This window comes from Lytechinus pictus, chromosome 17 (assembly GCF_037042905.1).
Source record: "Lytechinus pictus isolate F3 Inbred chromosome 17, Lp3.0, whole genome shotgun sequence".
NCBI classification, from domain to species: Eukaryota; Metazoa; Echinodermata; class Echinoidea; order Temnopleuroida; family Toxopneustidae; genus Lytechinus; species Lytechinus pictus.
The window spans coordinates 10,863,862-11,134,898 of record NC_087261.1 but is presented as its reverse complement, the minus strand read 5'-3'; the positions used below and the strand labels follow the sequence as shown (position 1 = coordinate 11,134,898).

Sequence of the window (271,037 nt, the reverse complement as noted above, 5' to 3'; positions counted from 1 at the left end):
GTTTTCAGTCATAATTGACAAATGCATCATTATTCTTGCACTGATTGGTTGAAAATAATCAAATCTTTGCTTTTTATAATTGGAATAGTACCACGAAGTGATCCCATTGAAAAAAAACCAATAAAATACATAAGGCCCCAAAACTAAGAAATACGTATGGAATTATATAACCAATAAAATACATAAGATTAGAAATTTGATTTACCATTTTTTTCAGGAGCACATTTGTTTAGAAATCATAGAATTTGGGGAATTATTTAGAGATTTACCTTTAAAGCAGAGAATTCTATATTCAGGCATAAATTAGCATTATTAATTCATTAAAAATAAATTTAAATTCTGTAAAATCAGCGATACACCCTTAGCTCCATGCTTGCATATTACATTGATGGTGACGTGTGTATTGGTTTTCGTTGCGATCGACGGAGATCTGAAGAGGGGGACCAAAAAGCCTCCCCCCCCCCCGGGCTATGCAATCTAAAAGTAGCCCAGGATTATTATGTAGGGTTAACCAAATTTTTTATATATTTGTTCATTTAGTAAGAGTTTACTGTAAATACACAGTAAAGGCCCAGGTCCATGGTTACCCTCCCAAATAGGATAATTGTCATCTCTATTTGGCTACTGAAAATGGAATATTTAAAAAAAAAGGAGGAATTACCTCCTTTTTTGTTGGAAAAGTATTGTAGGATATGATTTTAATTACTGAATATGTTAAAAAATAGCTCAAAGTTATATTCTCATGAAAAGTTGATTTTTTTTCTCGCTCGCTTCGCTCGCTCAGGACTTATATATATTTATATAAAGCAGCCTTTTGGCACATGTTCTATACTGCTCCCCTCGTTGTTTTTTTGTTTTGTTTTTTACTCTTCACGCTACTGCCGCAAATAATCCTCTTCACAGTGGCGCGTACAGACCACCGTGACAAAAAAGGAATCTAAAGAGAGAAGAATTAAATAAATTTATTATCTGGATATCATGTCAAAATCTATCACAAAATTGGATTTTTGTATTAAAAAGGAAAAAAAGAAATTGCTCGCTCGCTTCGCTCGCTCGCAACTTTTTTTGAAGATAAGTTCTGGTCTTCTCAAAATAGTCGCCTTACTACACCATTACGCCTATTCATACCATGATATGACCGGGAAATTTTTGGCTCTTGCCCCCCCCCCCTGGCCACCGAACCCTGTTACGCCGCTGTAAAAATGCTGTGCATCATCATCATCATCATCTACCTACACACCCAAATTTTTTTGAAATCTGTTGAATATTTCATAAGATATCTTTAAGGAGCTGTGATCTTTGACCTGCATACTCCGAATTCGAACTTAGCCTGTATTGGTATCATCTACCTACACACTCAAATTTGTTTAAATATGTAGAATATTTTATAAGTAATCATGCGGAAACTAAATTGCATATTTAATGAGCCGTGACCTTTGACCTGCCGACTACGAATTCGAAATTAACCTGTATTTTGGTGTCATCTACCTACACACTCAAATTCGTTTAAATATTTAGAATATTTCATAAGTAATCATGCGGAAACTAAATTGCATATTTAATGAGCCGTGACCTTTGACCTGCCGACTCCGAACTTAGCCTGTATTTGGTGTCATCTACCTACACACCATAATTTTCATAAATCTGTTGAATATTTCATAAGTCATCATGCGAAAACCAACTCAGATATTTCATGAGCTGTGACCTTGGACCTGCAGACTCCGAATTCAAAGTTAGCCTGTACTATGGTGTCATGTACCTAGACACCAAAAAATTTTTTAATCAATATATATAAATCGAAATATATTTCGATTTATTGCGCGGAAACCAAGTGGGGGGGCGGGCGAATCAACGGACAGGGGCAACGCTTAATGCCCCCTCCGGACTTTGTCTGCGGGGGCATAATTACGAAGGAGCTGCATTTCTCAAAATAGTCGCCTTATTACACCATTACGCCTATTCATACCATGATATGACCGGGAAATTTTTGGCTCTTGCCCCCCCCCCCCCCTGGCCAACGAACCCTGTTACGCCGCTGTAAAAATGCTGTGCATCATCATCATCATCTACCTACACACCCAAATTTTTTTAAAATCTGTTGAATATTTCATAAGATATCTTTAAGGAGCTGTGATCTTTGACATGCATACTCCGAATTCGAACTTAGCCTGTATTGGTATCATCTACCTACACACTCAAATTTGTTTAAATATGTAGAATATTTTATAAGTAATCATGCGGAAACTAAATTGCATATTTAATGAGCCGTGACCTTTGACCTGCCGACTACGAACTTAGCCTGTATTTGGTGTCATCTACCTACACACCATAATTTTTATAAATCTGTTGAATATTTCATAAGTCATCATGCGAAAACCAACTCGGATATTTCATGAGCTGTGACCTTGGACCTGCAGACTCCAAATTCAAAGTTAGCCTGTACTATGGTGTCATGTACCTACACACCAAAATTTTGTTTAATCAATATATATAAATCGAAATATATTTCGATTTATTGCGCGGAAACCAAGTGGGGGGGCGGGCGAATCAACGGACAGGGGCAACGCTTAATGCCCCCTCCGGACTTTGTCTGCGGGGGCATAATTACCAAGGAGCTGCATTTCTCAAAATAGTCGCCTTATTACACCATTACGCCTATTCATACCATGATATGACCGGGAAATTTTTGGCTCTTGCCCCCCCCCCCCTGGCCACCGAACCCTGTTACGCCGCTGTAAAAATGCTGTGCATCATCATCATCATCTACCTACACACCCAAATTTTTTTTAAATCTGTTGAATATTTCATAAGATATCTTTAAGGAGCTGTGATCTTTGACATGCATACTCCAAATTCGAACTTAGCCTGTATTGGTATCATCTACCTACACACTCAAATTTGTTTAAATATGTAGAATATTTTATAAGTAATCATGCGGAAACTAAATTGCATATTTAATGAGCCGTGACCTTTGACCTGCCGACTACGAATTCGAAATTAACCTGTATTTTGGTGTCATCTACCTACACACTCAAATTCGTTTAAATATTTAGAATATTTCATAAGTAATCATGCGGAAACTAAATTGCATATTTAATGAGCCGTGACCTTTGACCTGCCGACTCTGAACTTAGCCTGTATTTGGTGTCATCTACCTACACACCATAATTTTCATAAATCTGTTGAATATTTCATAAGTCATCATGCGAAAACCAACTCAGATATTTCATGAGCTGTGACCTTGGACCTGCAGACTCCGAATTCAAAGTTAGCCTGTACTATGGTGTCATGTACCTAGACACCAAAAAAAATTTTAATCAATATATATACACTCCCCTCCAAAAGTTTGGGAACACCTGCATTCAGTGTGTGCTTTTATATACTTGGTAGACTTTATTGATATTGAGGCTCATAGCATAGTTGAATTTTTGTTTTAAAGTGAAGATTATACAGCAGTGTAAATTTTGTTATTGATTCAAACAAAGTTATACTCTCTTAAATGTCTGGCTACCAGTCAAGATGGCATTCTTTCAAAATGCTAACTTCTTTTATTACATGCAGTTATTGCTTTTATTCAGAGCTTTTACACTAAAACATGTGCAACTTCATTCATTTTTCCTTTTCCTAGTCAGAAGTCAGACACAAAAATAAAATCAAACAATACTCAGTGTTTCACTGATATGGAAAATTCGATGGAAAACTCGATGGGATTGAGATCTGGGGACTAGGTTGGCCAATCCATGATTTCCAGGACTTGCTTTTCTTCCTTTTTCTTCAAGTAGTCTTTGCATAGTCTTGACATGTGTTTTGGGTCATTGTCCTGCTGGAAAACGAATCCTTCTCCGATCAGGCGTTTCCCTGAAGGGATGGCCTTCCGCTGTAGGATTGAATGATAGCCGTGCTGGTTGAGGATACCCTCTACTCTGTGCAAGCTGCCTACCTTTCCTGCACCAAAGCAACCCCAAACCATGACATTACCACCACCATGTTTCACAGTTGGCTTGATGCACTGGGGTATCATCTTTTCTCCCTTTCGCCGTCTCACATAGGTATGTTGCTTGCTGCCAAACACCTTGAACTTTGATTCGTCAGACCAAAGAACCTTCTGCCACTGCTCCAAAGACCAGTCTTTATGATTCCTAGCCCAATCAAGCCTTTTCTTCCGGTTCTTTTCTTTGAGGAGTGGTTTCCTTGAAGCCACACAGCCCATCAGCCCTGCTCCACAGAGACGTCTTCTAACAGTTGAAGAACATACAGGCATCTCACGGGTGTTGTTGAGGCCAGCTGTAATTTGTGGGCAAGTCAGACAACGGTTGCGCAGACTGCTCACCCGAATGTATTTATCTTCAGCAGGAGATGTTGCTTTTGGCCTACCACTTCGTCTCCTGTTCCCATTAGACCCAGTGGCTTCTTTGCGTTTCAGGCTGTAGTGAACCGCATGGATACTGATCTTGAGTTTCCTGGCTATTTCTTGCATGGAGTAGCCTTCTTTCCTCAAAACTACAATTGACTGACGTGTTTCCAAAGAAAGCTGTCTTGTCATAGCCATTTTAATTTTGTGACTGACTTCTGACTAAGAAAACCGATTAGGCAAAATGAGTGAAGGTGCACTGGAATAAGTGTAAAAAAACTGAATAACTTTTGAATTCATGAATTTCAAATTGCACTGATGTCTACTCCACTTCCATGTATTTTCTTTAAACAAGGATTAGGCATTTGTCAAGTTCAGATGTTTTCCAGGATAAAGATGCAGATTTCCATAAATTAACTGTCTTATGAACAATACTCTGAGCAACAAATTCTGAGGACATCTGCTGTAACATTCACAAAATATTGGGAAGAATTTCAGAAAAGAACCCCAAACAGAACAATGTTAAAAGAAGTAGGCATTTTTTAGAGAATGCCATCTTGACTGGTAGCCTGCCCTCTTTGGCAGCTGCACGTCCCTTAAGAGCTTTGAATTTGTTTGAATTAATGATAAAATGTACACTTGTGTATAGCCTTCACTTTAAAACAAAAATACAGCTGTACTATGAGGCTTAACTTCAGTAAAGTCTACCAAAGTTCGAAAAACACACACTGAAGGCAGGTGTTCCCAAACTTTTGGAGGGGAGTGTAAATCGAAATATATTTCGATTTATTGCGCGGAAACCAAGTGGGGGGGCGGGCGAATCAACGGACAGGGGCAACGCTTAATGCCCCCTCCGGACTTTGTCTGCGGGGGCATAATTACGAAGGAGCTGCATTTCTCAAAATAGTCGCCTTATTACACCATTACGCCTATTCATACCATGATATGACCGGGAAATTTTTGGCTCTTGCCCCCCCCCCCCCCCCTGGCCAACGAACCCTGTTACGCCGCTGTAAAAATGCTGTGCATCATCATCATCATCTACCTACACACCCAAATTTTTTTTAAATCTGTTGAATATTTCATAAGATATCTTTAAGGAGCTGTGATCTTTGACATGCATACTCCGAATTCGAACTTAGCCTGTATTGGTATCATCTACCTACACACTCAAATTTGTTTAAATATGTAGAATATTTTATAAGTAATCATGCGGAAACTAAATTGCATATTTAATGAGCCGTGACCTTTGACCTGCCGACTACGAACTTAGCCTGTATTTGGTGTCATCTACCTACACACCATAATTTTTATAAATCTGTTGAATATTTCATAAGTCATCATGCGAAAACCAACTCGGATATTTCATGAGCTGTGACCTTGGACCTGCAGACTCCAAATTCAAAGTTAGCCTGTACTATGGTGTCATGTACCTACACACCAAAATTTTGTTTAATCAATATATATAAATCGAAATATATTTCGATTTATTGCGCGGAAACCAAGTGGGGGGGCGGGCGAATCAACGGACAGGGGCAACGCTTAATGCCCCCTCCGGACTTTGTCTGCGGGGGCATAATTACCAAGGAGCTGCATTTCTCAAAATAGTCGCCTTATTACACCATTACGCCTATTCATACCATGATATGACCGGGAAATTTTTGGCTCTTGCCCCCCCCCCCCCTGGCCACCGAACCCTGTTACGCCGCTGTAAAAATGCTGTGCATCATCATCATCATCTACCTACACACCCAAATTTTTTTTAAATCTGTTGAATATTTCATAAGATATCTTTAAGGAGCTGTGATCTTTGACATGCATACTCCAAATTCGAACTTAGCCTGTATTGGTATCATCTACCTACACACTCAAATTTGTTTAAATATGTAGAATATTTTATAAGTAATCATGCGGAAACTAAATTGCATATTTAATGAGCCGTGACCTTTGACCTGCCGACTACGAATTCGAAATTAACCTGTATTTTGGTGTCATCTACCTACACACTCAAATTCGTTTAAATATTTAGAATATTTCATAAGTAATCATGCGGAAACTAAATTGCATATTTAATGAGCCGTGACCTTTGACCTGCCGACTCCGAACTTAGCCTGTATTTGGTGTCATCTACCTACACACCATAATTTTCATAAATCTGTTGAATATTTCATAAGTCATCATGCGAAAACCAACTCAGATATTTCATGAGCTGTGACCTTGGACCTGCAGACTCCGAATTCAAAGTTAGCCTGTACTATGGTGTCATGTACCTAGACACCAAAAAAAATTTTAAACAATATATATAAATCGAAATATATTTCGATTTATTGCGCGGAAACCAAGTGGGGGGGCGGGCGAATCAACGGACAGGGGCAACGCTTAATGCCCCCTCCGGACTTTGTCTGCGGGGGCATAATTACCAAGGAGCTGCATTTCTCAAAATAGTCGCCTTATTACACCATTACGCCTATTCATACCATGATATGACCGGGAAATTTTTGGCTCTTGCCCCCCCCCCCCCCCTGGCCACCGAACCCTGTTACGCCGCTGTAAAAATGCTGTGCATCATCATCATCATCTACCTACACACCCAAATTTTTTTAAAATCTGTTGAATATTTCATAAGATATCTTTAAGGAGCTGTGATCTTTGACATGCATACTCCGAATTCGAACTTAGCCTGTATTGGTATCATCTACCTACACACTCAAATTTGTTTAAATATGTAGAATATTTTATAAGCAATCATGCGGAAACTAAATTGCATATTTAATGAGCCGTGACCTTTGACCTGCCGACTACGAACTTAGCCTGTATTTGGTGTCATCTACCTACACACCATAATTTTTATAAATCTGTTGAATATTTCATAAGTCATCATGCGAAAACCAACTCGGATATTTCATGAGCTGTGACCTTGGACCTGCAGACTCCAAATTCAAAGTTAGCCTGTACTATGGTGTCATGTACCTACACACCAAAATTTTTTTAAATCAATATATATAAATCGAAATATATTTTGATTTATTGCGCGGAAACCAAGTGGGGGGGCGGGCGAATCAACGGACAGGGGCAACGCTTAATGCCCCCTCCGGACTTTGTCTGCGGGGGCATAATTACCAAGGAGCTGCATTTCTCAAAATAGTCGCCTTATTACACCATTACGCCTATTCATATCATGATATGACCGGGAAATTTTTGGCTCTTGCCCCCCCCCCCCCCTGGCCACCGAACCCTGTTACGCCGCTGTAAAAATGCTGTGCATCATCATCATCATCATCTACCTACACACCCAAATTTTTTTGAAATCTGTTGAATATTTCATAAGATATCTTTAAGGAGCTGTGATCTTTGACCTGCATACTCCGAATTCGAACTTAGCCTGTATTGGTATCATCTACCTACACACTCAAATTTGTTTAAATATGTAGAATATTTTATAAGTAATCATGCGGAAACTAAATTGCATATTTAATGAGCCGTGACCTTTGACCTGCCGACTACGAATTCGAAATTAACCTGTATTTTGGTGTCATCTACCTACACACTCAAATTCGTTTAAATATTTAGAATATTTCATAAGTAATCATGCGGAAACTAAATTGCATATTTAATGAGCCGTGACCTTTGACCTGCCGACTCCGAACTTAGCCTGTATTTGGTGTCATCTACCTACACACCATAATTTTCATAAATCTGTTGAATATTTCATAAGTCATCATGCGAAAACCAACTCAGATATTTCATGAGCTGTGACCTTGGACCTGCAGACTCCGAATTCAAAGTTAGCCTGTACTATGGTGTCATGTACCTAGACACCAAAAAATTTTTTAATCAATATATATAAATCGAAATATATTTCGATTTATTGCGCGGAAACCAAGTGGGGGGGCGGGCGAATCAACGGACAGGGGCAACGCTTAATGCCCCCTCCGGACTTTGTCTGCGGGGGCATAATTACGAAGGAGCTGCATTTCTCAAAATAGTCGCCTTATTACACCATTACGCCTATTCATACCATGATATGACCGGGAAATTTTTGGCTCTTGCCCCCCCCCCCCTGGCCAACGAACCCTGTTACGCCGCTGTAAAAATGCTGTGCATCATCATCATCATCTACCTACACACCCAAATTTTTTTAAAATCTGTTGAGTATTTCATAAGATATCTTTAAGGAGCTGTGATCTTTGACATGCATACTCCGAATTCGAACTTAGCCTGTATTGGTATCATCTACCTACACACTCAAATTTGTTTAAATATGTAGAATATTTTATAAGTAATCATGCGGAAACTAAATTGCATATTTAATGAGCCGTGACCTTTGACCTGCCGACTACGAACTTAGCCTGTATTTGGTGTCATCTACCTACACACCATAATTTTTATAAATCTGTTGAATATTTCATAAGTCATCATGCGAAAACCAACTCGGATATTTCATGAGCTGTGACCTTGGACCTGCAGACTCCAAATTCAAAGTTAGCCTGTACTATGGTGTCATGTACCTACACACCAAAATTTTGTTTAATCAATATATATAAATCGAAATATATTTCGATTTATTGCGCGGAAACCAAGTGGGGGGGGGGGGCGGGCGAATCAACGGACAGGGGCAACGCTTAATGCCCCCTCCGGACTTTGTCTGCGGGGGCATAATTACCGAGGAGCTGCATTTGAAGCGAGCCTGAATCAAGGCTGTGAAATTTATTAGCGCCACCATCTGGCTTCCTTTTATTTGCGTAAAAAGAAGAGACACGCGAAGTCACTTTCTAGTCCAAACTCCAAAGTAATCAAATTTGCTTTTTTTTTAAATATGATTTTGATTTAATTAAAAATATACTATTGACTTTTTGTATTATGGCTACTCACCGCAAAGCGCCCCGGTGAGTAGCGAGGAGTTTCGGCAAATATTAATTCTGTATTGTAATGAAGCGATGTTTGCCAACTTCACAGAAATCCAGGGCCAAATGCAGTTCGGTGTACGAGGTTAGTACTATAGTCGATCTATACATGTACTGTAGCAACTATATGTAGCAACTAACCTCGAACTAGTAATGAGTGGGGCCAGGGCCAGTACCACAACTATACTAGTACAGCAAGCGATGGTTTGTGTAAGCTCCACTCCACTTCACTACTGCTAACCTCCGCTTCACCTATAGTGTTTAATGGCTGGCTATACGAACCATCGCCTGATTTTTTTAGGCCTAGTCACTCAAGGATTCATTACATGCCGCCGCGCACAGAAAAATCAAGCAATAGAAGTTGTGTGTTGTGGACACCAGAAGTGGGATCACAGCACACGTGACCCGGCCACTAGTTTAGTAGTATATAAGTTAGAAATCCATTGCCAAACGTGGTTAATGGTGCGAGGTTAGTATACTAATACTAACCTCGCAATACGCGTGAGTCACTGAGTGGAGTAGCCTAACGTTAAGTTAGAGTTTCATACGGCATGTACGGCCCACTCACACGTATTGCGAGGTTAGTATTAGTATACTAACCTTGCACCACGAACCGCGTTTGGCAGTGGATTTCTAACTAGTGGGTCGCGCGTGCTGGGATCTCACTTCTTGGGTCCACAACACACGACTTCTATGGCTTGATTTTTCTGTGCGCGGCGGCATGTAATGAACCCTTGGGTGTGTACGGCCAGGCATCAATAACTTTTGTTGTCATCCAATTTCAATGAAATTTTCAGCATTTTGCTCGAAATGAATTTTACATTATTTATTAAGATCAAGGCCTAAATATCTTCAACCTGTATAATTCATAACCATTTTACTTTTTAGGTGTGCAGAAAAGACCAACCCCCCCCCCCCCCAATGGTCTGCTGACTACAGTACATAAACTTAAATACACGGGACTAGGCCTAGTACTGTTACACAGCTTTTTGCAAATGCAAGTTTGGTAACGACTAACGAATTCCCATTTTTTTTTCAACGTAATTTTGAAGTCGAAAACATAGCTGAACTTACGAATGCAATGTCCGTCCACATCCTACCGATTAGAGCAGTTGTATGCAGCTCATGTAGGCATGAATAACGTGAAATCTAAGCTAATAAGTTCACCAACATGCCAATCGATCTGAGCTGTGAAAAAGTGTGATCGATCGTCCCGGAGCGAAAACAGCTTGAGCAAGGTGCAGCCAATCAGCGACCTTCTAATGTCCCCTTCGAGACAGAGGAGACGAAATGATTTTATGTCAAAAAGACTCAAAACACAAAATCATTTCGTCGACGAAATTTTTTTGTCTTTTGACACAAAATAATTTCGTCGACGAAATTTTTTTGTGTTTTGACACAAAATCATTTCGTCAACGAAATTTTTGTGTGTTTTGACACAAAATCATTTCGTCAACGAAATTTTGTTTTTGGTTTTGACACAAAATGATTTCGTCGACGGAATAGATTTTCGCATCGCAACGAAATAAATTTTGTGGACGCAATTACATTTAGTCTCGACGAAAATTGATTTTGTGTGACAAAAAATAATTTCGTATACGAAATAAAACTGCGTCATGACGAAATGATTTTCATATGAACAAAAACACATTTTGTGTACGGAATGGCGTGAATTGGACGGAATTTACCATCGGACATTTGGTGCGCCATTTCGTTTGATAAAAATTCATTTCGTATGGCACGCCAAATAAACTTTGTGGACGCAATTACATTTCGTCTAGACGAAATTGATTTTGTGCATTTCGTCGAGACGAAATTGATTTTGGGTGACAAAAAATAAATTTTGTGTACGAAATAAAAAAGCGTCATGACGAAATGATTTTCGTCTGAATAAAAACACATTTTGTGTACGGAATGCCGTGATTTGGACGGAAAACAATGGCGGACACTTGGCGCCCCATAGTACCGTAGTCTAGTATTTAGTGGAGCAACCGAGACTGAAGCTACATATTTCTTTATGTAATATGTTGTTACCATGGCAACACGATTTCTGATACATACTTTATGTCTCGCACATCTTCAACTCAAGACTATTGTGTGTGCAAAATTTTATGAGCATTGGTTGAAAAAAAATGAAGGAGTTCGAACTACAAAATTTTCACCGTATTTTCGTTATTTAATATGTTGTTGCCATGGCAACACAATTTCCGACACATGCAAAAAGGTGTCTTGCAAATCTTCATCTCAAGACTTATGTATGTGCCAAATATCATGAGAAATGGTTTAAAAATTATAAAGTAATTAAAACCACAAGTTTTTCACCTAATTTTCGATATTTAATATGTTGTTACCATGGCAACGCAATTATATACTTTAGGCATAGAATATGTTTTGCACATCTTCACAATAAGACTAATGTATGTGCCAAATTTCATGAGAATTGGTTAAAAACTGAGGAAGTAGTTGGAACAGCAAGATTTATAATGGTTTTTGCCATAATATACCGTTACCATGGCAACACAATTTCCGACACATGAAAAAATGTGTCTTGCACATCTTTACCTCAAAACCAATGTGTGAGCTAACTTTCTTGAGAATTGGTAGAAAACTGATGAAAGTATTTTAAACGGCAAAATTTTGGCCATAATATACTGTTACCATGGCAACACAATTTCCCAAAAAAGGAAGAAAAAAACCTTCTTACACCTCCTTACCTTGAGACCAATGTGTGTTCCAAATTTCATGAGAATCGGTTAAAAACTGAGGAAGTAGCTTGTAATGCAATATAGGCATAAATTCTAAAAAATTGTTGGCCATAATTTGTTGGATTTAAACCAGGCTTAAACTACCCCCTGCGCGAGTTTAACTTTTTGAGGATTTATTACCACACTTAGACCAGGGTTAACTTAAACCTTGCTATCGGAATATGGGCCATGTACATGTAGTTCTGTAATCAGATTTGATATATTTAATCAAATTGTAGCGAACGAAAAAAAGCACAGTCGAATCGAAATAATGCTTGTCACGTGACTGGCTCTCATCAACATTTTCATTTGGATCTATACATCCATTTTGCCTCTATCAACTTCTAAACTTTTGTAAGTGGGAGATTAACTAACCCCATTTTGCCATGATGAAAGCCAAAATTAGAATCACTACCCAAGGAGATCATGGCATTCCTAGTGCACTGTTAAAAATATTGGGTAAAATTTTTACCACCACGAGGGTAATTATGTGTCCAACCAATTTGGGGCAGTATTTTACCCAATGCGGGAAGCATATTGTCCAGTAAGGTTAACAAATAAGCAGCAATTACTTTACAATTGGCAAAATTTTCATCACACTGGATAAAGTAAAATGCCCCAAAGAAATGCCCAATGTTGGTTGGACACATAATACCCTCATGGAGCACTTTTACCCAATATTTTTAATGTGTAGTAAATACTTTATTTAATATCTTCCAGAATTCTTTACAATTTTACGCTCACAAAAATAACTGCTTCCTATTTAGGAAGGTCACTTGCTTTGGTGTGTCATTAATATCAGATTCTTAATATTTCCTTCGGCTCAAAATTATTTCATTGCTGTTCAAAGTTGTCATATTTAAATCGCTATGGGAAGGGAGTAACCGCCCAAACGATTTTTTCATCTATTTGAAAAAAGAGGAGGAAAAAAAAGCGGATGGGGGAATTACCATAATTACAAATAGGGAAAAAAGTAATTTATTTCAGTTATTCATCACACCGCGCATGGCGTGTATAATTGTGGTAAGTTTCAGTTATTTTGCGCATGTAAAATGATTATTGTGGTAATATCATGATCAATAATTTTCGAACATCGCTGGTAACTAAATCTGTTTCATGTTGTGTGATGCATGTAGTAGTGTGCGGTTAACATGGTTAAATGAAACATTACACCAATTAAATCATGTCATCACGATGATCAACTGTTCGTGGATATAATGTCATTTCATGAAAAATATATCATTCATCAATTGTCAGTTTCAGGTTTATCATGCACGAAAATAAAAAATATATATATACTAAGAATGCAATAGTATAGAAAAGAAACTATTTAAAGAATGTATACAACATCATTTTCGTTGCTCATGGTGCGTGTATGTGTGAGACTGATAGAAAGAGGGGGGGGGGGGGAGATTGGGTAAGGGGGACATCATTATTTAGTCAAATAAACATTTTAAATACATAGAGGAAAATAACGACTTTTGCACTATCCACTTACTTGTTTGTATCATATTTTCCAACACCAGTAAATGACTTACATTGTAGTTCAAATGCGGTAACTATATAGGGCACTGATATTCAAAAGATTTTACATTTTTTCTCTTTAGATGCCATTTATTTATTCTTTGGTACTCTTCAGTGATTATCACAGTGCTGCTGACAGTAAGGTTATTTAATGCTTAATTGACTGAATTTCCAGTGGCACGTGCCCCCCCCCCTCATCGGCTGAAAAACGGGGGGGGGGGGGGGAGAGGGAGAAAGAGAGAAACGGAGGGGAGGGGAATAAATTATTTTCTTCATATTGTATATTTTATTACATGTTATATTGAATAAGAATTTTATATAAATTGATGGAACATGATTTGTTTAGGGCCTTCATCATTTTTCTTGCTCGCATTTAATGAGATATATAATCATGCTATACTAAAACATCCCGTTTTCAAGTCAATGTATTCCAAATATATTTCCTCGCACTTCGAGTTATTATTGTTTTATGTAGTGACATAATGCTTCTTTTTTCATGACTAAAAGCGATTGCCCCCTTTAAAGTCTGAACATAAAATATTTCCAGTCCGTGCTTACATTCGCATTAGTCGATTAGTGAGATATATGTCTGCTCTTCATAAACTCCTAAAAACAAACCCTTTTCTCATGTTTCTGGTCTGAATATCAACTTTTGAGCTCGCGCTTCGCGCTCGCATCATATGGCTAGTAAAACACGTATGGTCTTAATGAATTCCTACAAACAAGTCTTAGAATGTCCCTCTTCAGGACTTAATTTCAATTTTTTATATAGTTTTTATATTATATTTCATTTGTGAGATACGTATCATGTTCAGGATTACATTGACTACAAAAAGTGCTTCATGTTTTTATGTGTAATTCTAACAAAATCAGCAAGCGCTTGGCTCTTGCATTATATGACTAAGGTTAAATATGTATGCTCTTCACGGATTAAAAAAAACCAGTCCTTAAAGGAGAATGAAACTCTTGGAGCAAGTTAGCTTTTGTGAAAGCAGAAAAATCAAAGAATAAGATCAACAAAAGTTTGAGTAAAATAGGACTAGCAATAGAAGAGTTATGAGCATTTGAATGTCGAGATCACTAATGCTATGGAGATCCTCCCATTGGCAATGCGACCAAGATCTATGATGTCACAGATGAACAACTCTCCCCTTTTGGACACTGAAAATATACCCCAAAACATATCTTTTTGCTCATTCTAATCATATGACAAACGATTCATCAATGATATAATGTTGTGAAACCTCTGTACTTGTCCTCTCATAAAGAGAACACCTCACCTTGTGATAGACTCTATAAAAGTGAGAATATAAGTGAAATAAGTACTAAAGTAATGAGGGAGTTGTACGTGTGTGACATCACAGATCTTGGTCGCATTGCCAATGGGAGGATCTACATGGCATTAGTGATCTAGACATTCAAATGCTCATAACTTTCTTATTATTCATTCAATCTTCCTCAAACTTTCAACAATATGTTTCTTTGATTTTTCTCTTTGATATGGATTCAGCTCGTTTCAAGGGTTTCATTCTCCTTTAAGATATCCGTGTTTGGGATCAATATATCCAAAAATTTCAGCTCGCGCTTCGCGCTTGCATTGTTTGTTTAGTGAGATAGGTACTTATCATGATTTTAAAAATTTGCTTATAATGTCCCTTTCTTTTTAGGTCTGAAGGTAAAAAACTTTCAGCTCGCGCTTCGCGCTCGCATTATATGATCAGTGAGATACATATCCGTATAATTTCATGGCCACATGAAAAAAGGCAATTTAAGACTATTGTTTTAATGATGTGTTCATGAAAAATTATATCCATGAAAATAATGTAAAACCACTTGTTAAAATAATAAATACTTAACGACCGGAGACCATAGTGGTAAAGAATGGTAGTCTTATAATGTACGCCGATGATGCTACAGGTTCTTCCCTAAATGAAATTCAAATAAAATTACAGGAAGACATGAATAACATCCATCATTGGATAGTGAGTAATAAATTAGGTTTAAATTTAGACAAAACTTAATTCATCCTTATTAGAAGTAAACCAAATTTTTTTGAGAGAGTTGAAGGCGCCTCTTTAACCTATGATGAGAAAGAGATAAAGCATTGCTCCAGTGTCTCGGAGTATTTATTGACCATGTTGATTCAATTCGCGGAACTGGCAATGTTTGACTCGCAACTCTAGCTTACTTCAGATTTCGGCTTATTGTAATTGTAACAATATACGTCTTAATAAATCCACGTCATCTGCTTTTTACATCATTAACTGAATGCTTTTACTTGCCACTTAAGCTTTAAGATTCCTTCACATGTACTTACCAATTTATCTATGTCTCTCTTATTATGATGTTGCTATGTTAAATAATTGTTATGTTATACTATGTATATTGTCACAGGGCCCCATGGGAGACCAACAAATTGTTGAATGGGCTTCGCTGTTTGTTTGTTTTTTTACAAATGAATAAAAAAAACTTAAATCGAATTTTAAGCATTTTGGGGATTTCAATTTCGTTTAACTTCTCATCAGAGTATATAGACCGTACTAGAATTAGGTGAGTGGGAGCTGTAATTCCTTTTGATAATAATAATAAAGGTATATTTATCCAGGGTAGCCACTTCAGTTCCGAAAACTGTTCTCCCAGCGGGCCCTACTATTATTACCCGGCTAAGCTGGGCTACCTATTCGGTGCACACAGTTTTTTGAGGAGGTATTTCCTGCCGGTACCAATTTGCCTCACCTGGGTCGAGTGCAGCACAATGTGGATAAATTCCTTGCTGAAGGAAATTACGCCATGGCTGGGATTCGAACCCACGACCCACTGTTTCAAAGTCCGGAGACTATTCCACTTGGCCACGACGCTCCACTTTTCTAGTCGTTATAAAATATCCTTCAGGAATGTTATTGATAACCTCTTGGAAATAATGCAATGCCAAAGGCAATCGACTCAATCTCCTCATCAGCGGCATAGCTGGAATTTATTCAGCAGAAGGGCACAGATGTAGTCCGACAGACCGAAGCTTAGGAAAATCTTAGTTTTATTCTTAAAAACACGATGAGGTATTTCACAAGGCCCAAATGAATAATGAGAGCGTGGAGCGCGAGCTGATTTATTTATTTTTTCATATCATGTATTTAGACCTGAAAGTTTAAGTAGTTGCTATGATGAACTTAATGCGCACCTAAATAAACAATTAGCGCGAGCGCGGAAAAGGGAACTGAAAATTTTCATAATGATATGAAAAGGGACATTTTCGAGCTCGCATAAAAAAATTCAGGATACGATGCGTATATAAGCATGGACCTACTAGCAAAGTAAACAATTGATGCGAGCACGAAGCGTGAGTTAAATTTTTTTATTCTCATTTGAGAACTGGAAACGCAAAGCGTGTTTCAAAATAAACAATTAGTTGTGAATGTCGCGAATCAAGGAATACGAGCTCGAAGCGCGAAATGGAATATTTTTCATATTCCCATCTAAAAATGTGATATTTTAGGCACGTTTTTTAGATACCTGTGTCAGACAGGTTTTAGCAGAACATATTAATGCGAGCCCAAAGCGCAAGCTGGAATTTTATTATACTGACCAGAAGTGGGAACCCTTTTAGCAATTTTTAACATGGAGGAAAATTAAGAGGATACGTATCTCACTTAATGAACGATGAGAATTGAAACCAAGAGCTAAATACTTTTTGTTATCATGAACAAAATACATATTATGCTTATGTGCAAGTAAAAAAATCCATAAAATCAGGGGCGGATCCAGCTTTCCCATGGGGGGGGGGGGAGAGTTGGTAGAAAAAAAAAGAATTTTCATTCACATTTTTCCCGACTGGGTGCCAAAAGCTTATTTTTAGGGGATTTTCTTCTCAAAAGACTGAAGTTTAAAGTCTTTTAACTACATGTCAGGTTTGTTCTTACAATCAAGATATTAAGATAAAGCATAAAAAAAATAACGATAGCACGAAGCCCGAGCTTAAATTTTTGGATATTTCATGATGTAACATATGATATAAAATTTTATATTGTGAGAGTTGCTTTTAAAGTGATTGGTTAACATTGGTTTGACTTTTAAAAAATCTGAGCTAGAAGGTCACACTTGTCACCTGTGTCTGTGATATGTTACAAAAATGAAGCCCAGAGAAAATAATTATTTAGTGCTTCAAAAATTGAAATATAAAGTGACCGAAAACACCATCTTAATTTCATCCCATACACTTATGTGTACTATTTAGGCGTCTATAAGACGCCTATTTACAAAATCGGGGTTTGCCTTGTAGTTTTAGCTTTTCATTCTCAATAATGGTTGTTTTCATGGTTTATTAGTTCTAATACATGCACTTGTACACATGTTTCATCTTGATTTGAGAATTTTTTTAATCGGCTGCTCACAAAGTTAAACAATACCTTTAATTATAAAAAAGATGCGTATTTAACTGAAAAATTAATGCGAGCGAGAAGCGCTAGCAAAAAATATCAATACACTGATCTAAAAAGTGACTCATTACAAGGATATATATATCTTCAAATAATGCGAGCGCGAAGCACGAGCTGTATAATAGACATTTAGCACTTTTGTATTTTTTTCCTTTTCTCTGTCTTCTTCTTTTTCTCCTTTTTTCTCTCTCTTTTCGTTTCGTCTCTTTCCTTCCCCTTTTGGCGCCCCCCTTTGGCCTACCCGGGGTCCCGTGCCCCGAGCCCCCCCCCTCAAAATAAGCGCATGTAGTGCCTTAGTAATTTTATGATCACTACGGGTTTTCGAATAATTATGGGGGCGGGTGCAATTTGCCACCCTCGAGGATTATGTCGATCATTTCATTGCGATGGCGATTTTTTTTGTGACATAAAGAAATTCTTGACACAAATGTCGCAAAATGTGACAATCTCATTCTATTTCATCATTCATTTTGTAGCCAATTGCTACCTGTAGACACATATGGCTGATTCACTTCCGGCAGTAAAAAGATAAAAAAAAGAGCATGCTAATTTGATATACTCGATAACTTCAATTTCAATTAATATTTTGAAAATCAAAATACAGATTAGAAAAACCAATGATTAAAAGCTTTTGTTTCATTCATCCTTTTCTCGTGCGAAATCACATCCATGCACATTAAGAATATGACTCTTCGGATACTTAATTTATAATCTTTTAGTTATAATCTTGTTAGATTTGGATCCCAAAATTCGTAGATAAAAGACGTATACATGCCAAATGTTACATCCGACTTTAATACCCCGAATCAGGGGACCCTTTTCACCAAAATGTTTTTGCGCGACGAACCTGCCAGACGCAGTTACCAGATGGAATGGAGGAGGTCTATCTTTAGAAGGTTTTTTCCCAGTCAATGAATGAGAATACAAAAAAGCCAAAAAGAAAAAGAAATAAAGAAAGAAAAAGATGATTTAATATTTAGTCGAATAAACAATTTATTTAAAAATTAAAATATTTTAATCCTAAATGATAAATATCATCCATACATTTCCTATTGTAGAAAGGATCTTTGATAAAACATGTGTTTTGTGAAATTTATGAAACATTATCTGACAATGAATTCAAGGTTTAAAAGTGGATAAAATGTCTATTTACCAGCACCTTAGTTCAAAAGGCTTGATTCGAGGAATGTCTAGCATAATTATATACAACAAAATGGTATTAAGTCTACGACATTTTCAACGTGCACTCCTGGGCCCTGTGCAAATAATGGCATATTGCTGGGGAATCGTCCCCGCTCCCCGTAAATTTTATCATCGGGTCTGATATAGCGTCACCTTATTCGAATGTACATTTAGGGGAATCCCCTTATATTACTTTTGATCGAGAAAGACGAGTGCCCTCAGCATGACCAACGTGTATTACCATGAATAGCCACTCGATTCGAGAAAACGTTCATCCGATAATTTCCGCCAACACAATTATAAAGTTTTCATCAAAACAACGAACGCACTCACCTACACGATAGACCTACTACATGCCAGGATACATATCGGCGATCTCCAACACTCGTTGCAAGGAAATTCGTGAGCTCATCAAAATATTGGTATCAATTACTCAAGAATTTCCTTTCCCACGGTTGGAATCGTACATATCAACTGTCTCGTCGAGACGGTACTCTATTCATGGTTAAGAAGTCAGCTGCTGGATATAGGCATATACCTGGAATAATCATGGACGAATGTTCATTTTATATCGTGCTTTTATTCTTCATTACTTTGATACCTAATCTCTGTCTGGCGATGCATATAATTTCAGGTAAGTTTATAGGCCTAATTTATAATGCACATTCACTTTATCTCTTTTCTTGATTATGTCGCATCAATTTGTATTAAATTACTTATTATAGTTAATGTAAAGTTTACACGGGCGCGAAAATACGAGATTCCGAGAGACAGCAAAGCGGGCAGCAAACAAGGCAAAGCAACCAAACTCAAAGGGAAAAATGCCACAACTCGTTTTTATGCATTCACATTAAACTGGGTGAATGTAGGGGTGGATGGGGAGGGGTTGAGGGAAAATCGATTTTCTTTTTTTTTCTTTTTGTTTTCTATTTTTGTTTTCTATGTGCCCCCGTAGTTATGACTCTGAGATCACGACCTACTTATAGAAGCCAGAGATCAGGCACCAATACCACATTTAAAAAAAGTTATAGGTCCTACGCATGATTTTATGGACGACATAAAAAAAAAGGGGGGGGGGGGAGGGTACGGAAAAAAAGATTGCGGATTATTGCCAGCTTCACTCCATCGACAAAACAACTTCATTAAACTTCAACTTTGTAACTTTGCACTAATTCGTCACAGGATTATAACATTTTCCTCCCCCACAGACTACAGATTAATCACAAAAGATCGACCCAATGCTGGAATTGTCGAGGTTTTTAGCGAGGGCATTGGATGGGGAACTATTTGTGAACCTAACTCTGATCTATCTGGATGGACATTCGAGCTAGCTAGTATAGTTTGTCATCAACTAAATTTTCCGGGAACATCTCAGAATCTCAACGGAGTGAAATTCAACGACGACGACGATGGTTGGCCAGCTGAAATTACACAAAATATATCAACATATTACTATGGCTGTTCATCTGTTGGTAAGTGCAATATCAGCCCACAAACCACCAGCAACAACAATAACAACATCAATTATAGTACTAATACTATCGCTACTACTACTTGTACTTCAATGTCTACTACCTGACTGCTACTACTACTACTACTACTACTACTACTACTACTACTACTACTACTACTACTACTACTACATGTACTTCTACTACTACTACTACTACTACTACTACTACTACTACTACTACTACTACTACTTCTACTACTACTTCTACTACTCCTCCTCCTCCTCCTCCTACTACTACTACTACTACTACTCCTCCTCCTCCTCCTCCTCCTACTCCTACTACTACTACTACTACTACTACTACTACTACTACTACTCCTACTACTACTTCTACTCCTCCTCCTCCTCCTCCTACTACTACCACTACCTGACTACTACCACTACCTGACTACTACCACTACTACTACTACTACTACTACTACTACTACTACTACTACTACTACTACTACTACTACTACTATTACTACTACTACTACTATTACTTCTACTACTACTACTACTACTACTACTACTACTACTACTACTACTACTACTACTATAACTACTACTGACTACTACTAATACTAATACTTCTACTTTTACTACTACTACTACTACAACTACTACTACTACTGCTACTACTACTGACTACTACTAATCCTTCTACTACTACTACTACTATATAGTATTACCATCGACTACTACGATCACTACTACCGACCGTCTTCTATTGGGCCTCTTGGAATAATTGCACCTCTAGGATCACAGTGCCATTAAATTGTCGATGGATCTGAATAAAGAGATTCATCCGTATTTCTTTCCTTTTTTGTTTACACATCATGACAATGTTCGCAATTATTTTTCATATTTGTAAAATGTATATTGATGCGATTTTATAGGGTAAATAAAACCAAACAAAACGAAACAACTTCCTCTACACTGTTAGAAAATTTCTACTTAAAAAACAAAAATTCCTGCAGCAGAGTCTCGAGCAGTGGCGTACCCAGGATCTTCCAAGGGGGGGGGGGGGGGCAAATTCGTCCGCCAAACAAATTGACAAGCAAAAAAAAAAGAAAGAAAGAAAAAAGGTGTTCAGGTTCAAAAGAAGGGGCCACTTGTGGCTCGTCAGGGGGGGGGGGCAGGGGTACGTCCCTAGCATGAGTTGTGACTCGTCAGGGGGGGCAGTCTGCCCCCCTGCCCCCCCCCCTTAGGTACGCTAGTGGTCTCGAGAACACCTGTAATCTTACTGCACTGTGTAATCTTACAGGCATTTGTGTAAAATTACATAAAATTGGTATTGGGTGTATGTAACCTTAGAAATTTATTGTAATAAAACTGTTTCCCCCCTTTTTAAAACAGGCCTGTTTTTAAATATTGTAGAATATTACAGAATGATTTGGTTATTTCTTTTTGTAAAATCTGTTTTTTTTTCATCTGTAAGATCTACTGTTTTTTTCTAACAGTGTAAAACTACATCTTCTTCTATTCATAGAAATGCTACTACTGCTGCTTCTACTACTACTACTACTACTACTACTACTACAACCATATACTAGGCCCTACTACTTATGTTACTCCTTTATTACCCTTTTTTAAAAATTATTTTTCTACTTCGACTTCTACAACGAACACCAACACCAGCACTTCTCCCTTTGCTAATATTGCTTTTATCATACATAATTGTGATTTCGAATTTCAAACAAAATCCTCCTACAAATGAAAATGAAATGATTTGGATTGAATATTGATTCATTTCAGATGGGAAGAATTTGCAATGTCAAATCTCTGATAGTGAATGCAAGGAGAATGTGGAACTTCGCATAACAGCCGTTTCCTGCAAAGGTAATAACCTGACGCTAGTCCACTCCAAACAGTTGTTTCGAATAGACAAGGAAACATCAATATACATTTGCCATTGTGCTAAGGATTTCACCAAAATTTGATGTCAATGCATAAAATTTACATTTAAAGTTCTTATTATTCACATAAAACGGTTACCGCTATAGAAGCGTACGCACATCCTGGGGAGCGTTTCATCAACATTTTCATCCGACAAGTTGTCAGATCTGACATCTTTCCATGATTTTGATTGGCAGAGAGGCACTGTTCCTATGGTAACTGTCGGATAAAATGGGACTTGTCGGATAAAACGTCCGACAAGTCCTTTCATGAAACGCTCCCCAGGTCGGTGGATTTACCGTAACTAATGCATGCTCACGCCTATTGGAACACCTTTTTTGCAATATGGTATAAGGCAACATTGTGGATATTCTCATACAGCATGGACCATGCATATATGCTCCAGTAACTGAACCAAGAAGTGAAAAATGTCCCACTATATTACAGTTGAATGTGTGATAAGACCACGTACTTTATTATATAACAAGCGAAACTGTCACAGGTGACAAATAGATTTCACAGAGTTGTAAGTTTCTTCCCTATGTGGTGTATATCTTTACCGAAAAGAAATTAAAGAGAAGTCAAATATTTATTTGTGAAAAGTCATCTACAATATGTTTGTTGAATAGAAAATTATGCAGAATCTTGATTGCATTGATTAAATTGCATTGTGATGTTTTAGTCATGGGATTACGATAAACAACTGTATCTAGCTCGACCTGGGTTGTCTGACTCATGGCCGATCATACATCTCCATGAACGTTTTAATTCTCATTTTAATTCAGAACTAGGATACCTAGGCTGTTATATAGATAAAAACCAGTTCGGACCCGGAAGAACTCGTTTGCTTTCCGATGGTCCACGAGATTATGGTAGTCTGACAATTGACCTCTGCATCAAAGTATGTAAAAGGAATGGATACTTTTACGCAGGTGTAGAGTATACTACACAATGTTTCTGCGGTGCACGAGATGAATACATTTCCCGAGATGGAAAAGTTCGGGATCACCTATGTGATGATATTTGTCCTGGGGATAATCTTGAGTCATGTGGAGGCTCAGATAGAATCTCCATTTACCAAGGTAAAATATATGTATTCTCTACATTATATTTCTTATGCGTTAAATTAGGTGAATGGGTGAACTTTGTGTGCTCAGCATATCGGGGAGGGGGTGGGAGGGGGGGGGGGCGGCTGGGAGGGAGGGGGAGTCGGTTATTGTTCCCTTAGCCGCTTCATCTCATCACATAATACCCTCGATATGCTTGTAATAATTATATTAAGTTTCAATTGGAAAAGACGAAACGGTTCATATCCTATCACTCCAACAATCACTTATTTTTATAAAGCTCTAAACATTTGAATAGAGATCTATACATTCTCATTCTGGTTAGCACGTTATTGATAATAGGCATTAACTAGTATTTACAAATAAGGCAACATATATCCACGGTTACTTTATCCATATTCTTTTTCAAACACTTTATCATTCTAGCCACTTATTTTTTATGTTTAATCATATTGCATATCTTAGTCGATCTCGGTGTTTGCGAAGACCCTGGTACCCCTTCAAACGGATTCCAATATAACGAAACGGATCTCCTCCGCTATGGTAGCAAGGTGTACTTCAACTGCTCCGAAGGATATGATCTACAAGGACCCGATGTTATCCAATGTGTTCAGAAGTACAGTAATAGGAGCGACAGTCCTAATAGTACACATGACGTTGTTTGGGATCATGATCCTCCAACATGCAGGCCAACGGGTAAGTTGTGAAATTTGCACACCGTGCTTTTTCATTTGATTGATGAGCAAAAATGCAAACCTTTCTTTGGGAACATTTTAACGTGGAATTAAAGATGAATAATTTTCTACTTCAAGTCTGTTCAACAGACCGTGTTTAAGGCTATTTTGAATAATTTAACTGTCATAATGTTAAAATGCAAATAGATATCGGCGTCGCCGAAATGCTATTTACATGTATCATTTTTGTTATTATTACTTTTGGAACCTAGGTTTTCTCTTCCCATATGCTTCGATTGAGACTCACCTGTACAGCAACAATATATCTTAACTAGTAAGGTCCATGCAATATGTACAGGGATCTAGCACGAGACATTGTGACAATGGAAACGCTTAGAGAAGAAATATAATCCAGACTAGGAAACCTTTGAAACTTTCAGAGAGTCTCATCTACTTTAAAAGGAAAAACATTTTATTCAAAGAATCCAATAATTTATCGAATGTAAAGAACGGTGTAGATTAGGAATAGTAATTTAATATAATAATAATTAGTAAGAATCAGTAGCAACAGAAGAAGTATCGTTGCACCAGCAGCACGTGGTACAGTATCAGTACAAGCCCCATGCAGTGATAGTATAGAATAGTGGAAGGACGAGCCATTATAATGGGGTTGTGTTTAGTAATAAACTAAAAAAGTCTTCGTATTAATCCATATATCTCTACTTTATCACAATTTGCAGGTTTTATTTCAACTTCACCCCCTTTTCTGACGACCAAGGTAAGAGGACAAACCAACCTAATTCCATCGACCAGAACATATAGCATGAAGCTAACCAAGGATCAAAAAGGTAATAGCTTACTTTAGAAAAAAGGATCGATCTAGAAAAGGATCCAGTTAATTTCCAGCTTATAATCAACAGCATACATTGATTTGGATCGGTAAACAAATTCAATCAGATTTCTAGATGCATATTATAATTGTTAGATTGAAACGTTTTTTTGTATGTTTTATTGAAATAAGTCAACACAATTACATGTTTACAAGATTGGAATGATTCAATATGATTCAAAATGCAAATGAGAATATTGATGATAATAATAATGATAATGATAATGGAAAAGCAAAAATGTAATTTATTGTAGAGACAAGTGGTTTGTGCTAGTTTTTTCATACTGCCTCATTTTTCGTATCATAGATTGAAACTTAAAGATTCCATTGGGCTGTGGGCAGGTGAAGAAGCGTGTCTGTTTGCCTAATTTTGTTTTTTGAAGACATACAGTTTCATGTATAATCATCAGATGTGATTATTCAGGTATTTGCGTCTGTGGACGAGCTTCTTTCATGCCACCATCACAGTGAATGTTCCCAGCATGAATCTGTTTGAAATTTCCACCATTTTCCCATGCGTACACCAAAACGCCCAGCCGTGACATGCACAATAGGCTGTTATAAGTCACTCATCATTGAGATGGACATTTTCCGTCACTATATATGACGACAATGATTATTGATATTATTACGATTGTTATTAAAAGCTATCAATTGTTATTACATTCAATCATTTATTTATTCATTTATTTTGTTTTATTTATTTTATACTGCAGGGTAGGCCTGTTCAGTTCTTAAAACTGCTTTTTTGGGGCGTCGTGGTCTAGTGGTTATGCGACTCTCGTCTTTCAATCCGAGGGACGTTTGGCGGCTCAGCTACAGCCGCGGCTAGCCGGGGTTATAGTACGATACCAAGTATCAAGCGCAGTAGAGTATATGCAATTACAGTAGCTGCGCTATATATCATTATTATCATTATTATTCATTATCATCATCATCGCCACCATCACCACCGCCATCATCACCACCACACTCATCATTCTTTGTTAATATTGAAAACGAATATTTTGTCATTGTTTATAACACTTATTCCATTATGATTTGTAGGTTTTAGTTCCACTTCACCTTCACATTTACCACCTGTGACTGCAAATCAAGAAGAGGATGGTTATCAAATCACGTTCACTGGCACGGTCGATGTGAATCACACTGAAAACCAAAGGGGTGACTCCATAATTTGTTTTATGAAGCATTGTGCTGCAGTCACATCAACGGAACCGGCGCCAAACGGACCGATGGTATGTCATTGGATACAACCATGGACCTACTGGTCGGTCTGATGTCGGTTTCGTCGGGTGACGATGGCATTGCGCTCATTTTCAAACTAACAGCCTTGTCGTCATTGACCATCGGCCTCGGGGAAGGGGGTAACGCCTTCATGTGGTTATTCAAGGGATGTAATTGAAACAAAAGGAATAAAAATGACTAAAAGGGGAAGAAAAAAAGGAGAATTTTAAAGAAAAGTACTGAAAAGAGTGGGCCGTAGTCGTAAACACTACAATTGCCTATTGCGCTTGTTAGTTTTCCATCGAGTATTACCATATGACTCATATTGTGAATGGATCTACTATTGAATGTAGAATACGATCAAAACACAAGGGTGTGAGCCATCACGGATAAAAAGAGCTGGAAAAAGCTGAAATTGAAAGAGCTCCCATACGTTTTTTATTATAGAGGAAAGCCAAAGTAAACTGAAATTAAGCTAAAAATCACTAGCAAACATAGCTGAAATCAGCTAAAAAGTTGAACTCTCACACCCCTGAAAACAACTGTTATCGGTCATAAGTAAGATCGATGATTGCTTCTTGTGTTACATTTTTTGCAGGGGGAGGGGTGAAATGTCGAATTTTCTTTAAAATCAATCTAGACTCACTTGCTTTGTTCGCTTACAACTAATCTGCTAAAAAGTACAATGTCTCCGACCCCCATTTCATCTTATTTATTTGTTATATTATGTCATTGACAGGCAACATAAATAAGACTAATTTCACATCTATTTCAATCTTTTCAGGTTTAGCTATACATTTCCCAACTCCTGGGAATCTCGAAGATTTAAGGTAACATTGAAATAACCGTTTTGGGGTTAATTGTGTTTAACTTGCCATTCCAGTCATTTGTCTTATACAGGGCATATATTTAGGAAATTCATAAAGGCCTTTGTTTCCGTCCCTGTAATATGTGTACTTCGAAATTAAACAGATTTTGATCTAAAGTATTTCCTTGTTTCCCGTATTTAGGTATCATCTATATTAGTGTTGGCATTGCCTTTGGTCTGATAGTCATCGTCTTTGTAATTGGACTGGTCTTTCTTTGCAGAAGACATAATAGGTGAGAGATATTAATAGGTGTATGTCTTGAAATAAATATTAGAAAGGACTGATAGTCTTTATAAAAACATCACAACTGCAATCACCATTATCATTATTCATTATGATACTTTTAGTTTTAATCTTCTTCTTCTCCCCCCTCTCCTTCCTCCTTTTATCTTTTTTCTCTGTCTCATTCTTCTTATGATTATTCTTTTTGCTAATCTTCTTCAGTATTATAGTGATTATTATCATCATTATTAGAACTATTATGTTTTTATTTTCTTTTACCTAAATATGTTTTTCTTCTATTTTTGTCTGCGTATGCTTCTTTTAACAATAATACAAAGTTATTTAGTGGTGAAACAGGTTATATCATATCATTGTCATTCTAATAAACTGATTGAATATGTGAGGAAGGTGCCGAGTGGGGGTGAGTACGTACCTGTGAGTTTGTGAGGGGTTGTGGGTAGTAAGAGGGGAGTATATGAAGATGAGGTGAGTTTTAGGTAAGTTGGGACAAGGACACCCCTTTTATTTTGATTATCATTATTTTATTCACTTCTGGTTCAGTCCATTTTACTCGTTATAGACATGTAGAACCACTTTATCCAACATATTGACTTCATCACTATATAAAGCCGCGCTCTTACTCGAGGAAAAATAACATTTAGTACAACAGGAAGTTTGATCTTTATTATTCTGTTTTCTCAAGAAGACTTTATAGGGTCTAATAACAATGTAAATTTCTCCCTCTATAATCAACTAAGACAATATTTTCAATGCCAGCACTTAAATCACCATTGTCATTAGAAGAGGAGGAAGTAAAAGGGATTTATTTTTAACTGGAAGTTAGAGAACAATAATTGTGAAGAGAGAAGACATTTTAAAGGAGAGGGAGAATTGGAACCCCAAAAATAAGAGACAAAAAATCAACAGAATACGAAGGACAAGGCGTGCGATGAAGACAATTAAAAAAGAACAAGGAGAAACAAAAATATGTGTAAGAGAAAGAGCACCGAATTCACGTAAGAGAACATTCTTCATTAAATATGTTTGAGTAAAGAAATAGTACAACACATTATAGTTGCGATATTATCCAACAAGATAAGGCATCTTAAAAGTGTACGTTGATACACGAACCACGGAAATTCCTTAGAAGATCATGGTAAGAATAATCGCTGTCATCCTTATCCTCACCCTTCCCACATACACACACTTTTCCTTTACCGAACTGTTGTTTATTATACTAAATGACTGCTAAATATGTGTTTCAACTTTCATAGACGCAAGATGATGCTTTCCATTATTATCAATTTTGATAATAGCAATAACGACAATTGGAAAATATTCACAACACAGCTTATCATATTCTACTGAAATTATAGGAGAGATATAGACTGTGATGAATTTATGGAAATATATTCGTCTGTATGAGTAAGAGGAAGAAAAACATATCCGGTTCTGAGAATAGGTTTAAAATATCAACAAGGGGAAACTATAATTTTAGGCCTGTGTTTTCTATGAAGTATAGCAATATCTTGTGCCCTGCTCCTCATTTTCATTCACTTGAATCTAAGAATGAAATAACATTGATAACATTTTCCCTCTCTTCTATTTGTCCGTCATTTTACCCATTTATGGTTTGTATTTACATGTTCTGATTTGTGTGTTTTTATGGCCAAATAAATAATAAATAATATCAGGAGTTTCTTTCTCAAGTACAATTTACTTCCTTGATGTCCTCTGAGGTTGTTCACTAAATGATTTTTGGACCATTGACTTGGTGTTAAATTAATAGCATAATGCTAATTGGTAGCTATAAACTGTTTATATCACTCGAACTACCAGTTTCACATTATCGTCTACAATCAATTACCCTGTCTGTAATTCAACCTGTATAGACCATTCAAACGAGGTTTCGTAGTCCTAACAATGATTAAGTATATGAACATAAGTTTATGATGGTTCATTTCGATTAGATTAAGAAAAAAAAACCCGGAATGATTTTGTGTATTTATATTTGTATATGAGGATTTGGTCAGTCTTACAATCATTTTGCGCACTTGTGGTTGGAATTCCGAAATAAATAACACACACAATTTTCGACAAAATCAAACGAAGCTGGCGCCCCTTCATATATTTTCTTGTGAATTTCAAGAACGCAGCGGAAACTTCATCTGGTGTAAAGGGGACTTTAAGGAAGTATATTGCATCGCAGCACAGTATAATGGCGGGCTTGATGAATGGTTGCCCTTGCACTTTTAGTAAGTGTGGAAACCAACGGAAAATTTGCAAAAGCGTTGATGAGTGGCGAGGGAAACAATACACAACATATAAAAGCTACATTTCGCGGTAATTGTAGAGTTGGGTTATGTCTAATCGGTCACCTAACGAGGGGCAATTTAATTTGCACGACCACAAAAAAAAACTGACTGGACTATCCAACATCAGTTGGATAAAAAACGGATAAAAACTTAATAGTTGTATGGGAAGTATGTTGTCAATATGTGTCCATTGGACCTTCCACAGGTCAATTTAATACTAACATTGGTAAAGTGTGTGGAGTTGGTTATGGAAAGAAAGCGAAAGCAGTTCAGTATCAAAACCAAAATCTTGGAAAACAAAAGAAAGATAAACTAGAACTGGGTCACTAAACAAGAAATTAAACAGGCAGGCATGAATATCTGGGGAAGTCCCATGACGTCTTCCAAATGTCCTTTTGTGTGAATATCACATTTTTCTGTGTAGGATGAATGAAACACTCATTGACTTAAAATCTTGGACAAATCCTTAGGATCCCGTTAGGATCATAGTTTTATGCTTCCGTTGGTAAGAAGAAAAGTGACTTTATTCATACTGTTCTATAGCCTTGATGCACTCTAGCATTGCCTTTAATACCTCTGAATTAATTTTGTTTTTCATCACGTTTTTTTCTAGAAAAACCCACAACCAAGTTCCCCCGGTTACTGAAAGCACGTTTGCGTCTAGTCACCATGGCAATGGGGCAGGTAGTCCTCTGATGTCGAGGGCAGATGGAGAGGATGACTTTGCACTAACCGAACTAACCAGCCACCCGAAAACCGCTGGAGAAAACGAGTACGGTGACAGCATCGAACTGCAAACTCCAATGCGCACCGAAATGGCGGATAGACCGGGGATTTCAAGAGATGCATTCGGATACGAATCGATTCGGTTACCGTCAACGGGCGACGCATCAGCCGGTTTGCCGGGTATAACGGATGCAATGAACGCGAACGAAGCGGCGTACGAGAACTCGGAGTTCCACGAAGATCCGACGCATCTGATCGATAATGAACTTTATGGCAAAACGTTCATTTGATGTTATAAACTTAATTGCTGGAAGGAAAAAAAATGTACCATGATATGAGAGGCCGAGCTGTCTGTTCAGGCTTAATTTAAATAGTTGATTATAAATAATGTAGTCTAATATTAATATTAACTTAAAGGAGAATGAAACTCTTGGAGCAAGTTAGCTTTTGTGAAAGCAGAAAAATCAAAGAATAAGATCAACAAAAGTTTGAGTAAAATAGGACTAGCAATAGAAGAGTTATGAGCATTTGAATGTCGAGATCACTAATGCTATGGAGATCCTCCCATTGGCAATGCGACCAAGATCTATGATGTCACAGATAAACAACTCTCCCCTTTTGGACACTGAAAATATACCCCAAAACATCTCTTATTGCTCATTCTAATCATATGACAAACGATTCATCAATGATATAATGTTGTGAAACCTCTGTACTTGTCCTCTCATAAAGAGAACACCTCACCTTGTGATAGACTCTGTAAAAGTGAGAATATAAGTGAAATAAGTACTAAAGTAATGAGGGAGTTGTACGTGTGTGACATCACAGATCTTGGTCGCATTGCCAATGGGAGGATCTACATGGCATTAGTGATCTCAATATTCAAATGCTCATAACTTTCTTATTATTCATTCAATCTTCCTCAAACTTTCAACAATATGTTTCTTTGATTTTTCTCTTTGATATGGATTCAGCTGGTTTCAAGGGTTTCATTCTCCTTTAAGAATATCAGTTAACAGTACTATATATCTTTTTATGTTAGTATGTAAAAAAGCTAGTATATGCAACATACAATTCAAGCCTGTAACATTTTTGTGAATGCAACAGTAATCAGAATATCCAACTTCCGTTCCATGACATTTAATCCGGCGACAATCGCTCCGATGGAAAATCCGCACGTTAATCCAAACATAATACCTAACTTCCAAAATTGAATAAACCCTAATTGTTATCTTTACATTATTCTAAACCGAAAACTCTATTGCAACCCTAACTCTAACCCTATGCTCTCTGAGATATTAAGACCGGAGCAAATGTCGCCGGAGAAAAAGTCGTGTCACCCCAACCTCATATAGAGTATGAACCAGCAGCATTGTTAGGCAGCACCTCAAGTTCCAAACTACGAGAATCCAATCCAGGAATCTAAACCCATAATGCAATATTCTGAACACTATAGTGTTTTAATATACATGTACATGTAGGCTCACTTCACACGAATTTACTACACAATATACCGAAATAGTTGTATTAATTAGGTAAACAATTAGGACCTACTTTTAGTCCCTCTGCACATGTTTTTTATTCATATATTCACTCGATAAAATGCTCAATGAGCAGAGACACCCCGAAAAACTTCCGATTATCAGCAGAATAAACGTTTTACAGTATAAATTATTATGCAGGATTGAGAGCTTGAAGAACAAATTTTGTAAGCAAAGTCATCGTTGTGCGACTATGATTGTGGTACATGTATGTTTTCGATATAGCCAACACATGCAATGCATAAAGATTTTCATGTCTTAAAAAAGAAAACTGTTTACAATCTAGGCTATGAAAATCTACTGTTTTGTCATGAAGTAGAAAAACAAACCGTACAAGTTTGTCTTTGAAATTGGGTTACTCCCTCAACTGCTCAATTTTAAACCCATGGGGGAAAGAATCAAATATCAAACGCCTTCTTTTTCAGAAAGGAATGCGAACAGAACTCTTGACATTTGTATTAAACATTGTTACTTGTTTGATTTTCGACTAGATATATACGGCCATCTGTTTAAGACACTATGCAAATAACTGCACTTGGTGTATCACTTAAATTGCAATGCATACTTTACAGAAAAGACCATAGCGATATTGCTATTTAACACTTAAAAATCATATTACTATCAATTCAGTTAACAATTAACTTTTTTCTTATATTTTGGAGATATTCACTTGAACATACTTACGATTATTGGATTGTGTCATTAAAATGAATGTTTAATAATAAGGGTAGTACTTATTGTGAAGCGCTTTGAGCAGTCGTAGATTGATAAAGCGCTATATAAATGCCAATTATTATCATTATTATTATTAATGTATGTTCTAGCTCCCTCTAAATACATTTCAGCAGAGCAGAGCGATTCATAATGACAATAATTATTAAAGTAATGTGTTGCTTTGATTAGTTTCAGATTGTTTTTCAGATTTCGAAAGTAAAGCTAACATGTCAGAGGAAGTCATCATCGGACGTGAAGTTCCTGCTTTAAAGCTGTACTAAAATGAATTACATAAATTATATTGTGACGTTAAAGGGTTGTTTCAACATAACAATTAATACTAAAATAATTATTTTTCGTTGTGTGGTAAAAGGTCATGCTTTTGATAGTGTTTAATCGAAATCTACGTGGAAATATTTTTTTAATATTAAACATTTTTTACACTATCATATGCTTGCAATTCAGGCAAAAATGAGTTGTTTTATTTTTGTATTGCTATCCCCCCATAAACGCCCGTTGATTCCAAATATTTTACAAATTTTATTTCATTTTTTTTTGTCTTTCTTTAGAGGAGGTTGTTGCTTCATATAATCATTTTCCAAAATATCGTACTGATAGCACTTCAAGTTATGACAACAATGTGTAGTGAATTTCAAATCTTGACATGTATGAAATAAAATCACATTCCATTAATTGATTATTGAGGTATATCATGTACTCGAGAGCGGATAGCGATAAAGAGATGTGTGGAGAGAGAAAGGGGGGGGGGGTGAGCAGGGTGGCCAGACGACCCGGAATTCAAGGGACAGTCAAGTATTTCGACAATTTGTCCCGCTTCTTGTACGATCATGCCTGAGACGCCATTTTGTCCCGTTTTCACGATTTTGATCGCATTTATGTGAGAATATTCAAACATTACATTTTTTTCTCATATGCATAGTCATGATAGTCGAAAAAGGGATGTCGTTTTCTGAGTATCATGTAAATTACTATCACAACATTTGTATCTTTTTATTAAAACAGTGAAAAGTTTTGCTCGCTCGCAGGTTTTGAGAAATTTGGCCCTGTGCACCGTGTTAAACCCTTTGAAAATGGGGTGGGGGGAGATATGATGACATAGAAAGAGAGAGAGAAAGAGAGAGAGAGAGAAGGGGATCCATCATTGAGTTATGGAATTCGCTTTGTTTACCGGAGTGTTCGCCATTCATTAGTCAGGGAAAGCAGGTAAAAAATATAACTCTTTAACATTTAATCTAGACTATTGTCCACATAGGTTGTTACACAAAATGCATTTGATTATGAATTCAGATCTCTAATTTTCACACGATGAAATCTACGAAATAATCCACATTTTCATATGAACGGAGTAAACCATGAATTAAGATTGAAGTGCAATTGCTTGTAATATTCGGAATGAATTTTGGGACCTAAAATTTATTTGAAATCGACAAGTACGACTGCAAGCTCTTACTGCAGCACCCAAAAAAGAATTAAAAAAATAAATGCAATAACATATCCACCTTTGGTGTCGATACAAATAAAACCATACCCGGCACTGGCTAGCTCAGTGGCGTACAGGGGGGGGGCTTGGTGGTGCTTCCCCCCCCCCCTCCCAAAAAAAAAAAAAAAAAAAACGCAACCAACAAAAAAAAAAGAGAAAAGGAAAGATAGGACGGTGAATTATACTTTCTAAATATCATGCCAAAATCTTTCACAAAATTAGATTTTCGTCATAAAGATGTTGAATTTTGTCTCGTTCACTTCGTTCCCTCGCGACATTTTAGAATTTTTCTCCAATACGCCATATCTGGCCCCTCAATTTTTTTGGCTCATTACGCCACTGGTCTAACTACAAGCACGGATCCTACTCCATGCTACAAGGTTCTAATATAATTGCAAACATGGATTTATCGCATATTCACAAGTCAACTGAAACAACAATCTTCTCGTATAATTCGTAGATGGAGCTATTTCATTTTAAGATAATTCGTAGATGGAGCTATTTTATTTAAAAAAAGGCACATTGAATAATCCCATGGGCATACTAATGTGTCGTCTAGTTCATACACACACGTACCCGACGTACTCGTATCCCTGTTATCGGGGAAGGGCGAGTGGGGGTAAATTCCGATGGCCATGCTTTAGTCCCTTGCATGAAAAAAAAGTGGAGCATTTTCCTGCGCGGAGAGGTGAAATTTAAAGTTGGAATAATGTTCAGTAACTTTACAGCACATTGCATGTCCCATATGATGTTCAATCGTTTCATTACCACGTATGAATTGAAAATAAGTCTATAAGCCTTACAGTAAGTATATCATCAATACAATGCAAAATATATTATATATACTCTAAAGTTTAGACATCATAAATGAGAGATGATTTACTTTTTGTGGGAAAATCTAAATTTATTAAAATAAAAAGCGGTTTTGCCCGATAATAAAATACGATACATAAAATCCGATATGTTCAATCTTATTTATACTCTTTGACTTACAAATTGTTTTCAATCACAGAGGCACTAAATTTTCTACAAGCTCTGATTATTTTTTAGTATCTCATTTGTCATGTTTTCTACGTCAATCTATTGATTTTGTTTGTATCCCATATTTATCGCCAGTTTACTTCACCTACCATTTCTATTATATTTAAAAAAAATAATTTTTGTGATTTTTAACTGTTCATTTGGCACATGAGAAACAGAAACGCTTTAACTGAAAACTGATGTAATGAATCGTCCCAGGTTTTCGTTACACACTTACGGATCCAGAGCCGCCCCCCCCCCCCCCGCCCCAAAGATGATCAATTGATGTACTGTGGCCCCCTCTACTGGATTGGTGATAAACTGTTTATCAATTTTTTTTAATTTTGACTGACGCCAACCCCGACACGTATACCATGACAATTCTCGTATTAATGATAGGCATTTATGGCGCCATCTATCTAGAAATTATATGTATATATATAAATATATATATAAATACATATATATATATGTGTGTGTGTGGGGGGGGGGGTGTGTGTTTTAAATTGTTGTCAACTTCCTGCTCGACTTTCCAACGTAAATCAAGGTTATCGAAAAAAAATTGAAGCTTTTGCACCGTTTTCATAATTAATTTGAGTCTTTCGTAAATTTTACGCTATTTCCATCGTAAAATCGGAAGGTAAACTCATGATTTACTAAATCATGAGTTTAAGTGTGACACTTAAAAATACGGTATTTTTTTTGTCAGTGTGTGCATGTGGGATAGGTTACGCTGGTGTGATTGTAGCATGAATACATACACTCTAAATCAAATGTTTACCCAATATTGGGTAAAATGGGAACATACATGTTCGTTGGGTATAAAGATACCAACTAGTTTGTAAATTTTACGCAATGTTGCGTTGAAATTTATCCTTAAAACATGCATTTTTCCCAATACGTGGTAAAACATTCCCAGAAATTGTACATGTTCCCTTTGTACCCAATATTGGGTAAAATTTTACTCAGTATCTTTAGAGTGTATCTAGAATCCCTACTTCTCTTCTCTCTTCCCCTCATCTGCTGTCCTAAAGCATTTACAACAATAGCTCCATCTCGACGTCACGATACCGCCAATATAACGCATCCATTGATGGTTGTGGTGACATAGACGCACTTTGGAATAAATTAATTTGCTTGTAATAACGCCGCTCATTATTTCGGCGAATCTCAATCGCGTTTTGTACGTGAAACTACAACTGGATGGAAACTGCCCAGTTGGCGTAAAATAAACAGAGATAGAGTTTTGCATTGCTCACATTGATCGAGCCACCTTAAAGCCAACGCTAATAGGTGCTGAGCCTATATATTAGGATAATACACAGCAACAGGTTCTATAGTAGTTTGAGGGTTTACACGATGCTTTACGCAATTCAGGTTCTATTTTCTCATCCTCGAAACCTCTCGTCTTATTCATGCTATTATTAGAGTTTTCCTGAAGTAGCCTTTTCAGATTATCCGTTTTTGGGGCAAGTTGCACTGTAAAATTACAACTCTCACAAAGAGAAGTAGTGAAAGAAAAAGAATATACCACTTTTAGGACCCAAAGAGCAAGGAGAAACTAATCAGCGCGAAATCTGCGGAGACTCGTAAGTATATATATTTTTTTTGCTTTCTTTATCAGTGTTTATGTAGGTTAGTTTGAATATTAAAGACAAATGCCGGTTATAGGTGGAAATGTACTTCTGACAATGAACAGAATTGGCAGAAAGACACACACACGCGCACACCCACACGCATACAAATACAATTAATATAAAAAAACATGATACCGAACAGATTTCGAACAAATACAACGAAGATGACGACTGGAGTCTTCCAAGAATAGCAAATATTAAGATCGTTACGCCTTTTCTTTCCAACCATTTTGATAATATTTTCTAAAATTTATGATGTATGTTAATATGTCCGATAACCTAGCAAAACTGTTTCAATAATGTATGTAAATCTGAAATTGTCATGCATTGTTGTTGTCTGAAAAATTTCCGGCCCGTTGATGTGGTGTTACCCATTTACATGGTTTACATGTTAAATATCATATTTCAAGCAATCTGATTAAAAAAATTGTGTGCCTTTTCTGCATGAAAGAAAATAACCAAATTACGGTCGACCATTTTCTTACTTTCTGAGCCCCCTCAAAGGCCCCCACATTTATGAAAATCTGGATCCGCCGCTGCTATCAATAGGCAAAAACATAGCATATTAACTGTTAATCCAGAGTCTAGTTATTATTATCATTCTAAGAATTTACAAAACTAATGATTTAAAACTTTTAAAATGCTAAGGAATGAAGAAGAAAGGAAAATGGTACAGAATTGAAAAAAAAAACCACTTGGACGTTGAAAAAGAGTGACAGAAAATAATTTTAAGACATATACACCTTCAACATGTTCAACGTGTCATTGTTTACATTTTTCCTACACAAATTAAAATGTGCAGTATCTGTGACGGTCATTTCGGCTGACGTAGGCTCCGCGCTTGAATAATCAAATGAAATCAAATGGAAGTATGTTTTAATTAAATATGTATAAAACGTAAAAAATGGAAGAAAATACAATACTAAAAGGTTTTAACCAAATATCATTTGGTTATGAAGTATATTGATCATACAATACGATTTCTTTTAAAAGATCTTGAAATTTCTTTTCACGTTAAGTAGATGGGGTGTGGAAACACTAGACGGCTCTCTCTCTCTCTCTCTCTCTCATAGGCTCCTGTACAAAATCGACATTCGAGGGGAGACTAGCCCCCCCCCCCCGATACTCTCATGGTTGGGATGATGTAACATTCTTTTGGTAGTAAGATCACCGTGACCAATATAATTGCTTCCCTATGAATTAAACGATTTGAAAGTTGTTAGCAAGCTCTAGGAAATCGGCTCAGTTAAGTCTCCTTAGTCGCCGGGGGCAAGTGCTGAAACTACGTCCCTCTTAATGTTAGACGTTATTAGATTAAACGTTCAACTTTGCTCTATTCTTCATCTATATTTTTCTTCACCGTTCCCCTTAATTTTCTCTGATTTTAGCTCCCTGTGTATGCGGAACCTAAAAACATCCCCCTAGCCCCAAATAAGACATTTGTATGTGTTATTTTATAATTCTTAGTCGATATCTTGATTGACGCCAAAAATCTCGGCTGCCTCAAAACTGCTTCAATCGTGTATGTTGTCATAGTAATTTAATCGATGAATTTAATCAAACAAGAGAAATTTTAATTCTAAAATACAGACCGTCGGCCTAACCGCACCATATGGTACTATTGACACAATTTTTGTTGACATTTTGACATTTTTAAAAAGCATAATAGGACTGGAAGGGTGTGTCTTTTTGCACGCAATCGTGGAAGAAAATGAAATTATTGGCTTTATAATAATATATACTTGTAATATACTGATTTGTACAGCGCAGTAGCAATGTGCATATATTCTTCTGCAATGCTTGAAAAATAAAGTTCGAAAATGGAAAAAAAAAAGAAAGTATGGAAATCAATGTAAAAGATAGATTTTAATCTAAGTTTGAACGTTTTCTTTCTACCTCCATGTTTTTACTAATGGAGAGGATCTAATTACATATGGTAAACCCTTCCAGAATGGGGCTGAGCAGGCGGAACTACGATCTCCCAAAGTTACCTTTGCATTATACGAGTTGGGATGTAAAAAATATCGTCAGATGTAAAATTATCGTCAAAACTCGCGGGTCGTGAGTATGCCTGTGAACGTTTCTTTTTAAATGCTCAGAAATATCGCTGGGGATTGACCACATAGTGCCCTGTATACAATTAAAGGACAAGTCCACCCCAACATAAAGTTGATTTGAAAAAAGGAGAAAAATCCAACAAGCAAAACACTGAAAATTTCATCAAAATCGGATGTAAAATAAGAAAGTTATGACATTTCAAAGTTTCGCTTAATTTCACAAAACAGTTATATGCACATCCTGGTCGGTATGCAAATTGGCAGACTGATGACGTCACCCACTCACTGTTTCTTTTGTATTTTATTATATGAAATATGAAATATTCTTATTTTCTCCTCCTTGTCAAGTGAAACAAAGTTTTATTTCTCCCTGAACATGTAGAATTACCATTATTTTAACAGTTTATGGTTAGGTTAAGTTGGTCCTTATTGTTAAATCTGTAAAAATTGAAATATTCTATAATTCAAACAATAAAAAACAAAAGAAATAGTGAGTGATGGACATCATCGACTCTCTCATTTGCATATTGCTGAGTTGTGCATTTAACTGTTTTGTGAAATATAAGCGAAACTTAAAAATGTCATAACTTTCTTATTTTACATCCGATTTCGATGAAATTTTCAGCGTTATGTTTGTTTGATTTTTCTCCATCGATTCAAATCAACAATTTTCTGGGGTGGACTTGGCCTTTAACAAAATCTTGAAAGATATTCGTTGGCGAACTGGAAGCCAGTGCAATGCATTTGAGATAGGGGTTATTCTTGATATCTAGTTTGACTACAAATCAGCCGTGCACATTTTTTTGGTACTCTCTGAAGACACCCAATTTGAGACGAGGGGAGCCGTCACAATAACAAAGCTAATTAGTAATAATAAATGCATGGATAATTGTTTTCATGTTTTCATCATCAGTATCAAAGTAAATGAAAAGAGTTGATAAAAATTCTGAACGGAGCTGAATGGAATATATATACAAAAATATTATTACAACCCAATACAATGCATCAAATGCAACCAAACGACAATGTAACACAAAAAGAATGTGGGTAAAGTAAAATAATCCAGTCGTTACTCGATCATCTCAACCATAATGTCACCGATTGACTGAAAGCCGACTTCCTATAGGCCTAAAAATTATAATCATATGCCATAATAGGCATACTTTTTTCATTTCTCTTGTTGTTTTATTTTACAATATGATAACTCAATTATCAATATAACATTAAATATTTCAAATAGTAAACCAATAAAACAAGCATGTGAAATACTGTACTTTAATTATGTAGAGGCGTTGTGGCTCAGCGGACTCTGAACCACAAGGTCCGGGTTCAAATCCCACCGCAGCACTAGCGCCCTTTGGCAAGGCATTTATCTACATTTGCCACTCTCGACCCAGGTGTAGTAAATGGGAATTCCTTGAATGCTTGAGTGTCCGATCAGGGTAGCCGTGCTAAAGCAGGGGTAATGCAGTATGCAGCGCTTAGAAACATTTGTATAAAGCGCTATACAGTCCGTATAAGAAAAACGGGACAGTTTTGAAGTCTATTAAAAAAATGTTTCTAATTATTGTATCTATATTTTGATGTTGATAGATGCTCTGAGATCTTATCTTTGAAATGCAATTTAAAAAGATAAATTTTGTTCATGCTTGAGCGAACCTGGGGACGTTTTTGTCGGGGGTTCAAAAAGAGGCTTGCGCCAAAATGGCAGAAATGAGAAATGTGATGATTAGATTTTTGGCTAATCAGCAGACTTCCTCTTAATCTTTTCATCATCTTTGCCATAATTTTCAAATTATGCTGTCAAATTTCATTTACAAATTTATTTATCTGAAATTTTTGTTTTTCATTTAAACTTCTTTTACCTTTGAATTTTCCTTCATAAGTAAGAAAAGAAGACTTTGTCAACCCAAGTAAGAAGATTTGCACTATTAATTGGGAGAATTTGTAATTATTCAAATCCTTTTATTATGTGAAACAGATTATGGTATGGAACCTATAAAAGACATGAACCTATTTTCAAGGGGTTATTGAAACCTTCACCAAGTTTAATTTATGTGCTTGACAGGACGAACAGGAAAGGATTCATGTCTTTCAATGGCAATGGTGTATTGAGTCGATTTTGAAGGAGCAAGATATGGCAGATCGGGTAAAATTTATTAATATGTTGTGAAGCGAGCGAGCAAAAAATGTCGACTTTTTATTAAAATATCCCATTTTGTGATTTTGACGTAATATTCAGAAAATGATATCATATTTCACTTTCTATGTTTTCTGTTATTTACCTTTCCACTGACTTCAGGTAGGCACATAGCAATGTTAATTGTGTTGTTTCTGTTTTTTTCTGTCTTGGTCATGATTTTTTATTGGGGGCACCCCGAGCCCCCGCCCATCAGTATGCCACTGTTCAAAGGCACCATAACCTTTGTAGCACACAATGACAGGATTTGAAAAAAAAAACATGCTCTCCCATACTTCGGTTTAAAAAAACATTGTTCTTGCCTAAAGAAGGAATATTCAAAGCTAAAAGAGAACATTTTAAAAAGGAACAAAAACAAAACTATTTAAGCAAATAAGTAGATTTGGAAATGAATTTTGACTGCATAATTCGAAAATTATTGCAAAGATAATGAAAAGGCCAAGAGGAAGTCTGCTGATTAGCAAGAAGTCCGACCATCATATTTATCATTTTATGCCATTTTGGAGCAAGCCTCCTTTTTTATCCCAGACAAAATCATTCCGTGTTCGCTCAGGCATGAACGAAACTAAATCATTTTAATGGTATTTGAAGGATAAGACCTCAGAGCACATATTGACACCAAAATATAGAGATCATAATTTGAAACAAAACATTTATAGACTTCAAATCTTTCCCGTTTTTTTATACGCACTGTATAAATGTTGCATTTTATTATTATCATTTATTTGAATAAGTAGATTATAAAGTTTTATACGATTGTCTCATTTCTTAATTCCGGTGCGGCTTGGTTATGAACCATAGAGAAACCATTACGATATTGATTTAAATGCAGCCAACAAGTCGGCCGGCAAGCATCTAATATCTAATGAAAATATACATCAGCTGTCCAGCGTACCAGGGATGCCGTGTGTTAGGACTACGGGGTATATATGTGGTATTAGCAATAGAACGGTATGATATGTTATGATGTAAATTTAAAAACGATTCTTCGCAGGATTTGTCACAATGATTGAGAGTGTACTTCCATTCCAAATGATCGATATCAATCACTTGGAATGGAAGTGCACTTAATGATTCTCATAATGCAAAACTACATGTATATCTGATGAATTAATATGCATGCAGTTGATGGTCAAGGGACATCACAAAAAAGACGGCTGCTCAAAATTGAGATCTTTGTGGTGGTTTCACAAGTTGAATACACAGAAGCGCTTTTAATTGCGATGAGAATACTGTGCCAATATAGCCTAATTACTGACACAAATCTCAATCAGACCATTTAAATATTATGAATAATAGTGGGTTTTAAGGTATTAATAAGGTTGTATATTGCTTGAATTATTCGGGGGATGCACAATATACTGGTAGTTAAATAATTTGGTTTGTACCCGCCGCCGATTCAGGTCGTCAGGCAACGTTTGGAATCGCCATGGTAATTACTGTGGGCTGTGTATTCGTGCGTAATTTTATTATGAGTGTGTGTATCAGGGTGTGTGTGTGTGTGTGCTTATGTGAGCTCATTGTGTTGCTTTGTATTAATCGATAAGATAATTTTTGTCTCAGGCAATCTTGATTAGAAAGACAAGACTGAATTAAACATGGTCCGCCTGGTGGCTATGTTTATTGATTATGAATATCATATGTATTAATAATTATTATTATTCTGTTTTACTTTTTATCATTTACATTATTTACATTTTGAAATAATAATTAACAACGATGATGATAACAGAAATAATGATGATCACGATAATAGTTATAGTGGTAATGATGATAATCCGATTATAACTTGGTGTTTTATATCATCGATTTTTTTTGTCATATTGTTCTAATCATGATTGCATCAGTTATTATCATCATTAGAATAAAGGAATATAGTAGAAGAAGTATATAGTAGGAGAAGTAGCATCTTTAATATTAGAATCAATAAAATGGCCGAAAGTCCACCCAATTTTACCAAGTTTATTTGTGAGAAAAAGGGCGAAAACACACATCCTAAAGTGTTACCAAAAATATATCTATAATACTGAAATCATATCATTTTCAAAATTTAATCGTTAAAAACGATATTCATATTTTATAAAAATATTAGACTTTAAGATAATCTGTTCCTTGAGCACGTTTTTCCTCCAAAATATATTTATGAATTGCCCCAGGAATATTCTTTTCCTTGGTATGTAGTATTGATATTCATTCATTTTGAAAATGTAATATAAAATATTTAGCTATGATAGTAACAATGGTATCTTGAGCTATGGGAAGATAGGAATGTTTAGAATCCTAATATATATTATTCAAAACTTGTATTGGCATACTTTGTGGTATGAAGGTTATAGAATCTTGCATGGAAATTGTGAGATCATTATACGTGTTTAATAGTAGATATAGTAGATAAGACTATATAGTAGATAGTAGATAAGACCATGGAGCTAAGCTCCATGATAAGACTATAATGATTAAAACGAGCTTCATTTTAGAGTAAAGTTGCAGTCCCATCAGCGAACGCTACTTGAAAAAAAACGTAATGATCTGTTTAGAGTCGGTTTTGTGGGTGCGAACAGACTGGAATAGAGTGGACTTGGTGACTGATTCATATTGCCTCTAATGAGTGCACTCATCCGTGGAGCTAACAAAACATATTTTACGGTATATATCTCCCTCTGTTCCCTTTCAAGGAGTATCAGTATTCATTTTTGTTTAATTACGACTCAATTGTTACAGTGATGATACCAAAACTAATGAAGTGATGTCTCACCAAACCTCGAATGAGATGTGAAACTGAAGAAATGGATATACAACGACGGACTATTCAAAGTTGTCTTTTTCCTTTTATTTACCATGTCTTTTTATTTGAAATTTTGTAGTACAGTCTCACTGGCAATAGCGTTTTGTATGTAGGACAGCTCCGCTAATTCGATTGTTTTTTCCCCTGTATCTCTTTATCAAATAAATAAATAAATAAATGAATAAATGAATTAATAAATACATAAATAAGTAAGTAAAATAGATATATAGATAAACTTCACAATTTTCCAACTGCAATATACATAGAAGTTACGACGTTTCAATGACTGATTATCTAATTGTTCCAGAAATCGCCTCTGACGTGGATGTTTGAGTAGTTTGGAAACATATCAAATATGGCCATGAACTTGCGTATAACATACATAGCATATATTTGTTTTCGTTCACGTGGGTAACGTCTTAATTCATAAATTCATGTTGCAGTACTACAAGGAACTATTCGACACAGCTATGGCTCCGAAAGTATTAATGCAGGCTCTTCTTTTATTCCTTCATTTTCTTTTCAATTGAAGCACCCATAGACCGGATCATGAAAAGCTTTAAACGTTTAATTTATAAGTTTTGCCAAACTGGTTTAAATTAGTCACAAAAAAGAAAGGAATGCAGGAAATAAAAAATTTCTTTTTCATAGTTATTCCCTCTAAAACTGAATATTTTCATCCCCATGATCTCACCTTTTCCAATTTAGTAGATCACTTTTGTTTTCTTACTCAAATAAAGATGGCCATGGGCATGATGAATTAAAAGACATTAAGGTATTCATTAAGCTATAAAAAGTCGTTGGGTTGCATAATGGCACTATCATTTCCATTTTTCATTATATGCAATATTAATTTCATTGATAGGAACTCCCAATGAGCCATTTTCATTATCAAACCTTCAAAGATATTGATTGGTACTTACGATAATCAAGTAGATATATACATGCATTGTAACCCAAAATATAATACATGTTTTAGGCTATTGACGGCAACACTTACGCGATTAATGTAATGTATTATCTGTTAACCATTATCATGATTATATTGTAATTAATGGTTATGGCATTGTAATTAGTATAATGTTAATAAGTGACGGAGAGAATGATTGATCACTTGTTAAGATGAATGATTTCCGGAGGTATTGCAAACTTTATGAAAAGCAATGTAATCATCACAATTATAAAATATATGCGAAATTCCACACCATCGCTCAAATTGGCATATAAAATAATTTTCGCGTCAAATAGTCATTAGATAAATGTTCGCAAAGTGAGTCATTTCACAACACAATAAACCGGCCCGTCTCGAATTAGTCGTGTAGCAGTTATATATCTCTTAAGCTTCACCAGTATTTTCATAAATAGATGTGAACAAGTTTGAGGAAAATGTATTTCCATATCTGAATACTCCGTATTGTATCGCTTGCAATCCTGAAACAAGTATTGGCGCCGCTTTTCCAGTTGCTGTGACATCGTCTACAGCATGAGAATAAGTTTTTGAAATATATTTTGTTTCTTTTCTTCCGTGAGACTTCGGGTCACAAAACTTGGGTCATTAAGTAGGTTAACGGAATTAAACTATTTAGGCTATGTTATGCCATGACATAAAATAAGGTAGTTTAAGGTAAAGAACGGTCGAAGTTTTGTTCGAAGAACAAGAAAAAATCCGAATCCGACAATTTCGAGGTAATTCTTCGGATTTTTCTTTGTGTTGAGAAAAAAGTTCAACTTTTCCTTTAATATTTTCAACCAACACAAATGAAGTTTCATGAAAGAGGTTTAAGGTTTTGAATTTTGTGGATAATTTTTGAATTTCAAATTCGTATATCATGGAACTTGAAGATTATGGTTAATGAAGCATCCGAAATTATGCAATCATATAGCACTGTGTCAGGCCAAAATGAATTTTCTTTTATTGAACTTTATAAAGATGGACATTTCATCAAAATTACTAAATATATACTCAAATATCATACTGATATGTGTATTACATAATCATGATAATTAGCCGTTAATATTCTCTGGGAACTTTTCACCGCTGTTAAGAAATGAACATGTTATACAATTATTAATAGTAAGTTTATAAATTTGAAAGATTGACTTTGAACTTTGTGATGGGGTTCATCATCACTCAGGGATTAGAAAGCCAATAGAGGTATTCTTGTTTTTCTATTCTTTTTTTTTTTTGCTGATGGCCTACATGCTTACGATTTCCTGTGTGGTACTCTTACCAGAGATATTTACCATTCTTATACAGAAATGTAGAAAGTAACTTATAATGTCCGAGTCCTATCTTGAAGATTCGTCATTGTGTAGAGGCGTGGATGTCCTCCCTCTGTTTCTTGTCACTCAGATTGATGTTTGTGGGTGAGAGAAAATGTTTTATCGTGTTTATTAGGGTGTGTGGGTTAGTGCGTGTGTGTTCATCTATGTCAATGTGATTTAATGTTAGAGTGTTTATGCGATGTAAACATACAACGTTTTACCTGCCTGCGAGGAAATTTGTTTTCGGTGTATTAAACAAAACAATTAATTGCATTTTCTGCGCCATTATGTTTGATGATGTTCTGTCTGTCCATTGTCTTTCCTTCTCTCTGCGTTTCTTATTTCCTCTTAATTAAGAGCTCGATAACATCACAGTCCAACACAATGTATTCGCGCACCAACGTCAGAGGGTAATAAAGACGTGTGCCTTGCCAAGGTTAGGGTTCCGCTGTAAACTTATAATCGAATGGCTATTCATTCGTATGGTAACATTTTTTACTTTACAACATCGAAAGCATATCATTCTCCTGAAGACGACAAGAACACACTTGGAAACACCTCGAAACGTCGCGACGCGTCGAGTTCAGGCAACTGCCCAAGAAAGATACATGTTGTGTCGTGAAACCTACTACACTATCGAAAGCATGTACTCACTTTATTCTATTTTCCAAATTCGCTCCATTAAAGCCTAAACATTTAAGATTGGAATTTTTTATTTTACTTTAACCCATTTCAATAAATCGAAACCTGGATGATGATGACTCATTTGATATTGGCCAAGTCATGCGGACCGAATCGATCGAAAATAGCTCGATGTTTCATATGGGTGTAACATTTGTATGTCTAATTAAATGTGTATTCCACGACCACGCCTATATAGCATACATGCTACATAACCCCTTAAGGCATGTAAGATAAAAATCAACAATACCACTTTTCTGAGCAATATTCAAGATAAATATTGTATTTAGAATAATTATGTATATAAACATATTTGTACCATTTTGCTCTACCGTACCATAATATATTGTACAATGTGGACCTTAATAACAACTGTCGGATATAGGCCTAGTAAATGAAAACCAGTTATATAATATTTTGATGATATAAAAATGAGACAGCCGATAATCAATTTTCATGAAATTAGATGGGAGGCAATGCATGATTCCTCCATGAGAATGCGTAATCACTATTGTTGTAACACAGGTAACATAATTTATTGACAGATCTTCGAAAATTGACACAATCTATTCGTTTTCCATGTTTCTACCTCCACCAAACATGCTAAATGTCTATAATAAGCAATATATATCCACAATCACCAATTGCAAATGCTCATTCCTGATATTGTTTTATTCAGAAACTCCTGAGGAACCAGCTGCAACTGGTTTTCTCAGTAGGAAAACGAAGTCACGTGATCCAAAGGATAGCAGCCCACCTGTCGCCTGACTTATATTGAATGGACAGGATGTGGAATGGACGAATCATTCATTACCTACTTGTTGCTATGATGTGTGAGAGTACACCACGCGTAGTCGCCATTACAGGTAAATAGATTTATATCACTCACATGGGCGGAAATCCAAGGGGGACAGGGGGGACGTGTCCCCCCTACTCAAAATAGTAGGGGGACACAATATCAAATGTCCCCCTACTATTTGTGGTCTTTTATGATGGTAAGAAATACATCATTCAAAATCGAAATAAAACATGTATTTTAGGACGAGATGACCTTACTTTTGGGATGATAACCTTTTTTTTTGCTTGTCAAATTTATTTTCGTCGAATTTGGGGTGATAACCTTCTTTATTTTTGCTTGTCAAATTTTCCAGCCCCTTGTCCCCCCTACCTTTTGGGAGAGATTTTCAGCCCCTGATCACTCAGTCTCATTGATAGGTGAAAGGATGTTATTTACTATTATAATGAAGAGCGTAGATAAAGGCTAATACAAAGGTGGATAAACAGAGAGGGAGAAACACACACATGCACGCATCCACACTTAAATGTGCGTACCCACCCACATCCTCACCTACGTACTTGCAGTGGCGTAATGAGCACAAAAATATCAGGGGGCTAGATAAGGTGTATCGCAGAAAAATTAATAAAAAGTTGAGAGCGAGCGAAGCGAAAAAAAATTTCGACATTTTTATTTCAAAAATCAAATTTTGTGATAGATTTTGATTCAATATTAAAAATTTAATATCATATTTCACCCTTCTATCTTTTCTTTTCTCTTTTTTTTTTCTTTGACGTGAAAACCAATGCGTACTTGTGCGTATTACATGCACACACTTTCTCGCAGAAAAGGAAGAAAAGAGAAAAAGAAACGCATGACGTTACGCTGTTGATATTGTCAATGATTATGCAATTCATGAAAACAACATCGCCGATGAAGATGATGAGCGATAAAGAAAGAAATAAAAAGATAGATTTTTTTTGCAAACAGTGAACTGCCCAAAAAGTTGAGATGAAAAATATATTTCCCATGATACAAGAAATATAAGTTGTAAGCACAAGAGACCCACCAACTGAATCTAATTAGCTACAAGCAGAATGATGAACACATGCGGTCATCATGATTACCATTTTGGTTTGACATGTTTGATGGACTATTTGCAAGATGGCGCCACTATTAATAATACTAATTGAACGCTATCTTGATTAGATATCTGAATTATATTAGTCCTACAAACAAACATTTTATGATTCCATAATTCGTTTTGCTCGTCCGTACAACCTTAACCTATTTCGTTTTCTCCTGGCCACCGGTTTCATTAATTGTATTTCGTATAGAAACAATTCTAAGCTAATTGTACTTTATGACATATTGAACTTATGAACTGAAAACGACTGCATACAGAGTCCAAAACAATAAAGCCAACATAAGCAAAGCTAATAAAATACGACAGAATGGAAATGGAAAATGATAAATAAATGCATTTATGATATGATCATTTTATTTCGATTTGATTTTAATGTTTTCTTATACATATTACTGCATATTACTGCATATACATGTACTTGTAGGATGGTGTGCATTGAATAATTTATTGTGTCTGTATTTGCATAAGATAAAAACCTATGGTTTTTATCAATGACTGACAGTTTGCAATAAGAAAGGTTGCAGTTTGATAGAAGGAACTGGTAAGGGGAGGCTAATGATCACGTTCTAATACATTTTAGATATTCAATGTTCTTTGAATTCGTAATGAGGAACCTTAATTTACAAGCATTGCTTCACTTAGGTCTCCTCGTCTTCCTTTAAAATCATTTCTTTTCTGTCTTAAGCTGTATAATGTATTTAAAAACAATGTTTTCTGCATACTCTGTTTTATGTATACCAGGGGGCCGTTTCATAAAGCTGTTCGTAAGTTAAGAGCGACTTTAAGAACGACTGGTGAACCTTTCTTACGCGCTAAATAATCACCAATGAACATTAATGGTGAATATGATTTACCACAAGAAAAGATCACCAGTCGTTCTTCAAGTCGCTCTTAACTTACGAACAGCTTTATGAAACGCCCCCCTGTATGTTTATAATGTACTCTGCTTATTGTTTCATACAAACTTGTATGTTTGTCATGTATTCAAACTCAAAGTTGGAAGACAAATAAAATGAACTTATGAACTTACTTACTTTACTTATGTAATCTGGTTTTGCACCACGTCTATTCGATTACTTAATTGTCATTCATTTTGTCTCACCCCATACAGATATCCGTCTCGTAGATGGCGCTTCTCCGAACGAGGGTCGGTTAGAAATCGATGACCCCTCCCAAGGGTGGGGCACTGTCTGTAGCACCGGATGGGGTGTCAGTGACACGGAAGTAATCTGTCGTGAGCTTGGCTTTCCTGGGGCTAACGCATTCGTCTTCACCAACTCTCCGTTTGGCCAAAGCAACTTACCTATTCTTATCAATAATGTTGATTGTTACGGGAGTATGTATTTTTCTTTTCTGATGTCTGTTTTTTCAGTATGATTCTCTTTCAATCTCTCTCTCTATCTCTTTCTTAGCTGTTATTGTTTCCTTTATTATACTTGAATTTGTAATATTCATGCTATTCTAATCGTTTTTTGGGGGAAGATGATGAGTTTGTAGACAGATATCAACAAAAAAAACCACATGTACACCCCACACACATATATCCTCAGTGACTATATAATGATTCAGTCAGGAGTCAATGGTTTTACTCTATTACCCTATCATTTCTCTTTTCCTCCTTCTTGTACGTCATCTTAATCATCATCATCATTGCCCTTTTCTTCTGTTTTCCCTTCTTCTTCTTCTTCTTCTTCTTCTTCTCCTCCTCCTCCTCCTCCTTCTACTTCTTTTGTCTACTTCTGCTGCTGATACCACTGCTACTGCTAAACTAACCCTCCTATTCCTGTTACACTTCATCCTCTTCATCCATGTTATCATCTTCTTCAATGGCGTAGGCTAGTTTTGAGCATGCGGCGGTGCACACCCTCGGAGTTGGAAGTAAATTTTGGGGTGCACATGGAACTAAAGTTGGGAAAATCAGCTGTTGAAAGCATAAGGGTACAAATTTCGTTTTGCTTGCAAGTGTCGGAACTCCTCTGCTTCAGCGGGAGGATGCTCGTGCACCCAGTGCACCCCAAGCTTACGCCCTTGTTCTCCATTCACTTTCATTCTAATCGTCTATGTTATTATACATTGATGAGGGCATGGTTTTCATCTTATTTTAACGATACCAAAGTTCTTAGTTAATATCTTCATTTCTATCCCCTAGATGAAAGCTCCCTAAATGACTGCTATTTTGACGAGATACTCACTAGATGCACCCATCAAACAGATGTGGGCATTATTTGTCATAGTAAGTATATAGAATTAATATTCATCGTATCTAAATTAAAATAAATTAGTTTCTTGAGTTTGTGACTTGAAATTTTGTGACTACATTGGTTGATGCATGAAACGTAGGCTTGACAGAAAGTACACTCAACGAAACCAAGGACTGTCTTTATTTTTACAACAATGTGTAGATTGTGTTGAATATCATTCACACGTTTAATGCTTGATATGCAGTATATGTTCGTTATTGGGACAAATACATAATTCTGAAATTCGCACTTCCATTGATACAACAAGAGAAACGAAATTTATAAAAAGAAATTGTCAAGTTGGTTTATTTATGAAAAATATACCTTTTCATTTCCCTTAGAATGTTGCCATTAAACTTGTTTTTGCAGAGCCTGGTTACATCGGCTGTTTCGGAGACTCTTTTGAACGAATCTTCCAGGGTGCTTCCTTGATCGATACGGTGGGCATGACTATAGATGTTTGTCTCGAATTCTGCAGAAATCAGAGTTTCAAATACGCTGGTTTAGAATACGCAAGTGAATGTTACTGCGCAGATGCAGACACGAAGTACGACGTGCACGGAACGCACGACGACTCGGAGTGTCAGTACATTTGCATGGGCAACACGCTCGAGAGATGTGGTGGTCTCGGTCGAATTTCGGTCTTTGATAGTAAGTTCATACTCTAAGGTGATGTACATGTTCCTGTATGGGGCCGTCGAACTTCAACGCAACTTCTTTTACGCTTTAGAGCACATGCCTTATGATTATAGAGGATCTTCAATGTCATCCAATAACCAGGCGCTGACCCTGATATTGTCAAATTCCCTAAGTTTGAATTTCATTTAAACTTTGCGAGCCTAGAAACCTCCAATAGTTTTGTTCGCTAAAAGGCGTAGGTGAACACGTCCTGATCATATTTTCGCCATCCACCCATATCTTTACAGAATAATATCCTCAAGTATTTTTGTGAGTACTGTAAATGAAATACTGTCCTATTAAAAATAGTTCATCACAGAATTTTTTTTTTCTCAACTGCTCTTTCACGTCTTCATGGCGGTGACGTTAAAGGTCACCTTGTATACAATAATCATAACACTTATTTATACTTCTAAACAGCTACGATCGGATTTTGTGAAGATCCCGGGGAACCAGAGTATGGAACGCGACAGGGGGACTGGTTCCGTTATGGAGCTGCGGTGACCTTTGACTGCGCGGAGGGATACACTTTAATTGGAAATCAAACCATCCAGTGTCTTACAGCAAACGGTTCACCAGCCGTTGACTGGGATGCTGATAATCCCATGTGTGTAGGTAAGATATCAACGAAAGTCACTGTCTCATTGGTTGTAGGTCTATTTAAACAAAAAATATGTAGAAACTCTGTTTCTCGATGGTTAGTCTTTACTTAATATTGAGGACTGGGACGTCGCCGTACAGGTAACTTTAAAACATGTTGAGCAGGTTGGTTCTCTTTCAAGCACATTATATTGTTTATTTTTATAAGAACGGTTAGCTTAGGGCCTTTTCACACGATAATCTTGAATCATCATTAATTGTAATGATGATCGCAATTCGTCTGTAGAATCATCGTACCATTCACACGTTTACTCGAAAACTGTGATTTGAATTAGAATTTTTGAGCGAAGGCGGTATTGTGTCCTTGGTGACTTGTTAATCAAAGCACTGCATCACAAATACAAATTACAATGAGTGCATGACAATTGTATGATCTACGGAAGTGTTTGAAAGGTCTCGTAAGCTGCGCCCCAAAAAGATGTTTTGGAGGTCAATGTGATTAACGTTCGTGATTCTAGTTTTCGTTTCACACGTGCTAAAAATTCGTCATTAGAATTATGTTTTCACTGGAATCATTCAAATTACTATTTTGATACCGTGTGAAAGGGCGGTTAGATTAGCATCGTAGCAGACACTTCTAAGTGCCCTTTCACACGTGAATCTTTAATCATCATTGTGATAATGATTAATATTGTAATCTTGACTGTAATTAGCGTTCATGATTCTAATCTAATCATGTACTGGTCTGGTTTCACACGTGCTAAATATTCGTCATTAGCCTTATTTTTCACTGGAATCATCATTCAAATTATGATTTTTTTTTTACCATGTGAAAAGGCGGTTAATCCTTTGCACTGATAGGTTGGGACCCTGACTTTTATCATTCTTACTTTCCTAAGAAATACAATTTATTTGAGACAAAAACATTCACAATCAGGAATTTTCTGGACCTATTCTAAGATTTAAAATGGTGTTGACCAACGAATTGATAGATTGCAGTCCAAATTGAATAAGAAATATGACGATATTAGTTCACTGCCTTTCTAAGCTCATGTTCCTTTCCCTTCATCAAAGCCAATATACGTGGTCGATATATTTTGTAAAAAAATCTTCTCTATTTGGTTAATCTCTTAGATTATGCAGTAGTATTTTAGAAAAAAAGTTCGTGCTCGATTTCTTTCACCTTTCCTTGAACAATGAGATCAGTTAGAAAAGCTTTCTGACCCCAATTCTTGTCTAATTGGCCTTGCGTCTATTTAAAAAAAATTGTTGTGCAACCATCGTGTCACCGTCGCGTTCATAAGCATGCCTGTCATCATCTTCATTTTCGTCATCTTTAACGCCATCCGTGAATAAGTCTGTTTACTGTTGCTTTTTGTTTCTGTGACATCATTTACCACTTGTGCATTCTATACTGTCTACATCGTTACTTTTCCGTCATACTGTCAACAACGTTACTTTTTCGCAACTCTTTCACCCAAAATCTTTTTTTTCGGAAGCCACGCTTTTTTTAAATACACCTTTATCCTTGCCATCTTTTTATGTCAATCTGCAAAATCCTGCCTGCCTGCCTGCCATGAATATCACCTACAACTTACAGGTCTTCATCCCTAGCACCTAGTTTACGCTTTCTTTAAAATCGGGCTACCCTGGCCTATGCCAAATAAACTTTGTGATCCACATTCCGAATCGCATGCAGGTCCGACCGATATTCCAACCACAAATGCCCCCTCAACGGCACAGCCTACAACCGAGTCCACAACAGGTTTCTTTACAACGACAATTACAGATCCATCGACAACGATGGAAGCTACAACAGAGATCACTACGGCTGGGACTAGTACAACAGAATCGACAACATTCATTACAACGCCTGAGACGACAACAGCTGCGACGACAGAAAAGAGCACGCAATTCACAACCGAAGGGACTAAATCGACCGTAACAACAACAACAACATTTATTCCAACAACTGGAACGACAGCGATAGAAACGACCACAGAGTTAAAATCAACTGAGACCAGTACCACCGTGCCTACGACATCACAAATCCCGATAATAACCACAACGGATAGTGAAAGAACAGTGACTCTCAATATTGATACAACGACTGACGGTACTGCCACAGATATGGGTACTGCCACAGATATTGGTACCACATCGCCTGACGTTACTACAACATTTCAAACAACGACTGTGGATTCAATAACTACAGGTGCAGTGTTGCTGTTGGCTCAAATGAAAATGATTTTCGATTATATATTCACATCTTCCTTAGATCGTGATAATAAATGCGTCCGTTGTTGAATTCGGACGTGTCGTCCTCCAGTTCCTAATAACAAAGTCAGTTAAGTTTATTATGTTCAATGACGGGTATTGTCATGATTATGGAGCTTAATATTTCGCTTTGAGTTGTGCTATTGTACATATCTTTTTAAACATTTAAAGCCCGGCGCACACTATGCGATTCGTTGCGATCCAAGTTTCAAAGAAATTGTATGAACCTTTTATATAGACATTCCAACAAATAAAATCTTAGCAATCAGAGCTCAGGATACCGAGTATCCTGAGCTTTGATCGCTAAGATTTTATAAACTTCTGAAATCGAAATTTAGTCTGGTTCGAGACTTCCTTTAGGAATCAAAGCAAATTCAAATCCAAATTGTTTTGAATTCATCATCGACTGCGACGTGAAGCCAACTTGGACTTTACTCCGACCACTAGGCTTGCTGCGAAGCAAAATTGTTATTTTATTATTCATAACATTATGCCAAACTTAAAATGAAACAATCTTACTTCTTGTAACTTTCACATTTTAATGCACAATGCGATTTATTAAAATTCGCGTCACATCGGATCGCATAGTCTGCACTGGGCTTAAGGTTCAATCGCAACTTGGTACCACTGATTATTTTGAAGACTTTAATACACACTTTACCGGCACTTTTCACCAGAATCAGAATTGTTCTACACAGTAAAAACGCTGTTTAAGATTTTATACAACGCTGTTTACTATATGAACCTTACAGTATGTGTATAACTGTTTAAACAATCATGTTTAATTCATTGACAATTAGATATTCAAAATCAAACTTTGTTGCTTTAGATTCAAACAGTTGTTTAAACTGTTTAAACAATTACTGTAAGGTTCATATAGGAAATAGCATTGTATATTTTTTTTCACTGTGTACCAAGTGGGTTTTTATTATACCGTATGATTAAACGATTTTGAAAAGTCGCGGTAGTAGAAAAACTTTCATTTCACATCCCCCCTCCAAGAGTTCAAAACGATACAGATGATCCCCCGAGATTATTTCAAATCATTTTGGATTATACAGGCAGTGTTCTGCTCAATTCCCCTCTGAAACGCATAATTGATTTTGAACTTTTATTTTTTTTATTTGACTCGTTGTCATTGATTCTATCGACATTTTGAAATATCCAGGAACACCGCCAACAACGACAGAAGTTACAGCAGAAACCACAATTGACGACAAAACTGATCCAGCGATATCTGTAAGTAATATTATTTTTCTTTTATTTTACGATTTCTTTCTCTATTCAAGACGATTCATATTTTTTCCCTCATGGTAGATAGAAAGAATGATATTCTACTAGAGTCAACAAATGACATACAACAACTTTTATCCTTAGCAGACTCCATTAATGGTAAAAAGTGTTAAAATATTCAAAATATTTTAAGAACATATTTTGAATAATTCTGTTACCGTCGTCATTTTGCGATTTACCTGAATCTCCAGCTCCACTTATAATGCCTATCATGATTAAAAACCCCTGGTATGTTAGTCATGACTTTCCCAGTTGTCTTTGTTTTCTGTTTTTGTAACAGCAGTTAGGCGTTTTCTAAGTTCAGCTGACCCCCCATACTCTTTCATGGACATCATCCCACAAGCGAATATAAAAGACCACTAACAAAATGGAAGAAGAGGGGGATCAACAACACCCCTATCTCTCTCCTGCCTTCCCACTCTCAATTTCACTAATATGTATGCCAGGTTCATCTTTGTTTTAGATCAAAGGCTGGATTGTGAGATTACCCAGGCACTATTATTAATTGATCAGAAAAGTAGTGTCACTATTACGAAGAAACAGGAAAATACAGATAACGCAATAAATGTTCATAAATATGAAAATATCTTCCAGGAATCAACGGGTGGTACTAAATCCCCAGAGGGTAGCACCAGAGCCACACCCATCGGTTCCTCTACCACGGAGGGTCTTACCCCTAACGTTGGGTCTCAGAAGGGCAAATGGCCTTGGCCACCAGGTAAGAGTGAAGACAATGAGAATATACATTATTTTAAAGGCATACAACCCGAGGGGTACCTCGTCAAATGTTCTCGAAATTGTAAAGATTTAAATTACTTCCAGACAATGCCAGAATAACTCAATTATCAGATGCATTCTTGATTATAGTATTTCTTCCCGATATCTTTAACAGAGAGTTACTTTACTTAAACGGAATGGAATTCATTTCTTTGAAAAAATTAATGAAAGAGAGAAATTCATCACCAGATTAATCTTCGAAAGTTATCCGTTTAATTTATGCTTTAAAAAAAAACATTCAACTAGAGTATATTGAAATCCTACCCTAGGAAAAGGTGAGGGGGTTGTAGATATGTTGATGTATTCCCCCACTGTACAACTGCTTTCCTACAGCCATTTCGTAGATTCTTCACTCGCATATTTTTAAGAATGGTTCGTCAGGTCCCGACCTCAACGCATGCCACCCTTAAAATCTCCACTCATAAGAACACTTCATGATCACATTGCCGACTAATGCAGTCTGTTTCATGGTGTTTTGCAGTTGGCATAGGTCTTCTCCTTGGAGGGATAATACTCGGTCTCCTTCTCATTCTCCTCGTCATATGCCTAGTCGTAACCAGGTAGGTTCACTCTTATTTCCGCGCAGAATAGGAGTAAACACTATTCCGAGTTAAAGTGACTCAAATTTCTAATGAATTTGACTCGGAAATGTCAGACATCAGCTGAAAATTACTAATTTCTGAGTCAAAGTATATAACTCGAAAACGAGTCACTTTGACTAGAAACAGAGTTGAACCCTAATTGACTTCATCCCAAGATAAATTTGACTCCGAAGAAATAAGCGCGAGTCATCGACATCAGCAGGCAACCTGTGGGTTGCTATTATCGCTAGAACTCCAGTAATGATAAGATGAATCATGGAAAATAATCTCATTTTGAAAAACGGAGAGGAGATTAGGTACATGAAAGAGATCATTGTCAAGTCACTTACAGATTGAAGATTGCCCCACCTCAGTTTCCAACAATATAAAAAAAAAACATCAGTATTTTCCTCAATCATCCAGTTTATTTTACTGAGAAAAAAGAAAAAAAGAACTGCTGTTACAGAATCATTATGCACATGCCACAACATTCCTATTGCCATACCTATTTTAAAAAATCGCATTCTTGCAGTTGCTTGTTGAAATCGTTGACGAAGATTTATGGAATACTTAGTTTTCTGTTACCTACAATATCATGCTTGTATATATATTTAAAAAAAAAATGGATGGTGGCATGTTTTCTTTTCGCAGCCCAAGAGCAAGGGTAAAGAAAGGGGAAGAGGATGCGGTCCGCCTGCAAAACGCCCGTCACTCCCCTGTTGGCAACAGTTACTCACCCGACATCATCCTAGATCGTGACGGCCGTCAGACTTATCGGAGGACCGGGAGTCAGCCGGCCGAGGATTCAGAGACGTACGACAACGGCGCGTTCCTAGCAGACGACGCTTCTGTCATAGGGGTGTACGGCGAACGACAGAGGGCGGTCGAGAACCCGTACGCGACTTTTCAGTCAGACAACACGTCCAAGAAAATCCTCTTCGCTGAAACCGCGCGAAAATTAAATCAGATCTACGTACCGGGTAGTCCCAACGAGTCAACGTTGAGTAGAGGAACAAGAAGAAGTGGCAGCGATCACTACGGTGCTCAGCTGGTTGTGTAGTTCTCTCGTAATTCTTCCTTTTATAATTTTTATTAAAAGAAAATTTGGTTATGATCGCACTTCTATTTTGTATTTTAAGCTTATTTGGAAAAAAAGAGAGTGTTGTCGAATTGTGTATGTGAGAGTTGGAGTATGTTTATGTGTTATAATACAGTGGCATCAACGAGCCCGACTTTAGACCGGTCGTTGAATGTCATTTGAAATAATGTAATAGATTTGATCGGTTTTGTTATGGCTTTGTTGGTGAGACAGAAGTATCATGAGTAAGATAATAATAAACAAAAACTGATTACGTTTTACTATAGGGGTATCATTTAATGATGATATTTGGTAAGAACGATTAAATTATTTCAAATGGTGATTACAGTAGTTCTAAAATTAAATGTTAAATTAACTTTTGAATCGTTGGAGGAGTGACAACCTATTTTAAATGTTGTATTTACTAATTTAAATGGTTCTACCCAACACAAAAGCTTGTTATTTAAAACTCGAGTCGAGATATAATTATATTACTTACAAATTCTTATTTTCAACTGTTTCAAAAAATACCTATGAATGCCACATTTTCATCAGGAAGTATTTTTAAAAAAGCGAAAATCTTAGCCAAAATTGAGAAACAAGTTTATTCTTCTAAACGGTTGGTTTTTGTAACGGCTTATCAATTCTCTTGTTAATTGTCAGATTATAATGAATTTGATTTTGCTCATTAAACAAGGTGCGAACATCATTTCAAAAGTGGAATTTCTGCGCCTTAACAGGCTAATTTATGTATCATGTAATTGTCATTTTATGACGTTGTATTTGGAAAGTATTTCTTTTTATTTGAGTGTGCATATCCTACTGGAAAGAACAAATTAACCCCGTTCTCATTACCGCCCTAGAACTAGTTTAACCAGAGGCGTCGATCGCCCCACCAATGAAAATATTGGGGGGGGGCAAACATATCGTTTTGCCCCCCCCAAAAAAAAAAAAAATAATAATAATAATTCCGCATGTGCAAAAATAAAATAAGATTGTAATGTTACACAGAAATCAGCAAGCGAGATTGAGATACACAACTCGTATTTTACTTAAAATCGTGCTCAAAATGTCCGCTTTTCAGATTGGAATATAAAAATTCAGCTTCGCGCTCGCATCATTTCTGTAGCAAAAACTCAATATACTTTTCATGATTAAATAGGTGAATAGAATGTCCCGTTTTCAGTTCTAAACCTCAAAAGAACTCCCGCTTCGATTTGAAATAATCTTTTGTCGGATATATATTTTGTTCTTTATTAAAAACGTCCATTACACTGTCAATTTTTTTAGATCGAAATATCAAAATTTTCAGCTCGCGCTCGCATCTATTTTTCATTTAGATACCCATCTTAATCATTGGTACCAAAAATGCTTAGAATATCAAGCTTTCAGGTCAGAATATAAAGACATTTTAATTCGCTCTCGGCACTCGCATTATCTGTATAGTGAGACATGTATTCTCCTCATGAGTTACTACAAACAGTCCTAAACATGTACCTTTTCCCCGTTTTCAGTAGTTTTAAAAAGTATAATGAGAACGGTGTCATATTCACAGGAGTGTGTTCACGCTGTGTTCACATAGTGGACTGTGTAAAAATGAGATCCACACTTTAAAAAAAGATAACAGTGGAAAGATTTGTTCAAACTGTGGACAACTCGTTATGTAGTGTGTTCAGAGTATGATCACGTAGTGGACTGTGTGAAAATGTGTTCCATAAAATTAATAATGACAAAAAAAATCGACGTGAAGATAACTAGGTGTAAAATAGTATTGAAAATTATTTTCTTGGTAACCAACTAATGGAGTTCTTTGCATTTTCAAATATTAAGTAATGTTGTAATTAATAGGCCTATTTATTTGTTTTATTATAATATGTATTTTTCTATTGTAAAGCGTGTAGAGAAACATTCGTTTATATTGCGCTATATAATTGACGAATTATTATTATTAAGATATTACGTTAACGCTGTGGACACCTCGACATGCCGTGTGTGTGTTCACAGTGTGAACAGAAAGTCAGAGCTGATTATGTGAAAAAGTTATTCAATTCAATTCTTTATTTCATTTCCATAAAACATAATACAAAGTAATCAGATACAATTTTACAGATGAACATTCTTTACTTCGTAAAATGAAAACAGTATAAAATTGTGCACAAATGGACATGAGGGGGTCCACTGAAAGCAAAGGTTGTGAAGTGTGGATCCCCCTTGGTTAAAAGTCTCAAAATAAACATTTTGATGGTGAATCAAAAGCATTTTGGGGATGGGGCACACTGTTAGGTTCTGTTTCATTTCCAGTGGGGATGGCTGCGCTTATAATCATAATTTTATGCTTTTTGAATTGTGCAAAATTTCATATTTTCGGAAAGGTACAAAACTGCACCCTTAAAGGTGTTCCATGTGTTACAATTTTTGTTATGAAACAAAAAGGGTTAAGTTAAATTTCAAATTTCTACATTTTTCATTTTTATCATTTATAAAATATTTGTTTTTCCAGCTCTTTGTCATATCATACATTATAATTTTGTAATTGTAATAATTTTATGACTATTTCATTTCAATTATAGAGTCATTATCATTACTATCATAGTTATGTTGTTATTGTTTTATCACACTCGGCATTATCATTATCATCATCATCGTCATCATCATCGTCATCACCATCCAATCCATTGGTTTTTTTTTGTTAAGGAAGTTTTTTCGATGTTCTCTTACGATTTTCATGCGTAATTTTAAACATTTTTAATCATTATGAACTATGTATTTGAATATGAAAGTTCTTGTTTCCAATAGTTTCATAGATATGCAGCTGGTATGTAAACTTTTAAGTACATTCAAGCCTTGAAATCCGTTTTTACTATAAGATCTTTCAGTTATGTAGATAGTCAGATGTTTATTGAGAATCTAGTATGTATTGTATGTAAATGATTATGCTAGTCTTTCACTAATTTTAGAAGTATTCCTTGACCAAATGTACCATTGTGCCATCTTCCATATCTGTATTATATGTGACGTTTATGAAATGAACAACAAACCTTTTAAAATCAATATATAAAAAATATATATATTAAAATGTTTCATTCAACTTGAGGTTCCCTTTACCATTTTGTATTATTTATGTAGTAATTAGTACACGTATTCAAAATTAAAAAAAAAATAAACAAGACGCTTGAAACTATACAAGTGACAACATATTCACGAGAAATAAAACATTAAAAAATGCATTTAAACGATTAAAAAGTCTGTATGTATCACAATATTAAAAAAATCTTATAAAACAACATGTTAGTATGATGTCTAACGTATACACACACTATTGGAAGTTTTATGGTCCTCAGGCCCTAACATCGTTATATTTTTTTCTCACTAATACAGATTTATTATTATCATAAACAATAAGAAATTAAGAGAAATCAACTGAATGTCCAAACGAAAGGAATTCCATTGAAAGCACAAGGCATGATGAACACATAGTTTTCACAAAATGCTGTTTCAAAGAAGTTATATACAAATTACAAATTGTACTAGAAAATATTGATATATGATTGACATATGTTTAAAGAAAGACAACAAGAACACACATTCCGGGTAAAAAAATCTTTTCAACTATTCATCAACTTGCTAATTGGACGTTTGATATTTTCCTGATATTTTGCTGGTTTGCCAAATATTCTTATGCCCAACGAGCCTTAAGCACATCAAACAAACTCAATTATTAACATGAATTATTAAATGGTGTGTATATTCAAAATATTTTCCGTAAATTCAGCAGTTCACTTTCTCTAAAAATATATTTTAGCTCGTGATGACACGACCATCCCCACCCCTCTTTGCCGAAGATCTTAAAGCTGAAGACCTTGAAAGACTTTGACCGTGCCACAGTGGGCCAGGAGAGAGCAAAAGTGCGCCAAAACTAATTTTTGGTCATGGAACAAATTTTGTTTTTTTCATGTTCTAAGCAAAGATAAGAACCTGTAGAATGCCTCCATACAATATTTCTCCATTAAATTGATTTTTAGTTGCCCATTTTTATTCAATATTACCGGGAAATGACTCTTTACGGCTACCGCATGTGTAAATGACACGTTTTAGATATTTCACTGTTTTAACAAAACGGATTGCTTAATTTATTTGTAATTCACGGTGCTCTTTGATGAATGATTGTTTTAAGCGATCAAAGATTTTCAAGATAAAATAATAATCCCTTCAGAGGCAATTTTGGACGAAACCATTTCACAATGGGGGGTTTTAGCAACTTTTTTTTTCATGAGCATTTCTTTTACAAATTGCTGCCGATTGCTGCGCTGTAAATACCATGACGGTCTCTGTTATAGTTTATGCTTTACACTGATACCAAATTTAGCTGCATATACGTGCATTTTCTGGAGATATAACAAATTTTTCAACCACATGTTCGCCGTATTTATCACAAAAATCGTTCCAAGTTAGTGTCCCATTATGCGCGTGCCGAACGTTGCGGGTGACTAAACAAACTCCCCGTCGCGTGCTGGGAGAGAGAGATAGGGGGGGGGGGGTGTCTGGCTCAAGTGTCTGGCTCTTGTGACTGGTGTCTGCCTTTGAAATATTTTCGTTAAACATCCGTAAAGGCAAGCTTTCATTTCCAATTCCACTAACTGTATGATAATACATGTAACACAACTTCATTTTTATGCCAAACTGTTCCATCCCGTGTTCCATATCTGATATGCTGTCATCCTGAGAAGATTAATTCTTAAGGTAAGATTCCCGGGTAGGTTATATATATTTGTTTTGTTGTTCATAAACCAAGTAGGGGCTACTCTATATCGCTATAACACACATGACTAGGGATGTGATAGGTCTCACGCAGTTTTCTGACAAAATATGAAATGTGTATAGGACAGAGATGGGATATACGTGGGCTCTATTACATGTATAAGTTGCATTATCATTATTAGTATTTATCCCCCCAAAAGGGTTTGTAACTTCACATACACGTATGAATTCGTTTATCTCTTGGCTCATTCTAAATTTGCTATAATCGTTAGTATCGATCAGGAAGGAAGTGTATATTATCATTTCAAGGATTGTTTGGTTTATGACTCTCATTGACTTTATATGTTTTCCACAGACTAATGGTAACAGGTGACATTGTGATTAGTAGCAAGTTTTTAAGAGTACAACAATCACAGCCTCTTCCCCCTGATGTTCAAAGTATGCTAAAAGATCCTCTCACCAAATACATAATAGTTGGTGAGATAGAGAGAGAGATTCTGATTCGGAATAACTTTGTAAACGCCGTTCTTGGTGTAATAGGTAGGCCTTGTAGGGCCTTGTACTAATTAACCTGCAGAGGACCCGGCCTCTATTATTTATCACTGGAATCATTATTTTAAAGATTTCACTGTCCACTTCTGGTATCAATCCATTTTAATTTATGTAGGTGTGGTTAATCACTGTACCCAGGGAATGAAAATACTCCTTTTCATTTTTTTTTACAATTTCACTTTGAATTTTACAATTCCAGATTCATGGTAGGGCGCCCTCTTTAAGCGATACTCAAGTCACCAATTGAATTATTAATTTTGCACCCCGAGCACAGACTTTTCTTGTTTGTTTGCCTGTTTGTGTGTTTGCTGTTTGCTAATATTTTTAATTATTGCTGAAATTTTTCTAAAACTAGTTTCTGAAAATTTGAAACCTATTGTAGAATTAGAAACATGTAATTTCTTCTCAAATGTTAACATCCAATCAGAAAACAGTATTTTAACGACGTCATCAATATTTGAAAGTACTTTTATTGAATTCTACGGGTGAAATTACCCCTATGAACCAAATTTAATCGTACAAATTTGTGAATAATGGGTTTTGGCGCACTTTAGGTTCATTCTGGCCCACTGTGCGTGCGTGCGGGGACCGAACGTCGACGCACACAAACGCACATGACGTCCATCCACGTAACCAAACAAACTTCAGGTTGCCCACTCAGAAAAGATAACATTATCTTTTGGAGTTGTTTAGGATCTGCGGGCATTCTTTACTCATCTTCTATATGACAAGGTCCGAAATGGCGGGAAGATATGTGTGTAAAATTATCTTGATTGTTTGTTGGGTAGTTTGTTCCAACGTTGACACAGCTTCTGTCACAAATAACAAGGTAAATTATACATTATTCTCTTATCCTCTTGTCTATGTGGTAGGCCTGTTGATTGCCGTGTAGGTTTCATATTTTCTTGCCAACATTATCCCTATGAATCCTGTTTAGTGCGATCGTAAAAATATATACCCTAAAATACCTAAACCTTAATTACCCAAGCGTGACATACAATATCATGTACTCAATCTTGAACATGAACTTTCTTAACATTTTAATTGTGGTTGAAATGTTCTTTCGAGAGCTACATCATTAACATCATGACTATATTTTTTTTGCTGCGAGATTCGGCTCAAACATGAAAATGCCTATCTTACAATAAATGTATTCATATGAATTTCTGTCGGGAAAATTATGAAAATGATAAAAAATGTATTTCACTTTTAAATGGTTTAACCCCTTCAAATCACTTTGAATTCTACGTTATGTTACATTATTCGTGAAAATCATAGCGACACCAAATGTAATTTCTCTCTTGTATAAGTTTTGCTTCTATTGTGATCTTGTCAAGAATATAGTTAAAGAAAAAATAATAAAAAGGCATTGCTAGTAACGTATGATTGGTGACCAATGTGATTGATCTTTGGAAATCTTGATGAACCTTCTGCATTTTTCAAAATATATTCTTACGATTTCTGAGAGGTGCAGTAGGTAAAGAATACATACTTACATGTCGACACCAAAGACGCAGAATACCCTAGACCTAAAGATTCTTTTTATTTATTTATCTATTGGTTTTCTTTATTTTATAGCGCAGGGTAGGCCTGTTCAGTTCAGTTCCAAAGGCGCCCTGCAGTTAAACAAATAACTCAACATCATAGCAATTCAATGTGTGTAATATATAATAAAGTAAAAACAGAATACATTATATACATATAGAGTGAAATCAACAATTTATCATGGAATCATTACATTTACATCAAGTTATTCAGTGTAATTAAATATATGACAGTCAGAATTTTAATGATTTACAGTGTTTTTTAATGATTGAAGGGACGTGCATTTTGTATATCACAAGGAAGAGAATTAAATAGAACGGCAGCAACATATTCAAAAGATTTTCTTTTATAATCTGTCATAGGGCAGGGTATTTGAAGGGGACATAGTTGAGAATATCGTATTTTATATAAAGTTACATTACGTTTGCAGATAAGTGGTCTCAGATAGGCTGGGGCTAAATGTTTTTTTTTTTTTGAAAGCAAGAACACAAAATTGATATTTAATACGTACCTCCGATCATTCACCCCTGATCCATTTTATCAAACAAATAGTCTGTAATTTCAGTTAGACATGTAGTAGTAGAAAGGTGTAACAAGAAGAAGATAAAAAGAAAATACTGGGTCATTAAGACCTACAATAGTGCTTAATGTGTTTTAGACGGCACTTCTCCGACACTGTTGTGGGGATATGATATCTTTCGATATAAAAAAAAGTACCAGTATCAAGCAGGCGTACGTTTAATATCAATTTGCTTTTCTCGAAGTTGGTCAACAAAGTTCGCAGAAACTTTGTTATGCCATTTTCACACCAGCGAAACCCCTAACCAACCAGCCAACCGATCAACATGATCAAAGACAAAGTCAATATAATATTTTTGAATGGCATATACCAGTGACATCAGTCGGTTTGGAGTATTCTTCGTTGGTGTGCCTTTAACCATGCTAACAGTTGATCGATTCGTTGTATTGTAGAGTGCAGAGTGAGTTCAAGCAAGGAGTGCTGGAAACTCCTTGGTTCAAGGTGACCCTGTAGGTATAATGACCTATAGCCACTCCTAGGATGGTGCTTCCAACTAGAACTGTCAGTATAAACATGGATATGAGGCACTATTAGGGACGCTCCGTTAGATATCCGGGGGGGGGGGCGGGATGTTTCAATTCAATAAGGGACAAAATACTGAAAGAAGAAAGGACTTTTTTTCATCAACCCAAACTTCCAGCCACCACCACCCCCCCCCCTCCCACCCTGGGTATCTCATGGTGCGTCCCTTAAGGTCATGTCGGCTAAACTGACTCTAGACGGACCAAAGTTTTTCGTTGCTTCAAAATCATCGGTTGGTATGAAGTCGGTGTCGTTGATGTGACTGTAGCATAAATCATAATTCTGTAGGCCTATGTGCCGCCTGGATGTACCAGGTCCAGGTGCCCATGTGCCAGGCACTCATCCCGGTCTTCCTGGAATGTGCGTTCCTTGATTTGGAATTATGATCAAAAGTGTTTGATGAATGTACTGTAGGCAATGCAAATTGTGTCATACGCGACGGATAAAATATGGCAGAGATATAGTATACTAATAGGGCACATTGGCAATCACTTTGCAGATGCCTTCTCTCCTTCATAGCAAAACAGTCTTTGTCGAAATGTAGCTAATCAAAACAGCAGTGTCGTCTTGAACTCTGGAAAAACGACAGATTTGCAGTTTTTGCCCGTTCCGAATCTTAATTATTTTCGCCAGTGCTGTCCCGGTCCACCAACTTTTGACAATGACCTCTAATCTGTCCATTGTGATATGACACACATTTTCAATAGGTTTTGTACGTTGCTGGAAGCGTCTGCGGAGTGGGTGCTAAACTACGCTATAGACGAAACTGGGCGGCAATGGCACCGTGGACAAAACGACGAGCAAATATTGATATGTCACGTGTGCATATGAAAGAGGGCAATCGCGCATTTTCAAACATACAATTTGCTGTCACATAATAGACAATATTAAACGGGTAGGCCTCTGAGTACAAAAACACAAGTATTTCATTTTCTGAAATCGGTAAGTGATATATTCTCCTCAGCAGAATACTAACTCAGAATGAAAAATTTGTTCCACAAGTAGATGGAACAAAACAAACTGAGTTCCCTGCCCGTACCATGCGGACCACTGCATTCTCGCTGAGCAGGGCACTAAGTGATGTGAAACCATAGAGATCCTTTTATTGAGAAGGGTTAATAGGTAAAATTTTACGAGTAATGGGCTTCCAAAATTGGTCGCATTCGAACCATGAAGCCAAAGTGATACATGAGACGCAACACGTTAACTAGGCCTATGTCAAACCATATACGACACTAGACAATCCCTTGTTAATATTGATATTTCATCTCTGTTGCAGGGTACTACAATAGTATTACACTGTAAAAACGCTGTTTAAAATTTTAAGCACGGTGTTTATTAAAGCCTGTCACTCTAACAACTACTGTTTAAAATCTAACAACTACTGTTTATTAAACTTTTTAAACAAGTTGTTTAAAAAGTTTAAACAATTACAAAAAAGTTTAAACAACCTGTTGTTAGAGTGACAGGCTTAAACAACGTGATATTTTTTTTACTGTGTAATAATTGTAATACCTAATGAGAATTTCATATTTTAATATCTCCTCAAGGGGCACTGAAATTTAATAATGGACATTTCGGTTATGGTAAATGGTCTTAGCGATGATTTCTGATCACTCGATAGAGTTATATTACACATCTACTTTGATCACTCTTAGCATCAGGAAACTCTCATCCCCTCGGAAAAACCCACAAAAATATAGAAAATGATAAATAATTAAGAACCAAAATAACATAAGATGTATATAAGAATGAATACACATACATCTTAAAAATAGAAATAGTTCAAACGAGGCCCACTAAACAAAAAAAAGATTATACAAATGAAAAATTAAAAAGCAGATTTCACAGAAAGAAACAACCAAATCATTATGTGAATTTCTATAATAGGAAAGATTTTCTACAATTTTACAGAATAGGTCTGTTAAAAAAAGGGGAAACAGTTTTATTACAACGAATTTGTATGATTGCATACACCAAATACAAATTATCTGTAATTTTACACAAATGCATGTAAGATTACAGGTGTTTTCGAGACTGCTGCAGGAATTTTTGTGTTTTTTTAAGTAGAAAATTTTATAAAAGTGTATGGTTTGGCGGCGTATTCAACCATGAACCACGAAGAGAATATAAACATCAATACCTACCAGCATCGTATATTCTTTCTTTTTTCCATCTATTTTCAAGGTAGACTCTTGTATGATTAAATTGAAAACCGCACCACTTTCGTGTATTTCAATTAGAATTGAAGGTTACTTAGTTGAAGGGGGCAGAAGAAAAAATTGAAGGGTACCATTTCATGAAGCTTGTAAAACAGTTACCATAGTTACCAGTGCTTCTCGGCCATTCAGCCAATGTCACTGAAATTGTCAGAGCTGACAATTAAATCAGCGTTGACAACTTTCATGAAACAGTTTCTGGATCGAAGCATGTTACTTAGGATGATAGCAAAAAAAATATACTGTATATCGCACAGGGCTTTCCACAAAGCAGAATTATGATTTTAGTATTCCTAACATTATGCAGAACTTCAAATGAAATAATAAATTTTACTTCTTGGAACTTACACATTTAATGCAAAGTGTGTCGTATCGGATCGCACAATGGACGCTGAGCTTAAGCCATAAAATGAATATAATACTTAAAGTTTCATGATTCCTTCAAACCTACCTGTAGTATAATTCCAGGAAGCCATATAGTATGAGTCCTGGGGATTGTTTTAGAAAGATCTGCAATCAAACGCAACTCTAAAAAAAAACACATGTAACATGATTTTCAACTAATCAACCACGCGTACTCCGGACTTACGCTTGATAAGTTTCATCGCAATTCCGTCTGAAACGCCCCCGTCCAGTCCAAAGGCGTTTCTATTCAGTATCCCACCCTCATCACAATATCAAGGGGGACGGGTGCGTAAACATCTTGTCAACCGCTGGCCAAATAAAGGGGGAAGTTCACCCTGACAAAAAATTTATTGTAAAAATAGCAGAAAAAATAATGAAAATAGAAATAAACTCTACAAAATATTGGATAAAAGTGCTACATGAGGGTAATCATGTGTCCAACCAACATTGGGCCTTTTTTTTTTATCCAGTGTGATGAAAATTTTGCTCATTCTAAAGTAATTGCTGCCTATGATTTTAACCTTCCTGGACGATATGCTTCCCGCATTGGGTAAAATACTGCCCAAAATTGGTTGGACACATATTCACCCTCGTAGTGGTAAAAAATTACCCAATATTTTTTTTACAGTAAGGTTTGAGGAAAATAAATCAAAGATTTTAAAAGTTATTTGAATTTTTTTGTTTTTCATTTGCAACGTCATATGTGAAGAGCTTCACAGAATTATAAGAATATGAAATTTCATTAAAAAAAAGGGTTTTATTGTACCTTTAGTATATCAACAGGCAAATTAGTTCACTCCCGCTCCTGAAAAAAGACAAATTTGGGCCAGCATAAACCATTGAAAAATTGAAATTTATGCATTTATTTTACATTAAACATGGGGCAGCTGCTCGTATATTATGATGTCACAAATCAAAAACTGAAAATTCTAATAACTTTCTAATTCTTTTATGGATTTTCCTCAAACCGTCACCAGTATTTTTTTCTGCTACTTTACAATAAACTGTTAGTCTTCCCCTTTAAACTATTATTACACCCACTGACGCGAAACGCGGCGTATTAGCTTTTTTTGGAAATAATTTAAACAATATATTGTATTTTTGTTCAACATGGCAAAGACCTACTTCTAGAATATACTCCGTGTTCTTCGCTGTTCAAAACATCCAACCCCAGGGGCGGATCCAAGATTTTCCAAAGGGGGGAGGGGGCACACTTTCCCGACGAAAAATTTGACCAGCAAAAAAAAATAATAAAGAAATGTTTTTAATCAATATTAAACCAAAATTAAGGATATTTCGTCCACGAAAAAAATTGACAGACAAAAAAAAAAGGTATTCACTTTCAAAAGGAGGGGGGGGGGACACCTCTAATTTCACTGCATATTTACGGTACAATTTTTTATTCGCATTAAAAATCAAATCAAAGCTAAATCATTATACTACCAACATCATGACTAAATCTTACGATATTTCTTTTTTGCTGCGAGATTTGGTTCAAACATGAAAAATGCCTATCTTACAATAAATGTATTCATATGAATTTCGGTCAGGGAAATTGTGAAAATGATAAAAAAATGTATTTCACTTTTAAAAGGTTTAACCCCTTCAAATCACTTTGAATTCTACGTTATGTTATTTCATTCATGACAATCATAAGCAACAATTTAACTTCTCTCTTGCCATGTACGTTTTGCTTCTATTGTGATCTTGTCAAAAAATAATAAAAAGGGCATTGTTAGTAACGTATAATTAGTGACCAATCTGATTGATCTTTTGAATTGTAGATGAACCTTCTGCATTTTTCAAAATATATTCTCACGATTTCTTAGAGGGGCAAGTAGGTAAAGAATACATACATGGCGACACCCAATGCGCAGGATATACTAGACCTAAAGATTCTCCAAGACCTAACGTCGATGAAAGTATAATAAGACGAAGATAAAAAGAAAATGCTGGGTCATTTAGACCTACAATAGTGCTGAATGTGTTTTAGACGGCACTACTCCGACACTGTTGTGGGTATATGATATCTTTCGATATGAAAAAAGTACCAGTATCAAGCAGGCGTACGTTTAATATCAATTTGCTTTTCTCGAAGTTGGTCAACAAAGTTCGCAGAAACTTTGTAATGCCATTGTCACACCAGCGAAACCCCTAACCAACCAGCCAACCGATCAACATGATCAAAGACAAAGTCAATATAATATTTTTGAATGGCATATACCAGTCACATCAGTTGGTTTGGAGTAGACTTCGTTGGTGTGACTTTAACCATGCTTTAACAGTAATTGATAGATTCGTTGTATTGTATAGTGCAGAGTGAGTTCAAGGTAACCCTGTAGGTATAAGGACCTATAGCCACTCCTAGCGAGGGTGCTTCCAAAACTGTCAGTACAAACATGGATATGAGGCACTATTAGGAACGCACCATTAGATATCGAGGGGGGGGGGGCTGGATGTTTCTTTGTTGAATTGTCTTACTATATGAGGAAAAAAAATTGACTCGCCATCAGAGTAAAAAAAAAAACTAAGTCCACTGACAATCATCTGAAAGATGCACAAAATACTTGTCTCAATGGAATAAGGGAAAAAATTACTGAAAGAAAAACTGATTTTTTTTGCATCAACCCAAACTTCCAGCCACCACTTTTTTTGCATCAACCCAAACTTCCAGCCACCACTCCCCCCCCCCCCACCCTGGGTATCTTATGGTGCGTCCCATAAGTTCCTGCCGGCTAAACTGACTCAAGACCGCTCTAGACGGACCAAAGGTTTTCGTTGTCCCAAATCATCGGCTGGTATGAAGTCGGTTTCGTTGGTGTGTCTGTAGCAGAAACCACAATTCTGTATATGCCGCCTGGTTGTACTAGGTCCAGGTGCCCATGTGCCAGGCACTCATCCTGGTCTTCCTGGATCCCAGGTTCCTTGATTGGAATCATGGTCAAAAGTGTTTGATGAATGTAGGCAATACAAATTGTGTCATACGCGACGGATGAAATATGACAGAGATATTACATACTAGTAGGGCATATTGGCAATCACATGGCAGACGCTTTCTATAACGCAAATATTGTTTCGTCAAAAGCCCTTCATAGCAAAACAGTCTTTGTCGAAATGTAGTTAATCAAAATAGCACTGTCGTCGACTTGGACTCTGGAAAAAACGACAGATTTGCAATGTTTATCCGGTCCGATACTTAAGACGCAGTGCTGTCCCGGTCCACCAACTTTTGACAATGACCTCTAATCTGTCCATTGTGATTTGACGGGCGTTTTCAATATATTATGAACGTTGCAGGAAGCGTCTGCGAAGTGGATGTTAAACTACGCTACAGACGAAACACTGGGCGGCAATGGCACCGTGGACAAAACGACGAGCAAATATTGATCTGTCACGTGTGTATATGAAAGAGGACAATCGCGCATTTTCAAAACATACAATTTGCTGTCACGTAATAGACAATATTAAACGGGTAGGCCTCTGAGTACAAAAACACATGTATTTTCTTTTCTGAAATCGGTAAGTGATATATTCTCCTCAGCAAAATACTAACTCAGAATGAAAAATTTGTTCCACAAGTAGATGGAACAAAACAAACTGGGTTCCCTGCCCGTACCATGCGGACCACTACATTCTCGCTGAGCAGAGCACTAAGCATGCTAAGTGATGTGAAACCATGCATGGAGAACCATTTTTTTAGAAGGGTTAATTGGTAATAATTTACGAGTCTTGGGCTTCCAAAATTGGTCGCATTCGAACCATGTAGCCAAAGTGATACATGAGACGCAACACGTTAACTAGGCCTATGTCAAACCATTAACGCCACTTAACAATCCCTTGTTAATATTGATATTTCATCTCTGTTGCAGCGTACTACAATAGTATTAATAATTGTAATACCTAATGAGAATTTCATATTTTAATATCTCCTCAAGGGGCACTGCAATTTAATAATGGACATTTCGGTTATGGTAAATGGTCTTTGCAATGATTTCTGATCACTCGATAGAGTTATATTACACATCTTTTTTTATCACTCTTAGCATCAGGAAACTCTCATCCCCTCGGAAAAACCCACTTAAATATAGAAAGTGATAAATAATTAAGAACCAAAATAACATATATGAATACACATACATCTTAAAAATAGAAATAGTTCAAACGAGGCCCACTTAAAAAAACAAGATTTTACAAATGAAAAATTAAACAGCAGATTTCACTGAAAGAAACAACCAAATCGTTATGTGAATTGCTATAATAGGAAAGATTTTCTACAATTTTACAGAATAGGTCTGTTAAAAAAAGGGGAAACAGTTTTATTACAACGAATTTGTATGATTGCATACACCAAATACAAATTATCTGTAATTTTACACAAATGCATGTAAGATTACAGGTGTTTTCGAGACTGCTGCAGGAATTTTTGTCTTTTTTTTAGTAGAAAATGTTATAACAGTGTATGGTTTGGCGGCGTATTCAACCATGAACCACGAAGAGAATATAAACATCAATACCTACCAGCATCATATATTATTTCTTTCTTCCATCTATTTTCAAGGTAGACTCTTGTATGATTAAATTGAAAATCGCACCACTTTCGTGTATTTCAATTAAAATTGAAGGTTACTTAGTTGAAGGGGACAGAAGAAAAAATTGAAGGGTACCATTTCATGAAGCTTGTAAAACAGTTACCATAGTTACCAGTGCTTCTCGGCCATTCAGCCAATGTCACTGAAATTGTCAGAGCTGACAGTTAAATCAGCGTTGACAACTTTCATTAAACAGTTTCTGGATCGAAGCATGTTACTTATAGGATGATAGGAAATAAAATATACTGTATATCACACAGGGCTTTCCACAAAGCATAATTATGATTTTAGTATTCCTAACATTATGCAGAACTTCAAATTAAATTGTTTTACTTCTTGGAACTTACACATTTAATGCAAAATGTGTTGTATCGGATTGCACGATGGACGCTGAGCTTAAGCCATAAAATGAATATAATACTTAAAGTTTCATGATTCCTTCATACTATACCTGTAGTATAATTCCAGCAAGCCATACAGTGTGAGTCCTGGGGATTGTTTCAGAAAGATCTGCAATCAAACGCAACTCTAAAAAAAAACATGTAACATGATTTTCAACTAATCAACCACGCGCACTCCGGACTTGCGCTTGATAGGTTTCATCGCAACTCCGTCTGAAACGCCCCCGTCCAGTCCAAAAGCGTTTCTATTCAGTATCCCACCCTCGTCACAATAAGGGGGACGGGTGCGTAAACATCTTGTCAACCGCTGGCCAAAGTAAAGGGGGAAGTTCACCCTGACAAAAAGTTTATTGTAAAAATAGCAGAAAAAATAATGAAAATAGAAATAAACTCTACAGAATATTGGATAAAAGTGCTACATGAGGGTAATCATGTGTCCAACCAACATTGGGCATTTTTATCTATCCAGTGCGACCAAAATTTTGCCCATTCTAAAGTAATTGCTGCTTTATATATGATTTTAACCTTACCGGACAATATACTTCCCGCATTGGGTAAAATACTGCCCAAAATTGGTTGGACACATAATCACCCTCGTAGTGTTAAAAAATTACCCAATATTTTTTTTACAGTGTAGTGAAGGTTTGAGGAAAATAAATCAAAGATTTTAAAAGTTATTTGAATTTTTTTGTTTTTCATTTGCAACGTCATATGTGAAGAGCTTCACAGAATTATAAGAATATGAAATTTCATTAAAAAAAGGGTTTTATTGTACCTTTAGTATATCAACAGGCAAATTAGTTCACTCCGCTCCTGAGAGAAGACAAATTTGGGCCAGCATAAACCATTGAAAAATTGAATTTTATGCATTTATTTTACATTAAACATGGGGCAGCTGCTCGTATATTATGATGTCACAAATCAAAAACTGAAAATTCTAATAACTTTCTAATTCTTTAATGGATTTTCCTCAAACCGTCACCAGTATTTTTTTCTGCTACTTTCCCCTTTAAACTATTATTACACCCACTGACGCAAAACGCGGCGTATTACCTTCTTTTGGAAATAATTTAAACAATATCTTGTATTTTTGTTCAACGTGGCAAAGACCTACTTCTAGAATATACTCCGTGTTCTTAGCTGTTCAAAACATCCAACCCCAGGGGCGGATCCGAGATTTTTCAAAGGGGGAGGGGGCACACTTTCCCGACGAAAAATTTGAACAGCAAAAAACAATAATAAAGAAATGTTTTTAATCAATATCAAACCAAAATTAAGGATATTTCGTCCACGAAAAAAAATTGACAGACAAAAAAAAAAGTCTTCACTTTCAAAAGGAGGGGGGGGGGACACTTCTAATTTCACTGCATATTTACATTACAAATTTTAATTCTCCCTGGATCCGCCAATGTCCAATCCCTTATGGTTGTGAATGAATGAAATAGAAGAAAAGGAGTAAGTTTGCAGATAAAGCTTAAACGAAGCACATGTTAAATATTGCGAACAGGTTTGATGATTCAGGGTTTTACTGGCCATGATGAAAAAGCGCTTCCCTAATCAGAGAAAAATTACGTGAATTCCGGGTTTCTTCTTGAAATCTGTGAAATCTCTCCGTTTTCCATTTCGAGGAAGAATGGGGGCTCTGCCCAAAATTCCTCCTATTTATTCCAGGAGAAGATCATCTTCATCCTCACCGATGGATTAAGATGGGATCGATTTGGTCAGGATTTGCCCAATTTTATGAAGATGGAAGAAAATGGGGTGAAAGCTGACTGGTTAAATGGCGTCTTCATGACCATGACAATACCAAGCACATTCTCTATTGCTACAGGTAGCTTTATATCTTATTTATTTATTTTCATTAATTTATCAATGAACCTATTTGTTTATCTATGTATCGGTTAAATTTGTATAAATGTACCCATTACTCATTAATTATTTTCATTGATTTATATCCAATATTGATTTATTCATTTTAAGTCTGATAGATTGTAAATGACTTAGTACAGTTGAACTATTTTTAGAAACAGATACTGACATCCGACCACTAGATGTATTACAGCATTTGCTGCTTTCAGGTCAAATGGTCGGCCTTTAATTGGACAAATTATACGAAATGAAGGATCTAAATATTGTCTAAAACAGATCGAAACTTTATTCAACATGGCTCGACTCGGAGTTTAATTTCTTTCGTTCTCAATTATAAAGTAATAATGGATTTATTATGTTTGTTGCTGCTGTTGCTTGTTTGCTGCTGTTTAATGGGGAACTAAATAGTAGTCGTAGTAGTAGTAGTAGTAGTTGTATTTATTTCCTATTTCCGCATTAAAAGCATAATACGGTGGATGGCCCACATTCAGCATGACTGTGCCAGTAACGCTGGTTTTCCGTGGGGTCCAAAAACATTTAACATTATAGGCCAAGAGCATTAGGTTTAAAATGGAAATTTCTGGTAAAAAGCTGATTTTTCAAGATAGGACCTGGAATGTGTCCAGAATAAGAAACTAAAAGTCCTCATAAATCCTCCGTGGGGGTTTTCCGTAATCCAAGATGGCGTCCAAAATGGCCGCCATTAACTGAAAATGGGCATAACTCACTCATTATTCACACTAGACATCAACTTTCAGAGCACATTTCATGGTTTAAAGAGGTAAAAAGATCTTGTGATATAGGTTAGAGTGAAAATAAGCAGAGTAGGGTACCTAAAAATCCATGGCGTCCAAAATGGCTGCCAAAGCCTAACAATCCGCTATTCATCTGTCTATTACTTACTTTAATGACTTTAATGTTGTTTCTATTAAATGGTCAAGTAATGAATTGGGACAAGTTACAAGGACATTTAGTGGTCAAGTATATCCCAAAATCCAAGATGGCTTCCAAAAATGGAGTCTAAAATGGCTGTTTTTACTTACGAATGGACATAGTTCATTTGATATCTGCCTGAGATATACGATTTTGGTGTCTAAACCATGGTTTGAAAGGTCAAATAATACAATTGGACAAGTTAAAAGGATATTCAGTGGTCAAGCATGTCCAAAAATCCAAGATGGCTTTCAAAAATGGAGTCTAAATTGACTGTTGTTACTGAAAAATTGTCATACTTCATTAAAAATCCACCTGAGAGATATGATTGTGGTGTCTTTACTATGGTTTTAAGTGGCGATATAATACATAGGCACAAGTAGAAAGGGCAATCAGAGGTCCAGTGTGTCCAAAAATCGAGATGACTTCTAAAAATGAAGTCTTAAATGGCTGCTGTTACATACAAATTGACATAGGTCATTTAATATCTGCATGGGAGATAAGATTTAGGTGTCTAAACCATGATTTGAAGGGTCAAATAAAAACATGTGGACAAGTTAAAAGGACAGTCAGTGGTCTAGAATGTCCAAAACTCCAAGATGGCTTCCAAAAAATGGAGTCTTAAGGCTGCTGGTACCTAAAAATACATACTTTATTTAATATCTGCCTGTGAGGTATGATTTGGTTTTTAAACCCATGGTCTAAAGAGCCAAATGAAACCTTGGGACAACTTACAAGGACAGTCAGTGGTCCAGTATGTCCAAAAATCCAACGTGGCTTCCAAAAATGGAGTCTAAAATGACTGATGTTTCTTACAAAATAACATAGTTAATTTCATATCCGCCTGAGAGATAATATTTGGGTGTCTGTACTATAGTTTCAAGTGTCAAATACTTTGGGGCAGCATAATGATATGCAATTGTCAATTTTGCTTCATAATCCAAGATGGCTTCCAGTATGGCGTTTCTCATCGCTTAAAAGTAGTCATACTCAATATTCACCTGTGAGACATGAATTTTGTTTCTGCACTATGGTTTGAAATGTCAAATATATATTAAGGACAAGTCGATCGCTAGGAATGTTCAGTTTTCAATTATATGTGCAATTTGGTTCTCAAATTGAGCAAAAATGCCTGCTGTTACCTACTCCTAAATCCTTAAGATTACTTTTCCCAAAGGTATTTAAGCGTAAACACCACAATTATTCCTCATATGAGGATATTGTATGAATTATGATCATATTTTAAGTGATTGTGGTCATTTACACGCCATTTTGTAAGCCATTTTGGATTTTTAGGAAAAATGGACAACTGCATTATCATTGTTAACAATCCCAAAAATATTATTTGACCCTTCAAACCATGGTTTAGACACCAAAATCATATATATCAGGCAGATATTATATTAACTATGTCCATTTGTAAGTCTCAGAAGTCATTTTGATATTATTTGTTTTGGCGTCATCTGTGCGTCACCTGTGGGAGGCGAAAAGCAAACTGAATCACTATGACCCACAATTCTCTCCTCCCAATATAACTGTTTATACTCCATTTTTGGAAATCATCTCGGATATCTGAACATACTGGACCACTGGCCCATGGTCTAGTCACCAAAACCAAATTTCATAGGTGTATATTAAACAAACTGTCGATTTTTAAATTACAGTAACCAATAATTTATACCCAATTTTTGGAAGCCATCTTGCAGTTTTGGGCATAATTGACCACTTTCTGTTCTTTTAACTAGTCCAAATATATTATTTGACCGTATAAACCATGGTTTAGACACCAAAATCTTATATCCCATGCAGATATCAAATGAACTTTGTCAATTTGTATGTAACAGCGGCTACTTTAGACTCCATCTTTAGAAGCCATTTTGACCGATGCGGTCACGTCTTTTATATCGCACGTTAAGTGCGACTTTAAGTCATACTTGAATATTTGTTAAATACCCCCTGATGTGGACACGGATAACCTTAAACTGTAATGACATATCGCTTTAAGTGCAAATAATTTCAAGATATTTAAACGCGACATTGATCATTCCAACGCATATAGCCTTATTGTGGGAACTTACATTTTATTACCCTAACATAAATTACTAGACACTTGTTTAACGTTCTCTCGTAAAAAAATGTATTTAGATAAAATGAGGGTACATAAACATGATAAATGAATGCAGGTGGTATATCCTGGTGGTCTTATCTTACAGGAGCATTTCCCACCATAACTTTAAATTAAATTTAAGTTGACTGTCATAAGAAACTTCTAGAACTGTAGAAGGTCCAAGATCATGCAACAGAAAAGAGGACTGACCTTCAGAAAAAGAGAAATAGCAAAATGGTTTAAAAGCACTATTTGAGGGAAAGTTGCATGACGCAGTAAAACCTTCCAATAATATACCCAGATACCCATAATGGAAGCCTTCATGTTTGTGTGTGTGTGTGTGAGGGTGCGTGTGCGTTGGTGTGTGAGGGTGTGTGGGAGCTGATACGACATTTACTCCTGCGACATTTGCTCCGGTTCTAATATCTCCGAGGGCATACGATTAGAGTAAGGATTGTAATAAAGTTTTTGGTTCAGTATAATGCAAAGATGAGGATTAGGGTTTATTCAGTTTGGGGGGTTAGATTTAATGCTTTACTTGCTGATTTTCCATCGGAGCAATTGGCGCCAATTCATATGAGAGGTGGGGATGGGGAGGGGTGTGGCACAACGTGAGACTCTTCTGAGGGTAGGGGACTAGATTTTGAAGAAAAAAAAGATAAAATTTATTTTTCTCAAAATTTATCATGTTCTTTTTCGTTCGCTACGCTTAATAGTAAAATACATTTACAGAGTGGCAGTCATCGGAGCAATGGGCATCAATTCAGATAAGAGGTGGGCGGGGGGGGTGGGTATGACACAATGCGAGACTGTTCTGAGGGTGGGGACTAGATTTTGAAGAAAAAAATACAATTGATTTTTCTAAAAATTTCATATTTTCTGTTTCGCTCGCTACGCTCAATAGTAAAATATAGATTGGAAATGGCAGTCACCATTTTTATGATGGTAACTATATCAGTACATGTGACTTATCTTTATAGGACAAGTCCACCCCGACAAAAATTGATTTGAATAAAAAAAGAAAAATCCGCGCGAGCATAATACTGAAAATTTCATCAAAATCGGATGAAAAATAAGAAAGTTATGACATTTTAAAGTTTTGCTTAATTTCACATAATCGTTATATGCACATCCAGGTCGGTTTACAAATATTGATGACATCACTCACTCACCTTTTCTTTTGTATTTTATTATGAAAATGTAAAATATTCTAATTTTCTCCTCATTGTCCTGTGAGACAAAGTTTTATTTCTCACCAATCATGTGGAATTACCATTGTTTAACATCAAATGATTCAATCGAGTTGGTCCTTATTGTCAAATCTGTAAAAATTGAAATATTGTATTATTCAAACAATAAAAAACAAAAGAAATAGTGAGTGAGGGACATCATCGATTCTGTCATATGCATGTGCATATAACTATTTTGTGAAAAACGAGCGAAATTTTAAAATGTCATAACTTTCTTATTTTACATCAGATTTTGATGAAATTTTCAGCATTATGCTTGTTGGATTTTTCTCTTTTTATTCAAATCAACTTTTTGTTGGGGTGGATTGTCCTTTAACATTTTTGCCATTACATGGAGATGTGGATTAAATCATCATCACACTTCTATAGGTGAAAATCATTTTCGGCCACCCGCTCTGTAACATTACGTATTGTTTAAACATTTAAAATAAACTCGTACTTTTATTTGAAAATCTTGTAGATCAACCCAAACCTAATGCGGGTTCCAAGTCCACAATTGATCTGAATTCGTTTTCAAGTTCAGATTGATTTGATCAAAATATTTGTGGAAAGAAAGGAAATCGTCACTTTGCATGAGCTCATTCATGCGTGTAAATGATAACACAGCTCACATAAATAGCATTACCATAAGGTAACATTTTGGTCAACAATGGAGAGCAGTCTGGATTTATTACCCAGTTTCCTTAAATGTAGGAAACGAATTAAACGGGTTTCGGAAACCAGAATTTACGTGTATGACAATATATACAGTGCGTATCCACAAAAAAGTTTGCACTTTGAAAAAGCCTTGGGAATTAAAAAATATACAACATGTGGGTAATTTTTCATATATAATCTTGGGTTTGAGTCTCATCTATCCAATGAAAGTAAACGTTTTGACAGAATGATACATTTGAGTGAGCACTGTCCATTTTTGTACAGCTCGCAGAAATCTGTTTGCGCAGAAATGCTCGTTTTCACGCTGTGTCAAGGGGAAAGGGCGAAATCAAACTTTCCCTGCGAAACATTTCTCATACATTTCCCTTGCACTTTTAGTCAATTGAAATAAAACGGATACATTCAAGCATTTTGTAACAATTTTGCCACTCAAATTGAAATTTCAACATTTAGTAAGCACAGCCTGTACCCTTTTTGTGCCAGCTGGATCTGAGGACATAACTGAATCTGAACAAAAGTTTATATCAGACATCTCCAACATTTTTTCACTAAGTTTTTATCATTTAAAGTGGTTTACATTTAATTTTTCATTTAATACTTGTTTCTCCACACTTTTCTCAAGCTTGACAATGATTAACAAAATGAAAATCAAGCCTAAGCCATTTCATGTAAATCACAGCATGCAGTGTTAAGCAAATATCTCTACGGTGGCCTAGGTGTGTGGGGGAGTGGGGTGGGGCGCAATGCACTCTTCAAAGTGTTTTGGGCATGGAAACAAGTAAAAAAAGCTAAAAGATATCTTCAAATCAATTTTACTAGCTAAATTCCACGTGTTCTTCATGATCAAGGTCTACTTTTATTCGCATAACTATTTCAAAGTTCTGCGCAAATAATTTTTCACTAACTTTTCAAAAGTATGTGGTGCTCACTCAAGCAGAAATATATTTCGACAGTTATAACGTCATTTGCTTAAATGGATCTGTACCAATGTTCGAATGTGGAAAAATCTTTAGGTTATTACAAATGTATATTTTACAGGATTTTTTCAAAGTGTTAACTTTTTTTGATACGCACTGTATTTGGCAAATCAATGGGGTTTAGGTACTTCTTTTCCATTTTTTGAAATTGTTACCTCGAAAATATGGGTGTCATTCCCTAAAATGGCCAGTAAATCTTGAGGCATAATGGTAGTGGCTTTTAGATAATTGTGTTTACATTTTATGTTTTTCTGGTCAATGTATTTTTTAGACCAAGTTATAAGGTCTACGGTGATAGAAAGTCCAAGATTGCGTCCAAAGTGCCCACCCTCTACTAGAAATTTCCCACATCTCACTTTTCCTGGTGATGTAATTTCTAGAGAGAACTCATAAGATGGCGGCCTTGGCCCTGACAGCACCTCCATCCCCATCACCTCAATTATCTTACTTGTCTATAACCATCCACGGCTACTGAGGTGACCATTACTCGCTCAATTATATCTAAGAGCTGTTTACCCATGTCATGGTGTTAGGGAACCACAAATGCCATCAAAATTAAAAATCAATAGAAAATAGAGTGACGTCCAAGCAAAAGTGTGGGTGGGTTTGAGAAAGAGACCCCTTCCCCCCGTTTTTCAGCTATATCATTATTTGTATACCTTTTCTTAAAAAGGTAAATTACTGCTGTACTTCTCAATGAAAAAAATGTATCTTGTAAGTGTTTACAAAATTATAAGCTTGGTATTGATTTCATTAAAGTAATATTGTATCAGGATAAGGGTATTTTGCATCAAAATCACCATGACCTTAGTTTTGCTATCTAGCCTTGGCCATAGCTCTTGAGAGTAACTCGATATCGAGATTTATGAGTACGGTTATGATTTATCTTGCATTGTAATCTTCGAACTGATATAGGAAATACTTGTTTGTAAATCATCGCAAATTTATGTCATATTGTGCTAAGCACCAATAACATAATCAAGTTATTAAGATCAGGGATGATTTAGTAGTTTCCTTCTCTAATTGAATTTCAACTTTTCGGAAGAGTGATGTATCTAGGCCTAGTATAAGTATATTTTTTTGTTCCATGATAAGTTCAGTATGTCTGACAATATATTCTTATCGATTACTTAATATCTAGTTAAAGCTCTCTTCGATGGTGTTTGTATGTTTCGCACGGCTTTACGGGGTGGTGGTTTGGGGACCGTTTTCATGAAAAAGTTTGTCATTGAATTTCACCGACCAAATTCGCTCTGAACCAATCACATGCGAGGATTCGCTGTAACTTCTTTGGACATCACTGATTATTTGTTTCATGGTGCTCCATGTGATCTTTGGCTAGTTTGAATTCCTTCTTTTTTTATTTGAAATGAAATTCTTATAACTCTAATCCAATTTTGACAAATCATAAGCGTTGCATTGAGATAATTGTTAGAACACTGCCATGGGTATCAACAGGTGGGGAAGGGGGGGGGGGGGGTGAGGATCATCATAATTTGCTCCCTTTTTAATCTGACGTAACCGGAATGTATTTTCTTGTAGTAAAATATACAAAAAACCCTACCGTCGGACTCGTGGCAGGGGGCATTGTGATCTCAGGCTCGGTCATTTCGTTCCCTCGCCCAACCCGCTTTTCACAACCTCTTGACGCGCTTGACGGACTAATTAACGCAACATTATGTTCATCATCCGTTAGGTCTGTACCCTGAAAGCCATGGCGCGATCCACAACCTCTTCTTCAACGCTACGTCCGGGGAGAAATCACCGTCATTCATGGCGACCATGAATTACACCGAGTGGTTTGACGCAGGCGCGGAACCGATTTGGGTGACGACGATCTTACAAGGTGGAAAGGCCGGTACCATTCTCTACACGGGGAGTAATGTACCCATCAAGGGGGTGGAACCAACCAAGAATATACCAATTGACCTATCAGGATCATGGTTAGTATTTTTCTTCTTTGTCGTCACCTATTACTTCCTCTATCTCTTCTTCGCGTTCTTCTTCTTCTCTCATCATGACGAATTCGCGTAGGAATTAAGTTCACATAATCATGATAATGGGATTCGGCAAATATGAAATTAATTACTTTCTTGCAGCGGACATGTCCTCCCAAAGCGTCTACTCAAATCCCCCCTCTCTATCGTACTTGTTATGGATACGTTTGTATGATACAACCTTCTTTTCTTTCTTTTCTGATGATGTACAGCTTTAGCATACCAATGAATGAACGAATTGACAACGCGTTGTCATGGATGACGAGCCGAGATTTCGACATCGTCGTCATCTACTTCAACCTGCCAGACTTCACCCTCCATAGCTACGGGACCGAGGACCAGCGCACAATCGATACCTTATACGAAGTCGACGACGCCATCGGCTACCTATTCGAACGCCTCGAGGAAGAAGACCTTACCGACACCGTCAACGTCATCATTGCCAGCGACCACGGGCACATCAACTCCGAGGTTGGGAAGCATGTTTTGTTGTATGATTACATCAACGTTACGGATGTTGATTTTATTATCGCAGATTACGGTCCATGTTTTCAGCTTAACGCCGTTGATGGCAAACTTGACCAGGTAAGAAAAAAGGAAATCATACGAAATACAGAAAATAAGACGGATAGGGCGTTGCAAGAAACTTATATTCCATTCTAAATCAATTGCAAGTAAAAAAAAAAAAAGTCCTTTAATTAAAAAGCATGTTTGTAGGTGATTCGCATCATTTGCAACTGAACTTGCTTGAAAAGCGCAATTACACATTATTTTGGAGTTACGCTTGTTTTGCAATTTAACGTTAGTTTCTTTCAACGCCACATAAGAGGCGAACTCAAAATAAACAAACCAACAAGTGAGCGGACACCAGATTATAAGTCTAAGGTAGAGTCAAGCAGATGATCCTTGGTCTTAGACGACCACACGAGGAGCATTTCATGAAACGAATAACCAATGATTGTAATTAGATCCGGAAATCATTGCATTTAATTAGCTAATCAATTTGGCAGCAAAAAATAACTATTTGTCTCATAAAACCCCTGATCTCTAAATGCTGCTCAATGAAATTTCTTGGACAATGTAAACAGCGCCATCTTGTCAACCTGTAAGCAACATTGAAGTAAAAGTTCAACTTGATCCTGCAAATTAAACTAATGTGCTAAACCTTGCTAAAATGAACATATTGTTTATGTAAATCATACTAGTTTGATCAAGTTAATGAGATATATCTTACATGTATGACCTCAGATAAGGACATTGTTCATGATCGTGAATTTAGGCAAATGGCATATGGTGAAATGAAGTTGTTGACCAAGCTTCTCTCGCATTCTTCATTATTCTTTCCTCCTCTTTCCATTCACCTCCCCTCCCTCTTAACCCCATACCACAACCCTTATAGGTTTACACGGCTCTAGAGAATGCTCACCCTGCACTCACCGTCTACAAGAAGGATGAACTTCCGGAGAGGTATCACTATGGCAACAACGAACGCGTTCTTGATATATTTGGTTGTGTTGATCCTGGATGGCATCTCCATACGGTAAGCCCACGTTCCTTAGGCCATCTTTATCATGTTTGTGGAGCCTAGTCTGTATAGATGAAGAAAAAATATATAGGATATTAGGGCTTAAGCTTCGATCATTGTAGAACAAGATCGCCTTTTCATAGGGAACATTTCCATAAGGCATATGACAGCGCATGCGCAAAATAGCCAATGAGAAGGGCATCAAGACAAGTGAACATGGCATCCACGACAACGGCCTTCGGTGTCCTTATAACTATTTAAGTCCTGGAATATCTATCAGCTTTCCCCTCAAGTTAGAAAATTCTTTAATTATGAAGTGGAGTAAATTTTTTTGCAACAAACAAGGACATATCGCGAAAGATAGTTTTTGTGGCGATGCCGACAAGACCTGACATGTAAAAGTATTCCGCCATCTCGTCAAGTAAACTGGAACTTGAACCTTCCACTCGTAAAAGATAGTGCATCATTTTAGTTGTTTATCTTTTCAGTCACGAAACATTGCCATTCCTCACATATGTCTCTCATTACCAAATCCAGACAATCCAAGGCAATGATACCTTCCTCATCTCTGATCATGGATATGATAACCAATGGATGGTCATGAAGTCATCTTTCTACGCTCAGGGCCCACACTTCAAGAAGAACTACCGCGCAGAACCCTTCGAATCGGTAGGTAGCCTACTCACTGGCTCCTAGGACACCTTGCACGCGTTTTATGCATCGATCTAAATGAATATTAATGATATAAAATGTCTCGCTCCCACGTAGGCCAACAGAGCTTTGACTGTCAAATCATGTCAGCTCATTCTTCCAGCGTCTGTGTAAGGGTGTGTTCAATGTCGATTTTCAAATTTAAACAGCAATATGAATGATGATCGAAAAATCAATAAAAAACACCGAACACAAACACGATCACCGGTGCACTGTACAGTGTCGAAAATGTTAAACCGTTTATATGATGATCGTCTTTATTTCCCGCTTTCGTTAGCGCAGCTTTAGTGCGCAGTTCCAGTTTGACCCATCACAAGAAAGGTATAGTTCTGTTTGTGAAGGCTTCCACTGCGAGTGCAAATTTAAAGACGTCTTAAAACTAAATTGAGTTCAATGTTGCATTCTCGGTGCTCAAGGTCGTAAAATTCGAGCCGATCGCGTTTACAAACGCATCTTTTTCGGCGTTTGAATTTTCCTCCGGATCATGATTCGAAAGACTTTTACTTTTACGACCGGGAATAGAGGACATTGAACACAACCTTTGCATCTCAATGTATCTGCGTGGATGTCCATGCTATGACGTCACTTCCGTCTATTTTTATATCACCATCAGAAACATACATGTCCAAAAAACTCTGTTAGTTATGTTTAATACAGGGCAGAGAAGTGTATCGGGTGCTACATATTACGACACATGTGGAATATATTTTCATAGCTTTGATTGGCTCATGGGAGAAGGAAATATTCAACAGCCAACGTGATAAAGGGCTCGCATTTATATAAGATAGTTTTAATCCTTATTTTTAAAGTCCAGGAAAACTGCGTATAGACCCGATAGGTGTTCTACTGAACGCCAGCCTTTATTTTATATGATTAATCAAATTTTGCCATTGTAAGTGGGACGACTACCCGTCAATTAACTGTAAGGACAGTCAGACTCCATGTTCAACTAGGAATATTTTTGATAGACGTTCTGCAGCAAAATTGATTTTCTTTTTTATTCGAACAATTCCACCATTTTCATCATGATTCGCTCTTATTCTTGCCAAACAGGTGGACATCTATTCCATGATGTGTGAGATCCTTTCGCTGGACCCAGCTCCAAACAATGGATCACGCGAACGATACGCGGATATGTTTGCTTCGGACGCAGCGATCCGAATGGTTCCGACAAGAGTCCAAATCTCTCTGCTCCTCATCTTCGTAATGGCAATATTTGTGTAAAATATGTTTCGGATAGAATTACTTCAATGTTGTATATATACAGTTTATTTTGATTTAGGCGCTCAACAGACTTCCAGTTCCTCGACATTTAGTAAAAAAAAGTATCTTTATGTCCGGCTCATAAAACCACTCTCACTTTAGACAGGAAGAGAGAGAGAGAAAGACAAAGAGATAGAGAGAGAGAGAAAGAAGGGTAGAGAGAGAGGGGGTGGAGAGAGGGAGAGGGGGGTGGGTTAGGGGTGGAGAGAGAAAGGGTTCATGGTCGTATTTATATCGAAAAAAAAAGGTTAACAGACAATGTACGTGCTTGTCTGGTACTGCATCCTTCTTATTCTAATAATACACATCGAGGTGCCAGGGAGAGAAGGTTTTATGATCCTGTCCTACTTATTCTGTTACCCTCAACACGGTTTCTTTACCCCTGTTAAAAAAAAAGTATCCCTTTTATTGGTGGGAGGTGCAATATGAAAATTTAAGAACCAAACTTTTTTTTTAACATTTTAACTCTGTTTAAACTCTTTCATTGAGATATAGTAGTGGTGTGTTTGCTCGACTTATTTACTTATTTATTTTGTTTAGATCGAATAGCATGTGTCATTTTGATTTTTCTTTTCATTTAATTCATTCATAATTCATCTGTGTACTGTATATAATATGGGTGATGCATGTACAGTGCGTTTTGAAATGTGTAAGAACAATTAATGGGTAGATTTGCATTTTGAATATTGAATATTGAATACAGTTGAATAAATTTGCGACACATTACATTCTGAAGATGCGCCGTTCAGTTTTTTATAATTGGATATAAGTTATGAGGTCACAGATGGGTGGAACGATTAATAGGACGGTAAAGAGACAGAAAAAATTAATAGACATAATAATTATGTAAAAGAGACGCAGAGAATGTCAGGGATTGACAGAGAGAAATTGAGATTTCACATGGAGTGGATGGACACAGACGGACAAGAAAGGGGCGGGGGGGGTGAGAGAACTGAGATACAGCGGAAACACAATTCAGAAAAGGAGGAGATAAAAAGGGAGAGGAAAGAGAGGGGATTCGTTGAATTGGAATATAGATGACATGACTGAGGGCCCGTTGCTTAAAAATTAGTATTATGGTAACTTTGCCATAAAAAAGGTATAACTTCCCTTAAATCCTTGATTCTAATTGGCTGCTCAGCATTGTTACCATGGTAGCTACCATCGGATGGCAAAGTTACTTGTATGCAACGGTGCCAATGATAGGAACCACGTTGAATAGAGAGAGGGGGGGGGGGTGAAGGGGATACAACAAGGAGGTACAGAAGGAGTAGAGAATTATGATTGTATATATTCACAGGTTCTTGACATCATGGTATTATTTTTCGAATAACAGAGTAATAAATAATAATAATAATAATGTACATTTATATAGCGCTTATTACAGTAGTTTCTAAGCGCTTAACATTTATATCTTCGTGTTCTCATTCTTTGTTGCTGTTTTGAATTTATACCCTTCATCTTTATTACATAATGTATGTGAATGTATTATTGTTGACAGGGTCTCACGGAAGACCAGCTTCATTGGTGATGATGAGTCACCCTGTCTAGTAATTAAAAAATAAAATAATAAATAAGTGAATAAATAAATAAATAAATAATAAAATACCAGTTGTATACAGTGGCGTAATGAGTATTTCTATTGTCTTTTCACTTCACATTTCCTTTCTCTTAACCGATTAGAGGCTATTTGCGGTATATAAAATGATGATTATTATTATTATTGTTAATGAGTAAGAAAAAAAAGGACAGGGGACAAAAAATGGTGTACGCACGGGGACGAACCTAAAAAGTCGCAAGCGAGCGAAATCAAGGGAGCAAAAAATCTGTTCTTTTAAAATAAAAATATGATGTAATGACATATTTTAATACAAAGGGAACACCTATAAACTATTAATAAAAAATGTCCCACACACGCTTTACGATAATCATGAAAATGGCAAATACGCATCTTTTTAAACTTTTTTGTGCGTGAATCTATTGTGTTGTGATGATGAAAGAAACGATTATGGAAATCAAACCTAAGTCGGAAGCTGGTTGCAATTTACCCCCATAATAACGCTTGTAATTCAAATGATAAATTTCGGAATTGTTTATATTTAAAAAAATTCTTGCTTACTGTCTATGACTGCGTTTATTATTATTATTTTTTTTAATTCAATAATACTTTTAATAAAATATGTCTCGTAGCCAACAATTCTGAATTATGCATTTTTATAGTCATTACATGGTATGATAAATGTGTTTACGATTGTATATTAGGCACATCGATTTGATTTAACAACAAATACGAATAACACTGACAAATAATGCAATTAATAAAACAAAACTGAGAACCAATGTCTCTTTCACACTTGCTTGAATAACCACTAAGCCAAATCAAAGCGATTGTTTGTGCCACTTGACATGAATTAATACATCTGTCACTGTGCAGGACAGTTGGACCTTGACCAACAAAAAATATTAATTCTAAAAATGGATTGACAGGATGTTAACAACTCCACTTGTTATAGGACGTGGCCTACAACAGGAGTGATAGGCTGCCCTTATTACCATTCCTATTTGATATCTTCTAATATCATTCATCAAAATAGATGAGAGCGGTGCCCCATTTCATTAATTGATTCTGTTTCACGACAGTGTGAAACGCTTTATCGGTCAAATCTACCAGGCTTTTGGTTGATATTGACAATTTTTTATCGGTCGGACACATATTCAACAAGGTTACAAATTAGCACATTGCGATGATTTCATTTTTTGTTGCTGGGCTGATAATACCTTGCATCTCAAAGTTTAAAAATTTTGAGGGCAGCTTGGAAAAGGCAGTATTCAACAGTTTAAAGGAAATATAGCAACGTTGTCAGTCTCATAATGCCGAAAAAGGTCTCCTGATACCTGTGAAGAACTCTTTAGAGACTACAGAAGGTTGCTACCCATGTTATAATTCTAAAATCTAGCTTATTCTGAGCTGTCATCGGACTATTCACATTTTGAGATACGATGTTTTATCAGCCCAGAAGCGTTTTTGCCCCCTCACACCGAAGGAATAAAATCTAAAAGGTTCCGACTATGTTGGTGATCTTTAGGTTATTCCTGGCAAAGACATTTTAATACCTGTTAACAACATCCTTCTAAACGCCTGTTCTAGTTTTGACCGGAAGATATTAATTACACCAACAAGCTTGACTTGTCGATCCTCTCCCTATTTAAAGGGATGGTCCGGGCTGAAAATATTTATATCTTAATACATAGAGTAGAATCCACTGAGCAAAATGCCGAAAATTTCATCAAAATCGGATAACAAATGATAAAGTTATTGAAGTTTAAAGTTTAGCAATATTTTGCGAAAACGGTCGTCATGAATATTCATTAGGATGGCTGATGATGTCACATCTCCACTTTCCGTTTTATGTTATTACATAAAATCGTATTTTTTTCATTATTTCATACTTGTGTGAATAATATGTCTCCCTTATAATGAAATAAGTTGCAGCAATAAAAATATAATGCACTAAATCAGTTGTCAATTCAATTTTTCTAGTTCTTGGAGGAAAAAATAAAATACAAAAGAACAAGTGGGGATGTGACATCATCAGCCCACCTAATGAATATTAATGACGACTGCTTTCACAAAATATGGCTAAACTTTCAAATTCAATGACTTTGTTATTTGTTATCCGATTTCGATGAAATTTTCGGCATCTTGCTCAGTGAATTCTACTCTATGTATTATAATATAAATACTTTCAGCCCGGACCATCCCTTTAACACATCGTATAATCGAATGTATTCAAAGATGTAATCCATGAAATATGAATTTTTATTATCATTTTTCGGGCAATATTCTCTGAAGAAAAGTGATGAGAAAAATACTTACAAAGTTACTCTCAACTTGATCCTGAAAGGAATCTGAGAAGATTTATCCACACAGTTTATTACTTCAAATTTCTTACCCATGGCAATTACCAATTGTTTTAGAGTGGACTTTATTGATATTCAAATAAAAGGATTTAGGAGAAAAAATCTGAAGATATATGATAAATGAAAAAAATTGCACATTTCTTGAAGTGTAAATTCATTTTCAAATTCTCAAGTAATGCACTTTCCTTTTTAACTGCAAATACATGTATGCATTATGACACACAGTGTCATGCATGTAGCTTTAATGAAATTCACAAAATGTTCATTGATTTTATAGGAATTACTGATAATGTCGTTGGGAAAGCCATCTATTGAAGCTAAAAGAAAGGAAACCGGAACGAAGGATCTCTTTGAATGTACACTTCTCATTTAACATTCAATCAACTCTATTCATCACTGAACAAAAAAGAGAGAAATACAATATGGGAGGAGGACCAGGGGGGGGGGGTACTTGGTGCGTCTGGTACCATTGGGGGAGGGTTGTATTGGTGGGAGGCAGGGTGGAGTCATTGAGTTAATCCTCTCAATTAAATATATAACCTTCAAAGTCTGTTTCGCAACATTATATCAAAGACATTTAGTCTTCAAATATGATATTTGAATGATAATCTCAACATAGGTTTATTGGCAGCACCTGAAACATGTAAAAAGCATATTTTATGTAGTCAACGATAATTGATACCTTAATTGCAGTAAAAGATAAAAATAGAAGTGATATGACTGGCGAGTTCAACCGCAGACAAACATTGACAGTCCTCGATTAATGTGATTAAGAGACCACCGGTATTAATTATATCCAATTAACACTTGTGATCATTAATAGAGTATCAACTTTTCCTTAAAGGAATGGTCCGGGCTGAAAATATTTATACCTTAATACATAGAGTAGAATTCACTGAGAAAAATGCCGAAGATTTCATCAAAATCGGATAACACATAATAAAGTTATTGAAGTTTAAAGTTTAGCAATGTTTTGTGAAAACAGTCGACGTCTTGAATATTCATTAGGAGGGCTGATGATGTCACATCTCCACTTTCCGTTTTCTTATGTTATTACATAAAATCATATTTTTTCATTATTTCATACTTGTGTGAATAATATGTCTCCCTTAATGAAATAAGTAGCAGCAATAAATATCTAATGCACTATATCAGTTGACAATCCATTTTTTCTAGTTCTTGGAGGAAAAAAATTGAATAAACCTAATTTCATATAATAAAATACAAAAGAACAAGTGGAGATGTGACATCATCAGCCCACCTAATGAATATTCATGACGACTGTTTTCACAAAATATTGCTAACTTTAAAATTCAATAACTTTGTTATTTGTTATCCGATTTTGATGAAATTTTCGGCATCTTGCTCAGTGAATTCTACTCTATTTATTAAGCTATAAATACTTTCAGCCCGGACCATCCCTTTACTGTGTAATGTCTACTGTATCATCACGCAAATACGAACCTGATGAATGTCTTTTGAGAAAATGGAATAATGAAAAGAATCTAGATCGTTTGCACTGGTTGCGGTGGCGTAAGAAGTCACAATGATTTGAGGAATAGGGGTTTTCTAAATAGCCGCAAATGAGCAAAGCGATCTTTTTTTAAACTCTTTTAATTATTTTTTTTAAATGATACCATTTCTCCTCTCATTTCCTTTTTTTTTAATTCTGGAACAGGAACAAAAACATTTCAGGAGGATCTTTTCATTTCATTTCAAGATAATCATATAAAGATGTTTGGAATGGAGGAGGCTGCTAAAAAGCGGCGCTTGTAGAATAAAGAGGGAGAGAGAAATAGCGTGTGAGTCATAAGAAAGGTTTATCGATACATGCTTATGGAAAGGCGTTTATCATTTAATCATATTTCTTGATACCATGTATTCAATCATGACTAATTTTATCAAGAAATCAAGTTATTGATATCATCAAAGCGTATTATTGATATAATGAAATCATGTTAATAAAATGATGTTCTTGATATCGAGAATGGTATATAACGTTCTTGATATTGAGAATGGTATAACGGCTTGCGATGCGTATATGTCGGAAGACTGGCTAAACGTCCTGGGTTCCGTTTCATGAAGACGTGTTATAATAACAAATACACAATTTCTATTCACTATCAGCCAATCAAATCAAATGATTTCGGTAGCTTATAACTGTCATTGCAAATTTGTTACTGTTACAAGTTTTATGAAACTTGCCCCCGATGTGGCAGCGCCTTACAGAGAAGGATAATTTAGCATGGTGAGTAGGTTGCTAGCGTAGGGAGAGGCGAAAATAGAGACAAGAATTTAGAATTCACTGGGTACGGAAACCAATGATTTACTGAGGAATCAACGTTTATTAGCCATGTAATTAGTAAACCCATACGAGTGAACGCACGGTTACAGGCAGTCATATTCACCATCTCAGATCGATGCATGGAATATTCATCTCGTATCAAATTAACCGTACGGTTTGAAATCAGATGTGTATCAATGATAACGATGAAAATAGAAAATAAAGTTAAATAAAGTATAAAAGATCTAGATCTTAATTTGAACCACAGCCTCATTAACAAGGTAACAATTCAACATGTACAGCATAAAAAATTAATATCTTGTGTATTTCACCACAACGAAATCGATTTATTTTTGTTTTAAAAGTGCTTTTAAGAATACCAAGATTTGCGTGGACCCCAAAATGATAGGAGAAATAAACATAGATTATTTATTCGCTTATTCGAATACAATGATGATTGTTGTCTTCATCATTTTACAGTGCGTCTCAGAAGAACGGTGCTGTTTAATCGGTGTCTTATGGTAGCTTAATAACAAATATAGATTGATGAACATGATAAATGGTATATCATTGCAAACCGTACGTGGTCGCTTTATTCATTTGACATGTTTGATGCAACTCATTTGATCACCGTAGATGCGATATGATTGGGTTTTAGAACATGTAGAAAGTAGAGTTTAGACATGAAGAGGACAGTACCAAGAGAAAAAGGTGCAAGATATAATAACAGTTAAAAGCTTTAACTCTTAAAAGAGGGTAACTGATTATTTAAAAAAAATATTAAAAGACGAGTCCATCCCAACAAAAGTTGATTTAAACGAAAAGAAAAAAATCCAACAAACATTGAAAAAATCATCAAATTCGGGTGTAAAATGACAAGATTATGACATTTAAAAAGTTCTCTTCATTTCACAAAACAGTTATATACAAATGCTGGTCGGTAAACAAATGGATGGATTGTAACGTCACCCACTCGCTATTCCTTTTGTATTTTATCATATCAAATATGCCATATTCCGGCTTTTCCTCATTGCCTTGTGAGACAAAGCTTTATTCATCCCTGAAGATATTGTGTATTACCATTTTTTTCAAATCATTTTATAGTTCAGTCAAGTTGGTCCTTGTTGTCAAATCTGTAAAAATTGAAATTTTGTATTATTGTACAATTCAAACAATAAAAAACTAAATAAATAGTGAGGGACATCATCGAATCTCTCATTTGCATGTCACTCAGCTTTGCATAACTATTTTGTGTTAAAAGAGAAAATCTAAAATGCCATAACTTTTTTTTGTTTTACAGTCATCCGATTTTGATGAAATTTTCATTGTTACGTTGGTTTGATTTTTCTATGCTGATTTGAATCAATAAAGAAATGTTTTCTGAGGTGCATTTAGTAGAAGAAGCTTGGATTAATTTTATAGTCTGTCGTGTCCCCATCTTTCTGTTCCACTTCCACTTCTTCCTTCCCCCTCTTAATCCCCGTCTCACACCTCCTCCCTTCTAAATCTCATTTTACCCCTCTCACAACCCCTACACCCCTCAACCATTTCCACATCTCTACTTTCACCTCTCCTCGTTATACCTTTAAGTCTTGTCCATTCTAGTTATCTTTATAAGGATCCAAAACTGTGTGTGAAAATCTGATATCTTGCTGGTCCATTGTTTCCCGTCCCTCTGGCCCGGGAACAAACACGGACTTCCCCGATCTGTCAGCCAGAGATGAGAGGAGATATTGCTGCTGTATCAGTCAAATGAGTGTCCTATGAAAACAAAACGTTCTATGAGATAGTTATGCTTAGCCTTTCGATGCAGCGCGTGTCCCTAAATTTAAGTGGATAAAATGCAGTGAGAGGTAAACGCACACACGCACACCCTCTCACGCACACCCTAACACACATAATTTGAAAAAGGCTTGGGGCTGTTGCCCTCTCTTTAAATAAAGGAGGGAAAATAATAAAGAAAGGAAATAAATGATGAAATGATAAACTATGAATAAATTTTCTGGAGATTATAATATTATTAAAATATGTCAAAAAATAGATTTCGTATCGAAGAGGTAATTTTCTTGCTTGCACGCTTCGCTCGTTTTTAACTATCGAGACATTTTCGAAATAAAACTCAACTGATATATATGAAACATCCAATTATAATGATGTTCAATCAAGCCTCAATCAAGGAGCTGGCCCTTTCTACTGTTCTCTTCTCATTTGTTTCCAAATTGTCTATGTTAATTTTAATTGTTTTTATTTACATGTTTGTGCAATTTGTATTTACAACAGTACACCAGTAAATGATGGGAACATGGGCCCTTAACAACTAAATTGATGTATAATTTCATGGAATGGTAAAGGAACCACAACTAGTTAATGTCTCATTGATTTGACCCATCTATGTAACACTTTGGAAAACGGTTATCAATTCAAAAAAATAATAATTTGGGCAAGTTGGGGGGAAATTCTTAAACTCCTAAACTCTTAAATAAAATTTTGATCAACTTTTCGTTCTTACAACCCAGTGCACTGAAAATACAGGTAGCATATTACCCCAAGCAGGCTCTCAAAAGGTTTCTAAAATTTGCAAATGAATATTTTCGGCTTTTTAGGACAAGTTATTAACATCCTCTCTTGGGTGAAATCTGAATGGACTCGGATGTTTGTGCTAACACGAATAGGTGGCTGATATTATCTCAAGAGAATGTCGTCCATATGACCTATAAAAAAACTGAAAGGAATAGGAAGGGGGTCCGGGGCGGGTAGAAGGATGCGGAAGAAGGGGTATTGTGATGATACTTATTAACTGATTCTGAGTCAATTAAAGAGGAATTTCACCCTGATATGTCATTGAGGTAGGTGCAGTAGTGTAACAGAGAGGGGACGGTTCGTGCATGAGGAGCCACTTTCGTGGGGAAAGAGAGTAAAATGAAGGAGAATGGAAAATAAAAGAGTTGAATTAAAAGAGACACGATTTAAGGGCTTGGGCCCTGGGAAAGATGTTGAAAGGACGTATTTTTTACGGTTGCCAGACGTCTGATTGCCCAAGTTGCACCACTGATTCCAAGATTAGGCGGAAAACACGAAAAGGCAGAGAAATTTTTTTTTTAATGAATAACGCAATCAGCAACGATTCAAAAGTCCTAAACGCTGAAATGCATGCATAGGTCTGTACGTATTCATTATCTTCCATGGAAAAAGCGGGATCGGTGTTACACTGCAAAAACTCCGGTGTTGATTTAACACCAGTCCGGAATGTCCACACCAGAGAAGTGTTGAAACAACACCAGTTTGGAATCAAACCGATGCTGTTTTAATACTAATTGGTGTTGTATAAACACCTATCTGGTGTAAGACCAAAACGAAACTGGTGTTGTTTAACACTTCTCTGGTGAGGACATATATAGATTCCAGGCTGGTGTTAAATCAACACCGGAGTTTTTGCAGTGTACTTTAATCAAATATACCAATTGAGAGAAAATAAAGTTCGACATGAAGTACACCTGTTGCATAAAGTGTCCAGAGTCTACACTGTGTTTTACTGCCCTAACCATGTTCGAACTGAAACTAGCACTTTCCCCAACCACCCTAATAAAGCTATTTCATAAAGAAAAATTGTAATTTTATTAAGCACATATCAGAAAGAAGAGAGAGCCAGTATTTGGTTGATATTAAAACAAGAACAAAACCTCAAAGTCGACATTCTATTAAGAATGTCAAGAGATCTATTAAAACCGCCAAACGGAAAAAGGATACAATTTGGCAAAATTGCAGGTTTTGTTTTACAATACAGACAAAAAAAAATAATAATCGTAGTTTGGCACTAGTTGCAAATGCATCAAACGGCATCGTGCAACTCCTGTAAGAAATCGATGAAGCGTTGGACAAAAATTTGTATAGTTACAATCACTGATAAATCCGTCCTTGGCCAACCATATATAATTGTGTATGGATTAAAACAGTTTTCATCGCAAATAACTGAAAGCTCTTCTGAAAGGAAACGGTCCACAGGAACTGGGATCTAGACCCATGTCGACAAAACGATCTAACAGAGATTCAAATAGGAACTCCTCTCTTCCCCATTCCTATCCCTTTTCCGTTTCTCCTCCCCCTTGCAATCCCTCTTCTATCATAATACCCACCAAGAAGGAAGCAACCAATGACAATCTTCAAATTAGTTGACAATTCATTAAAGGTCAAGTCCACCCCAGAAAAACGTTGATTTGAATAAATAGAGAAAAATCAAACAAGCATTACGCTGAAAATTTCATTAAAATCGGATGTAAAATATGAAAGTTATGACATTTTAAAGTTTCGCTTATTTTTCACAAAACAGTAATATGCACAACTCAGTGACATGCACAACTCAGTGACATGCAAATGAGACAGTCGATGATGTCCCTCACTCACTATTTCTTTTGTTTTTTATTGTTTGAATTATGCAATATTTCATTTTTTATAGATTTGACAATAAGGACCAACTTGATTGAACCATATAGTATAAAACAATGCTAATTTCACACGACAACAGGGAGAAATTCATATTTCACATAATAAAATACAAAAGAAATAGTGAGTGAGTGATGTCATTAGTCTCCTCATTTGCATACCGACAAGGATGTGAATATAACTGTTTCGTGATATTAAGCAAAACCTTAAAATGTCATAACTTTCTTATTTTACATCCGATTTTGATGAAATTTTTAGTGTTATGATTGTTGGATTTATTCTCTTTTTATTCGAATCAACATTGTGTTTGGGTGGACTTGTCCTTTAAGAATGCCGAGCTTGGGTCTGGTTTATGCCAACATTTACACACATCAATATATGCGAAGTGCAATTTTTCAAGTTGCACTTTTAAAACTTTCCGGCAAAGAAGATGCTACAAAAGCTTTGAAGTGAATTGAATTATGTTCGATTAATTGTGATTTGACAAAAACCTCTGAACGTTCAAGCAAAGCAAGCGAGCAAGTATTGGGGGTATTTCGTGCTATTAATTATACTTCATATCTGTTATACATAAACAAAATAGGGTTTCAATAATACAAATATTTTAAATTGAACGATTATTTGCCAACCCTCCTGGGTTGCTAAATGCATGATGACTCTACTTATGAGTATTAAGAAAGAAAAAATAAACGCAAGAGAGAAAAATCATCCATTTTAGCCGATTCATATCATGAGACAAAGAAGCAAATTTTCTTTCACAAAATTAGTTGAAATGCTAAGACGTTGATCATGTTGACATGGTTGATGTTGTATTAAACGAATCTTGAATTAGAGGCCTATATGCAAAGAAAAACATGAAGAAATAGACAGTGTTTTCTAAAAGAGGTAAAGGAATTTTCGCGCCTCCTGAATCAATAAGACAGGATATGTATTGGAAATATTTGTCAAATGACAAAGAACAGCTAGGAGGTCTTTGTCCAAAATAGGTCAACCGGGACAGCAGTTTCGTCCTAAGGTTCGGAGCTGACGAAAAATTGCAAATTTGTCGTTTGTTCAGAATGCAGGACGAAACTGTTTTTTTTTTTGATTGACCATTTTTCGACCCAGACTTCTTGGTTGTTCAGTTTGATGAAAATTTTGACAACACTTTTTCTATGTTCGTGAGTCAGTCGTTGTTCTTAAAAATGAAAACTCGCTATTATCTGAAGCGACAACGAACACTTTATGTACTTTAACAGATCTCAAGGAGGAAAGAGAGATTTAAAGTGAATGGTTTCTTACCATGCTTACTGTCATTATATTAAGGAATGTTTGGTTGCAATTGCCCTTAAGTATTCGGAACCTTCAATATGACCCATCGGTCTCTCATTGCCAAGGATCGAACCCATTATCATGGTTATATCACCATACTCTTTATACATTATCTTCGATATATGTATGAATCAAACTGATGGGATAAATGTTGGCCCATTGTCCACTGGAACCTGGTGATCTCTATACGAATTCTACGGCAATCACAGCATTCAGTAGGCATCATGTTAGAATTAAAATGTTATGATTAGATTACTTGGGCCATAAGGGCTAAAATGAATGAAGGATAATAAGGTCACCACCCCTCGGTGTTAAGAAAAACTACTGAATCATGCAAGCCCGGGAAGTTCAACGTTGGTATTTTTGCGCCAGAAAATCTTCCAAACTCAATTTTAGAAAATTCCTAGCATCCTGCTATTAGGCACACGTGCTATTCATTTAACGAAAGCACATTCAAATCCGTCAGGAGATATAGAGGAAGACGGAGAGAGAGAGAGAGAGAGGGGGGGGGGGGGGCAAACACAGATTGAAATAGAAAGCTTTCAAAACACTAGTTTAAAGCTTTCCTAAAGATCTATGATGCAAACCGGGCTTTTTGGTTTTATTCGTGCGGTGTTTCCACATAAAACCATGTTTACTGTTATTCACATATTATGTCTGTTTCTATGTTGTAATACTTTCTTTATAATGTTAATACTCAGTTGTAATACCGAGTGTAATAACATGTAATGGATATGTATTCTATATACATAGTTATATATATTTATTTTAGATGAATTTTAATTTTGGTTTGAATTTGAATGATAACCGAGACATCTGAATCTGTATGGTAAACTTTAAACCAACTCATGGGCCGCGGAAGCGGGGGGCTTCAGCCCCCCCCCCCCCCCGCTTCCCCACTTTTTTCCAAAACCGTGTACAAAAACGTAAAAATTACCATATGTTTGTGATTTTGTTGCATGGTCAGCCCCCCACTTTGAAAATCGTTCCGCGGCCCCTGCAACTCCCCACCAGCCATTAGCATTAACATACTGTCATCTAAGCATTGATTTCACCTGAAGTTACCAGTCCCATCCCTCACCAAAACACGCACCCTCGCGCGCACACACCCAAACAAACAGCCTCAAAACGCCTATAAAAACATGTACAAACAAACGATGGGTTGAAAATAATTACACACATTAGTCCATGCTATCGGTTGTCCCCACCCCCTCCCAACCAACCACCCCACGCTCTTACCCCCTTGTAGCCAATACTTGAACCATTCCCATGTCTCACTAGGATGTAACGCACACACACCAACGCTTGTCACAAGCTACGTCCGATTCAATAGCTCTCATTCGTCCAAAGTTCATCCAGGGTGTGACAAGTTTCCCCGTCATACCCGAACTTGACTGAGCTTTTAAGACTGAGCGGTCTTCAGTCATTATGATGCACTCGACTCGGTTACACCTACAATATCGCTCGTTGGTCACACTGTTTATACAGGTTGCATTTGCTCGATCTGATAAAGGAGTTGCCAATGCCTTCACAGTTCACATCAAAGAACTCTGTCATCTATACGCATTCGAGTTGGTCGTACCAATGAGAACCGTTCGCCGGTCCATACTGTTTTCACAGGCCGCAATTGGATCATCAGATAAAACAGTTGCAAAAGCTTTCAGACCAGCATTCAGTCATTTGAACGGATTTTAGCTGTTCACATCATCGATATTGTAAACTGCTATCTCAAGATGAAATTTCTTCTGCTGATAGAAAAGTGACCTATACATTAAGACCGAAGCCTTCAATCATCTATAAGCATGTGGACTATCCTCACTACTATTGAAAAGATGATTACACTTATTATCAGTGAGTTTTCTATCATCTAAAATTGTCTGAGAAAGGAGTGACAGAGGATTTTGGACCAAAGCCTTCGCTCGTCTTAACGGTTTTCATTGGAGTTGCAGAAACAATTACGCCAAAATCACCAGACATCTGATTGACTTTGAGCTGTTCACATCTCTCATACCCATTCAAGGGTCACACTGTTTTCACTTACTGAATTTACCTCATCTGATGAAGAAGGTCAAAGAGACGTTCCCACCAACGTCGTCAGTCATCTATTCCAATCTGGTGTGTCAATCGTTCCTTAACGGTTACTCCATTCCTACAGGGTTAACGCCGATCTCTATATTGATGAAGGAGACTTAGAATCGAATTTTGTTACACCCAGACTTGACTATTTTCGAACGTATTTTGAAGGGATGAAGCACTAATGTCATCATGGCGAGGTGTAAGACGACTTCCAATCGGTGGGTGACAATGACGAAATCGCTATGGAGGCTTATCATCGTCCACATCATTGTTTTATGGAATGTTGGGAACTCGCAGCATTTATCGGGTAAGAGAATAGGAAAGTTCACTTGATAATGCTTATGTTATTGTCTTGATAAAAACGTCCATATTTTGTTGATTTGGGGGATTAATTTTGTCAAAGTTATTCCTTTATTTGTAAATTTATTCGTTATTCACATTTACATCTATGAGATTAAACATGTAAAATTTATGAATTTTACATGAATAACCTGATAGCTGATAATAAATTCATTTTGTTCAGGTATTTATTTCCAACTTCCCTGCTGTATTAATCTCTACATGTATATTGTTGTTAATATTTATTGCTTAATAACCAAGTAGCCAACTGATTCATCAAATGTTTATTGATTTATTTGCGTATCCATTGCTTTTTCTAATCACTCACTTCCACTTATCAATTCATGTAGCTTTTATACAATTTTATATCCCTAAAATTAGCCAGTTAAAGCAGTCAGCTGCCTATAGACCTTCACTTATTATCATTATTATTATATTTTTAGAGAGAGGTCACATAGACTTTACCGGTATTCCTGATAGTTTGCTACTGTATATTTCATAATTCCAGTCTTAGATAAGGATCGGATAAATGGTCAACTCAGTTTAATCACTGGCACTTGCATAAAGTCTTATCAGCTCTTCCAATATGATTTTCATGATTATGTGATCATGATGATTATAGCTAATCAAAAATATTTGATACACACCTACTCCCCTGAATTTTCGATGGGAACATAAATCTTAGAGATATGAAGTACACGATTAAGTGAAGGAAGTTACTTATCAGCTAGTCTCAACTATTTATCTTTTTCAATATGGATATGAAATATTGCCCTTTAGCCTGCGGAAACCCCTCGAAAGTAAGTGTATACAGTACAGGATCTGGTCAAGAAAGTTACCTTAATGACTTGAGAGCAAGCTTATGACGTCATTTTGCTGTCGAGATTGTGAAAGAGATTGAAGTGACAGTTGAAGATGGAATATCCGTTTATCATTCGTGGAGGAAATATACTTATCAACCGTTTAGAAGGTGGTGACGACTTTCTGGAACTACCCTGACCACTTGGGCGATTTTTCGTCACAAATGCGGTCTCCGAGTACGATTGCGTACCATTGAGGTACAAATCATCGTTTCACCGATTCGGCTCTGTTTTGCGATATTTTTCACGAATTGATATGAAAATGATAATAATACTAAACTCAGCCGAGGTGTGTATACTGAAAGAACGGATTGAGATCAGACAAAACCTAAAAAATGACTTACTGAAACTATTTAGGAACCTCAAAATGCTCCTGGAAATTGTTAATTCTATTCAGGCAAATTCTGGGGATAACTGCTCAATTTTCTATTTCCCCTTGTGCATCGTTATTTTGTCAACCTTTAGAGTAAGCATTTTTCATCTAATCAAAACATTTCGAAACAATATCATGTCAAGCATTATCTCTTCACCTTGTAATTTAGCACAAGCGTGACACAGGGCCTGTCATAATTACATCTATCAATGTCAACCCTGCGTGCAGGTTGCATCCCTACTTGGCTTGTCATAGTTTGACTCACATTATTTATATTCATATTTTGAATTCAAGAATAGGGAATGATGCACCAAATCTTTTCTTAACATGGCGTATTTTAAAAGCTAATCTCATTTATTAATCTCTTTCCTCGATCGTGAATCACACAATATGTGGGATTATAGGGAAACAATGGGTGAGGACTGGTGATGTGCTTGAGGAATGGGGAATGAAGAGCATGAAGAGAGAAGGAAGGTATCTGGTCTAAATGACAAAGGCTAACCTTGAGACCTCACCGTAAAATCTGCCAACCACATGAATACATACATTCATTATTAGCGACATTAAGCTAATTACATAATTAGACATCACGAAACGCGCTCCTGATGACTGAAATAAAAGTTGAGCTTCGATTAAGTTAAGCAAATTCTGTAGTTAGAGGTTATAGAAAAATTAGCTTTCTTTGCAAAAGACGGTATATGTAGAGGAAAATTGTATTACATTAGATCCCCCATGAATTCTGTTAATTACTCTGAAATTTGTTAAATTGGAGTAAAATAATGTTGCTCTATTTTTTTTTCTAGAACTTCCAGTCATTATCACTGAACAATCGTCAATTAAGCATCCGCGCGATCCAATTATCTTGGTTTTTAGTATACTCTGATCATGGAATAGTGTATCGAGTCAAAATCTACCTAGATATTTACTTAACATATTATAAGTCAATACTTAGCAAACGGAAAACATGGCTAGCAGAATTTATAATCAATTAAGTGCACATTGTATACAAGACGCTGCAATGACCCTGCTTCATCAATTTTCACTAATTTAGCACTTTTTAGAGAAAGGTTTTAAGGATAACCAATTTTGATTCCATTCCATTTATATTCGTTCCATGTTTGTACTTGAAGCCATTCTACCCACCATATCACCGAGATCTATATGGGATGTATGAGTAATTTTTGAATCAATTTAAAGCTATTGGGATACCCTGGGATCGGTCGCCCCTACCCCTTATTGTAAGCGCATCAATGGGAGAGGAAGTAGTATTCATGTGTGATTTCCTTTCTCAGGTATTGTATTGAGCATGTTGAGTATGAGAATCGAACACCTAGCATGTCTAGTTTGAGGGGCACGTCCAGTATCCCTCGCCATGCTCATAAACATGACAAATGTTTTGAAGTTATACGTTTACTATAAGTGGAGTGAAATTAAAGAATTGTATATCGCTTTCATGTAATGTGAATAGTTTAGGATAAATAAATAAACAGACAGAAAGAGAAAGAAAGAAAAATAATCTAAAAAGTGTACATGGTGGAGAGAAGAAGAAAATACCATACGCATTTTATTTTCCAAAAGGGGGGATTTCCAAAGAAATAATGCGCTATAGAGCAAAGCAACCAAGATGATAACAGGATCGAACCAGGATCACCATTTTGGGGAATTCTTTTGATTTTTTTTCTCAATGAAATGTAGGTTTATGAATAAGGCAACTGGTCACCCCTGCCTTTTCCCAAGCTGTGCACGGCCATTGGAGAGATGATCGGGAAATAGAGAGGGGATTTGAAGAGGGATGAGATGGAGTGAAAGACACCCCTCTTGAATATTCTTATCATCGTCGAACTAACTTTCCCAAGATATTTAAAAAGGACAGAGCATCGCTTGGTATTTCGGCTTTATTTTAAGTATCATAAGAAACAAAATTAATCTAGCAATAGCAACAAACAAAGTCTGCATGAACATTGATATAACGAGAATATGATTTCATTTCGTTCCCCACTCACTCCCTTGGGATAATGGTTTCGATTACTCATCCCGTTGACATCGTTTAAAAATAAAGGATGGCAGCAAATCACATCAGACTTAAATAATGAATAAATGATGCTAAAAGAGCCAAGTTTAGCTCAAAACTATGTCTGTTTCAACTCCCAGTGGTAATTTTCAGCACTCGTTTCCTCTAATATTATATCGTTTTCTTATCAAAGTGTTAGAAACTAACCTTGGGCTGAACTTTACATATAACAATTTACAAACTTGAATTGCAAGAAAGTGTGAGAGAAATTACGTGTTCCTTAGCGAGGAAAACCCTGCGGACAAAATGAATGGGGGTTTGGAAAGGACACAATCACACTGAAATTATTTCTATGTAGTTTGGTATTATATTGAAATTTGCTTTTTTCCTTTTTAGCAATTCATATTAGTTTTCGTCCAAACTCTTGCATAACTCAATTATTTTTGTTTGGGCTAAATTTTTGTTGATACCATTGATACCTGGTATCCTTTATTTCTTATACACATTTCTCTTCGTCTTTTAGGTTAGTTCACTTTAATATTTATAAAAATTCAACTGCGTCCAAGTAAAGTATGTAGCTAGTTCAGACAAAATAACGTTATATTTAGGCGACTTCAAACTTGCCAAATTGACAAGCATGTCACCAGACCTCTCCTGAATATTGGCAATAAATATTGATATTCTGTGGCCTCCAGTCTCGTGTCAATATGTTGATATCGATAATATCGTTCCTTTAAAAGAACCATCGTCTGCTAGAAACGGATAAGGATCTAGTTTTGGGCCATGAACTTTCGTCATGTTCTAAATGTTTGGCATGTGACATACACATGAGTAACATGAGAAGGGGTCCCTTGGTTCGGCTGGGGGCACCCACGGATGCAGGAGAGGTGGGGTGGGGGCATGGGGTAAGTCTGAAAAAACGATCAATTTCTAGAGTTTCAGGGACACAGAAACACACAAAAGATAATCACCAAATCATCATATCCTTCCAATTTCTCCCTCACTAAATCCCTTCCTCGGTCTTTGACACCCCTCCCCCACCTCATCTGTGGCATACTAAATACGCCTTTGGATAAGGGATAACTTATTTTGTTACCTATTTTAACCTGTCTAATCATCGAGGGGAGTGGGCGGTGGGAGGCTCCACGAAGCAAAATGTTGATAGGAGGATGATGCAGTAGTTTTCAATATTTCGACATCAAGAAAAAACTGAGACTATTAGAAAAGGGAATATAAAAAGAAGGGGCGAAGAGTGCAAAGATGAAGACAGAGAAATCGAAAAAGATAATACATAGGAAAGAGTGCATTAGAAATATTCATTATTGCTATCATTATTAATAGTAGTATTGATATCATGATAAATATTATTATTATTATTATTATCATTATTATTGTTATCATTATAATCATTATTATAATTACTATTATTATCATTATGATAATAATAATAATTATTATTATTATTATTATTAGTAGTAGTAGTAGTAGTAGTAGTAGTAGTAGTAGTAGTAGTAGCAGTAGTAGCAGCAGTAGTGGTGGTGGTGGTGGTAAAAGAAGGGGGGAATCGAGATAGAGGGCAAAGGGGGCTAAAATAATCATGAATGTACAAATCCTTGCAAATAAACTGTTTGTAAAACGCCTTTTAATTGATAATTTTGTATTAATTAGTAGATCAGCATCATCATTTTACCTGAACACAATCACATCCAGAATAATATTTTATCAATAATAAATAAATCTTTAATAAATCTTTTAAAATTTTCATAGTCTTTTATGATAAATGTTTTTGTATGGATTATATTGTAAATTGATATCTTGTGAAAATGGAAGAAAATAAATGTTTATTTGAATTTGAATTGAATACATTTCATCAGAATTTCTGTTGAAATGTCACATCGGACCATGCCACTGACAGATACTGACAGATCACAGTTTTGTTGTTCTAATTATGGAATATCATTGGAGAAATACCAGACAGGAAATCTCATTCATAATCTAATATTCATATCCTGCTCGGTCTCATTATCACTCATGCCCCGACTGATAACATCTTGTGACGTCACAATGAAGACTGAAATGAAAGGGAAAGGGAGCAGTCACCAAATGTCCACCACCCAGCCTCATAGCCAGGGTTTTCCATTTGGTATTTGATCCCTTCTGTTCCCCCCTCTCCTCTTCTTCATTTCCTCCCTACTTTTCTTGCGTTTGAAAATAGTATGGGGTACTATCCCCGACGCCCCCACCCCCTGTCTACGGGCTTGACCACTCCAGTTGCCCATTGCATATAAACAAATTTGAATTAACAGTTTAAGGCAACTGAAATCCTTCAATCTAATTGGTTGGTAGAATATTTGTTATAGGAATTGGGCATTTGTTGCTATAACAAGTGTTTATGAAACGGAACCCAGAGTTTAGCTTACAACAAAATCAATACTTGTTGTTAAAAGAAAATATGTCGTACGCGGTTCTGATAGCTTTTGTTTGTTATACCGAGGTTTTTTTTACCTGACAGCTAAGAAAGCACGAATGCCTGTGAGCAAGCAACCAGGGGACCAACGGATTAAGGTCCTCTCCGAGGGACCTGGTAATGAGGATAAATGCCTTACCCGAAGGGCACTAGCGCACCACTTGGGAATCGAACCCGGGTCACCGGAATCCGAAACCCCCGCTCTACCGACTGAGCTATCGCTTTAGCCTATTTAGTATAATCGTTTTGTTTAACAACAATCAATATCAACTGGAGATGTCCAGAAACATGATAGAATATGAAATGATATAGAATGAGACTACACTTATATGCATATTTACGAAAAAATGATAAATATTTGTAAATTAATAGAATTTGTCAATATGAATAAAAGTTATAAGAAAAGAAAATGATTGAAATATTCACGATTAATATGGGATGTTTGTGTATAGATAAAAAAGTACCGGTAAATTGGAATAAGATACATTTTTTAAGGAAAACGGCCTTGATAATGTTCTCTCCACAATTAAACTAAGAATGTGTTCATAGTGGTTGGATTGTTTAACTTTAACCGACTGCTACATGTATAGGTATACGATTACCGTTTTACCATCGGTAATAATGAACGCAAACAGTGCAAATTAATAAATTGTACTCCCAATACAGCATGATCTAGGGGGCAATCTTTAATAGAAAACATCCTTGCATCGTTAAGAGGAGTCAATTACCACTTTCAGGTAGTATGATTGTCAAGAAGCTTAGTTTGGTAATGCAAGACGAGTGGGATTACAAACTCTGGATTAACGTAGTAATCCAACCCCCAACAAATCTCCTCCGACGGAAGGTTGTTAATCGTACGCCATGTTCACCCTCATTAGCCCATTTCTTGAGGCAATAACCCCTACCATGTGGCGTTGCACCTGACACCCCAATGCGGAAAGAGGGGGAAGAACCATTGCGAGAAAGACCTCTTGCGGATTTGTCGATGACACCTTTAAAACATATCCAGGTGTTAAGAATAGGCTTATGGTGTCTTTGACGCGATCTAGTAGGCCTGGTGATATGGCTGTCTTTGTATATCTTTCAGTATTGGTAGGTGGGATGAAAACAGCTTTGTTTTAGGAGATAAAGATGCTATATGGAAGGGGATATATCGGTGATTGATTCATCGAGATAATTCACCAAGAACATGAAGATTAAGTTTCTTTAAATATTGAAAGACGCCGTGACCTGAATGAGGAAATAGTATGATGTTAACACTGGATTTATCTACTTCAACGAATATGATTATAATCACATCGGCCTATATTATCGTAGTAAAATTAGACCTAAATATAGACCGACCTAGAATTTGGCTAACCCAAACGGTAGCATAACCCCCTTTACCTATCCTATTCAAAGTATGCAGAAATACAGGGTAGTTATGGATCAAGAATTATACAGATATTCAGAGTGATCGTGTTTATCATTTAAAAATTCTACATGAAGAAAATTGCCCCCCCCCCCCACCAAAACCCGACGTATTATAACGTGGGACGAAAACATTACTGTCATCGACCAAAGGATTTGGGGACATATTTCAGAGGAAGATACGACTTAACTAAGATTGAGAAAGTTCAGAAGGTTTTTATGTACTCAAGATCATAGATTGGATATAAGATATTAATACGCTTCAAAAGAATACTTTCATCTGAGAGAATATGTGTTATTTGGAATTTAGTTGACCGATGTTGAGAGTTTGATCCAAATTAGATTAAATCATTTGTTAAACACGTTAAAGGGGGTCCTGAATAATGAAATCTAGTAAGTAAATATGTAAACATATCATTTCTCCACAGCATTAAGGAAAATCAGTATAAAAAAGTAATAGGTGTTATGTCAACAACAGACACACATACACACACCCACGCACACACTTTTTTTTTTAAACAAGTGCAAATCTAGTTTCCAATAATGCATATAGCCTTTCCATTTATTTGAAAGCAGGATAAAAGAGCATTGTAGTTTAAATGCCTTGCTCACGGGCATAGGTGCCGCGGTCGGGGATCGAACCCCGGACTTTCCATGTATAGCCAGGCGCCTTAGACCACTCGGCCACGGCACCTCAACACACTTTTTTTTTCAATATGTTTTTATTAAGGATTTCATTCAAATGAATTACATAAACTGCAGATAAATACAAAACAAAATACAAATCTTCATGTCATATCAACAAGGATATGCAAAAAAGTACATATATATTTACCAAGAACTGAAGCAAATAAGGACGGAATGAAACTCCTTAAAATTATACTTTTATATCTGAAAAAAAAAATAACTCAACTGAGTCCCCAACCCTCTATGTATTTCAATAATAATTAATGTTAAATGGCTATATAAATGATTTGCAGGAAAACAGAAATCAACCTAAATGTATTATCATTGCATCCCATTTTAAATCAAGCTTCAACATAACTTTACATAATTATACACACATACACACACCCACCTTAACACCCATACACACATGCACATACCACGCATACGTAAACAAACATAATATATACAAATCTGCATAATGAACGTTTAACATTTTGGCGCAATAGGATACAGAAAGAAAAAAAACCCTGCAAATCATATTGATACAAGAGAAGGGGAAATTGAAAAGAACTAGTAAAAAGAAAAAAAAAACATCAACATTCACACCAGGATTCACACTCGCACCACACTAGACACATCCCACCTGTTCACATTCAAATCCCTTTTCACCTTCAGTTCATCCCATTTCTGCAAATGTAAACTTAACTTGCCTGACTTCGTTGCCAGGCGTCTTTCTTCTTCTATACAACCCGTTATATCTTTGTGTATTTTAATAAATGACGGTACCCGGCCTTCAGCTCTGGAATTAAAAATTGCATATTTAATAAAAAGAATAACAGAATTGACACATTTAATTCTACAAGAATTTCCAGGTAACCCTAAGAATATTTCCCTCCAATTCAAAGTTCTTAATTCAGCTAAACAAAAATGATCAATACAAAATTGCCAAAGAGGTTTAACTTTTATGCAATCCATGAGTATATGAAAGTACGATTCAGTTTTTGTACAACCAAACGAACAATAATTATCTCCCACGAAACCAAATCTCATCAAATGCTCTTTTGTATATATTGCTCCATGTAAAAGCATAAACTGAAATTCCCTTTGTTTTCTTATAAGAGTTGTACTCCTGATATATTCAAATAATTTACAAATTTCTACATCAGTAAAATCAAAATCACTGTGACCATCCTTAAGTGTTTACTTGTATAGCTCTTGTAGCTTAGTATTTAAATAAGTTATAAATTGTTTTTGATTTAATTACTTCAAAAGCTGTTTCCTGTTTTCCAATATTCATACTTATCCCAAAGTCTACCAAATCAATTTTTTTTTTTTTTCAATCGATATAACATTGGGGAAAGTTTTTTAAGAGTACAATTCTCATGAGAATTAGTAAATTTTAAATGTAATATTTTGCTTCAAGGTTTAGTTACGTGACAAAATTGCCACCGACCTGCCGTTATCAATGTTAATTTTCCGACAAACACACTCTTAAAAACGTTGGGCAACATACCGTCCACACTACAATAGGTTAAAACTTTATCAAATTCTGGGTAGTTTTTAAACCAATAATGTGTGCCTTGGGTGACAACTAGACAGTATTGGTTGAAAATTACCCAGAGTTGGATAATTTTTTAACCAATTGTTGTGTGGGCAGTAGGTTGCCCAACATTTTAAGAGTACATGACGAACTAACACATTTTTAAAATCATACACATTGTATGGTGGAGCACCCACACTGTCTCTTCGCACTTCATAGCTGTACTTGCGAGACACATTTCCAATTAATACAACTATGGAAATCACCAGCTGTCCCTAAATATCTTGAATAAGTCGAGGTCTCCGATATATCAAATTCCCTTGACTATATATACAATTATAATTTTCCTAATCCACCGACTTTCTTAACCCTGAATTGTTTCTATTTAAAGGGAATTCACAATGTATTTTCAAAATGCCTTTTTTAGGGGGGGGGGGGCAGGCCGAACAATGAAAAAATTGAAAAAAACTTGTATCGCATTGGAGAGTGAAAAATATTATATTTCAGAGCACTTATACCTTGTAAATGATGGTTGTGACACAATTAATCTACTATTTACAATTTTTTTTCTTTCATTTTTTAAACATTTCTGGGGAAACTGAGGGAGTGGTTAAATGTCCTCTTGGTGCCGCAATTAGAGTTAGCTTTCACATACTCCGCAAAACAAGCTTCCATGAAACTTTCTCACAACACTACACTACTTTACTTACCCTATGCTATATACTTCCATATGTATTCAATACAAACATAACAACATAATAAACATGATAAATGTTTTACCTTCCCTAAACTGCTCTTAAAGGAGATTTAGCGAACTTTGTTTGAGATAGCTTATTCCATTTTCAACATGTTCAACATCATGGTTAATGCTTTTATGGATATATCGGGGGGTGCAAGATTACACTGTGTATGTCTGCTTGAGCAGGATTGGAGTTAACCCCCCCCCCCCCCTCGGTGCAAGTATTTGTGATAGAAAGCAGAAAAATATGGTCAGTTATGCACATAATTAAGAAAGCTCTTTGAATATTACTGACCTATTACATCATGCACACATGTTATCAATTATCACGTCTGTCACTGTGGACCAAATTAATTAAAAGTCGGTATCAAAAACACGTGCTAGGCACGGAGATTGATGACAATTGAATATATTCACCGCATGTCTAATCATGGCAAACGAGGTGTATGTTCAGTGATTGTACGGTCATATTGTTTCATTTATTTGGGTTTTTTCGTAGGATGAGGTTTAAAAACTGGGATTGACATTGAATATCAACTGATTATGACGTATTAGCGTTTTGCATATTATAAAATTGACCTTAAATTGTTTCTCAAAAGTTTGAGAATATTCTCCAAACCCAACGCCCATTTTGAACCTGTTGAATAACATAGCAATTGAGATCGTATAGAATTCGGAATTCACGCATATAAACTTAATTACAATTTCAAAATATATACATGTATACCTAGTAACCCCTAATCTTATTATCTATGAAAATCTCATCTTCCTCACCGATCTTCTCATTAGGTTGCCCTTTAAAACACACATTTCGTAACTGTAAAAAATATAATGATATGAGTGAAAATTCGTTCGTATTAATATAGATTTCACTACCTTAAAGGTCAAGTCCACCGCAGAAAAATGTTGATTGGAATAAATAGAAAAAATAAAACTAGCAAAACACTGAAAATTTCATCAAAGTCGGATGTAAAATAAGAAATTTATGATATTTTAAAGTTTTGCTTATTTTTCACAAAACAGTGATATGCACAACTCAAATGAGACAGTCGATGATGTCCCTCACTCACTATTTCTTTTGTTTTTTTATTGTTTGAATTATACAATATATAATTTTTTATAGATTTGACAATAAGGACCAACTTGACTGAATCATATAGTATAAAACAATGCTCATTCCACATGTTCAGGGAGGAATTAATCGTTGTTCACTTGACAATGAGGAGTAAAATAGAATATGCCCTATATCATATAATAAAATACAAAAGAAATAGTGAGTGGGTGACGTCATCAGTCTCCTCATTTGCATACCCACCAGGATGTGCAAATAACTGTTTTGTGAAATTAAGCAAAACTTTAAAATGTCATAACTTTCTTATTTTACATCCGATTTTGATGAAATTTTCAGTGTTATGCTTATTGGATTTTTCTCTTTTTATTCAAATCAACTATTTGTTGGGGTGGACTTGTCCTTTAACTTACTTGTGCAATTTGTATATTTATAAAGAGCACTGAAATTACATTTGTTCATCATTTTAGTTACCACATGGCGACAGCAAGAACAAGCCTATAAGTCTTTTTTTTCCGGTTTTTTTTTTTTTTTTGGGGGGGGCTGGTTGAAAACTGTTGGCTGTTGCTGTTGTTTGACATTGGTCCGCTATGCTATATTAAACACCGCATCCGTTTTGCAATTAAAAAGAAGGTTGAAGGTTGTAATCGTTATTCACCACAAATATCATGTAAAAGGAAGGGAACCTAAACCTGGCACAAATTGTACATCCAAACAATCGTTGCAATTGTTATTACACAGGGCCTGGGTTTAATCGATTGTATGTGTTGTTGTTGACATTGCTCCGTTATGCTGCACAATGTTTGTCATAACATCCGTTATATAAATAAGTAGGTTAATGTTTAAATGATCCTACCACATAAGCAAATGAGGATGGTAAACCTTTTTCAAAGGAAAATTAAGACGCGTCCTTTTTTTAATAAACAAAATGCTTGGACTAAAGATTATCTGCCCATTAAATTGTTACTCATTAGCCTTAAAATTTGGATATAGCATTTCTGTGGTTGCGTTGGTTAGGATGGTTTGATATACCGAGTACTATAAAAGGAAGTTATGTCAATGTAGAAGTAAGTTCTTAATGTCCTTATTTCTCCTAAAGAGGATTTATAAGGTTAATGAGTTTAGAAGGGTTTTAAGCATATAAAGGGGTCAATGTTTGGTAGAACTGGTCGTTATGGCAACTGACCAACGATCTTGTTCGGGATTCTACATAATTATATACATCGCCGTTATAATGATGTCATCTCAGAAAGAGGTTATTTTTTATCATAGCATGTTGCCATGGAATCCACACGCAACATATTGTCAAATAACTATTTGATTTTTTGTCATTATTCTGAAATAAGATACAAAAATAAAATTGAGGTAAAACTGCATGTAATAGGCATTAGACTCTAGTTACATACGCCACAGACATGGCAGATGACTTGTACACTCTAAGAAATATTTGGTAAAAATGCTCCATGAGGGTAATTATGTGTCCAACCAACATTGAGCATTTCTTTTGGGCATTTTTATTTATCCAGTGTGATGAAACTTTTGCCCATTCTTAAGTGATTCTTGCTTATTTTTTAACCTTACTGGACAATATGCTTCCCGCATTGGGTAAAATACTGCCCAAAATTGGTTGGACACATAACTACCTTCGTGCTGGTTAAAATTCTACCCAAATATTTTTACAGTGTACGCAGTAAGGTTATATTTATCATAACCACGACATTTTGTTGCAATAAGTGTCAGACACTTGTTCCTGTTTCCCGCATTAACAGGCCTCGCGCATCCCTGCATATGTTGCAGATTGATTATAACATCTGTGAGGTATCTATTTATTTCACGGAGCTCCTCCTTCACCAATATTCGTTCGAAAATAGTTTTCATAAAAGATATTGCCTGTTTTATCTACTCTCCACAAACAGCATGATTTTGCCAAGTTTAACCTACTTTCTCTCGGGGTACATTTCTCGTTTGCCTAATCTACCTTGTCATGATAAATTCAACTTTCAGCACCCCTGGCTTAAGGAGGATCGAATGTTGCAGCTCAATTTCACCCCCTCCTCGCAACCTTACCCCTTCTTTCAGTGAGATGGAAAACGAAGAGCTGACGGCATTTCCAGGAAAGTTTGAAAATAACCTCGCTGGGTAACCTCTCCGAATTCCCCGATTAATGCACATTTTATGGTGGAAATTATGAGTCAGTATTTGGAACATTTTTTCTGCCACTTCACGACGGAGTTTTTTGGAAGTATTCCTGATTAATTTGGATTTAATGCATATAAAAAGATTAACATTTTTTTTTATAAAGTAAAATAAATGAAAGAAAGAGCGGAAAGTTCATATCACGTGAAGATAATTATAATCCCTGCATGTGATAAATGTGATCTGGCGTATCACATTAAAAATGCATTTTCCATGAGTTTGGGTAACTTTTTAATTGAAATGATTTTGTAAAACAAACAAAGTGTTATACTTTCTTTTATAAAACTATCTTGACTATGATTAGGAACATAATAGACAGCCCTCCAAGTAGATTTTAATACTTTCATCCCAATTTTAGATCGCACAACATGCACAAAAACAAACGTATTTTCCGGGGGGGGGGGGGGGCAAGACGCATAAAAAAAAAATCGAAGAAACTCGGAAGTGAGGGAGCGAATGGACCGAGCTTGCCATATGGGCGCTTTTGCACTTTTAAAAATGACATTGAAGGATTTCGTGCATGCGCACATCTTGTGAATTTTGTCAAAATTTTCAGTAAAACAATGTAAGTTTCTAAAAATTTTGCCATGTTGATGCAATGCATTTTTTGCCCATGACAGTACATAGTGTAATACGTGCATGCATCCTCTGGTGATCATGGATCACAATAATACAATAATTGTTTTCTTTAATATCTATCCGAGAGCCATCAACCTCTTTCGAAAGCCATCAACCACTTTCAGAAACTCTAGCCATTTATACATCGATAACGGTTACAATTCTCACTAACAACACTTAATGAACTTTGCCAAAAGTTTACTTTAGTCTATCGGTAGATTTCGACCTTTGATCAATTGGCAGGGTTTGATGGAAGAAAAAACACGATTACAAAAAATAGATAAACAAAGCAACGAAAGTGACATAGACAACAAATCACAAAAATAAAACGAAAATGCCGTTGCCCTTCTCTGGATTCATGATGAATACATCGATCCAATTGGAACAATAATATTATTTGTCCCCAGCTGTTTGATCAGGCTCCTGCCCTTGATTACGTATCATTATTTCAACAAACTATTTTATTAATTCAGTAAATCAACCTCACTTAACAAGAGGAAATGCCTGGATTGAAGATGTAAATCCGTCCAAAAAGGTCAGAGAGAAGTAAATGAACATATTTCACAATTATTCTAATGGCTCATCACCAATCTGAACTTTTTTTAAGCGGTGTACAGGGATTTTCTACGAGGGTACGGGATATGCCTTTGATGATGAACTGTAGATTGCGGGCAGATTTGGTTCTTCAACGGTATTCTATTATCTACACTGCAAAAACTCCGGTGTTGATTTGCCCAATGAGATGATATCTCCTTGATTTACCATCAGCCCGAAATCTATATACGCCCACACCAGAAAAGTGTTAAAAAACACCAGTTTCGTTTTGGTCTAACACCAGATAGGTGTTTATAGAACACCAATTAGCATTAAAACGGCATCTGTTTGATTCCAAACTGGTGTTGTTTCAACACTTCTCTTGTGTGGACAAAATATAGATTCCGGGCTGGTGGAAAAGCAACACCGGGGTTTTGCAGTGTACGGATAGCTCCAAAATGATGAGGAATTTTTACTAGACGTAAAATGAGAAATACAAATAACAGAACAATAACTCGGGGTAATTTACACAGGGTAAATCTACACTGTTCCAACGAACCTTGAAAGATATACATGTAGTTAGCATTAACATTCTCATATACGTCTAGCTTCTGACAAGATCTTTTTATTTAAAGAAGTCTTTTATATTTGGTGTGACTCGAACGGGAACCGAACTCACGAACTTCCGTTCGAAAGATGGGCCCTCTGACTACCACCAGTGAGCCAACATGTCCAGTATACCAGGGTCCATGCTTCAAATATCAGTTTTGTGACTATCCCGATGGACAGGCAGGATTTCTTTTGGGGGGCGGGGGATCTAGCATTGTTATCCCCATATAAGTTTTTTTTTGTCTTTTCGATAATTGCATTATTTTTTCCAAAATCATACTTTTTATCATAATTCCTTAAACCTAAATATATTATTAAACTAATCATCAATTAGAAAAATATTGAAGAAAAAATTAATCATCAATTGATAAGAAAACAATATTGATTACAAACCACACAGAATAAGATTTACGTAATCATTGTTGTCTCATTAGGGCAAAAGGACTTTGCTAATATGACTTTTTTGAAAGGAAATGCCAAAAAAAAAATTCTAAAATTTCCAAAAATACACATAGCGAAATATGTATTTCCTGTGCACATTGCGATAAAAATGAATATGCAAGACATCATGTTAATGATCTATATGCGGTTTCCTTTTAACCCCCATTAGCAACAGCTGTTTTCATAGTTTGCTTTGGAATTTTGAAGCTTGAAACACAAAGACTATAACACCTTCCATTGACTCAAGATCAAAGATGTCAAGATTGAGGAGAAGAACAATACCTGTTTAATCCCATAATATTTTGGGGAATAAGATCTGACTAAGGTTAGATGCCTATCTTTGTTTCTATCCTTTGGCAATAATGGTTTGTGGTTCAACAGAGATCAACTTGTCAAAAAAGATATACGACGATATCTGAAATCCGATCACATATGATATCATGTATCAAGACGACTAATGACTTTTTCTTTGTATTTTCTTACTTTTTCACTTTTTTCTTTGGGTTTTTTTCCTTGTCTTATTTTGTTACAGAAAACGACATTGGCGCATGTTTTTTTATTTTTCTAGTATCTGGTACAAAAAATGAAAATGAAATTGCAGCAGTATAATGAACCTTACATTTGCAAATATTTTTTTTTAAACTCCCAACGTTGCAACGAGCAAACTGTTTCAGGTTGGAGAGAGGGACCTGGGGATCGTTTCATGAAAGGATTTGTTGGCTGTTTTATCCGATATTGCCATAGTAACAATGCTTCTAAGCCAATCAGAATCAAGGAAAGTTGCCAGATCTGACAACTTGTTGGATGAAAATATTGATGTAACGCTCCCCAGATTCACGAGGAAAAGGATTCAGCATAACATTAAATAATAAGAATGAAGAAAGATACATGGTGTACCGTGAAACCTACTACATTTTCTTCTTCGCCATGGTAACCTTCAGAAGTTACAAGAAAGTTCAGGTTTGGGAGGGAATGAGTTAAATGAAAAGGATAAAACTTGATAAAAATTGGAAGCGTTTATAAATTAACTATTAAATAAATTAACTACATTAACTATGTAGCCCGACTCCTTCAAATTTGTTCTGGACAGCACTGAATTCGCACTCCCGCCCTTTAAAAATCATTCTTTTTTCAATTACCTTATGCCAACTAAAGTGTTACAGGTAAATTCTATCAAGCCATTTTTATATTTCCGTGATTCATGCAATTTGTGGTTGTTGATGTCGATGTTTTGAAAGTAAAAATGGATGATGAGAAAGAGCATATGTGGCTTTAAGAGGGGGTAGAGTGGAAATGAAATGAGCCACAATGTGCTGAAGATCATCATGAGATAAAATGAATTTATTTTAATGCCCCCCCCCCCCCTTGTCTGTGTGTGCATTATCTTACGGGTTTATTTTCATGTGGTCTAATGCCAATTCGTCCAATTGCCAATTCGTCTATCATTTGGTCTACCGTCAGTTGGTCCAATATCAACATGGTCTAATTGCCATTTCGTCCACTCACCATTTCGTCTAATAACCAGTTGGTCCAATAGCCATTTATTCCATATACCATTTTGTCTAATTTGACTAAGTGTGAATTGGGCATAATGAATGAAAATAAAACGAGTATTAGACCAACTGGTTATGAGACGAAATTGTAATAGACCAACTGGTGATTAGACGAAGTGATGATTGGATCAAATAGTTATTGGACCAAATGGTTGTTAGACGAAATGTTGATGGACGGAATGGCATTAGACTAAATGGAAATAGACCATGCGGTGAGTGAACGAGTTGGCAGGGGACGAATTGGCAATTTACCTCTCTTACGTACAATATGTAGGCATACGTATCGTCGACTACATGTAGACAAAACTTCGTACCAGACTTTTGCATCACATAATATTACTCAAAGACAAGTATTAGGACTACATTCATGAACTGAAATCGACCATGTCCTTGTTAATTATAAGTTTTACTTTCCATTGTATTGAATTTCATTTTTCAATGTACATGTATATATTTATTAACCATGTTGACGAATTTGTTCAATCTTTATCAATGCATCTATATGGCCATTCTTTAAGTTCTCTTTAAGCCCTCTTAATATTTTGTTATTCAATTTGTTTATTTGTTGTTTTTCATTCATTGATTGACGGACTGATTGATTTATTGGCAACGCGCTCAGATTGCGTAACATCGAGCATGATGATACTTAAAGACAGTTTCTGGCGTAGGCTTGCGTTAACTCACTTCGACCGTCAAAAACATTTCTATTTTATCATTACTCCACTGCAGAGGTCCGCTTGGTGAACGGCACCAGTCAGTTCTCGGGCATCGTCGAGATCCTCGATGGGGCGAGGTCGATATGGCTGACGGTATGCCACACGCCATCGTGGGGTATCATCGACGTCCAGGTCATCTGTAGGCAGCTAGGTCAGGCTGGAGCCAGTCGGGCATTCACGGTAGAGGAGACCAACCCTGATAGACCAATATCCTTCTACAACCAACTGTTCAGCTGTACAGGAAGTATGTTCCCTAATAATGTCATTTTCAACTCAATGAAACCGATTGCAAGCAGACAGATATACAGTATATACTAGAGAGTTTTCGCAACCACTGCGCGGACGCTTTCCATGATTCGGGGAACATATTACCAAAAGCCCTTCGTGACAAAGCAGGCTATGTCAGAGGTCGGTTAATCGGGACTGCAGTGTCGTCCTGGACTCTGGACAAACGACACATTTGCAATATATCGTCCGGTCCGAATCTTAGGACGATCTGCTGTCCCGGTTCACCAATTTTCGACAAAGCACTCTCAGCTCTCCATCGTGATTTCTCGGGCATTTTCAATAGGTTTGCTATGTTGTAGAAACTGTTTCCCGTTGCAATTGCGAGCCTCCTAAGATGCAATTGGAAATAACGTGATCGCTCTGATCGGTCTGGAGTAGATTTCGCGGGTTGACGGTGGCATAATACTCAGTTTTCGCTCAGTGATGTACGAAGGATTTAAGTACATAGAAAAGGTATTGTCAAATGCCCTTCATGACAAAGAACAACAAAGAGGTCTTTGTCGGAAATTGGTGAATCAAAACAGCAGTTTATTCCTTGATTCCAGTTCTGCTTGATTCTGGGTAAACGAAATATTATCAATTTTTTTCGTCAGCTCTGAAACTTAGGACGAAACTGCTGGTCCGGATCACTTTTTCGACAAAGACTTCCCAGCTGCTCTTTGTCATTGACGGAAATTTTCGATACATTTACTCTGTTCCTGACTCCTCCGTACGTTGCTGAGCGAAAGCTCTCTAATAGCCCATCGACCATGCTGAATAGGTCTATCCATTTCCGAAAACATGAGGAAGAAGTACTTAAGGTTTATGTTTTAAAGTATTCTTAGTACCTATTGCTTATGACAGATAAAAAAATCCCCAAATGACAGACTTAAAAAATTGCATTTAGATATTGTCATCACCATCTTTATAATTGTTTTTTTTTATTTATTTTTTTATTATTACATTTTACGTTTTACGTTATTTTATTCAACAGCCGATAACGGTACCGTACAGAATCCCCCTACTCTCGAGCGGCCCTCACATCTGTTTTAAGAGCAAGCAAAATCTACATGATCTAAGGACTGTTGACACGATTGATCATAATCAAACACTGATTACTATTTTTGTTTATACCCCTCGGTGTTTATTTGGTATTATAAAGGTCATCTCTCTGCACTTTATGGGTCCATGCAGGCCAACTTCCACTCAACACTCATCTATTCCCATGTATTTACATCATTTTTTGTTGACAGGCGAAGCGGAAATCAACGATTGCCCCCGGACTCCTCTTGATACCAGTACTCTAGAAGCGTGTACACCAGCTTGGGCTAGTTGCTATGGTAACGAACTAACATCCGCCATCTTTGTCCCATGCGGATAAAACGGTGGCATGATATCTTAATCCTGGTATATTGTGTTGCAAAGTAAAATGAGAGAAATAAAAAAAAGTAATAGAAGAGTCAAGCACAGTGTAATCATTGTGATTATCATTTTCGAAAAAGATGAATTAGAAAGACGCTACAGGGATGGGTCTATATGATTTTCTGGGTTAAGCTGTCTGTCAGGCATTATTATATAAAATCATATTTAAATAATACTGTCACTAAAAGAAAATTTGACTTTATGATAAGTCTTCATAATCACAGTCATAACAAAACAAACAAACACTGAAATAATGGTAGGATTGCCTGAATGAATCATATTTATATCACTTTAAAAATAAAGTTCGATTATACTTTCATTGTGGCATGAAACATGATAGGCCCTAGTCAGAAAATGAACTTATTAAGAAATTAAAAAGTAGTTTTAAGTGCTCATATTCATATTTAAAAAAAAAAGTTTTTTAAAAGTTTGTTTTACTCCATATGACTGCAGCTATCGAGGCATAATTAAATGACAATTGAACAATTTAATAGACTTACATTGATCGCGGAACCACTTTATTTTCTTCCACATTGCAGATGAACACTATCTCGGTTGCTACGGCGACAGCCGGTACGACCGCGTCCTAACCGCGGCAAACTACCCTTTCACCAGCGTCATGTCCCCGCAGGTCTGCATGACCTACTGTATGGAACTTGGACACACGTACGCTGGGGTCGAGTATGCGAGTGAATGTTACTGCGGTAGTGCGGTGACGGATTACGCGCGTCAAGGACGTTACGCAGACAAGCACTGTCAGGTGACGTGCGTCGGGAATCCGACAGAGAGTTGCGGTGGTGTGCAGAAGCTCGCGGTCTTTCGCAGTAAGTAACACAGAAAAGGTTTTCGGAATAAAGCTCCAATGAGGGTCATCCGTATCGCAAAGATCACTTCGAGTTTAAAATAAAATGTATAGAGTTAGCTATACCAACTTCGTCCATCAAAAGTTAAATGGTCAAATTACAAAAGAAGAAAATAATCAACGGCAATCATGACTTTTTAAAGCTATTTAAATCGAAAAAACTAAAATTATGAAGAGTAATGATGAAATCTGATAATAAAATTTGACCCTTACCAGAGTTTTCTCTATTCGGTGTGTTATCACACCTCGACCTGTTAATTGTTGTATAAGAGTAAAATACTATTTAAAAAAGCCTTTTATTTAGGTTTGTCATTGGTCGATCAAGATCAAAGCTCCATGCGCAAAATGATTCGACATGATGAGCCATCACGACTGTTTTTGAAAATTTCAGTGTGTCGCGGTGGTTTTGATCATTGGGAGGGGCCTTGTGGAAGGCGGGTCCTATTTCAAATTTGTATACACAACATGACATTTTTTACAACTGAAATTGTATCACATGTGTCAACAAAATGAATGCATTGACATTTCCTAAGCTTCATTTTGAAATCAAACTTTCTTTAAGCAATCGTGGACAAGGTAGCATCCCTCTTGAAATCAGTAGGGATGATAAATACCTTTCAGTACTTACCTAGTCTTCAGTAATACACATAGTGGCAAACCTTCGATGTTTTTTAGAAGAAATTACAGTCATGAAACACTTTGTAAAACTTCAACAGACACCTTACTCATGTTTTACTAATTAGTCAGCCTTTAAAGCTCTTCTCGCATTTAATCTGGAATATGTTTCACGTTATAATTTTGGGATAAAACAAGCTTCCGTTTTCCCATTATTGACAACTGACAGACTGAGTAGATCGCAAGGTGAAAATAACAGAGGGAACAGGTCCGTGACTTTCACTTTGGTGAGAAGTATTATTGGGGGAATGGAAATATGGAGATGGGGGGATGACCTATTTATTAATATAATTCGTAAAAAGTGGGATATATTAGGCCTTCTCTAAAACTGATACCATGTTGTTTTTGATATTGTTATTAAAGATGCTTTGGCATGATTATGCCCCCCCCCCAAAAAAAAGCCATTCAGCTTGGAATTTGATTTTCTACATGTGACAGAAATCTGGCTGGCGTTAAAGAGGAGAAAGAAGGTGTAGAAGGAAGGGGATATCGATATTGTGTTTAAAGGTAGAAAACCCCCTAACTAATCGGGATTCGTAACGCGTGACGTCATACAACTCGGCTTTCATGGAGGGATCATCAGTCGACAGATTGAAGCATTCACCATGTTCATGGTGACACCTGTTTTAGGGAACATTGAAAATGGCTCATGATGTTTTCCTTTCCAAAATATGCGATGATCGATACAAACGGTCGCCATTTCAAGCACCAGGGGCCATTTTCCCTTTAGAGAACTGCAAAAAGTCCCAAATGTTTGCTCCTGATTGGTTGAAGAGTTGCATTTGATTTTCGGGGTCGGGTACGCATCGCTGCAATTCTTTTAGCAGGGAACCCCAGGTCGTGAGCAATCATTTCACTTCCGCTTTGCAACCTTTTGAAAGGAGAGAGAGGGGACAGGAATAAAGAAATTATAAGAACCATGTGACAATATTCATAACTATAATTATAATTCTTTTAAGGGCTCCATGTGCTCTATCGTAGGCATGATTGGTACAAGAGGGAAAGGGAAATATGCCAAATGAAATGTCCTATCCAATTACCCCCTTCTTTCATTATCCCTGTAAGCACATAGATGGTGCCGTCCCAAACCTTTTCTGATTCAGGTAAATATCGATTTCCGCTATTGAAGAAAATTCACCCGACATGCATGCTCAGCAGGGCGGTCCACATGGGGGAATTATGACAGCGCTTTACAAAAACCATCCAGATTCGCCCGGCTGACAAGTCCCAATATAAAAGCCCTCGCACCTTAAGTTGTTCGATGTTTGTGGAGGGAAGCAGGAGAGCACGAGCGGAATTTCCCGCCATTTTTATATTCAAGGTCAGGTCAAAATGTGACATTGGAACTCTCGGATGTAGGATCAGAGTGCCATCACTATAATAGACAAAGAAAGTCACCCCAAGACTTTTTGGAATAGAGACAAAACGACTCTTTCTGAAAGTGTACATGGGGGCTTTATTCTGTATACAGAATCTGTTTGTTGGTTCATAAGTCAAAGAGGTATATGTGCTTCATTCGCGATTAATTTTGTAAATCTCTCAAGAAACATGTAGATTTGTATACATGTGCAAAATCTTGTCTTGTCCACCCTTCGAAGTTCCTGGATAAAACGACACGACACAGAATTGTCCAACATTGGCCTGTTCCATACAACGAGAAAATAGTTCATTTTGAAGGTCTCTGATAATATTATTTTGTAAAGGCGTCGTGGGCTAGTGATTATGACTCTCGTCTTTCAATCTGAGGGACGTGGGTTCGATTCCCAGCCATGGCGTGTTTTCCTTCAGCAAGAAATTTACCCACCCAGTAGGAAGAAATCCCTCGAATGCCAGAACGTCTGTAGGCAGCAAGACTATAATAGCCGGGGTAATAATATTAATAGCATTATTGTAATGCCCAGTTGAGTATACACATATAGAATTTGCGCAATATCAGTGTACACTTTTCATACAGTACAGTTTCCACAACTCGATGATAAGGTTACATAATAAGGCCCAAGGAAGTATGGCATCCGAATCGGCGTCTTTCCAATCGGCTATCTCGACCACAAGATGTGTTATGATAGAGTACATTAAAGTCAAATGTGTGATGATCCCAGAATTTGGACATGTTTAGAGGTGTGATTGTCAGTGTAACGTCCTTTTCAACGTTGTCCTACTTAGTTATAATCTAAAAACCTTCAATGTCATTCACTTTCCCTTTCAACTTCTTAAAACCTATTCCACCATTTTGTATTCAAATCTAATACCAATATAACTAAAAATTTCCAAATCAATTTTTACTTTGATGTATTTCTTCTACTACCCCGTCCATACTTTATTCTTTATCAATGGTTGCGCCACAAGCTCAAGAGGGCACCCGACTGGTAGATTGTATGCCAGTTTTGTTGACTGAATAAACGATATTAATGACAGAGATAGCGTTTCCATTTTCCTATTCTCCTTGGCTTTTTATCTGGGTTTGATTAGTGGTTGTAAGTCTTTTCCACACTATTGACTAGGAGAGAAACGAGCTGTGTGAAAGCGAAATGTCTGCTCTTCGACCTATATATTTTATGGTATATCTAATATATTCTAATTTGATCTACATTATTCTTATTGTAGGCGTAGATTCTGGGTCAAGAAGGCATGAGACTGTGGGTCATGGTCAAGGTTTAGGGTGGATATAGAGGATGTTGTAATGCCACGAGCGGTCCAGGAATGTCAAGGAAGATAGATTACTTAACTACTCATACCCCTTTTATAGACACATTTCCAGTCAGATTACCTTGCCATTGTAAGACGACAGACCAACAATCCTAATTAGCACACTTAAATGTCAGGATGGTACTTTGAAAGATGTTTTGAGGGTTCTTCGTCTATTGGGTATAATCAGTAGCAGTCACGGCAGACTTTATTACTCATAATGCATGTTAAGGGTTGAAATTCATCTTATAGAAACCCTACTGTATTTTTTGCATAAAGAAAGTTTACAAGTAGGTGATTATTTACCGATACATTTTTCTGACACTTGCCAATTCCTCCCTCTATTTTGATATGTTTGATATTATACCTTTTCAGTTTCAGTTTCAGTTTTATTTTTTCTCATTTCCAACAAAACAGTACACAAAATCCATCATAAATACCTACTAGTTGACTGACGATTTACAAATCACACATTCTTCCAGTTGAGTGTTAAAGATTTGTTAGGCATACTGTCATAAAATTGTATTTATGTTTATGACAGACCTTAGCGTTAGTTGGTTTAATGCATCTTATCTATTTTTCCCATACTATCAATATAGCTGTGTTACAACCAATATCAGCTCCCACGACAACTGCTGAAACGACGGTCGCCACAGCGTTACCAACCACAGCCGCTGTGTCAACTCCCGAGGAAACCACTGCCGTATCCACTAAAGGCCGAAAAACCACAGCAAAAATCCTTCAGACAGATAGGAGGGCGCCACCAACGACGACCTTCAGTCGAGCCAAGGCCTCAACAACCGCGGTCGTACAGTTTACCGGGCAGAATGTGTCAACATGTGAGTTGTGAAGTGTGTTTACATAGTAATGAAAGTTCGAACTTTTTCGTTGTGAAAGTTAGGTACTTGTCAGCGGAAACTCTCTACCCCCCCCCCCCCCTCCCCACCTGCCGCACACCCTTATTTTTCGGCTTGCAAATAATAATCGACAAATATAATGGGTCAACTATCTTCCCCCTCAACCATACAATGCTTGATCTGTCACCAATTGTACTAACATTAAACTTTAAAAAAAAATGTATTTTGATTCTGAAGGGAGCACAAGTGCATGATGGAATTAAGAGGGAAACAAGAAAGATCGCTATTACCAAAGTCATTGACAAGAAGGAAAATGGGGAGACTAAAAACTGAAAAGAACTTGAAGAGATCAAGAAAGTTGGAGAATGTGGTCATGTCAAACATAGCCAGCTTAAAATGGGGAGAGGAAGAATGGGAAGGAATTTCGACAGAAATAGCAAGCTTACTCACATGCTTGGAGAGCATCAGCCCCTGGACTAACCGCCCCGGAACCTGTCATTCATCGGTCATACTAGCCATGCTAGCAGTACTTCCAATTCCTTTGAATGTTGCTTCATCCATGATCTGGGAAACGAATGCTTGTGGCATACAATGACCTAGAGGGAGATGGGAGATGGGGAGATGGTGTTCCTGTACTTACTGCTACAATATATACGCTTGGGGAATTCCTACGGCTCTGATTTTGAAAAGATGCCGAAATACAATTCGGCAAGCAGTCGTATTTCACAGTGCGGGTAAAGTCACTATGAAAGACGCTTGGGATTCCCGTCAAAAGGCCCTATAACTGCCTTCTGAAAGCTATTGTTGATATTTCGAGATTTTATTCTGCTGTTCTTCCAGAAATTATGTATAATTAATTTTGTCATTGATAAGAGAAACAAAATAATTCACCCACCGGCATTAGTGTTAATGACAGACCCAATTGTTATTTTACGGGATCATCTTTGTCACTCATTTTGTAACCAGTCGCGGAAAATAATGTTGTCTGTCCAAGGCATATATTTGTGAAGTCAAATGATATTTTGTCTATAGCTTGTGGATATCGTAGGCTTCATGTTGCTGATATCTAATGAAATTTTCGATGGTGTCAAACATGCCAATTGATTATCAAACTCTTTGTTATAATTTTTTATGTCATTGATGGTTTTCTTCCTTTTGTCGATCATTAAATCGGATCCCCCGAGCCCCTTCAGTACCCCGGGAGAGTTGTCTGGACGGGATATACAATCTGAGACGGGGAAGCTCCCCCGATATCAATCAATCAATGTCCCACTCGAGAGCTAATACTGTGAGTCATTAATGTTGTCGATTCTTTGAAGAACATTTCTCTTCCGTGTGATTTAAGTTTGCCTGTCGTCAGTGCCACTCCTAGAAGATATTTAGACATTTCTCCTTCGTTCATTTTCAAAAGAAAATTCGACCTTCGCCCAATTCTTGATGTGTCATTAATACGTGTCAGTTCCATTTAAATCTCGTAAAAGCAATTTTGAATTTCTTTATTATTTTTTCAAAGGGAGTTAACAATCATGCAAATATGATTTTATTTCTTCTTCCTTTGTAATACAGCAACTATTGCCGGACTGGCAGCAGGTGGCGCCATCCTCTTTCTAGTGTGTTCTGCCGCGCTTCTTTTCGTATCATTACTGTACAGGTGAATAACAAAATGCATGGAAATCAAAGTAGTTTAACTTTGGCCATGCATGGTAACTTGCATGGAATCCTTGATTTTGATTGGCTGTTGATCACGTTGGGAGAAAGGCCTAACCAGTAATCATTATATCATTTTCCATTTTATCTATTTATACAACATATTTGGACAGGAGAGAAAACAAACAATCGAATCAGTAAAGCTGTTTTCATCGATGTCCTGTTAACATTATATACATACAAACATACAAAATTCCTCCCAGAATTGTACACACCATTCATGTAGATTGTTAATTGGTGAATACACCTATAGTTTCACTTTAAAATGAAAATTGAAGGTGTTTTAATTGATTTCAAAATCTGCAATGTCTCCATGTCTGCCGCTTTGCAATCTTTAGTGTTGGCAAGTACGAGTTCAAGATTTTTCTTTATATTTCTTTTTCAGACGGCGGAGGAAAAAAGCCTCCATCATGGCGGATCCATCTCCTTATGCATTGTCCGCCTCAGTGGAGGTCGTCATGGACACCACCTACCTAGATCCGATGAACTCAGTTGGTGACTCTGCCGTCTATAGTGGACTTTCTCATGTCTCTGAGAGTGAATTCGACAGCACCTTCGGAGGTGGGGATAGACCAACCGATTTCTCCACCTATCTGGGACTGACCTTCAAGGAGATGCAAAAGCGACACGACGAGGAGTACGCGTCGCTCAACGCACACCACAAAAACGAAGGTAGCTTCGTAACGACCAGTAGTGGGGATGTTGGAGATGTGAGTGAGCTGGCAACCAACAGCGATGCGTCAGGGTTTGAAACTAGCCAAGAGTCAGTCGGTATTGGCGTGCCTTTGGCCATACCTAGTATACGACACCCTATCAGGGGTGATCAAGAACAGGAATTGTACGACGAGCCACACAAATCTGGAATATATATATCAGGGACAGGTCTTTGCCCTTTCAAATACGGTTTCGAGTACGATGCGGGAATGTATTCCCCAGTCCACCAAGGGTCGTACTGCGAGATTGGTAGTGGAGCAACTGAAAGTCAAGGCGAAATGCTTGAAGAAGGATCGCACGGTTTGAGTCAGGCAATGGAGAAACGACCTCCTCTGAGACCTCCAGTTATACGGGAATATGCCAGTGTTTTCCCTCATCTTTCACAGACTGAACTCGGTACAAATCAACTTGACACTGAGACGGGTAGTTGTCATATTAGCGGACGCTTAGAAAGCGGGGAATATGCCACAGTATCAGATCTAGATTTCAAGAGCCGGACGTCACGTCTTCCCAGTAATGCACCAGGGGACAAGCAAAAACATTTGAATACCTTACCAGCCTCTGTCCGATTAAGTACAGAACCACAGCTTCGGGTTGGTAGTAAACGAAATGGTGATTATGATAGTGTTTATTTCGAGGGTAGAAAACAATCCAAAACGCTTCCAGATTCCAGAAAACGACGTATGATCGAGAGCGTCCCGTTTCCTTCTGTCCTCTACCCTGATTATGCGACCATTGGCGACGAAAGCGAAATGCAATTGAAATACGAATTCACAAACGATGACACATTCGAGACTGAAGATGTTGTGAACAACATGGACCACTCATATTCATATGTAGATCACAAGAAACTCCTGATAGCAAAGAACAAGAAGTGCTCCGTCAAGGACCTTTCAATTTCATCTGAAGGGAGCGTTGGAAATCCAAGTTACGAAAATGTAAATGGCACAGAGAAGTGCTCAAAGACCACTCCTAGGATATCTGTGTCTTCGATTTTGTCCCAGATGTCTCCTCGAGGGCAACTGCGAAAGTATTCGTCTCTGGAGGAAGAGTATAACAACAAAGAAAAGCTTGATACTTTGAAACCTGTAGATAACCAAAAGAGGAAACCATCTGCGACATTGCCAAGGGACTTGCGCCCATCCGAAGTAGAATACGCCGTAGTGGATAAGGTATCAAGAAACTCAGAACCAGCTCTCTTTGCCAAGAAACTTCCGAATTTGGGCGACGATGATTATGACGTTCTGCAACATACAAGTCTCGAATAGAAACCACATGTTCTTTGTATTAAAATTGCCATACTAATAATAGACAAATAGACCGGTTTAAGGCAATATTGTGGCAAATTGTCGATCTGCCATTAAGTGTTCTATCATCTAATAAGCTAGGGTGATCGATGTACCGTTGTAATTTGTGATATTTTCGTAAAAATACTGAAGGAAGACAAAATATTATTTCTGACCATGTTGTCGCCAAAGTAGGGAATGATTTATATTTTGTGCAGCATTTCTGGAAAAAAATAAGTAATAAAGATAAAATGGAAAGTTTATTTGCGAATGATTACGATGGAATTCTTTTCAAAAATAGTGCATATTATATTCGCCGTTCTTTTATAGTGTACTTGCATATTGCACCATGCTTGTGGATTTATAGTTATTTTTAAATAATTAATAATTTTGAAATAATTTTCGAATAATTTTTTTATGATAATTGCCAGGTGAAAATTTTCTTTCAAATCCGAATTCAATGATCATGATGATTTCAGCTTTATTTCAGCACTGATTCATTTTGAACACCAAATTAAGTAACTACAGTACACGATATCACATTTCATATGACATTTTTTTTATCGATAATTAGTCTTTCGGTATGCTATTTCCATGAAGGCGTTATATTTACTTCTTGTCTTTAAATTCATCGATAGGATTATTCATATTTGTAATTTGGTTAAGCTTATTCTAAGGTAAATCTGCTCTTCACTGGTCTTCCAAGACTGGGAAGAGGGACCATCAGGTTAGAATGATTGAAGTTGCTCTCCTCTCCCGAGCCACCAACTGAAGAGCTGGGTGGATTGTGAATAAAAAAATATATATTTGTACAATTCGTTTTCTTTTTATCATCCAAATTAATTGTAACTTGATTACATTGATTGATTACATTTTTGAAGGTAAAACATGCGCAACGAATGATGACTAAATAAATATATGTGATTTGGTCAAATAGCATGATGGAATTCGGGATATCATTGGCTCCATTTCAGCTAGGGTTACACCTGAACCAGCTGCGAATCCATCCAAATACACGTAGGTTATTCGGGTGGCTTCGGGAGTATTCTCTTCTGAGTCCCTATACGCGAATGCGAGAAAATTCAGGAAAGATTCGGGAACATTCGAATCCACCGAAACCACTAATTAGGCCGAATTCGACTAGAATCGGTCCGAATCTATTCCCGAGAATTCGGATTTGGTGTAACCCTGGCTTTAGGCAAATACTTTTAATTGCAATTCGCGATATTGGATAAAATGTCGCTTTTTGAATCACACTTATTTTGTCACTATAAATCCTACATGCCTATGGATTTACATGGATACAACATGACTGCTCCTTCAAAGATCACACAATACATCCTGATGATCTGCTAGTCATAATAGACATACCCGCTATTCATAAGGTCCTATCGTTATAAAACGGAAAGTGGTCACACAATTTCGTTATGTCAAACTAGGACCACTATTCAAAAAGTTCATTATTCATAATTCGAAATGAGGGTCAGTAGAATAAAAACTCATGCCTTGTGCACTGAAGGCCCTCTCGCTCAGCGAGTTTTGTATGTGCTAGTCTTTGCGTGGAGACACACTCTTGTTGATCAAAATTTCAATCAGGGTCTGTGCCTGCAGACTAAATGATAATCAGGTGGGTGACGCGACATTGCTCCGCTGATTATTGCTCCGTTAATTTATTTCATCTAAGATATAATGTAGGAATAGGGTTGCAAATGGGTTTTATGTTAGGTTTAGGATAGGGAATAGCGTTAAAGGGATGGTCCGAGCTGAAAGTATTTATAGCTTAATAAATAGAGTAGAATTCACTAAGCAAAATGCTGAAAATGTCATCGAAATCGGATAACAAATAACAAAGTTATTGAATTTTAAAGTTTAGCAATATTTTGTGAAAACAGTCGTCATGAATATTCATTAGGTGGGCTGATGATGTCACATCCCCACTTGTTCTTTTGTATTTCATTATATGAAATTAGGTTTACTCATTTTTTTTTCCACCAAGAACTAGAAAAATTGGATCGACAACTGATTTGGTGCATTAGATATTTATTGCTGCAACTTATTTCATTATAAGGGAGAAATATTATTCACACAAGACATATGAATAATGAAAAAATTATGATTTTATGTAATAACATAAGAAAACGGAAAGTGGAGATGTGACATCATCAGCCCACCTAATGAATATTCATGACGACTGTTTCGCAAAATATTGCTAAACTTTAAACTTCAATACCTTTATTATTTGTTATCTGATTTTGATGACATTTTCGGCATTTTGTTCAGTGAATTCTACTCTATGTATTAAGATACAAATATTTTCAGCCCGGACCATCCCTTTAAATCCAGGGATGAAGTTGGTAAATCCATAAGTGTCTGGAAGTTTAGCGGAACAATAATATTGTCGCAGGAGCAAACTTAAATGCCATGGAACCGATAACCGACTAATGAATTAATTTTAATGAATGAATTTCATTTATTCAATCTTCATTAATGATGCACTAAAATCAATTGATTTTTGTTGTTTTATTTTGTTGGATACAAACGCAGCTGTTTAAATGTGAAAGTTTGATCAAGGAAATAAAAGGAAATAAAAGTTATAAATATTACATATTGTGTTATACTTAGTTTTTCTCATAGAAATCGATCTATATACCAAAGAATCCCTTTGAAAATATTTTCATGTGACACTTGATAGGAAACATAGTCATGATAGCCTGAAAATTTATTGTTTTAGATAAAATGTCAATTATAGAAGTTCTAGTAACGTAGCTTTGCCCATTTTTGTAATGAATAAAAAGTGAATAAATCTGAATGTTTGCACGGTGTATTTTGTGTGTGTGTGTGTGTATAACGATAAGAAATTCCTCGTGTTGAATATGGAAGAAGAGACAAAGGGTGCATCTTTGCGAGATAATGCATTCAGTTCCAACCAAAAGTTTTTTTTCCAACTTTCGTATATTCCGAATTTTAGACAGAACCCCATGTCTGTCTTCTTCATGGATATAATTATATAGGGATTGATAAGTATATAATAAAATGAAATTAAAACTAAAGATCGCTCACGAATGTTTCCCCATACAGCCATATGGCTTAATCAATTATTTTATTGAGGTCTATCCCTGAGATCGAAGATTTTACATTTTGTCTACCTCAAGAGATTTACCTCCGAGGATTATCTCATGTAGACCGAAACATACAATCGGAAGTATGCACTGAGTTTTATTTCATTTTTTTAAAGAAATTAATTATGGACTATTTGACTAATGACAAATTTTGTACTCCATATTGGATGCCAGTACTTTTTTTTTTTACTCTTACAGATTCTTTCAAAATGAAATTTATTGAATGGTTTTCTGCATCAGATAGACATGTTTTTCATAAAGTTGTAAACTTTTCAAGATCATGTTTTGTCATTTCAAATTAATCAATCTTTTAGTCTCAAAATTGTCAACCATTTTGTATGTAAATGCAATCCAACCAGCAATATGCACGCACGGTTGCAACAAGTATAAAGACTGCGTTGAGTTGCACGTGCCCTGTATTATTTTCTTAATTAAAACGTTGGTATGATCAGGGGCGGATCCAGCTTTCGCCAATAGGGGGGGCCGAAAAATATTGTCATCGACATTTTTCTCGATTGGCCGCTATAACCTGATTTTTTTTTTGGTTTTTCAGGGGGTAGTCCTAACTAAAGACTTAAGCTTTAAGTACATGTAAGTTTTTATTGTTATAAACAAGATAAGGTGTCTCATGTGGTCTTAATATATAATGCGAGCGCGAAGCGCGAGCTAAAATTCTTTGATATTTCATGTCCTTAGAACTGAAGATTCTGAGCAGTTTTTATAATCATGAACAAAGATAAGTATCCAACTAAACAATGCGAGCGCAAAGCGCGAGCCGAAATTTTATTACAGTAACGGGAAAAGGGACACAATTAGGACTGTTTTTTAGTGATTAATGAAGATGATACAAGTATCACCAATTAAATAATGAGAGTGCAAAGCGCGAGCTCAAAATTTTTTATATTCCGTCCTGAAAAATGGAGAGTCTAATTAAGCGCGTTTTTATTTAAATAAAAAACAAGCTGGGTGTCTCAAACAATTAAATGCGAGCGCGAAGCACGAGCTTAATTTTTTGATATACTGACATGATAAAGGAGCATTTTGACAAATTTTGGAAAGAATTTCCAGAGAGGATAAGTATTTCACAAATCAAACAATGCGAGCGCGCACCGCGAGCTGAAAATTTTGATATAACAATTTGTGTAAATCAAACAAAATGATGAAAGTTGAGGTGCGAGCTAAAATATTGATTGCAAATTGATTTCAGAACTGGATATATTAAGTGTTATTTAATCCTCTTGAATGGGATTCATTACACAGGCAATGCGAGCGCGCAGCGGGAGCGAACATTTGTATATAAAGTCTATTTTCCAATTCTTCCCCGCTCCTTTTTCTTGTTTCCGGTCTTGTTTCCTTTCGGGGTCGGGCCGGCCGTTACGAGGCTGTAAATTACACATCATGGGTATAATACCTCTTTCTTACTTTTATTTATGTTTTTCGTAGTTTCTATCAAGTTAAAGAGGACACTTTTTTCTGCAGGCTGTCAAAAAATAGGGGGGGCCGGGGCCGGCTCGGCCCCCTCCTGGATCCGCGCCTGATGATGATATGATATTTAAATCTTAGAGATTTATTGATAAGTCCCAAAATTATTAACCCGTTGGGGGCTGAACCGCATGTATGCGGGCTAGAGTCTATGGGGAACGTGACTAGCAAATTCATCTCAAATGGGTTACATTTAAATCTTTTAAAATGTAATGTAAAATCTAGAGTTTGACCGTTATTATTCAAATGGAATTGATTTTGTCACGTAGTGAACATAACAGTTTTGCAACTCAAAGTCTTATGCTAAATCGATTATTTTTTTTAATTATTTATTATTATTTTTTGTTTACCTTTACAGCATTTTCATTGAAATAGATGTATAGGTCTATGAATGATTAAAGTTGTTAAGTAATCAGAATTTAGTAATCGAAACCGCGGTGCAATTTCATAAAATAATAAGAATCAACATGATCATGATGATAGCACCCCGGTTATTAGGGGAACTTTATATGCTGGGATATACATGTACAGGAAGGACCCTCACATTGTTAGATGGCTAGCAGTCTAGGACGAAGCGAAACGAAAGAATTTAATAACAATAATAATAATAAATTAATAAACTGCTTCAAACAGATGGATTTCTAAGTCCAAGGAAACTACAGTTGGCATAAGGCGATTCTGACAAGATTTGACAACATACCTCGTATTATTACTACAGAAAAGGGCAATGAAGTCTTTTGAATGGTGAGTTTCGAGTGACTTGACAAGTAATCTGTACAAAGATCAGTGGATTCGACACTGCTTTATATTAGCGTAAAGAACCAAACTTTAAGGGGGCCAGACATGGTGTATAGGGCAAAATTTCTCCAAAGCTGCGAGCGAGCATTTCTTCTCTCTTTTTTTAAAGCATTTTTAATACAAAAACATTGTGATAGATTTTGACATATCCAGAAAAATATCATAATTGCACCCTTTTATCGTTTCCTTTTCTTTATTGTTATTTCATATATTAATATTTTGTTGATCATGAAACTTTTGAGGAACATGGCCCCGCAAGGCCCCCCCCCCCCTCCGATCGGGTCCATCCGCCTTAATAAAAGGACCTCTCTCTTAGCTGATCCCTCCCATATTTGGAGATTCCTAGCGTCCAAGGAAAACAGATTTGTTCCATATGCACTGTCATTCTGGCTATTAGGAGGTTTGAACCATTATCAGAACGGAATACGTCAATTTTGTGGACTCAAAAGAGAGATAATAGAAGTAGACTATTGTGTATTTCCTTAGGCAGACAAGAGTGAAATGGTATAAGGGTAGCCTGAGTAAAATCCTATATTGACATATAGATTAACACATGTTGGGAAGTCCACAAGGCAGTCCTTGACTTTGCCAATAAACACTTGACGGAGAGGGTCTAGGTTGGGACACTGCCCAGCAAAATGTTCCGCTAGTCATACTAGTCATTAAGGGTCGCTATAATATTCATAAGCGTCAATGTTCATAGATGTCGCTAGTCATAATCAACGATGAAGATCGCTAGTCGTCATCAAAGAAGAGGGTCGCCACCATAATCAAGGAAGAGGGCCGCTGGCATAAAAAGGAAAGTGGTTCATTGATCATAATAAGGGTTGCCAATATTATGAAAGCCTCGCTAGTTATAGGGAAGATGCTCGCCAGTCATAATGGAAGAGGTTCGCCATTATAAAAGAAAAGGGTCGCCAGCCATAATATTAGAAGAGGTTCGCTGGTCATAATCGGGGAAGAGGGTCGCGAGTCATAACAGTAGAAGGGGGTCGCCAATCATAGTATATAGAGGCTCGCCAGTCATAATAGTAGAATAGGTTAGCCAGTCATAATATTAGAAGTGCTGGTTCGCTATTCATGATACTGCAGGATAGCAGAAGAGGGTCGCGAGTCATAATGGCAGAAGAGGTTCGCTAGTCATAATAGTAGAAGACGAGTGTCGCCAGTCCCATTTTCCTTTTTCGAGTACCGAACCTTCGGGTATAGGAACTTACACGTAATGAATGGATCCAGGATTCCCCTCCCCCCCCCAAAAAAAAGGAAAGGTTTTTAACCCCAAATTAATAATATTTCGTCCCCCAAAAAAATTGCCAAGCAAACAAAAATTAGAATAAATAAATAAAAAAAAATTAAAGGTTTTTAATCCAAAATTAATGATATTTCGTCCCCGAAAAATTTGACAAGCAAAAAAAAAAAAGAAGAGAGAGAAAAAAAGGTCCTCACTTTCAAAAGGGGGGGGGGCACATTTCTGTTTGAATGGCATTTTCACATGACAAATTTTAATTTTGCTTCTCAAAGGGGGGGGGGCACGGGCTAGCTGTGCCCCCCCCCCCCTGGATCCGCTGGCCCAGTGATCGGTCCTTATGACTAGTGGGCTTACCCCCCCCCCCCTCCAGTGCACGCAAGTGCTGCTTTGGGTACACTTAGGGGGTGTTGCAAGAAAATATTTGTAATCAATTGCAAATATTCTGTTGCAATTTTACAATCGATAGACCAATTTTAACTGCAGCAAATCATATTACACTGTTTGTGTCAAAAAGCAGATTAGAAATCGATTGCAAATTCACAATTATTTTCAAAATTTTTGTTTGATTTAGGCCTGAAAATTGACTTGCAATTGATCGCAAGTTTCTTGCAACACCCCCAAAGAGACAGTTTCTGTGAGTAGATATAGCAGCCATCAGAGAAGCGTTCGTGTATACGAAATCTCTGTTGGTAATTTTACCCACTCGTCAATTTTTTTAAATCCTGTTCAGTTTAATTTCGTCTACTAAACTTCAAGTTCCAATATGGATCATGGTTTTGGAATTCCCTAATCTGATTTAAATTAGTATTAAGGGTATACTTTTGAAATATAAATGAAGAATGTTTCCACGTACTCTTTAGCTTGAATTTTACATCATCCTGATACAGATATAAAGTACTTAACAGGGGCCGCGGAACGGTTTTCAAAGTGGGGGGGGGGCTGACCATGCAAAAAATCACAATCGTATGGTCATTTTTGCGTTTTTGTACACGGTTTTGGAAAAAAGTGGGGGGGGGGGGCTGAAGCCCCTCAGCCCCCGGTTAACATATGTATATCTTTATGATCATCTTTCTCAATATTCTTGAAGCAACAAAACACTTTTCTGAATTTTTAGGCCCACCAAATTCTAGTTCAATTTTTCTCGCTCCAACTTATTATCAGGAGATAATTAATATTGTTTCTGATTTTAGTTCTAAAAAAAGTACAGGACATGATGACATCAATAATTTTCTTCTAAAGGGGGTAATATCGTCAATTGCGGATCCCCTAACTCATATATTCAATCTGTCACTTCTTAACGGCATTGTCCCCGAGAGCATGAAAATTGCAAAAGTCATTCCCTTGTTTAAAAAGGGTGATAAATTAGATGTTAATAATTACCGCCCAATTTCTTTGTTATCTACATTGTCGAAAATACTTGAAAAGATTATTTATAAAAGAACTGTAATTTTTTTCAAATCAAATAATATTCTTTCAAATTCCCAATTTGGATTTAGGGAAAAGCATAGCACCACACATGCTTTATTAAGTTTCATTGAAAAAGCGGCACATTCAATCGATAAATCTTCTCATTTAATTGGTTTGTTCCTGGACTTCTCCAAGGACACCATTAATCATGATATTTTACTTAACAAATTACATCATTATGGAGTGCGTGGGAAGGCCTTGGAGTGGTTCAGGAGCTACCTCTTGAATAGGAAGCAATATGTCTTTTTAAACGGTTGCAATTCTCAAATGAAAAAAAAATTAATTGTGGAGTTCCCCAGGGTAGTCTTTTAGACCGGATTTTGTTCATAGTTTATATTAATGATTTTTGTAGATCATCAGATGTTCTTTCTTTCATTCTCTTTGCGGACGACTCTAACTTATTTTTTTCACATAAAAATCCTCTTCACCTTGCTAATATAATCAACTCTGAACTAGAAAATGTCACCGAATGGATAAGAGCAAATACATTGTCACTAAATCTTCAAAAAACAAAATATATGTTGTTTAGCAACTCTATAAATACACTTCCTGTTGATATCATTTTAGATGGAATTCCCTTGGAAAATGTATCCCATATTAAGTTTCTTGGAATAACAGTCGATAATAAGCTCTCATGGAAATTTCACATAGATAACATATGTAAAACTATTTCACGCAACATTAGTATAATTAACAAGCTTAAATTTTGTTTACCATTATCGTCCCTGCTTACATTATATTCATCCCTTATATTGCCTTATTTAAATTATGGAATTTTAGCGTGGGGTAATACACAACAAACACTCTTAGACAAATTACTCCTATTACAAAGGAAGTCTCTACGTATAATATGTCACACGGCATATTTGTCTCATACTGACCCATTATTTTTTAAACATAAAATATTGAAAATTAAAGACTTATATTTGTTTAATCTCGGTCAGTTTATGTATAACTATAACAACAACAACCTCCCAAATGTATTTAATTCAATGTTTCCAAAAAATCAATCCATTCACAACTATCCAACAAGGCGATTGGGTGAATTTCATTTACCACTTTTAAGAACTTTGCGGGCTCAGAACACATTTATATATGATGGACCGAAGTTATGGAACTCACTTCATAATGATATAACAAATGCAAAATCTTTGAACTCTTTTAAGACTAAATTAAAATTATTTCTATTAAAACCTTATAATATACTCCCAAGTTAAGGTTAATTCATCATCTCTGTCAAGTCATCATTATTACTTTAAAGACTACAATTAAAACATAAAATAATTATTATCCTTTTTTTTATTTAAAAAAAAAAAAATCTGACACAAGTCCTTCTCAGATGTGCATGCTCATTATTGAACCTCATACATTATTGTGTCTATCCTCTCTATTTTCTCCTCTCCTGTCCGCTTATCCGCCTTCCTACCGGTTATTTGTTCACGGCATCAATCACATTCTTCGTGCATTATATTCTTTCCAGGTTATTTTATATTTTTCTCCTTTTATACACATCATTGAATCCAGTTTGCTTGAGTCCACGACGGCATGTGTTCTATCTACGTACAGCAGCACCCATCCATCTTCTCAGGGCATTCTCCCCTCTTTTTTTTGGGGGGGGGGGTGGGGTGGGGAAGGGAGGATATTTATAGGACGGGTTGTTTTGTCCTTTATCAAACTATATATTTCTTATAACTTTGCATTTATTTTGTATTTCCCTCTCATGTATTTATTTTTTTCTCATTTGATTATCTGTATTTATACTTTGTTATTTTGTTATTTGTTGTGTTATCTATTTTTTGAGGGGCCCACTTTGTACAAGCATTGCTTTTTAGTGTGTCCCCCCATTTCCATCTTAATTTAATGTCTATTGAAAAATTATTATACATATTTAAAACCTACAATGTGTTGCCGAAATTGTCTAAGTGTTTTTTTTCACAACATATGTATCATTAATTTTGTTTGCAACGGATACAAATATTTATGTTTATATATGGTATACAATTTGTTTTTGTTTGATGGAAGTGAAATAAATAAATTTGAATTTGAATTTGAAAGCTAAGACCTTGAAGCTTGAAGCCCTTTTTTTCTTTTTTTTTTAAACTGTTTGCAAAGTGTTTACGCCCTCTACGTCCGTTGGTACCTGGGAATTCTGTCGATGTCTGAGCTAGCTGCTGAACACTGCACTTTCTAGAACTAAGTGAAGTTGAAGATCCGTAAATACAGTTAAACACCGCCGAATCGTTAACATATTTCCATCATGACTGATATTCTGGGTTATGGATATGCGGCCCTCATCGCCATCGGTGGAGCAATGGGATATCTAAAAGCAGGTAAAGCTTAATTCTGGTTTGAATCGACAAATGAAAAGCTTGGCAAGTTGAGTTGACGTCGTGTCACTGCTGTTCTTTGCTGGCCAGTTCCTGCGCCCGACGCAACGGGGCGGCGGACCGCAAGGCGCAACTCAGTATGCGGCTGCCCGCAAGTAACTTGGCCTCTCTCTCTTTAACATGCATATCTGATAACACGTTTTATTAAAAGCTACCTAACTTTTTTATTCCTTAACTATTTTTCGATTCACCCACAGAGATAGAAAGATCTTTTCAGTTCCTTTATTTTTATGTTACTAATTTCTTAATTTGTGATGTTAGTTTAAAGTAATCTTTAAATTTCCAAAAAGACAGGTAGGAACTTTAGTTGGGTTAGGGCACAATTATTTTGAAAACGTGTTCTGGTCTTCACTTTTTCAGAATGGCCCCAAAAATTAATGGATCATTTTAATTTTTTTTTCCCACAAAGAACATATCCTAAAGACAATATCTGCCAATTTTTGCTTGGCGAAAGGAAGTATTTTTTGTTTAATTAATTTTTGAAAAAAAATGAGGGAATAGTTATCTCTTTAACACGCACATCTGATACCAAAATCTTTTTTTTTAATCTATCATAATTTTAAATCCTTTTGCAAAAAGTTATTTTTTAATGCATGAAAGTGAATATATTATGACCCTCTTTTGAATTATATTGGGGCAAATTGCTAAAAAGTTGCAAAAAAATATATATTACTCAATGAAATTTGGGAAATTTTGTGTCATCTCTTGAACATACATGCAAAGTCAATGGGAGCTTGCACATCTGATCCTCTGTAAGGGTCAATTCAATTACAAAATAACACATTTTATCTCATTGTTTTTCACTTTAATATGGTTTCAGATTTATAATCGGGTTTCGAAAAATATTTTCCATTGGTTTTTTAATGTGTTTATCTTTTCTGCAATATATAAAACATATTTAAATAAAGGCTATTTTCTTAAGAATTCAATGCTGCCCTCTATCGGTTACCATTGAACAGTTTCGTGTACAAATTGAATGCGATTGTCAACTTTGCTCAACTTTCTTCAAAGCGAACGAACTACAGTGTATGCCTCCTTCTTCAGATATTAAAATAATCGAAGCGACATCTCGAAAATTATGCATCGACATTAACATTTTGTAAAATGCTTGATACTTCAACCAGAGACCCACGATGATGGTAAGTAATTGATGATTTACCGACTAAATATTATTTTCTGAGAGATGTAATTTGAATGTCGCATCGTACCCGTTCCCGCAAACTTCCCTGAGCTGCCGGGGAGGTGACGCGGGGTTCCCTATGTTTCACTGCGTCGTGTGGCGGCTTTAGGGCCTAGGCCTAACGTTACTAGTAGTAATTAGTATAAACTTGATTTGGGGTATTTTTTTCATTTGTCACGACCGCCATCATATTATGATAATAAGAGAATGAAATTCAAATTATTGTCGCAATTGCTGACTTTGCATTATTGCATTTGTTGGTTAAACCTTAACTAGTTTAGGCTAAAGTTAGGGCAAGTCCAAGAATTCGCTCGTGTTACGTATGGGACATTTCAGAGGCTTTAATGACCTGAAAATAGTGTTATGGTCAGTTCCCCCATGTCTGCGCAGTCTCCCAAGTCTGCGCACCCGCGTATCTGCGCGATTCTAGAAAAAGAAGATAAGCAACGAGCACGAACTTTACACATGCAATACATCTAGGCCTACAGGTATTCATAAAAAAATCTGACTCAAAATGATAGAAAAATAATGAATTCAGGGCATTTCATGTGACGGCCTGAAAATGCAGCCTTTGTCATCAAAATCCCAGAATCGTGTGCAAAGTGAATGAGTGCGCAGACATGGGGTACCATTTTCTTTTCAATCTGAAAATGACTGCCCAAAGGTTTTTTCAAGAAAATCTTATATTTTCTTTCATTTTTTAATGAGAAATTTGGTACACTTACTCTTAATAATATAAGGAACACTATTAACCAAAAGATTTTGTGAAATAAGTAGAAATACATGTTAAATCCTAACTCAAATTTATAGGTGCGCAGACTTGGGGCCCACCATCATAATTGACTTTGATTAGATTGAATACCCTCATGATTGTAGACTTCTAGGAGAAGAATAATCATGCAAAAATTGGTGACATATGACCTTGACCTTGAACTTTTAGAGAGAAAGGATGGGCAGTTACATATGGAACGTAGAAAAAACAATTTTTTAAACATTTTTTTTCAAGTTGAGAATTCTCTGAAACTGAAAGTATTTCATTTGACAACTTGTAACTTAGTGTGATAGAAGTCACAATACTCTAGTATATCTAAGGCAAGTTTCATGTCATAAGCCAAATCCCTCTAATTACAGACTCTCAATTAACAAATCAATGACATGTTAGGAGTTACGTATGGGACATATTGTGTCCCCATACTAGAGAACGTACACAATTTCCCCCATAATTCAAAAAATCGAAATAATTTAAAATATGGAAATAACAAAAAAGTTTCTGTCTTTTAAAATGTTCTATTGAGACATATTTGATATGACTGAAAAAATTAGCCATTTCAACATCTTTTTCTTGTTTTTCATGGTTTCGGGAATTTCTTTTGTATTTCTATTGTTTGTTTTTTCATATTTTTCAATTTTCAAAATTTTTTCACTTCAATTGTTTTCATTAATCAGTATTCATAACATATCAGTCTTTAAAACCTAAAGAAAAGGTAAATAATCACTTTTTAGAGCACTCTTAAAATTTGTTTTTCTCCATTCACTTTGTACACAAATCTCCCCATTCAGTCAGTAGGCAGGTCCCAAAAAAGTGGCTTCTTTCATCCAAGTGATATTCATGACTTGAGAAGTTTTGCATATTTAATGAGCTTGATGCGAACCAAAACACCTCTTTTCATTCTGTCATTGCTGCTTTAATTGTGCATCGAATTTCATGATTCTGGTATCATTGTAAAGAAGAAGAATCATTCTTTCAGGTCATGTGTTTGAATTTATTCAAATATTTTGTAATATAATATTTTGTAATATACGTTAAAATTGTGATCTAAAATATGCTACAAAATAATTATTTTCACCTGACAAAAGCTGCTATTTCCATACTTTATTTTTGTTTGAGCCCAAATGATTTTTATATCATAATAAAGCTGAATAAGTATGCTTTAAAATGGTATAGGTTTCAAAATAAGAATTGGTCTAATCGGGTCAAGATCACACTTTTCATTGTCCAAGTACATAAAGCAGCTTGAAAACAAGAATACTGCACTCTGATTGGTCAAAGGGAACACACACTGGCAAATTCCAACGGTTCCACTGCCTGGGCTCATGGGAAGGTCACACTTCCCATGTGGTAATCTCCTCAAACTACCCGCGCCTGTTGTTCTGTGAACCTTATCCAGCCAATCAGAACTCTGGATTTCATGCAAGTACAACATTTCAGAAATCTTGTCTTGTACCTTGGTGGGAAAAGTGTGATCTTGACCCGATTAAAAGGTGCCACATATCAAGAGTGACATTGTGAGAAAGTACAGAAGTTCAGCTTTATGGTGATATATATATCATTGAGGCTCAAAATAAAAAGTTTTGCTCAATTTGCAAAAGAAAACAGAGGAAGAAAAATCAGTTTTGAGGCACATATTCAGTCCAGAAATTCACTTATTTCTCAAACTATTGTATACAAAATAAATGACCAATGTGAAAGAATAACATTTACTCTATCTGATGGTGCAATGATATTTCATTTAACTAGAGGTTAAAACATGTAAATTATTAGAGAAAAAAAAATCTCACGAATCACAAGATTTTGCAAGGAGGAGGATTCAGCCACGAGATGATTTGGATGAATCTGGCCTTTTTGCTCATTAGCATAGGGACCTGCAGTCTGACTGCCATTGACATTGTGTGTAAATGTCCCATACGTAACAAACTTTTGATTAAAAAGTAAACTCTATTTTTGAAACTTTTTGGGGTATAAAATTTTCATACTTTATAAATTAGAATTTCCCAGAGATGGAACGATACAAGTATTGTATTATGAGAAATAACTTAAAAAACGTCCTCAAAATGTTACGTATGGGACATTCCATCCTTGGACAAGACCTAATCTGCATAATTAATTAGATGACACCACTTTTTTCCCCAAAAAGTAATAAGATGTTAGGGGGTACATGTCCCACCTATGACAAAACCTCACAAGTTTTGTATTTTCTATGAGTTTTTATAATTGTCCCATACGTAATGCCCATTTTACCAATTATGCAAAGTAGGTGCCCCAAATTAGCATAAATATGCATATTATCAAAATTTTCTTGATGAAGTTTTAAAATTCAACATTTGGGCTTTCTTACCCCACCAAAGATAACTTCTTAAATTAAAGATGAAATTTTGCCTTCTAGGGTGACCTTTTCTGAGACTTGCCTAACTAGTGCGTCCCACAAAAAACGAAACCGAGATTTATCGATGATTTATCATAACTTAATCACAAATACAATAGATAAATGACTTACCATTGTAAAGCTTAGAATCTCCTCTTTCATCTGAAATTATTAAGGCTGCGTTTATGCGACCTCAAGCCAGAATCATGATTTGAATCATGATTTGAATCATGATTCAAAACACAAACATGAATCACAATATCACAGAATCAGCGTTTAGACGACCTTCATTCCAATGCTGTTTCTCCTGAGATTCGGGCCAATCCAGTGCGCATCACTAGTGCGCAGTTTGACAGAGGAAGTTTTTCGCACGTGTTTCGGCTCTCGAAAAATCTTTTGCTTCCAGAATTCAGTCTATACCTCACTTACTTCTATTTTTACTTTTAGTTTACTTCTATCATATAGGGTCCATATGCTTCTATTCATCTTGTTAGTTTATCCAAAATTGGGTTCGGAAGTGAATTTCAGCGTATACTCAACAGCAACTGAGATCATTGTCTGTCCAGTTAATTCATTTACTTTAACTTGAAGTTGAAGACATGACCAAAAAATGAAAAGTAGTGGACGATGCGATGACCAACACAGAACTTGAACATGACAAGAAATGCATGCATAGTACATATAGTCATGTATATACAATGGGCATATAGAGCGCCTTGCGCTTGGCAAGAGTCAAACCGAAAGTAGTCCGACACTGTGAGGTCATAGAATCATGATTCAAATCACGATATCGTTTATTCGAACATTTTCGTACGTGATTCTGCAGAAACGTCTTTCCAAACGCCCCTTTTTTCGTGTTTCATGTTTGTGATTCTAATCATGTTTATATTCAATTTCGACTAAACGCAATCGTGATTCTGCAGAATCATGATTTAAATCATGATTCAGATCATGATTCTAGGGTAAAAAAGTGGCGGATAAACGCACCCTTAGATTATTTCTCATTCACGCATGAGTAAACGCATGAGTGAGCAAAAACAATTTGAAGAGGGCATACCAAAAAAGTCATTTGGCGGGCTGTATCTGGGTTTCAAAAAGAAAACCACAGTTTTAAAAAGTTAATTATCTGCTCTTTAATTTGATACCTCAATTACAGAAAATAGTCAAGAAATAACAAAGTTCTGGTTATTTGAAATAAGGCTTGAATTTCAATAATTTCATAAAATGAAGAGGTTTACAGGCTAGCGTTCAAACTCACTTGACACTCTGTTTTGTTGACGATCAGCCATGCATTAAGTCTTTTGTTGCTTCTGTGGGAATCCGTTGAAAACACGTTTATTTAATGAAATTATGGAAATACAAGCCTTATTTTGAAATTTCCGTCCGTGATGAAAAAAAAATATAAAAAGTTTTTTTTATTTTTTATCAGAATAGAAATAAAAAATAAAAAGGTGTAGAGGTATCTCTCTAAACACTGTACATCATTTTATTTGAACATAGCTGAAATCCGTACATTTTATCCATATCATAAACTCAATCAAAAATGATCACGGACGGACATTAATTTCATCACGGACGGACAATGTAAATTCACTCAAATTCAATTCACTCTAGTTTTATTGTTTTCATAGTTACTCCAATTTGGTTGGGATTTTCTTGTACTCTAAACATCAATCTATCATCAAACATGAATTAAAAAAAAATATGGGAAGTAAATTTTTCTGGTAGATGTTAACATTCTATTTTGAAATTTCCGTCCTTGATGAAATTAATGTCCGTCCATGATTATTTTTATTGAGTTCATGATATGGATGATATGTATGGATTCAGCTTTTTATTCTTTATCAGAATAGAAACAAAAATAAAAGTGTGTAGAAGTATCTCACTAGACACTGTACATCATTTCATTTGAATATAGCCAAAATCCATACATGTACATTTTAGCCATATCATAAATCAATCAAAATAATTGCAGACAGACATTAATTTCATCACGGACAGACAATGAGCAAATACTGAGCAGATTATGAATTCAATTTTAGTTTCAATTTGCAGTGAAAAATGGTACTGAGAATTATTTAGAGCTCAAATGGATGGAAACCTACAACTCTTCACAATTTTTTGTGAAATCTTTCTTTGGCAGTTATTGAGGCTTAATTGTTGTCAGGAATTTTTTAAAAAACATAATTGGAATGCAGATAGAGTTGGAAGCTACAAGTATGCCAAAAAGCAGGAAATGAAATAGAGCAAGAATAAGTCAAAAACTGTATATCTCATCAATTGAAGCTTGCAGAAAGTGATGGAAAAGAAGAAAGTAGAATGCATATTATGATAAGCAGAAAAAATCATAATTTTTTCCATGTACAAACCTATGGATTCACAATGCTTCTAACAGAACATGACATCACGTCCTTGAGGCTTGTGAAAAGTACAAGAATTCCTTTTTTAAAAGTCCATTTTGGAGCTAATTTTGAACAAATTGCTGATCTGGTAATCTGTGAAAATATGCATACAATTCATATAAAGCTTGCGCTGCAGTGTTTAGAAGTTTAATTGGTATCTGATTTCAATTTTGGATTCAGTCAGGGCCTAAATACATGAGGGCTGTTGATGTGAAGGGGTGTCTTCACTTTAATATGGACAAAAGATGAATTTGAAGAGAGCCTAGACAAGTGTTGTGGTCATACTTGATCCATCAAACAAGCATAATGATCAGCAACCTGTGAATCTTTTGGATTTAGTTAATGGACATAAAAAAATCTGTGCTCTTCGAAAATATATACCTAAAAATGTATGAACATGTATCATCATGATATATCATAAAAAGTATCAACATGATCATTGATCCACTGGATGTTGATTTGGTACCAACTATGGTTACACATCGTAATTCCGAAGGTTCGTAATTCCGAAGGTTCTTTATTCCGAAGATTCGTAATTCTGAAACACGCAAATTGCCTATACCTCGATGTTCGTTAATCTGAAAACGTAAAAGAATTTGTTAATCCGAACATTTGTGGCGTTATTCCGAAGGTCCGTTATTCCGAAGGTTCGATAATCCGAAAACGCATTAAGGTTCGATGTTCCGAAGGTTCGTTAATCCGAAAACGAAATAAGGTCCGTTGTTCCGAAGGTTCGTTAGTCCGAAAATGAAATAAGGTTAGTTAATCATTTAGTTTTCGGACTAACGAACCTTCGGAATTACGAACCTCATTTCTTTTTCGGACGAACGCACCTTCGGAATTACGAACCTTCGGAAATACGAACCTTCGGAATAACGAACCTTCGGAATATCCAACCTACGGAATTACGAATGTATGCGCCAACTATAGTATTCTCTAAATTGAAAAGAAGACAATGTGCATTAGGATATTTGATTTTGAAAAGAACTGTGTTTAAAAGCAATCATATGGCTAGATTATTTTGTGTGTGTAGCATAGAAATCATGTTGCTACAACTTAAATCAAGTTGTAGCAACTAGATTGAAGTTGTAGCAACTTGATTGTGCAACTAATATTGTTTAATCATATAAAAAATGTACAAATCAATACAACAGCATTTGTTCCTCCAAACAAGTAAAAAGAACTTCTTACGGAGGTACTTCCAATGTATTTTAATTGTGTCCGTCCGTGATGTCCGTCCGTGACGGAAAATATTTGCAATTCTCTCAGAAGTTTGATATTGGTTAAGAATTCAATATGCTGAACATTGAAGCTAACATACCTGAGTGTAAGTTGCATTAACAATTATTGGTCAAAGTTAAGCTATTTAGATAGAAATAATAAAAATGTTCAAAAATTCTGAAAACCACATTTCTATCATGTCCGTCCGTGATATGGCTCATTTAGTGGCTACCTATGTTTGTAGGTAACCATGGCAACAAACTGTTTTCATCATTCTGCATACTTTGTCCTACCCTTCACTATAAAACACAAAGGAACCATGTTCATCTTATTCCTAATTTGTTACAAGCCTTCAAAGTTTTCAAAGTCTATCAAATGTCCGTCCGTGATGAACTGATCACGCTCATGGATGGTGTTTCAAAACCGTGTCTCATTGTCTTACAAACATGTATCTTATTTTGAAGCTGGTTGTTGACCTGAAAAAAGGACACAATTTTAACCAAAATTGAGTGAAAATTGTTATGGCAAACCCAGAGCTGGATTTGAGAGGAGGGAAAGGGGGGGGTGTTGTCCTTTTGTAAACAATGAATGAAATTTTAAAGTTTAACATTTTTCACAAAAAATGTTTTAACGATCAATGCTAACTTTTGTGTTATGGAACCCAAGTCAAACATAAATTTGGCGCCCCCCCCCTAAGTTTAAGGTCAATTTGGCACCCCATCCGACTGAGTTTTGGGTCAGTTTTGCGCCCCCTGAGTCGAACATTAATTTTACGCCCCCCATGTTTAAGGTCAATTTGGCGCACCTAGGTGGAACATCAATTTGACGCCTTCCCTCCATGTTTAAGGTTAATTTGGCTTGCCTCCCATGTTTAAGTTCAGTAATTGGCTCCGGGACAATTACAGGACAATTTGGCGCCCCCCAGGTGGAACATCAATTTGGCGCCCCCCAGGTCAAACATCAATATGGCACCCCCTAGGTCAAACATCAATTTGGCGCCCCCAGGTTGAAAATCAAGTTGGTGCCTCCCTACATGTAGGTCAACCATCAATTTGGCGTCCCCTAGATCAATTAACCAAGTTTAATATTTTGAATTAAATATAATTTTGCAAATATTGTCTGTAGTTCATAAAACTTGAATGCCAGTACTGTATAGTCGTTATCAGAATCAGATATCGGCAATTTGACAAATTTAAATTCTGGTCACTGAGCAAAGGTCATTTGAGGATCATAAAAGCAGGATTTTATTGACTCACCTGAGCCGAACGCTCAAGTGAGCTATTGCCGTCCGTTTTTGTCCGTCGTGCGTCGTCCATAAACTTTTACATTTTCATCTTCTCCAGAACGGGTTATCGGATTACAACCAAACTTGGTAGGAATCAACTTTATGGTTGGGGGATCCAAAGTTGTTCAAATGGTCGGGGGGGGGGGGGGGGGGCTGGGATGCCCCCCTTGCATGCTAGCAAACAGTCCCTGCTCACTAAAAGATCGCTTAACTATTACTCTGCTTGCATATTACACGCTTATTAAGCTAGCCGCATGCTAGTTACTAGCATGCCGCAAGCTTGCACAAGCTTGTCGCATGCTTGCCGCAAGCTTGAACATTTTATATATTGGATTTCAATCAAATGTGGTAATAATCAACCTTATGGGTGGTGGAACGAAAGTAAGTTTCTTTCTTTTGTTTCTTTCCTTCCCTCTCCTTTTTATTCTTTATCTCTATCTTTCCTGCATGTTAAATTGTTTTTTTCAAATGTTCCAATTTTTAAAATCCATTTTCAAAATAGGTTCTTTCAATAAGCTATGAGCTAGACATGACTTGTATACATGTAGCACTGACCCAGCTCACAGCTCATTGCAAACAAAAATATTTCTATTGTGTAAAGCCCATTATGGGATTAGTGAATGGGCAACATGAACTTAATTGGTTAGTAATACTTTGCACTGAAAGCTAAAATGAAGACTATGCAAACCATTAAGCTTTATTTTAAATCTACCAGTTTAATAAATTTGACCCTTACATGTAATACTTCATGGTCATTTGAAAGTCGCAGATTAGGAAAAAATACATTTTTTGTAAAGGTGTACAGCCTTCCAAAATCTTGAACAAGTACCCTACTATATTCATATAAAACCCAATCATTATCATGACTTTAAAATATAATGATAGTAGTTGTAGTACATATAAACACTGATTTCACCTGAAAGTTTGTAAAAGGGAAAGTCTGAGCTATTTTGTACAAGTAAGGAACCTCAATTACATTTCAGTGTAAGCCCAAAGCTCTTTTGTTGGATTGTTTTTCTTAGATAGCAGGTACATGTATATTCACACACAAATAAAACACAAAATAATGTAACAATCATTACATAATTAATTTATGCTATTTTTTTCATCAATATACCATAAAGATTGCTCTTTTTTGTTTTACTTTGTTTCTCAAATATTATGAAATATGGGTCACACTGGAAAACCATTCCAAACAACTATACATCTATCACTAAAGATAAACAGCATGTTTCAAAAATATGCACTGATTAGTTTTCTTTTGAACAAGGTCAACTTAAAAAGTACAGTATAGTAACAGACACTTCAGAAAAAAATCTTTTTTAAAGACCCTGACCGGTGTAAAAACAATCATATATCAAAATAAAGGTAATGATTCATACAATACAAATATACCAAAAATATTACATGTATGTCCTTCCAATAGTTAAAAATATTAAATAAAAATCAAAGAAACTGCTCCTCCAAAGTACGCTTCGATTGAGCACCCCCACGTCGCCTGGAAATGATGACGTCACGTTGTGTCAGGAGGGTTGTGATTCCATAGGTTTGTGTACAAAAACATTGGGTATTTTCTTCCATTTCCATGTTATGAATCAATTATTTTTTTTCGTTTTCAGATGAAAATGGCACTCAAAATTATTCACTGTTCAAATTGTTGTACAGTTTGTAAACCTACAACTATTTACTACCTTTATTGTGATTTCTTTGTTTGGCTCTTATTGGGCCTAAATTGCTATGTCAGGAAAAGTTGTTATACATAATCTAAATGCAGATATAATTGAAATCTGCGCCAAATAACCAGGAAATAAAACATGGCAAAAACTAGTTCAAAACTGCAGATTTTATAAATTCAAGCTTGTGGGTAAAAATATATGTGATATCCCTCTGTGATAGAAGTGAAGAGAATGAAATGCATTATCTGGAAAGCAAAAAAATCACCCAGTTTTTCTGTGTACAATCCTATGGAATCACGACGCTTCTTACACAACGTGACGTCACGGTCTCGAGGCATGTGAATAGCACAATAAAGCCTATTTTCTAAGCTGGGTTCGAAGCCCGATAATTGGAATATTCTTAAGCAAAATACTCAGCTGGGAAGCGGTGAAAATGCATAAAGCATACCTTGTTGTATTTAGTAGCTTATAAGCTTTCGATTGGTATATAATTTATCAATTTCATTTTCGGGTCCGGTCTGGATCTTTAAGCTGTCAACAAAAAATAAACTCCAGCTTCTAAACTGAAACTGAACTATTTGTAAATTAGAAAAAAAAAAAACAGTTTTAGTAGATCCATGCAACATTGATCAGAACAGTCAAATTTCACTTTTTATCTATACTTGTAAACCAAAAACAAAAATTGTATCACACATCCACACTACTAACAGGCATAAAAACCAGGAATTTACTTTTAGCGAGGCAATGCTCAAAAGAATCCTGGAAACTAAAAAAGGGACCCTGGAAATCTCCTTCATCACAATGTTAAGCTTAAAAAGTATTGCAGATTTAGGCAATACAATAGCAAGCTCCTTCTTGTGTGACTTTTAAAGTGAAAGACCTGAATAACAAGTATACAATATTTCTTCACCATAAAATTGACCACAGATTTGCACTTCAATATTGATATTAAACCAACATTTTATCATGGTAACTAACAATACATACCTGTAACTGACATTACATTTTCCACTTGGTAACTGACATTACATATATTCAATGGTACCCTATGGCTTCATTGTTAATTGGTAATCTCTAATTTTGGTGTAGAAGGGGGGGGGTGTTACCTAGAGAGGAAATCTACCAAGTTTTATATAATATATCCTCTTTTCAAAGAAATTAGAAAAAAAGTTCATGTTTTCAGTAACTGACATTACATACCATATCACATATTTCATCAATTTTTTTATCAGATGAATGAATTACTGGTGTTTCTTTCTGTGGGATTTTAAAAAGTGTTATAATAGTAAGCTAAATCACATGCGAAAACATCATGATCAAACCTGTTCTTTAAAAATCTGTCAAAACAAATTATATTTTCAACACTACTTTGTATCCATACTTTGAAATAAAAATGGCTGCCAGAGTCGGAAAAAAAAATTGTCTTAGAAACTTCAGGTCTTGTATTATTAAAAAAACATAAAGCATTTGACATGAATATCAACTTGATTTGTTTGCCTCTGTGACCATCTGTGGTGATAATGCCCCTATGTGTTTGAATTCTATCTCAAACATGTATCTGAATTTTTCTGCACAAATTATCCAAACCCAACTGATTACATGAATACTTAAAGATAAAAGAAAATAATTGCATGAAACATTGTACATTGAATACATAGAGTGCCTTAGACCTAATAAAACTTTTTCATGCCACCATGACGGGCTTTGTCTCCGAATCTCTTTTTGGAAACCGGTGGTTTCATCTTGTTGTACACCTTTGTTATCTGAAATAGATGAAAAACATCATGTATTGTTAAGGAATTCGAATGATCCTATACCAACACTTAATATAAATTGATGCATCAATAGATTCAAGCTGATGTTTCGGAATAATTTGATATATAAACTTCAGTCCAGAAGTGACTGTGATCTATCAATAAATTTGAGGCTTTGCAGGCCACCAGACAAAGGTCAACAAGCTCATAAGAAACACAATGTTTTTGTCCATGTGATTCATCAGCTGAGGTTTAGTATAATTATGCCAAATCCAAATGCTCAAGGTATAAAAGTGATGTGAATGGGGTATGCAAGAGACAAAGATATGCAAGAAAATATCTTATCAGAATAATTATATAGGGTGTCCCACAATAAAGGAAACAATGATTCCCATTTCTATTTGTCAACATAGCAAACTGAAGTATTTTATGTCCTTTCATTGACATAATCATAAAATTCAGCATTTCTTCATTATTTTGATACCAAATATGTTATGAAGAGTTCATGCATAGATGATCTAGAAGAGTGAAAATGTCAAAACCAAGATGTGCAATAAATGGGTTAAGGCAGTGTTTAGGATGGGACGGCACTCTGTAAGAAAGGAATGTCTCATTAGCATACTTTTTGTATTCTTTGTTAGGTTTCTTTTTCTCTAAATGGGATGGAAACAGATTCACATGTGATTTTCTGCACCAATCGTTTTTGACATTGCTCATATTTAATCCGCAATGCCTGAACAATCACGTAAAACCGGGTCTCAAGTCAAAGAGGAGATTTCATTATTAATTAATGTTAGATTAATGGTACAAACCTATTCACTTATTGTGATATATAGCTCTAAAGACAGGTTTCCTTTTTTGTGAGATGAATTGTACAATAAATATAACAGTTAAATATAAGTTGTTTTTTTTATATATATTGGAAGTCTTATTTTGTTGACACCAAATACCATGGTGGATTGTTCACGAACATGATAGTAAAGGAAATTGCGTGATCTGTGACGTCAATGATGGAATAGTCGACTATTTCATCACTGACGTCACGGAATAGCACATTTTCTTCGGTGGGCGTTTCATTTTTGACATCATCGCAAAATAGTGAGAATATGTTTGGTCACATGATGCTATTTAAACCAATCAGCATACAGGATTTAAATTTTTCTTTTTAGAATCATGTGACTAATTTATGTAGGATATAAAGATATACAACTGAACTTACAATCTCATGATATTTCAAGGGTCTACCCTTCTTCCTGTTAATGATGAATTCTTCCTTGCACATCTGCCTCATCTTGGCGGAATCTTCATCTGTCAGAACCTTCCTCTTCAAGCAAAATATTGGAGACATTATTTATGTTTGTTAAAATCATTGTTTATTTCAATTTTATTACCTTCAAATTACATCATTGTGGTTATTATGCTCTGCCAAAGCAGCCAAATTAAGTTTGTAATTAGCATTACGGTTGGGCGTTTGGTCGGTCGACCGGTTGCAAATATTGCGCTTCAAACTACTTAAAGGGGAATGAAACCTTTGGAACAAGTAGGCTTGTGTCAAAACAGAAAAATCAAAGAATAAGAACATGAAATTTGACTCATACATTAGTCTTGAGGTTAAGATGTGCAATACGTAAATAGAATATGCCGAAAAAATGGCAAAAAAATTTGCAGTTCAAACTACCTTGTCACTTTTCAACGTCTTATGAAGTTTTGTACAAACATTGTTCTTTAGATAAGGATGCATACATGCAAGACCATAAAATGCTGTTCTGATAGTCTGATACAGTGGCGGTGGTATTAATTACCTCCAGTGATAATTATAGTATACAAATAGCGAATAGGCATGAGTGCGATGGTGCGAGATTTCGCATGAGGTGAAAGAAAGATGCTCTATTCAACGAGGCGTTAGCCGAGTTGAATAGAGCGTTTCTTTCTTTCACCGAATGCGAAATCTCGCACCATTGCACGAATAAGAATATTCGCTATTTGTGTTGTACATCGCCTCGGAATTGAGCGAAAATATGAAAAAAACCAAGAGTTTTCCCTGCAGTAATCTAAAAAAGGAGCAAAATGTTGCAAGCAAAAGGAAAATCCCACAAGCGCACATGTCCTTTGGCAGCATTGCGCATTTAGCCAGCAGGTTTATACGCGTATTGCACCTTCATTTTTTACTGAGCGCAATGAATGAAATCGTATTGTGACGTCATCTCCTAAAGCCGTGCAGCGGTACATTTTGGATGGTACGTCTTTTGTGCAACAGTACGAATGTTTGACATTCAGCCTCCCATTTGCTCGCGTACAACAAGCTAAGTAGGCGTTGTACAATTAATGTTATATTATACATGTATTTACACAGTTTCTTAAAAGCCTGTGCATAGCTTTGGTAAAGGGTCAATAATGTGATTGATAATCGAATATCATTTATGTCAGTGCTTCTTAACCTTTTTTTACTCGAGGACCATCTTGACTCTCAAATTTTTTCGAGGCCCACTTGCCAAAATTTTAGGAAAATGTTTCATGAAATTTGAACACAAAGCTCTGAATCACATTTGAAACAAACAGTTTGAGAACTAATCTGCATTCGCAAATGTCTGGTAAATGGGCGACAATCGCATTAAAACCATTGCTTTGCAACATGCATGATACTTACAGTAGGCGTGCTTTAGTTTTGTTTGACCGGCATAGATTAATCGGACATACCATGTCTGGACAGGTCTGTGAAATATACTATAGTTTTTCTCCTATTTTTTTGTCTTCCCCTGGAGCTTCTCGGGGCCCACCTGAGAGAGCTTTGCGGCCCACCGTTGACAAGCGCTGATCTATGTGACAGTCTTACTGAAGCATAGAGACCATAATATTTTCCCAACTGCCACTTCTCGGAGAAAATTTTAAGTATTAAAATCTTGGATATCTAGTGCCCTCTGTTGGCGATGCTTGTTTTTAGATAAAAAAGGTGTATTTGAGCACTTCCAAATTTAGTGATTAGATAACTGAGAGTTACAAAGATATATCTTGGAAGTTTCAACCAGTTCCATTTTTTAGAATTGGTTTTAATTGAAAAACAAAAGCATGCAGATATTCTATTTTTATCAGACATCCTATCAAATTTAATTTTTCCATGTAAAATCGCAAAATTTATCCTGTAAAACACATGTATGTTCTTTTCATATCTACACATGTACATTGTACATCATAAGTGTTATAGGGCATATCCATGCACATTAGTGAGCAATGATATGGAAAAGTGAAAGGTGAATTTTGGTGGATTTACCAAAACTACTCACAAGCTTTAAACCTTTTTGATAGAGATATCTACCTGTCCATTAAAATTTAAAGTTTATACTTCTAATTATAATATCGCACCCACTCCCCCCTGTCAATAACACACAAAGTTACCTGATCAGATTAGGGTAATATCTTTAAAAAAATGTTTTTCATAACACTCTTCAGACTAGTGGTCAGCTTTGTGAAAAAATAACAACGAACCAAATTCTGAAGTCTTTAGGTGGATTGAAGTAGAAAAAAACTGTACATTTATTAGATTTATCATGACTAAACACTTATTTTTTTAATGATATTATACCAACCTGTTTTTTTGGTTTGCTTTTCTCTTCGGTGCAGGGCACCCATTCTTCATCCTCATTTTCATCTTCATCTCCATCTTCGTCTTCATCTTCTAGCGGTATTTTTCTTTTAATACCCCTTTCAAGCTGTTTCAAGAAACAATGTTTGTCATTTTTGGGGAAAAAAATATTACACATATTTATATCCATACTTTTCAATATTTTCAATTCCATACAATATAAAATTTGTGCTGATGCCATGCGGAGGTGCCAAATCCATTTTAACTAAAAATGTTCAATACATAAAAGGAATGTGAAAGGGACAGGAAACAAACCGATATGCAAAATCTTTTCAAAATACTTTTACATTAAATATAACAAAAATATATGTTATTTAGAAATTAAATATATTTTATTATTAAAGTATGATTTTTAATTTATATTACATATCCAGGAATCCATAAGTTCAAAGTTGACATTGTCATTAAAATTGGCTCAACATTGATATACATATACATGGTCTTTTAAATTGATCACTGTGTGTACATGAACTTGAACATTAATTTTTACTTTTTACTTAGTTTTTGTCTCGCCTGCATAGCAGAGCGAGACTATAGGCGCTGCTTTTCCGACGGCGGCGGCGGCGTCAACATCAAATCTTAACCTAAGATTAAGTTTTTGAAATTACATAACTTAGAAAGTATATGGACCTAGTTCATGAAACTTGGCCTTAAGGTTAATCAAGTATTACTGAACATCCTGCCTGAGTTTTAGGTCACATCACCAAGGTCAAAGGTCATTAAGGGTCAATGAACTTAGACCATGTTGGGAGAATTAATTTCAAAATCTTAACCGAAGGTTAAGATTTTGAAATGACATAACTTTGAAAGCGTATGGAGCTAGTTCATGAAACTTGGGCATATGGTTAATCAAGTATTAGTGAACATCCTGCTTGAGTTTCAGGCCACATGACCAAGGTCATTTAGGGTCAATGAACTTTGGTCAAGTTGGGGGTATTTGTTGAATTACTATCATAACTTTAGAAATTTATTGATCTAGTACATGAAACTTGGACATAAGGTTAATTAAGTATTAGGGAACATCCTGCCTGAGTTTTAGGTCACATGACCAAGGTCAAAGGTCATTTAGGGTCAATGAACTTTGGCCAAGTTGGGGGTATTTGTTGAATTGCCATCATAACTTTGAAAATTTTATGGGATCTAGTTCATGAAACTTGGACATTAGGTTAATCAAGTACCACTGAATATCATGTGTGAGTTTCATTTCACAAAACCAAGGTCAAAGGTCAGTTAAGGTCAATAAACGTAGGCCATGTTGGAGTAATTGTTGAATTGCCATCATAACTTTGACAGTTTATGGATAGAGTGAATGAAATGTGGACATGGGTGTAGTTGACAAGTCTTAAGTCACCGTTCAAATGTCATTTATGGTCAATAAATTTGGTATTATGTCATTATATGAATGGTGTTTTTGTGAATGACTTTTTTATAGTAGTTTTCAGTTAGCACTGCTGCTATATTAAATCGCATAATGCAGGCGAGACTGCCAGAGCCGTTCCACTTGTTATCCTTAACAATTTCCTGGTGTTTCAAGAGTCTACCCTATCTGTTCTTTGCAAATTCTTGAAAAATATATTACAAATTGTCTTCTTTTAATAATGAGATTGGATTGACAATTAGTTGAGGCATAAATTCTGATTGTATGCAATGTAAACTTGATCCAATATTTTATATTTAGTAAAAAATTCATTCACATGCATTTACCTTTGCGGTGACTCTTCTGCCTTGTTCGGAGACATGTACGCCACTTCCCGATGCTTCGTCTTCATTGATCTATAATTGAGTAGAAGGAAAGTTTGTACAACTGTATTTACATTTATTTGCTATAGTATATGGATATTAGGTTTTAAGAAAGTACATGTATAGGGAATTATTTATGGGAGGTTGGTCTTACATTTGTTTTTTGTTTTGTTTAGATTGGGCTAATCTCCATGTAATCCTTGTTAATGTGTAACAAGTCTGGATCAATAGTACATGGTCCTAGCAAGATGGTCAAGACCAGGCACCTTATGCTAATTATTTTTTGGGTAGGCTGCATGCGACTTTTGCCAGATCCATGTTATGAGCAGGCCATTGTGCTTCGGGTTCACTAAAGTTCCGTCAAATCTAACCCAGAGAGCCCACGCCCACGAAGTTAAGTAAAACACGGATCCAAGATGTTTACCCTGTCAAAAAAGAAAAAAATAGGTTGGCTTCCGTGTACTCTTTCATTTCAAATGGATCGCCTTCTTGTGTGTAATGTCGGCATTTTGTCTGCCAGGCATTTTGGGCCCCCCTCCGCTTCAGGGCTCTCTGGGTTATGTCAAATCTTGACTCAACTTGTTGTGCATATTCACAATTTAATATCCGGCTCACTTTGTTGAATACGGCAACTCGAAAACCTTGTGAAAAGCTGGCCGTAATATTAATACATTTATGATTAGAATGGTATTTTGTGTTTGATCATAAACCATATCTGAGGCACAATTATAAAATGACTTCTTAGATCTTTGTTTGAATTCCAAGCCACGCAGCCTGTAGTTGCTGGCCTGTGCTGCTGGGTGTGCACTGACACAGCTTTAGACCCCTACGCTGAGCCAGACTGGCATGCTTCGTCCGTAACCCCAGAATTGATGGATTATGATAACTAATATATCACAGCCATAGTCATTTCCTCCTGCTCTTGGATCTATGGGAAAACTATAATTTCCATGGGAGATGTAGTTCACGAGAAACCAAATGCAACAAATTTTATCTGAGGAATACAATAAAAATGATTATGTTCTTTGGAGTCATTTATTTTAATATCAAGTCATATTTGCCCTTGCCCTTTTTAGATAATCTACACCAGGTCTATTTCAGAGATCAACCATACATACTTGTTGATACTTATAGTAAGTATATAATTTCCTTACTCTCCACGATTCTCTTATGATTTTGCCAGCCCTTTGGTTGGCATCCGTCTCCTGGGCTGACAAGTAGAATTTTCTGGCGGTGCTTGGGAGATGGGACATGTAATTAGCAACCTCATTTGCCTCAAGAGGCGGTAGCGTCCTTTGCACCTTTCAAATGTAAGGTAAAACATAAGAAAGAACAGTTCATTATTTAGATATGAATTAAAGACCCTGACCGGTGTAAAATAATCATATATCAAAAGAAGGGTAACGATTCATAGAATACAAAAATACCAAAAATATTACATATATCTCCTTCCATTTCTTAAAAATATTAAATAAAAATTAAAGAAACTTCTCCAAAATTCCCTGGATATCATCATAAAAACTATGAATCGTATATCACATGAATATATCCTTTGTTTTTCACCTGGTTGCAAATTGTGATTTAATAGTCATGCATTATTGGCCAATGAATGATTATGAATCGGTATACGCAATAATGCAGATTTATGTCAAGTTCTGTGATCATAAAGCATAACTCGCAATGCTTCATTGATCATCTTTTCTGAGAGATGATACAATAATTTTATTTCAAATAAAATTTTGATCCTTTTCATTTTTTTTACAAGAAATGAAATATGAAAAGTGGATCCAATTATACCATAGCCTTTTTACAAGGATTCTTGACTACATGTATATTCCTCGTCAAGCAGTTGCTAATATGAGACTAGCAGTCAGTGACGAGAGTACTTTTTGTAATCTGGTGGAGAGGTGAATGCATTAATTATTCGTGAGGATGCCGATGCACCAATCTGCACCAACGATGCTGAAGATGTCATGGGACTGGGTACAAGGTATATTGATCTGCTTTAATAGTGTAATTGGCACAGCGCGTCATTTGGCACTCGAATTGGCTGGTCATTTACCCCGCGATATGACTATTTAAAAAAAAAGGTGAAATATAACTTGATCTGTATTTCATTTAAAAAGTTGGTTCGATATATATTTTTCAGCTAAATATCTTTGTAAAATAAAATATCAAGATTTGCTGTTAGAGTGCAGATTATTGAAAAAAAATGCCTGATCCCTGTAGCTGATTACTTGTGATGTAAATATGCATCTTAAAATATGAGCACACATGTATGTGCAGATACATAACTGAGGAACGTCCTTAACTATTGAAAGTTGCCATGTTAATTGTTCTTTCATTCCAATTTCCGAATTTCCCAGAATTTTTTGTAATCTTTTCATTGGCCAAAAATTACATGAGAATGATCAGTATTTCCCAGAAAGTCAGAAATTAGTAGTAGCCCGTATAATCTGCAGAGCAGTGCCATTCCTATCATTGACCTAACTATACAGTGCTAACAAATTGCCCTGGCCAATTGCTCGACATTCTATATGTATTTTTAATTTCACATGTTTGGTTACTGGACTACAATACTATTAACAACTATGATTTCCTATGTAATAGCACAACTAGGCTATGTGTGCTAGCCCTTAAAAATCAAAACCCAGCATCAGGAGCCCTTTTCATATAGAGTCTCATTAACTGTTGTAACTTTGCCATTATGGCACAGTTACAGTTGTAACTCTTTATGAAATGTGCCCCAGAGCTTTATCTCAATAGGCCCTATATTTATTTTCTAGTATGTTTATTTATTTTTTATTCAGTAATAATACACTGATCATTGTGCCATATCGCGGGCCAAATTACGTGCCTTTTAACAATTAGTCTCTTTTCAGTCGGTAGGTACAGACACTAAGCCTTTGTCTAAAGGCTAACTGTACCATTCATCCATTCATAACACCAACTGAAATACTAAGAATTCTATATTAAATGAAAGCCTATCATCTCATCTCTCAGAAAAATATGAAATAAGTCATGTTCATCAAACTCTGGGGGGTGTTTTTTATGTTTTCATTTCAGGTGTATCAACTGTTTGCATTTCTGCTAACAGTTGATACTTTTTTTAAATTGATAAAATAATCAACAAAGGGTTTAATTATTACGTGTGTGCTTGTTGTTTTTCGAATATTTGTCGGTAGGAAACGTCCTGGCAGACCATAGGATTCCCACAACCTGGCCATGGTCTGGCCAGGGTTGCTCATCTTGTTTCCTGTTTTTTCGATGAAGAACGGCTCATCCTCGAGGCCTTCCAAGATTATTCTTGACCCAATGGTCTTGCTGCGCAATACCAAGTACATTTCGAGAAGATTTGACCCATATTCATCTAGTATGATCGTTGCTGGGCCATGCGTAGACATGGTTTTGTGTCGGCAAACCTGTGTAAATAAGGTAAATTGTGGACTAAGTTAGCCATCACAAACACGTCTTTTTAGAATCATGTGACTATGAGCTTCAAACTTGTATCATGTACATGTAGGGTGGCAATAATCACATTAATTTGGGTGGTATGGAGTTCAAAAGTTCCTGATTATACGTGTATGCTCGCAATCATTTTGGTGATATTTCAAGAGCCTTTTGAGGTTTAAAGGGGTACTCCAGGCTCAAAATATTTAAAGCTATATAAAGAAAGGTAAATTTCACCTAGCAAAACAATGAAAATTTAATCTAAATTGGATGACAAATAACAAAGTTATGGAATTTTAAAGTTTAGCAATATTTTGTAAAAACAGTTGTATGCACATCATGAATATTCATTAGATGGGCCGATGATGTCATGTCCCCACTTTCCTTTTTCTTTTGTTATTACATGAAATCGTAATTTTTTCATATTTTCATACATGTGTATGATTTTTAAAATGTGTATTAAAACAAAAACATTTATGAGGCAAGTTAAAGACACATGGCCATACATATCCAATATTAAATCTCAAAGTCAAATGTTAAATTTTTAAATTTTGAGTGAGAAACAGTGGGACATACAGCGCGTCCCAGAAAAAACGAAACCGAGATTTAGCGATGATTTATCATAACTTAATCATAAATAAGATAGACAAATGACCTACAATGTAAAGCTTAGAATCTCCTCTTTCATCTGGTATTACTTAGATTATTCCTCATTCACGCATGAGTGAGCAAAAACAATTCGAAGAAAGGATGCCAAAAACTCATTTGGCGGGGTATCTGAATTTTAAAAAGAAAATCACATGACTAAAAAGTTCAATATCTGCTCGTTTCTTTGATACCTTAATCAAAGAAGTACAAAAGATATGATCCCTTGAATCAATGCTTGTATTTCCATAATTTCATTAAATAAACATGTTTTCACCGGTTTCCCACGGAAGCTGTCGCACAGTAACAAAAGACTTAATGCATGGCTGATCGTCAACAAAACGGAGTGTCGAGTGAGTTTGAACGCTAGTCTGTAAAACCTCTTCATTTAAAGAAATTATTGAAATTCAATCTTATTTCAAATAACCAGAACTTTGTTATATCTTGACCATTTTCTGTAATTGAGGTATCAAATCAAAGAGCAGATATTGAATTTTATAAAAATGTGGTTTTCTTTTTAAAACCCAGATACGGCCCGCCAAGTGATTTTTGGTATCCCCTTTTCAAATTGCCTTTACTCACTCATGCGTGAATGAGAAATAATCTAAGTAGTTTCAGATGAAAGATGAGATTCTAAGCTTTAAAATGGTAGGTCATTTGTCTATTTTATTTATGATCAAGTTATTATAAATCATCGATAAATCTTGGTTTCATTTTTTTCTGGGACACACTGTATATCAATTAAAAGTTATATTGATAAAAAGCTTAACCCTTAATAAAAGATAATTTTTTTATAATTGTTTTGAATTACCTTTATTTCAGTCTTCCCATCAATGATCTTTCTGTTGTTTACTTCCGACAGGAGTAGCGAAGAACATAGGCCAGAACGGCCTGCGTTTTGGCATTCGATTTCTATCATGAGCGCATCCCTAATTGGACGGGTGATACTCCAGTCCACCTTTTCTTGGTCTTCGTACTTATCTATTAAATGCAATGGTAACAATCATGTGAAAGATTAATAGATAACAATTTCCTACAAATTTGAAATCAGATTATCAATGTCGGAATGCAAATAATTCAGCGTTTCCCCCCCCCCAAAAAAAAAAAATGTCCCTCTGACAAACGGCTGAATTAGTTCTAAAATTATATGTAATTCTGAGTGAAATGTGTAGAATGAGAAAGTTCATGTCATGTTCTAAATTCTGTAACAATTTCATTGGTCTCACTTCAGCGGTTTTGAATACATTATATTTTGGACATTGGGTATGTGCCGTAGAGGGGACCCCCTGTTTACATTAAATTTTTTCGCTCCAAGACATAGGCCTATCGTTTTCCTCTCAATGGCCAGGGTGCAAGAAAAACATTTGCATATCCGTATTAGTTGTACATACATGTATAACTTTTTTTCTGAAAAATGAGCGAAATTTTATTTTACATCCAAGTTTCATGAAATTTTCAGGAAATATGCTTGTTTGATTATTCTCTATTGAACTGAATCAGATTTTTTCTGGAGTGGACTTGTCTTTTGAGTGATAAAATGTAGGGTCCCTGCATATAATGTCAAGTCTAATTGCCCCAAAATATTTATTTGGAAAAAAAGATGCAGACTGCCCCAAACTTTTACCACATTTCCCAATTTTAACCAAATTTTGGCAGAAAATCACAGAACTGAATTCATATTAGGAATAGCATGGTAACGAATGACGATCCAAAGATAATTTTTAAAAAGCTTTTTTGACATATTAGCTAATGATCATAGCTCAATTCTGTACTGTTGCACCAAAAGCACACTTTTCCACATTCAAAAGTTATTTTCTTAAAAGGACATAATCATAACTGGAAACTAATGTTTTCCTATACTACAAATTCCAAGCTTTTGTATCATATCGAAAGCTCTTTCAATTTATGGTTCCCTTCTTTTGCTCTGACCTTTAACAGATGTATCGAAACACCTACATGTATGTTTCTTCACATTCTACTGGTCTTGGAAGTCAATGAATGCATACATCATGCCCTATATATAATAATATAAAATTTATGAATAATTACCATAAGCCTTATCCGTTTCATCGCAAAGCATCTTGCGGAATTTGTTTACCGAAGCTTTGTCCAATAGACAGTCTGTAAAAGAAGTAATAAGCAAACTTATTTGAATTATTTTGTTGTTGTTGTTCTGCCAATATTTACTATATCATAGGAAACTTTTGTTAGAAATACTGGTAGTTGGAATTCAGAGAGTATAACATTTTTACCTATTGAATTTTTTTTTAAATTTCATCCCAGCTCTTCGATGAGGCAGCCAATTTCTGAAGATGGTAAAGAGAGTGTTATTGATTGTAAAGAATCTCCAATCCAGGTAGGGATATTGATATGAGTGACAAGAACTCCTGGGAGGGCCACTTACATTGACGAGTGGATACCGTGCGCGACCCCAAAAACATGTAAAAAGGATGTCTTTTTCAAAATGAGCATGTTACGTACATAACATAATAAGGGTGTCAATAACACCAAAAAAAGAAAAAGGGTATTTATTTTCACTAGGAAAGCTACATGTTTAGGGTCGAATTTGCGAGGTTATAAAAAATTAAGACTAAAATGTTTTATAACGGATGTACTTATTGCCCCAAAAGTCAACACTACGTGTTTAGAGTACGATTTGCGCGAGGTTTGGGAGGTGGGGCTGTACTTAACCCAATGATGTAGGTAATTTTAAAACCAACGATCGATGTCCATGACTTAACAATTGTTTAGGGGTCCAGTTCAGGGAATACTTGCCAAGAGGATCGTTTTGTCTCAAATACTTGTTAAGGGTAGGGTTTCACATGCCAATACTTAAGGGGTGCATTTTCAGAAAATGGAAAATATGTGTCTAGGATGCTTTTTGAGACCTGTTGGTCGCGCATGGTATCCACTCATCAATGGAAGTCCCCCCCCCCCCCCCTCCCCGGGCAGGAACTCAACATTGCTGCTGCATTGAATTCATTAATTAAGATATAATCTTATGTATATAGAAATTCAATACATAGGAACTGAGACAGATGCATAAAGCATAAGCATAATGTTAGCTGTAAGAACAATAAAAAAGTCATTCTGGAATGACTTACAAACATGAATACCTAACAACAGGGACTGGCATTACATGTAAAGTTAAACTTGACTGCCTCACTAATGTTGGGACTTCTCTATGGAATAGTTTTCTCTTGAATTAATTATTTACATGTACGTGTACTTTGGTTATGTTCTCTCAGATGCGTGAACATGCTGATAAAACTTTTACAAGCAAATCCACAATCAAATGCACATATTTCTTTCTATATCCATATAATATTTTTCTCCCAAAATGCACCTTGGATTATTTTTAATATAGCAATTTGACCTTGGATTTGAAGTTTTGAAAATTTCATTTAACTTGGAAAAATTACTTTAATAAGCTAACCCTTATTACTATTGTGGGGGTAAATGTTGGCATCCACACAGACACAAAAAAGATACTTTCATTAGGTGTACACTGTTTGTTCATTGTCCAATCGTGAATCAATTGTTTGAAGGCTATTAGCAAGAACTTGAACATTTGTCCACTTTATGTACCTGATATTTTGCTCTTTAGTAGAGCTTCATGGTGTTTGATGCTTCTTTTCAAGCCGGCCAGACATGTATTCACTCTTCTGTTTGTCTTCGTTAGATCTGACTCAGATCCAAATTGCTTGCCATCATATGCCGGCTCAGTGAGGAGGAAATTAATGAATTTGTTGATGATTCCATAATACTTGTTCGCTGTTTTCGGCGCTTTCGTTCTTTTAATTTCATCAAGAACCCTGTTAAAAAAACCACTAAAACATAAATTTCATACTCTCTCTTAACTCTTACAGATGCGGTTTAGGGTACCCCATGTGGAGTCATGGGAGGACTAAGATGAAGTGGTTTGAGGAAGAAGTGACATTGATAGGCGAGAAAGTGGAGTAAAGAGAAGAGAAAAATAGTGGGAAACCTTTTAAAGAGGTGCAAGAATTTTGAAAAACTTGTGTGAACAACCAGATTTTCAGTGATTTTTAAAAATGGTAAGACAAGAACTGTTGCGAATTTCTTCTGAAAGTTTAATTTATAACTTAATATATATATATATATAAGGAAGACCTATAAAATCCTTGCAAAAAGCTCTGCCTCAATAAAGGAGCAGTTATATCTAGTAAGAATGGAATTACTTCAGATGGTTAGATGGTTACTGGTAGTTTGATATGAATAAAATCGTCAATTAAGAAGAAAAGAGAGATCACTTTAAAAAATATTACAATTTCACATTAAAAGTATACAGTTTCTGCTTTGATACTTAGCCAATGAAGGAAACAATGATACTCGTATAAACCCACATCTACTTTAAAATTGCAAAATACATGTAATGTAACTTTAATTTTTTATGCATTTCAAATGTGACATCTCATTTTGAACAATTTTCCCATCACCCGTCTTAAAGACTTCTAATGACCAGGACTAGGAATGCAGGTTACAGTCCCTGCCTTCTCTTGACCATATGCCTAAAAAGTTTGCAAGACCATCAGAAGGACTGAATCAAGCTATCTGAATGTTAAGGAGAATAAGTAATATAATTGATTTCATTGATCTCAACTCCAAAATGCTTATATCTGCTCTTATTTTTCCAATTATTCTCAAACAATCCTTTTTTCCCTTTCTATTATACTTACGTCACTAGTTTGCTCCCGTCTGTGAAAATCCCTCGGAGATCTCCCCCTGCCATTCTTGTGATGTTGCCAAACATTCCTATGTAGTCTTTGGTGGTGCCTTCACTCAAGCCAGTCATCGACATGTATGCTGCAAAGCTCTCCACATTGGGTGTCATAGTCATTTTTACTGGTTATCCAGAAAACAAAACCACGAAATTGCAACATACGCTTGGGCATAAGTTTGCAGGTACTTATTTCTATGTATTCATGACTGATAATTTAAATTTCAAAGAAGATCTTGATTAGAGTAATGGGTTTGGTATGGAAGGTTTGTCTTTTTCTACCCTAAAAATCTAGGATATATTTAGGCTCATCTCACCGCTCCAGGTAGGGAGGAGGGGGGGGGGATGGGGTTGTAGTTAGAATCTACCTTCTTTACAATGTAGATATACATGTATATAGTCTGAAATGAGATCATAAATGTTGATGCAAATAGACGTGCACATTATGCGTGCCATATTCCTAAACTTTAGTTTCAACAAAAGTCTTTATGAAATGCATAAAAAAAGTCTCATTAATTGAAATGATTGAATGCATTCCATTCTAATTTCTATTAATTACTCCAAAGATGAAATTCGTTGTAAGTGAATTAAGATGCGAAATTAGGACATAATCATGTGAAACAATGTTATCAAAAGAGAGTGAAGCATTAATTATCTTATTAATAACGATAACGAGATATTTAAATTAAATAATAATTCAAAAGTTTTTATTTCTTTCAGATACCGTTTATCGAATACTGAAGGAATGATTAACATCATGAAATTTCAGAGAAAATTTTGGTAAGTATTTTATGTTTAGATACAAAAAAATATCTTTTGTACTCCTTTCTGTTTCAAATTTTTTTTAACTCTCATCTCATGTTAATTTCATCATAAGATCATACATTTTAATTAGTTAAATATGTCATACACACATAGTTACTAAATGAAAAATAGAATGCTTTATTTGATTTTCTTTCCTTTGCATGCAAAAATTTTGGGACTCTTCAGGAATCCTGGAAACCAAGAAATGTCTTTAAGCAAATATTAATTGTACAGCTTCTTGCTTTAGTTTCAAATGCCCATTATCTCTGTCTTGAAGGGAAATATCTAATATTTAAGAGTCCAAGAGGAGAAAACAAACCTTCATTCGAAGTTAAAGCATCCCGCATTACACCACTACCTCTTGGTACCTTGTGTTTCATCTGTAGGTGATTGTCGAGGCGTGTTACTCTTAACTGGCAAATGGGACATTCTTTCTTTCCCTTCTTTGATGGCTCACCGCCGTGAGTGGTCGGCTCCCTAAGAAAACCAATTCATTGTAAACTTCATGTGAAATGATCATTGTTCACTGATTTTTTTTAATGCTATAAACGTTTGATTGACTGTGAGGGGATTACATGTAGATTCAACTTGGGCTATATAAAAGCCAATTATTATTTTTATCCTTCATTTTATAGGAATATTTCAGAGTGTCTATTTTTAATACACACAATGTAAAATGCTAATTATATACGGTTTAAGGACGTTTCACAGTTATGTTTGTACACATCATGGTTTGCGCATATTTTACACTTTGCACGCCCACGTCACAATGGATGAACCTTTGATTTAATCAGCTGTACATAGGTAATGTGAGCTGATTTTTCTCCTTATCTGCACTAACTGCAGATCTGATGTATTATTTTATGAAGCTAGTAAACTGGAAATATTCCATGGACCATTTTTTTTTATTCCTCTACAATTTCAAAATAGTTTCTCTGTAGTGCAGTAAAGTATGATGAATATGACCCCGAGTATGAATAAATGAAAAAGTGGATCGGAAACTTTCCTCACATGCATAGATACTGCTTTTGGCGCGTTTTGGGGTGTTTTAAGAAGCAAATTTGCTTTAATAAGAGTGCTTATAGTTTGAAAACAAGCACATGAACCCACATTTTTTAATGTTTGCACTTCTTAGGTATACACTCCTCTACAACTTTGCAAAATTTGGTGAAAATGACATGGGTTTTAATAAAGTGCAGCATTTATTTCAATTCTCAAGTTTGTTATTGAAATTTCACATTTTTTTATGCTGAGTATCTTTCTCGCAATTTCTAAGAACTGAGAGTGTTGTTAGACTTAAATGAGCAAACAATTGACAGCAATATAGATAGATTATCCATCTCATGGATACAATTATTAATCATAATGCAAAATTTAATGAAATTTTCATGGATTTTAATTGAGTAATAGGGCTTTAAACTCAATGTTGTGATCTCGTGAGGTCTAAAAATGCCAAATTCTTTTGGATGCGCAATTCTTCATCATCCATTTTTGGTTAACTTTTAAGCTCTATAGCAAAAATAAACTTCGCACATGGACCCATTTTAACTTTTGCATATTTGGAATATTCAGGTGCTAAAGTATCTATGAGAAAGTATGATGAAAAGGACATGGATTTTCAATATTTGGGAGCAAGACTGCGGAACCACTCGCATTTTAGACTGTATTAACAGACTTTTGCTTGTTTTCAGCGCATTTTGGACTGTTTCAAGCCAACTCACAATACTTTGGACACTGATAATTTGTAAATGAGCGCATGGACCCCTTAGTTTAAGTGTCTTAACTTCTTCAGACTATATTCCTCTACAAATCTAGAGAGTATGATGAAAATGACATGGATTTTTAATGTTTGGGAGCAGGACTAAGGAACCATTCGTATTTTAGACATTTTGGACGATATTAGACTTTTGCCAGTTCTAGGCGCATTGTAAATTGTTTCAAGCCAACTCGCAACATTTTGGACACTGATAGTTTAAAAGCGAGCACATGGACCCATATTTTTTATATTTTAACGTCTTCAGAATATATTCCTCTACAATCTAGAGAGTATGATGAAAATGACATGTATTTTGAATGTTTGGCAGCTGAACAACGGAACCATTTGTATTTTAGACATTTTGGACGGTATTATATCAGACTTTTACTTGTTTTCGGCGCATTTTGGGCTGTTTCAAGCCAACTCGTAACAGTTTAGATACTGATAGTTTAAAAACGAGCACATGGACCCCATTGTTTTAATATCTTAATGTCATCAAAATATATCCTTCTACAAATCTAGTGAGTACTATGAAAATGACATGAATTTTGAATGTTTGGGGGCAAAACTACGGAACCATTCGCATTTTAGACGGCATTGTTAGACTTTTGCACGTTTTGGGTGCATTTTGGGCGATTTTCATGCCAACTCGCATCACTTTGGACACTCATAGTTATAAAACGAGCACACAGACCCCATACTTTTAACTTCCTTACACCTTCGATATGCATTCCTCTACAATTTAGCCGAATTTGATGAAAATGACATGGATTTTGGAAAAAGTGCAGCTTACAAATTACTTTTTTTATTTTTGAGTAGATTGACGTCTTTGAAGATTTGTTTTTCCGAGTTTTTGCACCATTCTTGCCAAATGAGGGCGCTGCTGAATCCAAATAGATATAGTTTTACTAATTTAAAGACTTTCTCTTACTTTGGTATACACTTTGTTTTATATCTTGAAAATTTGATGAAGTTTGATGCGGTATCCACTGAGTAAGGTGATTTAAACTCATTTGGTGAATTCGTGAGGTCTAAGAGAGGCATAATTCTCTTGATTGCGCAAGATTGCATATCATTCAAATATGGCGACTTTGAAGACCCGTAGAAAAAAAATAAGCACAGAAACCTATATTATTTTTTGCATTTTCATAATGCATAGATACCAAAATAACTCTCTGCATAATTTGGCAAAAATGACATGGACTTCATTTTAACTGTGGAACGTCCTTAAATGAAGGTTCAAAACCTTACCATAATTCATATCATTGTCATATTTTCATTGCATTCTAGGAAATCACCCCAGGTAGACCGTAGGTCCCTATGCTAATGAGCAAATAGGCCAGATGCTTCCAAATCATCTCGTAGCTGAATGCTCCTGCCTACAAAATCTTGTGAACCGTGAGATTTTCTATTTTTTTCCTCTAAGAATTTAACCACTAAGTTTAATTGAATGTCATTTGCACCATTGTAAAGAGAAAATGTTACTTGTTTATATTGGTCATTTATTTTGTTTAAATCATTTTGATAAATATTTGAATTTTGTAATTATCAGTTTCTGAGATGCATACCTATGCTTCATTTTAAATATTGAGAAAATTAATTTGAATTGTAAACAAAATTTTGTGTATTATCTAATGATAGTATGTATGCTTTGATTTGTATAGATAATTTCTTACATGAAGTTTTGAACACTGGAAAAAATCCATACTTTGAATACGATTATCTCGAAATCATGTTTTGGAGACTAGCAGGGATTAGTGGCAGTTCGTAAAATCGCTGATGATTCGGCAGCATGTTTCGATCAAAAGTTTGACCTACATTACAAATGTTTTACAAAACTGAAACAAATGACCTAAAAAGAAATATTTCCTCTTAACAAAGATACCCAAAACACAAATTATGAACAATATTTATAGCAGCATTTTTTCAGCAAAGTTTGAACATAAGAATTAAACAACAGATGAACAAAAATTGAAAATGAAAATTTGACAAGAAATAACAAAGTTATATAATATTTTAAAGTGTTATTTTGGTCAAAATTTTTCTGTACATGCCCTCATGAATATGCAAGGAACAAGCTGATGATGTTTTATTCCCACTTATTCTTTTTTTTTTTCTTAAAATTCTGACCACAAAGAATAAAAAAATGAATTAACAAATTTAATGTGTGATACGTTTTGTTACAAGAAAGGCATATCATACACATATATATGAAGATATTTTTAAAAATGTGATTTCATGTAATAGGGAAAGAAAAGAGAAAGTGGAGACATGGCATCATCAGCCCACCTAATTGTAATATTCATGGTGGCATGCATGTAACTGTTTTCACAAAATAAGGTAAAAGTTTAAAATTTCCGTAAAAGTCGCACAAACCTTTGAGGGGAGGGGTATCATCCCCCCAATCCTTTTAGGGTTAAATATTTTTCAATACAATTTATCTTTGACATCTTTTCTATTTTCAGTCAAAATGGCAGCAAAGATGGAATCAGATTGATGATAATTGTTACAACCCCAAGTCATTGGAGTAAAAGAAGAACTTACTATGTCAACAAAGCAGATCTTGATGGTATGAATACCCAGGAGCATCTCCGGAAGGTTGTAATAATTGATTCTAGGCATTGATTCAGAGGTCAACATGCGGCCCCAGGATGAACATTATTGCCGTCACCAATGGCTACCCATCAAAGAGGGGGGGAGGGGTTCGTTTTCATTGAAGAGTGGGTAGCCTTGAGAAATCATTATATTTGAAATTGGTGTCAGAAACTACTTGAAAGTATACTTGGGAAATTTTTTGTCTCGCCTGCATAGCAGAGTGAGGTGGTAGGTGCTGCTTTTTGTCTCTCCCACCATAGGTGAAGGCGAGACTTAGGGACCCAAATGTTGTCCGTCGTCCGTCCTTCATCTTATGACACCTAATTACCATTATGTTCAAGTTTGTCATGAAAGCCCAACAACATGGATCATAAAATGACTGCTACTTTACTGCTAACAGAAAAAGGAAACAAAAATTTCAATTTAAATTGTGTGTTTTTCAAAGGGAAAACTAAAAATCAAAATATGCTAAAACAGAAAAATGAACCATTTTTCTGTTTCCTTTTTTACACATTCCATTCTTGAATCAAAATATTGAAATTTTTTTCTGTTTTAAATCTCTGAAATAGAATCATTTTCAATCCAATTTTTGTTTTATCTCGCCTGCATAGCAGAGCAAGACTTTAGGCGCTGCATTTCTGATGGCGGCGTTGTCAACATCAAATCTTAACCTAAGGTTAAGTTTTTTAAATGACGTCATAGCTTAAAAAGTTTATGGACCTAGTTCATGAAACTTACACATAAGGGTAATGAAGCGTTACTGGGCATTCTGTCTGAGTTATAGGTCATTTAGGGTCAATGAACTTTGGGCATGTTAGGGGTAATTGTTGAATTACCTTTGTAACTTATAAGAGTAATCAAGTATCACTGAATATCCTGTGTGATTTTCATGTCACGTGAAAAAGGTCATGTAGGGTCAATGAACTTTAGCTGTGTTAGGGGTATTTGTTCATATGACATCATAACTTTCATCAAATAATAGTTCATCAAAAATAGACATAGTATCAATTATTGTTTTCGACACTTCTTACGTCATATGATAATGGTCAGATGTCATTTTGGGTCCATGGACATATTATCGTATTGTCCATTTCCTTTTTTCAATCATTATTTATTACCCGTTTTCGAAATCAGCACTGCTGCTTTTTGTAATCGTGTAATGCAGGCGAGACTGCCAGAGGCGTTCCACTCGTTCAGAGAAAAAAAATGAAACTTAATATGTAAACAGTAAAACAGAAAAATTAACCGTTTTCCTGTTTTCCCGGTCTCACATATTTAATTCTTGAATCAAAATATTGAAAAATGACTGTTTTTGTATTAAATCTCGGGAATAGAATCAATTTTCAATTCATTTTGGTGTTTTTGCTCTTTCTTTTCGAATTAGAAAAACATATCATCTAACAGTAACTTGATTATTATGATGTGATATTTGCTTATTTTGGGTTACCACGAGTTAATAGGGTATTACTATAACTCATGAAAAGTGTTTTTAGGTACTCAGTATATACTAAAAAGTTTAATATTTAAACCATGATTATTTAAGTTTTCATGATGTGAAGGTCAAATGCCAAGGTCACAGATTAATGCTACTTGTTAACAGTTATTGAGTGATTGGAATTGATAATGGTAATGTATAAATTTGATTGCTTCAGAATTTTGTTGATAAGTAAAATATAATTAAAATCCGTGGATGACAGAGGCATTGCTTTCAACTATGTGACGTTGAGAATCCATTCAGTCCAGGAAGAAGAAAGTTGTGGAGAATGAGAGTTTTATGGCTCTCAAAGGGGGTTATACACAAAGCTAGAACAAACAAAAGAGAAAATTGTCATAAAACAAGTAAGTTGAACAATAACAACATTTTTAATAAGATAAGAAGACAGAAACAAAATTTTTCAACAAGAGAAACATAACCATCTCAACAACTTAAAAGCACTTGGTCCACTTAAAAATAAGGTCAAGTCCACCTCAGAAAAATTTTGATTTGAATCAATATAGAAATATCAGACAAGCACGATGCTGAAAATTTCATCAAAATCGGATGTAAAATAAGAAAGTTATGAGGTTTCCAAGTTTTGCTTATTTTTAACAAAATAGTTCTATGAATGAGCCAGTTACGTCCACATGAGAGAGTCGATGATGTAACTCACTATTTCTTTTGTTTTTTATTGCTTTAATTATACAATATTTCAATTTTGACGAATTTGATGTTTAGGACCTCCTTGCCTAAAAAAAAAATGTGAAAATAATTAAATTCCACATGTTCAGGGAGGAATGAAACTTCATTTCACATGACAATGGTGAGAAAATCAAAATACTTCATATTTCATATAATAAAAGTTTTTGTTGGTGTGGACTTGTCCTTTAAGGAAGGCCTCAGCATTTTGATCTGCTACATTTAATAATCATTTGGGAAATCAATGTTTGATCTAAATAATTGACAATTCACTCCTTGATGTACATGATTAACTGACTTTGTAAAATTTTCATCTGGTCTCTTACGAAATGCAATCAGGTGATTATTTTATCTTTATTGTCCAATTACCAATGTAATTGTGCTTTGTATGTCAATATTATAACAGGTTTGGTGGAATCATCACATGAAAATATAAGTATCGATTAAATGATCTAAATTGACATGGAGGGCAAAGGAGAATGAAACCCTTGAAACCAGTTGAATTCAAATAAAAGAGAAAAATGAAAGACATTTCTTGGAAAGTTTGAGCAAGATTAAATTGGAGGGGTGTAGTTTCAATTCAAGCTCATGTAAATATTGTTACCCCTGTTAGTTTTAACCTTCGAAGAGCATGCATGCTGTTAGAAAGTTGGTAGCAGAACAAGAAAATAGAATTATCAATGCTGGATGCAGTCATACCTATTCTTCATTTCGATTCTCCATTTAGTGCGTTCAGTCTCAGACATATCCTTGTGTTTTCTATCCAGATGTTGAGTCATATTTCTTACTCTTTTCTCGCATAGATAGCAGGTTCTTTCAATACGCCTTCGAATGAAAAAATAAACCTTGTGTGTGAGTATGGGTAATGTATGTTTTTTTTTATTAACCCCAAAAGAGTCAGGTTATTATCACTAGCGTACCTACGAGGGTGGCAGGGGGGCACTCTGCCCCCCCCCCCCTGACGAGCCACAACCCATACAAATAACATGTACCTGCCCCCCTGACGAGCTTCAAAGACCTCTTTTGCCCGCCCTGATTTTGCTTGTCAATTTTTTTTCTGGTACGAAAACCTTGATTTTTTTTTTTGCTTGTCAAATTTTTCGGATGGCCGATTCCCCCCCCCCCCCTGTGGAAAATCCTAGGTACGCCACTGAAGTAGATGATTGTCTTCACCATTGATGAATCAGAAAAGAGCACAGTAAACATAAGAAACATACAACTTAATAAAAATTTTGATACTTTTGGCTTCCCATACTTAAACCTGAGTTTAAGTTAAACCCGACTTCAGAATATGGGTCTATAAGGCTGTATGGTTAATTTTTTTTAGAAATAATTTTTTTTTAATGATTTTTTGCATGAATTAAAATATTTGTTCTAATCAACTTAATATGGCCCCCAAACTGCTTTTTTTTTATTCAATCTGCTTTAACCCTCAACACTTGACCATGCCAACCAAATGACAAATCAACATCATCGTATACCAGTATGCATACATGATCCAAGTTAGAGATTTAAAGGGGTACTCCGGGCTGAGAATTTTATGGTGTGAACAGATAAAGTAAAGTTAGACAAACAAAATACTGAAAATTTCATCAAAATCAGGCAAGAAATAACAAAGGACATTTACAAGCTTTGCATTATTTCGGTGAAACAGTTCTATGCATGTCTTCATGAATATTCAATGAGCAAGCTGATGATATCATATCACCACTTACTGTTTTTTAATTTATTATGATATTATGTTTATTCAAAGTTTGTCCACCAAGAATGAAATAGTTTGGATTGACAACTGATTAAATGCATGAGATATTAATTGTTGCAACTTATTATATTATGAATGGGCATAAAATGCACACATGTATGAAAATATGAAAAAATTACGATTTCATGTAATAACAAAAGAAAAAGGAAAGTGGGGACATGACATCATCGGCCCATCTAATGAATATTCATAATGATGTGCATACAACTGTTTTTACAAAATATTGCTAAACTTTAAAATTCCATAACTTTGTTATTTGTCATCCAATTTAGATGAACTTTTCATTGTTTTGCTAGGTGAATTTTACCTTTCTTTATTTAGCTTTAAATATTTTGAGCCTGGAGTACCCCTTTAAACCTCAAAAGGCTCTTGAAATATCACCGAAATGATTGCGGGCATACACATATAATCAGGAACTTTTGAACTCCATACCACCCAAATTAATGTGATTATTGCCACCCTACATGTACATGATACAAGTTTGAAGCTCATAGTCACATGATTCTAAAAAGACATGTTTGTCATCTTATTTGCACAGGTTCATCAACACAAAACTATGTCCTTTTTTTATTTTATTGTTTTGTCAATGGAAACTGTTGGAGACTTAATTCTGATTATGAAAAAGACAAAATGAATGAAGCAAATAAAAGTAGGAATGATACTTTCATGAATTTTTGCTAAATACACAATTTGCATTAGATTTGTACATGAATTAATGTTTTTCAGAAATTTTGGGTTTGACATACGTTTACATATCGTTGCACAATTTCGCAACCTCGTATCATGGAATCGCAAATTTGGTCTCAAAAGTTGCATGAGACTTGAAAGTAAAAAGTCAGTGAACGGCGCAGGCGAAAATTTTTAGCATGATGGATTTGTTGCGGAAAAACCCTGGGCCTTTAAGGGTTAAATCTGATATTACATGTACAAGCATGGCCAGAAATTAAACAATTTGTGGAGGATGGGATGGGAAAAGTTTATGTGAGATAAACTGTGAAATGATTATGTGGGAAAAGAAAGACAATTTATTGCAGGCAAAGATACTTGCATGTAAGCGCATAATTTGATTTTACTAGTAATGAATGCTTTGTTTTCACCCATGACATGACATGAACATTTTGATATCTTCAATAATCTATTAAAGGGGTAAAATCAAGCAATGTAGGGAAATTAAATGGATGTTTCCAGGTTATAACTGACCCATCCTCGGGTGTGGTTTTAGGGGGGGGTGCTTTGGGGACTAAATTCTATCTTAGCGCTCACATCAATTGTTAATAAGGTATGCTGAATACAATGTATGACTTTAGTTTTCAGCATTAATTATTTTGTACTTATGTATATAATTTAAGGATCATTTCGTTTACTGTTTATATTCATTTGAATTGTACACATGTTTTATTCAGCCTTTGGCTGCGACACATGTTTTTAATCAATAAACCATTTTTGAATTGAATTGAATTGTATTCATGTATGTATGCAATAATGTATTCAATGTATTCAATAATGTACTCAGTAATATACCAATTATATTTAAATATATTGTTATTTATTTGTATGTATGCAGGGCTCGACATTAGCAGTGGCCCGGTGGCCCAGGGCGACCAAAAATGAGAGTCGGGCCACCAAAATTCTGTCAAAGCCAACACTTGGTGGCCCAGTTTGGCTACCAGAATTTGATGAATTGTAATGTTTTCTATTGTTTTAGGGCAACTAAATTTGATTTGTGGGCCACCAAAAATATGAAATTAATGACTTTGGTGTACCGATTGGGCCACCAAGAAAAAAGTTAGTGTGGAGCCTTGATGTATGTATATAAATATATGTATCTAACAAGTATTCATATCACATAAATGTATATAATATTACATGTATTTCACAACCCCTCTTAATAATTATTCCAAGGTTAGTATTTTCTCTTGTTAAGTAAAACACAATCTGAAACCCATAATTTTTGTTATTAAAGTTACTATGTTATGCTTATGTTATATCAATGTTTTCTTCTGCATGTTTTTTATTTCATTTTTTATGATGATCCGTGAATGTCAGGATTTCAAATCAATAAACTTTTCCATTTGAATTTGACTTATCTGTATATTTCTAACATATCTTCTCGAGATCTAGAAGCAGAACTGTCAAGCCTTAGAGTGTGCCGGGAGAGTGTGTAGATAAGTGAATAAAAAACTTGTTCATGACAGGGGTGACCCCCTTGGGCCCCTGCAGGGGGTAAAAGAAATGAGAGTGGAAGCCTCAGGGGAAAGAGGGTATTTGGTCTCCTGCTTCAAAATTTAATAAATTTGATCGTAAATTGGCGGGAATCTTGATTGTCAATCAAGATTCCAGCCAAGTTATGATCAAATTTTATGAGATGGTGCTCATGGTCCCCATGGTGGTCCATGGAAAGGACCCCCGAGGGGCAAAATTCTTTAAATTAGAAACATGCTCTTCTCTTTTTCTTAAAGTAGAAAAGTAAAGTTATATTGTATGTAGATACATTTAAAGTGAACAATAGAAATTTTAATGACAGACCTTGTGGTGGGCCCCTGAGCGGGTAACGAACTAGGGAAGAGGTACTTCATGGAAAAAGGGGTAATCTGTCTTCTTTGTTTAAATGCTTTGTCAATTTTCATCCAAACATATTAGGAAAACTGGATTATGGGTAAGGGTGGTTTTTGTTTATCAAATGTTGACCATGGCCCCCTTTGATGCCCAGGGAGCCCCCAAAGGAAAAAATATTTTTTTAAAATCTTTGCTAGAAGTAGAACAGTCAAGTTATATTGTATAAAGACATTTATCTTAGTGAATATAGAAGTTGTTTGTTTCAAAATCAGGGTGATCCCTTCGGCCCATCTGACTTAAAAGTGATATAAGGAACTTATAATCAGTGGCTTTTTACATCCTTAAGCTCAGGTGAGCAAATTCCCCCTGGGGGTCTTGTTTATGGTTAATGGCGGCGACTATTTTGTTTTCTATCTTTCAGGAGCGGTTGTGAAATGATGTGTCTTTTGATATACTGAAGGTACAATAAAAAAATTGTTTTTTGTTGTTGAGAAAATTACATTTCATTAATACTGCTCGAATATGAAGTCACAAACATACTAATAACTTTTGTAGTCTTTGGATTTTTCTCAAGTCATCAACAATATTTTTTCTGTTGAGGGAGGTTCAAAACAACTTTGTAATCAATTATATCCTAATCAATAAAAAAAAATTGGATTACTCTTTTACTAGCTTGGTGTAATTTTTGTTTTTCATGTTCTTCAAAACAGGAAGTAATGACAAACTCTTATGGTTTAATGATAGAGTTTAAAATCGGTGGTGTGTATTTTTTATAACCATTAGACAAAGAAGGGAGTGAGATTCATAAACGGTGTTTTGGATAATTCAGGGCAATTGCTTCCAATAAATAAATTTAGAGGATTTCATGTTCATACAAATTTTATAGAATACGGTGGTGTGGTGAGTGCTTTAAAAAAGGTCATTTGGTTCTTTCGTGAAACATATATCTAATATCATTACTCAACCTTTTAAACCTTACCACTTCAATTTTCTTTTGAAAAATGAAAAAAAAAGTTTTGAGGAACATTTACGACAAGATATTCCCTTTTCAAAAAGTTAGGAGGAAATTTGTAGATAAATGCAACATCAAACTAAACATTCAGTACTCTCAAGATGCTTGGTCGGTAATTTGCAACATTTAACAGAATTGTACAACGGATACGAAATTGAGGTGGTTTCAGCTTTGGATCATACATTGAATTTTGGTGTAAATTCATTTTTTTTAAATCAATAAAATTTATTCAGATTTGTTCTTTGTGTAAAGTCGAAGAAGAAACATTTATTCATTTGTTCTCAGAATGTCCGATATACATTTTGGAACAAAATTATACAATGGTTGAAAGAACTATCAAATATTCGTTTACATATTGATTGGGAATAGTGTTGTGCTCCTTCCAATTTGTCGCTTTCACATCCAAAAAAATGAAGATAAATTAAAAGCAATCAGGGGCCGTCGATCCATTTTTCAGATTGGGGAGGGGGGGCAAAATCGTGAATCAACATTCAAAAGGATCTCGATCACACAAAACACACACACACACACCCTCATACACAAACACACTATATATATGTATATATATATATATATGTATATACAGCGCGTCCCAAAAAAAACTATACACTTTTGAAATGGCTGCCAAATAAAAAATATAGCACTTTGGGGGAAATAACTTATAGATATGGAAAGCCGATAAAGTCAACTTTCAAGTGACACCAAAAAGTTGGAAAACTATTCATGCTTGAGCGAGCACTGCCCACTGAAACAGTGGGTATGAAAATTAGGGTGGGCCGGAATTAGCCTTCCAATTTCTTTCAGGTTTTTTATTTGGTACTTGCAAAGTTGAGGGTTATTTGGTGAATTAAAGATCAGTTGTGATAGTTTGTTGTTTGTGAAAATTTAATGCGTTATTAAATTGAATTTATTACATTGAAATTTAATGCATGAGTGATCGTAAATTGCAATTTTTAGTGCAGCATTTTGTCTTTATCATGTGGATCTCAACAATGTGTTTATGAAAGTCAGGAGAAGAGGGGTAATATGACTTTAATAGGTAGGTGAAGTACGTTGATGGGATAAAGGTCAACAGAACATTTAGCAACCCCTCCCTCCATCTCAACCCCCCCCCCCGCTTATTTCCTCCTCAGACACTAAGCTCGGCTAGGCTGGGCAGGAATTAGCCTTACAGTTTTTTTGAGTGGTTAGTCCTTTGGAACTTGCTAAGCTAAATTAATGAGTGAGATAAGTTTTGGTTTCTTAGGCAAATTTCATGAGTTACTAAATTGAGATTTAATGCATGAGTGAACAGGAATTGAAATTTTAGTGTGGCATATTCATCTTGTGGACCGTAGAAGTGTATTCGTGAGAGTCAGAGTAATGTGATGGTACCTGTTACAAGCAAGAGGGCGAGATATGCTAAGACTTGGTTAAAAGGGCATTCCTCTTCTTTTTGTCCTTTTACAAATTAAAAGTCATAATCATGTACCCTCCCCTCTCCACCTCCATTTCCCAGCCCCCTCTCTGTCTCACTTCCTGGATTGTAGCCTATTCAAAACTTAGCTGCCAAGTGACCGGTGGCTGATGGTCACTTTTTATTGAATTATTACCAAGAAATTTAATGATTATGATGATTAATGAAATAATTTATTTAAAAAAAAAACTGAATGTTTGATTGATCACATTGCACATTGAATGAGTTGATTTACTGATAAAATTGTTGATGAAATGATTGATAGGAATAAGTTGATGCCCCAATTCAGAATTAATCATTAAATCAACATTCCGCTCTGGACTTCACGCGTTCATGACAATAGCTATCAGTCTCTCAACAGGAGGGGAGGGCGGGAAAGAGGGAGGGGGCGGGGGCTGAATGTTCTGTTGACCCTTATTCCATCAACCTTCTTCTCCCACTTAATTCCTATCTCACCCCCTATTCTCCCGATTCCCATGAACACACTGCTGAGATCCACATGATAAAGTTGAAATGCTGCCCAAAAAGAGATCCAAATGATGAAGTTGAAATGCTGCCCCAAAAGTGTAATTTGTGTTCACTCATTCATTAAAGTTCAATTTAATAATTTATAGAATTTGCATAAGCAACCAAAACTGGTCACGGTTGATCATTAATTTATCACAACGCCCTTAACTTTGCAAGTTCGAAAGGATTTGCCTCTTAAAAACTGACATAAATTGGAAGGCTAATTCCAGCCCACCCTAATTTTCATACCCTTTGTTTCAGTGGGCAGTGCTCGCTCAAGCATGAACAGTTTTCCAACTTTTTGGTGTCATTTGAAAGTTGACTCTAATGGCTTTCCATACATGTAATTTTTTTTCCCCAAAATGCTATATTTTTTATTTGGCAGCCATTTCAAAAGTGTATAGTTTTTTTTGGGACGCACTGTATATGTATATATAAAGGGGGTCACAAAGTATATCAATGAATAATCAAAATATTGATATAGGCCTAATGATCTGAAGAGAGGGTATTTCAAGCTCTATTTGAATTCATTTAGAGGATTTCATTGAATCGATAATGCGAGCGCGAAGCGCGAGCAGGAAATGTTTGATCCACTGATCTTAAGCTTAATTTAGATTCGGGAACATGATATTATTGAACCAATAATGCAAGCGCGTAGCGAGAGCTGAAAATTGCTGATTTTCTGATTTGTAAAATGGTGCATTTCAAGCATCGTTTGAATTCAGTCTATTTTTATTTTTAAAAATCCTTCCAAAACGTTATTGCCCCCTTCAGTTGCGCTTTTTCGTAGTGAGATTATGTGCAGTGTGCACCTTTTTACCTTTAATCAAGTGCCCATTTGAATATTTCTTTCTTTGTTTCTGATAAATGCCCCCTTCAGTTGCTTTTTTTTCATAGTTGAATTGAGTGCAGTGTGCCCCTTTTTACGTTTGATCAAGTGCCCATTTTAATATGTCCTTATATACTTCTAACAAATGCCCCTTTTATTTTCTAGTTTATTTAAAATGTCCAGTTGTAAATGTAAGGTATTTTGCAATTTACGTCCTTTCTTTTCTGTAAGGGCATCAAATTCCCATAGGACTTAGGAAATGTTTTTTTTTCAAAATGAAAAATACCCTTTGTGCCTACAGAGTGCGTTTGACCTTTTACATTAGGGTGCCCTGGAAGACGCAAAAAATGATGTTGAAAATAATATGTTGCACCCTATCCCACTATTGACATATTATTCTCTGAATATTATGTTAAAATCTATGTATCACAAATTATATTATTTGTGATTAATAAGTGTCAACATCCGCTCGCTCGCAGCCTTAATAAATTTAGCCTCGTACACCACGTCTGGCCTCCTCAAAATTTTTGGTTCATTTATACGCCACTGAGGTAGATCAGTGGCGTAACTACGGGGGGGGGGGGCATGGGGGGCACGTGCAATCGGCTGACCAAAAAAAAAAAACGGGGAAAAGGAAAAAAAAGAGGGAGAAAGGAAGAGGAACGTAGTGGGAAAGAAGAAATTATTATTCATTATAATGGTATATTATATTATAATCATGTTATGTTACATAGAAAACATTTTTATCCTAACTTTATGAAACTTTATTTGCTCAGGGCCTATGATGTCATTGTCCTTGGTGCTCGCATTGTCTGTTTTAAGAGATATATAAACCTGTTGTACGAAAAACTCCCGTTTCAAGTCAATATACACCAAATATATTATTGTTTTATGCAGTGACATATGCTTCTTTTTCATGACTACTTAAAGTAATTGCCCCATGTTAAGGTCTTAATATAAAATATTTCCTGTCCGTGATTACGTTCGCATCAGTGGATTGGTGAGATATGTCTGCTCTCCGTGAATTCCTAAAATCAGTCCTTAAAATGTCCCTTTGTCTGATCTGAATATCAAAAATTTTCAGCTCGCGCTTCGCGCTCGCATCATTTGGTTAGTTAAATACGTATGGTCTTAGTAAATTCCTACAAACAAGCTCTAAAATGCCCCTCTTCAGATCTAAATTTTCAGCTCGCGCTTCGCGCTCGCAATATTTGATTAGTGAGATGCGTATGTTATGCGTATGGTTAGTTAAATACGTATGGTCTTAGTAAATTCCTACAAACAAGCCATAAAATGCCCCTCTTCAGATCTAAATTTTCAGCTCGCGCTTCGCGCTCGCAATATTTGATTAGTGAGATGCGTATGTTATTCATGATTACAATGAGTACAAGTGCTTCATAAGTGTTTAAATGTAATTCTATCAAAATCAGCAAGCGCTTGGCATTGGCATTAGATGACTATGGTGAGATATGTATACTATTAAGGGATTATTCCTTAAGATCTCCCTGTTTGGGGTCAATGTATACAAAAATTTCGGCTCGCGCTTCGGGCTTGCATTGTTTAGCGAGACAGGTACGTATCATGATTACAAAGTTGATTATAATGTCCCTTTTTAGGTCTGAATATCAAAAATTTTCAGCTCGCGCTTCGCGCTCGCATTCTTTAATTGATGAGATGCGTATTTTTTTAATTTATGATTACAAATGACTACAAGTGCTTCCTTAAAATGTCTCTATTAGGTCAGTATACCTGACATCTGAGCGCGCTTCGCGCGCTCACTAAGTGACTCAAAATTTTTGCTGGTGCCCCCCCCCAATGCTGTGACCCACGGTACGCCACTGAGGTAGATAATATGCTATTTTTTTTAAAAGTTATTTGTATTAAGTGCCATTTGAATAGAGGAAGTGTCATTTTCCCTGAGCCCCCCCCCACATTCACTCCGCCACCCCTTAATTAATCCTGCCGCAAAACCATTACCTCACCTGAGTTGAGTGCAGCACAATTTTGATCAATTTCTTGATGAAGGAAATTACGCCATGACCGGGATTGGAAACCACGACCCTCGGTTTAAAAGTCCAGAGACTAATCCACTGGGCCACAACACTCCAACATTTTAAAAGAGTTACTATATTTTATTGGCAACATGGAATGAATCAAGCCTTCGCATTGATTTTTTTTTTTAATCCACACTCAGTGCAATAAATAAATGTATTTATCACTCCTATACAATGAACTTGAAATTTGACGAGCCAGGTTGACGAAAAGTGTCGCCTAACTGTGAAACGGGTCACTTATTTTTTATGGAAATCAAAATTAAATTTCTTTCTCAAGCATCAAAAATATAATTGTAAAACTATTGATATCTTTTTTTTTAGTTCTTATTGTCACCATCGATTTTATCAATCGTTCTTATCGTAAGTTCAATGTTATTAGTACCATTGGTGGATCCAGGGGGCATGCCCCCCCCCCTTGAGAGGCATAACAGAATTAATGGTAAATACTATTTTTTTTCAAAACTTTCATCTTCAGTCATGAATTCATGCTTATACAGTGTGTTTCAAATAAAAGGTTATCCATTTTTAGAAGGGCCATGTTCCATGCTCATTTTTTATTCTGTTCATATCGAACATAAACTCTCCATCTAGGCAATAATGCCTTTCTTTGGAAAGCATAATTTAATAAATTGCAAATTAAGATGACAGATACAGACAGCGCGCCAGAACACTTAGTTTTGGAGGGGAAAAATCTTGAAGGGGGCACAAGTGACAGCGTGAAATAATTGGTGAGAGAGCGAAGCGACTGAGCAGAGGACAGGGTGTGCAAGGGGAATACCCCCTCCCTCCCACGGTAGGGACTTTGTGAAAAATGGAGTTCAAATGTCGTGTTTATAGACCTGTAGAAAACTATTTATTCGGAATTAAACATTGAATTGAATTAAAATTTGAGGGTGGCAGATATGGCAAATGGGGCAAAAATTACGCGCTTCGCATCACTTGATTAGTGAAATAAGTATGGTCTTCGTGAATTCCTACATACAAGCCTTAAAATGCCCCTCTTCAGGTCTGAGTTATCTAAATTTTCAGCTCGCGCTTCGCGCTCGCAATGATTGATTAGTGAGATGCGTATGATATTCATGATTACAATGACTACAAGTGCTTCATGTGTTTAGATGTAATTCTAACAAAATCAACAAGCGCTTAATTGGCACTCGCATTAGATGACTATGGTTAGATATGTATACTCTTAATGGATTCCTAAAATATATATAGTCATTAAAATCTCCTTGTTTGGGGTCAATATATACAAGAATTTCAGCTCGCGCTTCGCGCTCGCATTGCTTAGCGAGACAGGTACGTATCATGATTACAAAAATTTGATTATGTCCCTTTTTAGGTCTGAATTTCAAAATTTTCAGCTCGCGCTTCGCGCTCGCATTATTTGATTAGTGAAATACATCCGTTTAATGGCATTGTCTTTAAAATGTCTCTATTAGGTCAGTATACCTTGCAACTGAGCGCGCAAAGCGCGCTCACGAAGTGACTCAAAATTTTTGCTGGTGCCCCCACATGCCGTGACCCAAGGTACGCCACTGCATGAAAGTAATCCTTTTGAATTGAACACTCACTAAACTCAGCCTAACATTTCTTCATCACACGTCTTTAATAAATTTGTGTTTATTTCTTCATCATTAATCATATGAAAGATGGTCTTTTTCCATTTTTTTTTACTACAGAACTAAGAAGAAATACAAATATATGGAGATAGTTTTAATGTAATGTCAACCAGGTTTTAATATAAATGATAACTCTGAATACCAAAATAATTTCAACAGACGGACATAGAATACACTTCTAACATCTTGAAATGATATGGAAGTGAAATCATTGCTTTCACATTGGGGAAAAATGGAAAGCGCAATGTGTTTTCAAACTCCTATATGAATACTTCCCAAAAATATTTTTTATTTTTGTTTGAGAGACTTTTTTTAGACTTGGTACCTTATTATTTTAATAAACATGTATAATGAACATAAATATTGCTGAAATTTGATGGTGACGGAAAAAATGTTCTTCCTACCTCAGGGTATTAGAAATATAACCATCTCAATCATGAAGTACAAATTGAGCTACACGTATGAATGCAAAATGTAAACCCTACACAGTAAAAACGCCGTTTATTTTTTTTAGACAACGCTGTTTACTATATGAACCTTACAGTAGTTGTTTAAACAGGTTCATATAGTAAACAGCGTTGTATAAAATCTTAAACAGCGTTTTCACTGTGTAAATAGACTGGGCTATTTTGATGCCGAAGGAGACTGGTGAGGGGCTGATTTTGCCCCCCCCCCCCTAAGATCACGGCCGTCGACCGCGACGAAAATCTGCATGCGCATTACTCATGGCAAATATCTACAAAACGATAGGATCAAGTAATTCGAAAAGTCACAATATTAATTATGCTAATGCATATAATCAAAGGTTTGCGCTCATTAACTGAATATGGCCCCCAAACTTTTAATTCTGTATTCACATACTATTTGTAAGATTATGATCAATCGTACTTTGAAAAAAATTAATATCACATTTTTTCTTATGTTTATTTTGTTTTTAAACAAACTTTATTCTGACCATAATCAAGATAAGTAAAATTAACAATAATTTTGGCAAAAAACAGAATTGGATGAAATTTGTACAAATTTCACGTTTTTGGGCATTTTTGGTCGACAAGCATTTACGAAACGTTGTGTAATTTCAGTACTGCAAATTTGGTCTCTAATGTTTCGCAAAAATTCAAAGAGAAAGTTATTTAACAGTGAAACCTTATTATGGTTAAAGAAAATAAAATTGCATACACTTGTGCAAAATATCTCGTTGAAACATTCATTTACCAAAGAGCATATTAAGATAATTATATTGTAGAAAGTTGCAACTTGTTCGTTCCCAAAGAAAATGAATTCATTGTAAAAGTCTTGTGAAATGATTATTCACAATATATTGTAGTAAGTTGCAACTTGTTCGCTCCTTTAGAAAATGAATTCATTGTAAAAGTCAAGTGAAATGATTATTCACAGGTATTATCTGATGCTCTAAACAAGTCAATTTATCTTTAATAGAAGATGATAAAATTCAGCATTTACATTCATTTTGTAGACCTTTTTTTGCTCCCACAACGATCCAGACTTTTTCAAATCTCATATGCGCCCATGCATTTTTTAATTAGCTTCATTTGTGTTTGTATCTAATGATATAAAAATGGTCTTAATTGTAAAATTATTTAATCTATCCATACCAAAAGTATACTATTTCCAGAATGAAATTCCCCAAGGATTCCAAAATGGCATTAAAAAAATGTGGTAGGGCGCACTGCTCAAATCTTGGGAGTGAAATGTTTGAATTTGTAATTATCTCTCAAACTCAAATGATATTTGGAAAGGGATAGCAAGGGCAAAACAAACACATATGAGCCTGCTAGTATTCTGCTTTACAGATCTTTATAGTGTAAGCTCATGACATACCACACAATTAAAATAACAAAAAGAATACCACAAGAATAAGAAATTATATATGAAAATAATACAATCAAAATAATAGGAAAATGAAAATAATTTATCACCATATGTACATACAATTATTAGATACAGAAATAAATCAAAGTCTTACATGAGGCCTACTCACAAGCAAAATAATAATATAAAATAAAATTACAAAGAAGACATATGTAATACTCCTCTCTATATAATACATTATATGCAGGCAGTTATATATATACATATATGTGGGGGGGGGGGGGCTACATGTATTCTTCACAAATTACTGCCTAAAATGTGAAAACAATGGATAAGCTTCAACATACGAATTTGGAAAGGGGTAGTAAGGGCAAAACAAACACATATGAGCCTGCTAGTATTCTGCTTTACAGATCTTTATAGTGTAAGCTCATGACATACCACACAATTAAAATGACAAAATGAATACCACAAGAATAAGAAATTATATATGAAAATAATAGGAAAATGAAAATAATTTATCACCATATGTACATACAATAATTAGATACAGAAATAAATCAAAGTGTTACATAAGGCCTACTCACAAGCAAAATAATAATATAAAATAAAATTACAAAGAAGACATATGTAATACTCCTCTCTATATAATACATTATATGCAGGCAGTTATATATATATATATGTGGGAGGGGGGGCTACATGTATTCTTCACAAATTACTGCCTAAAATGTGAAAACAATGGATAAGCTTCAACATTCATATAGCAGTGAAAAATTGTAGGGGCTATTTGAGCATTTAAGGGTCAAAATTACATGAGCCCCCTTAAATTTATAGAAACATATGAATTTGTCATGTGCACAATACCTTGATATATACCACAGAGCCATTTAAGGTATATTGTAGTAAGTTGCAAGTTGTTTGCTCCTTTATAAAATGAATTCATTGTAAAAGTCAAGTGAAATGATTATTCACATGTATTATCTGATGCTCTAAACAAGTCAATTTAAATTTAATAAAAGATGATAAAATTCAGCATTTACATTCATTTTTGTAGACCTTTTTTTGCTCCCACAACGATCCAGACTTTTTCAAATCTCATATGCGCCCATGCATTTTTTAATTAGCTTCATTTGTGTTTGTATCTAATGATATAAAAATGGTCTTAATTGTAAAATTATTTAATCTATCCATACCAAAAGTATACTATTTCCAAAATGAAATTCCCCAAGGATTCCAAAATGGCATTTAAAAAATGTGGTAGGGCGCACTGCTCAAATCTTGGGAGTGAAATGTTTGAATTTGTAATTATCTCTCAAACTCAATGATATTTGGAAAGGGATAGCAAGGGCAAAACAAACACATATGAGCCTGCTAGTATTCTGCTTTACAGATCTTTATAGTGTAAGCTCATGACATACCACACAATTAAAATAACAAAATGAATACCACAAGAATAAGAAATTATATATGAAAATAATAGGAAAATGAAAATAATTTATCACCATATGTACATACAATAATTAGATACAGAAATAAATCAAAGTGTTACATAAGGCCTACTCACAAGCAAAATAATAATATAAAATAAAATTACAAAGAAGACATATGTAATACTCCTCTCTATATAATACATTATATGCAGGCAGTTATATATATATATATGTGGGAGGGGGAGCTACATGTATTCTTCACAAATTACTGCCTAAAATGTGAAAACAATGGATAAGCTTCAACATTCATATAGCAGTGAAAAATTGTAGGGGCTATTTGAGCATTTAAGGGTCAAAATTACATGAGCCCCCTTAAATTTATAGAAACATATGAATTTGTCATGTGCACAATACCTTGATATATACCACAGAGCCATTTAAGGTATATTGTAGTAAGTTGCAAGTTGTTTGCTCCTTTATAAAATGAATTCATTGTAAAAGTCAAGTGAAATGATTATTCACATGTATTATCTGATGCTCTAAACAAGTCAATTTAAATTTAATAAAAGATGATAAAATTCAGCATTTACATTCATTTTTGTAGACCTTTTTTTGCTCCCACAACGATCCAGACTTTTTCAAATCTCATATGCGCCTATGCATTTTTTAATTAGCTTCATTTGTGTTTGTATCTAATGATATAAAAATGGTCTTAATTGTAAAATTATTTAATCTATCCATACCAAAAGTATACTATTTCCAGAATGAAATTCCCCAAGGATTCCAAAATGGCATTTAAAAAATGTGGTAGGGCGCACTGCTCAAATCTTGGGAGTGAAATGTTTGAATTTGTAATTATCTCTCAAACTCAATGATATTTGGAAAGGGATAGCAAGGGCAAAACAAACACATATGAGCCTGCTAGTATTCTGCTTTACAGATCTTTATAGTGTAAGCTCATGACATACCACACAATTAAAATAACAAAATGAATACCACAAGAATAAGAAATTATATATGAAAATAATAGGAAAATGAAAATAATTTATCACCATATGTACATACAATAATTAGATACAGAAATAAATCAAAGTGTTACATAAGGCCTACTCACAAGCAAAATAATAATATAAAATAAAATTACAAAGAAGACATATGTAATACTCCTCTCTATATAATACATTATATGCAGGCAGTTATATATATATATATGTGGGAGGGGGGGCTACATGTATTCTTCACAAATTACTGCCTAAAATGTGAAAACAATGGATAAGCTTCAACATTCATATAGCAGTGAAAAATTGTAGGGGCTATTTGAGCATTTAAGGGTCAAAATTACATGAGCCCCCTTAAATTTATAGAAACATATGAATTTGTCATGTGCACAATACCTTGATATATACCACAGAGCCATTTAAGGTATATTGTAGTAAGTTGCAAGTTGTTTGCTCCTTTATAAAATGAATTCATTGTAAAAGTCAAGTGAAATGATTATTCACATGTATTATCTGATGCTCTAAACAAGTCAATTTAAATTTAATAAAAGATGATAAAATTCAGCATTTACATTCATTTTTGTAGACCTTTTTTTGCTCCCACAACGATCCAGACTTTTTCAAATCTCATATGCGCCTATGCATTTTTTAATTAGCTTCATTTGTGTTTGTATCTAATGATATAAAAATGGTCTTAATTGTAAAATTATTTAATCTATCCATACCAAAAGTATACTATTTCCAGAATGAAATTCCCCAAGGATTCCAAAATGGCATTAAAAAAATGTGGTAGGGCGCACTGCTCAAATCTTGGGAGTGAAATGTTTGAATTTGTAATTATCTCTCAAACTCAATGATATTTGGAAAGGGATAGCAAGGGCAAAACAAACACATATGAGCCTGCTAGTATTCTGCTTTACAGATCTTTATAGTGTAAGCTCATGACATACCACACAATTAAATAAACAAAGGAATAGCACAAGCATAATAAATTATATGATATGAAAATAATACAATCAAAATAATAGGAAAATGAAAATAATTTATCACCATATGTACATACAATAATTAGATACAGAAATAAATCAAAGTCTTACATGAGGCCTACTCACAAGCAAAATAATAATATAAAATAAAATTACAAAGAAGACATATGTAATACTCCTCTCTATATAATACATTATATGCAGGCAGTTTTATATATATATATATGTGGGAGGGGGGGGGCTACATGTATTCTTCACAAATTACTGCCTAAAAATGTTAAAACAATGGATTGACAAGCATGTTTGGGCCAATTTTTTGTAGGTCTATTAAGCAAGTCATAGTCTTCATATATGCATAATATTGGGTTCTATCAAAACTAATTGAATTTGGAAGTTATGAGCCTCCAAACATGAAAAGAACAAAGGAATACCACAAGAATAAGAAATTATATATGAAAATAATACAATCAAAATAATAGGAAAATGAAAATAATTAATCACCATATGTACATACAATAATTAGATACAGAGATAAATCAAACTCTTACATGAGGCCTACTCACAAGCAAAATAATAATATAAAATAAAATTACAAAGAAGACATATGTAATACTCCTCTCTATATAATACATTATATGCAGGCAGTTATATATATATATATATATGTGGGAGGGGGGGGCTACATGTATTCTTCACAAATTACTGCCTAAAAATGTTAAAACAATGGATTGACGAGCATGTTTGGGCCAATTTTTTGTAGGTCTATAAAGCAAGTCATAGTCTTCATATATGCATAATATTGGGTTCTATTAAAACTAATTGAATTTGGAAGTTATGAGCCTCCAAACATGAACCCAAAATCATTGACTTCGATGCTTTACACCATTTATGGCAACCTTGTGTGCAATAACGGCTGGTCAGATCCATGTCATAATATATTGTGTGTGTTAAGACTATAAAAGTTCTTCCAATTTACAGAAAATAAGTACTCTATATGTACCTCATCAAACTTGGCTGCAGCAGTCAATCAAAATTAGTTAATTTTATTTAACTCGATTGTTTGGCCATGCATTTGTTGCTAAGGTAGGCCATATCTTAGCAACCATTTGACCTTGGGGCAAAATATTTCAGATTTTTAGGTCAGACACTTGGGGGAACATTTGGTGCGAGTTTAAAGAAAATCGAAGGGGTCTGGTGACAAATTGTCTAAAAATTGGTTGATTTGATGTGGATTGACCCATATACATTAATAGCATTTCTCCCTTCTATCCTCCTCTTTATCATATTTTCTATGACAGTTGGAATCAAGCTCAGATGGCTCATCAAGGCAATCTCTATCTCTGTAATACTGTCATTGCGATGAGGCCAAATTTAGCATTCATGTTCCTTATTTCATAAACTACAATCCTGTGTAAATAAAACAAATAAAATATTAATTATTACACTAACAATGAAAATATGAAACACATCGTCGTCTCTTACTTTTTTGGATGTTACTTCCATAATAGGTTTATAAATGTGAATGTGTAAAATTTAATCTTTGAACTCTGAAGAACATACATTGTATGAAACATTGTCTATGAAACGTTTCAATTTCTTAATCTTCTTCTTTCTGTTCAACCAAGATATTGTATTTTAAACCCAATGAAATTTGAAAAGGGATAGCGAGGGTAAAATAAACACACATGAGCCTGCTAGTATTGTGCATTACAGATCTTTAAAGTGTAAGCTCATGACATTCCACACAATTAAAAGAACAAAATGAATACCACAAGCATAAGAAATTATATATCAAAATAATAGGAAAATGAAAATAATATACTAAAAATAGAAATGAAAAAGATGACATGTGCAATCCTTTTCTCTTTCTAAAAGCATGCGTATGTATAACGTATATACATGTATATTCAGTTATGCTCAGAAGTATTCGTACCCCTATGAAAATATGTCTTTTTTGCATTTTTCATGAAAATGAAAGCTGCACCAGGATAATTTGCATATTAGTTAAATACTACTAGGCATCATCTACAAAAGAATGCTGATTTTATTTTCATCTCATTTTCATAATAATAGAGAAGACGACTTTTCTTAATTTTCTGATGTTCAAAAGTATTCATACCCCTGTCTTTCTCAAGTATAATTCACCTTATTTTTCCATAATTCAAGTATATTACTACCCCAATATGGTTTCAAACTGGACCCTATAATGTCAGTCATGAATACAAAAGAATTTAAGCCATGTTGCATGGTATCCAGGAAGAGGAAGTTCCTTAGATCTCAGAAATCTTCCCTCTTCTGCGGTTTATCCAGATGTTGTTGCCATGTTGATGAAATTGATTTGAAATCAATTCAATTCAAGATGGGGGGGGGGGGGTATTTTGCATTTTCAAAATCAAATTTTGTTGAGAAAGTCAGTCTTTTAATTCCAGAAATAGTGGTTCTATAAATTGAGAATCAGTGGCAAGATCTGTCAGTTCTTCAGAATTGGCTTAAACTTCATCATGGTCAAGCGAAAGGAACTTAGTGACGACCTGAGATTGCGAATAGTGAATGCTCACAAAAATGATTTAGGCAACAAGGTAATGTCCAAGCATTTTAAGGTTCATGTGGCTATACTGTCCAGAGCATCATCAGAAAGTTCAAGACTTTCAACAAAGAGGAAAACCTTAAAGGACCTGGACAGAAGCCCAAAGTCTCGGCAAGGCAAGCGAGATGTTTAGTTCGAGCTGCTGCTGTCAACCCCAGAATCACCACAAAGGAGATGCTAAAAGATCTCAATGGCCAAGGGACCAAGATCTCCAGGCAAACCATCCAGAGGACCTTCAATAAGGCAGGATTGAATGGATGACAGCCACACAAGACTCTACTCCTAAAACCCAACCACACAAGATCACGTTCGGACTTTGCCAGAAGACATCTGGGAAAGGATGAAACTTTTTTGAAGGTCTATTCTTTGGTCTGATGAAATAAAGATGGAGCTCTTTGGACAGAGATGTCGCCTTTATCTGGAGGAAGAAAGGGGAAACCTTTAACCCAACAAACACAGTGCCCACAGTAAAACTTGGTGGAGGGAGCATAATGCTTTGGGGCTGTTTTTCAAGAAGAGTCTGCAGAAACACTTCAACTTGGCCACGATTGGATCTTCCAACAGGACAACGATCCAAACCACACTGCCAAGGTCAAAACATGGTTTCAAGAACATGCAGTCAACATACTGGAGTGGCCGAGCCAAATGCCTGACTTGAACCCAATCAAAAACCAGAAAGAGCTCTAGGTGAAGGTCAACACAAGAAAGCCCAGCAACCTGAAGGACTTGGAGAGGATTGCAAAGGAGGAATGGGCCAAAATCCCTGTAAGGACATGCAAGAACTTCATAGCAAACTATGACTGGAGACAGTCACTGCGAATAAAGACTATTCAACTGATTATTAACTTGTGGTTCATTACAGGGTTATGAATACTTTTGGACATCAGAAAATCCAGGAAAGTTATCTTTTCTTTTGATATGCTAATGAGATGAAAATAAAAATGGCATGCTTTTGTACATGATACCTAAATGTATTTGACTGATTTGTAACTGACTCCAAATCTACTCTTACTTTTATTAAAAATGCAAAAAACTGTGATTTTCCAAGGGGTACGAATACTTCTGAGCACATATGTATACAGTGCATCCAACAAAAATAGAACCAAGATTTATTGATGATTTATAATAATTTTAACAGAAACACAACAGACAAATGACCTATCATTTGAAAGGTTAGAATAATAATAATAATAATTAGACTTATATCACGCCAAATCCACTCTGTAGAGTGCTCAAGGCGCTTTTTAGGAAATTATAAAAGAAATTAAGAAGAATTGAACAGAAATGTTTTGAAGAATCTGTTCTTTCATCTGGTATAAGTTGAAAGAGTCAAATAATTTTCTAAAATGAAGACGTTTTACAGGGTAGCTGTCAGACTTACTCACTAGTTCGTTTTGTTGATGATCAGTCATGCATAAAGTCTTTTGTAAACTGTGCGATAGCTACCGTAGGGAATCCCTGAAAACACCTTTTTGATTAAAATCATGGACACTAGCGTACCTACAGGGGGGGGGTCACAATCCATTCAAAAAAGTATTCCTGCCCCCCCCCCCCCCCTGACGAGCTTGAAGCCCTTTTTTTTTTGCTTGTCAATTTTTTTTCTGGTACAAAATCCTATATTTGTGGTTGAAGACCTTTTTTTTTTGCTTGTCAAATTTTTGCCCCCCCCCCCCCCCCTGTGGAAAATCCTTGGTACGCCATTGATCATAGAGTTTCAAGCATTATTTCAAAGAGACATAACTTTGTTATTTCTTGCCCATTTTCTGTGATTGAGGTATCAAATTAAAGAGCAGATATTGAACTTTCCAGATAAGTAATTTTCCTTTTGATATTCATATACCGCATTCCAAGTGACTTTTTGGTTTCCTTTCTTCAAATTGCTTTTACTCACTCATGCGCAAAGGAAGAATCTTTTGAGTCGTACCAGGTAAAGAGGAGATTCTACACTTTAAAATGAAAGCTCATTTGTCTATTGTTTTTTTGTTTAAGTCTTTGTAAATCATCAATAAATCTCAGTTTCGATTTTTCTGGGATGCACTGTTTTATATATATATATATATACAAATTAAATTGAAATGTATCAAAACAGGGAAAGTGCTCGATGTTTCAACTGACGAGCCGCCCGCGACCAATGCGCGACACCATTGGTAGACCAGAGGTGAGGAAAATTCCTATATATATATATATATATATATATATATATATATATATATATATATATACATATATGATCCAGTTGAGTATCAAACATTGTACATGAATTAAATCCTTCAGAGTGTTTTTAAAACATTACCAAAAGTTAAGCTTGGTTTCAAATAAAAATTCTATAATCACATGACCATTTCATTTCAACAAATGCAATCATAGTTGCATGATTCAATTATAATTACCTGTACTTCTTTTTTTGTTTTTCCTGTTTTGGATTATCTGAAAAAAAGAAGGTACAGAAAAAACAATTAAGATCATGAGAACTGCTAAAGAATTAGATCTCCTATGGACAGACTAAAATGTTTATGGAGTGAATTGATGGTTATCTTATTTATGATATGGTCTTCTAACATTTTGATAAAGAGGATTTCATGTATTTCAACAATGTAATATTGAATAAACTGTATTGTAAAATTGTAGGAAGTGTCATAACATGTAGGAGGCGGGCGTGGCCCTGGGAATCAGGGGTGCTGGGGTGGGGGTTTGGCATGTTATACAACATACGCAGCACCCCCTATAATTCAGGTTAGTAAGCATGTTAAAAAGGCGAAATTTAATAAAATTAACCTTATTTTTTAAGTGAAAACTACAATTTTTCCAAACCAGCACCCCTTAATAAAAAAAAAGTTCCCACGGCACAAGAGCCAGGGTGAGGAGAGAAGTGAACATAAGGAATTTCTTGCCAAAACTCTTCAGAACAAAAGCAGCCCTTATCAAAAATCGGTAAGTCAAAACAGCAGTGTCCTGGACTCTGGGTAAATGACATATTTGCTGTCCCGGTTCACCAATATCCATGAAAGACCAATAAGCTCTTAATTGTTATCTGACTTGCATTTTCAAAAGCATTAGAGCATTTTAGGATACATGTATGTCTCCATTGCAAATACGAAAACTTCCTATTTAGAGCAGAAGGGAGAGTGTTTGCAGATTGTGCGATATGTGGTTAGATTAAAAAGTTAAGTATTTTTGTATCAAAACTAACTTTTTGTTTTTGAAATCTAAAATATCAATAAACAAACGTGTGGTTGGTACATCAAATATATCTTTAAATAACATGAGCGCAACACATTTTCAGGCATAAATTGACCTCTGACCCCACCTCTACACAGTCAATTTTCAATTGGAATGAACAAAAATTATTTAAACATGCACATAATATGGTAGATGGACCTAAAGTTATCCCTAGAACAATATCTTCCCACGTACAGAATGAAAGACAACAAGGCAAAAGCGATTTCGTGCCTCGCCCACTATGAAAATAACCAGAAATGTTGTGATTTGCGAGGGAACGCAACATAATTGTATCAAAACTTCATTGTGAAATGACTGGGATGGAATAACACTTGTCATAAGAGTCTTGCATGTAAACTTTGATGTTGACCTGAAAATGACCTCTGACCTTATCATGTGACCTCCGACTGCAGCATAACATGCAGGTCGCCTAAGTACATCTACCATCCAAGTTTGGTTGAAAAGTGACTTACGGTTGCGGAGTTAGGTGTCATAAGAGAGTCTTGCATGTAAACTTTAACGTTGACCTGAAAATGACCTTTGACCTTCCCATGTGACCTCCCCCAAGTCCATTTACTATCCAAGTTTGGTTGAAAAGTGACTTACGGTTGTGAAGTTTGGTGTCATAAGAGAGTCTTGCATGTGAACTTTAACGTTGACCTGAAAATGACCTTTGATCTAACCATGTTACCTCAGACTGCATCATCACATGCAGATCCCCCAAGTCCATCTACCATTCAAGTTTGGTTGAAAAGTGACTTGCGGTTGGGAGTTCGGTGTCATAAGAGTCTTGCATGTAAACTTTGCCGTTGACCTAAAAATGACCTCTGACCTTATCATGTGTCCTCCGACTGCAGCATAACATGCAGGTCACCTAAGTACATCTACCATCCAAGTTTTGTTGAAAAACTGTCTTACGGTTGCGGAGTTAGGTGTCATAAGAGAGTCTTGCATGTGAACTTTAACATTGACCTGAAAATGACCTTTGACCTCACCATGTTACCTCCGACTGCAGCATAACATGCAGGTCCCTCTAGTCCATCTGCCATCCAAGTTTGGTTGAAAAGCGACTTACGGTTGTGGATTTATGTGTCATTAGGTTTGTGACGGACGGACAACATTTGGATCCCTAAGTCTCGCCTTCACCTCTGGTGGGCGAGACAACAAAGAAGGGAAAAAGTCATATTTTTTTACCATTCTTATGATGACTTGATTCATCTTGGTTTTCTTCTTGGTTGAGATTCTCCATCTGAAAAAAATCAAAGAGATACTGTAAAGTAATGTTTAATTGAAATCAATAAATGGTGGGTGATTCACAAAGATGTTTATAAGTTAATCTACAAATGACTGTTTATATACCTTCTTAGGTGCTGATATCATGTTTTTAAACAAGTTGTACGTGTACACTGCTCAGAAGGAGAAATAAATAACAAAATAATTGACCTTTTCTAATTTGATTAAACAGAGTTGATTATCAAGTAAAAGATTACATTACTAAATAAAGTACAATCCTTTGTAAACACTTGCAACACATGTAGGCTACTGTAGTATTTATGAAAATGTAGTAAATTGAGATGCAATACTAAGAAAATAATTCCCTAAGAAGGTCCATGTATCAACAGTCATGTGTAAAATCCCTCATAAATAACAAATAATAGGAATTACGATGATGATGCACAGTATTTGTATAGTGCCATATATCTGTCAAAGACATTCAAAGGCGCATTGGAGGAGCCATCCAATCTGGGTCGCCTACAAGGGCGCGCACACAGAACTATGACCCACAGGTCTCTCCTCCCGATAACTGGTTGGTGGAATGCAGGTGGACCACTATGCCAGGGTTTCTCCCTACTCTTATTCGAATAGTGCAGTGGGTTCTTAACGTGAAAAGGTGGTGATTCTCCTCTACACAGGGCCTCCATTTAATGTCCTATCCGATGGACAGAGTGTCTTCCACTGTAACATAGCCTGCATCTATGAAACATGGGAGAGACGTTTACACACAACGCTCTGGCTTCAGTCATCCGCCCGGGGTGGACTTGAACCCACGATCTTTGGTTCTTTGGGCAGACGCTTTACCGACTGAGCCAACTTCGCTCTCTGATTATTATTTTGTTTATTTTATTTTGAATTATTTTGTTTCACAAATTTCATTGGCATTTTGGGTCATTTAAAGAAGAATGCTGCCAAGCAGATTCTGTAGAATATATGGGTCATCTCACCAGGTTGGGACACATTAGTGAGACATGGTATGTATCATTAAATATATAAAACAATTTTATTTCTTGGTCATATGTGATACTCATGAACATATGAACTATTCTGACAAGTTTTGGCCTGACATTTAATGAACTCTCACAAAAATGCACGGACAAACACGAAATTTAATGTCAGGTTATATTTTTTCTCTATACTTTCTAGTATTTACAATAACTAAATACATATTATGCTGCCACATACATGTAGGATGACATAAATCTATTAAATAAATGATTGAAAATGTTACAACTAGTTACAACTACTGTGTCCCAACCTGGTGAAATGACCCATATAAAAACATGTGCTATAAATAGGAATTATTGTAACAATTATGTGTAACAGCACCACATTACCAGGAAAATTATTCCCTGAAACAACTTTATGAAACACCCACTACGGTCTGCAGATGAGAATACTAATGACATCACCAACTTCTTACACTGTATTTCTTATGTTAGTAGACCGGCTAAGACGATTTCTTACACTTTGGACGGCAAAATTTGTTAATGCTTGGCACCCAAGCTTAAAGTCTTGCCAAAATACAGAGGATGCCATGCGCATTTTTCGCGTGAAAGTGTCATTTTTGGCGTAAAATTTGAAAGAAATTTTAAAAATCATGCTTTTTAATTTTTTGACAGAATGTGTAACACGAGGTAAATACCTTTCATTTAAGATCACTTTTATTTACAGTTTACATCTGAAAGTTGTATATTACACACAGTGTATGGCGAAATGAATCATAAAACCGAGATTTACCCAAAATAAAAATTTGTGAAAACTACCTGTAGTTTAAGTTTTTTTGCGCAACATAAATTCTTCAAATTAAATGCGTTTATCAATATAATGAATGATATTTGTCTTAATGTCACACAAAACAAAGACATTTTCAAAGAATATATGTAAGATAACTCATTTTATGTTATGCTAAATGGAACAATGTGTAATTATAGGATGCGCATTTTTAATGAAAATTGTATCATACCGTACAATATTAATACATATACCGTACACATAATTATACATGATATAAGCCTACATGAGACTTATTTTTTTAAAGATTTCGGTTGCTTATCCGTATAGCATCTGATCCATTCGTCATTTCCCTTATTTTGTGATGCTAACACATATCTACTTGTGGCCAGACTAACATACGCTTCCTTCTGGCCATTGCCATGGTAGCAAATTTGAAAACGATAACAAATATTTTTAATGCAGTATTATAAATGGCTAAAAGTGGCTTAAAATTGCTCAACTGGCAACTCTTGTATCAGAAACAATTGGACTTTCATTTAAGTATAGGTCCCGGCGATATTCTCCCAGAAAATATCAACAGAAATATTCTCAAATGACATCATAAACACTATACCTCAAAAATTAATATTTTGCCATGGTGATAGTCTATAACACATTCCTAATAATACTAAATCTCATTTTCAACAATTCAAAATGTAATTTTAAAGCTTGTACTCTGAAGTTTTTTGCCCTATATTTTTTTCTTCTGAAACGTAAAGTTAATGAATGCTACATGTAAGGTCACGATTCCAAGAAATCATTATTTAGCGTGACGTACGGGACATCACATTTTTTGATCTGCAGATAATGAAAATTATATATTTGAAAATATTTCTGTGGGGACTTGTAGTGCTAAGTTAATGCAAACATTTGAGAGAAAATTATTTTTAAAATTAATTAATTAGGTTAATTATCTGGTGTCCAACAGGCAGTGTCCCATACGTGACAATTTAGCATAGGTTTTTTAGATTTTAATCAAGGAAAAGTTGAACAGTTTTCTTCACACTTTGGAAGTTTGGAGAGTTCTAATTTATAGTACTATACATCCAAAAATTAAAGTGAATTTACTGAATCAATTACATGTTTAATTATTTCAGCTAATTAAGCTTTGTGACATACGGGACAAATGTGCGATGTACGGGATACACCATACATGTACTTTATACATACATGTAGGATTTCTATGTAATTCTAATTGGGGTTATTTTTTAATTAGGAGCAAAGATAAAGTAAATTGAGATAAATTATATTATTTCAGTGGTTGAATATTGGTAAAAGGCTGATAATAAAGTAATGATTTAATCACAGATCCTCAAGTGCTCACTGTAGACTTCTTACATGTATGTACTGCAAATATCAACATGATCAGGCATTCTGTACATGTATGTCAGAAAATCAATTTTGAAACGTGTTGCAAATTTCATGTCTTGTGAATATGCTACATATGAGGCTTTTATTAAAGCCATTTTAAAAAATAATTTCAATGTCAAATGATATGGTTATGACTTCAGATATCATAGGTAGCTTAAAATAGATCACAAATGGAACATGATTTCAAATAATCAGCTTAAAGTTACATTTAGTTTTGAAATGACACACAATTGAAAGTCAATGTAAACACACTTTAACACCGTACGTTCTTTCTTGGAAAATTTATTGTCCGTGAATTTCAGCTGTATTTTCAAGGTCATTACCAACATCACAAACTACTTGTAATGTTATATCCTTGTGGCACTAATCACTGTCTATCATAACATCTCAGAAGATATCATTGTGTCTTGGCTTTTCATTTTTGAGTTATCACAACTTGAAGTGTGTTGAAAAGCATTATGTGTCATTTTACATCAATTTAGGGGTGTTTACGACCATTTTGGAATGCACAAATTAGCCATTTAACCTTACGGTAGCAAAATTTCTTATGTAACCCTTGGAAATATGGGTAAATGTCTAGAGCATAAAAACTGGTGTCGCTCCTCAATGGGACAAGGGGTGATCCTTGACCTTGAGCTTGGCATCTTCTTTAAACAAGGCAAACGCCAAGCGTTGTCTCACCTGCATATTGCAGTCATGAAGAGACTGCATGTCAAAACTATGCTATATGACTTCTGAGGCTATCAGCAGTTTAGGGGGTGAATTGTGGTTCTGACAGTTTACATATGCATTAATGGTATAGGCCTACTTTATCCCTAGAAAATCAGATAACACTAAGAATGCTGTTAATACTATGAAGCTATAATTATTTCCATGCAAGTAAGGAAATGAATGTTTATGAAAAAGAATGTAATTGATAATAATGTGAGTAAAATTGTAAAATTAAATTAATTATTATGGTGTTATGGCAAACTTATTGTTTGAAAAAATGGAGGAAAGGTTGTGCATGAAAGATAAATATAAAAACTTATTGTGTGTGATTTTTAGCCATCTTGCCTTCACTTTAGCAGTAGGGTTTTCTAAATTGATCTGTGTGCATATGATAAGTAAATGATGCAAGAGTGAAGTACTACAAGCTATAGAAAGTTATTGTGTGTACAACACAGCACAGTGCCAGTCAGGGAAAGTTCATTTACCTTTGACCTTATTCAAATTCGACTCATATTCGAACTTGACCTGTGCCTTCAGGAGATGGACCTCTGGTATGAATTTGGTGATCCCACCTCGAAGATATAGAAAGTTATTATGTGTACAACATAGCACAGTGCCAGTCATGGAAAGTTCATTGACCTTTGACCTTATTCAAATTCGACTCATATTCGAACTTAACCTGTGCCTTCAGGTGATGGACCTCTGGTATGAATTTGGTGATCCCACCTTGAAGCTATAGAAAGTTATTGGGTGTACAACACAGCACAGTGCCAGTCATGGAAAGTTCATTGACCTTTGACCTTAATCAAATTCAACTCACATTCGAACTTGACCTGCACCTTCAAGAGATGGACCTCTTGTATGAATTTGGCGATCCCACCTCGAAGCTATAGAAAGTTATTGGGTGTACAACACAGCACAGTGCCAGTCATGGAAAGTTCATTGACCTTTGACCTTAATCAAATTCAACTCACATTCGAACTTGACCTGCACCTTCCAGAGATGGACCTCTTGTATGAATTTGGCGATCCCACCTCGAAGCTATAGAAAGTTATTGTGTGTACAACACAGCACAGTGCCAGTCATGGAAAGTTCATTGACCTTTGACCTTAATCAAATTCAACTCACATTCGAACTTGACCTGCACCTTCCAGAGATGGACCTCTTGTATGAATTTGGCGATCCCACCTCGAAGCTATAGAAAGTTATTGTGTGTACAACACAGCACAGTGCCAGTCATGGAAAGTTCATTGACCTTTGAGCTTTGACCTTATTCAAATTCGACTCATATTCGAACTTGACCTGTGCCTTCAGGAGATGGACCTCTGGTATGAATATGGTGATCCCACCTTGAAGCTATAGAAAGTTAATGGGTGTACAACAAAATTGTTGACGACGACGCCGGAAATAGTGATACCTATGTCTTGCTCCGCTACGCAGGCGAGACAAAAATCCAACTTTGAGGGTGCCCTACAAGAAAACGATCCATACTTTTCAGCCAATATTTTGTAATTCTGTTTCTCATGTGAGAGTCTATTAATGCATATAATTTGGGGTATAAATAAAAAATATATAAAAATATTCCAATATTTAAAAAGGGGGATAAAGAAATAATTGGTAATTATCGCCCTATATCACTCCTTTCTTGCTTTTCAAAGATTGTTGAGAAAATATTTTACAATAGGTTATATGGTTTTTTAGCAAAACATAATGTATTACATAATGATCAGTTTGGATTTAGAAGAAATATTTCTACAGATTCGGCTATGATATCTGTTCATGATAGAATTGTTAATGCTTTTTATTCAAACCAGTTTATTTTTGGTGTTTTTATGGACCAAGTAAGGCCTTTGATACTATAAATTTTTCTATACTTTTTGAGAAAATGACTAATTATGGTGTAAGAGGGATAGCATTGAAATGGATCAAGAGTTACTTTTCTAATAGATATTAGTTTACAGAATATAATGGGTGTACTTCTTCACAATTGCTGATGGAATGCGGAATTCCGCAAGGATCAAATTTGGGCCCCCTTTTATTTCTCTTATACATAAATGATATTTGTAACTCTGCATCTTCTTTAAGTTTATACAGTTTGCTGATGACACTTCATTGTTTATGAGTAATAACAATATACATTTATTAGTTAATCAGTTTAATGAAAATAGGTATCATTGAGGCTTAAAGTTAACAAATTATCACTAAATTTAACCCCCAAAAAATGTATTCTTTTCAAAACAAACTAGCAATAGAAAGCAAGTAATATATGAAGTACCCCCATTATATATAGATGAAACTCTTATTGAAAGAGTATCTAACATACAATTCCTAGGTATACTATTAGATGAGAATCTCTCATGGAAGCCTCATATTACAATGATCTCTTAAAAAATCAGCAAAACTACAGGATTACTTTCAAAACTTAAACACTATTTACCATTGAATATATTGTTTACTATTTATAATTCACTAATTTTATCTTATTTGTCCTATGGTAATATCGTTTGGGCAAATTCAACCCCTTCAAAGTTGAAACCATTGTTTTTACTGCAAAAGCGTTGCTTGCGTATTTGTACAAACTCGCATTATTTAGCTCATTTTAAACCTCTATTCAAACAGTTAAACACATTAGATATTTATAAATTGAACACTTTTTTGTATTCAAGTGTATCAAAGGAACCATTTTGCCTCCTCTTGCCAATATGTTTGAAACTAATTCTATGATTCACAAATATAACACTCGAAATAGTAAAAAATTACATATCTGGAATATTGATAAGCAGTATATGCAAAAAAACAGTTAGATACACAGGGCCCACAGTATAGAACTCATTACCAACTTCGATTACGGAGAATGTCTTTTTGAATACTTTCAAAAAAAATCTTAAAGTTTATTTGTTGTCATATTAATTTTATTTCAATTTAGATTTTAGCCTATATTAATTTTGAATTCTACCTGAGAGAGAGATGGGGGTAGGGGGGTGGGACAGGGGGCCAGGTGGGGATAGGGGGCAAGACACTGAATTCAAATACATGCACCATCTAATATTATTAATATCATTATTATATTTGTATTTTGTTAACTTTTGGACTCCTGCCATTTACAAGCTTTTTAAAAAAAGCTTTCTACAGGTGTTCCATTTTCCATTTATTTCTATCACTTACAATATTAATTTACTATGCTTATGTATTTGATCTATTTTTGTATATACATGTGTATTTCAAATGTACGTATTTTGTTGTTTTTTAATGGAGAAGAATAAATGAATTGAATTGAATGAATTGAATTGTTGACGCTGCCGCCGCCGTCGGAAAAGCGGCGCCTATAGTCTCGCTCTGCTTTGCAGACGAGACAAAAAAATTAGTATATTCTAAGTTCATTGACTCTAAATGACCTTTGACCCTCATGCAGGATGATCAATGACACTTGGTTATCCTTATGTCCAAGTTCCATGAACTTAGTCCATATACTTCCTCAGTTAATATGATGAGCATTAAAACAAGTTGAACACCTCTGGCAGTCTCGTCTGCATTACGCAATTAGAAAAAGCATCAGTGCTGATTTCGAAAACAGGTATTTAATAATTATTGAAAAAAGGGAAATCTTCATATGATAGTAAAATAATATGTCCACTGACCAAAAATTACCTCTGGCAGTTATTATGTGACGCAAGATGTGTCAAAAACAATAATTGATACTTGATTACCATCACATGTCTATGTTTGATGTGCAACTAGATCCATGAATTTTTGAAGTTATGCCAAATTAACAAATATCCCCAACACGTCTAAAGTACATTGACCCTACATGACCTTTGACCTTGGTTATGAGACCTGAAACTCGCACAGGATATTCAGTGGTACTTGATTACTCTTATGTCCAAGTTTTATGAACTAGTTCAAAAAAATTCTAAGATACAATGGAAATTGAACAATTACTCCTAGCATGCCCAAAGTTCATGGACCCTAAATGACCTTTGTCCTTGGTCATGTGACCTAAAACTCGGGCAGGATTTCCAGTACCACTTCATGACCCTTATATGTAAGTCTCATGAACTAGGTTCATACACTTTCTAAGTTATGACATTTCAAAAACTTAACCATACAATGTAGGTTAAGATATATCGATATTGATTCGACCAACATGGTCCAGGTCATTGACCCCAAGTGACCTTCGACCTTGTTCATGTGACCTCAAACCAAAGATGTTCAGTAATACTTGGTTGTCCTTATGTCCTAGGTCCATATACTTTCTAAGTTATGACATTTCAAAAATTTAACCTTGGTTAAGATTTCAATGCTGACACCCCAAACATGGCCAAAGTTCATTGACCATAAATGATCTCTGACCTTGATCATGTGATCTAAAACTAATGCAGGATGATCAGTGATACTTGGTTACCCTTGTGTCAAGTTTCATGAATTAGATTCATATACTCTCTAAGTTATGATGACATTTCAAAAATTTAACCAAATTTAACCAAACCAAAATTTCCAAAAAGACAGGTAGGAACTTTAGTTGGGTTAGGGCACAATTATTTTGAAAACGTGTTCTGGTCTTCACTTTTTCAGAATGGCCCCAAAAATTAATGGATCAATTTAATTTACTTACACTTTGGACGGCAAAATTTGTTAATGCTTGGCACCCAAGCTTAAAGTCTTGCCAAAATACAGAGGAATAATGCTCGGCCGGATGCCACAAACATTTTTTTCATGAAAGTGTCATTTTTGACTTAAAATTTGAGAGAAATTTTAAAAATCATGCTTCTTAATTTTTTGACAGAATGTGTAACACAAGGTAAATACCTTTCATTTAAGATCACTTTCATTTACAGTTTACATCTGAAAGTTGTATATTACACACAGTGTATGGCGAAATGAATCATAAAACCGAGATTTACCCAAAATAAAAATTTGTGAAAACTACCTGTAGTTTAAGTTTTTTTTCGCAACATAATTTCTTCAAATTAAATGCGTTTATCAATATAATGAATGATATTTGTCTTAATGTCACACAAAACAAAGACATTTTCAAAGAATATGTAAGATAACTCATTTTATGTTATGCTAAAGGAACAACGTGTAATTATAGGATGCGCATTTTTAATGAAAAATATATCATAGGCCTACCGTACAATATTAATACATATACCGTACACATAATTATACATGATATAAGCCTACATGAGACTTGTTTTTTTTAAAGATTTTGGTTGCTTATCCGTATAGCATCTGATCCTTTCGTCATTTCCCTTATTTTGTGATGCTAACACATATCTACTTGTGGCCAGACTAACATATGCTTCCTTCTGGCCATTGTCTATGTTTGATGTTCAACTAGATCCATGAATTTTTGAAGTTATGCCAATTTAACAAATATCCCCAACACGTCTAAAGTACATTGACCGTACATGACCTTTGACCTTGGTTATGAGACCTGAAACTCGCACAGGATAGTCAGTGGTACTTGATTACTCCTAAGTTTTATGAACTCCATAAGAATTCAGAGTTACAAGGGAAATACCACCAACATGACCAAAGTTCAACCTTGGTCATGTGACCTAAAACTCGGGCAGGATGTCCAGTACCACTTCATGACCCTTATATGAAAGTCTCATGAAGTAGGTTCATACACTTTATTAGTTATGACATTTCAAAATTTTAACCATATAGGTTAAGATATATCGATATTGATTCGACCAACATGGTCCAGGTCATTGACCCTAAGTGACATTGGTTATGTGACCTCAAACCAAAGATGTTCAGTAATACTTGGTTGTCCTTATGTCCTAGGTCCATATACTTCTGAAGTTATGATGACATTACAAAAATTTAACCTTGGTTAAGATTTCAATGCTGACACCCCAAACATGGCCACAGTTCATTGACCATACACGATCTCTGACCTTGATCATGTGATCTAAAACTAATGCAGGATGATCAGTGATACTTGGTTACCTTTGTGTCAAGTTTCATGAATTAGATTCATATACTCTCTAAGTTATGATGACATTTAAAAAATTTAACCTTGGTTAAGATTTCAATGTTGACACTGCCGCCATCGCCGTCGGAAAAGCGGCGCCTATAATCAGCTTTACCAGCATCAAGAAAAATATATTATAATAAAAATTTTGATGTCAAATATACAAGGTCAGGGGCCCGTTTCAAAAAGAACTGCATTTAAACACAAGTAAAAAAAATTGAGCTCAATTCCCGAATGCAAATGCGTGTTTGATTGGTTGAAAATCGATTTGCCTAAGATTTGGAGAGCTCTGTGTTTGATCGCAACTCTTTCTGCACTGGACCCCAGGTTTGCAGATCTTCCATCGCGATGTTTTTAATGCAGCTAAAACATCCGAATGCGCGAGCGCTCGTGTTATCATTGCCGCCTACATGTACGAGAGCTCGAGAACTCCATCCGCCACGGCGGTGCATATGGGTAATCGAAGGATACCGCTGAGCCAGACGAAGTCTCAGTGGAGCATATCCTGTGTGAAATGGACTGAGTTTTTGGTCTAGTCTAATACTACAAGCCATACTACATTTGAATATCATGTTACTTGTTGAAATACAAGTATAGGGGGTCCTAAAGCTACGCACCACTCCTATGCGCATGAAGTTTCAAGTGCAAAATGCGCACTGTGTGGAGCTGTGACTGCAGTGTGACAAACGATTTCCTATTCATTTTTTTCTACAGAGGCTGCAATAAATGGCTAAATACAGAGAAAGCGAGCCACTGTTTGGAATTTTGGAGTTATATATATTCACTTTGATTTCATATTTTCCTTTAAGATTATGAACATTATTTAGAAGTTTAGGCACAGGAAATACTTTTTCTTTGCATGATAAATTGAGTGCGTATAGTTTTAAGTTTAGGACCCCTTCTATATCGGGCAGCGAAATCAAGAGGTGTTCGGAAAACACGGCGAGATTTTCTTATTAGTGAGCTTTGTGATATTTTTTCATGGTTATGATTCTTTACAATATTTAACACAAATTTGTGAAAGATTATTTGCTAGATTAAAATTGGCATAGTTATTATCGTTTGTAAACAAAGTGTGTAGCTTTAGGTCCACCGCCATCATACAACACACACACATTAAAAATAAATGAGCTATGTACTATGATGACTATGAGGCATCTTTCTTGGTGTACCCTGAGGCCTGATCGTAAAACAACCCCTAATCGAAGTGGTTGACTAGCTCATACTGTCATAGTCATAGTCATACTTTACTCTTGACATGACTAGATCTACACTGAACATTTTGATTTCAAATCAAGTTCGGGTGGAATTGTCCTTAACTTTTGTAGGCTTTACTATTTTGACAAACAAAGAGTCTGAAAAAAAGACTGAAAGTATACCGTAGTACTCGTAATTCATTGATAGTGACTATGACTACTAGGCCTAGATCAATAATCAAAGCTAAAATATCCGTAATTGTTTTATTCAATGCATGATTTTGATTTTTTTAATAAAAGTCAAGAGTCTTGACTTTTTTATAAAAGACAAGAGTCACCCCCGGCCCCCTCCCATTCAACCATGAACCAGCATGATCGCGACGGGCACAAACGTTATCTGTCTCCGCGGAGCTCTCCCGGACAGGCATGACAGGCCTGGACAACCAGCGGCAGCGCGCTGCAGTCGATACTAGATTCTAGCTGTCCTTGCCTTCAATTACCCCCGTCTGAGAATTGAAACGGCATCATCAGTCAATACTACACACGCATGAAAATATAATAAAAGACAAAATATATTCATCGTAAAACATTCTATAAATATATCGTTAGACACCTACTTAGCTGAGATATTACCGGATAGATCGTCGCAAAATTCAAAGTGGAATTCAAAATTCAACGTTTGTCTAGATACATACGTTTAGCCTAAATTATAATTACGCAAATAATTTTCATTCAGTAATTTTTTTAATTCTCGATAGAAGTAAATAATTGTGGGTCTAAAATATTTTAGTTTGAAATTAGGGAAATCTTGAACTTGACTTATTTGAATAATGCTATAAAAAGGTTAAGTAATCAAAAGTCGAAATAGCAATATATATATATATAAGTCTGGACGAAGACATTAAATCGACCACATCGGCACTTCATAAGTGTTTCACCGTAGTTTGGTATCAGTTATGCACGTGCACATCTGATACCAAATTTCTGATACACAAATTTTCTATAGCACATTTGATACCAATAGAGAATGCACACGACTTTCGCATTTTTTTGTTATCAACTGTGCATGTTAAATCGCTCTCTCTCTCTCTCTCTCTCTTAGTCTTAGCTGATCCCTCCACTATTTTGAGATTCCTAATCCTAGGGTCCAAGGAAAACATATTTGTTCCATATGCTCTGTCATTCTGGCTTAGGAGGTTTGAACCATATCAGAACGGAATACATCAATTTTGTGGAGAAAAAAGAGAGAAGCAGACTATTGTGTATTTCCTTAGCCTAGGCAGACAAGAGTAAAACTAAAATAAGTTGACTGCTCCTCGCTGGAGCAGTTTAGTCTTGTCAAGTTGAGGACTCCATGATGATGTTTTTAAAAAATATTTTGACATATACTTCATCATGGAGTCTTGACACTCTTCCCATACATAGACGCATAAGATTAAGAGACTGACCAAAACAAAGATGGATTTCCCTAGGAAATCCATCTTTTAAGATAAAAATCACGTAAATGGTGGTGATTTTATTTATTTTTACACCTTCCTACACCTAATGCGTATGAATGTTTCAAAATTTGTTAATAAAAATGTAAAAAAATTGAAGATTTCTTACCAGACTGATCTCGTGTAGATCCCTCGATCCGTTTGTCAACAAAGCAAATACAATAGGTATGACCCTTGAACCGCTTCGTTATGACGTACTCACGTAGCTACGATTAGCGATGTTACAAAATGCCGTTTTGAAGAAAAATTTATAGATAAAAATTATTATTTAACAAATCACGTATTAAAAATAAATAAAGATGGATTTCCTAGGGAAATGTTTTGGTCAGTCTGTTATGTGTCTATGGGAAGAGTGTCAAGACTCCATGATGAAGAAGTATATGTCAAAATATAAAAAAAAAACATCATCATGGATTCTTCAAGAATAGGAGCAGTTGGGGTTATAATATATTCACAAAATCTTCCTCTGTTTTACATGTATGTTTGTTTTCATCGGCTTACCTTTCCATTGTCATGAACTGAAGTGTGATGCCTCGTTCTAACCTGCTAACAGTAACACTGAGTCATAATGTAAACTTAGATCCACTCAAGGCAAGGGTTCATTACCATCCTGCCTGTGGCAGTGTGGGGGAATCTACAGGTAGGACTATGGTATGCAAATGCTGTACACAGCACACAATTTAAAAAATCATTAAAATATCACTCTTGTGACCAAAAATACGAATTTCCATACAGTTGCAATTTATTTTTCATTAGTAACTTGGGAGTTATTCTTGTATTCACCAGAGTGCTCAAAAACTTGAATTTGGGGCATATTTTTGTGTACACCCTCTATTGGTGGAAAGTAATTTGGCAAGACAATTGTCATTTTTCAATCTCTATTTTTAATTAAGAAAAACATAATTTAAAGAATCAAATTTACTTAAAGGAGAATGAAACCCTTGAAACCAGCTGAATCCATATCAAAGAGAAAAATCAAAGAAACATATTGTTGAAAGTTTGAGGAAGATTGAATGAATAATAAGAAAGTTATGAGCATTTGAATATTGAGATCACTAATGCCATGTAGTTCCTCCCATTGGCAATGCGACCAAGATCTGTGATGTCACACACGTACAACTCCCTCATTACTTTAGTACTTATTTCACTTATATTCTCACTTTTATAGAGTCTATCACAAGGTGAGGTGTTCTCTTTATGAGAGGACAAGTACAGAGGTTTCACAACATTATATCATTGATGAATCGTTTGTCATATGATTAGAATGAGCAAAAAGATATGTTTTGGGCTATATTTTCAGTGTCCAAAAGGGGAGAGTTGTTCATCTGTGACATCATAGATCTTGGTCGCATTGCCAATAAGAGGATCTCCATAGCATTAGTGATCTCGACATTCAAATGCTCATAACTCTTCTATTGCTAGTCCTATTTTACTCAAAATTTTGTTGATCTTATTCTCTGATTTTTCTGCTTTCACAAAAGCTAACTTGCTCCAAGAGTTTCATTCTCCTTTAAGAGCCAAGTTATAATATGAATAGCTGTAATGGAAACTGACAGTGTCAAAAAAATCAAGCATTTGTCCAAAAGAAAAAAAGAAAATAAGCCAAACATCAATTGCCAACCTTATTTCACCACACAGGGAGTAGTAACAGAGAACAAGGTTATATCATAACCTTGTTCATAGAATGAGTGAGTTAGATCTAACATTATGTAGGGTAGATCTAAGTTAGATCTAACGTTGGGCCCGTAGTCGTAGACTCTACTCCTTATTTATCTCACTCAAATCGTGATGCAAATCATGATGTACACTGTAGTCCCCTAAAACCCAGGATTACCGAATCCCTGTCAGTGTGAATAGGTATTACATATTCTGACAATTACATGTACTCAGTAGACTCTTGTCAGATCTAGCAAGATCTAGGTTTTCAAACAAAAAAGTTCCAAAGAAAGTAACACAGTTCTGTGTCATTCGACAGGCCAGAAATACCAGAATAATCAATTGGTTTTGTTTATTTCTGGGATTAACATTACACGTAAGAGACTGGGATATTTGAGACGATCGACTATTTGACTACCACCTGGTACATGTACATTGCTAGTGCGAGCAGTATTAATGCTTAATCAATAAACAAAAAAATGAAGCAAAAAGGAAGTAGATCTTAAGACAGGAATAACAGTTGTTTCTGAGGATGTATTAATGATTTTTGACATTCATCCCATTCACTGATGGTAGCCCTTTAGTGTAAGTGCTCATGGGTACAACTGTCACCCAATTGGGGCCGATGCTTTGTCTAGATTTTTAGCATTTTGATAGGTCTAAATGAAATATTATTTTGAACGATGGCCCACATTTTCCTTGGATTATACAGTTTCTCTGATACTACTGATTTTCTGATATAATACTGAAAATGTCTGTTACCAATGTTTTATTTCGTAGTTTTGAAAATTGATCGGCGGAGATCGCTCTGGTCTTTATTATTCTTATTTCAGGTAGCACCATGTCCCTAGCATCTGGTCTTTTGTTTGGAGCTATGGCAGGCTATGGGGCATCTCTAACTTCAAAAGACCCAAACAACTATTTTGTCATCTTTGGTGAGTCGACCCCTACCTGTAGCAAGATTCTAAAGGACTAAAAATGATTGAAGTTCATTCCATATTGATTCACTTTCCATTTTTGTCTCACCTGCATAGCAGAGTGAGACTATAGGCGCCACTTTTCCGACGGCGACGGCGGCGGCGGCGTCAACACCAAATCTTAACCTGAGGTTAAGTTTTTGAAATGACAGCATAACTTAAAAAGTATATGGACCTAGTTCATGAAACTTGGCCATAAGGTTAATCAAGTATTACTGAACATCCTGCCTGAGTTTCATGTCACATGACCAAGGTCAAAGGTCATTTAGGGTCAATGAACTTAGACCATGTTGGGGGAATCAACATCAAAATCTTAACCTAAGGTTAAGTTTTTGAAATGTCATCATAACTTAGAAAATATATGGACCTAGTTCATGAAACTTATACATAAGGTTAATCAAGTATCACTGAACATCCTGCATGAGTTTCACGTCACATGACCAAGGTCAAAGGTCATTTAGGGTCAATGAACTTTGGCCGAATTGGGGGTATCTGTTGAATTACCATCATAACTTTGAAAGTTTATGGATCTGATTCATGAAACTTGGACATAATAGTAATCAAGTATTACTGAACATCCTGTGCAAGTTTCAGGTCACATGATCAAGGTCAAAGGTCATTTATGGTCAATGAACTTTGGCCAAATTGGGGTATTTGTTGAATTACAGCCATAAATTTGAAAGTGTGTTGGTCTAGTTCATAAAACTTGGACATAATAGTAATCAAGTATCACTGAACATCCTGTGCGAGTTTCAGGTCACATGATCAAGGTCAAAGGTCATGTAAGGTCAAAGAACTTTGGCCACGTTGGGGGTATTTGTTGAATTGCCATCATATCTCTATAAGTGTATTGGTCTAGTTCATAAAACGTGGAAATAAGAGTAACCAAGTATCACTGAACATCTTGTGCGAGTTATAGTAGTTTTCAAAATCAGCACTGCTGCTATATTGAATCGCGTGATGCAGGTGAGACGGCCAGAGGCATTCCACTTGTTGTTATATACGGTACATGTAGGCCTATATATTCGGCCTGCTCACTACTTCAGGGCCCCGTCTTACAAAGAGATACGATTGATCCAATTAATCGTAACTCTATGGAAATCCAAACAGTGTCATAACTTTCTACAGAAAATTTGCAAAATGTCCTTTGTAAACAAAGGAGAACACACCAAATCGTCAAGAAATCAATGAATTTATAAACATACATCATATCTAGAAATGTTTTTTTGAACAAACATGCATTTTACATGTTGACGTTGCTGGCCATCCATAGTTGCGATTGATCAGATCAATGACAGTTCTTTGTAAGATTGGCCCCAGGCCAGATGTTTGATACCGTAATTGATATTCTTTCCCTTGGAATGATTGAACCAACACATTTTTAAAAATGTTTCAAATAATGTGCTTGTGCTATTTTTTTTGCCACATTTTTTTTCCTGTATCATTAGCATGCCATTTTCCATAGACTCCAGTCTTAACTTAAATCTGAGACATAGATTAGTTAAACTTGATGAGATTCCTTCTATAACAATTTTCTTATTTGTTTATTTGCAAGAATTCCACCATAACAATTGAGTAACACTCCAAATGATACAGAGTAAACCCTGTGCACTATCAAAAAGTTGTGTGGAGGTTATACAGGTTGTTCAATGAAATACCAATTATTCTTCATTTAATTTCAGGAACATCTGTGGTGCTAGCAGGTGTTATGGGATACCGATATTCTAACAGTGGTAAATTCATGCCAGCTGGACTTGTTGCATCTTTGAGGTGAGTTCACACTGTGCAGTGCCACGTTTTAAAGACGTTTATGTGTTCATGGTCTTTAAATATATATACAATCAACATATTTAATGATTTATTGTACATGACTTGCTATTGATCTATTTATTGGCTTGTTTGATACATACATGTAAGAAGACATGCAATGAATGTGAATGCGGAAGAGAAATCATAACAAACATTACAACCAATTATTTTTTTGACATTACTTGCGATACATATAGATAGATATATGTTCATTGCATCGTTAGCTGTTACACAAGACATACAATAAATATATGAATGTAGAAAAAAAAAAAAAATAAAATAAAATTTACAACCAATTGTGTTTTATTCTTTTGATATTACTTCATGCTATAGATCTGGCCAGTGCATTGTTAGTTCTTGCACAAGACATACAATAAATATATGAATGCAGAAGAAAAAATACTTACAAAAAAAATATTACAACCAATTGTGTTTTGATCTTTTGACATTACTTGCTATATGTCTATTTATTGCCATATTACACAAGGCTTATAATAGGTATTGCAATCAGTTGTGTATTACTTTTTGTTCTTATGATATGCTCTAGATTTAAAGTAGTGCTTGATGTTTACATAGTTTTGGTTTAGAAATTGAAAATGACTAATTAATTAATTAATGTTTTGATTTTGTCAACACTATATGCAATTGTCTCGTTAATTGCAGGATGTATTAGGATTGCCAATTTTTTGTTCATTTTTTTTCAAAATGTGTTTATATAGAATACCTGATTTTATGTCTCATGTTTTTACGGTAAAGATTAAATAAATCTACATTCATAGTTTAAGCATGAAGACACAATGTTCATGTTTTGAGTGTCCAAAACTGATAAATGAGTGTTTAATATAGCAAATGAAAGCTTTGCTTACAATAGTAATTATTTTTGTAGAGCCCTGTCTGTCGAATGGGCTGATTCATGAAAATTGTGCAGATCTTGTTTCTCTGTCAACAAATGTTATGTTGTACTTCTTTTATTACTACATATTTCTATCTACCATTACAGTCTCTTTATGTTACTACGATATGGTCTGCGGATGATCAAGTAAAAGCTACGGCACCTTCATGAAGCATTCATTGGAGACAATATTTTTTAACGCATTGTATTGTGCTACTTGAACATAATGTAACGTATCATGTACATGTATATCACTGTGTGTTGTAAATCGCAGTGGCTATCTAGGGGGAAAGGGGCATATGCCTTGGGCACCACTTTCAGGGGCAGACAAAAGTGGAAAAGGTGAGAAAAAAACATGTTAAAATTCTAATTTGACAGACTATAAAACATGCTTACAATTTTAGCGCTTGCCCCAGAAACTTTTTTTTATAGATATTCCAGTGGTAGGTACATGTACCTGAGTTGGTGTATATATTCTCTCTGTACTATAGAAATAAATTTTCAAATTTTGTGGCATCACCTTCATTTTGAAAGAGGTTCGTTGTTTATCAGACACTCCAGGCTTGTCTATTTTCCATTTAAACATTCATTCATCCTCCAAATCAATTCCTTGTTGTGATGTCCTTACAGTAAGAATATTTCGGTTTTGTAATGATTTTTTTATCTTCAAGATTCGTGCTTGTACAAGTAGCAGTGAATAATAATGTATTGAGGGACCAAGCCGCAGTAATCACATGGCTCCTACAAGAATGATCCATGGTAATCAGAAAACTTTCACTATTTTCTTTTGGGGCACTACTGGGGCTGTTTCAATGTACCTTCCACCAGGAGAGTTTTGCCCTCAACCAATCAGATGCAATGGTTTCAGTAGATTGTAACATTTATCTAAAAAGCACTGACAATATGCCTCATTAAATGTCCCCAGTCAGCCTTCCATGATAAAATGGACTGGTGAAATACATTACTATGGTTTTGAATCTGTGACCTTGGTCTGTCAAGATTTCATACATAATGTGAATTACACTTTTACATGTAGCGAGACTACCGTAAGTCCCATTAGAAATGTGTACATTTCTCAAAGTCCGCTAAGTTCGCACTTGATAATTACGCAAACAACATTAAAGAGCGAACTTTGTAAAATTGATTGAGATAAATAATGGGCTCGTTAACAATGTAATCTCTGTAACATGAATTTAGCATACTAAAACGAAAGTGTGCAACCATCTTTAGACTATCAGTCAATATACATGTACATGTTCATGTGCATACACCATATTTTCAGACTACTAATTCCCAAATAGCCTTTTTATTTAGGAGCCTTTACGAGATATGGGGAATTGCGAGTGTCAGCTCCCAAACCAAGTCCTTGATTTAACGCAAATTTATAGCGAATTTACACTCAATTGCAACTCAACTTTCTTACAGTACTGCATTGTGCTTAATTTTGGTCTCACTTGGTTTGCAATTGAACTTAAGTTTCTTGCAATGCCCCTGTAGACAATAGGAGGGGGGGGGGGTACATCATCGTTAAATATATATGGTGTAAAGCCACCCAATCATTATGTTCAAGTTCAAGTTTATTTAAACCAATCAAAACAAGAGACATATTACACAGTTTAACAAAAAAAGAGAATACATGATTGTTTATCTTTAAAATCAGCCACATTTTGTGGGGTGTCTTTCAATGCATTGTAGAGCATTCTATGTGTGCATCGTCATTGAAGAAATCAGAAATGTAGTGTATTACTAGCGTACATGAGATTATCTGGTTGATGTCATTTCATATACTGTGTATACATTTAATTCATGTATTGACAATAAACAAAGAACAGTACTGAAACGTGAACTGTCTTTCACTGACGTTTGTGAAACCTCTCTTATGTTGAATTTTTTTCTCCCTGTTTTCATGTGTTTTTTTTTACAATTAAAAAATAGATAAAATTAATAAATCTACAAAAATACAAGATGAATATCATTTGAATATAATTCGCTTATATACATGTACATATGTTGATTGGTCGGACATTATCAAGTAGCTACCACTCTGTAGGCCTACAGTTTTAGTTTTTGACCGTTATTGATCCTGACAGGAAGACGTTTTTTTACCTGATTATTTGCAAATATCTTTGTTTTAAGAATCTGTAATGTACATGTCAAGTTACTTTACCCATTAGACATGGCAAAGAAAAGTGATCAGACCCAAATGTTTTATAGATTTAGCAAATTTTGTCAAATACCCTTTGGTAATCTCTAATAAAGTTGTTTCAAGGAACCGCTTTACTAACATTTTTTCGGGGTAGATTTTGTAATAAAAAGTGTTCTTGAAAGCTTGCTAGAATTAATTCTTTTGACACACCCGAAATTGATATTTGCTCCGGCGACAATTGCTCCAATAGAAAATTTGCACGTTGATAAAACCTAACCTCTGAAGCTAAATAAACCCTAATCCTTACCTTTTACATTATTCTGAACTCTATCACAACCTTTACTCTAACACTATACCCTCAGAGATATAAAGACAGGAGCAAATGTCGCAGAGGCATGTGTCGTGCTACCTTTTATCCGCCATATATCAGTAAATAAAATACCATAAATAAATGTGGTTCAATGGAAAAGGTGTTATCTTGTAACTTCAGGTCTCGGGGATATGGGGGGGGGGTGCATTTAAACCCGGTGGGTGTTTCATAAAGCTGTTCGTAAGTTAAGAGCGACTTTAAGAACGACTGGTGATCCTTTCTTGTGGTAAATGGTATATTCATTGGCGATGGTTTAGCGCGTAAGAAATGTTCACCAGTCGTTCTTAATGTCGCTCTTATCTTACGAACAGCTTTATGAAACGCCCCCAGGACTGTTGTGATTGGTTTTAGTGTGTAATGTGTATGACAGGAATATATGGATGCAGATAGAGAGCAGAGATGGAGGATTGGAAGAGGAAAAGGAAGGGCAGATTAATAAATTAAAAGGAAGTAGGAAGGGAGATGGCGAAATATAGAGAGAGTAACTTGGTTCCTGTTGAAAAGAGATAGGAAACAAGGTAGATTGGATCGGGTCTAGTAAGGAGTGTATTGTGAGATAGAATAAGAAGAGGGAACGGAGGTAAGGAGAAAGGAATAGAAAGTTTGACAGATCTTGGAGACAGAAAAGGGAATAGGTTAAATGGTTAGAGGGGGAATCTTCAGTTTAATGCTGTCCGTGTAGCTGAATAGATATTTGAGAGCGTATTAATGAGAAAGGAAAACAAAACACTTGCAATTGGAAAGCGTTGAGATGCAGGGAGTGGGCGTCGCATTCTTTTTGGTGTTATGTAGTATGTATTTAACTTCCTGTTATCCTTTCAGTCATTCACCTTCACTCAGTGTTAACAAACTCCCCCAATGCCATCTAAGAATCCCCAAAACCCCAATACCATTTAACTCCTAAACCCTGACCATAAGATGACCAACCCTCAGTGACGTCAGCTAACGTCAAGGAACAAAAGTTCTAAGAAGTATGACTCACACTTCCAGCCCAGTCTTACACAGAGCATCACCACACCCCTTATAACAGAGAAAGTTTGATAGACAGTTACCTGTAGACCAATCGGATCAAGTTTAGATCCCTCCCACCTTAAATTGTTACACCCCTACTAGAACTAATGATATAAATAAGACTACTTGATTATCACAGATAGTGAATAATAGACCCACTCTCATCCATATAGACTGACTGACTTCAAGACTTAGACATCCATCCAATATTATTTTAACTTCAGAATTTAATCTTATACTTCGAAATTATTATATTCATCGTCTCCTGTTTTATCTGTATCTTCATTGATATCTTCATGTACTTGTAAACTGTAGCTGATCCTGAATACTGACGATTAAATACCCTGTGATTTTAAACTGTATAACTTTCTCCAAACTTTCTTCATTATATACGCTTCCCTTCTAAATTATAATTACCGATCCCAACACGACAATAGATTTTAAAAAAGACAAGAAAATGGAAATGGGGAGAGAAAGTGAGAGAGAGATGGTATTACTGTATGATTTAGGTGTGTGTGTGTGTGTGTGTTTGGGTGCGCGAGGCGGGTGTGTGTGTGAGAGAGAGAGCTCTAACGAGCTTCGTGAAAAATGAAACGGCGACCTGAAGAAAGTTTGGACATAAATATTGCAAACATACCTTATATAAATCTAAGTCTCTATAATATGAATTTTTCTTATGCCGAAATAACGAATTTACCCTCCTTTTTAAAGTATATTATTACGTCACACATGTGTTTCCAATATAATAGAGGAACTTGACTTGCGCACATTATTTCTACGGTACGTAGTTATTACGTCACAAAAATAAAGGCGCGTCAAAAGTTATTGCGCATAGCAACCGTTTGACGCAGTACAGTAGTGGACGCGTTTGACTTAACATTTTCTGGGTATTTTTTCCGCTCTTTGTGATTGATCAAAGTCTAATAACAGGAAAGCTAAGTTAGAGATGCATAATATTTCTGAGTATCTTGCACCGTCAGGAAATTCGATGGCTTCACTTTTTACTGCAAATCCGTTTGGCTTTCTTTTTAAGTTAGGAGATAGCGATGAGGTAGCTTCCAGGCAGTCTTCAGACTCTGGTAGCATGGGCAGGAACACCATTTCAGATCTTCAGGTAATCTAAAGTTTGAACTTTGAGTTAAACATAGCAGTTAGCAATACCGGTACGTTAGATCTACCGGTACGGTAGGATGGGGGGTCGGGTGTCCGGACACTTTATATTTTTGAAGCCTTCTTTTTTGTCTTTGGATTACACTAAAAATATGAATTCAATAGTTATAATCATCTTCAATTTTGTTCTCTCTAATATTTCCTAACATTTTGAACTAAAAATTGATGAAACTTCGCTTGTAAATTTTTCCAAATTACTTTCTAAAATTGATCGTCCGGACACACAACCTGTCCGGACACACAACAACTGGGTATACTAAAAATTGATAAAACTTCCCTTGATGTTTCATCAATTTTTAGTAGGATGGGGGGTCGGGTGTCCGGACGCTTTAAATTGTTGAAGCCTTCTTTTTTGTCTTTGGATTACACTAAAAATACGAATTCAATAGTAGCCTACGGAAATATAGAGAACAAAATAGAAGATGAATATAACTCATTGAATTCATATTTTTAATGTAATCCAAAGACAAAAAAAGAAGGCTTCAAAAATATTAAGTGTCTGGACACCCGACCCCCCATCCTACTATCTAACGTTACTGAGATCTACGTTAGATAAATATCATCATCATCCGTTAAAGTACAGTCCACCAGGTTGGTGTATCATCGTACTTCTAGTATTATGCAGGAGTATGTACAGTGCTGTGGAAGATCTATTCTACGTACACGTGCGGTAAAAAAAAATCAGCGCAGTCTTAGCGCAATTGGATTTTCTGCACCTCAGCCTTGAAGCTGGCTACCTACTGAAGTGCAGTTAACTGCAATGGCAGGGAGAATATTCCACAGTCTAATGGTATCAGGAATAAAAGTTTTCTGATAAGAAACAGTGCGAGCATGTGGGACGTGTAACCTCATCTGATGACCACGAAGCGAAGTGGAAGTAGCAGCCTGGTTGAAGTAATGTACCTTTGGTATATCAACAATTGTGTTTACCAAGCGATAAACCATCACCACCTTGTACTGGGCTCCTCTCTCTTCAAGGGTGGGCCACTGTAGCTGTCGTAGCATATCCGTGACACTACTAGTGCGACGATGGTCTCCCATGGTGAATCTAGCATATCGTCGCTGCACCATCTCCAGCTTCCGGGTGTTGTCCTTGGTGAAGGGGTCCCACACTTCACATCCATATTCCAGGACAGGTCTGAGGAGAGATTTGTAACATAGAACCTTGACGCTTCTTGGGCATGAGTGCAGGTTACGTTGCAAGAAGGCACGTGTAGAGTTGGCCTTCTTGGTGACCATGCTAATATGGTGGTTCCACTTCATGTTCTGATGAATATGAACACCAAGGTATTTTGCAGAGCTGACCTTTTGTAAAGGTTGATCATGGAATGGAGTATGTCATGTTTAGTGGATTCCGCTTGTTGGTTACTGAGATAGTTTGACACTTCTGAGGATTGAATTTCATGAGCCAGTCTGACTCCCACTTCTGCAAGGATTCAAGATCCTCTTGAAGTTTGTTGGCATCATCCTGAGATTGGATCTTGCGGTAGAGTAGGCAGTCATCGGCAAACAGTTTGGTTGTTGTCTGAGATGAAATGCAATCAGGCAGATCATTGATGTAGAGTAGAAACAGGAGAGGGCCGAGGACACTGCCTTGCGGCACGCCTGACGAGACTGGGATAGTATTTGAGGTACATCCATTGACGACTATACTCTTTGAGTTCTGTTGTGGAGGAAGTCTTGAATCCAGCGCAGGGTAGTATGACGAATGCCGTAGAACTTCAGTTTGTATAGAAGTCGGTGGTGAGGGACTTTATCAAAAGCCTTCGAAAAATCTAAAAGGATCATGTCGTGCTGTTCGCCTTTGTCAAGTCCTTTGGCAAGGTCATCACAGGTGAAAATGAGTTGGGTGATACAAGAACGTCGCTTACGGAATCCATATTGAGCATCTGTTATAATGTTATTACTATCCAGGTGATCCATAATAGAGCTGCAGAGAACATGTTCTAGGACTTTGCACGAGATAGATGTCAGAGATATAGGTCTGTAGTTCTCTGGATTACTCCTATCTCCTTTCTTGAACACGGGAGCAACATTTGCCATTCTCCAGTCATCTGGGGAGTGTTTCATCAACATTTTTATCCGATAAGTTGTCATTTCTGACATCTTTCCTTGATTCTGATTGGCTGAGAGGCACTGTTACTATGGTAACTGTCGGATAAAACAGGACTTGTCGGATAAAACGTCTGACAAGTCCTTTCATGAAACGCTCCCCTGGGATAATGCATTGATGGATAGATGCTTTGAAGAGTATCGTAAGCGCTGGGGGTAATCTCATTAGCAAGTGTTTTCAGTAATCTGGCAGAAATTCCATCTGGGCCTGTTGCTTTATGAGGACCAAGTCCGGATAACAGCTTATTGACACCAGTTGGAGAAATGTCAATTTCACACATGGATGGATGAGGACTATCACCTTTATCAGGGATGTTGGTGAGACACTCATCCTTCGTAAAGACTGATGCAAACTGTTGATTCAGAGTGTTTGACTTCGAGGTGCAGTCAGATTGGATGATTCCATTTGATGACTTCAACGGAGCAACACCAGTTGTATCACACTTCTTACTCTTGATAAATGACCAGAATCGCTTTGGGTTGCTCTTCGAGTCAGGAGATATGATATTCCTGATGTAGTCATTATATCCCAGGTAACAATACAGCGTTGGACCAACGTTGGATCAACGTTGGGAAATTTTTTCCCAACGTTGCCTCAACGTTGGCAGGCCAACGTTGCATCATCGATAGAAGTGCACGCGCATACATCGTCAGACCAACAACATTTCCAACGTTAGTTCAACGTTGTCCAGCAACAATGTTTCAACGTTGTCTGGCAACGTTGATCCAATGTTGGCTAAATAGTCAAATACAACATTGCTACAACGTTGGTAAGCAACGTTGTATCATCGATAGAAGTGCACGTCCATACATCGTCAGACCAACAACATTTCCAACGTCAGTTCAACGTTGTCCACCATCAATGCTCCAACGTTGGTATAATGTCGGCTGAGTCATCAATAACAGCGTTGCTGCAACGTTGATGGGCAACGTTGAAGCAGCGATGGACGTGCACTTGCATACATCGTCAGTCCAACTATGTTTACAACGTTGGTTCAACGCTGTCCAGCAACAATGCTCCAATGTTGTCTGGCAACATTGCTCCAACATTGTTACAACGTTGTCACAACGTTGCTCCAACATTGCTCCAACGTTATTCCAACGTATGGCAGTAATTAACAAAACATTAATTGGTTTCAAGGTGAAGTCCACCATTACAACTCTACACTCAAATCTTTATCATCATATGTCTTATCCTATCCTAAAATCCTACATCCTAATCCTATATCCTATTCCTATCATCCTACACCTATCCACTGTATCCTGTCATTGACTCCTATATATAGAGCAACTTTGCTATACTTGGCAGAATACAGTTAATATCATTTTCCACACTTAACCTTGAATATTTCACTTAGAATAATATGTTTTGATTATATATGATATGGTAATGGAGCCACATACTTTTCTGAAACTTTTCATGGTGGAAATATTGAATAAACATAAATACTCTAATTATTATAGCAATATTACCTAAAATTTTGGTCATTTACTGATGTAATGAATATTCATGAGTGCATAATCATTGTCCAGATGAGGCAGGTATGGCAGCGTTGGTCCAATGTTGGTCCAACGTTGGGTGACGTTGATCCAACGTTGGTATAATGTTGGTCCAATGTTGATGGGAAGTTGATTCAACTTTAGTCTAATGTTAGTCCAACGTTGGCGTAAACGTTGATTCAATGTTTGTCTAATATCGGTTAAATGTTGTTGTAACGTTGATTCTTTGTTGGTCTAATTCTAAACAAATCCAACGATGCACCATCTCCATCAAACAGTTTTCAACACTGTGCCATCATCATCTGTAATCTGTTCATGATTCTATCAAAAAACATTACAACTATTATTACAGCTATTCATTTCTTTTCATTCTTTCTGTTACAAGTCTCTTCACATAATTAAGAGAAATCAAGATAATTACGTGTGATATTTATTGAGGCCTTTGTAGCATTCAAACTTTTTTGACATCCTCTTTTTCTCAAACAAGACTAATACCAAAAAAACATATGCATATGTAATAAAAATTAAGATGTATTACATTTTCTTGCGAGTTGCAATCTCTGTTTCTGTCTACAATTGTTTAATGACTCGGTATGCAATGCCAATTGCAACGTCAGTAATCATCACAAAAACTCACATGTGTAATTGCAGTCTCTCAGTATTTACAAAATCAAAAAAGGAGGTCGCGTAACTTGGCCTCACTCAGAGTAACGTAGCTACTGCCTACTGTAACTAAAGAGTGCCTCTTTTTGATTAAGATAGAAGTCAACTGATATCTCAATATGCATGGCCATGGCCTAGTCTCGCTCGTGCCATAACTATTAAATGATATTTCAGCGTCAAGTGTATCATGCCTCACATAGCAACTACAGGTTTGACTGCAGTTGGAAAACACTCGGTCCAGGCTAGGCCAGGCAAGACCGACCAAGTCAATTCAAGGCAGCGTATAATAAATAAGGCAGGAATGCCAGGTAGCAAGTCATTTGGGTGATTTCAAGTACGGTGTACGGTGTTGAGAGCGTGAAAGGGCTGCTGAACTGAGCTCCAACACCAAGCGTAATATTATTTTTCATTGAAATGTATTAAAACTCTAATGATTTGCTCTCATCTTAAATGTAAAAGATAATTTTACGGAGATGGTTCGTCGTGTTCGCCCCCTGTTCGTAATTAAGCTACAGTTCATCAACACCAACACTGAACTTTAAATCACGATTCTCCCAATCCCTGGGGTACGTCGGTGTTGCTGAATGGGGAAATTGCTTGTAGATCATCAACACCATGCAGCCACAGTGCAGTGTTGGGTTCAGCAGATGACAATCAACACCAGCCTTCAACACAAACTGCCGGAAATACACCATATTTTCCGAGGTCAATCTTAACACCAGCCTGATTCAAGTACGGTGTTGTCACAACACCAACACTAACCCAGGGAGCTCCGGCCCGCTCAGCGGGCCGGAGCCCAGGGGCTTACCGTGTAATTCACCATACCCACGGTAGTAGCGTGAAGTATGGTCTAAATAATTATCCGAATAAATAGTTAAAACAGAAATTAAGCACTTACCACGATTATATGGATGAAGGTCTAACGATTGGCAGCTTCCTGACATCGAGGCACAGACTGGAACCTCAAAAAACGAAAAAGTTATGTCGCGGTAGCTCTCCTTCTTTCAGAATTCATAGCAAAATGGCCGTTCGAGACCGGTACCGAGGGTGTAGGGCGCATGCGCGAATTTGACAAAGTCTATATCATAGAGATGTATACTAATGCACTAGTGCTATTAGTCTCGGTCTCAATCGGCCATTTTGTTTTGAATTAATTCTGAAAGAGGAGAGCTACCGCGACAGAACTTTTCGTTTTTTTTAGGTTCCAGTCTGTGCCTCGATGTCAGGAAGCTGCCACTCGTTAGACCTTCATCCATATAATCGTGGTAAGTGCTTAATTTCTGTTTTAACTATTTATTCGGATAATTATTTAGACCATACTTCACGCTACTACCGTGGGTATGGTGAATTACACGGTAAGCCCCTGGGCTCCGGCCCGCTGCGCGGGCCGGAGCTCCCTGGGTTACACTCACACGTATTGCCAGGTTAGTATTAGTATACTAACCTCGCACCACGAACCGCGTTTGGCAGTGGATTTCTTACTAGTGGGTCGCACGTGCTGGGATCTCACTTCTTGGGTCCACAACACACGACTTCTATGGCTTGATTTTTCTGTGCGCGGCGGCATGTAATGTACCCTTGGGTGCCTGGGTTACACCAACACCAGATTTCAACACTGTACTTGAATTTTGAAAATCATCCAATGACTGTTGCCTTGCCATTGGTATCGCATACTCGTTCCCACTCACACGTATTGCGAGGTTAGTATTAGTCACTCACACAAGCTAATTACGAGGTTAGTTAGTATGTTATACTGTGCAGTGACTGGTGTTAAGTACTACTTTACTACTACTTACAGTACACGAATATACTAGCGTCGGACTGTACGCACACAGAAGCTGACTCCGGGATCTTTCGGAGGGGATCAATGGTTGCAGTTACCGATTATCTGCAAGTGCAAAGAAAATTCAACTGTAGATTGTAGGTCCTAAATATACAGCTTATAAGTACTGTTCCAGATCACTAGATATTCTGGAATTTACTTATCTATATCCACTATCCAGTCCAAATTCTGCCAGATTCTTCAAGTTCAAAATTGAAGGAAGCAGACTACACAGACATGACAGAAGGAGTCCGACGTCGCGACTAATTCTGCGCATCAGAATAGTATGGTATTTTTAAATAGGCACATTTGATGCTTGTATTTCCTTCTTCAATTTCTTCTAGTTATGTGACGGTAGGCCTATGACATATCTCGTACTTACTGTGAAAGGCCTTGCCAGCTGCAAAGGATCGACGAGGGCGTTTCTGGAAATTCTGGTCTTGAACTACATTTTTTTTCTTGTTTTTCTTCTTTATTTTCTATATTAATCGACACATTTGCATCCCCAGGTGCATGCAGCCTCTCTATTACCCCATCTTTATTTTTGTTTTCCCCTTAGACTTAGTTTTAGTTCCTCTTTCCCTTCCCATTATTTTCCTTCTCTCTCGATTTCTTTTCCCCTTATTGCTGGGGGATACCAAGGGTGACATGGATAGACAAGCAAACTTACTTGATCGACCCCCCCCCCCCTTGGCCCCATTGGAAATTATGCCAGTAGTCTTGTCTTGTCTTGGGTTAAGTCGGCATATGCAGACTTGCTGTACTCCGCCAACTTTATCAATTATCAATTCTCCAATGAACCAGTTTCTAACGTTCTCAACACTGTGTATATTATGCCGGGATATTATGTTGACTGTCAAACAAATATCCAACAAACTATAGTTTCCAACATTGTGTCAATGTTAACTGTCCAATAAACTATTCCAATTACGCTGTCCACGTTGTGCCATTGTCCGTTGTTCAACAACTCTCCATCAAACTAGTTTCCAACTTTGTCAACGTTGTGCCATTGTCGACTGTCCAACAAATCTCCAAGAAAATAGTTTCCAACGTTGTTCCTTTGTCGGTTGTTCAGCAACTCTCCATCGAACTAGTTTCCGACGTAGTCAACGCTGTGCCTTTGTTGGCTGTTCAACACCTATCCAATCAAACACGCGTTTCCAACGTTCTGACGTTGTTGGCTGTCCAACAAATCTCCAACACACTATAGTTTCCAATGTTGTGCCATTGTCTGTTGTTCAACAACTTTCCAACGTTGCCAACGTTGTGTCATCGTCGACTATCCTACTGATCTCCAATCTACCAGTTTCCAACGTTGTGCCAGTGTCAGTTGTTCAACAACTTTCCATCTAACTAGTTTCCAGCTTTATCAACGTTGTGTCATTGTATACTATCTAACTAATCTCCAATCTACCAGTTTCCAACGTTGTGCCATCGTCGACTATCCAACAAATCTCCATCGAACTAGTTTCTAGCTTTGACAACGTTGTGCCATAGTTGGTTGTTCAACAACTTTCCATCGAACTAGTTTCCAACGTTGCCAACCTTGTGTCATCGTTGACTATCCAACTAATCTCCAACCTACTAATTTCCATCGTTGTGCCATTGTCGACTGTCCAACAACTCTCCAACTAACAAGTTTCCAACGTTGCCAACGTCGTATCATTGTTGATTGTTCAACAACTTTCCAGCGAACTAGTTTCCAACGTTGCCAACGTTGTGTCTTTGCTGGCTGTCAACAACTATCCAATCAAACGTGTCTCCAACGTTGTGACATTGTCGACTGTCCAACAACTCTCCAACTTACTAGTCTCCAACGTTGTGCCATTGTCGACCGTCCAACAAATCTCCAACAAACTAGTTTCCAACTTTGTCAACGTTGTGCCATTGTCGGTTGTTCAACAACTTTCCAGCGAACTAGTTTCCAACGTTGCCAACGTTGTGCCTTTGCTGGCTGTTCAACAACTATCCAATCAAACGTGTTTCCAACGTTGTGACATTGTCGACTGTCCAACAACTCTCCGACTAACAAGTTTCCAACGTTGCCAACGTCGTGTCATTGTTGATTGTCCATCATCTTTCCATCAAACTAGTTTCCAACGTCGATTCAACGTTAATCCATCAAGTTTTCCCAACGTCCAACGACTTTCAAGTTTCCAACGTGGAGCCAACGTTGGCTTGTTACCTGGGATGCCTGTTTACATACAGATCTTGACTCTTTCTTTAGGGCTCTGTAATTCTCGAAATATTCCTCGGTACCTGTTTGGCTCCTTGCCCTTGCATACTGGCGCTTCTTTCTTCTTGACAAGCGCTTCACTTTAGTATTTATCCAAGGCTGGTTGTAGCGCACAGGTGACATTTTTTATGGCACATGTTGATCTTGGATCTCAAGAAGATTAGATTTTATGGACAACCACATATCAGAGATAGAGCTGTCAGAGTTAAATCTTGATGTAAAGGACTGGCTTAAGGATATGCATTTCTCTTTCATCTGACGGACTTCTGCTCGTTTCCAGAGGTAAATCTTTCGCTTAACAGGTTTAGTCCGTCGAGGTGTGATGCGGGAATAGACCATTACAATATCATGGTCACCTAGACCAAGGAGTGGTTTGCATTCAGATACCAAGGAAGGCCGATTAGTCATGAAGAGATCGAGTATGTTCTCATTCCTTGTTGTAAAATCAACCATATGTTGGAGGTTACAACTATGAATCACTTCAATGAAGCGTCCACTCAGCTGGTATGTGCAACAATATGAATGTCAAATCAACCAGAATATCGAATTCATTGACCACGTTAACCATGTTAACCATTGACCACGTTAACCATGTTAACCATTGATACTGATACAGATCTAATGTTAGGCCTAACCTAAGGCCTAACTTAGTGCTATTGAAAACAGTTGTTCATTATAGTCTAGACCTTGATCTATCCTCTTTCTTTAATCATTGAAAAGGGGGATCCAATTGATTTGTGAAATAAAAAATAGGGGGGAAAATAGTTTGACTTGGGCTGGTTTCAAAAATAGATCTAGGCCTAGACACTATATCCATGTATATCTATAGCTTATGTATTTTAACTTTGCCATGACGCCGGTCGTGGGTCAGCAGCCAGTGACAGTCAATGTCATTGCCATAGAGTCCTGGTTATGATCGTGGCAAAGTGCCGAGTTGTAAGTTTAACTTAAGTTTCATAACTTAAGTTTCTTAACTCAAGTTTCATAGATGTTCTAAGTCTAAATGAAACGGGCCCCAGAAATCAGGAAGCTAGATCTGTCAATATGATTATGACAAAAATGGAATATTTAGATCTAACACTGAGTCATAAATATGTAGGGGTGGTATTCTGATAGTCATTGGGTGATTTCAAGTCCGGTGTCGGGCTTGGTGTTGGTGTTGGAATTTGGATTGCTTCCCTAGCTCCAAAACTTATTCTGAGTTTGTAAAACTGATCCAGATCACATTATTGACATCTCAACAACTAGTGGATGACTTTTCGGGACCATCTTCATCGTATGTTTAGTGTTAGAATCGTGTAAAAATTGACCTAACACCAACACCAAAAGGTCAACAGTGAACTTGAAATCACCCATTGTTTATAGTTTAACCTGGGTTAAGTTATAGACCACACTTTTATGGAGTGCCAGCTGTCAACTTATTTCCCAATTACGAATTATTCTTATCCTGCCGCAAAATGTCAAAAGTTTAACTGAGTCGTGAATGGGAAGAATAGGAAGATAAAAAAATATATAATGAATTGAAAATTATTCGTAAATTCCCAATGCCCATGACTAGTGTGGTGACTAGATTGCCATGGCAAGATTGCATTAGGACATTTTGGAATTCAATTCGAAGTAGAAAAATAAATTAAATTTCTAAGCCGAAGTTTAACTATCAGAATACCGTCATAGCAGTTTATATCGCATCACTCCTGCTGCCTCTTTAATATTCTCATAAATCCACGCATGATAGGTATGATGTAGAGATATAGGGCCTACAATTGTTAGAAATCTTAACTTCCTTTATTGTTCGTCCGCTTTTGTTTAATCTTTAAAGAGAACATTATGATCATATGTCCATTTATATAGCGCAGTTACTATGTGCATATATACTCAACTGCACTTTGATACTTGGTATCATATTATTACCCCGGCTGTAGCTGAGCCGCCATATTAATATGTCATGTTCAAGGAATAAATCCTACCGGGTACCCATTCACCTCACCTGGGTCGAGTGCAGCACAATGTGGATAAATTTCTTGCCGAAGGAAATTACGTTATGGCTGGGATTCGAGCCCACGGCCCTCTGTTTCAAAGTCTGGAGACTAATCCACTGGGTCACAACGTTCCACATTCAATATTTATTGTTTTGCCTTTCATAATTCACGCGCCTTTTCATTTCTTACGATTGCTCAGGTACGAATGATGATGTGGGAATTCGAAGCATACTTGAATGGCGATCACAAGAAAGATGGGACACCGACAAACTCCACTTGCGAACTCGGTGATGATGGCATGAAGGTTTGTTTTTTCCCAATCAGGTCATAATAATAAAAAAATGCGCCTGAAATATAGTTACATGTATAATCTCTGTTATGCATTGTAATTTAGTAATATGAGAATTCACGTTTTGTTTGATTGTGAAAAGCTGTCATACATAAAAGGATAATGAAATTGTTATGTATAAAACTACTCGGAGAGCTCCATGGGGAGATCGGGGCCCATATGCTGTCCACATAACATTGATTCGAAAGCTCCATCCAAATTTTCTCCAAGATCCTTTCAAAATGAGTGACTCTTCCATTTAAAGGAGAATGAAACCCTTGAAACCAGCTGAATCCATATCAAAGAGAAAAATCAAAGAAACATATTGTTGAAAGTTTGAGGAAGATTGAATGAATAATAAGAAAGTTATGAGCATTTTAATATTGAGATCACTAATGCCATGTAGATCCTCCTATTGGCAATGCGACCAAGATCTGTGATGTCACACACGTACAACTCCCTCATTACTTTAGTACTTATTTCACTTATATTCTCACTTTTATGGAGTCTATCACAAGGTGAGGTGTTCTCTTTATGAGAGGACAAGTACAGAGGTTTCACAACATTATATCATTGATGAATCGTTTGTCATATGATTAGAATGAGCAAAAAGAGATGTTTTGGGGTATATTTTCAGTGTCCAAAGGGGAGAGTTGTTCATCTGTGACATCATAGATCTTGGTCGCATTGCCAATTGGAGGATCTCCATAGCATTAGTGATCTCGACATTCAAATGCTCATAACTCTTCTATTGCTAGTCCTATTTAACTCAAACTTTTGTTGATCTTATTCTTTGATTTTTCTGCTTTCACAAAAGCTAACTTGCTCCAAGACTTCAATTCTCCTTTAAGAGGCCCTTTTCATAAAGACTTACAACTAGTACGGTAACTTTTCCAATATTGCAACTACCAACAGGGTGACCAAGGAAATCTTGATTGTGATTAACCGCTAGGCCCTATAACAGTCACCATAATGGCACAGTTGCATAGTGTACTTAATTGTGACTCTTTATGAAAAGCGCAACAGGGGAGCGTTTCATCAACGTCCGACAAGTTGTCAGATCTGACATCTTTCCTAGATTTTGATGGGCTGAGAGGCACTGTTACTATACTGACTATGGTAACTAACTGATAAAACGGAACTTGTCGGATAAAATGTCCGACAAGTCCATTCACGAAACGCTCCCCTGGGCTGCTCGCTATTTTTAAATTGAAATTCCTATCTATTTCTTTTCCAGCCATCTTGCTTTCAGAATTTCACATCTCTCGTGAATTCCGGAAAGTCAAACACGTTCCTGAAAGATCATCCAGGAAAGAGACTCAAGCTTGAGCAACTTTGCGGAGAGCTCCACTATAAGAACTCGAGGAATGTGATGGAACAGTTCCGTGACTGTGTCCTCAGTGTCAGCCCGCCTCTGAAGTCGTCGAAGATGACGGAACTGTTCGAGATTATCCTGAGGGAAACGCTGGAAGGACAGAGGGACGCAGAAGCAGCGTGGCGCGCCGACCCTCGCAACATGAACAAGCTGAGCACAGAGTACATCGGGAGCAGAATTTCACGTGCGGTGGACACTGTGAGCTCGCTTTTCAATCAAACGTCAAGTAAGGTTATGCCCGTTGTCGATTTTCTTCTCGGTACCGATGACGATGAGGACTCCGGAACGGATGACGGTAGTCAAACGCAGCCACCCATCAACGGATCCGACAGCGAAATGGCGCCAAGTTACGACCGCGTAATCACGCAAGGCGTGCGTGAACTTGAACGGCGCAGAGCTGGTGAAAGGCAACCCCGTTGCATCTTACGAGTCAATGACGAAACACAGATCAAGGGTGATCATGAAATACCATGTGATGGAACGTCTGGTATGGCCCAGTTGCCACATCCTGGAACCCCTCCTGTTGGAAGCGATTATGTCCTCAATGACAGCGGATTTGCCCGGGGAGTTGATAGAAACATCAACAACTGCGCATATACTATGGATACTGAGATCGAAATGCAAACTTTCTGCAACCACGCGTCAACCCATGACGATAAAATGATTCTTATCGAGAAAGAGATGAAAGTTAAACGTAAACCTGGCAAAATAATGAAAAGAATTGCCGAAGGCTCAGTGTGTAGCGATGATGTATATCTCGATGTACAGCTCTAGTTTTCATGACGATATGCTGGAGTTCCCTCGAACATGATTAAATTATTTGGTCCAGAATTACTCGACTAAAATATTCTCAGCTCTTTACTCAACTAAGAGGTATACGATTGGGGGGGGGGGGTTATACATCGAGAAGAGCCTGCATCCCCATCTTCTAACAAGAAATGACAGAAGGTATTGAGCAAACGAGTATTGTGTTAATCGTAATACTTTTTCAAAGGCAACCGTTTTAGTACAATTTGCAAAGAATTTCAGAAGCTTGGCAATTTATCCAAACTTAATAAATTGAATATATGATATGATCCACTGTAATTCTTTGAGTAACAGCAACCACATTAAACCCTTAAGCTCAAAACTTTAATCCCATGGTCAATAATGCTTTTTAGCTCTGCATAAAAAACAGGTTTCTGATTATCTTTAATCCATGAAGAACAGGACCCTGTATCACCCAATAAACAAAAACGATAGATTCAAACTCAAATTGCGATTTATTTTCAATTGGTCTAATGACAATTCGTCCAATTACCAACTCGTCAACTATCATTTGGTCTACCATCAGTTCCTTCACTATCTACATGGTCTAATTGCCATTTCGTCCTCTCACCATTTCGTCTAATAACCAGTTGGTCCAATAGCTATACAATTTGGTCTAATCGGACTAAGTGCCAATTAATTTGGCGAAATGAATGAAAAGGAAATGGATAGGCCTATACCAACTGGTTACGATACGAAATGGTCATCATGGATGATACGAAGTGATTATTGGACCAAATTGTTAGTGGACCAAATGGTACTTAGACGAAATTTTTATTGGCGGAATTGCATTAACTATGAAGGTAGACTAGCTGTAAATGTACAATTTTATGAGAAGGGTCAGTGTGTCATTTTAACTGTAAGTTCAGTATGCCTATTTCTTTAATAATTATGCAGAGTTTATCAAGTGTTAGTCGGATCGATTTATTAGGCCGGTACCATGGAACGGCTGAAGGGGGGGGGGGCGCTATCGGCCCCTACTTTTCCTCAGAAAACATGTTCAAAACTTGAAAAAAAAGCAAATGAATTGTGATTTAGTGCATGTTAACCCCCCCCCCCCCCACACACACACACACACACTTTAAACATCATTTCGCACCTTCTGGATTGGAAATTGTAGGCCTGCGAAAGTCGGGGACTTCATTATGTTAACATGGTTAATAGGACATCGAATATTTTTGATCTGCTCGATGTATATGTTCTAAATAACATCTTTATTACCCATATACGCTAATATATGTGGGTTTGGTCAATAAAATTACAAGATGCCCATGTATATAGGTATTCACCACCTATTCTACAGTCATGACAGTGAAGATCAGCGGCGTAACAAGGGTCGGTGGCCAGGGGGGGCAAGAGCAAAAAATTTCCCGGTCATATCATGGCATGAACAGGCTTAATAGTCCAGGAAAAATAACTGATTTGGGGGGTCAACCGCAAACAAATTGCAATAGAATTTTTTTTACCATAATGCATTTCCCTAAAGTCCCCAAAATGACATACTAAAAGTCCAGAAAAATCCCAGTAGTGGAAAGACGTCTAATTTGCATAAATCCAAAATGGCCGCCAAATTTTCAGAAAATGTGAATTTTCGTACATAGATTTTGACATGAACATTTAATTGCCACAAAATTAGTGTCATATGAAAGAGAAATACATTTTCTATAATTTGGTACTATTTATAGGGGATAAATAGATTATTTGGCTGAGATATTAAGTAGAAAACTGCATTTTTGTCATTTTTTCCCAAAAAATGAAAATTTTGGAAATACATGATTTTACATAAATCTAAGAAAAATGGAACAATTACCTTGAAATGTTCCAGAAAACTTTATTGATATACTATTATCATGTGGATGCAATTCAAACTTGGTCTCATTCTTTTTAACAAATTCATAAGGTATCAAAGTTGACTACTCAACTTTAAAAAATGTCGCGTTTTGTATGCATTTCCGTAGACTAACATGTATAATGTATGTAGTGTATACAGTACTTAAAAATTGTATGCATTTATCTACGCTTTTTAACCACTTGGAAAGGTAAGATTAGGCTTTTCTCTATCAGTTACATAAAAAGGGCTGGCACATCGACGCTTACCCCTCTCAGGGGGCTGTCAAAGTCACGCCTTCTGGCTATATCATGTTGTACAGTGTGTATCAAAATAAACGTAACCACATTTCATTACAAATTTGTGAAAAATTTGTTTGCTTTATAATCCAGGAAAAATTAATGATTTAGGGGGTCAACCACAAACAAATTGCAACATAAAATTGTCATCGCAATGCATTTCCTTGAACTCCCAAAATTTACATACTAAATGTTTTTTTTAAATCCATATATTGAAAAGAAGTCTAATTTGCATAAATCCAAAATGGCGCCCATTGTAAGAATTTTTAGTCATGATTACTAATAGTAGTACAAACACTGGTCTGATCATAGCACTTTTAAAAATTATGACTAAAGCATTTACCTTTCACCAGTGTTATATCTTACCATAGGCTTTGACTTAAAATTAGGATGCAAGTCAGATTTGACCTCTGCTGACCTCTAGAGGTCAATGACCTTAAGGTCAACGACCTCAAAATATCAGAAAATTGATGTTTTGCATCATTAGTTCATGATAAATATAGTTATAATGCAAATAAAATTATTATTCAATATTGACTTTCAAGGTAACCCGATATTATAGAACGTATTATAAATGTTGACCTTTGACCCTGGAGCACTGGCAAAGGTCAATAACCTTAACATATTAGAATAGTGATACTTAGCATTAGTGGTTTATGATAAACAGGCAGCTTCTTGTGAAAAAATTGCAATACAATTTTTTTCAGCACAATGCATTTCCATGAAGTCTCCAAAATGACAAACTAAAAGACCAGAAAAATCCATGTAGTGGAAAGACGTCTAATTTGCATAAATCCCAAATGGAGGCCATCGTGAGAATTTTTAATTTTTACAAATAAAACACTGGTCTGATCATAGCACTTAAAAAAAATAATGACTAAAGCATTTAACTTTCACCATTGTTATATTTTACCACAGGCTTCATTTAAAATTCCAATGCAATTCAGATTTGACTTCTCCTGACCTCTTGAGGACAATGACCTTAAGGTCAATGACTTTAAAATATCAGAATATTGATGCTTTCCATCCATAGTTCTTTATTAGCATGTTCATGTTAAATTATTTTTAATATCAAATTATGTTTGAAATTTGAGGATCTCTAAAAAAATTGGCCTTAAAATGTAAAAAAATTGGTACTCGGCATCACTGGTTGATATGAAAAATTGATGTTTTGAGGTAATTGACCTTTCACTTTCCTCAGCAGTCAAATGTTGAGATCTGCAATCTTTACCCAAACGATCGGTTAAAAATAACGAAATTTTATCATCTTTGTAGTTTTAATTCTATATAGGGGCCCGTTTCATAAAGAGTTACAGCTGCTGTAACTTTGCCATTATGGCAACTACCATGGCAACAGGGTTCAGCAGCCAATCAAAATCAAGGTTACCATGGTAGTTCTCATAATGGAAACGTTACAACAGTTGTAACTCTTTATGAAATGGGCCCCAGGTCTTTTTTGGCTTGTACATTCCCGACTGAGGTAAGAGCATGGGGGGGGGGTTCGACATGATATGTGCAATGCCTCAATTTTTTTCTTGCAGTTATCATCTATGTATACTCCCCGAGAGACTTGCAAGTTTTCCTATCTAGATTGTAACCTGGTGTAGTTGCTCTTTAGAAGGGAGATGCATGCTGATTGACACTGCACTTCTCTTCCCATAACTTGCACTTAGTCATAATGGTGACTCTGCCAGATGTTGGACAGAATTATAAATGTGTTTCCTAGATTTTAGGCTTTTTCAACTAGTTTGGCATCATAGATTGGATGGACGCTATATCTTCGCTTTGCTGAGAGCTCTGTGGTATAGCTACCGATCTGCGTATATCAGATGGACAATACCTGAAGGGACATACAGACTCTTCACATTTTTTGGACTTAGATAGTTTGTGATAGTCCCACAAGTGTTGTCTAGAGGTAGGTCCAAGACAGCACATGCATACTCTGTAGCAGAGTATTGGTGGAGGAGTTTGTCATTTCCGGAGAAGGTTATTATGGATCCTCACTTTCCCCCTTCACTCTTAATGTGACTGATCAAGGGTGACACCAAGATATATTGCATGGTCGCAGTGCTAGAATGGAATTCCAACCATAGATTGTTTTGAGTTCCCTCCAAACATGAGGATTGCGGGGATAAAACTAGCTAACCTTGCAAGGTCTTTGGGTTTCAAGAACACTGGACTCGAGCAAGAACACTACCCTGAGAGAGTCAATTCTTTTGAATTCTTCACCTGCTGGTCTTCCTGTTGAGCTCCATAAAGAGATGTCTGTTTTCTAGTAGAAGTTTGATGAGTTTGGTCAGATGGATGTCATCAATGTTTTGTAGTTGTACGAGTAGACCACAGTATCAGATGCAGCTGGAAATTCAACAAAGTTGTCTACACCCGTATTAAGTCGGAAGTCCTCGGTTGTTCTATAATGGGGCCATCTTTTTTTTTCAGGATGAGATGCTCAAGTAGCTTGTAGAGATCAGAATAGGGCGATAGGCCTGTAGCTCTTAGGCACATTTGGATCTTTCCCAGGTTTGAGGAATTACTTTAGCCTTCCTCAAAATGTCTGGGAGTTGGGACTGTGTAGCACATTGTTAAACAGGCTGACAAGCCATTCTTAAGTATGGAAGCTTTAAAGTTCCACCCAGATGTTCATATAATCATCTAGTCATGTCTACATCTCTTAGGGAAAAAGATGAGATGACGAAATCTCAGATCTCGTCATGTCTACATCCTGTGGGAGAGATGATCAGATGACAAGATCTTGGATCTTGTCATGTCTACATCCTGTAGGAGATAGGATCAGATGACAAGATCTTGGATCTCATCATGTCTACATCTTTTTGAAGAGATGATCAGATGGCAATATCTTGGATCTCGTCATGTCTACATCCTGTAAGAGATGACAAGATCTGGGATCTCGTCATATGATCATCTCTCCCACAGGATGTAAAAATGGCGAGATCCAAGATCTTGCCATCTGATCATCTCTCACACAGGATGTAGACATGACAAATCCAAGATCTTGCCATCTGATCATCTCTCACACAGGATGTAGACATGACGAGATCCAAGATATTGCCATCTGATCGTCTCTTCTAAAAGATGTAGACATTACGAGATCCCAGATCTTGTCATGTGATCATCTCTCTTACAGGATGTAGACATGACGATATCTAAGATATTGTCATATCCTTTTCCCTACGAGATGTAGACATGACGATATGATTAAATGAACATCTGGGCGGCACTTTTAAGCTTCCATAGTTAAGCAATACGATCAAAATGTCTCATTTACTCAGAAGGATGTCACCGAAGCATGCTGCCTTTTCCTTCTTTGTTCCTTCAATGTGAATATGCAGGAGAAGTCTCCATTGGACTGGTCACATGGAAAATATTCACTTTAGTGTGGCTTGGGTTGTTCTATTCAGCAAAACCTGGATAGTAAACTAATTAAGTTTAATATTTTAAAATCCAGTGACCTTTGAAAATTTCAGGATTAAAGGTCACAACTTTTAATACTCGCAGATTTTCTCATGTATCAAGGGACCTTACAAGTTAAAATTAACTATTCTCACAATTTAACAATGTTATCGAATTATTATGATGCAAAACATAAATTTTTATGATATTTCGAAGTCAATAATCCTTTAGGTCATTGCCTCTCGAGTTCAGCACAGGTCAAATCTGAATTGCATCCGATTTTTAAAATGAAACCTATGACAAAATATAACAGTGATGCAATTTTAATGCTTTAATCATATTTTTAGTGTTATGATCAGACCAGTGTTTGTACTACTATGATTTATCATTTTGGATCACTTTTGATGCAAATTAGACGCCTTTCCACCACTTGGATTTTTTGGGACTTTTGGTATGTCATTTGGAGACTTCATGGAGATGCACTGTGTTGAAATAAATAGTATTGCAATTTTTACACGAGAGGCCTGTTTATCATAAAACAGTGATGCTTAGCGTCAGTATTCCAAAATGTTAAGGTCATTGACCCTTTCTAGCTCTCCAGGGTTCAAAGGTCTAAGCTCATAACCCACCAAATTCTTTCTAGAATATCAGGATACCTTGAATGTCAATATTGAATGATTTTGTTTTCATTACTACTATTTTTATCATGAACTAATGATGCAAAACATAACTTTTCTGATCTTTATAGGTCATTGACCTTAAGGTCATTGACCTCTAGATGTCAGCAGAGGTCAAATTTGACTTGCATCCTGATTTTGAAACGAAGCCTATTGTAAGATATAATACTGGTGAAAGTTTAATACTTTTATCATGATTTTTTAAAGTGCTATGATCAGAACAATGTACTACTATCAATAATCATGAAAATTTCTCACGGTAGCCGCCATTTTGGATTTATGCAAATTAGACATCTTTCCACTAAATAGATTTTTCTGGACTTTGAGTATGTCATTTTAGTGACTTCATGGAAATGCATCGTGCTCAAATTAATTGTACTGCATTTTTTTTACACTAGAAGCCTGTTTATCATAAATCAGAGATCTTGCTAAGTGTCAATATTCTAAAATGTTAAGGTCATTGACCTTTTCCAGCTCTCCAGGGTCAAAGGTCAAAACGTATAATGCACAAATTTCTCTCTACGATATCAGGATACCTTCAAGGTCATCATTAAACTTTTTTTTTCATTATAACCATATTTATTATGAACTAATGATGCAAAACATCAATTTTCTGATATTTAGAGGTCATTGACCTTAAGGTCATTGACCTCTAGAGGTCAGCGGGGGTCAAATTTGACTTGCATCCTGATTTTAAAATGAAGGCTATGGTAAGATATAACACTGGTGAAAGTTTAATGCTTTTATCATGATTTTTTAAAGTGCTATGATCAGAACAATGTTTGTACTACTATCAATAATCATGAAAATTTCTTACGGTAGCCGCCATTTTGGATTTATGCAAATTAGACATCTTTCCACTAAATTGATTTTTCTGGACTTTTAGTATGTCATTTTGGGGACTTCATAGAAATGCATTGCGTTGAAAAAAATTCTATTGCAATTTGTTTGCGGTCAAACCCTATTTTTCCTGGACTATAATGGTGTAATGAGCTGAGGCGACTATTTTGAGAAGGCCAGATATTGCGTATCGGGCAGAATTTATCTTTTAAAAAAAAGTTGCGAGCGAGCGAAGCGAGCGAACAAAAATTTTGACCTTTTTAATAGAAAAATCAAATTTTATGGTAGATTTTGACATGATATCCAGAAAATATTTCACTATTCTTTCTTTAGATTCCTTTTTTGTGGTCTGTACGCCACTGTGAACAGGATTCTTTGCTGCAGCAGCGTGAAGAGTAAAAAAAAACGAGGGGCGCAGTATAGCACATGTGCTAAAAAGCTGCTTTATATACAAGTCCCGAGCGAAGCGAGCGAGAAAAAAAATCACCTTTTCATGAGAATCTAACTTTGAGCTATTTTTTGACATTATATTCAGTAAATAAAATCATATCCTACACTTTTCCATTGCTTTCCTTTCCTCCTTTTTTTCTTGTCTGTAGAACTATTTTGGGCCATGGCCCAACCCTTCCATATACGCAGTGCTGTGCGGTTGGGGTCCGGGGCGGAGCCCCCGGAACTTCTTGATATCAAAGCCATTTAAACCTCGCAGATTGCCGCTATTTCAATCAAATCGCGGGCATATAGTTTTTATTCAACCCAGTTGCGTAATGAAGCAACATATTTTGAGGGGGCAAAACATAGCAATGTGGGAAAAATTTGTAAAAAGTCGCCAGCGTGCAAAGCGAGCTGGAAAAAAAAATTGCCTATTGAAATCAAATTCTTATTATGTGATAGATTTTTCCATTATATTCAGCAAATAACACATTTCATTGTTTCCATTCATTTCATTATACGTTGTCTCCTATAATTTCTTTTATTTCCTCTTTGGTGTGGAACCAAGACCCCCCCCCCCCCCCCCTTCGCGCCTGTATGCCAGCGATTGAACGTGATTGTACGGGGGGGGGGCGTTATAGAGCCATTTGAATGTTATAAATAAAGAACCCCTACTGCGTGGGGTCTGGGGCAAAGCCCCGGTAGCTTATTTGCATATAATTTAGCAACCTTATAGAGCAATGTTGTATGCAGTCCATTTTTCTTCCCGCTTTTTAATTTCAATCATCGGCAGCCCGGTCGTGTTATTATTTTTGTTCGTGTCCCTTTTCTTTGTTTTCCACTTTAGTTTTTGACTAATTACATTCTATCTTCGCTTCCCGCTATTGTTTGCCATTTTATCATATTTTAATTTGTTCCCACCGTGCTATTGCATTACATAGGCCTATTTCGAAATGATTTGTTCTTTCTCAAATGTTCTTCTTTGGTACATTTTCCGGCTTTCCTTCCTTTTCCATTTAAAAAAATGTTTTTTCTTCGTTTTCTTTTAATTTTCCCTTTACTTTTCCCTTTCCTCCTTTCTTTTTCCCTTTCCTTCCCCTTTCCCTCTCTTTCTCCCTCTTTTTTTCTTTTTCCCGCTTTTCTTTTATTTTCCCGGTGAAATCCGCCAGGGGGGGGGGGGGCAACTTGCCCCCCCGCCTGTTACGCCACTGGTGAAGATCAATTCACATGTGCCTCAGATTCGATGTGTCAATATGAGAAAGGCGGGGAGGAAGGTATCTTATTAGTAATTCATGTTTGATCTTGAAATCTTTTCTGGATTTGTTGTTAAAGGTCAAGTCCACCCCAGAAAAATGTTGATTTGAATAAATAAAGAAAAATCAAACAAGCATTATGCTGAAAATTTCATCAAAATCGGATGTAAAATAAGAAAGTTATGACATTTTAAAATTTCGCTTATTTTTCACAAAACAGTGATATGAACAGCTCAGTGATATGCAAATGAGACAGTCTATAATGTCCCTCACTCACTTTTTCTTTTGTTTTTATTGTTTGAATTATAAACTATTTTTCATTTTTTACAGATTTGACAAATTAAGGACCAACTTGATTGAACCATATAGTATTAAACAATGCTAATTGCACATGTTCAGGGAGGAATTAACCGTTGTTTCACACGACAACAGGGAGAAAATGGGAATATTTCATATTTCACATAATAAAATACAAAAGAAATAGTGAATGAATGATGTCATCAGTCTCCTCATTTGCATACCGACAAGGATGTAAATATAACTGTTTTGTAAAATTAAGCGAAATTTTGAAATGTCATAACTTTCTTATTTTACATCCGATTTTGATGAAATTTTCTGTGTTATGCTTGTTGGATTTTTCTCTTTTTATTCAAATCAACTTTTTGTTGGGGTGGACTTGTCCTTTAAGTTACAATCAACTTTTTACAAATTTTACATAGACGTCACATTCATATGTCTTTGTCAATAGATTGACAGGTCTGCAGTTGCAACACATCATGATGTGTAATTAGTAAATGTTTGTGGGATACCATTTTTTGCCTAAATAATAATTGGAAGATATTTGCCTAGGAGACACGAATTTTTTAGTTCTGGGATGTCACAAAAATCGACCCAACCCGATGGACTTACCCTTATGAAATATTATATGGGATATTATACCCGTCTTAGATTATGAATAATGGAAATAAATCCATACAAGTTTTTGTTTATTTTTCCATATTGTTTTATTCAATCATTCATAGCTGCAATGATATTTTCTTATGAATACGAAATTCATATATGCATTGATTTATTTTTCTTTACTCTTTAAAAAAAATATTCTGCTTTTGAGTGAGATATGGGCTTATTGCTGGAAAAAACACAAATACATAAAAAAAAATGAAATTCATACCAACTCATTGACCTGGCTTTCAATATGTAATTCTTTTCAATGTTTGAGTGGGTGAATTGATGATGATGATGATGATGATGATGATGAAGACGATGATGACCATCAATGATTTCTTATCATACATTAATGGTGAGCGGAAAGATTCCAAAAGAATACTATAGACATAAATACAAAATTGATATTAATTTATATTTCTTTTTAAAATAAAATAAATATCTTGCATGTTTTTATTGCAATGCAATCCATGCTGAGTCATGGGGGTGAAAATTTATATTAATAGTACATGTGATTTTCTTAAAATAAGAATCAGTCGCAATTTGAAATGATTTCGAACTTGGCCCCAAATGCGGCAATACTTTGATTATGCCAGGAAACTTCCCATTTCCCTAATTATGCCGTGTAGTATAATGGTTAGTAATACTATCATGTCAGAGATTTTATTTGAGTATAAGAATGTAAGAACGGCCTAAGTCCATCTCTTGGTCAAATTGAGATACGTTGGTAATTAATAGGGGGCTATACTATGAGCCTATAATATGCTTGCATGATATGTTCTGGAATTCCTCCCGAAAGTGTCCAAAATTGATTTAAAACAAAAAGTGAGCACGATCCTCAGACATAAACAAAACTAATGTTGTTTTCTTAATTTACTCAAAATGAACTGTCATGGACCTGGATCGTTATCACAATCGTATACACATTTTCGTTGTTATTAAAAGAAATATATACATAAATAAACAGAGAGAGAGAAATTTAAAAAATGAGATGATTGATCATTATAATGGAGAATTTGATCATGGGGGTGATGGATTGTGTATTCAGGAAGATCGGAAGAAGTGGGAAGAATACAGAGATCGAGGAAGGGTAAATGAATGAATGAGAGTCGGGTCAAAATGATCATTACAGCAAGGGGAAAACATCGAGATATACAGTGCGTATCAAAAAAAGTTTACACTTTGAAAAAATCCTGTAAAATTATAAATTTGTAATATCCTGAAGATTTTTCCACATTTTAAAATTGGTACAGATCCATTTAAGCAAATGACGATATAACTGTCGAAAATTATTTCCGCTTGAGTGAGCACCACTTACTTTTGAAAATTTAGTGAAAAATGATTTGCGCAGAACTTTGAAATAGTTGTGCAAATAAAAGTAGACCTTAATCATGAAGAAAACGTGGAATTTAGCTAGTAAAATTTATTTGAAGACATCTTTTACCTTTTTAAACTTGTTTCCTTGCCCAAAACACTTCGAGGAGTGCATTGTGCCCCACCCCACTCCCCCACACACCGAGGCCATCGAGATGATATTTGCTTTACATTGAGCTGTGATTTACATGAAATGGCTTAGGCTTGATTTTAATTTTGTTAATCATTGTCAAGCTTGGGAAAAGTGTGGAGAAACAAGTATTAAATGAAAAATGAAATGTAAACCCACTTTAAATGATAAAAACTTAGTGAAAAAATGCTGGAGATGTCTGATATAAACTTTTATGTCCTCAGATCCAGCTCGCACAAAAAAGGGTAAAGGTTGTGCTTACTAAATGTTGAAATTTCAATTTGGGTGTCAAAATTGTTGCAAAATGCTTGAATGTATCCGTTTTATTTCAATTGACTAAAAGAGCAAGGGAAATGTATGAGAGATTTTTCGCAGGGTAAGTTTGATTTCGCCCTTTCCCCTTGACACAGCGTGAAAACGAGCATTTCTGCGCAAACAGATTTCTGCGAGCTTTACAAAAATGGACAGTGCTCACTCAAGTGTAACATTCTGTCAAAACTTTTACTTTCATTGGATAGATGAGACCCAAACCCAAGATTATATGTGAAAAGTTTACCCACATGTTGTATATTTTTGAATTCCCCGGGCTTTTTTAAAGTGTAAACTTTTTTTTTGATACGCACTGTAGAACCCAGCGTTGTATCACGGACAAAACAGCTTATAACAATTATTTTTTGTATTATTTCTGTATAAAAGACAAAATGTACATGTTTGAAAATCAATCAGCCAGTGACAGTTTTTGTCCTTAATTGCTGGAAAATAAACCTCAGTCAAATCGACCAAAGAAGTTTCGGCAACTCACATCGAGAACTTTTGTACCGTGTCTCCGAGGGAGAGATAGCGATCTTGTATTTTCGCTTGATGCGAAGCGAATGCATTTATTTGGACGAGATGATCAAAGTCTATTTTATTGTTTACATTTTCTCGTTTCGCTCACGCGCACGCGATCACGATTACAATGTGAGCTTGTGACCCTTAATACGTCGACTTAATTTGTTTCTTCTAACAATTTAGGAGTTTACACGCCTAGAGTACAATGTTGGGGAGCATCTGGAACTTTGTAAAGCGTCACAGAAGGAAATTCTTCGTGCTTGGTGCATTTGCAGGAGGTATGTTTTAACTTTTATTTTTTTGTTTTCTGAATTTCGATATGTGAATTTTTGTGATGACGTTCCCACTCGTTTATTTTTGTGTGAGTGACTCTGGTCTGGACAACTTTGCCAGCAATAAATCAAAATGTGCGTACGGTACCGTATGTGGAACATGCCATCCGATGTGTGCACACACAAATGGATATTACCAGTTTAGTGTGATATGCACGCAATTGAATAAGTGGTTTCACGCTTATCCAGCGGGTTAAAGCTAATCCCAACACCAAGGCAGTTTGGACCATGCTTTGAATCTACCCACTCCTAGACCTAGTACCAATGAGGTCCAAACATTAACATATATGTATGGACCTCATAGGCGACATTACCCAAATTATGGGTTGGACAATGCTGTTCTGATTTCCAACCCAAGACTTTGGTAAATGTACACCTTAATACAAGTTAGAGTTATCCGATATACCTTTCATTCGGACGGCAAACCTTTATTTAGTTGTAAAAATAGTTGAAATTAAAATCGATTATTGTTAAACTTACATTTCAGGCCCTTTTTGTTGATTTTCGGTGAGCGTTCCACACAGCTGCAACGAGTGATCAACTCCGAAGTGATACGCGTACTGGTCAGCTGATCGGTCAGGTGATCGGTTGGTTATCTTTTTGTCAGACGTTCATAATTTATGTTAAGCGTATCAATCTTCAGTATCTTGATTTCAAAGCTAGGTACGCTACTCTAGCGCGAGAGGGCGCGATTTTCGCGTCATCATTTTCGCGTACGAAAATGGCGACAAGCTGCTTCGGGAGCCGGTGCGAGCAATAACGGCAAGCCCTACTTGAGTCTCCTGTCTAGGATAGTAAACGTATATCAATGGGAATGAAAACGATAACATCATCTTCCCAATGCATTCAGCTATACTGCACGGTTAGCTCTTGCGACGGAGGATCGAGATCGGAACAAAAATTGCACTAAAACAGTCTGTAAGTACAGTTTATGCATCAAATCATCATTATATGTTATTTTCATGGAATTATCAGACATATTACGCTAAAAATACATATGCTACTCGAAAATTGAAGTCGTAAGCTTTCATTTCTTACCTCATTCATGGCAGCATTTCTTGCCACCATTTGCCACGGACGAATGTTAAACGCCCTTGCTATTTGTTTCGTGGGATTTTTTTTTAAGTTTGGCGACGCGTTTCGCGGGCTCATTTATGGCGGCTGCTAGGGTTTTTGGTTGCCCGCGGTGTGTAGTCCTGCGCATTGGAATTTGTGTAGCAGACCGTCTACCGTGATATGTCTGGTATTTCTTTGATTTAAAAAAACTTTTTCTTTTTTATAAATTAGGAATTGAAAACCAGACACAAATGTAGAAATCAGAAATATATCCCACACTGACACACATTAATTTTGATTGAATAAAATATTGAAAAAAAATGGCAAATGACGCAACAACTTTCTGAATCTTCTCGAACCTAATTTTAGCCTTTACTTTAGGTAATTTACTTTAGTCTTGATTTATTATTTGATGATTATATTCTGTTGAAAATTCATGTAACATGATTTCTTTTGGCCTAATCAATCTTTACATTTTTATTATTTTAAAAATGAATGGCCTAGATCTAATTTAATTCATTATCATTTTAATTTTCTTTTGTTTTCATATTTTTATTTTCATTCAGATTAATTTCTTATCTCCATTTGAGCATGGCAATACTTACTGATCTGAAGTCGAGGGGCCCAACAATGAACAGACTTGGGCTGAGCCGTCGAATATCTGTGGTTCCAAGAAAGCGTGATGGAAATGCCGCCTTAAAAAAACCAACCCCACCTCTGCCTCTGGGCTTTGTTCTTGGCGATCCTGCATTCCATTCAGACTGCAACTTTAAGCAGGAATTGTTCTACCAACTACTTAATTATTCACAAATGTGAATTGCAGCTTTTAAATTGACAAGAAAGAAACAATTGATTTATCTCACCCCCCCCCCAACTGTCTTCTAACATTTTCTATCACCCCAAACTAACACTTTTTTCTTGTATGTCTGTTTACATATTTTTATTTAGACTTTATGTAATTTTTTCATGATTTATTTAAGAAGTATGAGCGAAAAAAAAACAATTTGGCACATGCAGTAGAGAAGAGAAGGAACATAGTGTTTCAAAAGGATACACATACAGATCTGAATGTTAAAATAAATTTAAAAAAGAAATGACAAATCCACACTGACACATGAAAGTATTCATTTTATTTTTTTTCCTTGTTGGCATTGGTTACATTAATTAACTCCACATAAAAATATAAATTGGGATATTTTAACAGTATTAATGAAGTTGCTCAATAAAATTTAAAATTAGGTATTCTCATTGGAGGTAATGGTTGATACAGATGGGTGGGTGGACCTGCAGCCACTAGCGTACCTATGGGGGGGGGGCAGACTGCCCCCCCGACGAGTCACAACCCATGCAAGGGACGTATCCCTGCCCCCCCCTGATGAGCCACCGGTGGCCCCCTCCTTTGAAGTTTAAGACCTTTTTTTTTCTGGTGCGAAATGTACTTAATAACCTGTTGAGGACCTTTTTTTTTTTTTGGCTTGTAATTTTTTTTTCTGGTACGAAATCCTTTATTTGTGGTTGAAGACTTTTTTGCTTGTCAAATTTTTGGGCGGACGATTTTGCCCCCCCCCCCTGTGAAAAATCCTAGGTACGCTACTGCCTGCAGCTCTATTGTTTTATTAGATTTTCATTTTTTATTGCTGGGGGGGGGGGGTATTATGTAGAGATGAAGCCAAATGATCTTATGAGGCAAGATTCAGTGTACAGCTCAATATGATGCATGTAAAGTGATTTATTAAACTTTTGAAATATCAATTAAGAACTGGAATGATGAATGATATGAATATAAGAAATATATTAAATGCATGTATTAAAAAGTGATTTATTAAACTTTTGAAATATCAATTAAGAACTGGAATGATGAATGTTATGAATATAAGAAATCTATTATATGCTAGTTCATCACAACTTTAGCTGGATCTTGCTGCAGAAAGTGCATCGTGTAGTTCTACAAATATCTCGGGTGAGAGGCAGTTTGGCAGAGCGGATGCAACGCTTCATAGGGCCCCTAACATTTCTGTGGTAAGGTCGAATCCAAACTGATGTTTTCATCAAATGATACAGCCTCCTGGCTACAAAAATTTCCTGTAGATGAAAGAGAAAACAAAATAATGAATGCAATGAAATTGGGAAAAAGTGAGGCTAGAGGAGCAAAAACAAAAGCAAATGGTTGTAAAGTTAGTACAGGAGAGGAACAAAATGAGAAGAAAGGAACTCACAGAAAAGGAAACAAAACAGAGAGACAAACTTGAGACTAGCTCCTTTAAAAAAAGTTCTGTATGGTGTACTATGGATCTGTAAAAATATTTTAAAATTATGTAAAGTTTCAAGGATTGAGCATGCATAGGAAATCACATAAAGGCAAGGATATCAAGTCACGAATAAAAACAAAAAATGAGGGGGGAAAAATGGGAATTACATCACCCCCCCCCCCCCCACCCCGCCTCTCCAAAAAAAAAAAAAAAAAAACGACTTTAGTAACTTGTCAAAACTCTATCTAGTATCAGCTTATGTAATTATCCTTTTTAATGTTATTGTTAGGGATCGAGAGAAAGGATGAACGCGGGGGGGGGGGTGCATTTTTCGGTTTCATACTTTCAAGCATCAGTGTACTGAAGGGGAAAATTTAACATAGGACTACAAAAAATTGCGGTGGACAGACAAGAAACAAGAAATGATGATTAAAATGAAAGAAAAAATTCTCGATCTCAAAACAACTTGAAAAAAGAAAGATGCAAAACCAAATGTTATCAACTCACTTACAATTATATTTGAAATCCATCCCAATGGTCTTCCATGTCGTAATTGTGCACTGTAATTCAGATAATCTAGTTAAAACATGTGAAATTAACTTCAAGTCTCAAATCAATCGTCTTGCACACTGTGCCTTGCAAAACAACAAAATACTGCGATATATGCGTATCATGAACGCACATGCATATTTATGAGCGCCGCGAAAATGACCAATCTCATTCACAAATGATGCGCACTTACGCTTCGTCACCATGCCGCGAGAAGCGTTTATGCGCGATGTAAAATCTCCGCCCCGAATTGGCAATCCCCGAATGCGCATGCGCGGTGGTGATTGATACTCGATGGTCGACAATTCGTTCGGAATGGATAATACTTAGAAATCATTTTTAAAAAAAATCATAACTTGAGTTATTCTTCATCATATGTCTTAATCAATGCATCATCGTAATGGGTGACACATTTTCTTTATGTTGAGGTAAGTTTCAACAGATTTGGATGAAGATTTGAATTATCAGTGGCGTACCTATCAAAGCATCAGTATTGCAGAGAAAAGTCATTATTGATTGGAATCAGTGGCGGGGGGGGGGTTGGGGTGAGCATTTCTGCCCGTTCCCCCTTTTGAGATTTATAGTAAACATTTTGGAATTAAATATGTTATTAATACTAGTTATGTGCCCCCCCCCCCCCCCTCATGAGAATCACGTACAGCATTATTTGTAATGGGGATATTTCGTTCATATTCTTTTCTCTTTTTGGCCTTTTTTTTTAATTGCCAAATTCAAAATTTTACTGGGAACAAATTAACAATATGACTTTCTATACATCACTTTTAGGGACAAACTTTTTTATGGGGTGGGGGTTGGGGGCTTGCCAAATATAATCAATGGTGGAAAAAATGACCTTCTTTTTAGTGACAACTTTGTAAAAAAATTGTCAAATTTTACGCGAGACAAAAGGACCTTCGATCATTGCTATAGTTAAAACCTTTTTTTTTTTTTTTTTTTTTTTTTTTTGGGGGGGGGGGTTGCCAAATATCACGTGGACAAAATGACTTTCCCTTTTCTTATTTTTGTGGGGGGGGGGGGGCTTGCCGAATATTACGGGGACAAAATGACTTTCATTTTGAGTGACCCTTTTTTTTTAACTTGTCAAACTTTACGCGAGACAATATAATGACCGGTTTTTTTTTTTTAGTAAGAACCTTTTTTGGGAGTTGTCAAATTTTACTTGAGAAAATTCACCCCGCCCCCCCCCCCTACTTAATTTGGAAAATCTTGGATGCGCCTCTATAGTTTGAATCATAATGAAGATTAAGATCATGCGTATATATAGCTTACATCCACGGCAGAGGCGTAAACCGCCGGGGGCATGCAGGCTGGCCCTTGATCCCCGGTCCAGTGGATTTCACCCAAAAAAAAAACGGGATAAGAGAAAAGGAATGAAGGAAGGAAAAGAAAGAAAGAAAGAAAGACAGAAAGAGAAAGGGAAGAGAAATAAAAGGCCATAAAAAAGCAAAAGGAAAGAAAATGCATGCGAGAATAATTCCGAATGTTATGTCAAAATCTATTGCAAAATTGATATTTGTAATAAAAGTGACAAAGGTTTTGCTCGCTCGCCTCTTCATCTGGTAGGCGCGTAGCTAGGGGCGGTGCCCCCCGAAAAGGTCCCTCCCCCAAAAAAAATAAGGAGGGAATAGAGAAAATAAAAAGCGAAATGAGAAAAGGGGGATGTATATAACTTAGTTTATTATTGTTTTTCCTTTTTTTGGGGGGAAGGGGTCAAAACATTAACGTTATGTTTTTCTATAAATAGGTCTAATTGCTAAATATCCAGAGTTATCGAGACCCACCTGCTGATATTGCACTGGGGGTACACGATGGAAGGGTTAGGCCTAGGGGCCCCCGAAAGTTCTACAACCAAGATAAAAAAGAAATGAAGGGAATTAATGAAAAGAAGAGGAAAAGTGTAAGTTAAGATATCTATCTCAAATTTAGATTTGCACGAAAAGTTTTTTTCTCGCTTGCTTCACTCGCTTGGAACATATAAAGCAACTTTATTCCCACGCGCCATGTATGCCTACATTGGCCCTCTTTCTTTATTTTATTTCATTTTTCTTTTACTCATCACGCTACCGTACTGCCACACACGGGTTTGCCCTAATGATCGATCGTGGACAATCATAAAAAATATCATTTTCATACCATGTGACTGGGAAATTTTTGGCTCCACCCCCCCCCCCCCCCCCTCTCGATCCCTGTATCGATTTTGACTTGATAGGGGCCTATACCTGATGGAATTTGCTTCATTCAATATAAAATCATAACGGATAGAACGCCTTGAATACAGGCCAAACAGCCTAACGACATTGCCGTGTCACGTGACAACCAGTACTAAACGAGAATGTGCACAACCCTATGGCGACAAAATTTGCCGCAAAAGTTGAGCAAGTTCTGGACAAAAAGGCTTCAATACCCCAAGAAAAGACCAGGCGAGTACTATTTATTCATTTTTTCAATTTAGTAATATCTAGATTCTAATTTAAGAACAGATTTTGTCATGGAGCTCCATGGTAAGATCTAGTAATTTAAGTCCAACATTTAATTCGCGTGCACTCACTTTTTTAACACAGGAATTAATAGCCTTGGTGCTTAGAGTGAATCTACCCCTGCTCTTTTTGCACTCCTAGTACCAATGAGGTCCAAACATTACATGTATGGACCTCATAGTCATAGGCGACATCACTAGTATTTTTGGTTAGAAATCTCTGAGAACAGGATATTTCTATATTATATCACAAGTACAAGCTATATTCCTTTCTCTTATTTAAATTATAATTTTATAGTGTAAATGCATCGTTAGCAACAACAAAAAAATGAAAGAAATGAAGGGGAACTTACATTTTCACGGCTTTTTCCTGATTTTCTGGGCAGTTGCTCTTCACTTCTGACTCGCGATCGAAGCTGATATGAAGATCACGTGATTCGCGTTCTCGTCAGCTGATCGGTTGATTATTCTTTTCGTCAGACGTTAATAATATATATTTTATAATGCTAGCATTCATCGCTAATTTAGGTGAAAGAGATTGAAGTTAAACAGCGCCAGGTCAGAATCATAATTATTTTGGAAGAGTGTATTTATACACTCGATCTCATACCTGACGTAGACGGCGCTATTCAACAAATGCACAATCTTCAATATAAAAAATAAAACAGAAAGAACGCCTTGAACACGGCCAAAATGCCTAACGATTTCTCCGCGGCATTAACAACTATCGTAAAGGGCGCTCCATTTATTAATAAAGATGGACGTATAGCTGTCTATGGCGACAAAATTTGCCGCAAATATTTACGAAGAATTGTGAGAAATGGTCTGAAAATGCAACAAAAGAACCGGTGAGTACCGATTAAACATTATCAATTTATTTAATAGAACATATTTTATGACTAGAGTTTAACAATTTCTAGATAATATTGCTTAGTTCTAAGCTAGGGCGGCCCAAATGCGCGTGAGTGGAGTCCCAGTTTATTAACGCGGGTAAGTATTGGGGTGTCGCCTAGAGTGCTCTTTTTGTAGAGTCGGTCCTTTTTTTACCTCCTGGGCGTATTAGCTGCAACACAAAAGCCCAATTACATACGCTTATTCTATACTTCTTACGCAACCTCCACACAACACGTCAAAACTTACTCAGTGCTTCATGATTGCAACTTAGAGCCTTAAATGAATTGCGGCCCTTCCAACGGCGCCGTTGATCTCCGACCTTAGCAGAGGAAGAACACACAAGAGAGAGCTTCCCTGTTGATGAGGCAGCGAGGTGCCTCACCTCTGTCAGCCGTCGGTTAGACTTAGACTGAGCGCCTGTTCCAGATCACTCACACGAATTGCGAGATCTTAGATCTCAACGACAACGCGAACGTGTGTTGGTTCGAGTCCCGCAGCATGCCGGAAGACGTCTAACAAAAAAACTGATGCTAGCGTTGTGTGTTAGCATGCAGCTAGCCCGGCGATACACGCAGAGGCGATGGTCGGACAGCGCTCTGCGTCAGCTTTTCACCGAAATTGCAGCTCATTGTAGCGAACTAATGCGGCTGGAACGGCGTAACGAAAAATATGCGAAACTTTGTGAGCGGATTTCTTTTCTCTTGATAAGGAGAAAATGCGGCTTTCTTTGTTCTTTTTCTCAATAAGATGAAAATGCTATGCCCTGGAACGGAAATTTGAGTGTAAAAATGGGGGGTCCCCTCTGCGGCACATACCCAGTACGCATTACATACTGAGTGCCCCCCCTCTCCCCCCAGGTTAGAGACACATGTAAACAAAGATAGAAATCACGTAAATGTTTGTGATTTTACTTATCTTTACACCTTCATATGCCTTATGATGTGTATGGAGGTTCCAAAAATTTGTTAATAAAAAGGTAAAAAATTTGAGGTTTCTTACCAGACCAATCTCATGTACATGTACATGTAGATCCCTCGATCCATTTGTACACAACGCAAAATTATACAATAGGCTTGATCCTTGAACCACTTATGTATGACGTACCTTTGAATAACAATGTTACAAAATGCCGTTTTGAAGAACAATTTATAGATAAGAATCTTTTTTAACAAATAAAATCTAATACGTGATTATAGATAATTATTATTATTATAATAATTATTTTTAATCAAGTTTAAAATTTCATGATTTGTTAAATAATATTAATAATTTTCATCCATAAATTGTTCTTCAAAACAGCATTTTGTAACATCGTTAATCGAACGCACGTCATACATCTACTACAAATGAGTTAAACAAAAACATAGTGGGAGTTGAAAGGTGTTACCAGCAGTAATGCCTCACAAAGTAAATGGCAGTTAATAGACTAGTGACGTATTTCATGATATTGCAGAAAAATAACTAGAATCTAGATGTTGATTGTATAATTTGTTAAAGGTGGATCGGTCTGAGTTGAAGCGGAAAGTACACCGGTGGCTGGCCCCTGGCTGAGGTCACCAGTACAATTTCTTCCAGACTGATGGACAGCTAAAATGTATACATAATAAATTCAGTGTCACCAAAGACTATGAGAATATGAACCACTCTATGATTTAGACTGCATGTACAATGCATTTCCTAAATGTACAGATATATATCAAAACTGTCATGTGATACCACTCATTCAATGAACAAGGTTATTGCTAGTAACCTTGTTCTCTGTTACTTCTCCTGTTTGCGCCCTGTGGGGAAAGGTTTCAATGCTTGGCTTATTCTCTCTTGTTTTGGGGGACAAATGCTTGATTTTTTTACACTGTCAGGTTTCTTCACAACTATTCATCCTATATCTTGGCTCTTAGTTAAATTGAATTATTTTCATTATTATTTCTAAATTAAGAATAGGTATTGAAAAATGACAATTTTCTTGAAATTTTACTTTCCCTGGCCTACACAAAAATATGCCCAAAATTTAAGTTTTTGAGCACTCTGGTGAATACAAAAATAATCCCCAAGTAACTAATGAAAAATAAAATTGTAACTGTATGGTATTTCAATGAATTGTTTAAATGTAGGCCTATGTTGTATACTACATGTACATGTACATGTAGATGCCGACAGGCAAGGTGGTTGCAGTGAACAAGTGCTACTAGAGTTGACGTCACAATCCTTATGCATGGACACCACCATTTTGTTCTTTTTCCGACTTTTAGTTACTCCGCTGCAATTCAGCAATCCCATCTCTCTCTCTGTTACGGGAGGTGTTATTTTTGTATTTTTGTATTTTTATTTTTTTTGGGGGGGAGGGTTGTTTTGTTTTAAACAAGTGCCCACTTACATGTAGTTACTGGATGGGTACATGTATATGAAGTAGGATATAAGAACATAAAGTGCCATGGCCGGGGATCAATCCCCGGACTTTAATGTGTCAGGTGCCTTAGACTACTCAGCCACAGCATCTCCAAGTTTACAAATAGAGTAGATTGTGGAGTCCCCCTCCTGCCTCCGATTACTTTAATTACAAGATGTAGCCTGTACATTGTACATTGTTTTACTCTACATCCATTTTAAGAAAGGAGGGGATGTGACATGTATATATATTGCACATTTCCAAATCACTTTTTCATTTATTATTTTCAATGATAAACAATTATACAATTCTACAGGTGCAGCACTTTTGTACAAGTATGCCGAGTGGAAGTTGAAGGAATGGAGAGAGACGGAAGAAGCAGAATGCCTTGCAATGGCTCGAAGACAGCACCATTTCGAGAGCAACCAGCGAACTTGCAATGTGACAGGTAATGCCTTTTAGTCATGTATTTGGTCTACATGCAGTTGGTCTACTTATTTCATATTCTAATACCCATTTGGTCTACTATCAGTTTGTGTAATTGCCATTTGGTCTACATGTTTAGTTTAATACATGTACATGCACTTTGTCTCATTCTTATTTCGCTGAACGCCCATTTGGTCTAATTTCTGCTTCGGCTGCTTATTATCTTTTACTTTGTCAATAAACAGTTCATCTATAACCATACACCAATTTGATTCGAAATGAAATGAGATTTAAAGCCTAACTAGAATTTAGACAAAATGGTACATAGACTGAATGGCAATTAATTAGACCAAAATTTTAGTAGACAAACATAGACAAACTAGTAGTAGACAAACTGGAAAGAAGACGAAACGGACGTAGCCCAAAATTTTGGCAATTATATGCACCAATACGACTGACCTCAGTTTAGAGATAAAAGGGTATGAAACTCCAGGGCATTTATAGACAGTTGCAACTGTAATATGTATGTAGATTCATGATAAATTAAGCGATTGTTTGAAAGTGAACGACTCATACCCCTTTCATAAACCCAATAAAACACAATTATGCGGCTAATAGCAGCATAATTTGGTCGTAAAATCAGAGGAGGACAAGAGTTATCCGCATTATTCTGATGCTGCTATTATCCGCATAATAGCGGCATCGGGACAAGATTTTGAGTTTATGAACGTATTTCCAAATAATGCGGATAATTGCCATGGTGCGGTCACAAGGTCACCCTTTTCCAACACAACCGCATTGGAGGGGGCGTGTCCAGTTGTCATGACGATTATCCGCCTTTTTCAGGACGGGCGCTCGTAAAAATAATTTATGGAGTTTGTGAACGCAATTTTTATTGAATTATCCGCATTACTCTTAGGCGGCTAATTGGAGGATATGTTTTATTGGGTTTATGAAAGGGGTATCAGTGTCTGTCAATATTGATTAAAATGAAACTTGACTGGATAATCCACTGAATTACTGTAATTAAAAAAAAAAAAATTGGGAGTACCGTTAGTTGTGGACAGGTGAAATTGCTATGAAATTCATTTCAAGCACATTCTTATTGATTATAGTTACATTTTCATGATTATAAAAAAATTGAAATATCAGATAACTTGATTAAAATTTATACGCAGTAATTTTGATTATTTCTTTTATATTATATCTTTAAACAATAGGCCTACAGTTCATATACATACATGTAGTTACATGTACAAGTAATAGTCTTTTTAAAGGGAAGATTCATTTATTTTACGTAAGTAAATTTATGTACATTTTTTTTTCAAATCTAGTGCTGTCCATGATTCCTAAGCTGAGGGAATTGCTTCTTCATCATCTTAACTCAGAAGAGCTCATACAGAGACTTAAGTCAGGGTAAGAATTCAAGATGCATCGCTTACTGGGAGGAAAATAAATACTTCAAGGAAGATCGATTGTAAAATGATACATTGGGATAGAGAGATGAAATTTCAGCATGTTCAATCTTAAAGGTACGGTAGTCTACAACTCCGTCCAGAGTCTCATATTGGAGATGTATCTCAGGGGCCCGTCTTACAAAGACTTGCGTTTGATCCGATCAATCGCAACTATGGAAAGCCAGCAAGGTCAACATATAAAATGCATGTTTGCTCAAATTTTTTTCTAGATATGAATGTATATCAATAAATTAATTGATTTCTTGACAGCTCGGTGTGGTCTCCTTTGTTTACAAAGGACATTTTGCACATTTCCTTTAGAAAAAATTATGACACTGATGGATTTCCATAGAGTTACGATTGATTGGATCAATCATAACTCTTTGTAATACGGGGCCGATGTCTCAGAGACTTGATGCTACTTTCATATAGTTTTTTTTTTGAAAAGGGAACAACTACAATGACTTGGAGATCTGCAATTTTTTATTGGAAGTCTCAGCAGCTAACAAAATCTCGAGTTGCAAAGTAGTTGCGAATTTCCAGCCCGTTGAAATATCTCCAGTAAAGTGGTTTGTCGCCGTTGTCAGGAGCTTGTGACAATTGAAGTGCCTTTTTTGGCATTTGGGTTTACAGGATTATTATTTTTACAATGATTACAATGCCAATCCAAACAAGTAGTACAAAATAGAGCTTTGTGTCTTTTATGATTCTGTACGTTTACTACAAAACTGTCACAAGAAGTATTATGAATTCCTATTATATTTGTATTTTGCAGAACTGAAAACAAGGTTTTGGTGTGGAATGAATTAAAAGTTGTTAGTAAGTATCCAAATTTGATTTCTTTTTTGTTTGTTTTTTTGTCTTTAGTAAACTAATCTATTAAGTTCATAAAGAAGGCACTAATGGTAAATACACACATATGTACATAAAAAGAACAAATTTGAATTCAGAAATTTAAAGAATTGTGGCCCATATCATTCTAGAACATTTTCTTTAACCTAGAACTCTAAAACTCGTTGAAAGTTATGTCCCTTTTTGTCAGTTTTCATTGTCATGTACATGTATTGCACATTTTCACATACTATGCCTTGATTATTTCATTTAAAAAAAAGAAATTATCACTTTTTGATAGGGCAAACATTTTTCTATCGTTATATTTGTCTGTTTGTTCTTTTTTGTCAGGTTTCACACGAATGGTGGTAGCTGTATACAGTACTGTGTTGTTAACAGCCTTCCTCAGAGTACAGCTCAACATTCTAGGGGGCTACATGTATCTTGATACCCTGGCTGGGAAGAATGGCCTGGTAAGAAGAAGATCTGGGGCCAGTGTCATAAAACTTGCAAATTTGCAATAACAGTTAAAAGCTACTGAAATTATTCAATCTGATTGGCCGGTTGTAAACTTGTGATAGAAATTGTGCATTTGTTATACAAATCTTTATGAAACGGGACCCAGGTTAGCGTAGTAATGCTGATTTGTTGGTAGGTACTGGACATGGAGCACTAGTTTGTACCTGTTGGGGGATGGGTCCACAGCCCCCCCCCCCCCCCCCGACAAACAAATTTGATTTCCTTTTTGTGGTGACCTTGATCCATCTTTTTTAATTTAATGCCAGGAAACATTTTATGGGAAAATGCTTCAGAAAGTGGAGATGATCCATGATTGTCCCCCACCCCTTTTTTTTGCATGTTAAAAAAGTGTTTTTCCCTTCTGACGAGGTTGGCAAGGTAACCCTCGGACTTGTATTCAGGGCCATGATGGGTTGTGCCCTCGGTATGGGGACTGCATAGTGTTGTTTTGAAAACATGCATGAAGAGAAATGACTACATTTATGGGTTTATTTTCAATTGGTCTAATGTCAATTCGTCCAATTGCAAACTCGTCTACTATGATTTGATCTACCATCAGTTCGTCCACTATCCACGTGGTCTAATTGCCATTTCGTCCACTCACTATTTTGTCTAATAACCAGTTGGTCCAATAGCCATTTCGTCCACTCACTATTTTGTCTAATAACCAGTTGGTCCAATAGCCATTTAGTCCATATACCATTTGGTCTAATTTGACTTAGTGTTAATTGGGCGAAATGAATGAAAATAAAATGGATGCTAGACCAACTGGTCATGAGACGAAATGGTCATAGACAAACTGGTGATTAGACGAAGTGATGATTGGACCAAATGGTTATTGGACCAAATGGTTGTTAGACGAAATGTTGGTGGAAGGAATGGCATTAGACTAAATGAAGGTAGCCATGTCATGAGTGGACGAGTTGGCAGTAGACCAATTGGCAATTAATCCATGTATGGTGGATACATTGATACACTGGCTGGGATGAGATTATGGTGGGGTACTGAGTGTGTTGTACAGGAGGGAAGGGCAGCGGTTGGGTGTGTTCTGTTGGATTAATTATAAAGATGGTGACTGCACTTCAGAGAGTGTTGGTTTCATTATCATTCCACATTTTGTTCAACATTTCAAGCTGGATGCATGTATTTTCATAATCATTTATGAAGTATTTATGTATTATATTGTATTATTGATGTCTTTTCGACATATGTATGTATTTTTTTCTGTTAATTTTTCAGACGTACTACAAGGTGCATGCCACCCAGGATGTACAAAAAGAATATCTTGCCATGGTACAGTACCTATTAACAGATGGTGAGTTCAACTTAAATTACTTAATTGTGTTGGGCATTCCATAATTCATTATTGGGTGTATATTTGGAAAATATCTATCATGAAATGATATCCTGCATTTAAGCTTTAGACAAATTATCATTATAATTTGAGTACGATATATCTGCAGTAAGATATTGCTACATACATGTTTAAAATATGTATATATTCTTTTTTCCACTGATAGGGGAACCAAAATGTAAATTCCAATATGGTGCTTTATAATAATGAATAAATTTAATACAGTAGAAACATATTCATTACTCAAGCTTTTCTCATTTGCTTGATATTGACTTAACTTTTTAGCCCCCCCCCCCCCAACATTTTATGTGATAAACCTGTAACACAAGAGAGATAGTGCCTTAACATTTCATGACTTTTTTTCTTTCAAGTCTTGCGATGTGGGGGACGCAGTTCCAAAGTTAGGCGACATTTTAGTGTCTGGCCTAAAATTTCTTTAAAAAGTGATTTAAAAAAATCACAAATCTAATGCAAAATCTGTATGTAGCCAAAATTTATAACTGTATCATTATTTTTAATTCAACTGTTTTAAAAGCAATTGATTTCATGTTATTTATGACTGAAATAGTGTCGCCAACATTTTCCATGTCAACATGGTACCCTTTATGACCTGTAAATCCTCATTTTGTTAACCAAACAAAACTGTCATTTTTTTTAATGATAATCATCCTCTTATTCCTTGATGATTTTACTTCCAGGTTTGACCGAGCTTATCAACCATGTTAGAGAAGTTGTGCAGAATGTTGTTGGAAGGTGAGTATTAACCCTTTACAGAGTTTTTTTTTTTTTGAGGGGGGGGGTCAAAGTGCTTAAATTTAATAGCTCTGATATTCATAAAGTCATATTTACACACTTAGTTCTTTAACTAATTATACGTGTGTGACCTTAATTGCACTGTATAACATTATGAATCTGGATATATATGTGCGCCGTTCCATGAAACTTGTCAGCACTGACAAGTTTTCATTCTTTTAGAGTCAACAGAAACCAGTGTTTCCCTTCCACTTAAAACTAATGTCATGGTGTCAGTCGATGATGAAATTGTCATATGACAGATGTAGATGAATCCCCCCTCCCACATCGAATGTCATTTAAACCCCTCCCCACACATACATTTTTTGCAATCTGTCACTCATCTAGGGCCCATTTCATAAAGCATTTGCCGCAGCGGCAACTCCCATTTTCAGCATCAAACCTTGGTATCTGCAGCAAAACTAAAAACACTTAACTTTGCGTTTCATAAAACTATGCCGCAGAAAGCAACTGCAGCAAATGACAGTTTCCGCTGCAATATTTTGAGCTGCGTCAACCTTTGCCGTAGCAACAGCACAGCTTTTTTGTCTCACCTGCATAGCAGAGTGAGACTATAGGCGCCGCTTTTCCGACGGCGACGGCGACGGCGGCGGCGGCGTCAACACCAAATCTTAACCTGAGGTTAAGTTTTTGAAATGACAGCATAACTTAGAAAGTATATGGACCTAGCTCATGAAACTTGGCCATAAGGTTAATCAAGTATTACTGAACATCCTGCCTGAGTTTCATGTCACATGACCAAGGTCAAAGGTCATTTAGGGTCAATGAACTTAGACCATGTTGGGGGAATCAACATCAAAATCTTAACCTAAGGTTAAGTTTTTGAAATGTCATCATAAATTAGAAAATATATGGACCTAGTTCATGAAACTTATACATAAGGTTAATCAAGTATCACTGAACATCCTGAATGAGTTTCACGTCACATGACCAAGGGCAAAGGTCATTTAGGGTCAATGAACTTTGGCCGAATTGGGGGTATCTGTTGAATTACCATCATAACTTTGAAAGTTTATGGATCTGATTCATGAAACTTGGACATAATAGTAATCAAGTATTACTGAACATCCTGTGCAAGTTTCAGGTCACATGATCAAGGTCAAAGGTCATTTAGGGTCAATGAACTTTGGCCAAATTGGGGTATTTGTTGAATTACAGCCATAAATTTGAAAGTGTGTTGGTCTAGTTCATAAAACTTGGACATAAGAGTAATCAAGTATCACTGAACATCCTGTGCGAGTTTCAGGTCACATGATCAAGGTCAAAGGTCATGTAAGGTCAAAGAACTTTGGCCACGTTGGGGGTATTTGTTGAATTGCCATCATATCTCTATAAGTGTATTGGTCTAATTCATAAAACGTGGAAATACGAGTAACCAAGTATCACTGAACATCTTGTGCGAGTTATAGTAGTTTTCAAAATCAGCACTGCTGCTATATTGAATCGCGTGATGCAGGTGAGACGGCCAGAGGCATTCCACTTGTTTAAATTATTTATGAAAATGATGTTCATTTCTTAATAATGCAGTGATTATGGGCTTACATATAATCAGATAATCACAGGTGGTGTCATACATATAGTGATTTACAGGGTTTTTTTTAGGGGGGGAGGTAGATAAGCCACAGATCACAGATTAATGTAAATATATATATACTGTATAGATTTTTATTTCTAGATTGATGATACAGTTCACATTCATCATGAACTTACGTTTAATGACTTGATTTTTTGTAGCATATCATTACAGCAACTCCTCAGCCTCTCAGACATGGAGGAGATCATAGCAAAGGTCAGAGGTCAAGTTGAAACAACACAGTATGGAGGAGAAGGTTAGTGAGCCCATTATCTGTTTTGATTGAAAATTTGAGAATGTTTTACCTAGATGATTTCTAGTTTCAGTTGATTTCCCAGTTCCAATCGGTTTCCCTTTCATTACCTTTATTTCTTTCTCTATCTTGTCACAGAAAGATTCCATTATCTCCCCTAGTGCTGGCCGTTAGTTTATTTCAATAATAGTCAATTATCTCTAGAAAATCATCGCTGATGAAACTATTTATCGCCGAGTCTGAAAATTCATTTTATATGTCAGTTATGAGCTGCAATTCAGTAAGAGCAGGGAAGGGGGAGGCTTTTATTGGAGTCCATGGAAAACGGACATTTGGGTAACAACTATTAAACAAAGGTCTGAGTTCTCTAAAGCAATACAGAACAACATTTAGAATCAATAGTGATTGACTTTTCATAATCAACAATATTTTGGTTATATCATGTTACCACAATATATCAATATAATCCTGAAACCATAATTGAATATTCAATATTTTGAAATTTTTCAATATCACATAATTTGGATAAATACTGTCCAGCTGTATTGATGTTCCATAATCTAGATGATTTCCAGTTCAGTTTCTCTTTTATTCTCCTTTATCTCTCACTCTCTCTCTCTTTCTCTAATATTCCTGATTTTATCAGAGAAAGAATACATTTTTTCCCTGTTTCTATTTTCTTCTTCCTTTCTTGTTTAGTACTCCATGTTGCTTATCCATTTTGCATGTTTATTTGCTTAATATACAGTTGTGGTACCGGACTGTTCCATTCATCCCCTGGGGAGGTACCTTCTTAAGCCGGAGGGACTAGATGGAGAGGAATCTGCATGTCAGCTCAGCGAAGACCAGCTTGTGTTGACTGCAATACAATTAGAAACTAGGGATTTAATTGAAAGGTTAGTGCATAAATGTCAATATGAAACAAAAGCTTTTGAGGTGTCCATTCATTAGGGACATTGACACCCTAGGAGCAATGTACAATGTATCTCTGTATTAATGAGTGGCCATTAGAGCAACTTTTGTTACTTTTGTTTTTCACTAGTGCCTTATTGAAGAAAACAATAAAAACATTCACCCTGGATCTCTAGGCAGTAATTTCTATTCTACATTACTAAAATGCGATTTTACAGCCATGCATACTTTTCAAAGATTCCAAAGTATCTGATTGTAATCAATGGTATCTACCCTCCCTACTGACTAATGCCAGACACAAAGGCCCATATGCTGAAGTCAGGTTAAACTTAGACCATGGTCTGACTCTGTGCTAAAATTATGGGAAGCCAAATGTGTCAAAATTTGTATTAAGTTGTATGCTTCATATGTTTACTCTCCTCTTTCCTGATTCATCAATGGTGAAGACAATCATCTATTTATACTTCCTAGACAATTATGATTGATTTGAGAGCCAAATGAGCTGAAATATGATATCTCTACCGTAAGTTATTTATGTAACAATTGGCTGTCCATACTTAAACCACAACTTTAAACCTTGGTTTGAGTTAAACCCGACTTCAGAATACGGGCCAAAGATTTTTATTTTTGTAACTATCGCTATGCTATGAACAGACTTACATTATCAGGTTTATACAATTTTCTTGTTCTTATTCTTTACCAAACGATACAACAGGGTGCATCATTTCACTGTTCTGTACTGTACTGCAAAACTAGTGTTTAGTTTTGATTGTATTTGTCTTCTTTACAGCCATGATTTTAGCTGTGTGGTGAATTCTTGCCTCGATATCGGGTTCAGCCGTCTATTGGACAACATGGCCGAGTTCTTCAGACCAGTTACAACTCGAAATGGAGAAAGGTATGTTTCTGTAGCATTTAAAGCTAACTTAGTTAAGTACCTGTATTTGCAGCAAACAATGGTTTCATGAGAAAAGTAGGATTTATTTATAGATTTATATATGATTTGTTCATGATTCCGTTTCGTAATTAGCAAAATAAATGTTACATTTAGTCTGTTTTCTATTATAATGAATACATGCGCCCTTTGTGGTCGTACCTGTGTGGATGATTTCTCCGCTCATTTGGCAGCATAGAACATTTTCAGGAGGGCAACAGGCTATTTTGTCCTCATCCTAGCAAATAATCTAGGTGGAGGCTTCAGTTGTTGTCTTTGCTTGTACTTGTCTGAAGCTGTTAATCGAACGTAAGCGATACTGTATGTCTGATGCTGCTGAGCAGCACCTGCCTTTTCACTTTCATCTAGCTTTAGTTGTTGTTTTCTTGTTATCGACCAATAAAGCATAACAAGAAGGTATAACCGCTGGCTGCTTCGCACCAACTGTACCTTCGCCGTATCAGAAACATGCGAATAGTTAATAAATAGATACAAATGAAAAAAAATGAAAATCGCTTATGTATTCGCAAAGATAGCTGCAGCCATGGCCTAGATTATCATCCAAGTTGTATGCTTTGGGGTGACCATCTTTTCTAGAGTCAGCGGTGTGAAAAAATAGCCGCTATAAATGGAAATTATTTCCTACCTGGTCGACTTGGTTGTAACTACATGTAGTTTTCATTATTTCTCAGTGATTGGCCAGTCTGCTTCATTTACTGTCTTTAGAATACTTTGTGTGACATTGAAGAACATTCCATGATATTTTTTTTTCTTGCAGCCCGTGTGGTCTCAAACTAGCCATGGCCAAAGCCATTCCAATCGTTAACGGCCAGGTCAACGCACTCTGCTGTGATACCCCAAATCATTTTGTCCAGGTTTGTATCGAATCAGATGTTTTTTAAAGTCATTCGCTGAAATATGTTGCTGTCTGTTATGCCTCTTAATATGGTGGCATGACATTTGCTCCTACTACAATTGCTCTGGTCTTCATTTCATCTAAGATGTAGGTATAGGGTTGCAATATGATTTTATGTTGGGTTCAGGGTAAGGTATACTAGATTTTTTTATAGATTTGATAGTATTTATTCCATTCATCATAAAAACAAATACAAGGCACATACAAAGTTTACATAAATTACATGGGAAAATTGCAGATATTACAATGATAAAATCTGGGAAACAGTTGAATAAAGTACATGATTTATAAATGAATGAGGAGGCAACCAGAAAGGGAAAACCTTATTGGCGCTGCCACCTTTACAAAATCTGGAAACTGAATATATATATATGATATTGTAAAATACATGATGTAATAAATACTGAATACCAGATATAAACATTGAACATAAAAGGGGAAATACAAATTATAACACAATGACATTATTTATAAATATATATATATGAACGATAATTAAAAAAAAAAAAAACCCTGATCATACATCATTTGAATATTTACTGAGAAGTTGGGTTTTATATTATTAAATCCAATGTTAAAGTTGGTCATTCCATTAGTGTGTGGAATCTCTAACGGAGCAATTGTCACCATAGCAAATGTCATGGAAACCTTTTATTTGTATTTGGATTTGACTACCGCAGAGTAAGCACAGAACTTAATAATATTGCACATTTGATTGAATTATTATCACACCAAGTTGATATGGCTTTCATGAAATTCAGGTTGATTAGAATTACATTATAAAATCAAGGCTTTTATTTTTAATCTCTGCATACACATCTCTTTACGTCATGGAGTGGAAACAGTCTACTGTTGATCATTTATCAAAATCACAGACCATTGGCTAAGTGAAAGCAACTTTTTAGACCAGGGTCCCGTTACATAAAGCTTAACAATGATCGTAGAACATTTTTCTACGATTGATTCCATTGACTACATTGTACAATCAATCGTGAAAATCAAGCATACCAATAATCGCTAACTTTTGTGTTACGGGACCCAGGGCCCTGTAACATAAAGCTTAAAGGGGAATCCAACCCAAATAAAAACTTGTTTTTATAAGGAAAAGAAAAATCAGACAAGTTGATAGGTGAAAGTTTGAACAATATTGGACAAACAACAAGAAAGTTATGAATTTTTAAAAGTTGTAAATATTGGTAATCACTATACCCATGGAGACTTCAAATTGGCCGCATATGGGATGTCATAGTGATGTAAGGCAAGGACTACTCTTCCATGTTCTCCAATACATATTATGGCTAAAATGTCATTTTTCCCAAAAGTTTTATTTCAAATTATATTTTTCTTTCATGAGGACATAAAACAATACACTACCAGGGTTATATTTAGATTACTGCCCCAGGGGAATGGGTACTTAAGAGAAAGCCACAAATCCCTGATAATAAAGTACATGGCCTATGAGAAAGTTGTCCTTGCCCCTTGTCATAATTTACTTACCCAGTTGCCAATTTGAAATCTACATAGTATTAGTGATCTCTATTTCAAAGCAGCTATAACTTTCTTATTGCTTGTCCGATTTCTTTCAAACTTTCACCATTCCGTTTAATTTATTTTTCTCCTTCCGAACACAACATTTAATGGCCAAGGCTGGATTCCCCTTTAACGATTGATCGCTGATTTCTACGATTGATTGTATTGATTATTGTGTATGATCGGTCGTAAAAATCAGCTGCATGAACAATCGCTAGGCTTAATGTTAAGGGCGCAGGAGGGGGGTGTTTCACCGAGATTTAAGTACGACATAGCGTCGCACTTAAATGCCTAGTTGCGTGCGGTATAAAAGGTGTGGCCACATTGGACAGATCATGGAAGGAGACGTGCACTACTGCATATGGATCGATAAGATTGCGTTACATATATACGCATTGGCATTTAAGCGCGACTCGAACTCATACTTAAATCTTTGTGAAACACCCCCAGACTGTGTAAAGCATACATTAATACTTTGTCTATGTAAAATCTCACGTAAATCAAATAGATTTCTATGGTCCCAAAGTTTTGACTGATGGCAATTCACCTGTACATTGTATTTGTTTTTTTTTCTCTCTTTATAAATTTTACCATCATCATATATTGTTCAAAATGGATGAGATGCTTAAGTTTTGATTTCCGTTTGAAGAGAGTATATGTACTGCTAAGCACTTTGACAGAGTTGTTCCTTTCTCAACCTATCATTCCTTAACTTTTCAGGAGTTGCTACTGATGCAGTGTGTGAAGGATTTTGCTTCCAATGTCTACGAGGCATTCAGCCAACCTCCGGCCCACGAAGAAAGAAACGGTGACGCCAGGTCGCCTCATCAAAATGGCAACACACAAAGGATTTGAAATGTGTGATTATAGACTGGTTATGAAAAGTTTGAGATCCAGCACGTAGGACAGCATGTGGGACTAGATTCAGCGTTACAGAGGAAAAAGAACAAGGTCATTCCTTTATACTTAAAAGTGGCGAAAAAAGAGTGGAACTATACTGCTTTTGTACAGACTGTCTGCAGCAGATTGACATAACGCATGGTACATCTATGAACCAACACCAATTTCAGCATGTGGGACCATACAAAGAGAGCATAAGTGGGAAGATGGAAATGTAGCCCTATCAAAATGACTTAAAAAAGTGAAATATACAATAAGTTCATTGCATAGATTTAAGCACCTGGGACCGGACGGAGAGTGACAGAGAGTAGAAGGATGTAAAGTACTTCAGGTTCAGTGGGATACTACAAGAATGAGACGCAAGCCTACATCGATTTCCATATATGGGACCAAGCAGAGAGTAGCAGAAAATGTGAGAAAGTTTGAACATCATTACTGATATTTCTATATTGCTATATGGAAAGAACAACTGAAGAGAAAGAAATCAATTGTTGCTTAGAATTCCAGAAAAATTAGCATTCAAGATGGATTTCATCATAATCGTGACTACGAGAAGTATAATTTTCTTTCATCCAACATGGATATCAGTTTGTGGGACCTACGGTATAGTCAAAGAAGAGTCAAAGTTCTGACTAGAAAAGGAGTACTACAAAGACTTTTAGCCATGTTATCTATATGTTCTTGCTCTTTTTCATTATTCTATGCTACAGTTTTTCTTAAAAAGTTTGAGATGCATGTAGACAATTATTCAAGCAGTCTTAATTACAAATATGGAGGTGTCAGGAAGGAGTGGAATCAGTTTGCTCTCGTCTGACCCCAAGCTTAAGTGTCGCCGATATGTTACATTTAGGTGCTAATCTGCATCTGTTAACCGGCAGGTTAGATAATGGAATTCCCAAATTGTAAGTGTTCAACTCTTTGCCCACAATGGATATAATGCATCCTGTGCCAAATCAAATTTTAGGGTGCAACCTTGGACTCTGCTAATAGAGTCACAATAACTTTTAATTGGTTGAATGTAAAGAAAAGCTTTGGGTGTACACATTACAATGCGATACACACATCCCCGTTACTCTAACCCTATGCCCTTTGAGGAATAAGACTGGAGCAAATGTCACAGGAATAATGTTATGTCACCTTACACTGTATGTATATGTATGTGTGTACATGGTACAATACACTTAATGCACTCTGTGTGTATGGTATCTCATCAACTGTTATCTGTCCATATTGATGATACATGTAATGTGTTTCATGAGTGAACGCACGGTCACAAAGTTTGGTAATTTCATACTTTTTTCAATTGCAAAAATACAAAAAACATGCGAAAACATACACAAGCAAAGTACTTTATATTATCAAAGATTTAATCATGGATTAAACGACAGGACATTTAAATTTGGGCAAGTGATCGGAACATTCTCAAATAATGAATTTTTGTATCTAATTCTCCTTTGATCGACTCTGGTACATATATTAAGAGATGGGCATAGTGTTAAATTCGAGAAATTGTTTAGTGTCTATTCCTATCACAAGCAATTCATGAGCTTTATCATTTATATAATAGCAATTTAACCAATATTTCTATGGATTTCAAAACTGGTACTAGGCTCCCGAACATCACCTCAGCAGAAGAATGGGATTTCAAAGCCAAGCGGAAAGTTATACCCCTTTCATAAACCCAATAAAACACAATTATGCGGCTAATAGCAGCATAATTTGGTCGTAAAATCAGAGGAGGACAAGAGTTATCCGCATTATTCTGATGCTGCTATTATCCGCATAATAGCGGCATCGGGACAAGATTTTGAGTTTATGAACGTATTTCCAAATAATGCGGATAATTGCCATGGTGCGGTCACAAGGTCACCCTTTTCCAACACAACTGCATTGGAGGGGGCGTGTCCAGTTGTCATGACGATTATCCGCCTTTTTCAGGACGGGCGCTCGTAAAAATAATTTATGGAGTTTGTGAACGCAATTTTTATTGAATTATCCGCATTACTCTTAGGCGGCTAATTGGAGGATATGTTTTATTGGGTTTATGAAAGGGGTATTACAGATTAATTGTTATGCTTTAAGACCCATGAATGGTTTTGTGTAAATAACAGGGGTTACAGCTCCTTCCTCACAGCTCCCTGTTACAAGTGAACATGTTCTCCAGAGTCAGTCTCTATCATAGGTCATTTGCTGTTACTTGTTTTTGCTACATACATGTATCCCCGGGGGGGCCAGTCAAATATATTGCTGTACAAACGCGTGACCAAAAAACGCGTTTAAAGGTTTTTTTTTTTTTCAGTTTTGGACGCGGACCGCGCGTGGACTCGTTAAGGGTATCAAAAACACAGATTTTCAAGAAAAAGGGTGGTTTTGAAAGACTGGTCAATGGTCAATCGCGGGGTCAAACGTATTTAGGGTATGTTTTTTCCCCCCAAAGCTTTTTTTTAAGACTAGCCAAACGTGTTTAGGGTATTTTTTCCCCAAGGTCATATTTTGGCGACAACTTGTTTAGGGGCCAAAATGTGTAAATATAAAGCC

The 271,037-nt window shown here is 36.0% G+C and overlaps 8 protein-coding genes and 2 long non-coding RNA genes across 13 annotated transcripts; 8 read left to right on the top strand and 2 right to left on the bottom strand.

Annotated features, from left to right (window-relative positions):
• The first annotated feature begins 15,346 nt into the window (after positions 1 to 15,346).
• On the top strand, positions 15,347 to 33,466 carry LOC129280318 (uncharacterized). Of its 3 annotated transcripts, XM_064112094.1 has the most exons (9): positions 15,347 to 19,772; positions 20,347 to 20,610; positions 22,389 to 22,472; positions 23,315 to 23,611; positions 24,062 to 24,292; positions 25,011 to 25,118; positions 26,207 to 26,323; positions 27,397 to 27,487; positions 30,406 to 33,466. In XM_064112094.1, exons 1-9 carry the CDS (start codon positions 19,640 to 19,642, stop codon positions 30,806 to 30,808), a joined length of 1,728 nt encoding a protein of 575 aa, XP_063968164.1. In that variant the 5' UTR covers positions 15,347 to 19,639; the 3' UTR covers positions 30,809 to 33,466. The 3 variants fall into 3 exon arrangements, with proteins under 3 accessions (XP_063968164.1, XP_063968165.1, XP_063968166.1); XM_064112095.1 differs by lacking the exon at positions 26,207 to 26,323 and having other exon boundaries at positions 15,349 to 19,772; XM_064112096.1 differs by lacking the exon at positions 23,315 to 23,611 and having other exon boundaries at positions 15,350 to 19,772.
• Positions 33,467 to 36,383: 2,917 nt separating this feature from the next.
• On the top strand, positions 36,384 to 59,270 carry LOC129280320 (uncharacterized). 2 transcript variants are annotated; one of them, XM_054916356.2, is made up of 11 exons: positions 36,384 to 36,883; positions 47,599 to 47,785; positions 49,953 to 50,177; positions 50,991 to 51,074; positions 51,451 to 51,732; positions 52,180 to 52,374; positions 54,059 to 54,574; positions 55,805 to 55,875; positions 56,524 to 56,647; positions 57,188 to 57,266; positions 57,939 to 59,270. In XM_054916356.2, the coding sequence occupies exons 2-11, from the start codon at positions 47,698 to 47,700 to the stop codon at positions 58,345 to 58,347; spliced, it is 2,073 nt and encodes a 690-aa protein (XP_054772331.2). In that variant the 5' UTR covers positions 36,384 to 36,883; positions 47,599 to 47,697; the 3' UTR covers positions 58,348 to 59,270. The 2 variants fall into 2 exon arrangements, with proteins under 2 accessions (XP_054772331.2, XP_063968498.1); XM_064112428.1 differs by lacking the exon at positions 54,059 to 54,574 and having other exon boundaries at positions 36,447 to 36,883.
• A 16,329-nt stretch (positions 59,271 to 75,599) lies between these two features.
• LOC129280809 (ectonucleotide pyrophosphatase/phosphodiesterase family member 7-like) lies at positions 75,600 to 88,850 on the top strand. The gene is made up of 7 exons (XM_064112455.1): positions 75,600 to 75,767; positions 83,426 to 83,672; positions 83,939 to 84,311; positions 85,126 to 85,266; positions 85,789 to 85,920; positions 87,016 to 88,324; positions 88,367 to 88,850. Exons 1-6 carry the CDS (start codon positions 75,677 to 75,679, stop codon positions 87,184 to 87,186), a joined length of 1,155 nt encoding a protein of 384 aa, XP_063968525.1. The 5' UTR covers positions 75,600 to 75,676; the 3' UTR covers positions 87,187 to 88,324; positions 88,367 to 88,850.
• Positions 88,851 to 118,833: 29,983 nt separating this feature from the next.
• LOC129280324 (uncharacterized) lies at positions 118,834 to 131,377 on the top strand. The gene is made up of 7 exons (XM_064112207.1): positions 118,834 to 118,897; positions 119,415 to 119,645; positions 120,922 to 121,008; positions 121,630 to 121,914; positions 125,912 to 126,151; positions 127,736 to 127,820; positions 128,262 to 131,377. Exons 1-7 carry the CDS (start codon positions 118,834 to 118,836, stop codon positions 129,856 to 129,858), a joined length of 2,589 nt encoding a protein of 862 aa, XP_063968277.1. The 3' UTR covers positions 129,859 to 131,377.
• Positions 131,378 to 150,313: 18,936 nt separating this feature from the next.
• Positions 150,314 to 167,376, bottom strand: LOC135157173 (uncharacterized). Its single transcript, XM_064112018.1, has 10 exons — positions 167,215 to 167,376; positions 166,103 to 166,329; positions 164,564 to 164,635; positions 163,326 to 163,495; positions 161,569 to 161,841; positions 159,574 to 159,720; positions 158,384 to 158,452; positions 156,624 to 156,746; positions 154,259 to 154,363; positions 150,314 to 153,048 (listed from the first exon to the last, which is right to left on the bottom strand). The coding sequence occupies exons 1-10, from the start codon at positions 167,373 to 167,375 to the stop codon at positions 152,956 to 152,958; spliced, it is 1,440 nt and encodes a 479-aa protein (XP_063968088.1). The 5' UTR covers position 167,376; the 3' UTR covers positions 150,314 to 152,955.
• On the top strand, positions 159,494 to 175,092 carry LOC135157174 (uncharacterized). The gene is made up of 8 exons (XR_010296226.1): positions 159,494 to 159,552; positions 161,605 to 161,854; positions 164,798 to 164,870; positions 166,384 to 166,572; positions 167,223 to 167,440; positions 167,976 to 168,035; positions 171,106 to 171,213; positions 172,281 to 175,092. It is a non-coding gene; the product is annotated as an uncharacterized LOC135157174 (long non-coding RNA).
• Positions 175,093 to 186,950: 11,858 nt separating this feature from the next.
• LOC135157336 (uncharacterized) lies at positions 186,951 to 210,831 on the bottom strand. The gene is made up of 3 exons (XR_010296340.1): positions 198,632 to 210,831; positions 196,609 to 196,645; positions 186,951 to 193,038 (listed from the first exon to the last, which is right to left on the bottom strand). It is a non-coding gene; the product is annotated as an uncharacterized LOC135157336 (long non-coding RNA).
• Positions 210,832 to 213,713: 2,882 nt separating this feature from the next.
• On the top strand, positions 213,714 to 218,425 carry LOC129280598 (transmembrane protein 14C-like). The gene is made up of 3 exons (XM_054916601.2): positions 213,714 to 213,836; positions 215,561 to 215,648; positions 216,688 to 218,425. Exons 1-3 carry the CDS (start codon positions 213,743 to 213,745, stop codon positions 216,728 to 216,730), a joined length of 225 nt encoding a protein of 74 aa, XP_054772576.1. The 5' UTR covers positions 213,714 to 213,742; the 3' UTR covers positions 216,731 to 218,425.
• A 13,364-nt stretch (positions 218,426 to 231,789) lies between these two features.
• LOC129280322 (uncharacterized) lies at positions 231,790 to 236,281 on the top strand. Its single transcript, XM_054916358.2, has 2 exons — positions 231,790 to 231,892; positions 233,154 to 236,281. The coding sequence occupies exons 1-2, from the start codon at positions 231,794 to 231,796 to the stop codon at positions 234,063 to 234,065; spliced, it is 1,011 nt and encodes a 336-aa protein (XP_054772333.2). The 5' UTR covers positions 231,790 to 231,793; the 3' UTR covers positions 234,066 to 236,281.
• A 9,959-nt stretch (positions 236,282 to 246,240) lies between these two features.
• Positions 246,241 to 270,164, top strand: LOC129279945 (peroxisomal biogenesis factor 3-like). The gene is made up of 12 exons (XM_064112011.1): positions 246,241 to 246,396; positions 256,398 to 256,529; positions 257,842 to 257,923; positions 258,740 to 258,783; positions 259,147 to 259,268; positions 260,554 to 260,629; positions 261,367 to 261,421; positions 263,216 to 263,310; positions 264,056 to 264,203; positions 265,010 to 265,117; positions 265,932 to 266,028; positions 268,320 to 270,164. Exons 1-12 carry the CDS (start codon positions 246,324 to 246,326, stop codon positions 268,452 to 268,454), a joined length of 1,167 nt encoding a protein of 388 aa, XP_063968081.1. The 5' UTR covers positions 246,241 to 246,323; the 3' UTR covers positions 268,455 to 270,164.
• Positions 270,165 to 271,037: the final 873 nt, after the last annotated feature.

Excerpts from the sequence above, each read along its gene's own strand:
- LOC129280318 (XM_064112094.1), top strand. The coding sequence starts at position 19,640 with ATGGTTAAGAAGTCAGCTGCTGGATATAGGCATATACCTGGAATAATC. Across the intron at positions 20,611-22,388 it reads CTATGGCTGTTCATCTGTTG|ATGGGAAGAATTTGCAATGT; the intron begins GTAAGTGCAATA and ends GATTCATTTCAG. Across the intron at positions 23,612-24,061 it reads TAGAATCTCCATTTACCAAG|TCGATCTCGGTGTTTGCGAA; the intron begins GTAAAATATATG and ends TGCATATCTTAG.
- LOC129280322 (XM_054916358.2), top strand. The coding sequence starts at position 231,794 with ATGATGATGTGGGAATTCGAAGCATACTTGAATGGCGATCACAAGAAA. Across the intron at positions 231,893-233,153 it reads TCGGTGATGATGGCATGAAG|CCATCTTGCTTTCAGAATTT; the intron begins GTTTGTTTTTTC and ends TTTCTTTTCCAG.
- LOC129280809 (XM_064112455.1), top strand. The coding sequence starts at position 75,677 with ATGAAGATGGAAGAAAATGGGGTGAAAGCTGACTGGTTAAATGGCGTC. Across the intron at positions 83,673-83,938 it reads ATTGACCTATCAGGATCATG|CTTTAGCATACCAATGAATG; the intron begins GTTAGTATTTTT and ends GATGATGTACAG. Across the intron at positions 84,312-85,125 it reads TTGATGGCAAACTTGACCAG|GTTTACACGGCTCTAGAGAA; the intron begins GTAAGAAAAAAG and ends CAACCCTTATAG.
- LOC135157173 (XM_064112018.1), bottom strand. The coding sequence starts at position 167,375 with ATGACTATGACACCCAATGTGGAGAGCTTTGCAGCATACATGTCGATG. Across the intron at positions 158,453-159,573 it reads TCATAAGAGAATCGTGGAGA|ATCAATGAAGACGAAGCATC; the intron begins GTAAGGAAATTA and ends ACTCAATTATAG. Across the intron at positions 153,049-154,258 it reads CCTTGAAATATCATGAGATT|ATAACAAAGGTGTACAACAA; the intron begins GTAAGTTCAGTT and ends CATCTATTTCAG.
- LOC129279945 (XM_064112011.1), top strand. The coding sequence starts at position 246,324 with ATGTTGGGGAGCATCTGGAACTTTGTAAAGCGTCACAGAAGGAAATTC. Across the intron at positions 264,204-265,009 it reads ACTAGGGATTTAATTGAAAG|CCATGATTTTAGCTGTGTGG; the intron begins GTTAGTGCATAA and ends TCTTCTTTACAG. Across the intron at positions 266,029-268,319 it reads CCCCAAATCATTTTGTCCAG|GAGTTGCTACTGATGCAGTG; the intron begins GTTTGTATCGAA and ends TTAACTTTTCAG.
- LOC129280324 (XM_064112207.1), top strand. The coding sequence starts at position 118,834 with ATGGTTGTTAGACGAAATGTTGATGGACGGAATGGCATTAGACTAAAT. Across the intron at positions 121,009-121,629 it reads AGCTTGGGCTAGTTGCTATG|ATGAACACTATCTCGGTTGC; the intron begins GTAACGAACTAA and ends TCCACATTGCAG. Across the intron at positions 126,152-127,735 it reads CGGGCAGAATGTGTCAACAT|CAACTATTGCCGGACTGGCA; the intron begins GTGAGTTGTGAA and ends TTTGTAATACAG.
- LOC129280320 (XM_054916356.2), top strand. The coding sequence starts at position 47,698 with ATGGACAGGATGTGGAATGGACGAATCATTCATTACCTACTTGTTGCT. Across the intron at positions 51,075-51,450 it reads TGTGGGCATTATTTGTCATA|AGCCTGGTTACATCGGCTGT; the intron begins GTAAGTATATAG and ends TTGTTTTTGCAG. Across the intron at positions 54,575-55,804 it reads TGTGGATTCAATAACTACAG|GAACACCGCCAACAACGACA; the intron begins GTGCAGTGTTGC and ends TGAAATATCCAG.
- LOC129280598 (XM_054916601.2), top strand. The coding sequence starts at position 213,743 with ATGTCCCTAGCATCTGGTCTTTTGTTTGGAGCTATGGCAGGCTATGGG. Across the intron at positions 213,837-215,560 it reads CAACTATTTTGTCATCTTTG|GAACATCTGTGGTGCTAGCA; the intron begins GTGAGTCGACCC and ends ATTTAATTTCAG. Across the intron at positions 215,649-216,687 it reads GGACTTGTTGCATCTTTGAG|TCTCTTTATGTTACTACGAT; the intron begins GTGAGTTCACAC and ends CTACCATTACAG.